This window comes from Rattus norvegicus, chromosome 20, assembly GCF_021556685.1.
Source record: "Rattus norvegicus strain SHRSP/BbbUtx chromosome 20, alternate assembly SHRSP_T2T, whole genome shotgun sequence".
Taxonomy (NCBI): Eukaryota; Metazoa; Chordata; class Mammalia; order Rodentia; family Muridae; genus Rattus; species Rattus norvegicus.
The window spans coordinates 23,486,719-23,775,076 of NC_141553.1; positions in this window are offsets into that span (position 1 = coordinate 23,486,719).

A 288,358-nucleotide genomic window follows, 5' to 3' on the forward strand; every position below is an offset into this window, starting at 1 on the left:
AGAGTGGTTGTACCAGTTTGTATTGCCACCAGCAATGGAGGTGTGTTCCTTTTTCTCCACATCCTTGCCAATGTGTTCTATCACCTAAATTTTTTACCTTAACCATTCTTATTGGTGTGAGGTGGAATCTCAGGGTTGTTGTGATTTGCATTTCACTGATGACTATGGACTTTGAACATTTCTTTAAGTGCTTCTCAGCCCTTTGAAATTTCTCTGTTGTGAGTTCTCTCTTTAGTTCTATTCTCCAGTTTTTGATTGGGTTGTTTGGTTTTATGGACGTTAGCTTCTTGAATTCTTTATATATTTTGGACGTTAGACCTCTATCAGATGTGAGTTTAGTGAAGATTTTTTTCCAGGAATTATGCGCAGACATCCTGAGCCTTTTCCTTACCACTTGACTTTAACAGAATGTCAACCACTTTGTGAGAAGCCTTTTTAACTAGAAGTTCAGTGAAGCTGGACAAAATATGAAAAAAAAATATATCCTTCTATTTAATACACAAATCATCATAATGTAATATCTGCAAAACAAGGATAAGAATGTGGACTTGTGTAAAGTGTTATATATCATTAATATTTATTTATCTTTTCATTATATATTAGAGCAAAGTAACATGTCTGTAGATTCAGGTGGGGGATGATGTAAATAAACAGAATATGTCATCTATAACACAAGTTTGAATTCTTGGAAATACCTTCATTTTCTTCTCCATTTTGAACTACATTATATTATATTTTTGAATAAAAATATTGAGACTTAATATTTTTCTAATTTATACAGGTAATATCAACAAGCGGTAAGGGTTTATATTAACCGGAGATCTTTTATTGTGTCTCTCATTTAGTTTCCAGACTGACTTTAGGACTCCCTGTTGGTTCTGACAATAGCTTTGGTAAGAAAGACATCACTTTGGTAACCATACAACCTTTAGTGAATTGCTGTGCTTATGGAAGAAATCAAGTGTTTAATATGATGATGTTCCTAGCTGTGTATAAAGAACCTAGGTGTGAAGCTATTTTTAAAATGTAAGCCGTAGCAGAACATTTATTGTATCTTCTAGATAAGGATTGAATTCCTTGTTTCCATTTTATTCATTTATTAACCAAACATCCCTCCAATTATAATGCGTTCGTCAATAAGAAAACAAAAAGAAACAAACTCCATAAAGACAAAAAGAAAGTGCAAGACATGGAAATAATATCTGTGATATCTTCTTTTTCTTTTTTTTAAAAGTGTTTTGATATACTTTTACACTGCAGATTTTATTCCCCTCCTGGTTCACCCTTCAACTGTTCCACATCCCACAAAGACCTGGGAAGTAAGAGACTCTCAGGACTCAAGGGGGGGGGGTAGGGAACCTTAGAGAGAGAATATTCTTACATGCTAAATTTATGTTTTAAATCTAACGGGAAACACCGTAGAAGTAACTCTCTGCTCTGGAGGAAAACTATACAGAATGATTCATTTGAAAAATGACGAAAAATAAAACTTTATTTTATCCTCATGTGGAAATAGCCTATAAGTTTCTGTCTGTTCTCACAATGTGAAAACTTCAATTATAGTAAAACCGATGAATCTTTCAGCTGCATGCTGGAAAGTGACATTCATGCTTGACTTCTGAAATCTGTTCTGGGGAAACAGTTATCCCATGACATCCTGAGCTTTGTTCTAGAAGAGTTACCAAATTCTCAGTGGGGATCCAAGAAGATCCCTTGTGGCAGAGATGAAGAATCACCTCTGGGAAATCCACTAGTGGGGTTCCCTATAAGAAAGAGTTGCTGCTTGAGAGCTCGGTGTACTAGATGCCGGTGCCTATTTTGTGCTTCCGGAGTAGCCTTTAAACATCTGCACTGACTGAGTGGTGTGAATACCCTCCCCTGTGACGCTGAGGTCTCTTCTCATAAACTGTCACTGGGCTTTTTGTTAGGTTAATTTGCCGTCTTGGAACTCCCCGTATCTCCATAGGAACTGATGCCCAATTCCAAAGGAAAGCAGACTCCACATGCGATTTGGTGCCTGTTTATTTCGCTCTGTTTTCATCCCTTTCCGGCTTTGCAAATTCTGTATCAGAGCATGCCAAGTTCACCTCTTTCTTATGGGTAATTGCACCATTGTCCTTTTTGCTTTGAGATCCCTTTCTTATGGATTTGTTTGCCTGATCCTCTATCAGTGTGCTAGGTACCAGCTCAGTCACCATCTCTCTCTCTCTCTCTCTCTCTCTCTCTCTCTCTCTCTCTCTCTCTCTCTCTCTGCTGAAAAATCATATTTTACAAGCTGTTCAAAGTTCCGAACACTCCAGTCACATGGTGATTCTACCACCCTGTTGAAAATTTAGCTTTACCCGTCTCTGCAATTCTTTTATTTGCACACTAGTATGATATTCTATCTACCAAAAAATTAAAGCTCTGTGAATTTAGAGATTATGTTACTGAGCAGAAATTTTATGCTTATAAGTATTTTTAAGTTGTCCCAAATGAGGTGAATATCTATATATTTGATCCTGCCATCTGGGAAGTATTGCTGGAAAAAAATACTTTGTAAGAATAATTGGCCTTGGTGCTCATTCTGGTTCTCAACCTTTCTAATGCTGTGACCCTGTAATTCAATTCCTCATGTTTTGGTGACCCCCAACTACAGAATTAATTTGTTAATATTTTAGGATGGTAATTTTGTTACTGTGATGAATCCTAATATGAATATATATGTTTTCTGAAGGTCTGAGGTGACCCCAGTGAAAAGATCATTTGACAACCCCAAAGGGGGTCAACCTAAAGGTTGAGAAACACTGATAAAGATTAACCAGTTCTAAGAATTACATTTAGAGCGATCATGTTACCTTGTGCCTGGTGAAATGTCCAGGCACTGTTCTTGTATCAAATCTCACCACAATGCAGGGAAGCAGAAAGAACCCCTTTTGTAAAGATTTCTCAAGAGTTTAAGCAGCAGAGGAAGTGATGGAGAGAGATGATTTCACAGCTTGAAGGCAAGTCAATATCTCCTGTGACTTGTAACTATTACTTCCCTGCGTATGTGCAGTCTACAGACTGCCTCGGTAGGAGTTATTGCTTTCTGTCTTAAAGGGCCTCTAGCCCAGACATCTCAGGATTCTGGGTAAGCTCCTTGGTTCACTCATCCACATTGTCCTCTTGTCCCATCTAGGGAAGCAGGTTACTGCTCAATTAAACAATAGGGGTGCAAGGAGGCAAATAGCAATTTGCTTTTGTTTTCCATACCCCTATTCTGCTCATGTCTAATGATGTGCACTCAAGATTTCTGAGCACTTCTGAAAATCAGCATCCAGAACTTTCTCCATAAATAACCATCTGCATGAAACACTACCATTTTTGCAAGTCTAGTAAATGGGTTATAGAAAGTGAGGTGCATCAGATTTCTGTGCCTGCATCTAATTACTTGATATATGTGTGAAATATAATTTCCCTTAAATTAAACTGCTTTGCAGACTATTGAGGCAACAATTTTTATCTGCATTTAAGACATTCCATAGAGTGCTGTAAAAGGGGTTGGTGACAAACCTATTTTTCTCCTTGGTAGTGTTACATTTAGCTAAGTGGAAGAAATCATAAAAGATTGCACAGATTATGAAACTACTAATGCAAATCTTTCTGTGAATAAGTCTGGGTCTTAGGAATAGTCCTTTAGTACTCAGTTTTAGTGGTTGTCAATCAAATCAGTAAGACATTTTCATTTTCCTAGGATTACCTGTGGATGTAAACTTGTTTGAGAAATAAAAATGCTTTAAGAGGTTAAATTGTGAAAGAAAGACAAGCCATGATATTTGTTGGGACTACAAATAAATGTAGGCAACTTCTCTTTTGTTCCATATTCTTAGCAAATTCATAAAACTTATGTACATCCCTCTATATTTCTTTCTCATTTTTCTTGAATTGAGTCAAGGTTTTGGTCCAGACAGTGCCCTGACATGTAATTGGGAAAATCATGATATAACTTAAAGCTGAAAAGGCAGTATTGAATTATTTAGCTAATACAAGGTTCAAGGTAATGTTGCATGACAAACAACATCAGAATTTTAGTTTACAAAGTTCAGATTTATTTCCATGTTCATATGCTAAATGCAGGCTCTAATTGGACTCATCAGGTGTGGACATCAGCTATGGTTTTGATGGTCCTGGTTGCTTGTCTGTGTGGACTAAGTTCCAGCAGCAGTGCCCTCTCTCAGTGGCCACAGCTGACTCCACTGTACAGCATAGTTATAGAATATGACTATTCTATAGCAAAATAGAATGTCTTTGCTTCTTTGCTAGGATGTAGCAACTGATAGAGACCAATGACCAAATTTGTATAAGTCCCAGACACAGTTCTATATCATATATGCTAATAATTCCAGTGATTTGAAGCAAATGCCATTCTCATACATAACATTAATTATAGGAAAAGTAATACCATTCATTATGAGAAAATAATGAATGGTACAGGAAATAGGAAGAGTAACTTCAATTCTCTGAGTATGCAGGAAGTTGCAAATACAGTTCACTCTTTCTCAGAGGAGCAAGCCCCAGTCCTCGTGTTGCTGACACTCATTATCAATTCTCCTTCCAACCCATCCCTTTCTCTATTCCCAGGTGTCATGTACACATCTCCTCCTCTTCAAAGCACTTCAGTGATTCTTCCATAAATCATCTCGCCAGATCTCATGCCTATAAATGTTGTCTGCATCCTCAGAACTATCTCAGTTATATTTAGTAACTCAGCTCTTAAAGTTTGAACTTGTAGGACAAGGTATTAATTCAGTCATAGCTATTGTAAATCTGAGGAACATCAATGTTTGCTTCATTCCAGAGTGCTGCAACAAGGTGCAGATATTACTCACCGCAATAGAGACTAAGGAGCCCAAGACCAAGGTCACAACGCATTGGGTGTCTGTGTGGAAGCCTAATTCATAGAAAACCTCTGCTCATCCTGAGGCAATGTGGTAGGAGGCACAAGAAAACTCTCCAGAGTTTTCCTTTAAATCAGCATAGATCATAGTTACTCTTTGAAGGGAGGCTTCCTTTTCATGGTTTTACCACATGTTCATCTACTTTATCAGCCTTCCATTACCAACCCACTGAGGATTGTAGTTTTAGTATGTGAACTGAAGGGGACACATCAAGAGTGAACCATACCCAGGTAGCTAGCTAGACATTAGGAGACTCAGAGGTCATTGGTACCAGAAACACTTCTTCATTGTCAGTGAACTCTAAAAGGACTGAGTAGCTGCATCTTAATGGACATTCAGAGGCTACAACCTGAATCATTTTTTCTAGCCAAGGAAAGGAAAATGATCTCTGATGCTGACATCATAGTTTGAGGTGCCTGAAGGGTTGTTAACAAGCAAATATTTGTATCTGACTGCATGGAATCCTTAACCATTAAGATCTTTTTGTTGTAAAACTGTGTCCTAGAAAGCATTCTATGAAACACAATGCTAAACTGATTCCATCTTCTTCTAAAAGTCAGTGCGATTCCAACAATTCGTTCTTACCCTCTTGACAAAACCAAGACCCCAAAGGGATGTGGGTTTTGCTATTCTGTCTCCAGTGGTCAGACCATCCAATATGTGGATCTGGGCTGTCATCTCTTTGGTCCTCACTGCTATCATATGTGAGAGTCCATGATGATGCTTTGAGATGTACTCTGCCTCATCTTCTGTGTTCTACGTCTCTTCTGAATTCTTTTGACACAGATTAGGATGGTGGGAGCAAGATGGAAGCCAGAGAGGTCTTCATGATGTGCATCACATTCTCCCTTCAAACACATCCATCACATTCCATCAGTCCTAAGTATTAACTTGTTCTAAATGGCAACTTTAAATTCTAATGTCCCAGCTCTCATCTAAATATCCTTTAAGTCGATAGGGATAAAATCCAAGATATGGCAAATACTGAAGAAATTGCTTTCAAGTTGTGAATCTGTGAAGACAAATAAGCCATTACCAAAATGCACTAGCGAGACAGAAACTAGGCACAGGCCTCCATCTCAAATGAAAGACATCGGAGTGGAGGAGTAGCTAAGTCCAACTATAAGGTGACCTTTAACAGATAAGGAAAGGCTTGAGTTGACTCTTTCAGACCTCATGTTGTGCCACCATCCCAGCACACAAATTACAGAGATAACTAGTAGCATTAAAACAGTTGGGAGAGGGGAGTGAATTTAAGTCATGTGTCCATTAGAAGACAGAAAACAAACCAAAAAAAAACACAAAACAAAAGTATTCAATGATCCCAAGTTCATTCATGATGTACTGACATGAGCTTTTCATTTAAATGGAGAAAAAAATATTTATCAAGAAAACTGTAAGAATGAATTAAATAGACATCATCAAGTTGTTTGCTTAATTATTGTTTAGTTTGGGTTCTGATAAAGTGGTTCAAAGAGATTGCTGCTGTTGTTGTCAAGGGACATCAGTCTGGTTCTGAGAAGGTAACTCCTTTCCAGGATGATGCCTCACATCACAGATGGCTAGGTTTATCCCAGGTGTAGTCTGTCTGTCGGACTTTTCAGTTCCTGGAATCTATGCTTAATGCCCTGACATTTGGTTCCTGGATCTATCTAGTGCCTCTGTTCTGTTAGCCTCAAAGTTGGTAGGATATATGTCAGGTCTCACTGGCTGTTCAGACACTCCTTGAGTCAATGTCATATATATAGAGAGAGTGTCAAGGACTCTATGTAAAGGAGATAAACACAAAATTAGGCAAGAGTGGTGGGCTTTCCATCCATTTTGTGATATCTAGTGATATCACTTGTGCCCAAGTGAGGAGTCTGTCCATTTTAGCATAAGAAGATCCTTCATGAAGTGCCAAGTTTAGTAGGCTTTTGCTGCAATACTCTTTGAATGTCTTCAGGGTCATTTAAATATCATAAATCTTGATAAATTACATTTCTTGGAGCTATTAGCAAATATAAATTCTTCTGTAGTTTGGAGACATTTTCCTACTTATACAAAAGGTAAGAAATCTCCTGAAATCAATACCAGAGCTTCCCGCATCTCTTTGTGACTTTAGTATATTTGTATCTAAATCCAAACATAGCAACTGAACATCGTGCTAAATAAAGTGTAGAGGTTTTAAAATTGAAGATCAAATGAACATTGTTCCCCTAAATGCTTAAAGCCTTTCCCTTTCATCTCAGTATACACTGCCCTGTGTTTCCTTCTTGTAAGAAACACAATGCAAATAGTGTGTCAGCCACACAACTAAACTTCACAGATTCTGCAGTGTGAATGGCATTGTGTTTCTGGGTCAGAGCTAAATACCTCCAAATGCTTCCCTTATTGAGAGAGGAAAGAGAAGACCATATCCACAAATGCTTTAATCATTTACGTGAATGGCGTAATGAAAATTCAAAAGGCCTCTGGCTCTGGTACTGTTTACTGCTGAACATTCAATTTCAATTGCATGCTTCCTAACCACACTGAAAATGCCCAAGTCTGAATTTCCATTTCAATTTCCCGAGCTTGATAACTTGGAGTTACATTTTGAGTAGTTTTAGAGCAGGGCAAAGGAGATGTATAGTCTAGAAATACTAATAATGTGGCTTGAAACTAAAGTTAAAATTTACTTAACGATATTTAGAAGAAAAAAAAGTGCGTCACCTGGAAACAGATGAGGCATAAATAGTGTATGATGCCTGGTCTTGCTAAAGCACTGATGGTATTTTATTATGCATAGTACACAGAAAGTAAGGTATGAAATTCATTACTTTGGTTATTCACTTTAAGTAAGTATTATTGCTTGTTTTGAACCTTTATGACCTTGTTCAGCTCTGAATATCACAGTAATTTCATCTACTTTCTACTCTTTATTTTAGAATTTACCAAGAGAGCACAGGTATCCTAAGATTTGCTTTATCCTGTTATGTAGCCCAGCACATGGCCAGAGCCCAAGATTGTTTTAAAATTGGCAGATGTGGAGAATTCATCTTATATTTTTTGCTTTTATGTTAGCTAATTGGTATAATATTTTAAGTGAATTTTAACATTTTTCCTTTCAGATATAATTATCCAGGGTATTATACTTTATTAGTAAATAAGAACAGAATTATTTCAGGCACATTGTGATACATAAAAACTTGCTTCTTTAGTCTCAAAGTCAACTACTCTTGTTCTGAAGATATATCACACAAACAAGTCTGTGATATATGTCTGTTGAACGTGCATATGTCTGCATATATTTGTGTGTGTGTGTGTGTGTGTATGTGTATTTGTGTATCTATATTTGAGAGTAGGGCCGGTTATTAAAAGCATTTTGTAGTCAGGTAGTGTTGGTAAGAGCCTTTAATCCAGCACTTGGAAGGCAGAGGCAGGCAGATCTCTGTGAGTTCAAAGCCAGCCTAGTCTACATAGCAAGCTCCAGGACAGCCAGGCATAGACAGAGAGACCTTCTCTCAAAAAAACAAAAACAAAACTCAAAACAATAGCATATTGCAGAAATGACCTTAATCCAAGCACCCACATCTAAACATCTCACAACCACATATAATTCCATCTCTAGAGAACATGATTTCCTCTTCTGGCTTCAGAGGGCATGCGTACACCCCTACCCCGCCACCCCCACATATACCCATAAATAAAATACATTGCAAAAGTAGTTTCCTGTTAGAATCCATTTTGCTAAAGGTTTCATTTGGATAATTTCTTAAATGTAGAATTATCATTTTTCTTAACAATATTCGTATCACCACGTACAAAGTTTTATATTATTTTAGAAAGAGATATTTGCTCTGGGGTTCATTATTTTAAACATTAGTTGTGTTATTATTTCATGATAAATTTCTTCAACATTCTCTCAAATCTAGCTATACCTTGTGGAAGTTCCCTGACTGTTTCCTATAAAAGGAGTTTCAAGTTGCTAAAGACCCAGACAATGGTAGCCAGAATTAATAGATAGTACAAGTAAAATACCTTGAATTTCCATGTTTCTTGTATTTTGTCCTTCCATATTTTAACAGAGAGCTTCCTCCCTTCCCATATACTATGATTAGATTTACATATTGGCTCAGAATAGCCCAGGCACATTTTGTGTTTTCTGCTGTAAACTTAAGTATTCCACTTCAAATATTTAAATTATGATTGAGAAAGAAGAAAATATACACATTTTGTCCTAGGACTCTAATTAAAGTCATTTTGATTCTACCTTTCAGCAGGCATCAAATTAAAACTACTTAAAGGCTGATAAATTTATAAATATAAATGTATTCATTATCATGGCTTAGTAAATTTATTTGTATTTCATTAAGAAGTCATTCAAAGTGTGAATTAGAGTCAATTCTGCCAAATTAGTCACAGTTTTCTCTATCAATTCTCTCTGAAAGCCCAAAGACCGTTTACATTTGGTTTGACCATGTAACTTGCTTTGGGTGAGGAAGCAATAATAGATGTCACAGAGGTAGAGACTCCTGAAGCTCATAAGATGGACTCTTGCCTTGTCTTGCCTTGCTGACCCCAAAGAAATCCTGAACTTATTAAACACTAGTTTAATACGTAGAGTGGTACCCACTGGCCTTATAACAGATGGTTATGAGAACTTCCAGCCCTGTATTGGTGTTAACAAATTATTCCATAGGTTACTGATACTGAGCAATGTTAGCACCAGAGCCATCCAACCATGGCAAACTCACACTGGAAATCGACAGAATCTTGAACCAATAAATGATTCTCATTTTTTGTCTGTGAAACTTCGGGTGTTTTATTGCACAGAAAAGACAAGCAAAAATGTCTATGGATAAATCAGTTACCAAAAGAATATACTGTTGTTATAGTGCTAGGATTGCAGGTTTATTTTAAATATGCATTCACAAGTGGCTATCAAAACCAAATTTCAGTATCTTTATGATGCTTACAAAAGACAAAATGCTTTTAGGGAAATCCTTATTTTTTGATAGAAGTAGAACCAATGTCAGAAGAATACACTGTTGCATAATTATTATGGTATTATATTTTGTATTATGTTTAGTAAACCAATCCCTCACTAACACAAAGGGGTAAGACCATGTTAAAATAACTGACAGTCTGTATATCAAAAGAATGTGAAGAAGATGTTCTCTGGAATGTTGCTTGCATTCAGTGAATGAGTAAAGCAGTGTTGATGGATCAAAAACTCTCACTTGCTATTTCTTAACTAAATTCCATGTATGAGAATGCAACAATGAACAAAGAATTAATCTAAAAAATATCAAAGTTTTTTCTTTTGTTTTTGTCATTTTACTTTATTTAGATTTGTCAAAGTCTTCAAAGCAATTTTACCTAAGCATATGTCTATAATTCCTACAGTCGGCTACATTAAGGCAGGGGCATCATGAGTACAAAGATTGCCTAGTGATTTCATAGATGATGATGAAGACAGATGGCAGATGATCGATAGGTAGGTAGACATATCGATTAGATATAGTTACATATTTCATTCTCAATCTTGATCTAGATCTACACTTAAATACATGCAGATAGATAGATTAGTAAAAAAACATTTTTGAAATTATAGTATGGTGATTTGTGATTTGTGTATTGTGATTAGTTTGCATTTTACTGCTGTGAAAAGACACAATGACCAAGGCAACTCTTATAAGAACAACGTATAATTGAGACTGGCTTACAGGTTCTGAAGTTCAATTCATTATCATCAAGGCAGGCGCATGACAGTGTCCAGATAGACATGGGGCTGGAGGAGCTGAGGGTTCTACCTCTTGTTCCAAAGGTATCTAAGAAAAGACTGGCTTCTAGGCAACTAGGATGAGGGTCTTAAAGCCCATATCCATGGTGACACACTTCTTCCAATGAGGCCACACCTCCAAATAGTGCTACTCCCTGGTCCAAGCATATTCAAACCACCACAATCTCTTTAGCATTCATAATCACAAAGATATAGGCGTTTGCAGAACGTGTGATGGTTTGTAAGTCTAACAAATAAAATTGTCGAATTAAAAAAAAAAACCCTCATGAAAACAACACTTCCTTAGGTAAGTATTGCAAATGTAATTCTTTCGAAAGTAGTTGAACACTATTACATTTTAATGGGAATGTGGTGGAGCAACAAAGTCACCAAAGGATGTGCTGAGCAGATTCCAACACTTTCAGATTGTTTTTTCCAGATGATTAACAGCCATTATCTTTTGCTTTCCTTCAAACAGCACTGCACGTGGGCTGATGAAGAAGAAAAGTAGGTCCCTCACCCAGCTGAAAAAAGAAACATACAGGTCGCTCACTTCCTGCTCAGTAAATCAGCGTCTCCTGTGGCATTTCACTTCCTTCCACATAGGCTCCATCTTGAGCCCCACAGACTTTCTTCTTCTGTTTCTCAGGACTCTAAAGTGAGGACTAGCATTTCTCCACAATCTGGTTTCAACCTATGCTACCTACTCTTTGAAATTTATTTTAGCAATCTGTCAAAACAATTAAGATTGGTTTAGATAGGTGAGACTTTCAACAATGAAAGTTGATTAGGTTCAAGGCTGATTAAAGTCATTGTTTTCTATGGATATGAAATGACATCGATTGTTGGATTCCTGTATGAAGTCAAAATTAATTTTAATTTTATTGTGAGGGCACTGTCCATTTGTACTAGAGAAATTTGTTGATTTCTTATTAAGTAAGAATAAGATACTTTTATTTAACGTCCATTCTTCTATTACTTTTTCAATCCTAAGAAATTTACTTCTTTCATTTAAAAAATTAAAATAAAACTATATAATTTCTTCCCTTTTCCCCTTTCTCCATCCTCCATGACTCCTCTTTGCTATTTCTCAAATTTATGACTTCTTTATTTTTTTAAATTGTTATTTTTACTTCTTTATAACAGTGCTTCTCAACCTTCCTAATGCTGGAACCCTTTAATACAATTCTTCACGTTGTGACAACCCTCAGCCATCAAACTATTTTTTTTGCAACATCATAACTGTAATGTTGATACTGTTATGAATCATAATGTAAATATTTGATATGTAGGGTATCTGACATGCAGCCCCTGTGAACCAGTCTGTCAACACCCAAAGAAATCATGACCCTTACTTAGGCTGAGAATCACTGGCGTAAGATGCCTAAATTCTTTCTTTTAAAACAGAATTCTCCCATTCAGAGCCTGCCCCACATGTGGCCCATACATATACAGCCACCCAATTAGACAAGATGGATGAAGCAAAGAAGTGCAGACCGACAGGAGCCGGATGTAGATCGCTCCTGAGAGACACAGCCAGAATACAGCAAATACAGAGGCGAATGCCAGCAGCAAACCACTGAACTGAGAATAGGACCCCCGTTGAAGGAATCAGAGAAAGAACTGGAAGAGCTTGAAGGGGCTCGAGACCCCATATGTACAACAATGCCAAGCAACCAGAGCTTCCAGGGACTAAGCCACTACCTAAAGACTATACATGGACTGACCCTGGACTCTGACCTCATAGGTAGCAATGAATATCCTAGTAAGAGCACCAGTGGAAGGGGAAGCCCTGGGTCCTGCTAAGACTGAACCCCCAGTGAACTAGATTGTTGGGGGGAGGGCGACAAAGGGGGGAGGATGGGGAGGGGAACACCCATAAGGAAGGGGAGGGGGGAGGGGGATGTTTGCCCGGAAACCAAAGAATTATTATTAAGTATTAAATAAATAAAAAAAAACAAAAAACAGAATTCTTCTCTCATGTATTATATCTTGATTGATGTTTCCCGTTCCTTCCCACCATCCAGTCTTCATTTCCCACGTTCTCTCTTTCCCAGAACCACCCTGCTCTGCTTCCCCAAAGAGCAGTCCTCCCAGGGACATCGACCAAACACGGCACAAAAGGCATCAAAAAGAGCAAATCATCACATCAAGGCTGGACGAAGCATCCTAACAAGAGGAACAAGGACCCACAAGTCAGCCAAATTGTCAGGAACAGATCCTGCTCACATTCATAAGGTTCCCACAAGATCACCAAGCTACTAAGCCATAACATACATTCAGAGAGCCTAGGTCACAAACCTACGTGCTCCCTGATGTTTTCGAGCATCCATGAATTCAGGTCAATTGATTTTGTGGTTCATGTTCTCGTGGTGCCCCTGACCCCTCTGGTTCATCTGATCCTTCTTCCCCCTCCTGCCCAGGACTTACTTAGCTCTACCTAATGTTTGGCTGTGGGACTTTGCATCTGCTCCCAGCAGTTGCTAGATGAATTCTCTTTGGTCTTTTTGATAATGATTCTGCTGAGCTATAGTTCCAGAACACACTGGAAACAGGACAATCTGTAGGTCAAAGGTCTTATGGCTGGATTGGTGTTCCAATCCCTCCACTTGAAGCTTTGCCTGGTTACAGAAGATGGCCGATTCAGGCTCCAAGTTCCCCATTACTAGGATTAAGATGATGCCTTATTTTAATTCCAGTCAGGAGGTATTTTCAAGGACCAGCCTTAAAAGGAGCATTCATTCTGTAAGAAATTCATACTTCGATTGTGTGGAGATGAAAGACAAACTTTTTATTTTGAAGGTTCCCTTTTAAATGGCCATTGTCATTTTGTGAGTAATTATATTCATTAGATAGTCTACTAGTTGTTCAAACTCTCCAAGAGCTGAAACGTCAGTCTAAAGAAAGAAGAAGGAAGCAATGATATAGAACATCCTTCAATATCCTTCAAAGATGTTATCCAGACTCTTCTCAGATTTACTTGAAGATCAAGGACATATTTTTTCTCTGAAAAAAATTAATAACTTATAGTACTTCAAAGAGGCACAATGTTCTCTTAAATTAAGGTTTAACTTTTATGTGCATTTAATGACTAGATATCTTATTTAATTAATTTTAATTACAGAATACTGTGTGATTAAACTTGTGGTCAACCATTATGATAATTGCCAAATGTACATTTCTAAGTGGGATGAACAATGCAATTAAAATCATTGACCTTTAAGATCTAGTTGCCTCTTTCTTATTCTCTTTATATCAAAAGTATATTAACAATTGTTTAAATAACTTATACTTACTTGATACGTTCACTGTAACAGAACATTACTCTTAGGATTAATTTGTTCATTTAACCAAATATTTGAATGTACTTTCAAAGTGCCTTTTTAATTTATTTAACAATTATTTGTTTAGCATCTTTCAACAAATCACTATTACTTATTTGCCCAGTGAAATGCTTTCAAAACTATCTGCATTGCATATTAATAAATTGAATATTTCAATCCTCATCAAATTACATTTTTCCAAGAAATACATGTGAAAGACAAAAGTTCAGAACTTTGATAGGGTGAGGTAACTCAGGTTAGAAGAAGCAAAGCAAAATATATATATATATATATATATGTATATATTTACTGTAAGAAGAAATAGTTACTTTCATCTTAAAATAATTGTATTGAATTGAGAGAGTAAATAAATGTAGTCTCACATTTGAATTTGCTGGACAAAATTATATTTACATAGTCATAGAAAAATCAATGTTGCTATAAGGATTCAACTTTAGAAAAAATAATCTTTGAAAAGCTTTACTACAGTTATTAAAATCAGTATTTTTTATTGTACAGAATGTAAATGCTAAAATGAGAAGGTATTAATTGTCTACCACGGACACATTGAATTGGGTGCTAATATGAAAAGTGAATGGGAAAATTAATAAAATGCATTAATATATAAATTTCAAATTCATATATAATATGTGTTATATTATATATGTATGCAATATATTTATGTATATATATTGTGTTCAAATTTTATAACATAGCCTATAGACTTTTCTGAAGGTTCAAATCTTGGCAAAAAATTGATATTATATAATCATTGGCATTGAAAGGTGTCAGGGAAAATAGATGCCAAGTATGATTGAGTTTTATTCTCCCTTTTATTGTTGGGGATAAATATATAATTGTTATAAGTAGTAAATTAAAAAAATCCTGTTAATATAATATGGAGTTATATTATATTGATTAATGTGGAGAATTATTGATGTGACAGATAACTGAAGAGCTTTTTTCGTGGAGTGGTCTGAGAGATGTATGGTTATTGTACTTGAATAGACATTATTTGTATTTTTTTATAGGGCTTCACATATTATATAAGTATTCTTGGTTTTTGAGACAAGATTTTGTTCTGGAATCTGGGCTGCCATCAATCTTTTCATTGTCCTACCTCAGCCTCCCAAATTCTAAGATTATACATGTATGGTCTCATACAGAACTCCAGTTCTGACTTTAAATTAAAAAATGTTAACATTGAATATGTTCACACAATTGTATTTTCCTTCTTTTCTTTTCCCTCCAATGTCATTAACCTTGAAAAAAGTTAAATTTCTTGAACCTACTTGAAATGGGAGACACAACATAACTGAACCTGAAGCCTAAAGGAAAATCAGAAATATGATGGCATTCATAGTGATCCTGACCAACCACCAGAATAGGGACAAATAAATATCTTTTGCTAGATCTCATGAAGCTCACAAAACCAAACCAAATTCATGAGAGGAAGGATAGAACCTGAACTAATGAAACAAAGCAAACCAAGGAGAAGATGAATGTGAAGGGACAGGCTCTACCACCAGTGAACACATGAGGGCTTGGACCAGGGCCAGGAGATGTGGACAGGCAGGGATGCTGAAAGTTTAACAAAAGGCGCTATGGTAAGGGTAGGAAGAAGCGAAGGGTTTGGTGTGCTGTTGTCCAATAAAGCATCTGTAGATGTTATTAGTTCCCTTTGTGCTTCAAGATACAAAAAAGGCTTTTAAAAATTTTATCATCAATAAAAGGTATTTTTTTAACTTATATTAACATTGTACCATTTAAATGCATTGAAATACGTTCAACTCAACAAAACCACCAACCAAACTCCCAGGGACTAAACGACCACCCAAAGAGTACACATGGACAGACGGATCGCTCCAGCTGCATATGTAGCAGAGGATGGCCTTGTTGGGCACCAATAAAAGGAGAAGCCCTCGGTCCTGCCAAGCCTGGACCTCCCAGTGTAGGAGAATGTCAAGGTGTGGAGGCACGAAGGGGTAGGTGGTTGGGTGATGGAACACCCTCATAGAAGAAGGGAGGGGGCTGAGATAGGAGGTTTATGGATGGGAAACCAGGAAAGGGGATAACATTTGAAATGTAAATAAAAAATCCAATAAAAAAGAAATATATTCAATTTTTGAATAATTGTAATGGTTATATATATTAACTTAAAATAATGAGTCTAATTAAAAATATAACCTTTTTCCTCACCAACATAAACATACAAAATAATATCAATCTATTATTGTTAGTTGGAAATGTTATGAACAAACCTCACTGCATTGTTGATAGTCCCCTTGGTGCTCAGTAAATGCCATAGACTTATACAAAGTCATATTCCAGGGGAGGATCTGATGACCACATCAGTTATTCTTCTAGAGAGGACCATTTTATTCAAGTACTTGCTTAATACTCTCTTTTGAATAATTACCCTTTGGCAAGCACACTTGTACTCAAGCAGCTTTTCCATGATGGTGCTTTCCATAAAGTTACTGGAAGAGATTTCTAAGGCCTGATAAGCAGTTGATCTGTACTATGTTTCACTGCAGCAAGTCTTCCAAGATATCATTTTTTCATTCTAAATGTATGACTGATATTAAAATGGACTAAGACAGGAAAAAGTGTTCTAAATAAACTTTGATATTTTATTAATTATAAAGTTTATCTATATTTAATGGAACATAAACTTTTTAAAATTATGTCAGGGGTGCATTAATCTACAATTCCAGCTGAATATGTAGTTTTTAGTTTCCTAGTAGACACTCTGACCAAAGATATGAATAAAAGAAACAAGATTATTTTTGATGATCCACATGATGCAGGCAGTTGTTTCAAAAAGTTAGCACTTCGGCAGGCATTGAATATCAATAGAATGCTAATGGTATATTGGGCATCTTGTTATTGTTCTAAGTTCTTGAGATATGAGATGTAGCTTATATTCAAGGCTGAGTTATCTCCCAGTGCATCATGGTGTCATCTACATGTCTAATTTAAAACTTACTGGGCACAGCAAGCAAGAGTTCATGTCAGGAGCCATATCAGGACAAGCTAATAACTAGCAGGTGATCATCCTGAGATGGCCTGCCTCGAATTATTATGTAATCTGCGACTGGTTCACCCTTATTAAGCAAGGCTGTAAGGGATTCATTTTAGGAAAGATTCCTGCTATTAAAATGCTTTTCTGCTTGTTATTATTAAACATATATAACAATCACTAAGGAATAGCACACCCCTTTGCAGCAGAGCTCTGCCGATTTATGAAGATGCGCTGTCTCATAGTGATGCTATGTAGACAAATAGAAGACTTCTTAAGTCTTAATATGATCCTATAAGAATTCCTAAAATTATAACAGTGATATTAAGTTCTTTTATAGTGGGACTGCTATTAAGTCTTTTTCTGATAGTCAAAGCTGCAATGAAAACTCTGCTAGTCTCTCAAGTGTCACCAGTTAATTGCTCTTAGATGGTAACCAGACTTTCTCCTATTCAGAGCACATTCCAAGAGGTTGTAAGACAATTATCCAAAGGTCATAAAAAGGGAACTAACAATTTATTATAGGTGCTAGGACAGAGGATAAAATATTGACTGGGTTTGCCTATACAAAACTTCACTGAAAACTTAGTTATGGTTTTAAACCTTCAATGAACCTGTGGATCTGTGACAGGCAATGAGTGCTTAGCTAGATAATTACTCCTATTGGAATATGTAAACATTCTCTGTTGTAAACTGCTATTTCAGTTTATGATTTGACTTTTTATATGAACTTGTGATGAACTTTGTCACATGTGATCATATACTCTGAAAGATGCTTAAGTCCTGAGAACAAAGAGAAGAGTCAGGACTGAGGGAAAGGTAACTGAGCTAAGGAGGACTGAGCTAAGGAGATCTGGGCTGAGAGAGGAACTGAGCTGAAGAGAAGTTTGTAGACAGAATACGTTTTAGACAGAACTGAATTCAAGAAGAACTTAGAAAGATAGGCATGGCATTGGGCAAAAAGACATTGAAAGTAAGAGCATTATTGGGACATCAGAGCAGGAAGAGAGAGCAAGGTTAGAAGGAGAATGGAGTGGAATAACTTAGAGACTATAGGTGACATAAGAGAGCAATGTGCAGAATGCAGAGGGAAAGAGGAAAATAGAAGAAGCTGCTGAAAGCAGGAGGAGCAGGCAGGTTTCTCCTTACCATGGGACAGAACAGGTATTTTCTTAATAACAAGCCAGGCTTAGACTCATTAAAGAGAACAAAGTTTCCTTATTACAAACTTGGGTTTAATTCGTTTAGCATTGAAAGGGTAGAAGCTTTTTCTTTCTCTGTGCAATAAAGATTGCAGCTCATTTTTCATCCAGACTGAGTGAGTTCTTTCTGTACCAGTGCTTGGTCTTTTGCTCCATTGCATATGTAAGTATGAATGTGTGTGTAAGTATGTAATTGTGAGAATGTATGCATGTGTATGTATAAGAATGTAACTGTGAGAATGCATGTAAGCTGGTCCCAATTGGTTTTAGTGGAAATGTATAAATGCACATTCATGAATCTGTGTGTGAACTGATATAAATGTACGCATATTTGCCTATGTAAACAATTTCCTTCTGCAAACGCTATTCACTTCTCTTGGTTCAGTAGAAGTTTATTGCTCCAAATTTCCCCCTATCCTGACAAGCAAGAGGCATGAGGACAAAAGGGAAAAGGTTCCAGCAATTAATCCTCTGCTTTATCTCCTGCTGTTTTAGAGTGAGTTGCTAAGTGCCAGAGACTGCAGTTTCTGGCATCAGAGGAACACGGAAGGCGGGTCAGTTACAGTAGCAGAGCATAGTGACTTAGATAAGTCAATCAGCTACAGTAACGTAGTAACTTAGACTTAGATAAGTAAATTTATTATTATACAGCAACCCTAAATAGCTCGTAAGACAAAGTCTTACCACCGTATCTCGGAAGACAAAGTCTTACCCTCCTCTGACGCTCTTCCTCCCCTGCTGTCTCGAGAACCAATGAGAAAGAAGACTAATGCTGGGGCTGGCCCAGGCAAGTTTAGTTCCATGATCATAGAATCTTATAGAGTCATGATCTGGAGGGGAAAAATAGATGCAAAGTACACAGTAGTTCTGACGTCAGATAGCAGTTCCTTTACATGGCACCCTTCTACCTTCCATGTATTCAGAAAACTGGTTGATTTGAGAGGAGGCTTAAGCTTTGTGTTAATGTGCACAAAAGTCTCTTGCTACAAGTTATTATGATAATCTATACTTACGGAGCCCATTAACTTGTTAATAAAATTAGCTTTGGCAAATCAAACTTTTAGACACTAGAAAAAAAATGTCTTATATAAACAGAATCTAAGTTTTAAAATGGTTCCATTTGAAATGTATAGCAAAGTCAGCTCCCGGAAGGCATAATTTGTACCTCATATCTCATTGAATATTGGGAACAAATTAAGAGGAGATATTAGTCAGGGTTCTCTAGAGGGACAGAACACAGAGAATTAATCTCTCCACATATAGAAGTGGTATTTCCTTGAATGGCTTACAGGCCAGCTAATCCAATGGCTACACATAAACGGAAGCTGCAAGAACCCAGTAATTGTTCATTCCATGAGGAATGGTCTCAGCTGTTCTTCAGTAGATGCTGGAATCCCCAAGGAGTAGGCTCTAATGCCAGTGAAGAAATGGACTTGCTAGTGAGGTGAGAGCAAGCAGACAAAAGCAAAAGCTTCCTTCTTCTGTGACCTTATCTAGGCTCTCATAAGGCGTGGCCTAATTAAAAGTGAGTTTTCCCAGCTCATAAGATCTGGATTAAAAGTAGGTCTTCCACTTCAAAGATTATGGTAAGAATTAGATCTTCCCATTTCAAATTAAGTGAAAATTCCTTATAGGTTTGCCGCCTACTTTTGGATTTTAGTTAATTCTAGATAGAATCAAGTTGACAACCAAAAATAGCCATCACAGATATCTGTGACATTTATTCTGAAAATTTGCATGGTAGTTCTTTATTCCTCTCTCTTTCTCTTTCTCTCTCCTCTCTCTCTCCCTCTCTCTCTCTCTCTCTCTCTCTCTCTCTCTCTCTCTCTCTCTCTGTGTGTGGTGTGTGTGTGTGTGTGTGTGTGTGTGTGTGTATTGGGGAATGGTGTGGATATGTGTGTGATTGATGTGTGAAATATAAGAGTGTATATGTATACATATACATATCTATTATATGTTTAAGTTCCAACAAATAGACTTTAGAAATTAATATAAAAACAGAGATAATATAATGATGGAGCAATGGTATACTTTTAGTGGCTATTTGAGTATACAGACCACCAAGCTGGAACATGCTGATAAACAAGACTTTATAGTGCCTGATAAGTGAACGTTTTCACAGTTATTTTTGGTACTTGTGAGAGCTCTGAAGTCCAAAACCAGTATTTTCCTTTCAAACGTGTCACAGTACTTTTTGGCCTGAGAGTGGGATTTTTATGTACCTAATAGGCAATACTTCTCTCTGACTAGATGAACCATTTTTTGCTGCCCCCAAAAAGGGAGGAAAAATTACATGGATTGCAAAGAGAAAGAGATGAAGAAATAAAATGAGAAAAAAATAGAGAGAAAGTAAATACACAAGTTTAGGTATATGGTCCTGAGTGGAGATTTAAATGACTCTTGGTTTCTATGACTCCCACAAATGTTAAAGTCTTCAGTTAGAATGGTGTGGCTGAATTAGACAAGATGGATGAAGCAAAGAAGGGCAGGCTGACAGGAACCGGATGTAGATCTCTCCTGAGGGACACAGCCAGAATACAGCAAATACAGAGGCGAATGCCAGCAGCAAACCAATGAACTGAGAATAGGACCCCCATTGAAGGAATCAGAGAAAGAACTGGAAGAGCTCGAAGGGGCTCGAGACCCCTTATGAACAACAATGCCAAGCAACCAGAGCTTCCAGGGACTAAGCCACTACCCAAAGACTATACATGGACTGACCCTGGACTCTGACCTCATAGGAAGCAATGAATATCCTAGTAAGAGCACCAGAGGAAGGGGAAGCCCTGGGTCCTGCTAAGACTGAACCCCCAGTGAACTAGATTGTTGGGGGGAGGGCGGCAATGGGGGGAGGATGGGGAGGGGAACACCCATAAAGAAGGGGAGGTGGAGGGATTAGGGGGATGTTTGCCCGGGAACCGGGAAAGGGAATAACACTCGAAATGTAAATAAGAAATACTCAAGTTAATAAAAAAAAAGAATGGTGTGGCTGGCTTTTTACAATATCTATATTCCAGAAAAGAACCCAGAGGAAGTGTTATATGGCTTTAGTGAGTGGGGAAAAGGAATGATGCTCTTGGCAGTTTCCTATGCAGTCCAACCTCTAATCAAATAACCAATATCTTGTTTCCAGAGTCATTCATCTCTCACATATTACATTGCTATTTGCATGTAGAAAATACAAGGTTATTATATCATCGAGTTACTCTCATCTGTTATAGAAGTAATGTTTTCAAATTATTCCAGCAGGCTACTTAAACATGACCTTCCCTTTACTAAGCCAACAGTAAGTACCAGTTATGAAATTTCTCTTCCCCTGAGGAGTTCTCAAGAATATCACTTCAACATCTTAAAGATACCCACAAAGGTTCAAGTCAAACCATAGTAAATATTGAAGGGAGAAATATAGAAGAATTAAGAAACTGAGAGGAATTTAAACCATTCTTGTATTGAAGTAAAGCATGTAGGGAAATGTTCATAGACCTAGAATGCACATCTACAAATGTATTGTGTGAATCTCCATGTAACCAAGGTCAAGTGTAATATCTTATAACCAACCTACAAACCCCAATCATAAACTGCTCTTTTTATCTAAGCCATCTGCTATCCTCAGTTTGATGGCAGCAATTCTATCACAGTGTGGAGATACACTCAAAAGATACACCTAAGTATATTTCATAGTATTTTGTCCGCATTCCAAAATTACATGAGTGGAACATCAGAATGCATGCTAGTTGGAGTCTAGATTAGGATCAAAATATTCAGTATTAAATTTGTGATATCTACATTATCAAATATAACTAACGTGTTGACTCTTTTTCTCATGATTTCTGCATAATATTTCATCATAGAAATATGCTGTTTATCTATAAGTTTTCATTTTAATGAATATGTAAATAGTTTCTAGTTTAAAACCTTTATAATAAAGCTATAAACATACATCTATGTGTTTCCGATTCTGCATGTGGATGTATTCCCACTGTGAATATACCTAAGAAAAATATCAAGCTTTACAAATCCTCTAATTATTAGATACCAAACTTCTCTCAAAAGGACTGCCTGGGTTTATATGTGGTCAGAGCAGCAATGAGCTCTTCCCCACTCTCACAAACTAATTTTCCCATTTTTATACAATTATTAAGAATAGTCTTCTACCTTTCCCTAATGACTAATAAACTTGAATTACTTTTCAATACTTGATCACATGTTTAAATTTTACTATATTAATTTTAAACCATTTGTATGGTTACAATTTATATTACTTTTTAAAGACAGATTTTATATGTTTTATAGATTTATGATATGGTATATGATTTCTAATCAAGTAGGGTTCTTTACATTTCCTTTAAGAACACATACATCAAAATTCCAACACAATTATTTACAGAATTGAAATAAGTTTCAGAGTTGTCTGGAAGTAAAACGTGCAGAAGCTTTAAAGTAGACCCTGAAAGATAAAGGAACTGCAGAATGTATTATCATTCCTAATCTAAAATTGTTCTACTGCTATAGTGATAACAATCGCATGGTATTGGCATAGAAGCACAAATGGTGATCAATGGGAACAGAACTAAAACTCAGACATAAGCTCATGCCTTAGTTAAGGTTTTACTGCTGTGAACAGACACCATGACCAAGGCAACTCTTATAAGGATGACATTTAATAGAGGCTGGCTTACTGGTTCAGAGGTTCAGTCCATTATCATCAAGGCAGGAACATGGCAGCATCCAGGCAGGCAGGATGCAGGAGAAGCTGAGAGTTTTATGTCGTCTTCAAAAGGCAAACAGGAAAAGACTAGCTTCCAGGCAGCTAGGAAGAGGGTCTTGAAGCCCGCGCCCACAGAGACACACCTATTCCAAAGGTACACCTTCAAATAGAGCCACTTCTTGGGCCAAACATGTTCAAATCACTACAGTGCAAAACCTGTTTGGGTTTTTTGTTGTTGTTTTTTTTGTTTGTTTGTTTTTGTTTTTTGGCAAGGAAGTTAAAAATATACACTGGAAAAAGGACAACATCTTAAACAAATGGTGCAGATCAAAATGCATGGTTACATGTAGAAGCATGTAAGCAGGTCCACACTTTTCAGCCTGCATAAAAAATTCAGATTGATCAAAGACCTCCCGCACAACATAAGTTCAGATACACTGAATCTGCTAGAAGAGATAGTTGTGTATAGTCCTGTACTTACTGACAGAGTAAAGAACTTCTTAACCAGAACACTGATATAAAAAGTGCTAAGAACAACAATCGATAAATGTGATCTCATGAAACTGAAATGCTTCTATATGCAAATGTCACAATCATTTAGATGAAATGATTGGCTATATGATAGGAAAAGATGCTTAACAACCACACATCTAATAAAGGGCCGATATCTAAATATGAAGAATCAAACAAAAACAAAGAAACTAGACAACAAGAAAAAAAAAACAAATTTTAAAACTGGAATACAGATCTAAGCAGAGAGTTCCGAGAGGAGCAAGCACAAAGGTCGGAGATGGACCCAAAAACACAGTCAACATTTTCAGTCATCACAGAAAGATAAATCAAAACTCCCCTGAGATTTCACCTCACACTAGTGAGAATGGCCAAGATAAAACAAATCCTAATGAGGACGTGGGAGAAAGAGTCATCCATTGCTGGTGGGGGTGCAAACTCCTACTGTTGACGTTAGTGTGGGAGTTCCTCAGGTATCTGGGAGTAGATCTAGGTCAAGATCCAACTGTGCCACTGTTGGCTGTACCAAAGGACCCAGAGACACTTGTCCAACGCTGTTCATTGTTACTATAGTCAAACAGCCAGCCGGGAACAGGAAATAGACTAGATATCTAATAGCTAGCCAGGAATAGGAAAGAGACTACATATCTGTCAGGGGAGGACCACTGAGTTTCCCTTGCTGCAGTGGAAGGCATTATAACATTTTCTCTTTAGACATAATGCATTATCCTAAAGAAGGAGGGGGAAGTGGAAAAGGAGGAAGAAGAGGAAAAGGAAGAGGAAGAAGAAGGCATGAAGAAGAAGGAGGAGGAGAAGGAGAAGGAGGAGAAGGGGAAGAAGAGGCATGAAGAAGAGAAGGGACAGACTGTATGTGAGAAATGAATAAAAGAAAAGTGGGTTGATAACATGGTTTATTGTATTCATGTATAAAAGTCTCAAGGATTGAAAACAATAAAAAAATCAGCATATTTGCATCCTAAAGTATAAGTTAATATCCAGATCATTCAAATTTGTGTGTGTGTGTGTGTGTGTGTGTGTGTGTGTGTGTGTATGCACATACATGACCTGGTACCCACACAGGTGAGGAGATGGCATTGGATCCATGGAAAATGGAGTAAAGCTAGGTTGTAAACAACCATGTAGGAGCTGAACTTGATCCTTTGAAAGGGCACACTCTTAACTGCTTAACCTCTGCCCAACACTACTGTTCCCTGTCTTTCAAAACTAAGGGAAAGATAGCCTAGTGTTTTAAAAATAGTGTATTATCACCCTTATTTCTCTGCAGTGTGTCCACTGCCTCAAATAATGTATCTCCTTATGGGAGAACCCCTGTAATAATAAGTTCATCCAGCAGCTAACTGGCCCTTCCATTACCACCATGTCATACTAGAAAGATAACTTCAACGCCAAGTCTAGCTACACTGTTTATGAGAGGAATCTTGACTCCTAGATCTGTAATTTTCTAAAGATATTAAGTAAATATGGCAAAGGCTTAAACCGTTACACATTTTGAAAAAAAACACATTAGGAGGCTTACGCCAAGAAAGACTAACTCTTTGTCTCTCTGAAACCAATGAGTACCCATAGCTCTTCGACTGGGAGTAGGGACTTGTGAGATTACCCTCCCCCATTCATTTTTGTGTGCCAATTGTCATTTTTCAGCTCTTGTTTTGACAACCAAATTGGGATTTCATGGGTGTACCTTCCTTTTCAAACATAGAAGACATCACTTTATGACAATGTTCTGGTCCTGTGACTCTTGGAGTCTTTCCGCTCCCCACTCTGGGATATTTTGTCAACCTTAGACATGGTGGCTGTGTAGTAGATGCATCAGTTAGAGCTGAACATCCCACAGTAGTTGCTCTCAGCATTTTGATCAGTTGTCACTCTCTGCTTCTCTCCTGTCGCTGTGATCGAACACTCTGATCAGAAACAACTTAGAAGAAGTAAACGTATATTCGGCCTGTATTTCAAGGCCATTGCCCACCATTAAGGTAAGTCAGGGCAAAAAAAAAAAAAATCAAAGAGGTTGAACCATGGAGAAACACTGTTTGCTGGATCTGTCCCAGACTGTCTCATGGACTCATGCTTGGTTGGCTTTCTGCACAGCTCCGGACCCCCGATATAGGGATGTTACCATCCAGAATAGAACTAGGCCCCCCTGGATCAACTAAACATCCAGAAAGTTCTCCACAAGCATGCTCACGGGTTAGTCTGATCAAAAAACTTTCTTAGCTGAGGCTTCTTTCAAATGAATCTAGGTTCTATGATTAGGAAGTATATTAGGGTTCTGCAGAAGCTGGGGTCAGCCCCTTATTTTCTTGTTCATTTGAGCAGTATTATCCATCTGATTAGACCCCACATCTGCTTTTTTCCCTGCTGCTTTTCTCTAGTGGTCTCTCAGAGTATGGTGTGGGGTTTGAACCACCCATATAAGTGTCTTTCTTTAAAAGCAGCTGGGGAGGTCCTGTGAATGCACAATGAGGCTCTGTCATTTTCTGTGGGTACAACCAAGCACTGTCTACAGTATATGGAGCACGACTGACAGTTTTATGTTCAGATTTTTATGGGCCTAGAGATCTTATAGATAAATAATTTTATTAGCTGCCTCCCTTGGTGATCATTAGGTGTTCTGTGAGTCTCTGTAGTTTGTCACAACCACATCAGAAACCAGTTAGGGACAATTGTAGAATAATTTTGATTGACTTTTCTGTTGTTCGATTTGTTTTATCCTCCTGGTCCCCTCCATCCCTTTCTTTTCTTCTATAATTTTGTACTATTGAGCCATGTCACATGATGCAAATCACATTTATTGGAACAAAGAATGGAAAGTACTTTTCTCAGATAAACATTATAATAAAAAATACTTAAGAAGAAAAATAATTACAGAAACAATTTCCCACAAACAATGACAGTCTTAAACTAAAATAGCAACAAAAACTTCACACTGTAGACTTAGGCACTTTATGGTGTTTTTTACACAACTTATTTGCAGGTTAAATTAATTTTCTAGAACATGGCTCATTAACATTTTTAGTGTTTGCCATATTTTAAAATAATATTGTTGTGTACCGTTGGAATAAAATTAATAGTGCATTAAAATGATCTCACCTTAAATCAGGGACAGTGTTCTGTAACCAGAATTTGCAATTCCCTAGTGACTTTTTTTCCTTTGCTCTGAGAAGAAAAAGCTTCTATATTAAAATGATGTATGAAGGTGGGTGGAAATTTATGATCTTAAGTTGCTGCAAATCATTCGTATTGATCTGTTTTGTTTCCATTCTACTGAAGCTAATGGAAATCATTTGTCACCTGGCCTGTCCCAGCTGATTTGGAAAAAAAAAGAAAATAAAAAAAAAGAAAGAAAGAAAGAAAAGAGAAGAAAAGAACAAAACAAAACAGAGCCTAAAACCACACGGGTCCATTTATCAGAATTGCTGAAGGTCTGGTACACGTGTGCTTATGTCTGCAATCGTCAAGACACTCCCGCTTTCTAGTGCAGTAGAGGATATTGGTTTGTAGTGCTCATAACCTAAAATAAATAAATGAAATACTTATGTGAAAAATGTATAAATGGAATGTGTAATATACTGTAGTAAAATGGTAAGTACTGACTTTGGTCAGTCAAATATGCTGTGTATAAATAACATGTAATACACTTTGTGCCATAAAAGATAAATTTAAATATAATATTTGATTTCAACTTTGATAGCATTACATAGTAAAAATAAAAGTAATAAGACCGGTAAATCAAGATCAAGACAAGCTGATTGCAAGACATATTCTTTTGAGTTTCACTTTTCCTTTTTGCTGTCTTAAAATTTTCATTCTGAGGATATTTTGTTTAAATTCATTTATATGATGAGGAAATCCAAAAAGTGTCTTTATGCCTTTTATCTTTACAAGTGGTAGGAAAGGTCAGTTATAAGAAGCCAACTACATTTGAGTAATTTTCAAATTCTCAGAAAGTTTTTCCTCCTGTGTTACTTCATTTTTGATTCCAAAATTACAAGGAACTGAAAACAAATACAGAAAAGAAAAGCAGAGATAAATGCCAATTTGATTGGTGCTAAATAAAAGTGTAAATGGTATAGTTCTTATTTGGTGTCATCTCATGAACTAACATAGTACTTCTCTTTACTGTGTTCTACGTTGTAGATCTGAGATTAGGTCACCTGTGTGTCCCACTGAGCTGACCCCCAGTCACTCATGTGTTCATTGTACACACTGTCCCCTCACTCACAATTATGGGATGCCATGGATATACTAGAGTAGCTACAGAGCACTCTGCCCAGAGCACAAAACATAAAGGAGGGATTTCTAATGGCGTGCAGTAGAACGATCCAATTTATCATATGTGATTAACATGTGTAGAGGCAAACAGTGCTTAAAGTATCTTGAATCTCTTAGAAAAGAAAAGAATGAAACAAATGAAACTGGAGCTTATAGATGCAAGAAAGACCTGGGTTCTCAGGCCAGTGTGCAAACCAATGTGGGTAACGAGTCTTTTATGTTAGATGGTTTAGGATGTCTGAGCAACTTCTAAAGGACATGCACAATACTGGTTTCTACTAATACATAATCTTATGCACATGACTGTTTTGTTGCCTTTATGAATGTGTCTTATGACCGTGGATGTCAAAATATGGTGTCAGTTCTCCCTCCATTTTTTAAACTGTGGTTGAAGATGTTTGTGAGCACTGTGTGAGTGCTGGGAACTGAACCCCACATTTGCAAGAGCACCAAATACTCTTTTAATTTTTATTTATTTATTCTTTAATCTTTTTATAGTCCAGACTTTATCCCCCCCCCCAGTTTACCCTCCCACTGTTCTATATCCCACACCGCCTCCTCCCATACATCTCCAAGAGGATTTCCTCCTCCCCTTTATCCCATCAGACCTCCCCACTCCCTGCTGGTCCCCAAACTCTTGGGGGTTAGGTGCATAGTCTCTGACTGAGTCCAGACATGGCAGTCCTCTGTTGTATATGTATTGGGGCCTCATACCAGCTGGTGTATGCTGCCTGGTTGGTGGTTCGGGGTCTGAGAGATCCTGGGGGTCTAGGTTAGTTGAGACTGCTGGTCTTCCTATAGGGTCTTCCTCCTCCTCAGCTTCTTCCAGCTTTCCCCTAATTTAACCCAGGGCTCACCAGCTTCTGTCCATTGATTGGATATACATATCTGCATCTGATACTTTGAGCTGCTTGTTGGGCCTTTTGGAGGGCAATCAGCATAGGTTCCTGTTTCTAAGCTCACTATAGCATCAATAATAGGGCCGATCTTTGGGCCTCCCCCTGAGCTGGATCCCAATTTGGGCCTGTCACTGGACCTCCTTTTCCTCTTTTGTTCCTGCAGTTCTTTCAAACAGGAACAATTATGGGTCAGAGTTTTTGACTGTGGGAAAGCAATCACATCCCTCCACTTGACATGTTTTCTTTCTACTGGAAGTAGACTCTACAAGTTCCCTCTCCCCAATGTAGGGCATTTAATCTAAGGTCCCTCCTTCTGAGTCCTGAGTGTTTCTCACTTCCCAGATCTCCGGTTCTTCTAGAGGGTCCTCCCACCTTCTACCTCCAGAGGTTGCCTGTTTGCATTCTTTCTGCTGGGTTTCAGTCCTCTTCCCTCTGCCCTATACCTGATCATGTTCCCCTCTAACCTCCCTGTCTCCTTTCCCACACAGGTCCCTTCCTCCCTACTATCCCCTCCTATGAATTTTTTCTTCTCCCTCCCAAGTGGGACTGAAGCATCCTTGTTAGCCTTCTTGAGTTCTGTGGATTGTATCCTGGGTATTCTGTAATTTGGGGGCTAATATACACGTATTCATGAACACATTCCATGCGTGTCCTTTTGGGTCTGCTTTACCACACTCAGGATGATATTTTCTAGGTCCATCCATTTGCCTGAAAAATTCATGATGTTCTTGTTCTTAATAGCTGAGTAGTATTCCATTATGTAAATGAACCACATTTTCTCTATCCGTTCTTCTGTTGTATGACATCTGGGCTGGTTTCAGCTTCTGGCTACCATAAATAAGGCTGCTATGAACATAGTGGAACACATGGCCCTGTGGCATGATGGGGCAAGTCTCTCAAGAAAGAAATTGAAGGTCTCAGATAATAGAAAGATCTTATATGCTCATGGATTGGCAGAATTAACATAGTAAAAATGGCTATCTTACAAAAGCAATCTACAGATTCAATGTAATCTCCGTCAAAATCCCAAAATAATTTTTCAAAGACATGGAAAAAGCAATTCTCAAATCTGGAAAAGTAAAAAGCCAAGAATAGTGAAAACAGTTCTTAACAATAAAAGAACTGGGGGAATCACTATCCTTGACTTCAAGCAGTATTACAGAGCAATAGTGATAAAGAAAATTGCATGGTATTGGTTCAGAGATAGACATGTTGATCATTGGAGAACTGACAAGCCAAAAATAAAACCAGAGACTTATGAACACTTTGATCTTTGACAAAAAAAACACTAAAAATATACAATGGACAAAAGAGGTGCTGGTCTAATTGGCATTCTGTATGTAGAAAAATGAAAATACATCCATATTTTTCACTTTGCACAAAAGTGAAGTCAAAGAGGATCAAGGACCTCAACATAAAACCAGATGCACTAAATCTAATAGAAAAGAAAATGGGAAAGAGCCTCAAACTTGTTGGCACAGGGGGAAATTTCCTAAACAGAACTTTAATGTTTCATGCTCCTAGATCAAGAGTTGATAAACAGAACCTCATGAAACTGGAAAACTTCTGTAAAGCAAGAGCATAGCCAACAGGACAAATCGACAACCTACAGATTGAGAAAAATTCTTCACTAACCCCACATTGATAGAGGGCTAATATCCAAAATATATAAAGAATCCAAGAAACTAACCACCTGAGAAACCAAAATAAACCCAATCAAAATATGGGGTATAGAACTAAACAAAGAATTCCCAACAAAGAAATCTCAAATGGCTGAGAAACACTTAAAGAAATGTTCAACATCCTTAGTCAGCAGTGAAATGTAAATCAAAACAACCCCGAGACTCCACCTTACACCAATCAGAATGGTTAAGATCAAAGACTCAGGTGACAACACATATTGGTGAGGATGGGGAGAAAGAGGACCATTCCCCCACTGCTTGTGGAATTGCAAACTGGTACAACCACTCTGGGAATCAATCTGGAGGATCCTCAGATAATTGGAAATAGCATCAAGTGCTGTTAATGACTGGGAAGCTTTTTCAGTCATTATTCATTTTTATTGGTTATTTTATTTACATTTCAAATGTTATCCTCCTTCCAATTTCCCCTCCATAAGCCACCTATCCCCTCCTCTCTCCCGCCTGTCTCTATGAGGGTGCTCTCCGACCCTCCCACGCTCTCCTGCCTCAGCGGTCAAGCGTTCCCCTATCCTGGGTCATCAAGCCTCCCTAGGACTGAGGGTCTCCTCTCCCAGTGATACCAGATAAAGCAATTCTCTGCTACATAGCCAGCCGGAGCCATGGATACCCTCGTGTACTCTTGTACTTTTTGGTGGTGGTTTAGTCCCTGGGAGTTTCGGGGGTTCTGGTTGCTTCATATTGTTGTTCTTATGAAGCTACAAACCCCTTCAGCTCCTACAGTCCTTGCCCTAAATTCCCCATTGTGGTTCCCATGCTCAGTCCAATGTTTGGCTGTGTACATCCTCACCTGTATTGGTCTGGCTCTGGCAGAGCCTTTCCTGGGATAGCTATACTGGTTTCCCATTAGTGTAAGCACTTCTTGGCATCAGCAATAGTGTCTGGGTTTGGTGTCCATCCACGATGGGATGGATCCTAGGTGATGCAGTGTCTGGATGGCTTTTCCTTCATTTTCTACCGCACTCTTTTTCTCTGCATTTCCTTTTAACAGGAGGAATTCTGGATTAATATTTTTGAGGTGGATAGGTGGCCCCATCCTTCAACTGAGGGCCATGCCCTATCTACTGGATATGGTCTCTACAAGTTCTATCTCCTCTTTGTTGGGTATTTTGGCTAAAGTCCCCCCTGTTGGGTCCTGCCAACCTCTTGGGTCCCTGGCATCTGGGATTTTTTTTTAGTGGCTACCCGCAGTTCCCCCTCCCTGACTGCTAACACACCTACTTTCAAATTCCCAGTCATCTGTACATCTCCCCGATCTCCTCCCATATCTGAACTGTCCCCTCCTTACACCCCTTCTTTCTCTCCATCCCAGATCCCTCTCTCCCTCTACTTCCCAGAGATTATTCTCTTCCCCCTATTGAGTAGTATCCACACTCTGTACTACTCAGCTATTAAAAACAACAAATTCACAAAATTCACAGGCAAATGGATAGAAAATGAAAATATCATTCTGAGTGAGGTAACCCAGTCCCAAAAGAACACACATGGTATGTACTCACTGATAAGTGGATATTAGCCAAAAAAAAGCTTGGAATACCCAAGATACAACTCACAGACTATCTGAAACTCGAGAAGAAGATCATACCAAAGTGTGGATGTTTCAGTCATTATTTTTAATAATGAGAAGGAAGATTCTGGAAGAGCAGCAATGCCTTTAAAATGAAAAGAATCACAGACTTAAGTATTTTAGAAATAAGACAACAGAAAGGCAGAAAAGGCAAATTTATTTGTTTTATGACCAATAGTGCATTTGTCACAACAGTATATTTAGCTTGTTGGTCAAAAAATGAATATATATATATATATATATATATATATATATATATATATATCCAACATTAACTTCCAATAGTTTGTGATTTGTTACTGAAAGTGGGAATCATGTTTTATTATTTCAAACTATGTCTACAAGCGAGACCATATTTCTAAGTCTATTGATAAAGGAAAATGCCCTTAATCCTATTTAATATTAAGCATGGGAATGTATTTTGCATGTAAAATGCTAAAAGATTAGGGTTGCATTACCAAGGGGGATACTAAATGTTTCAAACTAATGGAAACAAATAGGTGACATTATACAGCCCAGATCAATAATAGAGTACTAAGACTCAATAAATAGATCCAGATACAAACATAAATGAATATGAGTGAGAGATTAATAAAAAATGGATTATGACAACAGATACCCTAAACACAATATGAAGTCAATGCATTCTTATCCTTAAAAACAAAACCAGTAAACTTCTACACACATTAGAGTTATAATCAATAAAGTAACAAAAAATTCTTAGGCTAATATTTAGGAGCTTGATAATTGATATTCGGTGACTTCTGTAGGAACTAGTTTAAAACATGATATGATTTGATATCTGAGAAACCAGAATTCATAAGTAGATTAATTTGCTTATATAATTAATGTATACTTTTGTTGGAAACTTCTCTCTAGACACACAAACAGGGTGGAAGATAAGACAAAAAATATTGAAAATGTAACAAAGGGACCCAAGTATGTCAACAAAATAATATATTATTTTATAAACCTCCTTATAGGTGTAGTAGACTTACACTAATTTATAACAACTTATAAAAAGAAAATTTTACTTAACAAATAAGAGTAACACTAAAAGTATTGTTGACTGAAAACTGGCATAAGCAACAAGATTTTACTCAGAAATCTATTTTGGTGGGGTGATGCAAAATCACCAAAGCTCCAACATCTCTTTTCAGATTCCATGACTATGCTTATTTAGGGATACAAAAAAAAATACCCTACTAATCATGTTGTTAAGAGAAACCAAGAGTAGAGTGACAGTTAAGATACACTCCATTTCTTCTGATCTGCCCAGTGATATCTAAATGCCTAGATTCATTATTTAAACCCACGCCGAGAATAGTCCATTTCCTGAAATCCTTGAGGAAATGCATTTGAGGTGGGATGGACCCATGTGGGCGTCTGTGGATAGCTTTGCCACCTCCGTAACCTACTTCATTGCCCTTTCTGTGCATCTCTCCTATGCAATCATTCCCAACCATTTCATAACTGGAAACAGTAAAGAGATTTTTAGATGGAGAAAATGGTGTGGTTGATGGTGTCAGAGAGGTTAATTGTTCGTTTTCTTTCCCTTTGTGTTCTTTTATTTCCTATGTAAAAAGAGAAAGGCTGTTTAAGCCATTGACACAATTGAGAATTGATATTACCTGTTGTCACTGTTTTACAGTGATCTCTACCTTTCTCCTATTTAGCATATTTGTTTACCACACTCACTTAGGGCTTATCTCTGTATCTCCAGAGATCAGTAAAACCAACATTTATTTCCTTTTTAATATAATATGAAATTAAGTAGTTTAACAATTTTAGAGCTGCATATTTGACAGTTAAGATATATTCATTCTGAAAACACTGGTTTTGTTTGAATCTGTTTTCATGCTGAAATGAGAAAATAATTGAGCTGTTTCACTTCTAAAAGGAAAGAATACCTGGGCTCTGAGGCCTGGCTGAGAGGACATGATCTTGGGGAGAAAGCTCTAAAGATTACCTTGAGTTCCCCCACCAGCCATGCATAAGCTCTTACTCTCCCTTTGTGAGACAAATAATTTTCTCACTCTTTATCTGTCTGTAAGATTATATGCTTATGTGTTTAAGATTATAAAATGATCTTGTGTATAAATATATCTATAAAGTCATATATATATATATATATATATCATAGGTGTGTCAACAAGTGTTCACAAACATGACTATATTTAAGAATCAGATAAAGAAATGAAATGTTATTAGTGTTCAGGAGCTCCTATTATACTCTGTTTGACACAGCTCACTATTCTGTACATCAAGTGTAACTTCCTGTTACTCCACCTCTAGGGAATGCATTGGCTTCTGCCATCTTTGAACAACTGCTGTGCACAGGTGGCACATAGACCTCACCCCCACATAAATAAAAGTAAACATTATAAAAGAACTATACATGCTTTTACTCCTACTATTTCCATGTGAGACTGAACTCATTTTAGTTTGTTTTATTGTATTTACTGTTTGTTTTGGTACATGGTTTTAGATGGTTCATGATATTATTCAAAATCAATGGAATAAATGTGTGGTTCTCAATATACTTACTGTCTTCTTTATGTTCATTGATCTCTTTCTGTCATCTATGGCTTTTACGTCATACTTTATATTTCTCAAAACTCCCTGTTAAGTTTTTTGTGCCCTTTGCCTGCAGATCTCCTAACATAACATATTCCCAGAGAGAAAATATACTTTCTTTTTCTGGTGTTTGTTTCTGCCAACTGGGTCATAGAGTGCAATGGTGGAGGCTCCCATAAATGTCAGACTGTAGATTGAGCATCGTCTTTTCTAGTCCCTAAAGGCCCAGAAATGGTGCTCACTGAAGTTGTGCTGAGGCGAGTTCAAACACAGTTCACACTGTTCCACAACTAGACACTCTTTACAACACTCAAGTTCTGCTCCCAGGTGTCTGCTATCTTCCCAGAATGAACATCTTTTCTAAATCTCTGTCCAGCTTATTTTAGCAATATCCAGGCACATTCTTACTCTATTGGAACAGAGGGAAAAAAAGGGAGGTTATTAGGGCCAAATTTTTCAGACTCATTGTGAAATTGAGACTAGCCAAGAGATGTTCAGAGGCCTCTGATGTCTCAGTCCCCCCCACCTCTTTCTTTCCTCCCTTCCTTCTTCTCTCCCTCTCTGCCTCCTCTCTCTCCCTGTCTCTTGCTCTTCCTCTCTAGCTCCAGCATTCTTTCCTTTTTCCCTCCTGTCTAACCTATGTATTTAATGTTATGAGGTTTTCTTCAAGAATGATATTTTATGATGTTAGTAACTGTGCTCTTGGGAAAATTCATCAAAGGTAGATATATTGGAGAATAAAAGCTCTGTCTTACCAATGTGGAGAAGTTTGCTTAAGCTATGCCACTACTGAGATGCAGACAGAGAAATGCCATATTTACAGATTATCAAAGGGCTCTATAAGTACTCTTTCACTTCTCCAGGTCTACATATGTGTATTTTAACCACTGTTTTTCAGAAGTGAGAATGGTCTTGATTTTGCAAAAACTCTCTGAGGAGATTCATTCTTCCTTTTTTTCATCTCCAAATATTTCTAATCACATTTATATATCCATGTAAATTATACGTTCTTGTAGTAATATCTTAGTGCCTGTGTGACTCTTTAATTTTATTTGTCCATTTCATAATTCAGTTTAGAATGAATGCTCAATTAAACACAAAAATCTATTTTGAATAAGTATATAGAAGTTGATAAAAAACCAACATAGTCTACTCCTCGTGAGAAATACCTCATGATACCATTTAGTCCTGTCTCTGAACCTGAGAACATATTACTTATGCTTTTCAAAGACATAGTATATAATATGTCACTCAAAGTGGAGTTCATGGTCTACACAAGAGTACTGAGTAGAAATGCACTAAAAGGAGTGAGTTGTCAAGGCTTATGTTAATGTTAGGTAGGCAAGAATCCTGGTATATCTAAATTATCTCATAAATGAAAGGAATCGGCCTTTCCTTTTGTTGTTCCCCCTGCCTTAATCATACTCAGAACACGTCCTCATCCAACATGGAATATGTATTCGAAGACTTACGACTTTTCAAACATCTGAAATGAAAAGAGCACAGTCAGAAGTGCAATGCCTAACATCCTAATTAAGGTCTAAAGAGAACCAAGAGAGATCAAAGTGGGGTCCATTAAGGTGCTTCCCTGATGGATAACTGTCCATTGTTCTTCTAAGAACGTAGCTCATTCTGTTATTACCATTGCCAAGTTTCTCTTACTCTTAGTTGAACTGATTTCTTGGTGAATGAAGAATGTGGCTGTACTATTGTGCAACCAACACTGGAATTATGGCAAATAAAGCCAAAAGGTTAGAAGGGGTGAGGGGGAGGTTGTGATAAATAGTTTTGAGATTTACCTCTAAAAATTTAATGTCACAATCCTATTGGATATTTCCTTACTAACATAAATTCAATGAAGTAATCTGTTGCAATGTTGACTTAAATTTTTGTATTATAGCAATTTTCTATAATAAAATTTTATTGAGTAAAACGTGACAGCAAATAGCATCATAACCATTTTCCTTGGGATTGCAGCTTCACTGATTGAAGTTAACTTGACTGTTGTTTACAGTGAGAGTTATTTTACCCTAAATAATATAATTATCATTTTTCATTAAGACCATTTGTTAAGTATCCACTTGCTTATTGTTTTATACTACAATGTTAAGAGATTAAGGAGGAAGAATTACCTATGATATAAAAACTTATATTCCAGGACGCAACATGTAATTATATGTGCATATGTGTGTGAAATTAAATCTTTGTGCTTTATACAATTATACTTTGTCTTGTTTTAGATTCATGCAATAGATCTATTTTTTGAAGAAAGCCAGGGAAACATGAGAAAACATAGCTCAGCTAATATGTTAAGGTAGCATAAGAGGTTGTATTGACATAGTTCTAATATGGAAATTGATCCATTACTGTTACAGTATAGTTAAGAAAATGCCACATTTTTATTGTATATGTGTGTATGTATACATATATATGATATATGCATATATTATCTAATATATGTATATATACATATGTGTATAATGTCTATATTATGTACATATTACATATATTATACACTTTTTGCATATGACTATATATCCTTACATATATGCATATATACATGTGTATACATGTGTATATATGCATATGTGTATACATGTGTATATAATATATATATAATATAGCATGTGTATATATTATGTCTAAGTTGCTATCTTCTGTTCTAGGAAATAAAACAAAGCAAAGCTCTTGTGTTACAAATCATATAGATATTGGAGCTAATTTGACACATTTCTAAAGTTAATAAGTATGAATAAATTATATAATGTGCAGCAGGATGCGACTATAACATTTAGGTTTTTTGGTATAGGGCATTGGATCTAGGATAATGTACATAGGGAGTGTATTTCTAACAATGAGCTACATTTCTAGGTGTTTCTTTTATGCAGTTTTAATTTTGCAATATGATATTACTAGGATGTCCAGCATACCACAAGACCCAACTTAGTGATACCATCTTAAAGGTTACACTATACTGATTCCCTGCAAGAACAACAAGAGAATCACATGTACATTATAGGAAATTTGGATGAGAAACAGAAAAAAAGAGAAGGGAAGAAATTATGAATGATTAATAAGGTCTACTGAAATGGTTTAGTGGGTAGAAGTGCTTATCTCCAAGCCTGTTGACCTGAGTTTTTCCCCTAGGACCCACTTGTGGGAGGAGAGAATCATTTCTTGCACATTGTCCTTGACCTTTGCATGTATACCATGGCATACTTTCATGTATACAAACACACATAACACACACACACACACCCTATATATGTTCAATGTTCATGTATGAACACACATACTGCATATGTGCTATGGAATATGTTCATGGACATACACCAACACCACCACTACCATGACCCACATACACATACACCCACAGTGAATGAATGTTAAAAAAATGGTTAGAATAATATGTTATAGAGACACCTGTGAGAGAAGTCAGAGTGGCACCAGTGTAGACTGGGAAGACACCTAAAGAAGTATAAAGATTCAGATGGGTCACATTGCAGAAAAAGAGATGTCTCTGAGAAAGAGATAATATATTTGATTTCTGTTTAAGATGACTATATAAATATAATCATATAGACTTTATTATAAAAGTTGTATGGCTGTAGAAAATCACTGCAGAATTGACTGATAATGGAAAAGGAATAGATATAAAATCTGATACCTGAGTCAGCCTGAGTTTTTCTTGTATTTGGACATTGTTTAAACTCAAGGGGCCCACAAAAATTTCAAAAGTGCACATGGAGGCCTTTTTCCTGTAAATAACTTCTGACCCCATGTCTGCAGGCTGGCCTGTACATGCTAAGTAGTTATATACACAAGGAATGCAAAAGGAGCAGAGGGGCCTTGCTAAGAAGAGACTCACTTTTAGACAAAGGGAGGGTGAGACAGGACAATGCGGGGTGAAAAGGAGTAAAGTTATATACATACATGAAAAGATAAAAAACAAGGTAAATAAATGAATAAAAACAAATACAAAAATGCCTGCAAAGTATAAGACAGAGTTTCTAACCATGGGAGGCCAAGAATTGCAAGTAGGACCGCCTGGATGTCCTGCAGGGATGAGTTGCCCAACAACCCCTGAGCCCCATTGTCTATCTTTCAGCTTGCTCTTCAGTCTGGAGGAGCCTTGCAGGACATGAGCATCCTGCATCCCCATGAAAACCTCTGCAGGCCTCAAAACTAACCAGTTCCACCAATACCATCCTAGTCAGAATCACCCACCATCCCAGTTGGGTAAAACTGTAACACAGCCTACAGAGTGGGGTCTGCACAGCCAGCAGAATCTGGTATCCTGAGCTCCATTGTCTGGCCCATGGTTTCTCCTCCCTTCCCAGGAAGTCCTGCTGCTATCAGAACCATCCAGCCAATGCAAGGGAAAACCAGATGCTCAAAGGACAGCATAAGAACACAATCAACAATACCACGGCTGATGTGGCAGCACCAGAGCCTACCTATTCTGCTACAGCAAGCCCTTGATATCCAAATGAAACTGAAGCACAAGAAAAGGATTTTAAATTCAATCTTATAAAGATGATAGAGGACTTTAAAGAGGACATGAATAAATCCCTTAAGAAAATAGAGAAAAAATACATTCAAACAGGTAAAGGAATTAAAATAGGAAACAAGTAAATATAAAATTTCAGGAAAAAACAAACAGCTAAAAGATATGAATAAATCTGTCTAAGACCTGAAAAGGTAAATAAAAGCAATAAGGAAAACACAAACAGACAATCGTGGAGATTGAAAACTTAGGACAGAGAACAGGAACTATAGATGTAAACACCACCAAAAGAATACAGGAAATGGAAGAGAGAATCTTAGGTATAGAAGACATGATAGAAGAAGTCAATATATTAGTGAAAGAAAATGCAAAAATCTAAAAAGTTCACAACACAAAACATCAATGAAATTTGCTACATTATGAAAAGACCAAACCTAACAATAATAGGAACTGAAGGAGAAGATTTTTAGCTCAAAGGCCCAGAAAAATCTCTTCAACAAAATTATAGAAGAAAATTTTCCTTAATTAAAATAAGAGATATGTATATAGTTACTAAAAGCTTACAGAACACCAAACAGATTGAACCAGAAAAGAAAATTCTCCCACCACATAATAATCAAAACACTAAATATACAGAATAAAGAAAGAATTTTAAAAGCAGCAAGGGAAAAAGGCCAAGTAACATATAAGGCAGGTGGATCAGCATTACACCTGATTTCTTAACTGAGATTCCAAAAGATAAAAGGGACTGAGCAGAGGTTTTGCAAACTCTGAGACCACATATATCACCCAGAGTATAATACCCAGCAAAATTTTCAATGACCATAGATGCAGAAACCAAGATGTTCCATGACAAAAACAAATTTAAACAATATTTTCAAAGGATACTAGAAGAAAGCCTCCAGACCAATAACTCTAATTACACTAAACAACATGCAATAAATAAATAATTTCACAGCATTAAAACAAGTAGAAAAGAAAGACACACACACACACACACACACACACAATCAACTCACCACCAACAGCAAAATAACAGGAAGTAACAATCATTAGTCATTAATATCTCTCCACACCAATGGACTCATTTCCCCAGGAAGATGACATAGCCTAGTAGAATGGATACATAAACAGAATCCATCATTCTACTGTATACAAAAGATACATCTCAGCAATAAAGATAGTCGTTATCTCCATATAAAGGGCTGGAAAAGGTTTTTGAAGCAAACAGACCCCTAAAGCAAGTTGGAATGGTCATTCTAATATCCAATAAAATATACTTTCAACCAAAAGCAATCAAAAGACATAGGAAAGGATACTTCATATGTATCAAAGAAAAAATCCACAAAGAGGACATCTCAATTCTGAATATCTATGTCCAAAAGGCAAGAGCACATACATTCATAAAATAAATATTACTAAAGCTTAAATCACACATCAAATCATAGACATTAAGAGTAGGAGACCTAAGAGGCTAGAGAGATGACTCTGTAGTTATGAGCACTGACTGCTATTCCACAGGTACATAGTTCAATTCCCAGCAGCCACATGGTGTCTCACGAACATCTGTAATGTGATCAGATGCCCTCTTCTGGTGTGTCTGAAGACAGCAATGGTGTACTCATATAAGTAAAGTTAAATAAACTTTAAAAAACAAGTAGTGGGAGACCTCAACATCCCACTCTCACCAATGGACAGGTCATCTAGACAGAAACTAAACAGGGAAACAATGAAACTAGCATAGATAATGATTCAAATGGACCTAACATATCTATAGAAAATTTCACACAAACACAAAAGAATATACATTACTCTCAGCAGCTCGTGGAAACGTCTCCAAAATTGATGATATATTTGGTCATAAAGCAAGCCTCACTAGATACAAAAAGATTGAGATGCATTTTATCAGATCACAATGGATTAAAGCTGGACTTCACCAGCAACAGAAACAACAGAAAACCTACATATTCATGAAAACTGAACAACTCTTTACTCAAGGATCACTTGGTCACAGAAGAAAAACTGAAATTAAAGACTTTCTAGAATTCAATGAATATGGGGGCACAACATAGCCAAACTTAAAGGACACTATGAAAGAAGTACTAAGAAAAAAGCAACTGAGCACTCTCATAAAACAATCTAGAATTCTCATGCTAATGAATAAAATCTACAACTGAAGGCTCTAGGAAAAAAAGGAGAACTGAATACACCCAGGAGGAGAAGACAGAAAATAATCATATTCAGGCTGAAGTAAATCAGAAACAAAGAAAATACTTCAAAGAGTCAAAGAGCTGGTTCTTTGAGAAAATCAACTAGATAAACCTCTAGCCAAACTAACTAAAAGGTGGAGAGACAACATCCAAATAAACAAAATCAGAGACTAAAGAGGACACATAACAACAGAAAGTGAGGAAATTAAAAAAAACAAAAACAAAAACAAAACAAAAAAAACCCCAAAAAACAAAAAAACCTTCTAGTTCTACTTCAAAAGTCTATACTTAGCAAAACTGGAAAATCAAAATGAAATGCATAGTTTTCTAGACATATACCAATTGTCAAATCTAAATCAAGGTCAGGCAAACTACCTGAATATTCCTATAACTCCCAAGGAAGTAAAAGCAGTCATTAAAAAAAGTCTCCCAACCAGAAAAACAAAACAAAACAAAACAAAAAACAAACAAAAAAACAAGCCCTGGACCAGATGGTTTAGTGCAGAAATTTACCAGACTTTCTAAAAAGAGCTAATGACAATATACCTTAAACTCTTTCACAAAAACGAAACAGAAGGAACAGGGGTGTGGGGTTCGGGGCGTGGGAGAGGAAACAGAAGGAACATTGCCAAACTCATTCTATGAGGTCAAAATCACCCTGATACCTAAAACCACACAAACAATCAATAAAGAAAATTTAAGACCAATTTCCCTTATGATCATTGATCCAAAAATACTCAATAAAATTCTTGCAAATTGAATCAAAGAGAACACCAACAATATAATCCACCAAGATGAAGTAGGCTTTATCCCAGGAATGCAATAGTAGTTCAATACATGAAAATCCATCAGTATAATCCATGATATAACAAACTTAAAGAAAAAAAACCCTCATAATTATCTCACTAGAAGAAGCCAAAAAAGCATTTGACAAAAATCCAACAGCCCTTTTAAATAAGGCTCCTATGAAAATAGTGGCACGTGTGTCCTTGTTACATGTTTGAGCATCTTTTGGGTATATGACCAGGAGTGGTATAGCTGGGTCCTCAGGTAGTACTATGTCCAATTTTCTGAAGAACCGCCAGACTGATTTACAGAGTGGTTATACCAGCTTACAATCCCATCAACAATGGAGGAGTGATCCTCTTTCTCCACATCTTGGCCAGAATCTGCTGTCACCTGAGTCCTTGATCTTAGCCATTCTGACTGGTATGAGGTTGAATCTCAGGGTTGTTTTGATTTGCATTTCCCTGATGCAAATCAGGGATGTTGAACATTTCTATAGGTGCTTCTTGGCCATTTTATATTCTTCAGTTGAGAATTCAATTTTAGGTCTGTACACCATTTTTAATAGGATTATTTGATTCTCTGAAATCTATCTTGAGTTCTTTGTATATATTGGATATTAACCCATTATCAGATGTAGAATTGGGAAAGATCTTTTCCCAAATTATGATAAAATTCTTGGAAAGGTCAGAAATTCAAGACCCATACCTAAACAGAGTAAAAGCCATATACAGCAAACCAGTAGCCAACATCAAACTACATGGAGAGAAACTTGAAGCAATCCCACTAAAATCAGGGACTAGACAAGACCGCCCACTCTCTCCCTACTTATTCAATATAGTACTTGAAGTCCTAGCCAGAGCAATCAGACAACAAAAGGAAGTCAAAGGAATACAAATCGGAAAGGAAAAGGTCAAAATATCACTATTCGCAGATGATATGATAGTATACTCAAGTGACACCAAAAATTTCACCAGAGAACCCCTAAACCTGATAAACAACTTCAGCAAAGTGGCTGGATATAAAATTAACTCAAACAAATCATTAGCGTTCCTCTACCGAAAGGATAAACAGTCTGAGAAGGCAATAAGGGAGAGGACACATTTCACAATAGTCACAAATAATGAAAAAAAAAAAAAAAAACCTTGGTGTGACTCTAAACAAGCAAGTGAAAGATCTGTGTGCCAAGAACTTCAAGTCTCTGAAGAACGAGATTGAAGATTTCAGAAGATGGAACTATTTCCTGCGCTCATGGATAGGTAGGAATAACTGGGAAATTGGCCATCTTACCAAAACCACTCTTCAGTGTAATCCACATCAAAATTCCGATACAATTCTTTCCAAATCTTGAAAGAACATTTCATCTTCATATGATAAAAACAAAATAAACAACAACAACAACAACAACAAAAGTCCATGATAGCTAAAATGATCCTGAACAATAAAAGAACTTCTGGATATATCACTATCCCTGACTTCAAGCTGTCCTATAGAGAGATATTAATAAAAGCTGCATGATATTGATATAGAAACAGACAGGTGGATCAATTGAGTCTAATTGAAGAGCCAGAAATAAAGCTATGGACACTTATGGACACTTGATTTTTGACAAAGCAGCCAAAGCCCTACAATGGAAAAGGGAGAGAGCATCTTCAACAATTGACGTTGGCTAATAATGTCTGCAAGAATGCATATTGAAGCATATTTCTCATTCTGCACAAAACTCAAGCCAAATGGATCAAAGACTTCAACACAAAACCAGATACGCTAAATCTAATAGAACAAAAAGTGGGGAATAGCTTTCAATATAGTGGTATAGGAGACAACTTCATGAACAGAAAATCAATTGCTCAGGCATTAATGTCAGAAATTAATAAACTGGACTTCATGAAACTAAAAACTATCTATAAGTCAAAGAACATCATCATTAGAACAAAATCATACATATACATTGGGAAAAGATCTTCAGTAACTCTACATCAGATGGGGGATAATATGCAAAATATATAAAGATCTTCAGAAGGTCACCAACAATCCAAATAACCTAAATGAAAATGGGGTACAGAGCTAAAGAGAGAATTCTCAACAGAGAAATACTGAATAGCTGAAAATGTTTGAAGTCCTTAGTTATCAGGGAAATGCAAATCAAAACAACTCAACCTTGAGTTCTCTGCACCCAAATCCCTTGGGAGGGAGAGCTAAACCTTCAGAGAGGTAGACACGCCTGGGAAACCAGAAGAGACTGCACTCAGCACACATTACTGATTCCAGAGGAAAACACCAAACACCATCTGGAACCCTGGTACACTGAAGTTCTCAGAAATGGCGGCGCAGATCTTCCTGGCTGCTGCCGCCGCAGAGAACTCGTGGGCAGCACCCCACGAGCAAACTTGAGCCTTGGGACCACAGGTAGGACCAACTTTTCTGCTGCAAGTGACCTGCCTGGTGAACTCAAGACACAGGCCCACAGGAACAGCTGAAAACCTGTAGAGAGGAAAAACTACACGCCCGAAAGCAGAATACTCTGTCCCAATAACAGGCTGAAAGAAAACAGGAAAACAGGTCTACAGCACTCCTGACACACAGGCTTATAGGACAGTCTAGCCACTGTCAGAAATAGCAGAACAAAGTAACACTAGAGATAATCTGATGGCGAAAGGCAAGCGCAGGAACCCAAGCAACAGAAATCAAGACTACATGGCACCATCGGAGCCCAATTCTCCCATCAAAACAAACATGGAATATCCAAACACACCAGAAAAGCAAGATCTAGTTTCAAAATCATATTTCATCATGATGCTGGAGGACTTCAAGAAAGACGTGAAGAACTCCCTTAGAGAACAAGTAGAAGCCTACAGAGAGGAATCGCAAAAATCCCTGAAAGAATTCCAGGAAAACACAACCAAACAGTTGAAGGAATTAAAAATGGAAATAGAAGCAATCAAGAAAGAACACATGGAAACAACCCTGGACATAGAAAATCAAAAGAAAAGACAAGGAGCTGTAGATACAAGCTTCACCAACAGAATACAAGAGATGGAAGAGAGAATCTCGGGAGCAGAAGATTCCATAGAAATCATTGACTCAACTGTCAAAGATAATGTAAAGCAGAAAAAGCTACTGGTCCAAAACATACAGGAAATCCAGGACTCAATGAGAAGATCAAACCTAAGGATAATAGGTATAGAAGAGAGTGAAGACTCCCAGCTCAAAGGACCAGTAAATGTCTTCAACAAAATCATAGAAGAAAATTTCCCTAACCTAAAAAAAGAGATACCCATAGACATACAGGAAGCCTACAGAACTCCAAATAGATTGGACCAGAAAAGAAACACCTCCCGTCACATAATAGTCAAAACACCAAACGCACAAAATAAAGAAAGAATATTAAAAGAAGTAAGGGAAAAAGGTCAAGTAACATATAAAGGCAGACCTATCAGAATCACAACAGACTATTCGCCAGAAACTATGAAGGCCAGAAGATCCTGGACTGATGTCATACAGACCCTAAGAGAACACAAATGCCAGCCCAGGTTACTGTATCCTGCAAAACTGTCAATTAACATAGATGGAGAAACCAAGATATTCCATGACAAAACCAAATTTACACAATATCTTTCTACAAATCCAGCACTACAAAGGATAATAAATGGTAAAGCCCAACATAAGGAGGCAAGCTATACCCTAGAAGAAGCAAGAAACTAATCGTCTTGGCAACAAAACAAAGAGAAGAAAAGCACAAAAACATAACCTCATATCCAAATATGAATATAACGGGAAGCAATAATCACTATTCCTTAATATCTCTCAACATCAATGGCCTCAACTCCCCAATAAAAAGACATAGATTAACAAACTGGATACGCAACGAGGACCCTGCATGCTGCCTACAGGAAACACACCTCAGAGACAAAGACAGACACTACCTCAGAGTGAAAGGCTGGAAAACAACATTCCAAGCAAATGGTCTGAAGAAGAAAGCTGGAGTAGCCATTCTAATATCAAATAAAATCAATTTCCAACTAAAAGTCATCAAAAAAGATAAGGAAGGACACTTCATATTCATCAAAGGAAAAATCCACCAAGATGAACTCTCAATCCTAAATATTTATGCCCCAAATACAAGGGCACTTACAAACGTAAAAGAAACCTTACTAAAGCTCAAAACACACATTGCACCTCACACAATAATAGTAGGTGATTTCAACACCCTACTCTCATCAATGGACAGATCATGGAAACAGAAATTAAACAGAGACGTAGACAGACTAAGAGAAGTCATGAGCCAAATGGACTTAACAGATATTTATAGAACATTCTATCCTAAAGCAAAAGAATATACCTTCTTCACAGCTCCTCATGATACTTTCTCCAAAATTGACCATATAATTGGTCAAAAAACGGGCCTCAACAGGTACAGAAAGATAGAAATAATCCCATGCTTGCTATCGGACCACCACGGCCTAAAACTGGTCTTCAATAACAATAAGGGAAGAATGCCCACATATACGTGGAAATTGAACAATGCTCTACTCAATGACAACCTGGTCAAGGAAGAAATAAAGAAAGAAATTAAAGACCTTTTAGAATTTAATGAAAATGAAGGTACAACATACCCAAACTTATGGGACACAATGAAAGCTATGCTAAGAGGAAAACTCATAGCGCTGAGTGCCTGCAGAAAGAAACACGAAAGAGCATATGTCAGCAGCTTGACAGCACACCTAAAAGCTCTAGAACAAAAAGAAGCAAATACACCCAGGAGGAGTAGAAGGCAGGAAATAATAAAGCTCAGAGCTGAAATCACCCAAGTAGAAACAGAAAGGACCATAGAAAGAATCAACAGAACCAAAAGTTGGTTCTTTGAGAAAATCAACAAGATAGATAAACCCTTAGACAGACTAACGAGAAGACACAGAGAGTGTGTCCAAATTAACAAAATCAGAAATGAAAAGGGAGACATAACAACAGATTCAGAGGAAATTCAAAAAATCATCAGATCTTACTATAAAAGCCTATATTCAACAAAACTTGAAAATCTGCAGGAAATGGACAATTTCCTAGACAGATACCAGGTACGGAAGTTAAATCAGGAACAGATAAACCAGTTAAACAACCCCATAACTCCTAAGGAAATAGAAGCAGTCATTAAAGATCTCCCAACCAAAAAGAGCCCAGGTCCAGACAGGTTTAGTGCAGAATTCTATCAGACATTCATAGAAGACCTCATACCAATATTATCCAAACTATTCCACAAAATTGAAACAGATGGAGCACTACCGAATTCCTTCTATGAAGCCACAATTACTCTTATACATAAACCACACAAAGATCCAACAAAGAAAGAGAACTTCAGACCAATTTCCCTTATAAATATCGACGCAAAAATACTCAATAAAATTCTGGCAAAATGAATCAAACAGCACATCAAAACAATCATCCACCATGATCAAGTAGGCTTCATCCCAGGCATGCAGGGATGGTTTAATATACGGAAAACCATCAACGTGATCCATTATATAAACAAACTGAAAGAACAAAACCACATGATCATTTCATTAGATGCTGAGAAAGCATTTGACAAAATTCAACACCCCTTCATGATAAAAGTCCTGAAAAGAATAGGAATTCAAGGCCCATACCTAAACATAGTAAAAGCCATATACAGCAAACCAGTTGCTAACATTAACCTAAATGGAGAGAAACTTGAAGCAATCCCACTAAAATCAGGGACTAGACAAGGCTGCCCACTCTCTCCCTACTTATTCAATATAGTTCTGGAAGTTCTAGCCAGAGCAATCAGACAAAAGGAGGTCAAGGGGATACAGATCGGAAAAGAAGAAGTCAAAATATCACTATTTGCAGATGATATGATAGTATATTTAAGTGATCCCAAAAGTTCCACCAGAGAACTACTAAAGCTGATAAACAACTTCAGCAAAGTGGCTGGGTATAAAATTAACTCAAATAAATCAGTAGCCTTCCTCTACACAAAATAGAAACAAGCCGAGAAAGAAATTAGGGAAACGACACCCTTCATAGTAGACCCAAATAATATAAAGTACCTCGGTGTGACTTTAACCAAGCAAGTAAAAGATCTGTACAATAAGAACTTCAAGACACTGAAGAAAGAAATTGAAGAAGACCTCAGAAGATGGAAAGATCTCCCATGCTTATGGATTGGCAGGATTAATATAGTAAAAATGGCCATTTTACCAAAAGCCATCTACAGATTCAATGCAATCCCCATCAAAATACCAATCCAATTCTTCAAAGAGTTAGACAGAACAATTTGCAAATTCATCTGGAATAACAAAAAACCCAGGATAGCTAAAACTATCCTCATCAATAAAAGGACTTCAGGGGGAATCACTATCCCTGAACTCAAGCAGTATTACAGAGCAATAGTGATAAAAACTGCATGGTATTGGTACAGAGACAGACAGATAGACCAATGGAATAGAATTGAAGACCCAGAAATGAACCCACACACCTATGGTCACTTGATTTTTGACAAAGGATCCAAAACCATCCAATGGAAAAAAGATAGCATTTACAGCAAATGGTGCTGGTTCAACTGGAGGTCAACATGTAGAAGAATGCAGATCGATCCATGCTTATCACCCTGTACAAAGCTTAAGTCCAAGTGGATCAAGGACCTCCACATCAAAACAGATACACTCAAACTAATAGAAGATAAACTACGGAAGCATCTGGAACACACGGGCACTGGAAAAAATTTCCTGAACAAAACACCAATGGCTTATGCTCTAAGATCAAGAATCGACAAATGGGATCTCATAAAACTGCAAAGATTCTGTAAGGCAAAGGACACTGTGGTTAGGACAAAATGGCAACCAACAGATTGGGAAAAGATCTTTACCAATCCTACAACAGATAGAGGCCTTATATCCAAAATATACAAAGAACTCAAGAAGTTAGACCGCAGCGAGACAAATAACCCTATTAAAAATGGGGTTCAGAGCTAAACAAACAATTCACAGCTGAGGAATGCCGAATGGCTGTGAAACACCTAAAAAAATGTTCAACATCTTTAGTCATAAGGGAAATGCAAATCAAAACAACCCTGAGATTTCACCTCACGCCAGTGAGAATGGCTAAGATCAAAAACTCAGGTGACAGCAAATGCTGGCGAGGATGCGGAGAAAGAGGAACACTCCTCCATTGTTGGTGGGGTTGCAGACTGGTACAACCATTCTGGAAATCAGTGTGGAGGTTCCTCAGAAAATTGGACATTGAACTGCCTGAGGATCCAGCTATACCACTCCTGGGCATATACCCAAAATGTGCTCCAACATATAACGAAGACACGTGCTCCACTATGTTCATAGCAGCCTTATTTATAATAGCCAGAAGCTGGAAAGAACCCAGATGCCCTTCAACAGAGGAATGGATACAGAAAATGTGGTACATCTACACAATGGAATATTACTCAGCTATCAAAAACAATGACTTTATGAAATTCGTAGGCAAATGGTTGGAACTGGAAAATATCATCCTGAGTGAGCTAACCCAATCACAGAAAGACATACATGGTATGCACTCATTGGTAAGTGGCTATTAGCCAAAATGCTGGAATTACCCTAGATGCCTAGAACAAATGAAACTCAAGACGGATGATCAAAATGTGAATGCTTCACTCCTTCTTTAAAAGGGGAACAAGAATACCCTTGGCAGGGAATAGAGAGGCAAAGATTAAAACAGAGACTGAAGGAACACCCATTCAGAGCCTGCCCCACATGTGGCCCATACATATACAGCCATCCAATTAGACAAGATGGATGAAGCAAAGAAGTGCAGACCGACAGGAGCCGGATGTAGATCGCTCCTGAGAGACACAGCCAGAATACAGCAAATACAGAGGCGAATGCCAGCAGCAAACCACTGAACTGAGAATAGGACCCCTGTTGAAGGAATCAGAGAAAGAACTGAAAGAGCTTGAAGGGGCTCGAGACCCCATATGTACAACAATGCCAAGCAACCAGAGCTTCCAGGGACTAAGCCACTACCTAAAACTATACATGGACTTACCCTGGACTCTGACCTCATAGGTAGCAATGAATATTCTAGTAAGATCACCAGTGGAAGGGGAACCTTGTTCCTGCTAAGACTGAACCCCCAGTGAACGTGATTGTTGGGGGGAGGGCGGCAATGGGGGGAGGATGGGGAGGGGAACACCCATAAAGAAGGGGAGGGGGAAGGATTGAGGGATGATTGCCCGTAAACCGGGAAAGGGAATAACACTCAAAATGTATATAAGAAATACTCAAGTTAATAAAACAAAAACAAAACAAAACAAAACAAAAAACCAACTCAACCTTATACTCAGAATGGCTAAGATCAAAAACTCAGAGCACCTGCTTGTGAGGTTGCAGAACAATGGGGGGATATTCCTTCACTTCCTGTGGGATTGCAGACTTGTACAACCATTTTAGAAATCAATTTGGAAGTGTAGCAAAACATTGGGAGTAGTTATTCCCCAGGACCCAGCTATTCCACAACTTGGCACACATCCAAAAAATGCTCTCTCATCCCACAAGGACACTTGCTCCACTGTATCCATACCACCTTTATTTGTAACAGTCAGAAACTTGAAAGATCCTAGATGTCCCTCACGTGAAGAATGGATAAAAGAAATGTGTTTCATTTACACAATGGAATACTACTCAGCCATTAAAAACAAGGGAATCATGAATTTCGCAGGCAAATGGATAGGACTAGAAATTATCATTCTGAGTGAGGTAACCCAAAGTACATGCATGGTATGTCCTCACTTGTACATGAATATTAACCATAAAGAACAGGATAACCATGCTATAATCAACAGACCCAAATAACAAGTTGGGCCCAAGGGAGGTTGGTTGAATCTTCCTCAGAATGGGAAACAAAGTAAATTGTAGAGGTCTATGGAAGGAAGGAAGTGGGAGGAAGGAGTGGAATTGAGGGACAATCATATGTGGGTGGGAAGAAGAGAGGGAAGGGAGACCTTGGGGAGAGGGAGGGCAGTCTCCAGGACATGTCAGAGACCTGAGATCGGGGAAGCATCAGAGCTCTATGGTGACAATTTTAGCTGAGACTCATAGCAGTGGAGGATATGGATCCTGTAATGGCCACTTCCTATAGACAGATATGACTCTCAGAGGAGAGAAATGACAGCAGCCCACCAACAAAGCCTTCAACCCACATTGTGACCTGCCTATAAGATGTGTAGCCTCAAATTAGTGCAGAGACTAAGGGAATGCCCAACCAACGATTGCCCCAATTTGAGACCCATCCCATGGTCAAGAACCAATCCCTGACACTATTCATGATATTCTGTTATACTCGCAGACAGGAACCTAGCATAACTGTCCTCTGAGGTGCAGACTCACACTCAAATATTTGATGGAGCTCAGGAAGTCTTACAGATGAGTTGGGGAAAGGATTGCAGGACCCAAAGAGGACAGGGACTCCACAGAAAGACCAACAGGGTCAAATAACCTGGACCCTTGGGGACTCCCAGATATTGAATCACCAACCAAAGAGTGAGCATGGGGAAGACCTAGGTCTCTTACACCTGTGTGGATGAGCAGTTTTGTCTTTATGCAGGTCTTCCAACAACTGGAGGTTGTGGAGGAGCTGTCCCTGAGCCCGTTGCCTGCCTGCCTGTGGATCCTGTGTCATAAATGACGACTTGGCCTGACCTCAGTGGAAGAGCATGTGCCTAGTCCAGCAGCAAATTGATATGTGTGTCTGTGAGGTGGCAGTGGAGTGGGGACAGAGAGGGTATGGGGGAGTGACATACAGAGAGAGACTTCCCTGCTCAAAAGAGAAGGGGAAGGAGGAATGAGGGAGGCCTTGCACAAGGTGGTGCTGGGAGAAGAGGAGGGGCTAATATTGGATTGTAAAATTAATAAATACATGACATTTATAGACAAAGAATAACAAATGCCAGTGTCGATTTAATCAAGATAATAGCAAGAACTGAGAATCAATCACGTGGTGCATGAACATAATCATAGTGGGGGACATACATTTTGGGGCTCACTACGACCTCATTAAGTAGTACTTCAGTCTGCATCCATTTCATCCCAAGCCTCTTCCAAGGAGACTTAGCAGCACACCAAGTGTGGAACCATAGATTTATTACTTCCTTACCAAGTTTACATCATTTCAATGATTGTTGCGGAGACTCACGTCAAACACCAGAGATGAAGATAGTCAGTACATTATTATAGGGAGACAACTTAAGTGTTGGAGGATGATTGAAAACGATGTACCAAAAGCAGACAAAGTGGCTACAGCCTGATGATTCAGTTGGAAAATCTCTGGCCACCAAGCCTGACATAGTTGGTCTCGATCAGGTTGCATCCTGGGGAACCAGTGAGTTTATTTGATTACTGACCAAGTGTGGGTGAGGGTTAGTAGGGGAACTTGTGAGGCCTCAAAGTAGTTGCATTGGGAAGTCTGCACTAAACTTGGATGATTGAGTCTCCTTAACTGTATACATGGAACCCACTTTTAACCAATCTTGTATAACTTACATCATTGAGGATCTTCCAAAACCCTGAGACCAGTTAGGGCAATTATACACAAATGGTTAGGAAGAATAGCTAGACCCTTAGCATATAGTCCAATGACCATTCTCAATCCTCCTCTGAAAAGGGATGGCAATAAGCTTGATTATGATGGATGCTTGCAGTAGGCACAGATGCTTTGTTGAAATGGGGACCATTTTGCCCAGAGGAGCACATTCTATAACAGTTATGTAATGTATCTTAATCACAATACCCCAGCAGATACTATGCTGACTTTTCAACAATCATCAGAAAATGGAATGATATTGCCACAGTGATTTAAAGAAAGAAGGCCATGGTGACTTGATTCCTGAAGGAATGGCTCTGGAAATCTGTTCTAGAACTCACACATTAAAATGACTAATCTATTCATACACACCACTAGAAATTTATAAACTCTGTATAATAGAGCCACTGTTTCCAATGTGTTTAAGGCTTATAATTAAATGACATTTTTTCCAGCCAATGCAACTGACATCATTTAGAAAAAGATTTTATTTCAACAGTAAACTTAGGAGAAAATGACATTGACCATGTCACATCTTCTTATACAAAGACCAATGCAGTAATTGCTTTTTAAAATAGATGGTGAGAAAAACAATTTGCTTATAAGGGGAGCATATTTTGGCCTTTCTGTGAGCAAACTATTGCTATTACAATACAGTTTCAAGCTCATCTTCAGTGGCTAAGACTTTGGGGTGGTTTAAAAAAAACATGGTTATTAATTTGGAAAGGTCTAGTAATAAAATATGATAAACAATAAATAAACATTAATAAAATGTTGGAACAGCCAACTCATGTGAATTTTAGGCCCTCTATTTTATTGGACTCCACAGAATATTTTATAAACAAATTCACTTTCTCTTTTTGAGTCTGAGCAGTGGCTTGTACTGACACCCAACTGTTCTGTGGCTCCCTTACATTTGATGAGAAACAAAGCTGAGCAGAATTTAGTTAGACAAATGGTTATTATGATACAAAATATGGTTTGCTATGACAGGGTAACATGATTCATTGTGTTTTCCTATTTTGAATTCACAGGGGGATGCTGAACATCTCCGAATATAAACATGGAAACCTTCCATAACATCTGCTGCTAATTTCTGCCAGCTGAAAAGTGATAATGATGATGAATACTTTTGTTGATGATGTGGATACATTGGTCTAACTAAATTAACTTGCAGACTCAGGGCATCTAATTGAAAACACATGATTTGTGCTATCACCTGGTTGGCTTTATGTGTACTTACATTTTGGTTCCAATAGGTTTAACTTTAAAAAGCTAAAAGGATAAAATAAATGAGAAACTTGGTAGAATGCAAGGTTGAAAGTAGCTTTCTTATTTGATCATCATCAAATATTTTTGAAAGCAAACTTTGATTGAAATTAATACACTTAAGATACTAACTTCCAATTACTGATGAAAGGGGAAGAACTAAGGTGTTCAATTAGCCTGAAACTTCTTACTGTTAGCCTGATGAATTTTTATTTATGGAGGGCAAATACATATATCTTAAGGGTAAGTATACTTGCGGTGGATTTTATGAGATTGACCTCTATGAGGTCATATATTTGAAGAATTTGTTCCTCCTTGTTTTGGGAAAGTTTAGGAGGTATGCGGTTGTTGGAGAACGTGTGTCACAGGGGCTTGGGCTTAGAGATTTCAAGAGCCCACCTTACACCCAAGCATGCTTTCTGTCTTCTTGCTTGATGCCTGAATATTCGGGTTAAAGCTCTCATATTTTTCCATTGTCATGCTTGTTTGCTTCCTGCCATGATGATCATGGATTAACCCTCTAAAACTGAAACACTCCCCCCCAGATTAATGCTCTCTTTGATAAACATTTCCTTAGTCGTGTTGCCTTTTCATAAAGCAGAAGTTAAGATCGAGTTGGCACCAGGAATTGGTTATTGACCATGCTGTTTGTTGGAGGAATATAAAAGACTGCAAATTTGGACAAGAAAAGCAGTTGAATGCCTTAAGGTGGGGTTAATGGGTTATTCTAGTAGGAACATTGAAGACTGTCATGCTGGGAATATTTGGACTATGCAAGCCTAGTCCATGATGTTCAAAGGTAATGACTATTATCAGCTTGTCTAGACAATATTCTTGTGATATTTTGGCAAAACATGTGACTGATTTTTCTGCTTGTTCAAAAAAAAATCTACAAAGCTAAATTAAAGAGTTTTGGGTTAATGTTATTGGCAGAGGAGAGTTAAAGACAGCCAAGTATTAAAAGTGTTATATGGTTATTAGTGATCATTCTTATGACTATCTACAATAAAAGGGAGCAAGCATGGCCAAGAGAAATACAAAGTGTTCTGTTTGAAGAGAAAGAGTTAACCAGGAATTACAATGGCAGAACCAAGTTCTTTTCTTAAGGAGATAAAATGTTTAAATAAAGACCTGATTCAAAATGGAGTAAAGAGAGTGGTGCTCCCCGCACAAGGACACACCAGCTAAGCTTCCAACATGGGGAAAGCAATTAAATTAAAACTTGAGCAGCAAAGGAAATCACCAACAAATTAAAGCTTAGGCAAATTCAAGTCAGGAAGTGGGTCGTATTCCAGCTCTAGCAAGCAGAACAATTTGGCAGCTTAGGGTGCATGGGTTTGGATTTATAGCCAAGAAGGAAACTGAAACAAAGGGGTTGTGGACTCTCCCTTTGAGTTTAAGGAAAAGTGCTGAGTTCAGACATGCAGCAGGAAGAGTCCATGCATGAAGACAAAGACAGGCCATTGATTAAAGCTGTGAAGGTGAAACCTGAATTGCATAGGAGGCTCCAAGTTATTAGAGTTGCCAGAGCAAGGTGACACCTGCCAAGGAGAAATGCTAAGCAAGTGGGAAATAGCCCAAGAGAGAGAATTACGTTGCAGTCAGCAAAGATGGAATGGTGGAGCATTTTAAGTTCTTTCACATCAGACATAGAGTTACTCGATTTGGAGTTTGTCCTGTTTCATTGTTGTCGTTTTTGTTATTATTGTTTGCTTTGCTTTGTTTTCATCTGTTTGTTTTATTTCATTGCTCTTTTTTTGTCTTGATTTGGTTCAGTAGCTCTTTACCATGTCCCTATTCTTCCTTTAGAATGGTGATGTACATCTGTGCCACTGTATGTTAGAAGCATGTAGTCTGTTTTATTATTATTATTATTATTATTATTATTATTATTATTATTATCTTACAAGAGTTACAATTAAGAGATTGCTTTGAGTCTCAAGAGAAACTTTGGATTTTTAAACAATGTTGACAGTAAAGGGCTAGGTGGACTTTTGGAGTGGAATTAAATGTATTTTTATTGTGACATGTCTGCAAGCCTATGGAGGCCAGGTAGCAAAATATGTTGGTTTGAAGGAGAATGACAACAATAGACTCCTTTGGTTTCAGTTAGTGGAACTGTTCTGGAAGGATTAGAAGGTGAGGTCCTATTAGAAGAGGTATGTCATTGAAGGTGGACTTGGAGGTTTCAAAGCCTACCCTAGGTTCAGCCATGTCTTCTCTCTCTCTCTTTCCTCTCTTTCTCTGTCTCTCTCTCTCTCTCTCTCTCTCTCTCTCTCTCTCTCTCTCTCTCTCTCTCTCTCTGTCCTTGCCAATCAGGATATAAAGCTCTCAACTATAGCTCCAGGGCCTTCTGTATATTTCTTGCCATGATGATCATGGACAACCTCCCTAAAACTGTAAACAAGTCCTTATTAAATGCTTTCTTTTATAAAAGTTGCCCTTGGTCGTGATATCTATTCACAGCAATAGAGCAGTAACTAAGGCACTATCTAAATTATCATTTTAAAATGAGCTAAAATGAAAAGCTTTGAAATGAATCAAATATAAGATTTTATTTGGTCGAGGAAGATAATTGAAAGTTTTAACTTATTAATAAAGTACTTCTTGGGCAATTTCAATACACAACCTGTCACATCTCATGTGTATAGTGAATTCTAGTGACTGTCTTCCCTCCCCTTCTCTTCCTCCATCTCAGTCTTATCAACCATTCTTCTTCCTAATTGTTCATTTCCCAGATTCATGACTTCTGAATTGTTTATTGAGCCATTTAGTTTAGTGGCCATTAGTGTGAGGCTATCCCCTGAAGCCTATCTTGTGGGGTCACTCATGAGGAAACAACTAAATCTAGATGATGATTCAATTGGTGTAGGTCATGAACTACAAAAAGAAGTGCTAGATTTTTTATCTGCTCTCCTAGGTAAGAAAGCTAGCAAGAACATTGCACCTCTTTTAGTAGGGATGATTTCTATTGTAGCATGTTTGCCTAACAGTTCTTTTATGGATATTAATCTGTGTTAAGGGATCATAATGTACTTGCCTGGTGAAAGGCTTTGATTCAAAGCCCTTCTGATTTATTATTTAATCAAACACACAACTCTTATTAAATATCAATTAACTGCATGTTTGGGTTTATTTTATAGTTCCTCTAACAAATTGAAACAGACACTATTATTCACAGTGAATGTTTTACATCCAATATTTTTTATAATAACATAAATGAAAAGGTGTTCACAGCACAGTACCAGATGGAAAATGGAAACTTTGAAAGTCAGGAATTCTGCCTTTTAGGAAGGTTTTTTCAAAAGTTCAATGAAACCTCATGGTAAATTTAATCTTAACGATTACAGTAAGAACAGCAACAAGTTTACATTTTCATTATATACTTTGCTGTCATGTGTGTTTTTCAGCATCTGTGAGTGTTGGGGGATGTGTATGTGTACAGTACAGTTATATGTATGAGCAGGATGATATATGTGTGCAGCTGTGTGTGGGAGCTGGAGGTTGACTTAAAGTGTCATTTCCCAGGGACCATCCATCTTATTTCTTAGACACAGTTTCTCACTGAGGCTTGGGTCTAACTAGTAAAACTAGACTGGCTGGCCAGCAAGCTCCAGGGATCAGCTTGTATCCTCTCCAGCTCTGAGATTACAAGTTGGTGCCACAACATTAAGGGCTTTTGTTGTCGTTTTTCATTTTACATGGGTTCTGGGGATTGACCTCAAGTCCTCACCTTTATGTGGAAAGCACTTTTACAACTGAACTGTTGTGTGTGTGTGTGTGTGTGTGTGTGTGTGTGTGTGTGTGTGTGTGTGTGTGACTGTGATCATGTTTTCTAAGTTTTTCTAGTATATATAAATGCCCTTGTTCGGGTTACAATTGCTGTGACAAAACACCATGATCAAAGCCACTCGGAGGGGGAATGGGATTATTTAGTTTATGTTTCCATGTCACAGGTCATCACCAAAGGAAGTCAGGAGAGAAACTCAAAGTCAAGAACTTGGGGGCAACAGCTGACACAGAGGCTATGAAGTAATGATGCTAACTGACCATACTGGCTGGTTTTGTGTGTCAACTTGACACAAGCTAGTGTCATCACAGAGATAGAAGTTTCAGTTGAGGAATTGCTTCATGAGCTACAGCTGTAAGGCCCTTTCTCAATTAGTGATCAATGGGGAGAAACCAGGCCATTGTGAGGAGTTCCATCCCTGGGCTGGTGGTCCTGAGTTCTATAAGACGACAGGCTGAGCAAGGCAGGAGGAGCAAGTCAATAAGCAAAACTCCTCCTTGATCTCTGCATCATTCTTGTCTCCAGGTTCCAGCCCTGCTTGAGCTCCTATCCTGACTTCCCCCAGTGATGGACTGTGATCTGGAAGTCTAAGCTGAATAAACCCCTTCCTCCCCAACTTGCTTTTTAGTCATAGTGCTTTGTCACAGAAATCAAACCCTGATTAGGACAATAACATGGTTTGCTTAAACTTCTTTCTTATAGAACCCAGAACCACCGGTCCATACATGATACTGCCTAAACTGAGCTGAGACCTCCACTACCAATCACTAATTAGAAAAATTACCTATAGCCAGATATTTTGGAGGGATTTCTTCATTTGAGGTGCCATCCTTTCAGATAACTCTAGCTTTCTTCAAATTGACGTAAAACCAGCCAGCACAATGAGTTAAGCCTATGGTCATTATTTTATAGTTATTCATAAGGTAGACCTATCCCTGTCCTTTATATGATTCCAAATGTCCTATTACAGCTTCTTCTAGAGAGCTTCTTTTGGATTGCTCAGGAGTTCAAGCAGAGTGGTCTTCAATTATGGACCAGGGGTTGTCCACCTATTGTGAGACCTTGGCTGGTAATCTAAAAGAAGCTCTCTACAAGAAACTGTCAACTTGACACACCTGGGAAAAAGATATATCAATTAAGGAGCATTTTGCATCCTTGTCTGTGAGGAACTTTTTAAATTGCTAATTTATGTGGGAGGGCCTGAATTAGCCCATAGTGGGCAGTGCTACTCATAGGTTCCTGGATCTTTGGTGTACATGAAAGACAGTTAAGCAAGCCAGTAAGCAGTGTTCCTCTGTGTTTTCTCTTTCAGTTTCTGATTCCATATTTCTATCTTGGCTTTTTTTGGTAATGGTGTTGGTCCAGGAAGAGTTTGTGAACCCAAAAGAACTACCAAGAAGCCAATTCTGATGCACTCACACTAGGGTCTCTCTCTTTCTTCAAGCTTGAGCTTGTGTCTCTAGTACAATAGAATGGGAGAGTGCATCCTTGGGCAAGTTTCAAGCAAGAGGGGTTACCTAACTTGGAAAGTGGTGCTAGGTACCGGCCTGGTAGTTAGCTCAAGTTCAACCTTAGGTCAGGTTTTCTAAAAGAGTCTGAACCCAAAAGATCTGGTCTCTCATTGAGCTATAACCTATAAGCTGAAATAAGCATTTTTCATTCCAAGTTGATTTTAGTCAGTGGTTGATCACAGTCGTCAAAAAACTAAACTTGGGCCACCCTGTGATAAACCGTTTCTTTGTAGTATATTTGTTATAACCACTGTATTTAACTGTCCCTTAAAAATTCAGTTTGGTGATGTCATCTGTTTTTAGCTGCAACCTTGATATTAATTTTAAACAGGATAGAGCAGCAGCAATCCAAGTGTGGTGTGTTTCTTGTGTTTTCAAATGTCTCACTAGTGTCCCTGAGAAGGTAAGTTACAAAAAATTCATCATCTACAAACTTGGAACTTTTGACATTGTCATGATACTGAAAACGAAATTATTCTCTTAATGTTATTGTAAGAATCCATGTTTTTTTAATGTTACCTAAATTGATTCTTAGTGGAGTGGTGTTGGGGAGGATGATATCAGATATCAGTTACCAAGATAATCCAGTGATTCGTCAGTTTTCTCTTTTCATCTGCTTGCTAACATACAAAGTCATCATGGACCTCAGTATAACCAGGACATTTAACTTGAGCCACATTTTAGGTTATCATCAATAAACCAGTTAAAGCTGCAGCAGCCCGAATCAGGGCATGTATGAATTAGTTTTGCAGAAATAATAAAATGGGGAAGAAAAATCCCAAAATCCAACTGAGCATTCATTTTCAAACTATTTTTCAAGTGTTTGTGTGCCAATTCTCAATAACTCATTCAAAAATGTCTATTATATGTTCTTGGATTTGATTTGTGAGAATTTTATTGGGTATTTTTGCATCAATATTCATAAGCAAAATTGGTCTGAAGTTTTCTTTTTTGTTGGGTCTTGATCTGGTTTAGGTAACAGAGTAACTGTGGCTTCAGAGAATGAATTGGGGAGTGTTCCTTCTGTTTCTGTTTGTGGAATAGTTTGAGGAGTATTGGTATTAGTTCTTGGAAGATCTGGTAGAATTAATTCTGTGCTAAAACCATCTGGTCCTGGGCCTCTTTTTTTTTTTTTTGCACTTCTATTATTTTATTTATTTATTTATTTATTTATTTATTTATTTATTTATTTATTTATTTATTTTTGGTTGGGAGGTTTTTAATGGCTGCTTCTATTTCTATAGGGGTTATTGGGCTGTTTAGATGGTTTACCTGCTCTTGGTTTAACTTTGATATGTGATACTTGTTTAGAAAATCATCCATTTCATGTAGATTTTCCAGTTTTGTTGAGTAAAGCCTTTTGTAGTAAGATCTAATAATTTTTTGAATTTCTTCCATTTCTGCTGTTATGTCTCCCTTTTCATTTCTGATTTTGTCAATTTGGCTACTGTATCTGTGTCCTTTAGTTAGTTTAGGGTCTATCTATCTTGTTGATCTATCAAAGAACCACTTTTTTGGTTTTGTTTTGTTCTGTTTTTCTATCATTCTCTTTGTTTCTAATTGGTTGACTTCTGCTCCGAGTTTAATTATTTCCTGCCCTCCACTTCTCTTGAGTATGTTTGCTTCATTTTGTACTGGAAAACATTACAGCTTTCCAGAGTACTGTTAAGTTGCTAGTGTAAGATCTCTCTGATTTCTTTATGAGGGCACATAGTGCTATGAATTTTCCTCTTAGCACTGCTTTCCATAAGTTTGGGTAGGGTATGTCCTCATTTTCATTGAATTCTAGAAAGTCTTTATTTCTTCCCTGAACAAGTTATCATTGAGTAGAGAGTTGTTCTGTTTGCATGAGTATGTGGACTTTCAGTTGTTCTTGTTGTTATTGAAGTCTAGCCTTAGTCTGTGGTGATTTGATAGGGCACATGGAAGTATTTCAATCTTGTAATTCATCACGATCAAGGAAGCTTCATCTCAGGGATGCAGGAATGGTTTAATATATGAAAATCCATCAACATAATCTACTATATAAACAAACTCAAAGGGGGGAAGACACATTATCACCTCATTAGATGCTAAAAAAGTCCAATACCCCTTTATCTTAAAAGTCTTGGAGAGATCAGGAATTCAATGTCCACACCTAAATATGATAAAAGCCATATATGGCAAACCAACAGCCAATATCAAATTCAATGGAGAAAAGCTTCACGTAATCCCATGAAAATCAGGGGTAAGTCAAGGTTTTCCACTCTCTCCATATTTATTCAATATAGTACTCAAAGTTATAGCTAGAGCAATAAGACAACAAAAGGATGTCAAGGGGATACAAAGTGGAAAGGACAGAGTCAAATTATCACTAGTTGTAAATGATAAGATACTGTCCATAAGCAACCCTAAAAATTATACCAGAAAACTTCTACAGATGATAAATTCAGCAAAGTGGCTGGATATAAAAATTAAATCAAAGAAATCAGTATCCTTCCTGTACACGAATGATAAACAAACTGAGAATGGAAATAGGGAAACACCATCTTTTACAATAGTCTCAAATAATATAAAATATGTTGGTATAACTCTAACCAAATGACAGAAATGTCAAGTCTTTGAAGAAGGAAATCGAAGACTTCAGAAGATGAAAAGATCTCCCATGATCATGACTTGGTAGATTATCATAGTAAAAATGGCCAACTTACCTAAAGCAACCTACAGATTCATTGCAATCCCTATCAAAGTTCCAACACAATGGAACTTTGTTCACAGACATGGAAAGAGCAATTCTCAACATCATATGAAAAAACAAACTAACAAACAAAAATCAGGAATCAAAAAATTCTCAACAATAAAAGAACTTCTCGGGGAATCACCATCCTTGATTTCAAGCTGTACTATAGAGCAATAATGATAAAAAGCACATATTATTGGTACAGAGGCAGACAAGTAAATCAGTGGAATAGAATTGAAGAACCAGAAGTAAACCCACACACCTATGGACACTTGGCATTTTACAAAGAAGCTAAAACCATCCAGTGGAAAAAAGAAAGCATAATCAACAAATCAGGCTGTCTAACTGGTGGTCTTGTATATACAAGAATGCAAATTGATCCATTTTTACCTCCTTGCACAAAGCTCAAGTTCAAGTGAATCAAAGATCTCAACATAAAACCAGATACACTGACTCTAATAGAAGAGAAAGTGGGCAAGAGCCTCGAACACATGGGCACAGGGGAAAATTCCCTGAACAGAACACCAATGGCTTAGGTTTTAAGATCAGCAATTGACAAATAGGACCACATGAAATTGAAAAGCTTCTGTAAGGCAAGGACACTGTCAATAGGACAAAATAGCAGCCTACAAATTAGGTAAAGATCTTTACTAACATTCCAAAATATACAAAGAACTCAAGAAGTTAGATTCCAAAAACCATATAACACAATTAAAAAATGGGATACAGTGCTAAACAGAGAATTCTCAGAAGAGGATCTCTTATGGGTGAGAAGAAATGTTCTTTTTCCCTAATCACCAGGGAAATGAAATCAAAATCAAAATGATTCTGAGATTCCACCTGACACCAATTAGAATGGATAAGATAAAAAACTCAAGTGACAATACATGCTGGGAAAGATATGGAGAAAGATAAACACTCCTTAATTGCTTGTTGGATTACACACTAGTACAACTACCCTGGAAATCAATCTTGTGATTCCGCAAAAATTTGAAAATAGTTTTACCTGAAGACCCAGTTATACAACTCCTGGAAATATACCCAAAAGTTGTTCCACAATACCACAAGGACTATGTCCATAGCAGCTGTAGTTGTAATAGCCAAAAGCTGGAAACAACCCAAGTGTCCGAATAGATACAGAAAATTGGTTCATTTACACAATGGAACACTATTTAACTATTAAAAATGAGGATGGGATCAAGGATCTCCACATCATACTAGATACACTCAAACTAAGAGAAAAAAGTGGGGAAGAGTCATGAACACATGGGTACTGGGAAAATTTCCTGAACAAAACACCAATGGCTTATGCTCTAAGATCAAGAATTGACAAATGGGACCTCATAAAACTGCAAAGCTTCTGTAAGGCAAAGGACATTGTCATTAGGACAAAATGGCAACCAACAGATTGGAAAAAAGATGTTTACCAATCCTACATCTGATAGAGGACTAATATCCAAAATATACAAAGAACTCATGAAGTTAGACTCCAGGGAGTCAAATAAGCCTATTAAAAGTGGGGTACAGAGCTAAAGAAAGAATTCATAGCTGAGGAATGTCGAATGGCTGAGAAGTATCTAAAGAAATGTTCAACATCCTTAGTCATCAGGGAAATGCAAATCAAAACAACCCTGAGATTTCACCTCACACCAGTGAGAATGGCTAAGATAAAAAACTCAGGTGACAGCAGATGCTGGCGAGGATGTGGAGAAAGTAGAACACTTCTCCATTGTTGGTGGGATTGCAAACTGGTATAACCACTCTGGAAATCAGTCTGGATATTCCTCAGAAAATTGGACATTCCAGGACTTGAGAACCCATCTATACCTCTCCTGGGCATATACCCAAAAGATGCTCCAACATATATCAAAGACTATGTTCATATCAGCCTTATTTATAATTGCCAGAAGCTGGAAAGATCCCAGATGCCCTTCAACAGAGGAACGGATACAGAAAATGTGGTACATCTATACAATGGAATACTACCCAGCTATGAAAAACAATGACTTTATGAAATTCATAGGCATATGAATTGAACTAGAAAATATCATCCTGAGTGAGGTAACCCACTCACAGAAAAGCACACATGGTATGCACTCACTGATAAGTGGATATTAGCCCAAAAGCTCAAATTACCCAAGATACAATCCATAGACCACATGAAGCTCAAAAAGAAGGTTGACCGAAATGCTGATGCCTCACTCCTTAAAAGGGGGAACAAAAATATCCATAGGAGAGGATATGGAGACAAAGTTTAGAGCAGAGACTGAAGGAATAGCCATTCAGAGCCTGCCCCACATGTGGCCCATATATATATATATACAACCACCAAAAGTAGATAAGATTGATCAAGCTAGGAAGTGCATGTTGACAGGTACTGGAGGGGATAGGGGGCTTATGAACTGGAAACCAGAAAAGGGTTTTGAATGTAAATAAAGAAATGTCCAATTAAAAAATGACAGGCAAATGGATTGAACTAGAAAGTATGATTCTGTGTGAATTAACACAGACCCCAAAGGACATGCATGGTATATATCTAAAACTTAGAAGGGATACAGAATAATCATGAGAGTCAGAGGGAAGGAGCAAACTGGGTTGAAGGGGGGAGAGTAGAGAGGGACAGAATCAAGTATAGCGAGAGACAGGAGGGTCACCCAGAAATCCAGGATAATGAATTCAAATACACAGCAGTGGGTGTAAGGGATGAGGGGCAACTTCTAGAAATTCTCAGAGACTTGGAATGTGAGAGGCTACCAGGGCTCAGTGGGGATGACATTAGTTGAAACACAGAACAGTGGAGAGATGGACCCAGCAGAGACCATTACCAGTAGATAGACATGGCCCCCGTTGAGGCAGTAGGCCACCCACCCATCTTCAAAAATTTTAATCCAGAATTGTTCTTGTCTAATGGAAATGCAGGGCCAAAAAATGGGGTAGAGATTAAATGAAAGGCCACCCAGTGACAGGCTCAACTTAGGATCCATCTCATGGGTGCTCATCAAATCCTGGCTCTGTTACTAAGGCCAGATTGTACCTACAGACAGGAGCCTAGCATGGCTGTCCTCTGAAAGGCTTTATCAGCAAGTGACCGAGACAGATGCATTTACTTACAGTCATCCATTAGTTGGGACAGAAGTAGAGTAAGGAGATGAGAACTGTTTTGAAATGATGGGGGAAGTATAAAGACAGTGGAGAGAGAGAGAGAGAGAGAGAGAGAGAGAGAGAGAGAGAGAGAGAGAGAGAGAGAGAGACAGAGAGAGATAGAGAGAGACAGAGAGAGACAGGGAGGGGGAAAGGAGAGGGAGAAGGGAGAGGGAGACAGAGGGAGAGGAAGAGGGAGAGGGGGAGGGAGAGGGAGAGGGAGGGGGAGAGGGAGAGAACAGAACAGAACAGAACAGAACAGAACAGAATGAAAAGTGTTAGGGGAGAGATATAGATATATAAAGACAAAGAGAGTCACTACCCTGGCTGCCAGTAATGAGAAGAAATGAAGGCATTTATTTATGCTGGAGTTCTATTAAACATCCCGTATTGTACATTGTGTTTCTTATCCTCCCAAGCAGTGCTACCAGCTGGGGGACCCAGAGGTCACGCACAAGAGTACTTGGGGGGGATTTCACAATATTAATATCTAGGAGACACTTCTCCACCACAGGATTTCTATTGCTTGAGGTTTGGTTATAGAGAAAAGGTGACGTATTAATAAGCCCCTATACTGTGAATATGTCTTTACACTTTTGAACATCTCTCCAAACAGCTAGGTCATAGCTTTTGTGTCACTGGTCCTAAGCAAGCTAAAAACAGTGTATCAGGAGTGTTCTCATTTTATACTCTTGCCAAAGTCTCAAGTTTTCTACCCATAGCGTTTTTACAGGAGTCTTCTAAGAATGGTAGGTTTAGATATGACTAGAGCTTTTACTTTTCAGTGAAGACTGCGATGGGAAACACCTTTTTTTAAAATCTCTTATAGGCCATGAGCAGTTCCTTTGTGGGTCCATGCCTTGTCACCAGTTTGTCCACTTTGTCTGTATTATCTAATTATTTTGCAGCTTACCTTTATCAAGTATGAATACACTTCCTCCACTAAAGGTGATGCACATGGATAACATCGTCCAGACTTAGATTAGCATTTTCATTCTGCTAATTGTGTGTCTTTGTGACAACATCTGTCATCTGAATTAAGAATCCCTAAGTGGCTTGTCCTTTATAAGGGTTACAGGATTCTACCTAAATAATCTTTGCTCACCTATATGGACAAATTATCACTCATTTTCAGTTGAGAATGGCGCTCTCTACTGTGTTCATGAGCACACATAATCTGTAAGACACTGGCTTCTCTGTGAGGTCTGAGAGTGGTAATGGACTTAATTTGAATAGCACTGACAGTTGTTCTATTTTGAATGGATTTATGCTAAAATGTCTTTAAAAGTTGTATATTTAAATTTATAAACTAAAACACTGCATGTAAATATATATTTATGTTATACTTATATATTACCAATTTACATATGAATACATAAGTTTTAAATGTGTGTGCGTGCACGCATGCGCACTCGAGTGCATGCATGCACATGTGTGGTACACAGGTGCCTTGTAATAGGCACATGAATGGAAGTCAGAAGTCAGAGGACAACTTGCTGTATTTATCTTCTTCTGCCATGCTGGTCCTGAGGACTGTTCAGAGGTTGTCCATCCTGGTGGCAAGCTCTTTTATTTGCTGAGCCATCTTCTAGCCCTGCCCCCCATTTTTGGCCTTTAAGCTTGGTTCACTGCATATGTTTTTGGGAGTCTCTTTCATCATTTTTCTTCTATTATGATTCTCGGGAATGCATATTTTAAAATGTTGGTGATTTTAGTTCACTGGCCAAGTCCATGTGTGCTAGGCTGGAAAGAGCAGTAAGGCGGTTCTGCTGAAGCATCCTCTTAACTCCTCAGCCATTTCTTCTCAGGTACTTATTTGCCATGTAACAGCAGTAGGAAACACCTCCCAGGGCCTGTTCTTCCTGTTTCCAGGCTAATTACTTAACCTCTGGGTTAATGACATTTTTACTTACAGCTTAGCACAAAGGTGAAAGGGAGGTCGGCTTGTCTGTTTTTCTAAATAGGCCCTCTGCCATTTCCTGTATGACTTGGACTAGTCTCTAGAGTGCACAGCCGTGAAGGACTTCATCTAACCACATTCCGTCCTTATTTATTGGTACCCTGGTGCTTTAATTCCTCCTATCTGAATATTAAGAGCCTATCCCCTTTGTTGTACTACTGAGTTTGTTTCTGTGATACCATGTTATATTTCTATCTTTCTTTCTTTTTTGGCTATTTTATGTATTTATATTTCAAACGCTATCACTTTTCCTCCCTCTCCCCTTCCCCTTCCCCTGCTTCCATGAAGATGCTCCCACTCCCACCTACCCACTGCCACCTTCTCTATGCAGCATTAAATTGACTTTGTTTTCTTTTACATTTGCTGTCACCTCATTGAATTTTGGTTGAAAGTTAGCACACTATAGGTGTTCATTTTCTGTGATGGTTGGCTTTAATGTTGACTTACCACAAATTAGAATCAGCTGAGCGGCGACCTTCACGTGAAGAATTGTTTGACTTGCTCTAACTGATGAAGAAAGACCCCATCCCCTGAAGGTGATATGCTCCCCCTGGAAAACACCAAATTAAAATAGGGCATTACAGAAAGAAGATGCTTTGCCTTTTGTAAGCGGAGTGTTTGCAGTCTCTCATGTACATAAGATATTGATTGTTATACTATTTCAATTGTACACATGCATTCTGTTGCTTATGTTCCTCTAGAGCAGTGCTTCTCAACCTTCCTAATGCTTAACTCTTTAATACAGTTCTTCCTGTTGTGGCAACCCCCAACCATAAAATTCATTTTATTACTACTTCATAATTTTAATTCTACTCTTCTGAATCATAATGTAAATAGTTCTGGAGGTAGAAGTTTGCCAAAGGGGTTGGAATCCACAGGTTGAGAACCACGACTTTAGAGGACCCTGCCTGACAGTCTTTCTAACCCAATCTTTATGATAATTATTTCTAGCATATTTTTGTTTATTAATTATATATGTATATATATATATGTATCTTTATGGATGTCCATATCAAAAGTGCTTCTGTGAGATCATGGTCTAAGCAGGTTTTCCCATGTGTATGATGTTGTTTTGGAAGGCAGTGTCAGCTTTTGGAGTCTGGCTTAGTTATGATAGTAGTAAGTCCCTGGGTGTGGGCCTAAAATGGTTACAGCCATGCTAATTCCAGCGCACTTTCTCTTTCTTCATCCAGTATCACGTGAACAAGCACCTACACCACACTTCTCCAACACTGATCAAAAGATGCTGCTCTGCCTTCCCCACCATGATGGATTAAGGCACCTCAAAACCATGGGCCTAAAGAAATATTTTGTCTTCTAGTAGTTTTCACAGGTATTTGACTCACAGCAATACAAAATTAACTGGTCCAACACACACACACAAACAAATGTATGTGCATACTTATATGAGTATATTTGCATACATGTATACATACACACATATCTGATGTATGCCTGTTTGTATGTGAACTTTAATAGTTCTATACATTTGTACATTTTAAAATGGGAACATGTATAGGTATTGATATATATATATATAAATGTATGTATATGTGTTTAAATTTATTTATGTTATAGGGAAGTGCATGTAGTAGATTACCTCATGTTTAAACTAAATTTCATAAATAAAATAATTTTATATGAATTACTTCCTTTTGAACCTTCTGTGAATGCTATAAAATATTAACATCTGAGTGAAGGTGGTTGAACAGCTCATCACTGAGCCTGATAACTGTTAAATCAAGAAACAAAAAACTTAATGTAGAGAAAGGAAAGGAAGCTACACCAGGTAGCTTGAATATACCCATTCTTCTCAGGTAATGCTACTCACTGGCATTGTGGCATGCATGAGTGTGTTGAAAATAAGCTCAGATATAATGTATTCATGAGCTATAATACGTATCATAGGCTTAGGTTGTCTCTGGAACTCTTTCAAAATTGTGGGCAAGCGACTAGCTGCAGTTGTGCCAGCTGCAGCTAATTTGTTCATGTTTATTATAATTATTCAGGGCATTCTCAGAAGGTCAGTGGCCTCACTGGTCCCCTAACCAGCTCTTTTTAGAACTATTCACACTATTGTAATAGTGATATTGTGAAAGATGTCTTTTCAGATACTGCAGTTAAAAGGAAGGATTAAAGCAGGCTCTCTTACGCAGCTAGTGAAGTGCTTCTCTGAGCCAGAGAGGCAGGGTTTGAAGTTAGTCTAATTTGTTATTAAGGTAATTATCAGGGAGATGGCATTCCTGAATACTAGACACGCAAGCAACCCTATTAAAAATTCTAATTCAAGTTAATATGAACCCATAAAATCTTTCACACTTTTCCTTTACAATTGTCTATTGGGTAGTTGAGGACTTCCCACAACGTGTTTTGATTATATTCCTCCCTTTCTGCTAGTTTCACTAGCTCCTCCCAGATCCATAACTGCTTCCCTATTCACCCAAACTTGTGGTCCCTTTTCTCCTGCCTTATTATCAATTACTTCTATGAGGCCTGCAATGTAATGTAACACATTACGTGCAATGTTTTATAATGCTCACTTCTCCCTCCACTGCTAAAGGTCCATCACCCACCTTCATAGGTTAACCAATTGTCCTCTTTGTCTGGTAACCTATCAAGTCTATTTTGTGATGCTCATAGATCTTGGACATGTGGTCTTCACTCGAAAGTGGTCAACCTATTGAGGTAGAACTCTTAAAATTGACTCTTCCTTTCTCAGCAGGTGACAATGACTCTTTAGCTAGGGTCAGAATTCTGTGTTTATTGTCCCTCTTCATACTGGAATCTCATCTCTCTTGACCTTTCCTAGGTCTTATGTATGCTATGACCGCACCTGTAATTCATATGTATAACGACTGTGCACACACCATTTTTATTCTAATTCATTAAACTTCCCATAGTATGATGAACCTTTAATTTTAGTTAATAGCACATGTCAACACTAAAAAGTATGTACTTTTATGTTACTATCTAATGACAATATATTTGCCTTAGTTAAATAAGCAGAACTGAAGATAGCATTCTAATATGGCCAATGAGATGATAATGAAAAGACAATGCTATGATAAAATTGCTTTTTTATATGGGAGTCAGTCTAAATAAAATATATTTGATAAAAATGTATACAATATTCCATCTGGCAATCAAATAAATTCAAATGTATTTAGTAAAATAAATAGTACATTGAACCTTATAAATTACATATTAATATCATTATTAATATACAATTGGTGAACAGAATTGGTGAAGCAGAGACCAGATTCGTGATCTGAGGGCACTGACGCATGGCCATTAGAATAATGTCTCAATATTTTTTATATAATTAGCTAGAGACAGTGAGATGAGTTTGAGAAATATTTATGCAGCAGAGACTTGCTAGACACTACTGAAGTTATTTTTTTGTTGCAGAGCACCAGAATGAAGAAATGGCTCATGCTGCCTTACATATTGATTCTCTCCTTTTAGTGGAAAGTTGACCCAAATGATGTATCATTTAGAATCTAGAGCAGTTAACAATTTCTATTTATCCTCTTTCCAAGACTCTTTTCTCTTGCATTTGTTGTTGAGATGCAGATAATTCCCAGGATCCATTGAACCTCAGGGACTGATGAAGTCACTGAGAAGTGTGACTGTACCAATGTACACCATGTGACTAAGATGTGTAGGATCTGTGATTTTAGAGTATATGCTTTACCCAAGGAATTCAAGGTTCCTTTTTGTACTAAGCATCCATTCCTTTAAAGATCCCCAACAAATCCTTACTCAATTTCTCTTCTTCAATGAGAAATGAGGATTATTTGTTCATGCCTAAACATATTGGATTTTGTTGACTCATATCTATTCTTGAAGTCCAGGCTAACAGACTCTTGGGCCTCTGCACACGCCCATTACTGCTTCATTTCTGATGGCTTTGAACGTGTCTTTCTTCCATGAATGTTAGAGTAACTGAGAGAGCAGTTCTCAGCCTTTCTTACAGTTATATCTGCTATGGGTGATTTCTGTCTGACTTAACTCACATGCCTCTCTTTGCAAACTCTACATTCCAAGTTCTGACTATCTCCACTTGGTCCTAAATATATCTAAAATAGAATTATCAAATAAAAAACCTAAACACCTCTGCTGAGGCTTTACTGAAACAGTTCTCTTTCTAGGCTTCACTTCAGGTTGCAATGTTCAGTCATCTAGCTAATTGCTATGAAACTCAAGGAAATATCTTTTATTTCTATCCTCATCTCCCAGATTCTGACTCATGTTGGTCTTTATGCAACTCTGTTGCTTCTTATAGCTTCCCAAGACAAAGAATTTTCTAATTTGGAGTCAGGAATTTTCCAGCCTGGAGCTGTAAGTCCATGTCATGTAAAACAGTGACTGGATGGGTTAGAAGGCCTCGGGGTACACTCACTACAGTTGTTTAGGTAAATTGACATGATGCCAAACTGTGGTCTAAATGTGTTCACTCTTATATAAATGCTGGTCTTTCCTTTAGTCAGAGAAGCTGCTCTTTAAAATAAAATAAAACAAATTCCCCTGTTTCTGATATATATATATGTATATATATATGCTTTCTCCTACTTCATATATATATATAGATATAGATATAGGTATAGATGTTATAGATATAGATGATTAGATAGAGATAGATAGGTATATGTATAGATAGATATATACCCTTAATCTAGTCAGTTAGTGTTGCCCATATATGTATGGGTGTGGAGCCATTCAGCCAGGCATTAGATATCAAAAAGAAGCCATAGCCTCAAAAAAGAATCTTTCATGCCTACCTCCCACAGAAACTATCATGTATAGCTCTTCAGGAAGCAATGGAGCCTGGAGGTTAACTAATCAGTCTATATTAGTATAGTGACTGGCTTGATCTTATGGGAGTCTTGGGAAGAAAATCGTGACTGCTATGAGTTCATGCATGGGCTAACCATATCACGGCCGGAAGACTGAATTTCAGGGCACTTATTTCCATTCTCTGTCGCTTACATTCTGTCTTGCATTCCGTCTCCTCTTCTTCAGTATTCCCAGGGCCTTGGTGGCTGAGGACTAGGCACTCAGTCCCATGTCCTCATCATATGACCAAGAATACATCACCCCACTGAGTACTACCGACTGCCAAAAAAAGAGCGTCTCTGGCTCAAAAGAAGCATCTCTGACCAAGGTTGAGAATAGCCCAGTATGTGAGTGTGAACATAAATATAGAGAAGGAAATTCGACAGCATAAATATTTAGTAAAATAACAATAGCAGCTATGGACTTTGGACCAGGATGAGGAGGCAGCAATTTCCTGCTGTGGGTGAATCCTCAATCCAATGAGAATGTGATTAGTGATCCCACAACGCCTGTGACATTATTACACCAGTGAACACATTGCCCGGCCACAATATCCATGTTATAACTTTTCATGGTATCCTGAAGCTCTCCCATGTCCTACTTTTGGATTTTTTTCCTAAATTTAGCATTGATCTTTATTCTGTGGGGCAATTCCTCTACCTTATCATTCAAACCTAATACTCTGTTTTCCAAATGATCCCATTTATTTGTGGGACTTTGCACTGAGAATTTTCTTTAGTTTATTGATTTTTTTTTCACTTCTAACGTCATCTAGGTTTGTTTCTTATTCAGTAATCCTAACTTTCTATTGAATTCTGTTTTCATATATTGGATTGAACTTTGCCTTCGTACCCTTTGGTTTTGTTCTCTTGGAGTGTACCCATGCTTGCTTTGAGCCTCTTGAACATAGTTATAATCATTCTTTTAGACTTCTTGTTAAGGAATCCATGCATTTTTGCTGGAGTTCATTATCAGAGCTTAGACTTTTGGAGGAGATATGCTTTAGGTTTTCTTATTGTTTTTGCTTCTGTGCTGGGACTTGTGAATCTAGTTAATTGGTTGAAATATGAGGCAGGAGTGCTGATAGTCTAGGGAACGCTTACCAGTCACCTCTAAGAGCTAGAGAACCAGTGTAAGTGTGGGCCTAGGGCTCTGCTCAGCAACTAGAGATCCCATTATCTGTTGTTACAAGGGCCTAGTGCATGGCAGACATTGATGCTGGTGGCTCAAGACACCTTATCTGTCAGTACCAGGGTTGAGGAAATTCAGGATTATTTTTGGGTTCTGGAGACATCTTGCTTTTCTACTTCAGAAGCTAGGGAACTAAGTTACAGTTGAGTGCCCAGAGTTCAGGAACCCTTTGGAGCCAGGATCTAGGGCAGGAGTTTAGGTAGAGGAATGGGTGTCCAGGGACCTCTTACATGTTGTTGCCTGAACAGGCTCAGAGAAACTTCTCTCTGGAACGAATGAATTGTAAATTTAGACTCATGGCTGCTCAGGAGTTTTTGTATAAATGCCATTTGAAGGGTTAGACTGAAACAGAATAGTTATACATTTATAACATTCTACCGCTTAAGGAACATTTTAAAACAGGGAACAGCAAGAATAGAAGTAGCAGATCATCAGGAAAAGGGTTATGAAATATTGTCTTCTGAATATAACCATTGCAAACATGATCTTAGAGCAATGCAGACGACTGTGCTGAACCTGAACAAGATTGGAGCTGTCAAAAACCAATCACAGATTAGGGAGGGGTTCATGGAGTCCTATCATTCTCTGCTGGATTTTGGACAACTGATGGATTCTTGGGATGGACAGTTACTGCCTTCAGTTCTGTACCACACAGTGAATCCATCAATCTTTCATCAATAATTTCAAACAGGTGGCTATGCAGATGGACTTCCTTAAAATCAGTGGGCCACAAAACAAAATTAAAAGACGTAAATTCAGGAGATGGGCACATAGAGTGTAGGCAGTGATGACAAGGATAAGAAGGAACTAAGAGAGAAGAGGAAAAGAGTACCAAAATGTGTACTATGTACATGTATGAAACTGTCAAAGAAGAATTTAATGGGTATGTATCCAAAAGGAAGAATTTTCAACAAGGAAGTGGCACCTGATTTATAGTTTCAAAAGACAACATGAGTCTTGCTCCTCTTATGCTCCAGCAAGGGTGAACTTGTAAAAGCCAAATCTAATCCTTAGAACTGTCTTACTTAAGAGGTCCATGCCATTTTGTATGGTAGCCTTCAATATCTCTAGTCATAATTTCTAGTCTGGTACACATAGCTATAGACTGTCCTAACAATTGCGTATAATAGCTAAATATCAATATGCTTTCAAAAGTCCAAAAGAAAAGGTCTCCTGGATCATCTGCTTTATTTTGCTTATTGGGTAAGGACCCAACTAGGAGTCACATCATTCAGATTTTTTTACATAGTAATTTTACAAACATACCCTTCTGCACACACAGCGATATTTCCTCATGTTATAAGCTAAGTAAATCTTATTTAATGTTCCTTTTTCTTTCCTGCTTAGATACTAGAAAACATTTCCTGTCTGGATCCTTTCTTCTATGGTTGCCTTTTAATCCTGTTCTGCACAAGTTATTGTGACCTTTTCAAAGTATAAATCTGATTGTGTCTTTCCTGCCTAGAACTCTTAATAGGCTTCTTATTGCCCTGAGGAAAAACAAAACAAACCCCATTAATATGACCGGAAGACTCTGCTTTATTTGATTTCTAGTTGCTTCTCTGACCTTTCTACATTCTTCTCCCTCTTGGTTTTGCTCAATAAACCCCAACCACTCTGTCTTCTTTGCTGTTCCTAAGTTCTTGTCTGGATTATGATTTTTGCAGCTGTTTTTCCTACAGGGTTGAAGGGCAACAAAAAAGAAAGAAAGAAAGAAAGAAAGGAAGGAAGGAAGGAAGGAAGGAAGGAAGGAAGGAAGGAAGGAAGGGTTTTCCTTTAGCTCTGTAAAGTGACCCTTTGGTCTAACACTCTTCATCAAGCCAACTGGAGCACATATGACATCTGAGATCATCTTGTTCCAGCTTGTTTATGCCTCAGTTATTTTAAAGATTTATTTGCTATATGAGTACACTGTAGCTGTCTTCATATGCACCAGAAGAAGGCATTGGATCCCATTACGGATGGTTGTGAGCCACCATGTGGTTGCTGGGATTGAACTCAGGACCTCTGGAAGAGCAGTCAGTGCTCTTAACCGCTGAGCCATCTCTCCAGCCCTATGCCTCAGTTTTTGCTAAGCTTGATCCACTGTAATTTAAACTCTAATTATTCTCACTCTTATGAAAGGTTTCACATACAACGATCAGTCAATAAATATACATTTCCTAGTTTCATCTATTTCAAGCCCCATTTAAAATCTCTAGAGAGGCAAAGAAGGTGTTCAATCGGTCTTCTTCTAATAAATCACTGTAGAGATTTATATGTGAAATACATGTCTACTAAATACTATGTGGCAGCACACAGATTAGTAATGAGAAAATCTGAGGCAGCATATTAAAACAAATTCATCAAAACACCCCCTTTTAGGTGCCTGGAGATAAAGATGTTAAGAGTACTGGCTGTTCTTCCACAGGTGCTGAGTTCAAGTCCTCCAATAACCTCATGGTGGCTCACAACCATCTGTCATGGGAACTGATACCCCCGACATTCAGGTATACATGCAGACAGAGCACTTACATAAAATATACAAATCTTTAAAAAAAACCCTTTGAATGTATTGAATTGGCTGTGAAGCCTCATTATTTTAATGTAGGATATGATTTTTAAAATAAATACTATGAATAAGGTACCCATAAGTCTTATTCAAGTAGAAAATGATTTTATGTATAAGTTATTACCCAGGGCAGGTAGTATACAAAACACTACTAATGTTTAGACTCAATTCCAAATGCATAACATCAAAATATTTGGATTTAGTAAGCAAACATTTCAATTCAGTCCACCTTGAGAATGCCTGGTGCTTGCAATGATTTTGCTATTTTTAAATTATGGGTTTGGTGTGTGAGAATGATTGTATCCTCTCAAAATATTCCATCAAACTCTTGGACATTATTTTCTTCCTTAAAATTTCTGTCTCTATATTTGCTTTCTTGTATAAATGAACTCTTGAATTTTCTTTTTTCATTAAATTTTGAAATTATGTACATAGACTACTTTGTCTCAAGTCTTTCCTGTAATATTATATGAATTAAAATAATTGTCAAAAATGCTGCACTGCATGAAAATACAAGTTTAAAAATCTTAATTTTTGTTATCTGTTTCACACAGTCATAAGCATCAATGCAATTTGTCAAAATGAAATTTCAACTCATAGTCTAGGTTATTTAATTACTTAGATTATCCATCAACCATGGGTTTCATATGATCCATATTTAAGTGATTAAAAAAGCACAAACACAAACGTGCATTCAATGAACGTATTTGTATTGGTGACTTTTCTATAGCTCTCCTAAATGCCATGACTAAATGCAACTTAAGGTTGAGTTTATGATTTTTGCTTTATGATTCCAAAACAGAAAGTGGATTATGTCATGGAATGTATGGCCAGAGGCAGAATAGCCATGATGGCAGGGTAGCAAGCTGACTGGTCACATTGTCTGCACTCTGGAAGGGGAGAAAGAGAGTGAGATAGTTATGAGCTCTCACAGCCTACCCTTTAGTGATAAACGTCTTTCCTGAGGATTCTACCTTGTAAATGTTCCCTAATCTTCCCAAAGAGCAGTACCAAGTGTGAATCAAATGTTCAAATACATGAGAGCAGTAATCTTAGGCTCTGTAAAAGCAATGCTGTGTATCACATGCAATTGTGCCTGTGAAAATATATACACAGTATATATACTGTGTACACATACACACACACACACACACACACACACACACACACACACACACACACACAAATAATCCTAAATATAGCCTTCTTGGTCTGTATAATCTTACTCATACATATGTGTTTAGGGATGACCAGCTGGTGTTGGATAACCAGTTAGTATGTTCCTCTCTGGGGAAGACCATTTCTCCCACTCTTAGAATTCCTTTTGCGGGGCTGGGGATTTAGCTCAGTGGTAGAGCGCTTACCTAGGAAGTGCAAGGCCCTGGGTTCGGTCCCCAGCTCCGGAAAAAAAAAAAAGAACCAGAATTCCTTTTGCCTGTAGTTCTTTATGTTGGGTTGAGGCCTGTGGGCTTTCCCTCATCCGGTTTAACAGGTCTGTTGTTGGTATCCTTGCTCAGTTCATGCTTCAGCAGTTACATTTGTAAAACATGGTGGGTGAAGCTTCTAACACTCCTTGGAGACACGTCTCTCTTACAAGCTTTTCTCCGTTGTTTTCCTCAGTATTCTGCCTTAGGTCAGGAAGTTGTTTGAGATTCCGCGTCCCAGTCTACAGTGACTTTCTCAGCCATGCTCATTGCTGCTCTTTTCACAGTAGCCAGGAAGTAGAAGGGACTTAACCATCCTTCAGCTGACAGATGCATAATACGAACATGCTTCATATATATTCCACGGGATGCTTGCTATTCAACTGTAAAGAAACATGAAAGCATGAAATCTGCATCTGAGTGGCTTGAACTTGGAAAGGGCCTATTAGGTTAGGTAACTCAGACCCAGAAAGATAAATGGCGTATGTTTTCCATCATGGGGGGCCTCCTCCCTCCAAATCTTCATATGCGCAGAGCCTGCAGCAACAGCAAAGTAATGGGGGGGGGGGTGATTGCCAGAGTAGCGGCAAAGAAACAATTGAAAATGGAATAGTAAGTAACTATTATTTTAGTGTGTGTGTGTGTGTGTGTGTGTGTGTGTGTGTGTGTGTGTAACACAGCATAACACAGCATGCCTGTAGAAGTCAGAGGACAATTCATGAGTATTGATTTTATTCTTTCACCATGTGGGCCTTGTGTTTAAACTCAGATAATCAGTCCTGATAGAAAGTACCTGTACCCTCTGAGGCATCTGTTGTATTAAATATCAATCTCAATCAGGGGTTTTTACCACGCCTTTGGTCATTTAGGTCCCAGATAAAAGACACGTACAACCTTTGTATGCCTAATAAGCCTTAATTAGCACTAGAGGTGGGCAGAAATCTACCCTTTTATGTTATTAAATTAATCTACTTTCCTGTCAATAACCCCAAATTATTACTTGCTATGTTTTATCTGGGCTGCTCTTAACTCCAATTGGTTAGTCCTCGTTGCCACACTTTTTTGACACACCTAATCTATGGTGGCTTCCTTCTTTCCCACCTCCTCTTCCTGCTCCTCCTCCTCCTCTTCTTCTTCCTCTTCCTCCTCCCTCCTCTCTTCTTGTTTTATTGGATTTTTTAAATTTACATTTCAAATGTTATCCCCTTTCCTGGTTTCCCATCCAAAATACCCCTATCCCACCCCTCCCTCTTCTTCTATGACCTTGTTTCCCTAACCAACCACCCACCCCTTCCTGCCTCCCCCCGACATTCCCTTATACAAGTCTATATAGTTTCCTCTGACCTCCAAATCCCCAAGCTCGAGAATCTAAGATCTGCCTATCTCAATTCTGCTCAGCTCTAGGCTGTAGTCATCTTTATTCACTAATCAGAAATAACTTGGTGGCAAGGTCATATAGTACCACTGGGGTCTATATGCAGAAACTCTGGTTTTTTGGGGAACCAGTCTTTTGGAGCTCCCACAGCATTACAATACATAGCATCAGAACAAACTTCAACAGACATATCAGGTGGATCCCCCGTTGGTCTTTGTAGCTCAGGGTGGCTTTGAACTTCTCATCAGTCCACATCTCTTTACTTTCAAAGTACTAGGACTGTAGGTACGGGTCACTATATCAGATTTAGTGGACCCATGGATCAAATTCAGGTCTTTATGTGTGCAAGACAAGTTCACAGAATATTCCCAACTCTTTGAAAGATGCATGTTTCATCAACACTTTTATTACTATCAGACATTTTATACATATTAAAACTCCAAGTTGCCTGTCTTTATTTTACATTCGTGAAATTAAATCTAAGGTATTATTTTTAAAACTTTATCCTGTTTCCCAACAGTTTTGGCTTGTTGGTGAAGCCAAAATGATTTGCCTGCAGAACTTCCACACTGAAAATCTTGTTGATGGGAACTTTGCATATTCAGCTGATATCATATATAATATAAGCTTTTTATTAGATCATCTTTCTTCCCATAGGTTAATGTGTAGAGTATTGTTTCCTAAACAGAAGTGTTTAGAAAATGTCAATCAGTCTGGATGTTCCTCAGAAAATAGGACATTCTACTACTTGAGGACCCAGCTATAACTCTCCTGGGCATATACCCAAAAGATACTCCAACATACAACAAAGACACATGCTCATACATGTTCATAGCAGCCTTATTTATAATAGCCAGAAGCTAGAAAGAACCCAGATGCCCTTCAAGAGAGGAATGGATTCAAAAAACGTGGTACATTTACACAATGGAGCACTACTCAGCTATCAAAAACTATGACTTCATGAAATTCATAGGCAAATGGAATGAACTAGAAAATATCATCCTGAGTGAGGTAGCCCAATCACAGAAAAACACACTTGGTATGTACTCATTGATAAGTGGATATTAGCCCAAAAGCTGGAACTACCCAAGATACAATCCACAGACCACCTGAAGCTTAAGAAGAAGGATGACCAAAATGCAGATGCATCCACTCCTTCTTAAAAGAGAAAAAAATATCCATAGAAGGGGATATGGAAGCAAAGTTTAGAAAATGGAAGCAACTGAAGGAACGGCCATTCAGAGCCTGCTGCACATGTTGGGCACACACACACACACACACACACACACACACACACACACACACAAATAACATATTATACATAAATACATATTATACATATTAAAATTTATATATATATATATATATGGTGGAGATATACATACATATATATATATATATATATATATGTATATATCTCCACCAAAAATAGATAAGATTGATGAAGCTAAAAAAATGCATGCTGAAAGGGACTGGATATAGATCTCTCCTGAGGGACACATCCAGAGCATGTCCAATACAGAGGCAAATGCGAGCAGCAAACCACTGAACTGAGAACAGGACCCTCTTGGGGGGAATGAGAAGTAGGATTGAAAGAGTTGAAGGAGCTTGCAACCCCATTAAAAACAACAATGCCAACCAACCAGAACTTCCAGTGACTAAACCATTACCAAAAGACTACACATGACTGACCCAGGACTCCAACTGCATATGTAGCAGAGAATAGCCTTGTTGGGGCACCAGTGGAAAGGGAAGCCCTTGGTCCTGCCAAGGTTGGACCCCAGTGCAGAGGAATATGGGGGTGCAGTAAGGGGGATGGATGGGTGGAATACAAATATGGGAGAGGGAATGGGGGCTTAAGAACAGGAAACGGGAAAGGGAATAACATTTGAAATGTAAGTAAAAAATATATCTAATAAAAAAATGTCAAAACAGCTTCTGATACTTCTTTACTAACAAGAATCTTTAAGCCAGGCAAGGTGTGATATACCCATAATAAAAGCACTCTGGAGGGGCTGAGGAGATGTCTTAGTGGTTAAGACCTCCAGAGTTCAATTCCCAACAACCACATGGTAGGTTACAAGCATATATATATTCATATATATGAATGTATATGTATATACAGACATATGTATATAATCTTTTTTTAATTTGATAATTTTTATTTACATTTCAAATGTTATTCTCTTTCCCAGTTTTCTGGATATAGGTCCCCTATCCCATGCCCCTCCCCTTCTTCTATAAGGGTGTTTCCTTCCCCTTCCACCTGCCCTGCCCTCCCCCTGACATATCTCTACACTGGAAGGTCCAGTCTTGGCAGGACTAAGAGCTTCTCCTTCCATTGGTACCCAACAGGGTCATCCTCTGCTACAAATGCAGTTGGAGCCATGGCTCAGTCCATGTATAGTCTTTGTGTAGTGGTTTAGTCCCTGGGAGCCCTGGTTGGTTGGCATTGTTGTTCTTATGAGGTTACAAGCTCCTTCAGCTCTTTCAATCCTTTCTCCAACTCCTCCAACAGGTGTCCCGGTCCCAGTTCAGTGGTTTGCTGCTAGCATTTGCCTCTGTATTTGACATGTTCTGGCTGTGTCTCTCAGGAGATGTCTATATCCGGTTCCTGTCACCATGCACTTCTTAGCTTCATCAGTCTTATCTAGTTTTGGTGGCTGTATGTAAATGGGCCACATGTGGGGCAGGCTCTGAACGGCCATTACTTCAGTCTCCGCAAAAGATGTTGCCTCCATATCCCTCTTATGAATGTCAAATGCTTTCTCAGCATCTAGTGAAACGATCATGTGTTTTTTCTTTGAATTGGTTTATATACTGGATTACATTGATGGATTTCCATATAGTAAACCATTCCTGCATTCTTTGATGAAGCCTACTTGATCATGACAGATGATTGTTTAGATGTGTTCTTGGATTCGGTTTGAAAGAATTTTATTGAGTATTTTTGTGTTGATATTCACAAGGGAAATTCATCTGAAGTTCTCTTTCTTTGTTGGGTCTTTGTGTGGTTTAGGTATAAGCATAATTGGGGCTTCATAGAAGGAATTTAGTAGTGCTCTATCTGTTTCTATTTTGTGGAATAGTTTGGACAGTATTGGTATGAGGTCTTCTATGAAGGTCTGATAGAATTCTGTGTTAAAGCCATCTTGTTCTGGGTCCTTTTTGGTTGGAAGACTTTTAAATCTGTTCCTATTTCTTTAGGAGTTATGGGGCTATTTACATGGTTTATCTGTTCCTCACTTAACTTTAGTACCTGGTATCTGTCTAGAAAATTGTTAATTTCCTCTGAATTTTCCCATTTTGTTGCATACAGGCTTTTGAAGTAGGATATGATGATCCTTTGAATTTCCTCAGATTCTCTTTTTATGTCTCCCTTTTCATTTTTGATTTTGTTAATTTGGATACACTTTCTGTGCCCTCTGGTTAGTCTGGCTAAGGGTTTGTCTATCTTGTTGATTTTCTCAAAGAACCAACTTTTGGTTCTGTTGATTCTTTGTACAGTCCTTTTTGTTTCTACTTGGTTGATTTCAGCCCTAAGTTTGATTATTTCCTCCCTTCTACTCCTCTTGAGTGTATTTGCTTCTTTTTGTTCTAGAGCTTTTAGGTGTGCTGTCAAGCTGCTTATGTAGGCTCTCTCCAGTTTCTTTTTGCAGGCACCCAGAGCTATGAGTTTTCCTCTTAGCACTGTTTTCTATGTGTCCCATAAGTTTTGGTATGTTGTACCTTCATTTTCATTAAATTATAAAAAGTCTTTAATTTCTTTATTTCTTCCTTGACCAAGTTATCATTGAGTAGAGCTTTGTTCAACTTCCATGTATACGTGGGCTTTCTGTCCTTTTCGTTGTGATTTAAGACCAGCCTTATTCCATGGTAAACTGATAGGATGCATGGGATTATTTCTACTTCCTGCATCTGTTGAAGTCTGTTTTGTGACTGATGGTCAATTTTGGATAATCTACCATGAGTTCCTAAGAAGAAGTTATATCCTCTAGTTTTAGGATGAAATGTTCTATAAATATTTGTTAAGTCCATTTGGTTCATTACTTCTGTTAGTTTCTCTATGTCTCTGTTTAATTTGTGTTTCTATGTTCTGTCCATTGATGAGAGTAGGGTGTTGAAATTTCTTACAATTATTGTGTGAGGTGCAATGTGTGATTTAAGGTTTAGTAAGTTTTCTTTTATAAATGTAGGCGCCCTTGTATTTGGAGCATAGATATTTAGGATTTAGAGTTCATCTTGGTGGATTTTTCCTTTGAGGAATATGAAGTGTCCTTCCCTATCTTTTGTGATGACTTTTAGTTGAAAGTCAATTTAATTTGATATTAAAATTGTTACTCCAGCTTGTTCCTTTGAACTATTTGCTTGCAAAGTTGTTTTCCAGCCTTTTACTCTGAAGTAGTGTCTTTCTTTCTCTCTGAGGTATGTTTCCTGCATGCCGCAAAATGCTGGGTCTTCTTTATGTATCCAGTCCGTTAGTCTATGTCTTTTTATTGGGGAATTGAGTCCATTGATATTGATAGATATTGAGGAATAGTGAGTGGTGCTTCCTGTAATTTTCTTTGTTAGAGGTGGAATTATGTTTGTGTGTTTCCCTTCTTTTGGATTCCTTGCAAGGAGATTGATTACTTTCTTGCTTTTTCTATTGTGTAGTTTCCCTGCTTGTGTTGGTTTTTTCTGTCTAATATCCTTTGCAGGGCTGGATCTGTAGAAAAATATTGTATAAATTTGGTGCTGTCATGGAATATCTTTGTTTCTCCATCTATGTTAATTCAGAGTTTTGCTGATTATTGTAGACATCTGCCCAGCACCTTCTGGCTTTCATAGTCTCTGGTGAGAAGTCTGGTGTAAATCTTGTAGGTCTGCCTTTATATTTTACTTCATTTTTTCCCTTACTGGTTTTAATATTCTTACTTTGCTTTGAACATTTGGTGTTTTTACTATTATATGACAGGAGGAATTTCTTTTCTGGTCCAATCTATTTTGAGTTCTGTATGCTTTTTGTATTTGTATGGGCATCTCTTCGGTTAGGGAAGTTTTCTTCTATAATTTTGTTGAAGATACTACCGACCCTTTAAGTTGGGAGTTTTCATTATCTTCTCTACCTATTATCCTTAGGTTTGATCTTCTCATTGTGTCCTAGATTTCCTAGATGTTTTGGGCTAAGAGATTTTTGCCTTTTACATTATCTTTGATGGGTGTGCTGATGTTTTCTATGGTATCTTCTCCCCCTGAGATTCTCTCTTCTATCTCTTATATTCTGTTGACGATGCTTGCATCTATAACTCCTGATCTCTTACCTAGGTTTTCTATCTCCAGGGCTGTCTCCTTTCATGCTTTCATTATTGTTTCTATTTCCATTTTTAAATCCTGGACATTTTTGTTCAATTGCTTCACCTGTTTGGTTGTTTTTTCCTATAACTCTTTAAGGGATTTTTGTGTTTCCTCTTTAAGGGCTTGTACTTGTTTACTTGTATTGTCCTGTATTTCTTTAAGGAAGTTTTTTATGTCCTTCTTAAAATCATCATAAAATGTGATTTTATATCTAAATCTTGCTTTTCTGGTGTGTTTGGATATCCAGTATTTGCTTTGGTGGGAGAACTAGGCTCTGAAGATGCCAAGTGGTCTTGGTTTCTGTAGCTTAGGTTCCTGCCCTTGCCTCTCACCATCAGGCTGTCTCTGGTATTAGCTTGTTTTGCTGTCTCTGAGAGTGGCTTGACCCTCCTGTAGGCCTGTGTGTCAGCACTCCTGGAGACCTGTTTTCTTTCAGCCAGATCTGGGAATAGAGAGCTCTCCTCTCAGGTGTGTATGCACTGCTGGCAACTGGCTTTCAGCTCTAGGCACAGGCAGAAACCCAAAGGATCCTGCCCCTGACTATTCTTAGGTCCCTGTGCCTAGGGGGCACAGATGGCACTAGGCAGTTTCCTCTTGGGTTGAGAATGTTAGCAGAGAGTAGTCTCCTCAGAGTTCTCAGGAATGTGTATACGTCTGAGGGTCCAGCTTTCTCCCCCATGGGATTTTGGTGTATATAATCTTTCTATAAAAAGCACTCTGGTATTAGAGATTGGAGGACATTGCAAGGTTGAGAAGTTAGATCTTATAGTAAAGTGAGTTTCAGAACAAACAGGACTGTACAGTGCAGTATGCACTCTCTATGTATATAGGACATATTAAGTATAAAATGTATATAAAGTATAAAATTCATATGTATATGTATATGTAGACACACTTGGTTTCAAATATGTATGTAAACTCATTATTTTAAACTCATTATTTTAGACAAAGAAACTACATTTAGTTCATTTTAGATAATAATAATCCCACTTGTGAAATTCAGTTTTGTTGATATGTATCTTCTTATAATGGTGTTTATAGCTCACTAATAAAAACACTAATATTACTACCAACTTGGGTGTTCTCATGTTAAAGAAACGCTGGCTTTGGATATATTTCTAGTGAGTTTTATTTCACTGCTGTGTATTGTCTTACACTGGAATTCAAACACACTGTTGTCTGATATTTCGGGCAAAATCTGTATGTGAGGTAGCAATGTATGGGGAATTCTGACATTTATAAGGGTTTGGAGAGTTGCTTCTGCTTACTTTTAGCAAATTAAAGTGGCTTACTTTTCCCAAAAGGCAAACCTTGGCTTGATTGCTGCTATGATTGGGACTGACCTTGGTGCCATGTAGAACCACATTTGCAGATGACACTCTTGTTAAAGAAAATTCATCCTTAAAAGCAAACAGTGTGTTTTTTGTTCTCATGAAATTAAAACTTGCAGGTCTCAGTAATTACTTGTGCCCCTATTGGCCTTTTCTTTGAAAAGTGAAATCAAATTTAGTGATTTCCAAAAATGCAGCACAAATTTAACAAAAAATTCAGAAAGGAAGGTGCCTAATTCTAGCCCAATTTTTTTATATATATCTAAGTAGTGCATTGATTAAACTACAGGGTCTAAGTAGGTTGCACCCACTTTTTATGATGATTAGTATAATATCAAGATATCTCCTTAAATATAATTCTATGAATTTTAGAACAATATGAAAGTCATTTGAGTTTGTCTGAAGGCAATATAGAATAGGTAAGTCACCACTGAAGTCTTGGATACAGAGATTAAAATTAAATTTATTCCATAAAAGCAAGAGTTATCATCAACAGAATTAGGCACAATTTGAAGAGAATGAGAAAATATCTGCAAATGCCCCATCTGACAAATGTAACAAGAAAAACACAAAAAGAGACAAAGAAACAAATGTGAACACATGAGGAGCAACCCCATTTTCATAATGGACTACACAGTGAGCAAGCATTTCTCAAAAGATGATGTAGAAATGGCCAAGAAATCCATGCCAAAGACTATTTCAGCAATTATCCAAAAAATGCAACTCAATTCTATTGAAGCTTAATTGATCATCATAAAAAGGAAATAAATAAATAAATAAATAAATAAATAAATAAATAAGTAAGTATTTTGGTTAGAATATATAAAAAAGGATACTTTATGTACTGCTGGTGGGTTGAGTAGATTAACATGACCATCAGGGAAAACTGTGTCGTGATTCCTCAACAAAACAAAAAATACAACATCTGCCATCTGCCTTGGCAATTCCCTCACTCTGTACACATCCCGAGACGAAGATTTTATGCCACAAAAAGGATACTTGCACATCCTGTTTACTATGGCAGCGTTGGATAGCCATATTGTATAACTGATGAGGATGTCCTTCAGCAGATGAATGAAGAAAATGTGTGTTTACACAATACAATTCCCCTCAGCCATAAAACCAAGGCAAGTCACCATTTGTCTCAGTATTAATGCAACTAGGGAGAACATTGTGTTGACTCGAGCCAGACACAGAGACTCAAATAAGACAGTTCCACATAATTTCAGCAGCCCAATAAGTCAACCTTGTTCAAATAGGGAGTCAGAGGGACTTTTAAGGGTAGAGGAGAGTGCAAAGAAGTATTCAAATATAGACAGCTTGAGTAGAGGGTGTGTGTGTGTGTGTGTGTGTGTGTGTGTGTAAGTATCCCAGCCAGTCCCACTAGTTTTCATAATTAAGTGTTATGATTTTATTTTCTTATGGGCCGAATACAATTCCGCTGTGTATTTCACTCGCCATTCATTAGTTGATGGACAACTAGACTGATTATATTTCCTGGCTGCTGGGAATAAAGCAGCCATGAACACGGAGCATGCACTGTGTTGTACACACTATTCTACAGTACTGAACACACAGCCCGGGTGGTAGAGCATGGTGGTACCGTAGTTCTATATTGCTACCTTTTTGTAGGCACGCTCACATTGGTTTCCATTTCCGTTGTACCAATTTATATTACCATCAATATTCAATGGCTGTCATTAGGAGATGAAATGATGAAAATCACTGTCAGTGACATGGATAAAATACAGATTCTTAGAAGCTCTGTATTGCACACTTCATAACAATTTGAATGAAATCTTGAAATTTTTGAAATGATTTTAAAACAATAATACTTACAACAGAGCTGTAAGTGGACTCATCCAATCTTTACAGAATGTGAAACCTCAGCAGAGATGAGAATTACCTGCAGAGCTTTAATGTAAAGGTCTTGGATTCACCTTGATAATAAAAGTCCTCTCCTTCTTAGTTCAAAATGAATCCAGAGATATATGTAGGAATTGAGCAGATTGGCATGAAAATATTACTCTGAATTGACAGTGTTACTAAGAATACAGATAGAGCTTCATGCTAGGAGGGTGGCTCTGAACTAGCATGCATTGCCACCCTGGCCTTTGGAGTGTAAATTCTCCAAGGCTTTGCTGTAGAGGAAGCCTCAAGCATCTGTGAAAAGGTTAGCACCAAAGGGAAAGCTGGTGAGCTAGTGAGGATGAATTCCTTCTCCTAAATATTGGGCATAGTCTTTCCCCCAGAAAGGAAGTCATGAGGAATAACTGCAGACATTATTTTACTTTTTTCCTTAAAATTATTTCACAGTGTTTATTTGTTTACTTTAAATCTATTTGCATCTATTTGATCTATTTTCATCTGTTTAAAATAACATTTATTTATCCCTTCTAGCTGCAGCTGTATAGTTGGTGGTGAGTGTGTGGCCTGGCTTCTGGAAACTAAAGTCATGTCCTTTGGGTGAGCAGTAAGTACTCTTAATCTATTAGCCATCTCTCCAGCCGTTCCCTGATATAAATTTTGAGCTGGAATTGGTTCCTGATATCAATCCACCAAACACATGAACTCTCATTCAAATTTACCTACCGAATCTTGTTCCTATGACAATAAATGATTTGAGCCTAGCTAAACAATGTAGTTCTTACTAGTCTAAATGAATTTGTGTATTTGGTATCTTGTTGTTTTCTAATGACGAATAGAATGGTAACCAGAGAAAAAAATCAATTAAACATTAGGGACATCATTTTTAGGTAGGAATTTATTATGTTATCATTAATAATCTTTTGAACTATGTTAAGTAATAGTTTGGATCCCACAGAAGCAGACACTGAGACAGAGATTCAGGTGCTAACAGTTTAAGCAAGTGGGGAAGGGAGGCCAGGTAGAATAGAAAGTAAGAAAGGAACAACTCTGATTCATCCATTAGTTGACCACGTGGGACATGTGACTCCAACTGAGTCCACCTATAGGTTCACCTGGTGGTGTCTGCCTATTCTAAGTCTGAAGTCTTTTCAGCATTCAGTTCTTGGCAAATCTGGCTGAGTACTGGGGGGAAGAAAACCAACTCCAGCAGCAGGAGAGACCTTCGGCAATGGAAGGTGCTTAATGGGTTTGAACAGTAGCAGGCTTCACCTGACTGGGAGAGGTTCCAGAGTGCAGAAAGCTTTGGAGCTTTACTCTGGATGTTTCACTAGAGACTTTGCCTTACAGTTTTTGAAATATGTCGTATGTATACCTCACCCCCACCGTGCTCCGGCAGACTTCTTTTACCAGATCTGTGTTCTTAAAACTGGAGGGTAACAAAGACTATACATGGACTGACCCTGGGCTCCAACCTCATAGGTAGCAATGAATAGCCTAGTAAGAGCACCAGTGGAAGGGGAAGCCCTTGGCTTGGTCCTGCCAAGACTGAACCCCCAGGGAACAGGGGACTTGGGCGGTAATGGGGGGAGGATGGGGAGGGGAACACCCATACAGAAGGAGAGGGGGAGGAGTTAGGGGGATGTTGTCCCGGAAACCAGGAAAGGGAATAACAATCGAAATGTAAATAAGAAATACCCAAGTTAATAAAGATGAAAAAAAATGGAGGGTAAGCTCTACCAACTGCTTTATTTGCATCTAATGAAATAATTTTACCATGTGGACCTTAAATATTTTATTACACACTCTGTGTGTGTGTGTGTGTGTGTGTGTGTGTGTGTGTGTGTGTGTGTATGTGCATATCCAGGTGCACGCACGAGTGCCATGACAAGTATTTAGAGGTCAGAGGACAATGTGTGGGAGTTTGTTTAACCCTTCAAATCTTGCAAATTCCAAAGATGGAACTCAGGATATCAGACTTGGTGACCAGCACCTTTTCCAGTCCGGCTTCTTCTTGCCTGGTTCTCTGACTTGGTGTCTTTCATGTACAAATGCAGCATAGCGCACCTCTCTATTTCTAAGTGATGAGGTAGATATGCAATCTCTGAATATATCCTGTATGTTCTTTGCTTCTGATTCTTTCTGTAATTTTTTTTAACTTGGCTTAGATACAACAGGGCAAGGTCAAATAATTTTAAATTTGTAACAGTCTTTATATACTTTATTCTGGATTCACAAGATTAAACAGAAGCCAGTCACTCTTCTCTGATCTCTATCGTCTGTGGAAAACTTAAGTAATATTGATTGTAAAATATTTTTGAATAATTGAGGCTGTCCCTCACTAAAGCTTAAGAAAGATTTGAAATTGTGAATTCCGTGTTTAACAAATGGGGCTCATGAGGTTTTTTCCTTCCTATGTCATAATTAGGTTTTTATTAACTACTAAACCACTTAAACTAATTGAGTGTGTTTTAATGTAAAATTATGGGCATGTTTTTACATTGCTTTCGTTATACAATATACAGATTCTAACACCTTCATCTATCTTATAACACCTTTATTTATGACATGGATTTTTCTCATTTGCAACTTTTCTTCTATTTGGCTCAGAATGTTCATAAAGCACTATTATATCAATTTTTTTCTAAGACATAACGAGTCTATTTTTATATCCCCCCATCTAACTTTATTGACTCCTATTTTACACTACATTTTTTTCTTGTATTTTGGAGAAACATTTTTTGACATCTTTTTCCTAAAATTTCAGTATGAGCACTCTGCAGTTACACACACTTTCATGTCTCAATGTGGAGTTTAGGCTGCATTATTCTCTCTGGTGTGGCATAGGCAGGCACACAGATTATGGCATGAATTAACACCTGCTGATGCTGTTGAGACATAACCCCACTCTAGCAGATATTCATATACCATTATATCCACAGATACAATAGTAACTGTCAATTAAATAGACTGATTTAGAAACATACAGCGTTATCATCATATCTAATTTTCTAAATAACAACTTTACAGACATTTTGTTTATTATTTCATTATTAGTGATTATTTTATATATTTATATCCCAAATGTTCCCTCCCATAGAGTTCTTCCCCTATCCTCTTTCCCATTCACCCCCTCCCCAGAGTATCAAGTCTCTACAAGATTAGGTACATTCTCTCTTACTGAGGGGAGACAAGGCACTCTTCTGCTACACATGTGTCTGGGACTATGGACTAGACGCTGCAAGCTCTTTGCTTGGTGGCTTTGTCTCTGGGAGCTCCCAGAGGTCTGGGCTACTTGACACTGTTGGTCTTCCTTTGGGGTTGCCATCCCCTTCAGTTCCTTCAATCCTTTCCCTAATTCTTCCATAGGAGTCCCTGACCTCAGGCCAGTGCTTGACTGTGAGCATCTGCATCTGTCTCAGTCAACTCTCGTTAGAACCTCTCAGAGGACAACCATGTTAGCCTCCTGATGCAAGCACAACATATCATCAGTAACAGTGTTAGGGTTTGGATGGATCCTAAGTTGGGCCAGTCACTGGTTGGGCATTCCTTCAGTTTTTGCCTCATTTTTGTTCCTGCATTTCTTTTAGACAGGAAGAATTTTGGGTTGAAATTTTGGAGGGTTCCCTATCCCTCCAATGGTGCCCTGTCTATCTACTGGAGGTGGTCTCTTTAGGTTCCATATACCAACTTTTGGGGATTTTGGGTAAGGTCACCCTCAACGAGTTCTGGGACCCAGTTCCATCCCAGGCTTCTGGGACTTTCTAGAGGTTCCTGAAACCCCTGGCAGACGCTTATTTCCATTCATTCTCCTGGTCCTCTGGGCTTTGTTCCTGTCTCCATCCTTACCCAATTCTGCTCCCATTCTCCCCTGCTCTTTCCTACGCAGGTCCCTCCCTCTGATGATTATTCTGTTCCTTCTATGTGCGATTGAATGTCTTCATTTGGACCTTCCTTCTTGTTTAATGTCTTAGGGGCTTTAGAGATATTTTAATTTTACTTTTTATTTTGTGTGTGACTGCCCATGGAGGACAAAATAATGCATTGAATTTTCAGGAGCTATTAGGAAGACATGAAATGTTTGATGTAGGTGCTAGGACTAGAACTCTACTGAAACGGCAGCAAACTGTCTTAACTATTAGCCCAATTCTCCATCTTGAACATAGTAACTTCTTTTTTAAAAATGCATTTATTTTTATTTTATTCATGTGTTTTCTGTATGTATGTCTATGCACCACATGCTACTCCACGTGCCTGCACTGCTCTAAGACGTCACATCTCTTAGAAACAAAGATTCAGTCAGTCATCTGCCTGTGGGTGCTTGGGCTAAAACCCAGGTCCTCTGCAGCAGCAACTCTTACCTGCTGTACTGGCTGGTTTTGTGTGTCAACTTGACACAAGCTGAAGTTATTACAGAGAAAGGAGCTCAGTTGAGAAATCCAGCTATAAGGCATTTTCTCAACTAGTGATCAAGGTGGGAGGACCTAGACCATTGTGGGTGGTGCCATCCCTGGGCTGGTAGTCCTGGGTTCTATAAGAGAGCAAGCTGAGCAAGCCAGGGGAAGCAAAGCAGTAAGTAACATCTCTCCATGGCCTCTGCATCAGCTCCTGCTTCCTGACCTGCTTGGGTTCCAGTCCTGACTTCTTTTGGTGATGAACAGCAACATGGAATTGTAAGCAGAATAAACCCTTTCCTCCCCAACTTGCTTCTTGGTCATGATGTTTGTGTAGTAATAGAAACCATGACTAAGACACCTGCTATGATAACATCTTCATATACTCAAAATATTCAGGCAGTCTTTAAGGTTTCTTAGTAATTTTGTCCTCACTCCCCTTTTACATCTATTTTGCTCAAAACAGAATTTAACAACATAGTACCTATTATGGCAAATTACGTTGTTTGGGACTTATAATTGTCTTATAAAGTTAGTCTTTGCTTTCCAGCTTTCCCTTTGCAGTATGTTTGTGAAGGTACGATGCTATTCATTTTTTATATATTTTTAGGTTAAGGAAAAAATTTGACTGGAATTTATACATGATTTGGCATGCTCATAATGTCTCTGAATATATATAAACAGCAGTTAAGTCTTGAGGCACAATAAGTGAATGTTCATAGTGATGTTTCATATATCAAATATCATATCGCCTTAATGTGCATATTGTTTCATCTGTTTATGTGGGGACTTGCAAGTCATTCTACTCTGATCCACCTGCGTTACTGCTTTAAATCTTACTGAGTTCTGTCATCTACACTTTTGGGGTAAATGATTGTTATTACTAATGCACGTTATTTTAGTTAAGGCTTAAGATATTAAAAATTTAACAATTCATCATTAGGTAAATATGTGTAATTTCATCTACATTTGGTGCACAAGTTGTCCCAATTTTGTAGGAATAATCTTCTTAACCGCATTTTTATTATCAAAGACTGCTTGCATTCCTTCATAGTAAAAGAGAAATGTTTGAATTCTTCCATGATATCAGTGCAGTGTCAACGCAAAGGAAAACACTCATCAAAACTTGGTCCTCTCAGAGATTGCTCTGGCTCCAGAGGCTGCTGAGAAAAGGCTTCATTTTCTGTTTCACGGTAGAGCACTTGGTTTGTTTTCTGTCCTGAGATGGACGGTAACTTTTCTACAAGACTCTATTGCATTTTAGAAGCTAACATAATGTTTGGTTTATTATACCATTCATTGATCTTTTATTTTATTATTTTCTCACTTATTGTAGTGTTGTGATATTTTTAAACATATACATGTTATTGGATTTTTTCATACATACACTTGGGATACTTTACCTTTCTCTTTGATAGTATTTTCTAATCAAATTTCAGTTTTACTAAACTGGTGTGTATAATAGCGGAGGAAGTGGGGATTTAACGTAATATGAAATAAATTAGGAAACCACATCTTAGTGGCCAACCTCCACTGCTTTTACTAAGGCATTGGTGGACACTACGTGGTCTTTTCTTTACTACATATTGCTTCCCATACTGTAATGCTTTTGATCTATTTGTATAATGGTCTACATACTTTATCCAATAGGATGCCAGATGTTGAAATTATTTGTCTTCTTTTATGACAAGCACAGATCCATATTGGGAAACATGCTTTTATACGGGCTTGAAAATAAACTAGGTTCCTGAATTGTTGAATACAATATGTGATCCTACTTGTTAGTGGGTTTATATTTATTAATGTTTAATCTACTTATCTGTCAGTGATTGAGACATATAATCAAACAAGTCATTGAAGGAGTTAAGATGTTTTTGAATAGTTTTGAATTATTATACATTTTTATGCCCAAGTTTTTATTACAGTTAAATTATCAGAAGTATTGCTTGATGGATCCCCACTGTGGCCAGGATGCTAAATTGTAGTCCTTCATCCTTGATCGGTGAGTGAAGACTCTGTATATTCTTATGAGATGGGAGGTATTGTTCTTAGGAAGCCCGAGTGTACATCATCACTGTTCCTGAAGGGTAACAGGCATTTCCGTGTCTATTGTCTAGTTCGTTTTCCAGGTCACACTAGTATTCAGGTAATCTGACCGTACTCTGACATCTACCCATATGGTCTCGCCAACGTTCCTATCATTTATCTTCTTAAAGTCTTTCTAAACTCCTCATTAGAAGCTGTAGGATTAGATGCAAGCCAAGTCGATTTCTACTCTGCCTCTTCAGCAATATAACCATGCTTTGCATTATTAAATGAACAGTCACATGGTTATTTTTGGCACCTGTACTTATATATTATTGTCTCCTTAGCAATTGTGTTTAAATTAGCTATACAGAAAAACTAATTTATACTGTCTGTCTTTCTATCATCTATTCATCAATAGTTAATAATCTCTAGATATCATTAATATAACCTTAGTTTTACCTATTAAAATATAACTAATGCCTTACCTACTATGAAAAAATAAAATTCATTTCTTAAATTTTTAAATTTTTTTATTTTATTTAATCTTTTATTTTTTTACACCCCAGATTTTATTCCCCTCCTGGTCCATCCTCTGACTATTCTCCATCTCATGCCTTCTCCCTGCAACCCACCCACCCCCATATCCAAGAAGACATTCCCAAACCCCCATCCCACTAGACCTCTAAACTCCCTGAGCCCTCCAGTCTCTCGAGAGTTAGGTGCATCTTCTTTAACTAAACCCAAACCCAGCAGTCCTCTGCTGCATATGTGTTGGGGGCCTCTTCTCAGCTGCTGTATTCTGTCTGGTTGGGTGGTCCACTGTCTGAGAGATCTTGGGGGTCTTGGTTACAGGATCACCCTCCTCCTCAGATTCTTCTACTTTTTCCCTAATTTAACCACAGGGGGTCAGCAGCTTCTGTTCCTTGGTTGGCTGAAAATATCTGCATATGACTCCTTCAACTGCTTGTTGGGTCTTTCAGGGGGCAATAATGTTAGATCCCTTTATTTGAGTGCTCTATAGCTTCAGTAATAGTGTCAGGCCTTGGGGCCTCTCCTTGAGCTGGATCCCATGTTGGGCCTGACACTGAACCTCCTTTCCCTCAGGCTCTTCTCCATTTCCATTCCTGCAGTTCTTTCAAGCAGGAACAAGTGTGAGTTTTGACTGTGGAATGGCAACCCCATACCTCACTTGATGCCCTGTATTTCTGCTGGAGGTGGGTTCTACAAGTTCTCTCTCCCCACAGTAGGGCATTTAATCTAGGATCTCTCCCTTTGAGCTCTGAGAGTCTCTTACCTCCCAGGTCTCTGGTACATTTTGGAGGATCCTCTCCAACCTTCTGCCTCCTGAGGTTGCCTGTTTCCATTCTTCCAACTGGTCCTCAGGGCTTCTGACCATTTCTCCCAGACAATACCAGATCACGTTCTCCTCTTCCTTCCACCATGTCCCCTTTCTTATACAGGACTCTCCCTCTCTCCCCTCCTTGTGTTCAATAATCTGTATGTAAATACCACCAAATTCCCATTGATTTGTTATTAAATATTTATCTTTAATTGAAATCCAGCTTTTTACTGTTTCTTTATTTTTGTTCATTTGTTTCAAGTATACAGCATGTTTATGTCTATGGAAAAGGGGATTTTGAATAAAAAACACAACATACAAAGAAAACCCAAATGAAAGCTTAGAAAGGAGGCACAAGCCTTTATGAAAACATGAGGAACTATGGTAGACAATAAATAGTGATAATAAATGAGTGACACATGGGCAGTTCTTTGCATACCAGAGTTCTGACATCATCAGAGTTCATGGCTAAAATACAGTCCCAGCAAACATTTCCAACTCCTTGCACACAATTTTATTGCGGTGGTTGTAACAAAGGTGCTGATGGCTGTTCTCGAAGGTTCTAGCTTTATTTAACACGGAAATGAGTCAGAAGCAGCGAGAAAGAGAGAAAATGAGCAAGCTTTAAATAATTCTGCTTTACAAATATTTTTCAGTTTCCTCTGTAAATGCTGATGATTCATCCAACTTCCAAGGCTTCATTGTCCTCTGTTTAAAACCAAATATTAAATGTAGAAAAAATATATATAAGGGGAACTACTTGAAAGGTATCAATTACCCTAGTTTTTAGATTGCCAAAAATATTCTCTCTCTCTCTCTCTCTCTCTCTCTCTCTCTCTCTCACACACACACACACACACACACACACACACACACACATACACACACACATATACACATACATATACATATATACACTTATACACATACAGACACACGTACGCACACATACACACGCATACACATACACATGCCTATACATAGCATACATATACATATACATACACATATATACACATATATCCTGTGAGAATGGTTAAGGTGGGTTACTTCTTTATATAACTAATCTCACAAGTACCTACAACTCAAGATTCATTATCTGTTTCTGGATCATTTCTAGAGAGTGAAAATCATTTGAATGCTGCCTTCCTTGCTCATTGCCATTAGGCTGTGCTTTAAAGGTCTCCATGTTTGTCACATGACTAATGAAAGCATATCTGAATGAGAAAAACACACATGGGGAGATAGTTGTACAAATTGTCATTGTAGTATGCATTAAAAATGACTGCATTGTGCTAGTTGGAATTTATCTCTTTTTTGTTCCCTTAATGACACATTTCTTTCCTATCAGCATTTCTACTCTCTATACTGCAGATCCTCTTGGCTTAGTAATCCTACTCTGAAGTAGGCATACTCTGAAGGTGACAGTATTAACTCTTTATATATAACCACTAAAAACATCTCTAACATTCCAGCATGTCCCCTGAGATAAATACTCTGAACCATTCTGAACCTTCATTCTAGGAGGTGGGTACAAATGACTCAGTTTCTGTTAGTTTCTGTGGTTTTGCACTGATAGAATACTCAGACTATCCATCTATTTTTAAAACAATATCATTGGTCATCGTCATGCTCAGGACATCTCTCATTGATTTGAATGAAGAACAGCAACTTAGCAGCAAGGGTTTGAGAAGCAAAATATGTTTTTCCTTATTGTGTCGGCATCATCCATCCATAAAGACTGTGTGCGTCCACACGACCATGGTGCTTCTTAAACTCTCCATGGGAATAAACTATTCTTTTTATTTCATCTAATGCATGTGCCTAAGAATGAACAAATGACAAAGGGAAACATGTTTTAGGTTGTACTTGCTTAAGAGAGCAAAATAGCTAGAAATAGATAATTTGGCACAAATCGGGTGAAATAGGCTTTTAACTTTTAGCTATGATTTTGGTCTTCATCTTTGTCATCTCCTCCACCACTTCCTCCTCCTCCACCTCCTCCTCCATCTCCTCCTCCACCTCCTCCTCCTCCTCCTCCTCCTCTTCCTCCTCCTTAATTTTAAATAAGAAAGAGAATGCAAATTCCTGGTCTATACATAGATGTTTTTGTCTCTGTGCGTATGTGTGTATATAGATGTGATTGTGCTCTTGTATATGAGGATGAACACTTAGGTGTGATCACGCAAGTTGTATATAAAGAATGGAGAAATACTTGTGGTGTAGTTCCTCAGGAGTGTTTTACTTTACCTATGAGAAAGGATGTGTCACTGGCTTCTAAGTAACTCACCCATATTACTATGCAGGTTGGAAGGCCACATTAGGCCTTCCACCTGTCTCTTTTCTGCTATATACAGGGTAGGGACTTCCCTGACTCAGGTATCACCCCAGTCTCCCAGCAAGGGTTCGAAATATGTCTGCAAGAGACTCCCATATAGAAGGATGTATGTAATTGCAGAAATTGAGATTCAAAACTTTCCAAAGAACTTTGTCAAAAATCATAGAAGTATTAATTTATAGTCATGATGTTAATTTTCACTTAAAACTAAGATATTTAGAGGCTTTCTATCATTTCTTCAAGAGGGAAGACTTTCTGTGCTTTGCCCTCATATGATTCTCAAGTACTGAAAATAGGGTTTGGTCCGTAAGAGGTAAAATAGGAAGAAAAGGAAGAAAGGGAAAGAACAAAGGAAGGAAGGATGCAAGCAAGCAATCAATGAGGAAGGAAGGAAGAAAAATGAAAAGATATCTAGAGAAGAGAAGTGAGATAGAAGAAAGACTACACCATATTGTTTCCTGTTGTTTTATTCTTAGTTTTAGAGATATATAACAACTACATTGTTTCATATAACATTACATGAGTGGTAAAGCCCATAAATAATTATTTAGTCTCTCAGAATTGCCATCCTTTTCTATCCACTCAACTATACACCATAAAGCCATGCCCTGAGCTCATGTAATGTCTTTGGGAGCTACAGAGTGATTACTATGACACTCACACTGAGAATCCTGAGAGAACTTCACCAAACACTTTCCAGTTCTTTCCTCTGAGCAAACAAATCATATTTATTTGCTTTAAAAGTCTTGCTTCTTCTTGTGATCACCAGATGTTTTCCATTTCTGTGATAAGACTTTTTTCCACTCATTAAAATCACATTGATTTTTAGCCATAATCGAGATGGAAATGAACATGTAAAACAAATGAAATAGATCTCATTTTCATATCCTATATCTGTTTGTTTTGGGTTATGCATTTTACAACTTTATCATAAGAAATTTGGAGATGAGAAAGAATAAACATAATTATCTTAATTTAAAAATATTTTACTCAGAAATTTTTTTATTGATTGCTAAGAGTGTGGATTATACATTCACAGACCACATCATATTATTCTGTGTAATATAAATCTATGAACACTAGCAGGTTTCATGAATATTATAAAAGTCTTGTTGAGATGTTGCAAACAACTACATGATTCATGTTGTTGCCCACCCACAAATGTTGTCACAAGTATTTCATGTGGATTCATATCATTACCTATTTACAAAAGCTGTCAAAAGTTTTCTATCTCTGCTATAACTAAGATCAAAGGGGAAGATATTGATTTGAGGACATAAACATTTCAAGAGTTATTTTCAAGTTGTATTTATTGATATGAAATCATGTCCATTCCCTCTCTGGCATACTGCCTGAAGGCTCTAGCCAGGGCTTCAATGTGATTTATCCAGGACTCTACAATATCAGTTAAAGGTACCCTATTGTATTGTGAATATTAAAATGACTCTAAATATTATATGAAGAAAAATAGTAAGAAAAGAACTTACCCATCATATACCATATTTCTAAACAGAAAACTTTACTTCAATTAGCATTTGTTGTACACTATAGTTTAGTAAATTTGAAAACTAGTTGTACAAACAAAAACTGGGCTATGATTACAATGAAGTGAACGTGAACCTACACTAAGCATCGTGGGAATCCAAGAGATCCATCCAGAACTTCTCAAGTTTCCATATATCAGCAAAGCAAGTCACACTGTTTGTAGTAAGTGGCTTAGAATGGTCAGGACTTACCTGACTACCAACAATGCTTCTGGGTTTTGATCCCAATTAAGACCATCCTAAGACAGACAAATATGTTCTCCACACAGACGTCTAAGGAGATCCATTTAAATTAGTCTATCTCCTATCCACTTACCAAACAACCTCCTAAGAATTCCTGAAGACATTTTGATATCATTATAAAACTCTCTCATTCCTCAGTTCATATTCAAGTTTCAAAAATGCAAATGAAGACAGTTAATTTTTTCGGGAAGGTGATTTTATGTCTTAAATCTTGAAACTTTGTCAGATACCATTAAAATTCGTTCAACTTCATTACCATTTGCTTTGGTGTCAAACAGTTATAAATCATGCATTCATTAAATAACAGCGAGTTAGGAATAAATTATGTTTCAGAATGGAAATCGGTGGCTATTTGTGATAGGACTTATAATTGAATTGATGCAATGTTTGTTCTACCACATTTTACTTGGCTCTGTTAAATTATAGTTCTCTTTGGCAAAATAATATACTAGCATAAGAAATAGATTATATATTTTATATGTGCATGAATGTTCATCTATAGCCACACATGTATGTGCATGTGTGTATGAAGGGGTAGAAGTCAACTCAGATATTTTTCCTTAAGTACTTCAGATCTTTTATCTTTGAGGTAGTACCTTCTTTTGAACGTACAGCTCACTGATAACTAAATAAGATTTCCATCAAACTCCAGGCATCCATTTCTCTCCGCTGGGCTTACAAAACAATACTGTCATTTTTGCTTTTTTTTTTCAATACTGATGCTGATGATCAAACCTAGGTCCTCTAAGTGCTTCCCTATTAACCCAGCCCTTATCACCCCTTAGCAAAACATTTTAAGCAAGAATGTCTTCCAAAGCTGAAAAGAACTGAAAAAAAACCAACCTTGGGCTTAGCTATATGGATCCTTGATTATAGATACACTCAGTGGTTGGACATACTTTAATATACAAAGGTAAATTGTACATATCTTACTCTTACTCTGAGGTCATTTTTCCTCACCAGGAATTTAGGTATTATAGAGGAATTTTAATCTAGCAAGATGGCTGCTCTGCCAAAGGATCACAAAGATGTGATGCAGCTGGAATCTAGATGTGATTTTAGTACATACTTAATTCCAAGCAGTGATATCTAATTGAGTGGGATACAAAGCGATGAGTCAGAGAAATATTTGATAGAATGAGTCAGAGATAGGATATGCCCAACTTTCAAGAGAACTGACAGAAAAGAGACGCTACTTATAAAGCAGTGAGGGAGAGACAGGCAATCAGTTCAGTGGGAGTTTGGTTTGACAGAGTTCAGCTGAGGTCAGAGGAGTTCAATTCCTGGAGTTCAGAGGCAGTCTTTCCAAGTGAAACAATTTAGTCAGAAGCAGAGAGAAGCCAGTTTGAATCAGTTACCTTGGGAGGCTTAATTGTATGGGGTCTAGAAACTTCCAAACCTAGGCTTAGGGACAGAGAGAAACACCTAGGACTCAACTCAAGCCATGTATTCATAAGCTTGTGTACAGCAGCTCTCATCTCATCAACTGCTCTGAAGAAATGCCCGCCACTTTACAAAGTATAACTTGGGGGTTTTTAATTCTCATTTGGTATTAGATAGACCCCATTTGAGGCCACACCAAACTTGATTTGTTGCAGCTAGAGTTCAATGTTCTTGCTAAGGTATTTTGGTCCTCTTCCTTGTAATTGGGAGTCTCATCTGAAACATAGAGTAACATTTGAAATGTGTAGAGTATTTCATGAAGATCACATTGAAATTTTTTGGGAATGAAGGGAAAATTGAGATTTTGGCTCTTTCTCATTAAAATGAAATGTTTCTTTGCTGACAGAGTGGTTAAATATGTTCATAAAATAAAAGTATGTTTACTTCTTTAGCATTTCTTTGAAGTATAGATAAAATCAATTATTAATATGAGTTGTGAAAACTTTTGTGTTTTATGGAGGTAGATTCAAGGTTTGAATGTGTATATGTCAGGGCTCGTCAAGTGATGTCATAAACATGAAGAGTTCAGAACAATTAGGAAACTCCATTGTTCGAAGCCTCAGGAACAATGTTAGGAACAGGTTTGACTTTCCTGGAAGAGTATATGAGTTAGAGTAAACACACTCTCTAATCTTCTAAGTTGCTCCTAAAATGAGTGGGATCCTCTGAAATCTGTCCTTAGGAGAACGTGTTAGTGAGAGGACTGTTCTTCAAAATTACTACTGGCAATGGAACTGCTCTACACATATATGGTAGTGACAGTAGGTGCTCTCATTTTCAGGACATCTACAAGCAGGACAGATTCTAGTGTATATCCCTACATTAAGAACAAATTCTCATTTCTTTCTATGTTTGTTTTCTAGGTACTTTGGTAAGAGAAAACAAGCCAGACACACTCAAATTGCTCTCTTCTTTCTCCATATGTATTGCTGAAAGATATATTATCAACCAAACAAATATTTTATTTGCATTAATTATAGTCATTGAAATCACAATTTTATGTGGTAGATAATTTTGTACATTATTTTACAATCTATTATTATTCTAATACTCACATAAAAAGCCCAATAGTTTATTTTCCAAAAGATAGAAGCATATATGTCTAAATATGAATGTTTGTCTGTTAGTCATCTGCTAACAATTGGTTGTCTGTCTGTCCATATGTAATAGATTTGAGGAGAACTTTTTATCATGATGTAAATTGGAATACAAATTTTCAATGCTTTAATGGCATTTTGGTTGAATTTATAAATGACCACTTAATGTTTCCAAGTTTTAAAATTAGTTTATTATACTTGGATCAGAATATTCTATGACAACTAGATTAAATACTCAGTATATTACATGAAATATAAAAGATAAATTGGAACAAACTCAGATACAAATAATATCAGTAAATGATACCACTTTTTCAGAGAGAGTCAGACAGTCAGAAAGCAAAATTGGTCAACCATCTATCTATCCATTTATCCATGCATACTATGTATATGTATACTCCAAACTTATGAATGCGATATTGCCATAAAATATGCAAGAATTGTCTCTCTCAGACACTAATTTGGTTATCATTACTACCACAATGTTTCTTACTGTGAATATTCATTATCTTAAGAGAAAATTGTTTTGAATTACATTTATAGCCTTTTATATTGATGCAATCAATTTTTAGTATACATATACATTCTCCAAATTGCCTCAATATAAACATATTTATTATCAGACTTTGTCTTATCACTATTTGAAAAAACATATTATGTAATATGTAGTATAAAAGCACATACATATTTAATTTACTTCATAAATGATATCATGCTTTCAGGTTATTCTGAAAGAAAACATGGAAAACTTTTTTCCTTCTGCAATTGCATAGTGTATTAGTTTTTAACAAATCTATGGAAAGGAGAGGATCAATTTATATCACATTTGTACTTGTGAAGCTAAGAATTGATATATCACTGAAATGAACTATGGAGTGGGTATTTTGGAATAAATGGAATAACCATATACCAACACTGTTATGGGTTTGATATAAAGACATATAAAAGACTCAGATGGTAAAGGATTGGCTTACAGTGTAGCTATATTCAGGGGTAGAATTTAGGGAAGTTATTGGCTTCTGGAGACTTTAGCATCATCTATGATTTATCAATAGTGTATTCAGAACTCAAGGACATTATGAAAATGTGAAAATTTTCAGAGGAGGCTTAGCTTGAGGATATGTATCACTGGGGCTATGCCTTCTGGGGATATATTCTTCCTTTTCTTTCCTCTTTCTCTCTGCTTCCTTCCTGCATCACATTATTTTTGTTATGACATGGTCTCCCTGCCATCTTGTCTACCTTGCTATCAAGATAAGGAACCAACCAACTATGGACTAAAACCTCAGAATCCACGAGCCAAAATAAATCTTTTCTCTTATACTTTGATTTTTCAGATATTCTGCTGCAGTGATAGGAACTAGAAAAACTAATGCTATTCAGTATCCATAAAATGACAAATTTATCTTTAAAGGGTTTAGGCAGGCATATGGACCATCTGTCTCAATGAATGCCCTTTGTATAGTCTTCAGTGACCATCATTTTGTTTATATGATATGCCTTTCTTGTGTAATTACCTTATATTTCCAGACTCCATGATTTGCAATATGTTCACTCAATGAAATGCTGCCCATATGATGATCATTCACTGAGGGACAACTTACTGGTCTTGTTAACAGTTTGTTGCAGTTACCAAGAGTAGCATGAGAATTGTAATCATTTCACTGCAAAATGATGTTCATTGTCAACCAAGGCTGTATGCTATTCAAACTATTTAACATTTTTTTCATTGTTCAAAACCCTTTTTTTTTCCTTTTCTTTTTTCGGAGCTGGGGACCAAACCCAGGGCCTTGCGCTTGCTAGGCAAGTGCTGTACCACTGAGCTAAATCCCCAACCCCCAAAACCGTTTTAACAACCTAGAAATAGTATCATGTTTTACTTTTAGAATTGATTTCTGGATTCGTTTAAAATTAGAGACACGAAACTAAGGAAAACTGACTTAATAAGTTACCTTTCATCACTATCATGGAGATAGGGGAGAGAATGACTTATGCTCTTGTTCTAACTTGCCTCTCTATGAACAAAAGCAGCTTTGGCAATAATGGTTATAGTCTATCATTGAGGAAAATCTAGAAAGAATCCTGGAGAAGAAATCAAAGAATATTGTTTACCGGTTTGCTTCCCCTGGCTTGTCCAGTTATCTTTCTTATAATATACAAGCCTTCATACTCAGCAGTGACACATGAATTAATTAGTAATAATAATATGTAAAAAATGACCCATCAACACTCCATAGTCAATCTGATGTAGGCAATTCTTCCACTGATGTTCCCTTTTCCCAGATGACTCTGGGTTGTACAAGTCGACAGCAAACACCAGAAATAGCAAGTATAAAATAATTTTTTTTTTGCTTAAGATTTCAAAGAATTCAGTTCATCATCATTTGTCTCCATATTTCTGGAGCCAAGATGGCTACAGCATGCTATAAAGATTGACCACTTCTTGATTGACAGAAAGTAGTGATAGGGAAACAGAAGGGTCCAGGGACTACTAATCCATGAATCTTCCCCCATCTTGACTTACTGTTAATAAGGCTGGTCTTGTGCTGTTTAAGTATTCACTTCAATATCTTCATTCACTTATTTGCTTTATTCACTCTCTTCTGCTTCACTTGAGCCTTAAATAGATCCCTCCCTTACTTTTGCAGCAGTGATTCTCTGCATTCATGGCCAATGGGGTTTTTGTTTGTTTGTTTGTTTTGTTTTGTGTTGTTTTTGTTTTGTTTTATTTTGTTGTTTTTATTGGTAGTACACATCAATATAACTCTTCCTACTAAAGCAATCAAGTATGTTGAGGGATCCAGAGACTGTGAGTTTATTTACCATTAGAGATGAGGGTTAAGTTGTGATTTCAAACACTCACTTTAGAAAATGAGCAAGAAATTTAAATGCTTGCTTCTTGTTTTAATGTTTTTATTTACAAAAAATGAAATTGTGTTTTCTGTATATTTATTATGTAACTATGGCAGTAAAGTGAGAACTTGCTCTGTGTTGTTCATAATTACTCCTTTTAATATTTTTTATTGAAAATATCTCAATATAACAAGAATTTTGCTTTCAGTTTTGACAAGAGATTTTAAGTATGATTTTAATATGTAAGATATTTTAGTTGGTTTGTTTGAATAAAATTGGAGGGAAATATATCCATACACAGGTAAATTTTAGCTATAAGACATTGACTAATTATCAAAATTAACTTCAAAGATAATTATTAACATTTCATTATAATATACTTTATTAATGAAGAATAAACAGATTCTCCATATATAAAAGTAGCACATTTAGAAAGAAGATGTGATGACTTGTATAACCACTATAGGAAATGATATCTCAGTTAATTTTGTTAACTGTTTCTGAGGAACATCTTCAACTCATCCAAATTAACTTTCATTGACTTACGTGAATGCCATTCTGGTCGAATCCTCTACTTTATACATAAAGCCATTTAATAAATCGATCTTTCAACATTTCAAATAATGTTTTGTGGCAAATGTATGTTCATTTTCTCAATAATGGTTTGAATGAGTCTGGAATGCTTTCAGTCTGACACTCATCCTACCAATAACCTGAGTGAGATCTGCAGATATTAAAGGAGTTTTCCAGATTCACACAGACCTGTTCCAATTTCTTACCAAGAAACCAAAATCTGAAATATTCAATTAACTCATTTTTGTTTGGTGTTTTGACTTCATAGCTGGATGCCTCTCTTATTCTCACAATTTGGGGTGATATCTAGGTAGAGCTTTGCTATCAAGAGCATTTCAGTGCTTCCTCTGGCAGAATTTTAGTTGCATTACATCTTGCCAACAGCACCCTACCAACTCCACTATACATACATACATACATACACACACACACACACACACACACACACACACACACACACACACACACACACACACATATATTTGTTTGAGTATTTTTATTGTTTTAGAACCAGTCAAAATATTTCCTTGCAACTCAGAGACAAGGTAATTTTTTAAATACCAATATATGTCATTTTAAAGAACAACAACACATAGACGAAAACTTAAAAGGAAAATATTTTTAAAAAGATGAAAGGAAAACATCAGATGGGCTGGAGAGATGGCTCAGTGGTTAAGAGCACTGACTCCTCTTCCAGAAGTCCTGAGTTCAATTCCCAGCAACCACATGGTGGCTCACAACCATCTCTAATGATGCCCTCTTCTGGTGTGTCTGAAGATAGCTACAGTGTACTCACATAAATTAAATAAATCTTTAAAAAAATCAGATAAGTGAATAATAGATTTCCTCTTTATCTTCGGCCTATAAATTTCTTAAATTCCTTTTTGTGTTATGAATATATTTGAGGTAATCTATGATTCACCACTGAACCTACATAATCCTCAAAATCTGGATTTAAACTCCAATTTAAAAATTGGGAGCCTACTGTGTTCTGATCATTACCATCTTCTCTATTCCTAGATTTTTTAAATACATTCAACTTGGTACTTACTAACTGGGTTTCCCAAATGGTAGACATCTCAACCCCTAGATTTTCTGAAGATTATTAACTTTTTTGTGGTATCGTGGATAGGAGTGAGAGGAATGAAGTGTGAGACCGGAAATTGAAAAGATTTCTACAAATACTGTGAGAAAAAAACTATTGAAAAAGTGGAAATAGATGTAGATAATTAAAATGAACAAAATCAATATCCATACTGTTGTGGATTGATATTGATTTTGTGTCAAATTGATATCAATGTTCATCTTTCAAATAAAATATGTTTCTTTTTCCTGTGTGCTTATATCTAGAATACTTGTGATATAGAACTCAAAATGTTTGAGCATATAGATATACTTAACTCGATTTAAACTTTATAACAGTAATGCATATGCATAGACCTAAAGTTAATCCATGATTACATATAATCTTTAATAGATTTATTTAGATTTTGTTAGATTGTGTTTTCCTATGGAGACCAGGGTACCAGGTCCCAGAAAAATGAAGTTACAGGTGGCTATGCACCTGTATGTAGGTTCTGGGAGCAGACCCAGTATTATAGAAGAACAACAAGTGCTCTAAACTACTGGACCACCACACCAGCCCAACGTATATAAAAATATTCTATTGTCTGTATCGACTAAAAATAACTCTAACTTAAGTAAATTGACAAGTGTTTTAAATCATTAAATTATTAAGAGTTAAATTTAGGCCTGTCTTTATAGTTCAAAAAAGAAGAAAGAAGCATTTAAAAATGAGAAAATAATAATTTTTGACTATTTCTGTCATTTCTCTTTATAAGTTATTAGATCAAAGAGGAATGTGAGAAAATCTATAATTTCCACATACATGTTGCCTGTTATCCATATAGACATCACATAGACACCCCATGAAAGAAGTTCTTATGGGTCCATTACTCAACTATTTTTTTGTGATAATGCATAACTTGTTTAAGATTGAATGTTTTACTGGAATCACATACATTTGATCACTTGGCTGGATTAAAACGAGCACACATGTTCATTGCTATGCCTTTTGGACACAGGACATATATTTCTCAGTGGGCTTCATTGTGTCTCTAAGGTTTTTCTTATCAAATTGTTTCTATACAAAATCAAATTTGCCCAATGTCAATGTGCATATTTCTACAATATTATGGATATTACCTTTTATAACAAGCACACAGATAATAGGTTACATCTCTTTCTTAATTTTTACTTAGCAAACAAACATCAAATCCTTGAGTTTAGGACAATAACTAAATCTTGAGCTCCTTATGTGTCACAATTATTTAGAAAGATGGATTAAATCTATTACAGTCGTGTCTTTAATATATTACAAATCTTACAATTAGTCAAATTAAAAAACATTGAATTTAAATTACTGAAATGAATTGTAAGGCTTTATTAAATGATAAATAGAACAAGTCATATCCAAAAATATTTTAAAACAAAGTATATAATTAAAATTTTTATTTTATGTGGAAATACCTAAAACATTAACTTAAATAATATATAATTCAAATAATATATACTAATAAAATTCAATTCTATAAAGATTAATGTAAGCAGGAATACCAGTTCCAAGCCTTACATTAAAACTTAATTTTCAGTTAAACTCACTGATGACAAATTATAAATTTTCTGCAAAATGAAGAAAAATTAAAAAGAGAGCCATGCTTAGAAAATGGTTATGCTAAATTAAGATGTAGTTTTCAGAAATGATGATGAATACATATGTAGTGAATTTCATTCTTTAAAATAAAATATGATGTCCTCAATAATTTTCCAAGCCTAGCCTAAGAATCTCCAAGTTCTAATAGAGAGAATTTTTCTAAAGGTGAGGTCAGGCCATTCATGAAGTCTGATGGTATCCAAAATTCTCAACCAGCTTCGTAGATGTATAAGTCACATTTCCCTGAGGATGAAACAATATCATTGATTTGGACAAAGGAAGTTAATGGAAGAGAATTCCTGGTGGGTGGAGAGAGAGACCAGCTATTGAGAGCACGTGATGCTATTCCAAAGGACTTGAGTTTGGTTCCCAGCACCTACATGAGGCAGTGTCCGGCCACCTGGACCACCAGCTTGAGCAAGGCTGTGATGTGCTCTTCTCACCTCCATGAACATTCCCACAAACCTGGCGCACACAAAAGTCAAAAATTAATCTTGAAAGAATTTATTTAAATATATTTTCTTTAGTATAGAACTGGATTACTCCTTCCAGCCCCTTCCATAGCCCCCTTAATCACTCTTAAAATGATGGACACTTTTTCTTTGACTATTGTTATACATATATATGTACATATATATGCAGAAATATGTAAATACAACTTTCTGCATCTATTTTTGTGTGTCAGAGTCAGGCTGACTATTTTATTTGGATAACTAATTAGGGAACATGAATCTGTTTTAAAAATGAAAGAATTACCACCTGGATCAAAGGCACCAAGCATAAAGAGTCAAATCAATGCTTGCATATACAAGGCCTGAGCAAGTTCCTAGGTCATTATGAGGGAGATCAGTCAAGAAAGGAAAGTGTCACCAGAGTGCAGCCATCAGGAGACTGACAGAAACTACTGGGATAGACAACATGATTGTGATGGTGAAGTTTATGATGGGTTGTAGAACTCATCACGATGGTTTGTTTAAAGAAGATTCCTGAGCAAATCTTAGGAGATGTGCAGAAGCACATTGACCCGTTTAATTTACCTGATAACTGTGCTCTTAGCTCTGTGCTACACAGCACTGCATCCTGAGATGGTTCTCCTTAGACTACTGAGAAGAAATTCTCTGAGAAATTAGCGTTGCAGATTCTTTCAATAAGGATAAAATGCCATATTTGACAAAAATTCTGAAAATATGATATGTCCAGAATATCTGACGTGACATCAATTCTTATGAATCAAATTCTCCGAAGTAATTTCTACCAGCAGAAGTTACCTGTTTAAGAGGTGTGCGGTACTTTGAAATTTACTCCTAGTTATCTCTCCAGGGGACCTTCTGCATTCTATATTACCTTTCATTTTTTAAAAATAGCAATGCAGCACTAATTAGCTTTTACATAATTAGCGTAAATGGTTTCTAATGTACTTAGAGTTGGAAACTTCTTTGTTTGGCTGTCAAACTATTAAAATTAGTCATGTGCTACTCAGAGACTAGAAGACAAGCTGTAAAAATGTTGAGCATGTGTTATATCTCAGTCTCTTATATTTAAATCATATCTACACTGTGATTTAAATCCAGTTCTGAATAAGGAACTAATGAAATCATTTGCCTCAGAAATTTTCTACAAAAGTGATTTTTACATTCAATAATTCGATTACTTGTTTTTGTTAAAATTCACTGCTGAATACATACATGTAAAAGATACAAAGTATTAAAAAACATTTTCCTAGATTAAACATTTTCCTGTATTACAGCATGTAAACCTTTTCAGATTTCAAATGTATTATGTTTCCCTGATTAACACTCACTGTGGAACTTTAAATTTATTTTGCTCAAAAACTTACCCAACACTATATTAAGATGTACATTACATTTCAACTTGAGGGGAGAGACTCATCAGAAGGCAAAATGAAGATGAATTAGGGAAGATACTTAACATGACTTAGAACATTGTCTCTTCAAACTTATTCCAAACTCTACAGTGTGCATCTTTGCTGCATCACTTTTGTCAGCAGTTTATCAAACTCAGTCTTACCATTCAGTAATTTTCCCTTAAAATTGTTTTGCTTTTTTATATATGGAGAGAAAGAAGTCTACATTCCTACAAATGTAGTCTTTATAAAAAATATTGAATTGTATTTCTATTCAATGTGTGTGTACGCACAGGCAATTTTGGACAAGTAGAAGTCAGCTTGTGGGAGTTACTTTTCCCTCTCTACAATGTGCTGCCCAGGAATCGAACTCAGATCATTGTGCTTGGCAGTAGACAACTTTACCCTACTAAGCATCCCCCAGGCCTAAGGATATATAGCTTCAATTTTACTTCCACAACTCGAGAATTTCCACTATAAATCTGATCGTATTTTGAGATAATATTTTCATACTATAAATATGAATTATTAATAAAGTGCTTGGTAAAAGTTGAAGAAGAATCCATGGGTGAGATACCTAGTGAGTGTTGTAAGGTGAATGTTTGATGAGAGGAGACAAGATGTAGTAACAAAGAGTGAAAGTTATTTTAATTTTTATCTGACTGCAATGGTCAAATTGTCTCCAATTTAGACAGTAACGATAAAAATAGTAGCTATTTCCACCTTTGCTTCTTCCGCGATTCATTACCAAACATGATCAGAGCACTTCATGAACATTCCTTGAGTGACACACAGCAAGGAACATATATAAACTAAGCATTTTCGGGATAACATATCCATTTATTAATATGCTATTGAGATTAGAGAAGTGAAATAAAACATTGAAGAAAGAAACGAAAACAGGCCAAGTTGTAAAGTGTGTTTGTGCACATTACTATTTTGTCAAATATACAGACAGGGAAGAGCTGTACTGATACTGTCACTTACTGAAAGGAAAGTGTAATCCTTGCAATGAAATCAGTTGATAGAATGATTTTTCACAAGCAATGTAATGCTTTGATTTTCTTACTCTTTAGCCTGGTAGACAAATGACAAGAGAAATAAAAATGCCTGTTATGAACAGACTGAAAAGCCTTTTCATTATGTAGCTCTTGGCTTCTCAGGCATAGTACCTCTGAAGCGACAAGCCTCCCTAATTTAACCTATTCTTCCTGAACCTCTTATACTATTATACAAAAATTAATCTGTTCTCTACAGGAAGGTAACAATGAAGAAAGGTGCCACTGTCCTGTTAGCTGTGTGTGGGAAATGCTCTTTTCGGTCAATAGCAAGTTTCCATGATATTATTTCACTACTGAAAAAAATACATTTCTCATCTGTCTTGCAATCGTAAGGAATCATACAGATCTCCATATTTTCGTTTTTGATCAGCCCACAGGGTCTTCTAGCTGCTTTACTGGTCACTCTAGAACAATCTTCCCAAATATTCTAGAGTTTCTTTGCAGATTGTATATATGACCTCTGGATCTGAAATTTTATCCTTTCAACCTTCTAAAAAGTTATTTTAAAATGATAAAAATGCTTAAACGTAAGAAAATATATCGGCTTTCTGTAAGGCAAAGGACACTGCTTTAGGACAAAATGGCAACCAACAGATTGGGAAAAGATCTTTACCAATCCTACAACTGATAGAGGGCTTATATCCAAAATATACAAAGAACTCACAAAGTTAGACTGCAGGGAGACAAATAACCCTATTAAAAATGGGGTTCAGAGCTAAACAAAGAATTCACAGCTGAATGCCGAATGGCTGAGAAGCACCTAAAGAAATGTTCAACATCTTTAGTCATAAGGGAAATACAAATCAAAATAACCCTGAGATTTTACCTCACACCAGTGAGAATGGCTAAGATCAAAAACTCAGGTGACAGCAGATGCTGGTGAGGATGTCACTCCTCCATTGTTGGTGGAATTGCAAGCTGGTACAACCCTTCTGGTAATCAGTCTGGGGCTTCCTCAGAAAATTGGACATTGCACTATCTGAGAACCCAGCTATACCTCTCTTGGGCATATACCCAGAAGATGCTCCAACATATAACAAAGACACATGCTCCACTATTTTCATAGCAGCCTTATTTATAATAGCCAGAAGCTGGAAAGAACCCAGATGCCCTTCAACAGAGGAATGGATACAGAAAATGTGGTACATCTACACAATGGAATACTACTCAGCTATCAAAAACAATGACTTTATGAAATTCATAGGCAAATGGATGGAACTGGAAAATATCACCCTGAGTGAGGTAACCAAATCACAGAAAAACACACATGATATGCACTCATTGATATGTGGATATTAGCCCAAATGCTCAAATTACCCTAGATGCACAGGACGCATGAAACTCAAGAAGGATGACCAAAATGCAAATGCTTCACTCCTTCTTTAAAAGGGGAACAAGAATATCCTTGGGAGGGAATAGGGAGGCTAAGTTTAGAACAGAGGCTGAAGGAACACCCATTCAGAGCCTGCCCCACATGTGGCCCATACATATACAGCCACCACACTAGATATGATGGATGAAGCAAAGAAGTGCAGGCTGACAGGAACCGGATGTAGATCTCTCCTGAGAGACAGCCAGAATACAGCAAATACAGAGGTGAATGCCAGCAGCAAACCACGGAACCGAGAATGGGACCCCCGCTGAAGGATTCAGAGAAAGGACTGAAAGAGCTTGAAGGGGCTTGAGTCCCCATATGAACAACATTGCCCACCAACCAGACCTTCCAGGGACTAAGCTACTACCCAAAGACTATACATGGACTGACCCTGGGCTCCAACTGCATAGGTAGCAATGAATAGCCTAGTAAGGGCACCAGTGGAAGGGGAAGCCCTTGGTCCTGCCAAGACTGAACTCCCAGTGAACAAGATTGATGGGGGAAGGGTTGGTAATGGGGGAAGGATGGGGAGGGGAACAGCCATCTAGAAGGGAAGGGGTAGGGGTTAGGGGGATGTTGGCCTGGAAACCGGGAATTGGAATAACAATTGAAATGTAAATAAGAAATACCCAATTTAATAACGATGGAGAAAAAAAGAAAAGAAAATATTTGGGCTAAGAATATTTTAACAGTTATTAAATGTTATTAGAGACCAGAACTTCCACATACTATTTTGAAATATATGTTCATTTTAGTTTTATCTGTGTAGAGGTTGTTGTTCAGTAAAACAAAGACTATGTCAACTCTGTCTATAAAGTTTATCACTAAAGTACAGATCAAGCTAAAATCTCTCAGATATTGAAACTCATGTGTTTCTCCATATTTCTACACCTGTATAAGGTTCCATTTTCTGTGTACATTAAAACGGTATTAAAATGTTGGTAATTGGAGATGATATAAGGGGGTTCTATAGGGTATAAGTAAGATGTTTTATAAGGAAGTAAACTGTCAAGAAATAAGAATGAAAATCCAGTGTGAATTGACTTTGTCAACATGAATCAGACTTTGGGGCGTCTAATAATAGATGGTTTATTCCCTATATATTTTTAAGCACAGTAAAATTTTGAAAAGGAAAAGTTTCCTAGTGTAATATAACCCCTAGTGCACAAAGAAGCATAACATTGAAACTCAACTCAGGGTCCATGCCATTTCTTCCAAGAAGATGGATTCTACAGGTATACTACCTGTGCTAGTTAATCACCTAACGGTCTGGCCTGGTCTCAGTCATACAGATAGGAGAGAGGTCACCTGGGCTATTACCTACCTCTGCTCCCAGTCATAGTGCTTTATACCCTAGCTCAACATAGAGCACAGACAACCAGACAGTTAATCATTTCCAATTCTCAGCTATCTTAATAGAGGAACAGGTTTTTCATCTTTTGTACTAGAAAGACAGTGCCACGTGCTTCAGGTTCCTGGATTCTCTGGAGACCTCTGGGCTCATGGACCTCTATGCTATGCTCCTAAAAAGATAGCCTTTAGAAAAATACGTTTTATTTTATAGGTGTTCTGCATTTAAAGTAAGATTTTCAACACAGACAACCTACTCTATTATTAGCACTCCTCTGCATGTATGTTTCACATGATGCTATTTCATTATCGTTATTACCATGTGAACATGTTATTATTATTATTATATTTTATGTAATTTAATTTTGTATTATCTTTTATATATTATATATTATATTAAAACATATAGCATTATATATAATATATTGTATATTACATATTATATACTAGGAGTAATTCCTGGTCTTGTGTATTTTACAGGTTTGAACAAATTTATAGTGGGGTCTATTTAACATTGGACAACAGATAAAATGGTCACATTAAAATAGCACTGAGTGCTTCCTACTCTCTCCTTTCACTGCCACAAAGGGAAGGCATTGTTCTTTAGCACTACGTATATATTTCATGTTATCTATTTGAAGAAGTCATACGATAGTTCCATATAACCTTATAGCATTGCTTTATAAATATTTGTTCTTTGAAAATTTCACACAGGTATGCAGTACAGTATCCCTAACACATCTCCCTTCCAACTTCATGCAATTGTTTGTCCTTTGTTCTTTATAACTACTAAGCCCAGTAAGTGTTTATAAGTCCATCGTAGCGAGGTCAGCCACTGAAAAAGAGGCAACCTTCCACTGGCAGCACTGAAAAGCAAACAAAGGGCTGTGGACACAAAACCAACTAAGGCATGAAGATTTTCTTTCAGTGTATTAGCTTCAACAGAGCTCTAACATATATAGTTTGATTTTGTAGGATATTTAAATAGATAATCATCAAGTCCCAGATTCCCACAGTCCAAACAGAACACTGTGATGCTAAGTCATTGAAGATATGAGCACAAAATATTATTTTGTGTGAGAGAGGCTTTTTGAGGGATTCTGCATGTAAATCAACATATTCCCTGTCATTTACAAAGTTTGTTACTTTCTTGAAAAAATTTCTCTGTTACCTTTTAGTAGGGTCCAAAGCCCCCATAGAACCAGCTCCTTGCAAACTCGTTTTAGAAGTACTCAGCCTGAGCTTGCACTTTAGAACAATGTAGTATACTGAATGAGTACCATGTTGCTGTATAAGTCATTCCCAGCGTCACAAGCATAACGTGGTCTGAGTCTCAGGTTTGCTCATGAAGTTTCTTTTGTCTACACTCTTCACCTCTGCTACCTTATTTCACCAGCATGTCTTATGCAAACTATCATAATTTATCATCTCTTATTGTCTAAAATCTTTTGGGATCAAAGAAGTACCTTTTTAAATGCGAAAACAGAAATGTTCCTTTTATTGACCGGCTAAAAATCATTATAGAACACAAGAAATCACATTCTAATTCTCATTCAATATTATTTTCATTGGCGATTGCAAGGAGAAGTGAATGGGCATGCTCTCTTTTCATATGATAATCTCGTAAATATCTGAAGACAATTTTTCATAAGACCATTTGTTTTGTGAAAAGATACTGTTTAAATTATTCCTAGTAGATTGAATATTTTATTATTGCCATCATCCTCTGTTATAGTCTGTATTTGTCACTCTGTGACCTTAAAATGTCTGCAAGTTACCAATTAAATCACAAAAACTTGTTCAAACTTGTTTTGCAATTATACTAGATGCTCTCAGAGAACAGCAAGCTTATGAGCCACTGCCCAGACTGAGGTACGGAGTCTCATAAAGTAGATTGAGACATAGCAGCAACAAATAATGTTTCTACTCTCCTAGCTATTGTACTTCATATGCATTGGGAATGGAGTTTGCTTCTTTTTGGTAAGAAAGTGTTGTGGTTTGCCCTGAAGTTATCTGTATTTTGATGCTAATTCCACTGCCCCAAGGACAGCTGCCTGTCACTTACTGTACTGGGGAATCAGGTGACTTCATCAGAAACTTCTCTCCCATTGAATTTGTAAAATACATGTGAGGGGCAGGTACAGGATAGAAGGAGGCCTGTCATTGGAGGAGAAGGAAGGATGGGCGGGAGAGAAGTTTGAAGGAAGAGGAGGAGACTGGAACAGAAAGGAAGAGACAGGAGGGAGAGAGAAGGGGAGAAGCCATGGCAGGACGATGGAGGCTGATGTAAAGATCTCGCTCTGTGTATTTACAGGTTGTTATTAATGTTCTCAAGGGATGAATGGTACTGGACTTTGTATGTTTAAGTGGGCAATTATATCTTATTAATTGGATCTAATATTATTGTGTTGTGTGTTCCTTAATGTGAGGGTTTGAGCGTAGGAAAATGTGTAGCAGCTGGAGACACTGGGCTGCTGAGGAGTTGGGATGTATTTCCGCCAAGATATCTAGCAGATATCCTGGGACACTGTGGTGCGGACCCAGGTAGGTAAAAGACAACAATACTTTATATATATATATATATATATATATATATATATATATATATATATATATACACACACACACACACATATATATATATATCAGCAACAAGAAAGGATCAGTAAAGGTTATATAACCAATATTGACAGTATTTTTAATCTGTTTGCCAAGCATATAGTTTGGACATGGAAAGGACACTTTCCATGCATACAATTAGAAGAGTGTGCTATAAACTATTTTACACTTCCACAGAAGCACGCCATGTATATATAACATTATCAAAACTCACAGAACAGTCTAAAGAGTCACCTAAAGGAATGTATAGAAGTCAGATTCCACTTCATAGTTCTTTAAAAATAATCAGTGTTCAGAAAAAAAAAATGAATGGCCTGAACAAGCTCTGATCTGGTTACTGCTCACCCAATCTTCAAAGTCCTAGTTCAAGGCTTTTTTTCATTCCCTTCTTCTGTCATTTGAAAACGGATATGATCAGGAGCCATCATTCATTTGCCCTTTTCTACTTTCTGGGCTTCTTTTTATATTACTTTTCACTTATTTATCTTTGATGGCAACATTTATAATAGTAAGAGATGCTAGGCAGGTCTTACTAAGCAGTATCAACACTGACCAGGAAGAAAAATCCTGGTTATTTCACCCTGTGAAACACTCAGCAGTGGCATGAGTGGAACATCAAATGGCCAGTGACTTGGGTTCTCTGGGATTCTCACAATCCCACAAGTGCAGGTTGGGCTATTATCATTATAATGCTACTATGATTTTACAGGTGCATTTTTTCAAATAGACTTTAAAAACCTACCTTTAACAGCTTTAAACTTACCTATTATTTTAACAAGCAACCAACTGCATTTGGAACAAGATAAAATGCGGCTTTAATGCTTTTGTCTTCAAAAATGAAGTCAGAAACAGATGAGAGTATTTCAGGCTAAGTGGGGTCATTTGCATGACTTCTTTGCTACACATTGTCTTATTTTTAATGACTAATGAATATTTATTTGCAGCATAAACTGATTATGAATGGCATCATCATTAAGGGTACATTAAGTTTATGCTTTGGGGGAAACAGAAAATCTAGATTGACCCAAATGCTTCTGTATCAGATAAATTCTCATTACAATTACTATATCAATCAAGCATAAGACAAAAGGAAATGAAAATTTGACAGAAATTAATAAGTCCACAGATACTTAGCAATATCTAACTCTAAGAGGTAATTAATGAACAGTAGCACAAAGGGAATATGTAATTTGTTGAAAACTTGAGTATTTTTCCTTGTATATAAGAGAGACATCATCAGGGAATACATGCTCAATATCTGTATTTACTAAAGAAGGTGTCCATTCATTGCATAGCAAGAATTGTTATCTTTTCACAACAATAGATAGATAAATAGATACTATAAATTAGAGAAAAGGTTTTGCATACCTGCTATAACCATAGTTCCAGATGACAGGAATCGGTGTAGGAACTCAAGACAGGAACCTGGATGTAGGAAGTAAAGCAGAGGCCTTGGAGGAGTGATGCTTACTGACCTGTTGCTCCTGGTTTGCTGATCCTGATTTCTTATATAATTCAAGAGTAACCTGCTCAGTTTCAACACTGTCTCCTGTGGTATCCACCCAATCTATATCAACCTTGAGTTAAGAAATTGCCTGACAGTTTATAGGACTGGAATTCCAATAAAATGACTTCGTGAGCGTATAATATTATTGTCTCCTACAGAGCTGACCTGTCTGAAATACCGTTCATAAACAGTAGAGAGACATACATGTTCTTTGGACAAAGATGCAAATCTAAGTTACCAAGTTACCAACTTAATTGATTTCACTTAATATAATACTTTGGTCTTTTCAGCACTTCATTTATAAAGTAAAATCACAGTGTATTCTAGGGGGTCACTTCAGCAAAGCATATACATATTTAATTATTTTATGGAAAATATCAAGAAAAATAATAGTAAGATACTTCGTGGTGGTCTAACTAGTAATTATGAAACAAGTATAAAATTGTACTGTAGCATTGTCTCTGTAGACGTCCCAGCTTTCAGAATAAACCTAAGCAGTCTAACCCAGAGATCATTATTTCTCATTTTAAAATGTGAGCTCTCAAACAAAATGAGTAATTAATGGTACAATTTATGGTTATTATATTCTTCATTTTAACCAACCAAGGAAGTTAAAGTATCTTAATAAATCATGACTTAAAAGCATCTAGTGCATTAGAGATATATTTCCATTCCTGTTAATTTTCAAAACCTATCATAGTCATTGGATTTCTCAGAGATACTGATTCTACATTTTACTTGATAGAAGTTTGACCTTAGTATCCAAAGAAGAGCTATAAAGGGGAAGAGATATGTTATTTGTTTGTTTGCTTGCTTATTTGTTTATTGATGGATTCATTGATAGTAGGATCTCAGAAAAACGGTTAGGCTCAACAGCTAGCTCTTTTTTTTTATCTTTATTTTTTTCTTCTATTTTTGTTACATTGGGTATTTCTTATTTACATTTCAAAATTTTTTCCCTTTCCCAGTTTCCTGTCCATCAGCCCTATAACTCCTCCCCATCCCCTTCTATATGGGTGTTCCCCTCCTCATCTACCCCTCCATTACTGCCTCCCCCAACAATCTCCAACACTAGGGGTCCAGCCTTGGCAGGACCAAGGGTTTCCCCTTCCACTGGTGCCCCAACAAGGCTATTCATTGCTACCTATGGGGTTGGAGCCCAGGGTCAGTCCATGTATAGTCTTTGGGTAGTGGTTTAGTCCCCGGAAGCACTGGTTGGTTGGCATTGTTGTTCATATGGGGTTACGAGCCCCTTCAGCTCTTTCAATCCTTTCTCTAATTTCTCCAACAGGTGTCCCGTTCTCAGTTCAGTGGTTTACTGCCGGCATTAGCCTCTATTTGACATGTTCTGGCTGTGTCTTTCAGGAGAGATCTAAATCTGGTTCCTCTCAGCATGCACTTCTTAGCTTCATCCATCTTACCCAGTTTTGGTGGCTGTATCTGTATGGGCAACATTTGGGCAGTTATATTTCAAATGTTATTCCCTTTCCCAGTTTCCCATCCATAAGCCCTATATCCCATCTCCCTCCCCCTTCTTCTATAACAGTATTCCCTCTCCAAAACCACCCCCTCTTCCTTCCTACCTGCCTTCCCTCGCCCTGCCTCCACACCCTGACATTCCCCTACACTGAGGGGTTCAGCCTTGACAGGACCAAGGGCTTCTCCTCCCAGTGGGGTCCAACAACCCCATCCTCTACTACATATGCAGCTGGAGCCACGGGCCTGTCCATGTATAGTCTTTGGGTAATGGTTAGTCCCTGAGAACGCTGGTTGGTTGGTCTTGTTGTTCTTAGGGGTTGCAAACTCCTTCAGCTCTTTCAATACTTTCTCTAACTCTTCCAATGGGGACCCCATTCTCAGTTAAATGTTTCGCTACTAGCATTTGCCTCTGTATTTGTCATGCTCTGGCTGAGCTCTCAGGAGACAGCTCTATCGGGCTCCTGTCAGCATGTACTTCTTGGCTGCATCAATAATGTCTAGTTTTGGTGACTGTACATACATGGGCTGGGTCTACAGGTGGGGCAGTCTCTGAATGGCCATTCCTTCAGTCTTTGTTCCAAATGTTGTCTCAATATCCCCTCCTATGAATATTTTTCCCCCTTTTAAGAAGGACTGAAGCATCTGCACTTTGGTCATTCTTCTTCTTGAGCTTTATGTGGTCTGTGAATTGTATCTTCAGTAATTTGAGCTTTTGGGCTAATATCCACTTATCAGTAAGTATATACTGTGTGTGTGTGTGTGTGTGTGTGTGTGTGTTACCTCACTCAGGATGATATTTTCTAGTTTGATCCATTTGCCTATGAATTTCATAAAGTAATTATTTTTGATAGCTAAGTAGTACTACACTGTATAGATACACCACAATTTCTGTATACATTCTGCTGTTGAAGGCATCTGAGTTCTGGCTATTATAAATAAGGCTGCTATGAACATGGTGGAGCATGTGTCTTTGTTGTACGTCGGAACATCATTTGGGTATATGCCCAAGAATGGTATAGCTGGTTCCTAAGGTAGTGGAATGTCCAGTTTTCTGAGGATCCTCCAGACTGATTTACAGAGTGATTGTACCAGCTTGCAATCCCATCAACAATGGAGGAGTGTTCCTCTTTCTCCACATCCTCACCAGCATCGGTCGTTACCTGAGTTTTTATCTTAGCCATTCTGACTAGTGTGAGGTGGAATTTCAGGGTTGTTTTGATTTGCAATTCCCTGATGACTAAGGCTGTTGAATGTTTCGGTAAGTACTTCTCAGCCATTCGATATTCCTCAGTATAGAACTCTTTGTTTAGCTCTGTATCTCATTTTTAATAGGGTTATTTGGCTCTCTGGAGACTAACTTCTTGAGTTCTTTGTATGTATTAGATATTAGCCCTCTATCAGATGTAGGCTTGATAAAGATCTTTTCCCAATCTGTTGGTTGCCATTTTGTCCTAATGACAATGCCTTTCGCCTTACAGAAAGAAGCTTTGCAGTTTTATGAGGTTCCATTTGTCGATTCTTGATCTTAGAGCATAAACTATTGGTGTTTTGTTCAGGAAATTTTCTACAGTGCCTATTTGTTTGAGGCCCTTCCCCAGTTTTTCTTCTAATGGTTTTCTGTGGAGGTCCTTGATCCACTTGGACTTATACTTTGTACAGGGTGATAAGAATGGGTTTATTTGCATTCTTCTATATGCTAACCTCCAGTTTAACCTGCACCATTTGTTGAAAATGCTATCTTTTTTCCACTGCATGATTTAGATCCTTTGTCGAAGATCACGTGACAATAGGTGTGTGGGTTCATTTCTGAGTCTTCAATTCTATTCCATTGTTGTACCTTCCTGTCTCTGTGCCAACACCATAAAGTTTTTTTTTCACTTTTGCTCTCTAATACTGCTTGAGGTCAGGGATGAAGATTAACCCAGAAGTTCTTTTATTGTTGAGGAGAGTTTTCCCTACCCTGGGCTTTTTGTTATTCCAGATGAACTTGCAAATTGCTCTTTCTAACTCTGTGATGAATTGAGTTGGAATTTTGATGGTGATTGCATTGAATCTATTGTTTTTGGCAAAATGACTATGTTTACTATATTAATCCCCATCCAGGAGCATGGGAGACCTTTCGTCTTCTTTGATTTTCAATTTCTTTATTCAGATACTTGAAGTTCTTGTTACACACATCTTTCACTTGCTTGGTTAGAGTCACACCAAGGTTTTTTTTTTTTATGTTATTTGTAACAATTGTGAATCATGTCATTTCCCTAATTTCTTTCTCAGCCTGTTTATCCTTTAAATGGAGGAAGGCTACTGATTTGTTTGAGTTAATATTATACCTAGCCAATTTGCTGAAGTTGTTTATCAGGCTTAGTAGTTCTATGGTGGAACATTTGGTGTCACTTAAGTATATTATCATATGATCTGCAAGTAGTAATATTTTTTCTTCTTACTTTCCAATTTGTATCCCTTTGACCTCCTTTTGTTGTCTGATTGCTCTGGCTAGGAATTCGAGTACTATATTGAATAAGTAGGAAGAGAGTAGGTAGCCTTGTCTAAGCCCTGATTTTAGTGGGATTGCTTCAAGTTTCTATTTAGTTTAATGTTAGCAACTGGTTTTCTGTATATTACTTTTATTATGTTTAGATATGGCCCTTGATCTTGATCCTTCCAGGATTTTTATCATGAAGGGGTATTGAAATTTGTCAAATGCTTTCTCAGCATCTGAAGTAGTTTTTGTCTTTAATTTTGTTTATATAGTGGGTTATGTTGATGGATGTTTGTGTATTGAACCATCCCTGGGTCAAGCGTACTTGATCATAATGGATGATCGTTTTGATGTGTTCTTTGATTTCAGTTTGAATTTTATTGAGTATTTTTACGTTGACATTCATAAAGGAAATTGGTCTGAAGTTCTCTTTCTTTGTTAGGTCATTGTGAGGTTTAGATATAAGTGTAATTGTGACTTCATAGAAGGAATTGGGTAGCGCTCCAAAAGTTCCTATTTTGTGGTATAGTTTGGACAGTATTGGTATGAGGTCTTCTATGAAGGTCTGATGGATTTCTGCACTAAACCCATCCAGTCCTGTGCCCTTTGGGGTTGGGAGACTTCTAATAACTCCTTTTATTTCTTTAGGAGCTATGGGGCTGTTTAGATTCTCTATCTGATCCTGATTTAACTTCGGTACTTGGCATTTATCTAGAAAAATGTTCATTTAATCCAGGTTTTCCAGTTTTGTTGAATATAGGCTTTTGTGGTAGGATCTTATGATTTTTTGAATTTCCTTAGATTCTGTTGTTATGTCTCCCTTTTCATTTCTGATTTTGTTAATTTGGATACATTCTCTGAGCCTTCCAGTTAGTCTGGCTAAGGGATAGATAACTTGTTGATTTTCTCAAAGAACCAGCTCTTGGACAAGTTGATTCTTTGAATAGTTCTTTTTGTTTCTACTTGGTTGATTTCAGCCAAGTTTGATTATTTCCTGCCTTCTACTCCTCTTGGGTGTATTTGCTTCTTTTTGTTCTAGAGCTTTTAGGTGTGCTGTCAATCTGCTAATATATGCTGTCTCCAGTTCTGGAGTTTTCCTCTTAGCGCTGCTTTCATTATGTTCCATAAGTTCGGATATGTTGTGCCTTCATTTTCATTAAATTCTAAAAAGTATTTAATTTCTTTATTTCTTCCTTGACCAAGTTATCATTGAGTAAAGCACTGTTCAACTTTCATGTGTATATGGGCTTTCTGTCATTTTATTGTTATTGAAGACCAGCCTTAGTCCGTGGTGATCTGATAGGGTGTATCGGGTTTTTTCAGTTTTCTTGTATCTGTTGAGACCTGTTTTGTGACAGATTATATGGTCAATATTGGAGATGGTACCATGAGTTGCTGAGAAGAAAGTAGATTCTTTTGCTTTAGGATGAAATGTTCTTTAAATATCTGTTAAATCCATTTCATTTAAACTTCTGTCATTTCCTCTATGTCCCTGTTTAGTTTATGTTTCCCTGATCTGTCCATTGATGAGAGTGGGGTGTTGAAATCTCCCACTATTATTGTGTGAGGCGCAATGTGTGCTTTGAGCTTTCGTAAGGTTTCTTTTATGAATGTGGATGCCTTTGCATTTGGAGCATAGATGGTGGATTTTTCCTTTGACGAATATGAAGTGTTCTTCCTTATCTTTTTGGTAACTTTTGGTTGAAATTGATTTCCTTCGATATTAGAATGGCTACTGCAGCCTGTTTCTTGGAACCATTTCCTTGGAAAATTATTTTCCAGCCTTTTACTCTGAGGTAGTGTCCGCCTTTGTCTCTGAGGTATATTTCTGTATGCAACAAAAAGCCCAGTCCTCTTTACCTATTCAGTCTGTTATTCTATGTCTTTTTTATTGGGCAATCAGGTCCATTGATGTTAAGAGATATTAAGGAAAGTGATCATTGTTTCCTGTTATTTTTGTTGTTAGAGGTGGAATTATGTTTGTGTGGATCTCTTCTTTTGGTTTCATTGCATGGAGATTAGTTTCTTGCTTTTTCTAGGGTGTAGTTTCCCTCTTTGTGTTGGAATTTTTCATCTATTACCATTTGTAGGGCTAGATTTGTAGAAAGATATTGTGTAAATTTAGTTTTGTCATGGAATATCTTGTTTTCTCCATCTAGGTTAATTGAGAGTTTTGCTGGATATATTACCCTGGCTGGCATTTGTGCTCTCTTAGGGTCTGTATGACATCTACCTAGGATCTTCTGGCTTTCATAGTCTCTGGTGAGAAGTCTGGTGTAATTCTGATAGGTCTGCCTTTATATGTTACTTGACCTTTTTCCCTTACTGCTTTTAATATTCTTTCTTTGTTTTTGTGTGTTTGGTGTTTTGGCTATTATGTGATGGGAAGAATTACCTTTCTGGTCCAATCTATTTGGAGTTCTGTACGCTTCTTGTATGTTTATGGGCATCTCTTTCTTTAGGTTAGGCAAGTTTTCTTCTATAATTTTGTTGAAGATATTTAGTGGCCCTTTAATTTGGGAGTCTTTGCTCTCTTCTATACCTATTATTCTTAGGCTTGATCTTCTGATTATGTCCTGGATTTCTTGGATGTTTGGGTTAGGAGCTTTTTGTGTTTTATATTATCTCTGATGATTGCATTGATGTTTTCTAAGGTATCTTCTACCGGTGAGATTCTCTCTTCTATCTCTTGTATTCTGTTGGTGATGCTTTTGCCTATGACTCCTGATCTTTCTCTTAGATTTTCTGTCTCCAGAGTTGTCTCCCTTTGTGATTCCTCTATTGTTTCTATTTCTGTTTTTAAATCCTGGATGGTTTTGTTTCAATTCCTTCACCTTTTTGGTTGTGTTTTCCTGTAATTCTTTAAGGGATTTTTGTGTTTCCTCTTTAAGGGCTTCTACTTGTTTACCTGTGCTGTCTTATATTTCCTTAAGTGAGTTATTTATGTCCTTCTTAAAGTCCTCTATCATCATCAAGAGATGGGATTTTAAATCCAAATTTTACTTTTCCAGTGTGCTTGGATATCCAGTATTTGCTTTGGTGGGAGAACTTGGCTTATATTGCCAAGTAGTCTTGGTTTCTGTTGCTTTAGTTTCCTGTGCTTGCCTCTCGCCATCAGGTTGTCTCTAGTGTTAGCTTGTCTTGCTGTCTCAGACAGTGGCTTGATCCTCCTGTCAGCCTGTGTGTCAGAACTCCAATAGACCCATTTTCTTTCAGCTGGATCTGGGAACAGAGAGCCATTACTGGGTCTGTGTATTCTGAAGCCTCCAGGCAGGTCCCTTGGAGCAGAAGATTTGGTCTGACCTCTGCTCTCAGGTGTGTCAGCCCCCCAGGTGACTTGCTTTCAGCTCTGGACTTAGGCAAAGGCAGAAGGGTCCTGCCTCTAACTGCTTCTAGGTTCCTGTATCCAGAGGTCACTAGGCCAGTTCCTTTTGGGCCAGGAATGTAAGCAGTAATACCAGTCTCCCCTGAGATCTCAGGATTCTCTGCACTTCTGAGGGCCTAGCTCTCTCTCCCTCAGAATTTGGGTACAAAGAGCTGTGGGATCGGTTCAGCTCCAGGTGCAGGCAGAAGCTAGAAATGTCTTGTCCAGACTGCTCCTGCCTTTGTGTGTGCTGAGGCCACCAGGCAGGTTGCTTGGAGCAGAAGAGTTGGTCTTACCTGTTTGGTTTTTGTGACTATTCATGACATTCCAAATGTTTTAAAATAATTGCTTTTTTAGATGCTGATTTGTAGTTACAAAGGATGTGAAAATGTGTAGAGAGAGGGGTGGATCAGTTGCATTTAAATGGCAGTCACACAGGAAATGCATTGCCAAAGGGTAACTAGAAGTAGCATGCCGGGTTGCTGCTTCTGACATATGGATGCACACCAGAGTGGCAGAGTCTGATATTATTTCCTCAAAGACTGTTCTTGTGTTTATTGCTAAGTGCGGGATGGAATTTTATAGTGCCGGAATAGAATGATGTCAGAAGAATTTTGATAGTTCATGGTAGAAGAGTGAACCTCCCTGTCCTTTATAATATGAAGAACATTTAATATGTCTCATACATTACAGCATGGAGTTGTTTCTGTTCAGGGGCCACATGGCAACAACTAAATCCTTTGAACAATTCTAAGTGATATAATTTTTTTCCTCTCTTTATTCTCCAAAGTGTATCATGACTCCTAAAATGTAAGCTAACTAGCATTCAGAAGATTGTTCTCTATAACCGTATTACTATCCCCAACTATTAGTAATTCCCCTGTAATAGAATTAAATTACTTTACCCATTTTCATGTGGTTTATCTGTATGTCTACTGGAAATTGCATCCATCCTTCGTTGATTTGGGGCTTTGTGACATGGTAACTTACCCAACGAGATGCAGGTAAAATATATGCTACACATCCCTCTTGGCTGAGTCCTCAGTGATTGTGTAGCTTGTCTTGAGTTGTTTTACCATTCTCCTCAGTCATGATAGAGTCGTGAAGCTGCTAAAATAAAAGTCACAAATGAGACCCACAGTCATTCAGTTTGTAGATGCAGATAAACAAATTGCATCCAAATCTCTGTCAGAGTGAAATCAAGGATGGATCAAGGGCCCAGCACACACTTTCCTGTTCTAAAGGCATTCAGCCTTGAGTTCGGCACAGTTACCACAGCCAAAGAAAGAGCTGATGATGCCATGTGTGTAAATATTAGCAATGATTTTGTGACTCAAGATCTTGCCAAACACCATTTTGATTGTCATCCCTGAGTACACTTTTCTTTTTCCAACTTGAGAGAATGATGAAGAATAGTCATATCATGAAAACACAAGACAGAAACAAAGAACTTTGAAATGATCTACAAACATCCAAAAGAGTCACAGAACAGCAAGCGGTTGTAAAGAACTTTGGTCCTTTGCAAAGCCTCATCAGCTGTCTTGTTAAGTGCTTCAAGGACAATTGACCTGTATCCCACGCTCTTCTTTACATAAAAGGGGACCCACCAAGTGATATTTAGTTCTCAATTTATCCAGACTGTTGTATGTGCCAATGATTTCTTTCACTTTAATATGCCATAGTTTGTTTATCTACAACGTATTGAGGTAATTTGGATTGGTTTTAGTCTGATATTATAAATAACAGGATAGATATGAGTATTCAAATGCAAGTCTGTATATTTTCTTTCATCTGGGGTAAACACTGAGATGTGAAATAGAAAACATGGTAGGTGATTGTTAAATTTTTAAGGAACTGTGAAATTTTTTTAAGTTGCTACATGATGCTTTTTCCTTTTATCAAAAATATTCTTTCCTGTACAATATACTCTGACTAGTTTTCTCTCCTTTCTACTACTCACCATGCCTTCCCATCTGAATCCACTCCCTTTCTTGTCTTCCATTAGAAAAGAACAGACTTCTCAGAGATAAAAACATATATAACAAAATAAAATACAATAAGATAAAACAAAAACTACCACATCAAAATTGTACAAGGCAAATCAACCAAAGAAAAAAAGCCACCAAGAAAAGGCATATGAGTCAGCCACTCAGGCATTCACATACTCAGAAATCACATACTCAAAATTCTAAATTAAAAGCTATAACATACACAGAGGTCCTGGTGCAGACTGGTCTGTGCCCTGTGATTGCTTCTTCAGTGTCTGTGAGTTCACATGAGATTTGCTCAGTTGATCTAGATGGCCTTGGTCTCCTGGTATACTCCATGCCATCTGATACGTACACTCTTTCTGCTTCCCCTTTTGTGGGGCTCCATGAGCTCTAAGGGGTGAAATTTGATAAAGATCTTATTTAAATTGTGTGTCCTAAGGTCTCTCTATTTCTGCATTATGTCTGGATCTGTGACTATTTTTTTCCGTCTGCTGCAGGAGAAAGGTTCTTTGATGATGGCTGAATAAGGCAGGGAATAAAATAGAATATCATTAGGAGTTATTTTAATGTTCCTGTTCTTTCCTTTCCTTCTTTTTTCTTCCAGTAGTAGTTGGTTTGTACCCTAGGTTGCTGGGTTATCTATTTCCTGGATCTCGGTCACCCAAACAGTGTCAAATATGGGTTCAAACTTATGGAGAGGGCCTTAAGTTAAACTTGACATTGGTTGGTTATTTCTACATGTATTGTGTTACAATTGCCCTAACATATTTTGGCAGCAGGACAGGATGTAGCGCAAAGTTTTCGTGGCTGGGTTGGTGTTTGGGTTTCTCTTTTGATAGCCCGTAGAACACCTTCTTGTACCAAAAAGACTAGAACATAGGTTTGAAGAGTCAATGCAGTCACCAGCTTGAACTCTCTATGTTCCATGACTTTTAGGGATGTTGTCTTCAACAGGGCCTTGCTAGCAATTTATGGAGAGCAACCTCTTCTCTTGAAAACAGTCTGGAATATTTGAAAATTTCCATGCGACTTCTTTGGCCAAAAAAATTCAATTGGATATAACCTAGTACTGGCACTGGAAGCTTCATTTGGTGACAAGAGATAACCAGTTGGGAAACTGTTTCCTCCAAGTTTTGAAGAGTTAATTAAGATTGCCTTTATAGAGCGTACATAGGCTGATCTGAGGCTCTTGGCACATGTGTAGAAGAGGACTGCCTTGTCTGTCCTCAGAGGGAGAGGTTATATCTAATCCTGTAGAGACTTGATGCCACAGGGTTGGGGGAAATGGGCAACTTCACAGAGGAGGGGGGAAGGAGGGATGACAGGAAGAAATCTGCAAGGGGGGACCAGCAAGGGGCAATATTTGGGATGGAAATAAATAAGATAATTAATTTTTAATTTTAATTAAATTAAATTAATTAAAAATTTAATTAAATTTTAATAAAAATTTTATAGAAAAGATTGCCTTTTTATATTTTAGAAACTTTCCATAGCACTAGATTTGCATGCCACCCTTAAGTTCTCCTTAATTTAACTTTTTCTCTGTATCCTCTCCCTCAACCTCTTTTCTGATTCCCCACCTTAGCCTCCCATTCCTATCTCTTCTGCTCCCAGTTCACCAATAAAATGCTTTCTCTTTTCTCTTCCTCCCAAGAAGATGCACGTGTTTTTCTATAGTTAACTTCTCTAGGACTAAAATAAAGATTGTAATTTTATTATCATTTACTAATGGCTCACATCCACATATAAGTGAATATGTACCATATTTATCTTCTGTTATCTCACTCAGATGATTTCTTCCAGTTCCATCCATTTGCCTTCATAATTCATAGTACCATTTTTAAACAGTATAATATAGCTATAGCACTTGTTTAAATATATATTTCCGTTCAGGCATATCTAGGTTATTTCTACTCTCTGGCTACTATGAATAGAACAGCAATGAACATGGTTGAACAGTTGCTCTTGTGGTAAGGTGAAGTATCCTTTGGGTATATACCCCAAAGTGGTATAGCTGTATCTTAAGGTAGGTCAATTCACATCCGCACGAGAAACCACCACATTGATTTCTAGAGTGGCTATACATGTTTGCACTCCCACCAGCAATGGGTGAATGTTGGAACACAGTCCATTAATGAAATTTTGTGAGATTTCTGAGAGCTTGTGAGAAAACTCCAATTAGACAAGACAAGAATCTTTTGTTCCTCCATTACGCGGATTGTCCTTGGAATGTTCCTTTGTATTCCTCCCTGGTGTTGTAAATACCAATATATTTTGCTTCATCTTACTTTTACTATTCAACATGTTTTACTTCATCCTACTTTTGTTATTTAAAAATGTTTCCAAAAAGAGTTACCCTCATAATAGTTTATAGCCTCAACACATATGACCATGCCTAACCCTGAGGATATAAATTGTCTGATGCACTGAATCCAGTGGACCATGGCATGTGACTTTAGTTGGCCTCATTTTTAGACTTTGTTTGTCAAGGTTCACACTGCCATCTAGAGCAGTAGCCACAGAGTGTTTCCTTTATTTCATGTCCTAGCCATCATGATGTTTCTTGTGTTATTCATCTAAACCATTCTGACAGGTGGAAGGTGGAATCTCAAAGTAGTTTTGATTTGCTTTTCCCTGATGGCAAAGAATTTAATTCTTTCTTTAAGTGTTTGTGAGCCAATTGTGTTTCTTCTTTAGAGAATTCCCTATTTAGATCTGGACCACATGTACAAATTAGATTATTTTTTATATCTAGTTCCTTGAGTTCTTCGTGTATGTTGGATATTAGTTCTCTATCAGATATAGGACATCCTCTGATGATCTGGATTTATAAAAAAAAATTGTTTAAATTTGGCTTTATCATAATATATCTTATCTTCTCCATTTATGGAGACTGAAATTGTTGAGACTATAGCAGTTTGGATTGGCACATCTATTTGTCCAGGCCCTTCTGGTTTTTTAAGTTTCCATTGAGGAGTGAAGTATAATTCTGATAGGTCTGCTTTATATTTTACTTGGAGTTATATTTTATAAAAAAAAAAGATGAAAGTCAGGATATATTTTGTATAGCAAGGTATGGTGAGGTGGGAGGGGCGTGTTGGCAGGCCCATGAAAAGGGATCTCTTCCCCCTGAGGTGCCAGCCATAGGATGCATATATAATAGAGTTTATTTAGAGACATCAGGAAGGAGTTAAGAAAGGAGAAGAGACAGAGAAATACAGAGGGGTGGGGGAAGGAGGGAAGGAAGGAGGGAGAGGGAGGAGAGGCCAGCCATAACATATGAAGAGAGTGAGGAGGGGAGGGGGAAGGTAAGAGGGGGAGAAATGGTCAGGGAGAGAATAGACTCAGAGATACACACACACACACACACACACACACACACACACACACACGGGGATAAAGGGGAAGTGGGGGGAGAGGGAGAGAGAGAGAGTAAGAGAGTAAGATAGACAGAGAGAGAGAAAAAGGCAAATAGCCCCTTTTATAGGAAGCCAGGCCATTGGCTGATAACTGTTGGGTGGAGCCCAGAAGGAAGGCTAACAGTTGGGCTTTTTTCTCTTGCAGCTTTTAATATTCTTTCCACATTTTGTATATTTTTTGATTATTACTTTGATTATTATGTGCTGAAGGGACTTTCTTTTCTGGGCCAATCTATTTGGTGTTTTGTGTTTCTCTTGTACCTTTGTATAGGCACCTGCCTCTTCAGGGTAGGACATTTTTTTCTATGTTTCTGAAGAAACATTTTTCTGGACCTTTGAGCTGGATTTCTTATCCTTCCTCTATTTCTATGATCATTGGATTTGCTCTTTTCATAGTGTTCTAAATTTCCTGGATGTGTTTTATTTGGGAGAGTGGTGGTGTGGTGAGGAAATTTTTACATTTAACATTTTCTTTGACCAATGTATCCATTTTGTCTGTTATCTCTTCAGTGCCTGAGTTCTGTTTCTCAACTTTTGCATTCTGTTGTTGAAGCTTGCCTCTGGATTCCTATTCCAATTTCCAAATTTTTCATTTCCAGAATCCCCTCAATTTGAGTTTCCTTAATTGATTCTATTTTCCTTTTCATATCTTGAACAGTTTTATTAATTTTCTTCCATTGCTTGTATTTTCCTGGATTTCTTTAAGGGATTTATTAATTTCCTCTTTAAGGATCCCATTTATCTTCATATATGCGGTTTTAACGTGATTTATTTATTTATTTATTTATTCATTTATTCATTCATTCATTTACTTTTGTATGTTTCAGTAGTGTTGGAATACTCAAGATTTGCTGTGGTAGGGCTACTGAGCTCTAGTGGAGACATACTACCCCGGCTGTTTTTGATTGTGGTTTTTTTTTTTTTTTTTTTTTTTTGTATCTAGGGATCTGGGATGTTGAAGACTACAGGTCTAAATGCTGACTCTAGTTTTGTCTTTGTTATATGAGTGTTTTATTCCCTATTTTCTATTCCCTTTCTGGATTTTAGGACAATGCAATGGCTGCCTCTTGTCTAGTGAGACATTTCCTGTGGGCCTGATAGGTATAGCCACTGGTGTTTTCAGGTAAACTGTATTTCTGGGTATCAGAAGCTGTCCCTTAGGAAGGAGGAGGGTTTGCTAGAATTCTAAAAGGTTTCACAGCATGGAGAAGAGAAGATCGTTCAACCAGGATCTGTTTTTTTGGTCTCCTTAGAATGTGGTAGACAGTGAAAAGAGTCCACCCTGCAAGGTCTGCTGACCATGAGGCTGGGGAATTGGGTCAGGAAAACAGAGGGATAGTCTATAGTCAGTTTACCTGGTTCCCTGGTCAGTGTCCTTGTTGGTTAGCAGGAGGTGGCTGCTAGAGTTAGGGACTGGAATAAATCAATTAATAGAAGAAGGAGAGTTAGGAGGGGAAAGTGTGTGGGATCCACATGAGATGTGGGTAGGGGTGGGGAAGAGGAAAAGCTATAGCCTCTTTTCTTTTCTTTTTTTTCTTTTTCTTTTCCCCCGGAGCTGGGGACCGAACCCAGGACCTTGCGCTTGCTAGGCAAGCGCTCTACCACTGAGCTAAATCCCCAACCCCTATAGCCTCTTTTCTGTGGTAGAGATAGATAAGAGCCTGGCGGAGGAGGTTTGCAGGGGAGTAGGGAGTGGTACAGGTCTTTAGCTTATCTGCTTCTGTGGCCTGTTTAACTTGTGCGTTCTCAGGTAATGCCCATTGGCTTTGGAAGCTGGGATAAGGAGACATGTTCTGGAAAGGAATGTCAAAGGAGGGGAGCTTTGTGACCCTTTGGGTATGGGTTCAGAGAAAAGGGAGACCACAGCACATTTTCTGCTAAAGATGTGACGATGAGATTGGGAGAATTGGGAGTAGAGGAGCAGAAGGAGAGGTGAAGATGTGGACATAGCCTATATGCTTCTCTGCCAGAAGTGGCCTTGGGGTGATCAGCAACTGCCTGCTGCTGCTGAATGATATTTATATTTCTCTCAGAATCACAGCTCCCGCACGGCTGTCTAGCACTCCATATGATCAATTGCTTCATTTTAGAAGGCTTTATACAAATTTGTAGGCTTTCACTGTGGTTTTAAATTACGTTTTTCTAGTGACAAAGTGTCGAATATCCTTTTATTTTCTAATTTGTGACCTATATACATTTTCTCAGTTAAGTTTCTTAGTGGATAAACGTTTGATCTATTTTTATCGGCTTACTTGTGTTACAGGTGAAGACGGAGAGTTGTACATAAACTCTCAAATAAAACATGCAGCAAAACAAATTCTCCAGAGTTGTTTTAAAACTGACTGTGGCTCTGGTTTTCAGTTTTAAACAGTTTTATATGAAGAAAAGAAGTCTTAGAATATGATATAAAATCTAATCTGTCTGGTTTTCTTTTATATTAATTTTGGAGTTTCTGTTATAACTAAAAATCGTTGCCTAATCTACTGTTGTAGAAATGTTTCTCTATCTCTTTTCTCAAAAATGTCTTTCAATTTTCAATTGTGTGTGTGTGTGTGTGTGTGTGTGTGTGTGTGTGTGTGTGCGTGTGTGTGTGTGATTTCCATGTTAAGTTCTCCATTGGTATAAAAGAAGCTATAAAATCATTCTTTTAAAATACGAATATGAATATTTCTACTGTTGTTAGTTGAATGTTTATTCTCCATTGAAATACAGCTTCAACATTAATGTTTCAATATTAATAATATATTTTCCCATTATCTTTCATTTTTTATTAGAAGTGATTGTGAAATAGTTCACCAATAGTTCTGCAAACTAACATCACCACTGTTTATGACCTGTAAGGTAAATAGAACTCTTACTTTACACAGATCTTCTATTGTTATGAACTTCTTGTATTATAGTTGAAATAATAGTCATTTTTGAATCTCGACTCTGTTCCTTTATTTCATTATTATCTGTATTACCTTTAATACCAAGTAGACAAGGAACTGAATAAGAAGTAAACACAGAAAACTTCATCTACATCTTCCTATCTGTGAGACCACAAACACAGATATCCTTTTGTGGTCAAATCTATTTTAAACTGCAGATGTTTTCTTGTCCTTGTATGAGAAACCCAGGGACCAGGGTGATGTTTCAAACTCTACACACATGTCTGTGTGCCTACATATACTTTAGTATAATAATGTTTAGACTGTGGTTTTTTAACTTCCACCCTTCAATCAGAATTCCACACTGTCGTGAAAGAAATATTATTAAAGGGAATTCAAAAGCCACTTGGATGTAAACAATAAAATGGTGTTCTTTAGAAAATGAATTTAACCCCCTCCTCATGAAATTTTCCTCTGACCCAGAATTGTCTCTGTCTAAAGAACTGTAAGGACAAAAATTGAGAAGAGACTGAGGGCAAGGAGGCCCAGTGACAGGCCCAAATTGGGATCTAGTTCAAGGGGAGGCTCCAAGGCCTGACACTATTACTGATGGTATGGTGTGCTTACAGACAGGAGCCTAGCATGGCTGTCCTCTGAGAGGCCCAACAAGCAGCTCAAAGAGTCAGATGCAGATATTTATACTCAATTAATGGACAGAAGCTGGGGACCCTGGGGTTGAATTAGGGAAAGGCTGGCATAAGCTGAGGAGAAGGGCAACCCTAGAGGAAGACCAACAGTCTCAACAAGCCTGGACCCCCAAGATCTCTCAGACACTGAGCCACCAACCAGGCAGCATACAGTAGCTGATATGAGGCCCCCAATACTATATAGCAGAGGACTGCCTGCTCTGGCTTCAGTGAGAGAAGCACCACCAAACCGTTGAGAAACTTGAGGTCCCAGGGAATAGGGATGTCTGGTGGTAGTGGGGGTTTGGTGACATCCTCTTTGAGACAGGGGAGGAGGAATGGTATGAGGAACTGTTGGAGGGGGGCCAGAAAGGGAATAATGACTAGACTCTAAAAGAAGATTTAACAACAACAACAACAACAACAACAACAACAACAACAATAACAACAACAACGAAGCTTCTAGCAAATGTCTGGTTTGAGAACTGTCCAGTGTATAAACAGATGGATTCATAGGAGTTATACTGTGTCGCTCAAGAACAGCTTCAGTTGATGGTTATTGAGGAAAGCTGTGATACGTGTGTTTGCTCACAGGATGTGATAAAATTGCCATTAATCAAGACCTAGGATTACATTCCTACTTCTACGGGGTGACTCGAGCCCCTCCCTTATAATCCTTTGATTACAGATGTGAAGATGTTTTTTCTATTTCCAAACTGTTGTGCCTTCTTTTTATTTCCGGATTCTACAATTCCTGCTATTTACCTTTTTTAAATCTTGTGGGTTTTCTTTATGCTCTGCAATATTCTAAAATAAATGTTAAATTATTCAGTATCTACTAGATTTTATTTTTTATGGAACAAATATTCAATTATCCATTACATATTATGCGGAGTTAACTATAAAGTATATGCAAATTAATTAGGTGGTAGAAAGATTTTAAAAGTTAGAGGATCAAGATGTGTCTCCTGGTAATATCAGAAGGTACAGCCACAAAAGTCACACCAGCACGACTACTGTCTAAACAATAAGCTGTACCATGACAATGATAGACTTGCTAATTGGACAGGAGAAAGGTCAGAAGGCCTCAACACTGCACGAAGTATCACAGGCAATAATGGAATGCTGAACTCTGGAGGAGCTGTCTCCTCTAGAAAAACACACCAAGTGCTTATCAAATACCAACTGTAGGCTCTAGAATCAGTTGAGTGGTTACACACACACACACACACATACACACACACACACACACACACACACATCTCCATGTAACAACAATGAATTAAACAAGAGGTCACTGATTTGAAAGAAAACAAGGAAGGATTTCGTTTAGAGGGATGAAAGTAAAGGAGGGGAATGGTTGTAATTATATTATAATCTCAAAGATAAAAGGAATGGAGTAGCCCATCTTTTAGAAAGGAAATCTTAGGACATGGCCCTCCAGGATAAAAATTGTAAGAATATGTAAAGACAGAATTCATTTATCTGCGACACTGATACAATTCTGCTCTTTTCAGGAGGGACACTCATTAACATTTAAACTATATTCCTGAGTGTGAAGAGTTTAGGACAAACCATAAAATGGCAGAGTGGACAATACTGGCTGATCCGTTTATCAGGGAATCATATTTATGAAAGGATATATTAAAGAGAATAAAGCAGAAATGAATCGAACAATACCACATGGTCTTTGACTGTAGCACAGTTCTTCATTTAAGTAGACTGTGAAGTAATTGTGTAGTGTCCTAACCTGTGGTCACCATGATTAACTTAATTTTTAAAGGAGGCCACCTTGTGAATGGGAAAGAATATTTTGTACCAAGTTACAATTTTGCTTTTTGTTTTTTTTTTCTGATGTAGACTAGAAGAAAAATAACAGGGAATATTCCTGATGGTTTTGTGTTTAATAGAGCATACACTAAACAATCTTCTTTCATTTGCAAGATTTTGTTTCCTTGAGTTGTTGCTAAGAGATTCGAGGAAGGGAAACAACCACTTAATAACAAGTCTGTGGAAGTCACTGCAGATGGAAATCATACGTTCCCCAGGATTGCAAGGCAAGTAGAGCTACTTGGGAAGGAAATAAAGACATGGGGCTTCGGTCCCTTGGGAAAAATTATGCTAGGCAGTCTGATTGAGTGGAAACTACCCAATAAACTGTTCATGGACTTTACAATCAGTGAACTCTATAAAAGAGACTCAATTTCCTGAATTGCATGTCAAGGAATAAATTTACATGACATATCCACTTGAAGCAAATAAAAGGAAGTCTGCTGGTATAGGAATGCTTTGGGGATAAATGGGTATCACCAAGAGACTGCCTGACCACTTAGAGTATTTCTGTAGCTGTAAATGGGTATTACTCCCTAATCCCTCTCCTTTCTCTCTCTACTCTTCTCTCTCTCTCCCTCTTGCTCTCTCTCCCTCTTCTCTCTTTCTCTCTCTCTCTCTCTCTCTCTCTCTCTCTCTCTCTCTCTCTCTCACACACACACACACACACACACACACACACACACAGAGTTGTTATTCAAGATGTACACAAAGAAAAATGACTCCCTTATAACATTAGTGCTAGACTAAATTAGGTCAACTATGCTTCAGAGTATATATGTTAAATCTAGATATTATTTTCCCAAAATCCATTTAATAGTAGTGGAGATTCTAATAAGTTCATAATTCTTCCCAGAAATACTAGAATAATAAAAAAATTGTCCTCTGCTTCCTATCTATCTGTTTCTATGTGTATTATGATTTTCTTTTCTCTCCATGTAAGTATTCTTTCAACCAGACTCTTTGATTTCTTATCAGTCATACACACATGCTGGCCTTACACTGGCCTTGATCAAAGGCATTTGAAAGAAGCCATGGTATGCCAGTTCTGAGCCTAGACTTCAAAGGTGTTCCAGCATTTCCTTTATTTCTTAGAACCTTGTAAGCATGACTAAGCAAGTCTCTGCTACTTGTACTCGAGGATGGAGAAATCTTAGGCTATTTACATTGACACCAATCATCCTTTAGGGGGCACCACCACACTCATCTTTCACAGACAAGCTAGTCCCACCCGGGTACTCACAGCTATCCCCTATGAGAGATGGTTTATAGGTCACCAAGTGATTTGAATTATCACTACAGATATTCCCTGCCAGGAAGTATATCCCTTGGAGGTTCAGAGAAGGGAAAAGGCACTGGGTTGTCAATTCCTGAGAGAAAGTTTGAGAGGAAAGGAAGAGTATTCATGTTATAGAAATAGAAACAGAAATTTCTAAGTACCCATGAAAGTCATGGTCTGCAGGAACCAGCTACAGTGAAGCACTGTAAACTCAGGGGATAGAATGGGAGACAGAACTTCCTCCCAGGGGCATTCAGTCAGGTTGACACGAGACAGTGGGCACTATCTTAATCATCTTGGCTCTCTTGCTTCTTCTACTCTATTTCCAGCCTTGCAAGACAATAGTCTTCACACCTCCACATTTATATTTTCTGAAATGAAGTCATATGGAGTGCTTTTAGGAAACAAAGATCCAGAAGACGAGAAAATTCCTCAACATTGGTGAAACTGAAAGATAAGTTTAGAAATGATTCGTCAGTCCATGGAAAGTCTCAAAGAAGAGGAGAAACACTTTTGATCTGAACAAGTAGGAACAAAAATGTCAAAAATTTGCAATGCTATTTGTACTTGAGGATGGAATAGCACAGGAAGGATGAATTGTAGGCTATTCAGACTGTCTGACACACCCATCCCTTAGGCAACCTAACTTTCCCACAGAAGTTCCTACACCTATTCCCTATGACAAATGGTTCATAGGTGTTTGCTTAAATCACCAAGTGACTTGAATTGTCATTAGAGATACAAAAAAGTGTCATAGAGGTAGGTAAAACATATAGATAAATCAGCGCTAAAAAGGGATTTTATAACCTACACTGAGAAAAAGAAAGTGAAGCTCACATTGAGAATGTAAGCTTCCAGGTCAAAAACCTTGGAAGATGAGAGGAAATAAATGTAAAATCAAATGTCAAGGGAGTAAAAAGAAATGCTCTAAAATAAAAACAGAACTGCAGTAGTGGAAAATATAAAATAATTAATTCTAGGAAGACTGATAAAATTGAAAAATCTCAATGAAAAAGCAAATGCAACAGTTAGGATTGAACAAGAAGGCTAAGGATTACCCTGTGTAAAAGTTGAGGGGTGGGGGGAGATCATGCAAACAAACTGACTTGTTAGACTTGCAAGAACTGATTGAGCTCTATGTTCAAGGAAAGACAATGTATTAATACATTAAGTGCAGGTGGACTGAGGAAGATGCATGAACTTCAGGCCTCTACATCCGTGCTCACACTTACACATATGCACACTACACACACATAACAAAATGAACACACACCCTAGTGTACAACATGCACATTCACATGAGAGGGAGAGAGAGGGGGAGAGAGAGAGAGAGAGAGAGAGAGAGAGAGAGAGAGAGAGGTGGAAGGAAAGCAATAGAAAGATGAGGATACCAATTTAATAAAGATGGAGAAAAAAGAAAGATGAGGATATTATTTTAAAAATTCTCCATATTTCTTTCAGTTAATGACTCTACTAATCTCAACAAAGTGACATTAGTGTTTAAGGTCTTCATCTCATAAAAACAGAATAAGACAATACTATCAAATATCTTTTAAGAAGGTTAGATTACATTGATATAATATCCTGAAAATATATTCCAGCTGCCTACAGCTGCATATCTGAGGAAGATTACTAAACCACACAACAAGTCTTTAAAATTCTACATTTAAAAATAAAAAAGTAGAAAATGGATAAATATTAGGAGATATTTTGAAACTTCTAGGGGGCCACTAATGATAATAGAATAGAATTCTTCAGCCTGTAGATCAAGTATGGGAGGATTAAATCATCATCAGCTAAAAAGAAGGTAAGCAGTAAAGGAGGAACAGACCAGTAGAGGCATGAGAATGACCCTTCAGTCACATTTGGATTTTCTCAAATGCATTCATGTTAAATGTGAGAGAAAAAATAGATTAAGAAGCCAAATAATCTCTGAAATAATCTGTGACATTAAACACTTAACTTACATATTAACAGTAAATGATATTGAAGAATAAACACAGCTAGGAGGAGTTGACTTGTTCAGTCCTCATCTACCAGAGGACATGGCTGTGCTGAGTTACTAGAATAACCTGTTTAACAGATGGAGACCTTATCTTAAAAAGCAAATAAACAGGGGCTGGGTAAATGAGTCAGCAGAGTGCTTGCTGCTCTCACAGAGGAATGGAATAGTGCCCCCAACATTTCAGACAACTCACAACCACCTATGATGCTACCCTGTTCTTGCTTCCAAGTACACTGCACACATGTGTACATGATGTGCACATGCATGTAAATAAAGATGAATCTATAAAAAGTTTAATTTTACCCATGTAATTTTGTATAACATACCTAATTTTTATGAATTATTTAAAACTATTAATTTCTGTTTTGATTTTACTGTTAATCGATCTTAATATGAAATGACATAATTATCTGAACTTTATAATGGATTGAAGATTTAGCTTGAACAGATTGCAAAGGTTGAAGTAGTTCAGGAAAATATAATGTATGTGATTTGTTTCAGTTTTAAGCAATACTGTCTAATTGATAGTATGCATCTCATGCCAGATTAACTCCACAAATGAAAATTGCCAGATACTCATCTGAGCATATCTTTTGTAAACACAATATGTTGGCTATACAATTCTTTTAATGCTAATTATAAGAGCATCTTTATGGCAAAAAATTAAGCCTTGTGACATTTGTGCTTCACAATACATCTTGTATTGTATAAATGTTACTTTTTAAGGAATTCCAAAATTAGGAAAATTAATCAAGGTTTCAATGCTCTTAATTTTTTTCCACAACGATATTAGCAAGTTGGTGTGAGAAAATGCTTTAGTAAATGTATCTTACTTCGACTTTGTGAGAGTAAAATATATTTCAGCCCTTCTTGAATAGATTTTTTCCCATTAACTATTTTTATTAGATATTTTATATATTTACATTTCAAATGTTATCCCCTTTCCCTCCTCTCCCATGCTGCCCCACTCCCACCTCAATACTCTGGCGTTCCCCTACACTGGGGAAACAAGACTTCACAGGACCAAGGGCTTTTCATTTTGATGCCAGACAATGCCATCCTCTGCTACACATGCAGCTGGAGCCACGGGTCCCTCCACGTGTATTCTTTGGTTGGTGGTTTAGACCCAGGGATCTCTGAGGTGTCTGGGTGGTTGATATTGTTGTTCTTCCAATGGGGTTGTGAACTCCTAAAGATTTTCTTGTTGATAGATAAAACTATATCAACTGAAACATGCAAGGCAAACATGGAAAACAGCTGTTTTATGCTTCTTTTATTCCTTTTTCAAAATCGGTTGCAGTCCTCCATTATGTAGATCCTGCATATGAAACCCAATCTTGCCAGTGTCACTATAGAGTTAGCCATGCCCATGGGCAGGTATTCAGGTTGAAAGGTGTTTAATTTTCTGACATTAAATCCTGAAGAGATCTGAAAAGTTAACACTTTAATATAAAAACATTTTAATATAAAGAGACTCAGCTTTGATTCCTCTTTCCGTTATCATGGTACAGTGACTATAGTAAATGGAAGTCATAAGAAATCAAGAGAGAGGGGCTGGGGATTTAGCTCACTCGTAGAGCGCTTGCCTAGCAAGCGCAAGGCCCTGGGTTTGGTCCCCAGCTCTGAAAAAAAGAAAAGAAAACAAAAAAGAAATCAAGAGAGAGCTTTGAGCGGGAACTAAGAAAATAGTATTATTTCAGTGGCAAAAGTAAAAATTTCCCAAATTTTGAGAAATGAAGTACCAATCATGTTATACTCTACTGTTTATAGAAACCATAAGAAGAGAAAGAGGAACACTCCTCCATTGTTGGTGGGATTGCAGACTGGTAATCAGTCTGGAGGTTCCTCAGAAAATTGGACATTGAACTGCCTGAGGATCCAGCTATACCTCTCTTGGGCATATACCCAAAAGATGCCCCAACATATAAAAAAGACACGTGCTCCACTATGTTCATAGCAGCCTTATTTATAATAGCCAGAAGCTGGAAAGAACCCAGATGCCCTTCAACAGAGGAATGGATACAGAAAATGTGGTACATCTACACAATGGAATATTACTCAGCTATCAAAAACAATGACTTTATGAAATTCGTAGGCAAATGGTTGGAACTGGAAAATAGCATCCTGAGTGAGCTAACCCAATCACAGAAAAACACACATGGTATGCACTCACTGATAAGTGGCTATTAGCCCAAATGCTTGAATTACCCTAGATGCCTAGAACAAATGAAACTCAAGACGGATGATCAAAATGTGAATGCTTCACTCCTTCTTTAAAAGGGGAACAAGAATACCCTTGGCAGGGAATAGAGAGGCAAAGATTAAAACAGACACAGAAGGAACACCCATTCAGAGCCTGCCCCACATGTGGCCCATACTTATACAGCCATCCAATTAGACAAGATGGATGAAGCAAAGAAGTGCAGGCCGACAGGAGCCGGATGTAGATCGCTCCTGAGAGATACAACCAGAATACAGCAAATACAGAGGCGAATGCCAGCAGCAAACCACTGAACTGAGAACGGGACCCCCGTTGAAGGAATCAGAGAAAGAACTGGAAGAGCTTGAAGGGGCTCGAGACCCCATATGTACAACAATGCCAAGCAACCAGAGCTTCCAGGGACTAAGCCACTACCTAAAGACTATACATGGACTGACCCTGGACTCTGACCTCATAGGTAGCAATGAATATCCTAGTAAGAGCACCAGTGGAAGGGGAAGCCCTGGGTCCTGCTAAGACTGAACCCCCAGTGAACGTGATTGTTGGGGGGAGGGCGGCAATGGGGGGAGGATGGGGAGGGGAACATCCATAAAGAGGGGGAGGGGGGAGGGGGATGTTTGCCCGGAAACCGGGAAAGGGAATAACACTCGAAATGTATATAAGAAATACTCAAGTTAATAAAAAAAAAAGAAGTAGAGAAATGTCTATAGCTTCCATTATTCAGTTTTATTTTTTACAGAAGTAAAGAAACCAAACTATAGGAGTGAGAAAGCTAAATAAAAGGGACTGTTTACATATATATATATATATATATATATATATATATATATATATATATATATATATGCCTATGATTATTGACATGCTGAGAGAGATTTCTTTAGAACTGCATTGGTTCTCAGAGTTGTGTTCTTTAATCTGTGTGTATCTTTGGCACAAATTCAGTCTTTTTGCACAAATGGTATTTGCTCTCTTCCTTAAATGTTGGATATATATTGGGTTCTCTCCTAAGGCTGATTGCCTCACCACCCATTTTGTTACAGGTATTTTTAACAGGCATGAGTTTTGAATTCCTTCTTGTGGAGTGGGTCTTACATCCAGAGAGGTAATGGTGATTACCAGAACATTCATGCCACTATTGTTCCAGTGTAAATTCACTGCCATAGCAGTCCTCAGTCTGTCTCCCGCTAAGACAATAGATACTTTCTTTTCCACCAGTGCAACATTGAAGGACTACAGACTCGAAATTCCTGTGGCTGTGTAAACAAGACATATTCTAGATGGAGCCAGCCCAAATCTAAGTATGGATATAGGAGGTCTACTCTGTGGCTGAGATCTATTGGTCATAAATTGCTACTAGGGGAGAAAGAGTCAGTCGTCTTCCAGGATGCAGGTTCTCCGAGGCTTCACATACTCCAGTAGACTGTCCTACACTCATTCATATATATATATATATATATATATATATATATATATATATATATATATGAATTCAGTGGGTTTAAAAGTAGAGCCCATAGACTTATGATGGAAACATGAAAAGGAGTAAAGGAATAGGAGTAGAAAGATAGTTGGGGATATTTGATCAAAACCTGTATGGATGAATGATTTCCCCCAAAATTTTTAAAAATAGAAAGGCAAGTGACAATGAAAAAGAATACTTACCAGAACAGCAATAAATTACCTCGACATTTACTCATTTCAGAATTTGAACGTATATGATATTTAGTATATAGCAAATAGATTTAGATAAACTTAATTAGAATTGCACATTAAATAGTTAGGCCTTCTGAGGCCTTGTACATCTCCATCTACATGGAAACCTTCCTTGGTTGTCCTTATACATGTTTAATTGCACCTAGGTACAATGGAGTCCACAGGAACATAAGCACATTGTGCATTTGAGGTGTAAATGGTCTAGGAGTGTCCATACAGGGGTAGACACTCTTGGATCCATCTCAAAATGTCAATACGCATAGGCATATATTTCAAAGTTTCAGGTTCTCTTCGACCTAGCCCCTTATTCTTACAATGAGTAGATGTTCTCCTAAAGAAAAGTGAACAATAGAAACTATAGACCTTTCTTTCCTGGGGGTTTCTATAAATATCACAGAAACAAGGTTGCCCGTACTTCATCTTTGTGATATTATGTTCTTCTACATTACATAAACTTCACTATTTCATCAAAGAATCTTAGATACATGTTATTGTAGCACAGGTATATTAGAGGAAATGTCAAAACAGTTGTCTGTATATATACCTGGAAATACACAGACATCAGAATCAATAGAAACAATAATCACATAACCTATGTATGAACAGGGTTCACAGATCTATTTCTAGGACAAGTTAAATGGAAAATACGTGAACCTTGGAGGAAAGATTTCTGATAGTCAATACAAAATTGCATACAATATATGAATATATCTACATATGTTTATATTACATATAACAGCCTCTAAAGCAATACAATTTTTAAAAATATCTATTTTGTGTATATGTATGTGCATGTTGAGTGTATGTATGTATGAGCCCCCATAGAGATCAGAAGTTTTTGGGTCCTCTAGAACGGAAGTTAGAGTTATGAATATAGATGTTGGAAAACAAAGTCAGGTCTTCTTCCGCAAGAACAGGAAGTGCGCTTACGGATTGAACTATCTCTCCCACCCAATATAAAGCAAGTTTAAAAGTAAATTCCTCTGATCTTTATGATTTTCCCCCTTTGTTGCTGCTATTAACTTTTCTAAGTTTTTTTTTTTGTTATTTGTTTGTTTGTTCATTTTCCCTGATTTTCCTTATCTGTCTGAACAAAGTACCAGGAATCCCTGGGTACCGATTCATATTACTATTTTTTTCTGAAGGGCTCATTTTCTAAGCTACTCTTTTTTAATGATTTTCCATCCCCTAGGAGTCACAGTGGGATGGTTTAGAGGAAGCAAGTGACACAGCTTGCTTTACCAGTACCTCAGGTGTGGCAGATGTTGGGTTTTCCTTAGTTATTACTTATTGTTAATTTATAACTCATCTCTCAGACACCTCTTCTCTCCTCACCAGCTGTGTGCACATGCTGTGGGGTCTCAGTGTGTGGCATGGATCAGTGGGTCAATCCACTCTCTGATCTCATCACTCCTCCTCAGACTATGTAACCAGGGTGGCTGGAAACTAATTTAAAGCTCTGTGCCCAAATGTTCGAGGGATTTGAAAGCAAAAGGATGAAAGTACAAGAGAGAGACATCTCTCCCTATGTGTGTTTCTATAGTAACAGTGAGTGCAGCCTTCCTAACTTATCACTTGGTCCAAGCTTATTCTTAAAATGGTGATTTTCTTCCTTTCTCTTGATTTATCGCTTTAAAAAATGAATCCTTTCTTTATAAGGAACCATGTATTCCCTATTAATTCTTATTAGAGAGTTGTCTAGGAAAGTTTTCTATGTGAGTTGACATGTATACCCTAAAGTGAGTTTCACCTGACAGATATCACTTATACCAAGACCATTCCCCAGGAAAATAATTGTCCCAATAAGAGGCTTAGTATTAGGAATCACACTGATATTTGACATTAATAAAAGAAGATGTCAGAGCTTGGAATTGGTGGCAAATGCCTTTAATCCCAGCACTTGAGAAGCAGAGAGAGGCAGATCTCTGAGTTTGAGGCCAGCCTGGTCTGCAAAGGAAGTTCTAAAACAGCCAGGGCTATACAGAGAAACACTATCTCAAAAAGTCAACAAACATTAACTATCTATCTATCTATCTATCTATCTATCTATCTATCTATCTATCATCTAACTTACTAACTAACTAAATGAGGATTTTAAAAGGTGGATGCTTTGTTCCTCAAAATTATTTTAATGCCACTTTGGCTGATCCACATCACATTAAGGCCAATAATGTGTTTACTGAAGTTCGATGGCCATTCCTATTTCCAAAATAGGTAGAAAGAGTGGCATGCATAGTTTCCTTTCTACATTTATGCATTTATTTATTTAATTTGTAGTGCAAAACCTCAAAGTAGACTGCCAGTGGACAACTTCATATGGGAAAGAAGGCAAAAAAAATGTGGATGAGGTTTCAACCAAGTATTTATTATTTCCCCTGGAATGAAAATTACTAGAAGTATCCTAACAGAGGTAAAACGTAGATATTTGTAGATTATCTTGCTCAGTATGGCAGTAGATACGCTAGAGAACAGTGAAGACCAAGAGGATTAGGGAATTATTTCATACGTCGGATGAAAATCATTTATTCAGACCTCTAACACTGTGTTAGTTAAGGTTGTCTTTACTTGGGATAAAGAAAAGAAAACATCTTGGAAGAAATGACGCTACCTAAGAATTGACCTAATTTATGGTTAGTCGAGATGCCCTGAGACAGAGACGTTCTCCTACTGCTAAAAGCCCGTGTATCTATGTGAAATGAATGTTGCAGCACTTTGTAAAAAATCTGACAAGCTGAGTACATTTGCTCTTTATGTATATATTATCTCTACCCACCAGTGTTGGATTCTCACACAAGTGACAGTGTAATCTATGAAAGGGAAATGGCTATTGTCATAAATAAGGCATCTACTTCTTTGGCTAGCATATAATTAGACTTCAATAGATAGTGACACTTTTCCCTTGGACACAAATCACTGCTAGAAATAATTGAATTAGTCTGAGGGGCATAGGGTAATGGTATGAGAGCTTATAGCTCTCAGAAATCTCAGTGAAGTTACTCCCCGTGAGCATTTTCCTTTGTGTTCAATCTCTTTCAGTTTTGGTGACTCTTCAGTTGCAATCTTGTGGTGACTTAGGAGTAAAGAGGTTTGTAAACGATTAGTGTCCCTTCCACCCTGCAATCAAGACAGAGGTAAAGGGAATACCTTTTGTCTTTGGCTGCTGTAGTTGAGAAATTACACTTGAATCTGTAGCCTGGTCAGAAAGATTGGTCATACAATCCTGCCTAGAGCCATAGAAATAAGAAATTAAAGGCAGCAGAGAAAATATGTAGTAAGAATTGATAAGTCTGAAAAAAATCCTCTAAGATGGGCTGGAATGATGGTTCAGAGACTAAGAGAGTTCACTGTATTTCTATAGGACATGGATTCCATTCCCAAGACTCAGAGGATGACTCACAACTATCTGTGACTCCAATCCCAAAGGTTCTGATATCTTCTTGTGGTCTTCCTGGGCTTGTGCACATATATGCATGTAGGCAAAACAAGTAGACACATAACAAAATAAAGTATTTTATAAACTAAGATCATTTTATGGAATTGGGGAAGGTTTTTGTCATATGGATACTAAAACTTAACAAGGGAATGCATGTAACATTTGACTTTAATTAGGAACCTTGAGTCAGCCTGTAGCTCAGTATTAGAGCATTAGCCTGTTCAAGGATCAGGGTTCCATCCGCACCACTAAAAACAAACAAACAAGAAATACCAAAAAGTCTGAAAATTAGTCCAGATATATGAGGTAGATGAACATGTCAAATGAAAACATTTTACCTTGAATGTCATAAACATAACACCACAATATATCAGAGAAAAGAATTCTCTTTTCATTTAATAATGCTGGATGGCTTTATGCTAAATAAAATAATAATTCTTCCTATTTCATTTCATGTAACTCTCACTTTCAGGCACATTTGATATCCAACTGCATAGATAAAAAACAGAGCCATTAAGAGAAAAGGTAGGAGTCCTGCTGGGACTAGTTAGAGTAGGCATTTTTTTCTTAAAGAGGACAGCAGCATTCTCTTTCTTTTTTAAAAAATTGGATATTTTTTAAATTTACATTTCAAATGCTATCCTCTTTCCCAATTTCCTGTCCATAAACCCCTATCCCATTCCTCCTTCCCCTTCTTCTATGAGGGTCTTCCCCCACTCAACCACCTACTACTTCCTGCCTCCCCGACCTGACATTCCCATACACTTGGGCAGGGGCAGTCTTAACACAACCAAGGGCTTCTCCTCTCATTGGTGCTCAATAAGGACATCCTCTGCTACATATGCAGCTCGAGTCATGGGTCTGTTCATGTGTACTCTTTGTGTGGCAAATCCAGCCCTTCAAAGGACAGCAGCATTTTCAATTATCTAAGAAGTATTAGAGGTAAGAGAATAAAAGGCAAAACATTATTTTAAGGATATAATTCATGGAGTGAGAAGTAATATTATAGTCTACTGGACAATATGTCGTGGTAAACACTTCTACAATGGAGCCATATGTACATTGCCTTTAAGAGAGAAAGGGAGATCATCTAATACAGAAAGCCTGGAAGATGTCCTCCATGAAGAAAGATAATTGAGTGGCTAAAGTCCTATTTATTACTTAAGTATATACAGATCCAAGATCACAATGTAGCACTGTCATATATGCAACAATGTCTCAAATAATAAAAGACATGTCCAATTCAGCCTCAGTAGAGAAAAATCAATGGAACATTCCTGCTTGGTTGTTGGAAATGGAAACTGATTGAGTTCACTCCTTTTAAAATTGAGAGCATCCAGAATTACTGAACTAAGATTCTTTTCCTTTGATAGGATAAACATGTCCATGCATTTATGAAAAAGATTCATAATAATATTTGTTATACTGTTCATAAAAGGCAGAAACTGAAGTAGAGCAAATGTTCATCACATACAGGATAGAGCAAGAAGCAGAGATGTTTTGAGAAAGATTGGATAGTAAAGTATTTAGGTTCTGTTGGCCATGCGATGCCTGCCACAAGTACTCAGTTCTGACTTTGTAGTACAAAAGCAAACCTATAAAATCTGTGACTTAGTTTGCATAACTGTATTTCAACACAGTTTGATTGAAAAGGGAGGTGGCCTATTTGATTCGATCAATGAACTCCTTTTTCTTCTTGTGTCACAGATAATTAAATGCTCCATATCGAGAAGGTGAATAATAGAAACCGAAGGTCGCAGATAGACTATCACTACATGTCCAACATGGAGGAATATCTCGATATTTTTTAAAAAAGAAATTACATATTCATGGGTATGTTCATAGAATATTCAAATTGTATGATTCCATGTATTAAAGGGCCATCTGTAGTACTGTAAATGAGAGAGACGGTTTCCCCTGGTGTGTGTGTGTGTGTGTGTGTGTGTGTGTGTGTGTGTGTGTGTGTGTGTGTGATTTCAGTGGGTAAAGTAGCTTACAGGCTATGTAGGAAGTCTGAACAGAGAGTTCAGATTGAGTGAGTGTTCTGAATAGCTAATGCTGTTCTCTTTCAAACTGGGCTTCTGACTAGAAATATATTTTACCTTGTGAAAATTCATCAAGCGATTCATGAAGTAGTTCTGATCAGTACATATGGCTCTGTTCCATGGGGAAGGATGGTCTTAAGAAAATGAATGGTTCATACCCTTTAATCGAGTAGCAGCAGGCATTCAGGTTTCTCGTATGCTAATTTAAATTTATTTCATTATGGTAGAAAAATGAAAGGAGATTAACTTACCTTTAAAATGAAACCATAAAACCAAACCCTGTCAAAAGTTTTCAAGTCATGTTCAATCATGAGCAAATGTAGAAAAATCTAAAGCATGAGTTTATATATATATATATATATGTATGTATATATATACATATATATATGTATGTGTATATATATATATACATATGTGTGTGAAGGCATAGTATGATAATATCAAATTAATAAACAAAGGTCTGTATTCTAATTAGACAACTAATGAGACTTGGAGGTTATGACATTCATTAAATTAAAATTTAAAATATTAGAGGTGGCAGGTTGTGAACTAGGCTCCAGTGCCATGTCCGGATTTTCTGGCCCACTATTCTGGCTTGGCTCCGACCTTTGCTATTACTCTTTAGATTATTGTTTGGCCCCATCTCAGTTCTCACCATTTTTTCTCCATCTGTTCGTAAGCTCTTGCAAGTATCTCTGAGAGGAGATCTGGAAGGACCTTCTAATGCTGGGCATGTGTGAGATCACTGACAAGTCTGGGGGTGTCAACGACATGTGCAACTGACTCAAATTACAGACTGCTAGATAGATCCTGTGCACCAATGAGGACACAACTACGTGGACTTTTGCCTTCAACCATGGAACATTATGAGAAGTTTGAAGTGTGTTTTGGGAGCAAGGGAAATGGGCGGATACCTGACCAACTCATGATTATACACAAGAAGCATTGATCGGAGGCAAAGACTTCTGGAGCAAAAGCTGAGATACCCAAACTATTGGAGTTGGCGTTATGATGCCTAAAAGACCTTTGAAAAACAATTGTTAGTGTTTTGGCATAAATGAAGAAGAGGGAAGTGGAGACGTGCGGTACACATGATTCCATGACCGCCAGAGTACGGTACTTCAGCGTCTTTTCAGTGACCTGTCTCATTGAACTAGCTACATGGCTGGTCTTCTACCTCCATCCCTTCTTCAAGTTCAAGAATTCGATAGAGTAATGAGGCTCGGTCTTCTCTCTCCCTGCATCTCAGTCAGCAGAACATCGCTGGGATTTGCCTGGCCTAACCCAAGCCTATCCTGAAAATGACTCCATCAAAACACAGTGGGGTTTTCTTGCCATAACTGTTTTCCTTTGGTGTTGGAGAACACAGGGTGTCCTCTTTAACCAAGTCAACCAGGTCTATAGGATTTGGGCTGGTTTGGCAACAGGATTATTAAAGTCACTTACGGGGTTAAAACGGTATAACCAAACAAAACAAAAATAAAGTAGTGGTGACCTAGATAACGCCAAAGCCAGCATTTGGCCTGGGGTTCCTTACCTGATGCATTTGAGCTTCTTACTTTTTTTTCCTCACACTTTCAATATTTCGGTCTTTCACTATACTTCTCCTAGATTTCTATGACCATGGTCAGCTGCTGCTGATATCCTTCATGATTTTATATCTCTTTAAAGGACCATAGGTGGGAATCCTAAAAAAAAAAAAAAAAAAAAAAAAAAAAAAAAGCCATTGCACTGTAGAGAATCTCTTGAAGGAAAATATCATTTTAGAACAATTAAAATGTCTGTGCTCAATGAAATATAAAATATTGAGGTTTTTTCTATTCTTTAATAACTTCGTGAAGAAAATTTGTAAGTGGAACAATTTAGAGCCCCAGCAGATATCTGAAATTAGGAAGATTTACTCCTCACATAAAGCTCACTAAAGATATATTTAGAAATAATGTTTGGTGGTGGGGATGAGTGGGCCAACTTGCTTGCCAGGTAGACAGGTAAAGCTGGAAGGAGAGAACTGGCTTTCAGACTGCTGTCCTCTCTCCTCAGTGTTTGCTGTGGTCATTTTATTATGTCTGTGTGCAGTGAACCCCATGCACTTCGCCATACCCTCAATTAAAATTTCAAGGAATATATCAGAGATCCAGCATTATGTATACTTTGACATATTAAATATTTTCTTAATATTTATTCAGTGGATATAGGTGTTTTCCCAGCATGCCTCCGTGGGCACCAGGAAGGCACACAGTGCACAAACATACATGAAAGTCAAAAACCCTGGAACATATAAAGTGTTTAAAGAAAAACAATAGTCTTGAAATGGATGGTAATTATTTTCCACTGAGACCATTTATCTGTCCCTTTCTGTTTTGAAAGTCTTCCAATCTTTTATGATGCATCTTCTCTATGCTGTCCAAAGGAAAATCTGAGGTGGGGGAAGCAGCTGCATTTTCAGAGTGGTGCTTCCCATGCAGGCAACCCTGGCCTGCATTTACTCCCTGTCACCAGTCATGGTCTCCCATTCTTTTACTCAGGATGTAGAGGGATAAAGGTTTGCAGATCATCATGGTTATCCTTTGCTACTTAGAAGGTTAGGAGGCCAACCTAGGTTACATAAATTCTTGTCTCAATAAAACAACCAACCAACCAACCAACCAAGCAACCAACCAACCAGCAGAACCTATTTCTTTTTTGAATCCATTTATTATCTTTAATTATATTTAGCATTTAAATATCTTGCATCACAGATTATATTGGTTGAGAGACTATATGGTACTAAATATCTAATTGACACATATGCTCAAAAACAGGCCTGGGAGTCACATCGACCATCTTTACCTTCGGATGTAATGTGGTAGTTAAACTCTGGCCAAATATTAAACACATGGACTGATGACAGTGTCACTAAAGCCATTCTAACTGTTGCTGAAATATAACCTCAAGTACAGAACACTTTTTCATATGAATCTCAAGCTATGGTTTAATTGGTCATAAAAAATGAAAAAAAAAGTTTCAGGAAGGTCTATTCTTTTCCTATTATGTAAACCTTCCTAGCTATTACTGTGATAGCTAACATTAGATGGCACTGTTTTCCTTTTGGTATAACCCCAAAGGCAAAACTCAGAAGGGAAGAACTCTATTTGGGTGTTCTTAGCCCATGATAGAACCTACAGAGTGTGTAGGAAGGTATTTTAATTAAATAGTGGCAGATGCCTTCCGAGTATAGTGGGCACTGGAATTTACATGCTCCATGAATACTTTATAGAAGAGGTGCTTGCAGAATATGATTTAAACATGCGATGACAGAACTCCGAAACTCACTTCTGCACGCTCATCCTGGTGCTATACAGTTTAGAAGGATTTATTTTGTAATTGGTAAACAACACTCTCCTGGAAAAGAGAGTGAAAAGCTTATTTTGGCAGAAATGAAATTTAACTACATTATTAGGACATCAATTATATTCACATATGATAACATTCGTATTACATTGGCTTTTGCAAAGGCTTCATCAAGTTTACAGATTGTATATGTTATATTTACAATGTTGACAAGTATATTTTCGGACATATTAGGAAATAGTGGAAAGCAAATGATGTTATTAACCAACCACAGAGTAAAAGGCTAAGCTGTTTTGTCTACTATTGCATTGATTATTTTTCCTTACTTTGTATAATAATTATTTTATTTTTTAAAAAATTTAGTCTGAAATTTGTATATATGCATATGAAATGCCTTGATAAGATCTACCCTCATATGCTTCCTTCGGATATCTTCCCTTCCTGACCCTACCATCCCCTTCTGAACCATGTCCTCTTTCTAAAACTCACTTAATCCACTTAATTTTTGCCTGTATGTGCATGCTTGTTGAACAGTCTGCTGGACCATGAGTAGATCAACGGCTTCATTGTTGAAGAAAAAGGTAAATGTTCCTCTTCTAGCAACCAATAGTGGCCAATGTCTTCTTAGCTAGAGATGAGACTTCATGACAACCCTCTCTGTCATCTATGTTGAGATTTTGTGTTATGCACAAACAAAGCCAGTGTGAGTTTATTTCTTTTTAATCCTTTAATCTTTTTTCCAGTCCAGTCTTTATCCCCCTCCTTGTCTGCTCTCTGATTGTTCCACATCCCATACCTCCTCCCCTTCCCATTTCTAAGAGGATGTCCCACCCCCCCAAATCCCCACCTCCACCCCACCAGACCTCTCTACTCCATAGGGCCTCCAGACTCTCGAGGGTTAGGTACATATTCTCTCACTGAGTCAAGACCCGGCAGTCCTCTGCTGTATATGTGTTGGGGGCATAATATCAGCGGGTATGTGCCTGTTTGGTGGCTCAGTGTCTGAGTGTTCTTGGGGGTCCAGGTCAGTTGAGTCAGCTTATTTCAGCTTTTCTCTAATCCAACCACAGCAGTTCCCAGCTCCATTGGTTGGGTACAAATATCTGCATCTGACTCTTGCAGCTGCCCATTGTGAGTTCTTATGTGTGCCTCAAACACCCTTTTTTTCTGTAAGTAACCTATTATTTCTGCCTCTCATAATCTTTTAGACAGTTTCTTCTTTTTCTTTGGTGGCGGGGAGCAACGTTTTCTTTTTTTCAAATGTTACAGTAAATCCAGGTGGAAGAGAATGGTTTTAGTAGTTAGAAAAAAAGTACAAGTCTGTTGTTTGGACCTTAAAAGTTATTTACAACACTAGGAGGAGAAAACAACAAGAAGTTGTTTCACATTGCAGACTTCCCTACTGCCTAAAGCCTAATACTTGATTATTAAGTCAGATACATAGTAGATTTCACAAGCTAGAGGTTTGAACTTGAGGAAGCCATTTATAGAGATCCAGATGGGGGTAATATCCAGCCCAGCCCAGGTGCCACGAGGCACAGCACAAGAGACTAAAAACTCAACAGGGGAAAGGCTGAACACTCACGTCTGGGAGTATAAGCCCCACTTCAGACGTTTAGGGAAGAGGCAAACCAGAACCTACTTGAAAAAGATTTGGAAACCCAGCAATTGCCTTCTGAATGGGCTCAGGAAGGAGGTAGGACAGGAGCATTTCACATCACTAACCTCACTTGGGAAACCATAAGGGACCATCTTCAACTGGCCTTAAGAGTAAGACCAAATGGCTGACTGGAGAATCCAAAGGAAGGAGAAAATGGAACATGGCTAGGAGCAGGGAATTGCGACAAGTCCCTTCCTTTCTAGGCACAGGAAGGCAGTCAGGGCACCAGGCCCTGGCAGAGACCTCACAAGGACAGCACGGATTTTGCAGCCTAGGGATCACCTACCTGCCCCCACCCAGCTAGTCTTTTTGTGATGATACCTGAGATTAGGGGACAGATATCCTTTAAAATACGAAAATCAGTAAATATAAAGGGACACATACGCAGGACACACCTATTTGCTCCAGGTGGAATTATAAACCACAGCAGCCAGTAAAACCAAGTTATATTCTAATGTTTTTGTTAGTTTCTCATGATTACACATCTACATAATTATACCAATCGCACAACATCGTATTTCTTCTTTTCTTGGAATTCATTTTATCTTCTTTATTTATTCCCCTGACTTTTGGGGTAATATATAATGAATCTGGTGAGTAGGGACATACTTGTCCTGTTCATAGCTCTAGAAGGAACATATTAACAATTAAGTATGATATTCTCTGTGGGTTTTAGTTTTTGGTACATATTCTTTTCCTTTTTCAGATTGAAGAAGTTCCTATTTAACCCGAGCTAGTCATGGCCCCCCTCCCTCTTCCTATCCATGAGGGTGTGCTGTACTTTGTCTGATACTTTTACCTGGTCTAACTTGGTGATCACTTGACAGATTATTCTATTAATATGGGATAAGACCTTCTTTGAAGTTGAATGTCATTTCCATTAAGAAGGTCAGATAGATGTAAAGTATTCAATTTCTCTGTGCAAACCAGGAAAGGTAACTCTACCTTTCTGAGAAAAAGAAGACCATGAAAAGACTGTGCATCCTCATTGATAAGTGGCTATTAGCCCAAACGCTTGAATGACCCTAGATGCACAAAACACATGAAACTCAAGAAGGATGACCAAAATGCGAATGCTTCACTCCTTTAAATGGGGAACAAGAATACCCTTGGCAGGGAATAGAGAGGCAAAGTTGAGAACAGAGGCAGAAGGAACACCCATTCAGAGCCTGCCCCACATGTGGCCCATACATATACAGCCACCGAACTAGACAAGATGGATGAAGCAAAGAAGTGCAGGCCGACAGGAGCCGGATGTAGATCGCTCCTGAGAGACACAGCCAGAATACAGCAAATACATAGGCGAATGCCAGCAGCAAACCACTGAACTGAGAACGGGACCCCCGTTGAAGGAATCAGAGAAAGGACTGGAAGAGCTTGAAGGGGCTCGAGACCCCATATGAACAGCAATGCCAACCAACCAGAGCTTCCAGGGACTAAGCCACTACCCAAAGACTATACATGGACTGACCCTGGACTCTGACCCCATAGGTAGCAATGAATATCCTAGTAAGAGCACCAGTGGAAGGGGAAGCCCTGGGTCCTGCTAACACTGAACCCCCAGTGAAAGTGATTGTTGGGGGGGAGGGTGGTAATGGGGGGAGGATGGGGAGGGGAAGCCCGTATAGAAGGGGAGGGGACGTGTTAGGGGGATGTTGGCTCGGAAACCGGGAAGGGGAATAACAATCGAAATGTAAATAAGAAATACTCAAGTTAATAAAGATTAAAAAACAAAAAAGACTGCATCTACTCACCCTAAAGTCTGTTTCCTCAACCCTTTGATGAGGAGATGCACAATGCCAGTGGCTGCTTCACTTCAGACCACACTGGTTTCCCTGAGCACATGACTAGCCTTCCTTAGTAGAATATTTAAAATAAGGGCTGTTTATCCAGAATTTGGTCACACACAGGGCACTTTTTTTAAAACTTAACGTCCAGTCATTATCCCAGTTCACCCTCTGGCAGTTCCTTATCCCATTCTCTATCTCCAAGAGGACGACCCTACACTCCCCATCTCAACAGACTTTCCCGCTCCCTTGGGCCTCAGGTCTCTCTAGAGTTAGGTGCTTCTTCTCTCTCTGAGGCCAGACCATGCAGTCCTCTGCTTATATGTATATCAGCTAGTGTATGCTGCCTGGTTGGTGGCTAAAGGGAGACCCCATAGGAAGACCAGCAATGTTAACTAACCTAGACCCCTAAGATCTCTAAGATACAGGGCACTTTAAATAAGAAATGTTTACCAAAAATTTGGATTATTAGCAAAATGGTTGGCAGATGTTTAAAATACAAAGACGTTGTTATGTTGTTACTCTAGTCAACTGGGTTTAATGTTTCTAATGATTCTGAGAATGTGTTCCATTCAAGGTTATAATCTCTCATCATGTCGTCTAAGATTAAGCTAGCTCAATGAAGTACTTGGTTATTTCTTCTCTTTCTTGTGATTTTTATCACCTCTGAAGTTTACATATCTTTGTTCAAGATCCTCCTACAGGAAGGCAAACTAAGTAAACCTGTATTTTCTTTTCTTTCTTTTTATGATTGGATAGCTTATGTATTTACATCTCAAATGTTAACTCCTTTCCAAGTTTGCTCCTCTCTCATCCCTCCTCCCTCTGCTTCTATGAGGATGCTCCCCCTCCCACCCACCCACTCCCTACCTCAACACCCTGGCATTCCCCTACACTGGAGAAATGAGCCTTCACAGGACCAAGGGCGTCTCTTCCTATTGATTCCAGGCAATGCCATCCTCTGCTACATATGCAGCTGGAGCCATGGGTCCCCCCATGTATCCTCTTTGGTTGTTGGTTCAGAGATACAGACATCCCATTCTGCCAGGGATTCACATGTCTTGAGATCTCCATGATAAATAAGACATAACGGTGACATCACACTTCTCCTAAGTACTGCTAAATTTTAGGGCTTGGTTTGCAATATGATGGATGCAGGTGGACATTGGAAAGCTCCTTCCCAGAGAGAGGGTTGAGAAAATGTTCACCTTTCTATTCCCACCGACATATTTCTCTTGCTCATACTGGTATGTTTGTATTTTCAACATAATTTTAAACAGTAGACACATAACATTTTCTTAAACAGCATGTATTATAATGTCTCTTGTTTCAATTCTGAAATTTTAATAATCTCAGCAGAGACAGAATACTGCTTACTTTTTCTCAATATCCATAATGGAGCCTCAGTAACTACATAACTTTGATATTGAAACACAATGGACATCTTGGCTCAAATTGCAAGTGTTGGACAAATAGGGGATATAGCATGGTTCATTTCAGCAGGGTCTTATCCATTTTTAAGACAATAAACTTCTAATTGTGGCAGTACTAGATGTTAAGCAAGGTTGCTTTGTGTCTTCTTTCCAGTGGAAAATGCTCTGATTTATTCGCTGTGAAACACAATCGTCATGATTCTTTGTGCTCTAAGTGAAAAAAGGTTTTAATATTCATTAAGTATAAATATATTCCCGCTGTGGTTAGCCTGACTAATACATAGTGGTGTGACATCTATCAATCCAGAAAAAATGAAAATATGGCAGAATATTAACATAACCTTTAATTTCCGATAAAATACTTGCTGAAAAGTTCGCAGACTTATCATTTAAATGAACCCATATGCTAGTCATTATTTTAGTTGAAAGGGACTGTAATAGCTTTTGGCCATCCCCTATAGACATGATTACCTGTAATTTAATAAATTCTTTTAGAAATTGTACATTTATGAGGTAACTAGCTCATCACTGAGAATCTGCCAATTCATTGGAATATTCTTTGGGCATTTTTGTAATATCTGTAGGAAATGATCATTCACTAACAAGAAAGACTGGAAAAACTATGGCCCGCAGTTTCCAGCTGGGTGAGTATGGTATAAATACTCTTAACTTTATTATACATTATGGCTACTGTAATCTGATATTTTAGCTTTCTCAAGGATATTTGAATATGCTTTAATCACATTTAATAAGTATCTCTGCTATTGATCTAATTTCCTTTTTCTATAATGTAGTTGCTCTTATTTTACTTATAATTTCTAATATCATTAATATCTGTCTAAGGAGATAAAATCTGAAAGTCAATTTTAATTATATCTGTTTCCCTTTTTATGTACATCCTTTAGATTGAGAAGTGTTATAATTTTGCTCAGAATTTATAAGTATATTCCTTTCTACCCTCTTTATACCTATTGTAGAAAATATACTCATGGAAAATTTAGGACATAATTTATATTTACAAAAATACATATTGCATACAATGCATTCATGATTTATGTATGAATATACACCAAGTTCCCATAGAGTTTTTTTCCCGAACATCACTACCTATAAAGATGATAAGGTAAAGTTTAACTTACCCTGGAATTCTTTAAGATTTATAATCATTAAAAATAAGAATTCAAATATAACCTATATTCAGCCTCTCTGTCACTGACATCTTAGAAAACAACATTATTGATGTTATTAAAACAGAAATTACGCTGCTACCCACATACTATATAATCTGTGAGCTTTCTGTAGATTTTTCTTATTTTCACAATGCCCCTAACTGCACCAGATGTGCTTCATACTGATTTGTAGCCACTTGCTTTTAATTGCTTCCCACCTGTGACAGTTCCTCAGTGTCTATCTGTCACATATTTGATACTTTTGAGGGACAATGTGAACATTGTTTTGTAGCATGATCTCCTACTTTAGCTTACCTGATTTTTTTTCATATAAATAGAAGGTTTACCTTTTTGGCATATGTACCCGTAAAGGGATGTATCCATTTTAACATCACACACAAGTTTCTTTTTATATTGATATGTTCACCACAGAATGGGTATACACATTTCAATATCACATGTTTAAATGTCTTAGTTTGGTAACCATAAGTTACAATGGTGTCTATCTAGTTGCTTCACTAAAGACACTGCCATTATCCCAGTAACATTAATACATGTCACATCCTGTGCTAAGTCATTTGTAACTATGTAAATATACATTGAACATTGTTGTAATCAGTGGGCTCTGCTTGAAAATGGTCACTACTATATTTAATATTTATATTATATAGGTTTTTTAAATGCCTATAATATTTTCTACACTAAACTATTTTCATTACTTTTAACTGAAATATGTCAGTTCTTTGGCATTTCTTCTATTGTTTATGTCATTATACAGTGAAATATTCTCTAGTTTATAAATTATCAGAGACATTATTGTGCTATACCATTTCATTTTACATCACCATGATTTAATATTCATTATTTATATATTAGCTTTTTCTCTGGATTCTTAAATTTTTATCTTCACTGAAGTTTAGAATTACCTGTTTCTCCAGGGAACCCCTGCCTTCTTTTATTTAATAAACACATTTAAGAAACATATATCTAAGATGTCATTTGATCTAAGCTCTCTACTAAACCAATTTTGACAGTTTTCTTGGACTTTGTGTGCATTGCCAGTGTATGATCTAGTAATGGGATTTTTATTTCTACCTCAGCTTTTCCAGTGTAGTTAAAATTATAAATCTATTAAACTTATTTCTGTAATGTGAATTACATTTTAAGATTTGCAAACATCCTTGGCTATTCTTCTTAACAATTTATACACAGCAGAATTCCATCAGAGTTCTGAGATATGCAGTGAAGATTAAATCAATCAAATGTCCACAACAGAGAGCACTTTGGTGTTCCACCTCTTTCCCTTTCTCCTTGCTCATGTCAGATAGTTGAAAAGTGTATATTCTTCTCCATGTCTCTGCTTTGCAGAATGTCTTGTATGTGAGATTATGAAACATGTGATGTTAATTTAGCAAAATGCATTTATATTTTGTGTTTCATGACTTTGTACCATCTCAACAACATACTTTTTCAAGTAATACTTATGTTTGACATTTCCTTGTCATCCAAATGTGTCAGTTGGTTCTACTGATGTTTTTCCTACCTTACTATTTCTTATTATTAATAGTATCAGTGTACTTCTGTGTACTGTTTACATTTTTCTAAGAAATATACTTATATAGTTGCTTTGGGCTTTTAATTACATCTTTCAACAACACCAATCACAGACCCAACAACTCTAATCGTTATTTGAATAGAATGTGCTCTTTCTTCTTGTAGATCAGGTTGTATCATAACATTTCAAAATGTCTTAACCAACTCAAAGTTTAAAATGGTCTCACTACTGTCTTCATTTTAAAAATATTTGTAAATTTAAATCCCTGAGAGATAATTTTCAGACTCATATGTATACCTCTTCCGTTCTTTAGACAAAGGCTTTATCATTCTGCCAGTAGAGATGATGTAATGATAAAGATTATCAATATGTAGATGGCCATGCCTTTTCCATTACCAATTCAAAACCTTTGTGGAAGAAGGAGAGGATCCAGAGAGTGGTTTAAAATACCTTAATCAGAAACAAGCTGAAGGGAATGACAGAGTGGAAAACAGAAAAGTGTTTTTACTTAGAATAAGGAAGACTATTTAGCTAACAAAAGAATGAAGAGGAGATAGCTTGGCATGGCTCTGTTAATTAACAGTTGAGCTGGGAGAAAACGTGTAAAACCTGTTGTCTTAGTTTGGGTTTTACTGCTGGGAACATCATGACCAAGGCAACTCTTATAAGGGACAATACTTAATCGGGGCTGGTTTACATGTTCAGAGGTTCAGCCCATTACCATTAAGGCAGGAACATGGTAGCATCCATGCAGGTGTGGTACAGGAGGAGCTGAGAATTCTACATCATCATTTGATGGCTGCTAGCAGAATACTAGCTTCCAGGCAGCTAGGATAAGCCCACACACACAGTGACACAGCTACTCCATCAGGGACACACCTTCTAATAGTGTCCCTCCCTGGGCTAAGCATATACAAACCATCACAACTGTTACTGGAATGATTGGGTGCCATGGTGGTTTGCAAAATCTTTAATTAGAAAGGTAGTGTGATATGACAGAACCCCATAGACAATCTCTGATCCCTGAAAAATGTCTAAACCCCAGGTATGGGAAAGAAAGCCTTAAGTGGCATCCACCAGAAAAACCTCCCAGAATGGGAAGATGGTTGGCTCGCCAAACTTCATAAGGCTGCCATAGAAAATAGAAAATTCTTTGATGTGAGTTAAACATGTATAGATTTAAGCAATCTAGAAAGATTGCTTAAATTTTTCAATTTAAATTTTTTAAATGTAGCAAAATGAATTGAAGCAAAAAACATGTAGCACCAATATATTATCTAAAGTTTCATGTTGTCTCTGTCTCCATTTCTATTTTGCCTAAAAAAGTTTTTGTGTGCATCAGGGATGTACCTCCATAGATACCTTGCCTCACATGAAGAAGCCATGGATTACTCCTCCAAGACCTCATAAACCAGGTCTGCTAGTTCATTGCTACAACCCCAGAGCTCTGGAAACAAGGTGAGAAGGATCCGAAATTGGAGGTCACACATATCTACATAGAGATGCAAAGGCCAACCTAGGATAAATAAGACTATGCCTCCTTTACAACAAAATGAACTGTCATGTCACAAAAATAAACTCTAGCATATTTATTTATCACTTCAGACTCTTCCATAATTGTACTGAGACCAAAATAATATTTGGGGTAAATAACTTAAGGTTGGTTGTGAAAAATCATCTAAATTGGCATATAATGATTTAGACATTTGTGAAAAAAATACTCCTCTTAATAGTTTAAGACTATGTTCAACAACAATACTGAAAATATAAATTTTACAAAAATACTTAAAAGTGAACTCTAATGCTAAAAAGGTAATGGAACTGTTTGAATAGTGAAAATGTCAGCCTTCCTTATTTTCATGTGTTCTTAAACTTACTAATACATTATACTGCTATAATATTTGTGAATGTTTCTGTATATTAAAGAATATGAAACTAAATTTTCTGTACATCTGCTATGGTCTGTGCATTCATTAAGGATCATCTGCATTTTCTATTTGGTATGTAAATAAATATTGAAACACATTTAAAATGAATGGAGAACTCTTGTCTGGTAGAGCTTTTGGGGTCACTTATGTACACAAGTATTATCATCTACAAATTGTGATAACTTTACTTCTTCTTTCCCAATTTGTATCCCCTTGATCTCTTTCTTGTTGTCTTATTGTTCTAGATAGAACTTTAAGTACTATATTGGCCATCCTTGTCTTGTCCTGATTTTAGTGGGGTTGCTTCAAGTATCTCTCCGTTTAATGTGATATTGACTGATAGTTTTCAGTAAGTTGTTTTTATTATGTTTAGGTATGGGTCTTGAATTCCTGTTCTCTCTGTTGTATTTTTTCAAATACTTCTTCATTTGAGATGATCATGCAACTTTTTTCCTTTCAGTTTGTTTAAGTAGTTTATTACATTAATGGATTTTTCATATATTGAACCAACCTTGCTACTTGATTGTGGTGAGTGATGGTTTTGCTGTGTTCTTGGATTCAGTCTGCAAGAATGTTATTGACTATTTTTGCATCGATATTCATAAGCAAAATTGGTCTGAAGTTGTCAGTGCCTGCACCAACATGGTACTGAGAGTAGGGTGTAGGCCTGTGAAGTTTAAGAAAAAACATATACTCGGGTCATTTGTTTCAGGAGAATGTGAAATCTTTTGCTTTATTCGCTGAATATATACCCCAAATTTACAGGGTGGAAAATTCCAGGAAGCACAGTGGAAAAACTGGAACAAAGAAAGAAGAACAAAAGACAGGGTGGTGTTACTCCGGGCCAGGGTATTCCTTGTTAGGAACAAAAGGCTTCTACATGCATCAGGAAGGCTTCTGCAGGGGTCAAACACTGTCTGACCCCAGAGGGTCCAACACAAAGCTCTCCTTTTTGGTTAGGTACTTGTGTTGTTTAGGTATCAGAATAATTGTGGCTTCATAGAATGAATTAGGCAGTGTTCTTTCTGTTTCTATTTTATAGAATAGTCTGAGGAATATTTTTTATTAGGTCTTCTTTGAAGGTCTGGTAGAATTATGTACTAAAGTCATCTGTCCCTGGGCTTTTTTAGGTTGGGAGGTTTTTAATGACTTCGTCTATGTCCTTATGGGATTTGGGCCTGTTTAGATAGTTTACCTTCCCTTAATTTAACTTTGGTATGTGTTATTTGTCTAGGAAATTATCCATTTCATCCAGATTTTTCCAGTATTGCTGAGTATAGGCTTTGTAGTAGGATCTGATGATTTTTTTAATTTCCTCAGTTTCTGTTGTTTTGTCTCCCTTTAATTTCTGATTTTGTTAATTTGGATACTACCTCTGGGTCCTTTAGTTATTTGGCTTACCTATTTTGCTGCTTGTCTCAAAGAACCAGCTTTTGGTTTTGCTGATTCTTTGTATTATTCTCTTCATTTAGCTATATTTCAAAATTATTAACAAACATGTGGTTAAAAACTAAAACACACTCTATGATTGTGACTGCTTTGAAGTAAAATTTTAGGACAAAAAAGTCATATAATTTCCTGCGTAGATATGTTATAAAATGTTTAAAGTGATCATAAATCTCAAATGACGACCTATGCTAAGACAGATATTAGCATGGATATTTTAACATTTAAAGTTGCCATTTGAAGTAACGACTACACCATGTCTTAAACTCAACTCCATGCATTATTTTAGGAAGCTTTTACACGAGTAAGTAGTTTTCCGTATGACTTCCTCAGTCCTAAGTGTGAGTCATCTCTTCCTATATTCCCTTTGTTACCGTCCCCACCACACACTTGATTTAACTCTTCCTATTTCACTATTCATGTTTCCCCATCCATCTGTGTTCCATATCTACTCTTTTGAATCCTCACTAGCCCCCTATTAATCCTGACCCCGGTGCATAGGAGAAATGACATACAATCCCCACATAAGAGAGAAAACATATAAGATTGTATTTTTCTGAACCTAGGTTACCTTACTCAGAATGAATGATTCTACCCTAATCTATTTAATATTTAATTTCATTTCTTTTAACAGCTGACCTATATTAGTATGTAGATCTTATAAATATATTTTTCCATTCTATAGGCTGCCTTTCCACGTAAATGGCAATATCATTTGCTGTATGAAAATGATTATATTTTCTTATGGTCCAATTTTTCAAATGTTGGTCTTGTTGCTTGCTGTATCAGGGTCCACTTTGGAAAGTCCTTTCCTGTGCCTGTGAATTAAATATATTCCCTTTTTTTCTTTCTTTTTTTTTTGTCATGTTATTTCTTACATTGATGTCTTTGAGCTATTTATTATCCAGGGTCAGCGATAAAGGTACAGTTTCAAAATATAACGGATATAAAGTTTGGTAGATAGGGAAAGTGAGGGTGGATCTTGAAGGGGAAGAACATGATCAAAATACAATGTACAAAATTCATAAATAATTAATATTAATTAAAATAATTATGATTAATTAAAAAATCTAAATTAGATTTTAAAATGTGCCAAATTCCATGAAGGATAATAATTTAAGAAGCTGTGGAAGCTAAAAGCTATGTGCTTTCCTCTGAACCTGTCTGTCCAGACCTAATTATGTAAATATCACTTTTGCAAATTTACAAAAGACTATGTCTTTACTTACTTCTCTGCCTATTCTAATGTATCTTTTGTAATTGAACAGTGGTGCTCATAGAGAAATGGTTATAATTAAAAGTGCTTAGAATTACTGAAGGTTACTAAATGGCAGCCAGTGAAGAGGATGAATGATATTAATTTATTTAATTTGTCCATATGGCATGCAAAAAGAAATCAATCTTTAAAAAATAGTTTTATGGACATTTTTGAAATGAAATCCGTGATTGGGGCAAAGTTGTACAAAAAAATTCAATGTCAAAGTTTTACAAATTGTACAACCAAGTTTTATGTTGTCTCAATAATATACATAAAGTCATACAAGGAGTGGTTAAAAGCTTCACATGTACTTCAAGAGCCTGAGCTGTGGCTGCTATGATTACCTCTTTTCACACGATATTGAGTATTTAGTCGATGTGTGGTGTCCTGCCATAGTATTATTCCCAGCGACACAGTAAACAAGAGTTAAGTACAGTTTCTTGGGGTCAAAAGCTCTCCAAACAGTTCTGAGCTAACGAGTTAGTCAACTGGAAGTCACTCGGACGCCAGGTATTTCTTGATGAGTCCTGATTCTTCGCATCAGCTCCCAGAGATCGTGGTCCAAAACTTTATGACAAGACAACTTTTATAATAAAATAACCTCACCCAAGTGGGCCTTGGTAGTATGCTTCGTGCCAGGACATAGAGAGCTTCCCACTAATCCACTGTCTGGGTTTTTCTTGCTGTGGCGCTGAACTCTCTTTTCAGCTATGTGGTCACAGCTAGGTTTGCAGAAAGCATATGCCGCAGCACCACAATCACTGTAACCCTGTGCAGCAGCTTCTGACCCTGAAGTTTTGTAGCCTCTGGAGCCAAGTGTTCTGACTTGAGTTTAGGATAGATGATCTAGTGGACATTATTGATTTTCCTGCCACCCAATCACATTGCGATTTCCTATCACATGACCGCTCTTGTCTCCTGAAGTCATCCTAAGTATTTTTGGTAAGACGTTGCCAGGGGTTGGGGATTTAGCTCAGCGGTAGAGCCCTTGCCTAGGAAGTGCAAGGCCCTGGGTTCGGTCCCCAGCTCCAAAAGGAAAAAAAAAAAAAAGACGCTCCCACTTTGTGACTTGTTCAGGTATAGGCTCTACCCATAACCGAGTCATACTGCTGAGAGCCAACAAGACACACTGTATTTTTCTGATGGACAATATTTTTTTTCTTTAAAGTTTTAGTAGGCCTCTGATTATCATTTGTGGAGGGCTAATTGAGAAGTATCTCCTTAGGCTGTTGACCCTGAACTCTTGATTTAAAGCAGCCCATGAATCTAGAGTCAGAATAAACCAAAACAAATATTTACACACACTAACTCTTGGTTTTCTGTTTATTTCCTCCAGATATATCAACATTCACACAGTACAATATCATGATAAATTGTTTTCAATTGTTTCTCTTATTCTAAATTTTGTGATGCAGAAAAATAAAACCTAGTATAATGAAATGCATTTATAAAATGCTAATATATAATCAATTCCTAAATACTTAAATTTGTTAATTTAAAAAAGCAATGCAAAATCTTGACTTACAAGTGAAAGAATAGAGCATACATTTCCTAGATAACAATCTGTGAAAGAAGTATTTGTGTGTGTGTGTGTGTGTGTGTGTGTGTGTGTGTGTGTGTTCAAAATCGGCTGCATACTAAACCAATATTGAACCATCATTATAGAGTAGTATCACTTTCTTATTTTTCCAAGTATATTTAAGAGCTGTTGACTCTTACTCTGGCTCATGATATTATGTTGGTCTGGGACAGTAGGCAGATAAAACAGTGGTCCATTCAAGGGTCTGAAGTGTATTCAACCAAAGCTTACTTTAATATTTGAGATAGCAGGATGAACATATTAAAATAACATCTGACCAAACTATATAAATATCACCAAGACCCTCAAATTGCTCTTAAACACATTCTATACTCAAGCATTCGAACAAGACAAGCCATCAGCAAAGAAAGGTGTAAAATCACCAAGGACACCAATCTGGAACCATATGTGTATTTCTTCACGGTTCTGAATCGTTCTTCAGTTCGTATTTAACACACATCCACAGGCCTCAAATCAGCAATTCCTCTCCAACTAACACTGAAACTCAAAATTCAACCAACGTTTATTTATCCAGGTCTTTAATCTACCAAGATGTGAGTTTGACAAAGATATTTGTGGACACTAAAATCCACCTATTTACATACTATTCACACCATTTAAGTGTTGATTAAGTTATGTTGCTTATTTCTTTGTAGTGTATTCTTTTTACTCCCTCCCCCACTTAAGATCCCAGTAACTCTCAGCACCACCTTTAGGTTCAATTTTATTATGGGGCAAACAGGAACAAATGATATTTGCTAAAGAATATGCTTAGAAAATTCAAAGGCTCACACCCCTAAATCTGAATCAAGTGAAAATTGACAGTGTCTGCTCTAAACTTTAATAATGAATTGTGTGTGTGTGTGTGTTTATGCATACTACAACAATTTAATGCATATATGTATACACACACATGTATATATATATATATATATATATATATGTATATATCGTAAATAAATTTGGAGCTAAGGCATCAGGTAATTCAGAAACTGTTTACTTTAAGTACTTCAGGACAAGAGTTCACCCCCCTGTGAAAAAGTCAAGCAGGGTGGCCTGTGGCTGTATTCTAGGTAGAAACCCTAAGGATCACTGAGCAGCATTCTGGATGATTCAGTGAGAAGCCCCCTCAGTGAGGGACCTTGTCTCAACAATAAGGTAGAGAACCATTGAAAAGAGCTACCAAACATTAACTTCTAGACACAGATGCACACACCCAAGTGAAAAGGGCATTAGCTCACATACATGTGCAAATATACAAACAAGCACGTATGTACAAAAAGTTTAACCCTAAAGAATAAATGTACCTTTTAATAGAAATAAATTAAAAGAGTTTAAGTTCTTCGAAAATTCTTATGAGTTTGTTTCTGGGAAACTTTATTTTCCAAATTAGCTCTGGGCTGTGTATTTCTTTTTAGACATGATGAAAAGTTTGTATACAGAATTAATAACTAAATAAGATAAGTGTTGTATGCTAAAATACATGAAGTATGCTAGAACCTATCATCTGTTCACTACTAGCTCTTTTGTTGGTGAAATAGAAGCATTTACCAATTGTTACTACTTCTAGCCACAAGCTATAGAGCTGTAAAGAAATGGTTACAACATATCTGGAACAAAAATCAGATCTTTAACAGAATTCCAATACACAAGGGGCTGACGAGATTCTACTACAAACACAGGCTGGGGTGGCTACTCGGCTGGAAGGCTTTAAATTAGTAATGGACAATCTACTCTGATAAATATTTTCTGGAAGATATGGCCTCCGGTTTTGAGCATAGCTAAGCCAAAAGCATGTGTGTGTGTGTGTGTGTGTGTGTGTGTGTGTGAGAGAGAGAGAGAGAGAGAGAGAGAGAGAGAGAGAGAGAGAGAGAGAGAGAGAGAGAGAGAGGAGAGAAAGAATGCTATAGTCTGAAGCATTTCAAGCTCTGCTTAATAAATAAATCAGATTTATGGGCATTAAATAAAAGTTTACTCATGTCTGTGCAATGATTGTTTTGAAGAGATTTTTTTTTATGAAGCATTACATTTTCTGCACTGGAAAGCATGGGCTCTTCATGGAGAATGCAAAGGAGGGGCTTTATTTTACATGTTCTTTTCTGGGCTTTCATTTGAATATGGGATGCCATTTTTTCTTTATTGCCGTTGCTGCTTCCAGGGAGGAGAGATTCTGAAGAACAGTGTAGACTGAGCCTTCTGAACTACACGATGATCTCAGAGTAAGTTGCTGCTTCGTCACACTGATGGGCATTAGCCCGACCAGCAAACTAGAACTGCTCTCCATTTACATTTAGAGACAGCAGAAAGAAACAGAGGGAGCTAAGGATACCAGACACACAGCTTGCACAGAAGTTGATTACTTGCCTCTTTACTCTTGAACTTCAAGATTTATTATAATCAATGCACATGAAATAATGTATGCAAATATCCAGAGGGCTTTAAGAAGCACTGGAATGATCTCTATTGCACCCACTATGTAGATTAAGAAAGAGAACAATATTAAAGCCTTTGGGAGTATCTTCGGAAAAATTATATTTCTATTTGTCACTTTTAATAGGTACTTGTGCATGCTTTTTTCCACATTCATTTTGTATGTATAAGCGTGTGTATGTATGTATATTGCATGTTCATGTCTGTATGCAACTACATGGACACATGCGTGCTCACATGTATACCTGAAAGCCAGCACTTAGTATTAGGGCCTTCCTTGGTGGCTCTCCACCTTATTTTTCGAGAGGTTGACTTGTTCCTTGAGAACCTGAAGCTCACCAGTTGGAAAGAGGAGCAGGCTGTGAGCCCAAAGGATTTTGATATTACCCCCTCCCAGTGCTAGGATTATGGGCATGGACTGGTGGTAGAACTCATCTCCCAAGCTTTCTTAAGTGCTTTACTGACTGAGACATTAGTTATTACCATGATACTTTTATTCTTTCGTATGTATGTGTATCTTTAGTAATGCTCATTACTTTTTAAATTATATTCAAACACAAAACATTTATGTATTTAATTGAATATTTTTCTAATTACTTTATCAAATGTTTTTCTAAGACATTAATACTGGATATTATAGTTGAGTTTGTATTTTACAGTTATACGTAATTCCATTTTCTGACTGCTTAAAAACCTCCGGGGTTTTTTTTTTCATTGTAATACAGCATTCTTATGCATGTACCTGATGCGAATATACTAATTCTGGTTACATTCATATTAGCCTTTAGTAAATACTGGAAATTTGTTTTAAAACGTATTTACAAATTTATGTTTTTATAAACTCTAAATGAGGACAGTTGGATCTATTTGTTGCCCATCAGTTGATATCACGAACATCTTGTTAGTTATGAAATCTATTAACTAACAGATTGCTGAATCTGTTAGACCCACGTTTCTGAGGTCCACATTGCTTGGATTTTATCTGCCTTGAGCATATATTTAGTCTCTATCTGGCTTCTTTTTGTTACATGTCTTTCCTCATTCCTTTTTAAGAAATCCATTGATCTGTACATGAATGGACACTTTATACCTTGTAAGTGGGTAGCCATGATTCCCTTTTACCTTGTGTTGCATGACACCTTCCTTAGACCAGGCTCTCAGAGGGCTCTTGGTAGACTTAGGAATTTTCAGGACTTCTCACTGATGACGTCAAAAATGGCATGTACAAACTGGACTTTACTGAATGAAATATCATCCAATGTGGGAAGAGCTTCAAATGTTCTCCTGTTTCCATTTTGTTTTTAACCAGCAGGATGATGGAAGGCTTGACAGCCTACAGGATCCATTCACAAGAATCAGACCCTGGTGATGCAAAGGTAAAATTAAATATGGGCTATGCACAAAATGTAGCTTCAAGATCAAAAGCGCTAGACAAGACATAACGGACTGTGAGTGAGAATTTGCTTTTAAGGCGGAACATCAGAAGAAGAAGCTGTAAGAATATTAAAAGTAGAATTCCTCAGTAGAGAAACGCTCCTAGGTAGTAAAATATTCAGTGCTATATTAGAGTGCTGGGAGTCAGTTTCATTTGTCAGATGTCATGTCCCCTGATATTTACATGTGAAAGTGGCCTATGGAGAATTACATGAAGTATTAGATATATAGTTACATATGAGATACTTGAATATCCGGTAATCCTGTGCTCCATATATAATAATGGATTTGCTGTATACATAGATATATGTAGTAGCTCACTACACTCCATCTCTACCAGAAATGTAGGTAATGTCTTTAAGAAAGATAATGGGAAATTCGCAAGGCACCAGCAAATTTAAGAAGTGCCATGGTAAATATGGGATATGGGCCAAGTTGCTGATATTATGGGATTCTGGATTGACAAGAAGCCAAAGAGCAACAAGTTCATCCAAAGTAAGGTGGACATAATTCTTGTAAGAGGAAGATAACAGTCATCAGGAAAACGAGGTCGTTGCCCCTTTTTGAGGCCCATTTTGACTTAAGGAAGGTATATGAATACAGAATGCTGTGTCATGCTTTTTTTTTTTCAACTAATCCAAAGTCACACAGTGGCAGGCACTTGGAATGTATCTATTCACTGGACAAAGCTCTTTTCTTTTGACGTCAGGTGTATGTCTTAAAGGCATTCACCTTCATCTGGCAATAGCAGTAGTGTAGTCACCTGTCATGCCTCTAGGCCATCTCAATTATCCTTCTACTTTTCATAAAAAAGCCCTGGGTATCTATTCCTCAAGCACACATTGAACTCCCCTGAGATCTTATTAAAATGGGGCATTTTGATTTGGCAGTTCTGGGGTAAAAATCTTAGACTTAACTTTTCTAACAGATTAGGTAATGGTGGTGAGACTCTTCAAGGAAGATGTGGATAAGTATCCTGATGATGTTAGCAAGGGAGAGTTACAGCACAATGATTCTGTCGAGTGACAGCCCTATACGAATTGAATTTGCTGGGTACAGACTTACAAGAAAATAGATGTCATTGCAAGACAACAGAGGTGAAAGGTGAGAAGAACGACTTGAAATTAGAGCATCCTGCCAACTCTTTGTAGTGTTTCTATTTCAGCAAATCAAGGCATTTTGTTGCCTTCTGAAAGGCAAAGATAAGAATGCCACAGAATCTCTCTAGTTAAGAAGATCCATGCTGGCCCTCTTTAGGTCACACAGGTTTGAGAATGTTAAGAATTCTCACTCATTTTGCTGATATCAAATGAGGTATAAAAAAATGTCTGAACAAATCAGCTCCTTTACTAATTTTTATATATTAACCCCAAAATATAGGTAAAAGATTGTCATGATTTCCTTTAATAGTAAAGACTAAATGGCACGGGTGGTGGAGTACCTTTTGATGACTCATTGTAATTTGCCATGGATAAGATTAGATTATGGTATCATTAGCCACTCCATGAATACCTCAAGAATGACTGTAGAGAAAGAAAATTTCCCACCTGTTTTGTGCAATATAGTTGTTTCACTTTGTATGTGAGGAGAAACATCCAGAATGGGGATGTATTTTGACTTCATTAAAGGGCTGATCAAATTTGCTTTTGCAAGGAAGTGTTCCCATTATAAGGAATTTAGCTGGTCACCAGGAATAGGAGTTTAAACACCTCTACCCACTTGGACTGCATCTCCTCCCTGTCTGAATGTGGTAAGAGAGAGGATCTTTACATGCCAAATGTTATGTGAAATGAATTTATCACAGAGAGGCAGCAAGGCATAAAAGAACCCTAAGAGCAATTGTGAGCTGGTCTCACAGGGCCAGTGTGATACAAAAGCAGAGCATGGCACTGTTTCCGCAGCTAAGGTGCTAATCAGTGCAGACATTCTGAGAGCTACGGCACTAATACCCCACAGCAACAACAGACACAAAGGGACTCAAGCAAGTTTTGTGGTATGGGATATACACCTGCAGCTAGATACACTTATCTGAGAAATGAAAGAAGTCAGGCAAAATTCATCCCTCTCAGCCTGAATCCCAATTCACCCCCATGTAGACTTTGTGTTTCTCTGGCATTATCACAGAGTTTATATGTCCATATGTCTTGACTTCCCCAGTTGTGCGGTTTCGACCTGTGCTTTATTTTAAGAACTTCAAAATCTGCACATAAATTTTAATAGTGTAACTAGCAATTTAAATTTTTTTATCTTTTATTTCACCATACCTCATTATTTCACCTAAATGGCAATCATTAATTTATTTATTTATTAATCATCCAGGTATTGATGTCATTTAGGGAATGACATCATTTAGGGAATCTATTTTACTACGCCAGTCATAACGTTTAAAGGAAGAAGAATATGTAAGTACATAAAATATGGATGTTATTAGTAAATGGAGTCATATACAGTTTATTGGGGCTAGAGGACACATACAGTGTAATTTAAGAGAAATCTATGGTCTTCTGAAACAGTGAGATAAAAATTGAATCATTCGAGGGGTCAGGAAGAGTGGATACTTCAGGTAGATAAAAATGAATAGATTTTAATGTTTGTACTCAAAGCTTTGATGATACATAAATGATGGGTTTTTCAAATAAAATTACAGTTTCAATGTATTGAATTTTCACTCAGAGCTCTTACAATATTCCTGCTTGATGTGAAAATGAATTTTCAAATCGAAAATCATATAGGGAACAACAATGCTCACCGAATATTTTTCCTCTCCCCAAATAGTCTGAGAGCTTAAGCAGCTCTATTGTAATGCAAATATGAGTATTATTATGATTTTAAATGGATATTTTGAAAAACCTGTTATTGCCTGTCAATAATGTTTATAATTATCCCAAATGCTTTAACAGCTCCCGGGAGACACAGCAATGCAAGGGCAGGCAAAGAGCTTTCATTACAGACCCTCACGGAGCCAGCTACAATCCTGTTAGCAGCTCAGCTCTTTTAGAGATTCCAGGGTCAAGAAAGTAGCAAATAGTTGCTACAGTTATTTTCAAAAGCTCTTCTATCTTGCTCTTCCCTTCTGACATATTGGGCTAAGGGGATTATGAAGTCTATTTTAAGATAGCAAATGGAGTCGGAAATAGATGACATTATTAGTTATTAATGATAGCATTAGCTGATCTTGTTGTTGTTATGAAAGAAAATTCATTTTATACTTGCATAATTCAGCATAGATCTCAAACATTTATAAAAGATTCAAAGTGAAGAGAACTTTTGCCTATCAACTGCTAGTATGAAATACACAAAAACTTGATTTTTAAGTTAAATATAATCTATACAGAAATTTATATTCTTGTAAATGACTTTTTAAAGATACGGTCTCATTGTGTAGTCCTTGCTGACCTGGAATTCTCTCCTTTGAGCAGATTGGCCTCTCAATCACAGCAATCTACTCACATCTGGCTTCAGGGGCCTGGGATTGAAGGCACGCGTCACTATGCCTGTGATTTTTTATTGGCAATCAAATAGAAAAAATAACAAGAATGTCTGAATATTCTGAAATTATGGTACTGAAATGAGGCAAAATTGGAAGGTAATAAAACATAGTTTGTGTACACAGAATACTTTAAATTCTTAGTAATATTTTACATACTGGATATCACTGGACTTAGACAATTGTACCATATTTTATTTACCTCAAGATGTTTTGATATGATAGTTTAAATTTATTTTTTGTCTCACTCACATAGCTCTGATCCTGTTTTCAGAGGCCTTTCTTTTAAGCATTATTTAAGGGGGCCTTTCAGCATTATTAAGTTTGGAAATGTATGCATTAGTAATAGAATATAGAGCATCTGCTTCTTCATATAGACTAAATTTAAGACTTATAAATAAATAAAAACAAGAAATTAACATTCAAAAATATGTACATAAAGTAAGAGGCACATTAAAAAACCACATTGTAAATTCTTAGATTGAAATAAATAATAATTTAAATAAAAACCATCTTATTGAATAGGATGCCCAAGCTACATACCCAACAGAAAGATTTGGCAAATAAATCTTAAAACAATAACCAAAGATCAGACATTAATTCTTCTGTCAAAGGATGACTTCATGTAGATGATAACCCGGAAGTGTAATTGCGATTGGGGTTTATTTTTTGAGACATTTACAACTAGGAAACCTGTTTGAGGTCCAGTTTTATTTCTGTTATTAATTTGGGGCTTGATTCCCCTGTGGTCTGAGAGGAAACATTCATTCTACCTGTAATTTGTCTTTAATTTTTAAGATGTATATCACGCACAGGATTAGACTATCTTATAGAATGTTCTTTGTTAGTTTGAGAAGAACAGATAATATGTGGCTGCAAGCAAACAATGTGTCCGGTATCTATGCTGAGTGTTGATCTATGTTGATTGCTTCAAGCTCAGCAAAGTACTCTTCTTGTGCCTTTTGTGTGGGGTGGAGATGGTGATGAACATCTTTAATTATGATAAAGTATTAGCCTACAGTAATGGATTAATCTATTGCTTCTTGTAGTTTTATCAGGTTTTGATTACTTACTTTGACAAAATTAAGGACAGTAGTGACTTCCCTTTTCATCATCACACGGCCTCAATTGAGTCATCCTTCCTCTGTTGTCTTTCTGAAATTTATGAGTCAATGACTACATTGGATTAGTGTTGTATGGTAAACATCTTTTATCTTGTTATACACATAAGTTTTTTCAGATTTAAAGTGGGTTTTGTGAAGACAACATATGACTTTTTAATCCAAAAGTGTGTGCCCTTTTACAGTTGGTGGACTCACAACATTGATGAAAATGATTTTTGATATGGTTGAATTAATATAAACAAATATATTTGTGACTATTTTGCATTTGCTATCCTCATATATCTCCCAATAACTCTCCTCTCCAAAAAAATGTCCAAACACAAAAACAAAATCAACCAGGCAAAAACCAAACCAAACCAATCCAAACCAAACCAAACCAAATAAACAAAAAACCCAACTGAAGTAAATAGTCCTTCCGGAAAGTAGTAAGGTCAGGAAAAGGAATCATTATATAGTTGTGGATTAAGTCTGTCCTCCTTAAGGCTATCACACTATGAACTTCCTCATACATCTCATAATCTGATGATTCCTGTCTTCCTGGGTAGAACATAGTGCCATTTTGTTTTCTTTAACTTTCTGGAAACCTTGGTGTTTTTTTTCCACCAGGTCATTCAGGATGTGAAAAAACTGGAGGAGGTTAGGTTTAACCAAAACAAATTACTCTGAAGACAGGTTTTGCTAAGTAGAGAACAATACCTTGTCATATTTATGAATGGTTCCATTTACCTTTCTACTACCAAAGTACACAGGACTATCTACAAAATGATTCTAATTCTAGTAATTAGTTTGAGTACCAGTAGAACCGCTGAATCAGAAGTGAAATTCACAGTGGTTAGATTGGAATTATGTGGTTCCCATATGTTGGGCTTTTAATTCTCGAACTTTTCTACTCTAAGGCTCTAAAAATTTCTTTCAGATTCTCCTGCACACTGGTTGCCATAGAGACATCTATTCAAGGACTTCTACGTGTGATTATGAATGTGTGTACCTGTAGATCTCTTTAGTTTGATGGGCAGCTCTTAGCTCTATGACTTTAGTTCTTCAGTTCTTTGACAGATCTAAGACTGTATCTTGACTTTTTCAATAAAGTAATGACAACTAAGCTCCTTCCGTGTTACAAATCAAACACGTTCTGATAATAAATGTGATCATGATTGTAACTGAACTGTTTGGTTGAAACTAATTTGAAGAAAAATGGGAGCTTCACAAGAGTAAATAATAGTTACACATTTTGACATGTTGGCATCTTTTATGACTTTTGCTAAGATTTGGCATTATTTTTCATAGATATTAGATCTGTTACCATTATGTATTTTACATTAAACTGTATCAGCTTGTAAAAATTAAATTCTAAAGTAGTTATTGATGTACTAGAGAATATAAAATGAATGGATGGTTGATAAATAGATTTTTTACATAGATACACACATAGGTTATAGGTAGATCATAGACTTTTATGGTAGATGAATTGTAGACAGATAATAGGTAGACAATGACATTGAAAGACAATAGGTTGATGGGTAGATGATGGATAGGTGATAGATAATAGAAGTTTGTTTCATGCCTCATCCTATACAGACCTCTGACTTGTGTTTTAAAGCATAATTTATTTTCACTGACTTGTAGCAAGCAAGATAAAATTAATTTTTGAAATGTTGCAAGTAAAATTTATTTGGAAACTTTATTCAAAGTAGAAAAAAATGACAGATACATTTCACATTTTTGGATTTCAATATATTTTGGTCATTATGTGATCCAAAATATAAGTATGTGTTCCAAATATTTCCATTGTTGTCATGTAATTATTGCTGCAAAACTTTAACTACTCTTTATATTGGAATACACCGTTATTCACACTCATCAATTTGCACAAACAGTTCAATTATACAGCTAATAAGGCTGGCCAGAGGACTATAATTCTCTGAAGCCATATTTAGGATGTGATAACACAGAATTTTTAACTTACAACACTTATGCAAAGGGTGCAGCTCATAACTGCTGAAAAATACACTCAAGCATGACTTTGCTGTAATTCTTAAGCAGTAAAATATATGAAGGCTTTGTATCCCAAAATGAGGCTTTAAATTTTCATTTATGAGATGTGCAGAGCTAAATGTTGTCTTCAGCACCAGTAAGTCTGTCTAAGACTGAAATGACATCCTGGGTTTCAAGCCATTTATGTGTTTAGTTGGTCTGTGATTCACACATTAAGTTTGGATCATGACAAAGGGTGTCAAAGTTTGAACAAATGTCTAGTTAGGCTTTTTCTTTATATTTTATTACATCATAACTATCCTGGTTAAAACATTAGAGGGGTTATGCCCTAAGGAAACATTTTCCTTTTAATTAATGGATTAATTTCTGAAAATTGTAGCATACTTATTTGATAACTAGTAAGTACACTATATACTAAATATAACACAGTGTGATACAACAAGCTTACTAGGGGCCTTTTTGCCTTTGCACCTAAATAAAATGCAGGTGTGTTTTAGGAAGAGGGTAAGAAAAACGGTTTAATTTATGCTATATTCTGTATATTTATGTTTCTTTATATATACAACTATAAGAAGCTCGCAGTATTAAGCTGATATTCTATAGTTAAATTGAGCTATATATTCACAAGCCTATCTTATATACATAAATTTCAAAACTCAGCAACTCAAATAAAGACACTCTTCTCAATGAAAGAATAATAAGTACAGTAAATGAAGTCCCTTAGGACGGTATGGGACCTCATAAAACTGCAAAGCTTCTATAAGGCAAAGGACACTGTCATTAGGACAAAACAGCAACCAATAGGGAAAAGATCTTTACCAATCCTACATCCAAAAGAGGGCTAATGTCCAAAATATTCAAAGAACTCAACCAGAGTTGAGAGAGTCCAGAGAGCCAAATAACTCTATTAAAAAATGGGGTAGAGAGGTAAACAAAGAATTCTCAGCTGAAGAATATCAAATGACTGAGGAGAATCTAAAGAAATGCTCAAGATCCTTAGTCATCAGGGAAATGCAAATCAAAAGAACAATGAGATACTACCCCACACCAGTCAGAATGGCTAAGATCAAAAACTCAGGCAACAGCAGATGCTGGCGAGGATTTGGAGCAAGAGGAACACTCCTCCATTGTGGGTAAGATTGCAAACTGGTACAACCACTCTGGAAATCGGTCTGGAGGTTCCTCAGAAAATTGGGTATTGAACTACCTGAGCACCCAGCTATACCTCTCCTGGGCATATACCCAAAAGATGCTCCAACATACAACAAAGACACATGCTCCACTATGTTCATAGAAGCCTTATTTATAATAGCCAGAAGCTAGAAAGAACCCAGATGCCCTTTAAGTGAGGAATGGATTCAGAAAATAAGGTACACCTACACGATGGAATACTATGCAGCTATCAAAAACAATGACTTTATGAAATTTATAGGCAAGTGGATTGAACTAGAAAATATCATCTGGAGTGATGTAATGTAATCACAGAAAACTACACATGGTATGCACTCACTGATAAGTGGATAGCAGGCCAAAAGCTCGAACACCCAAGATACAATACACAGATCACATGAAGCTCAAGAAGAAGGATGACCAAAATGCAGATGATTCGCTCCTTCTTAAAAGGGGGAACAAAAATATCCATAAGAGGGGATATGGAAGCAAAGTTTAGACCAGAGACTGAAGGAACGGTCATTCAGATCCTGCCCCACGTGTGGTTCATATATATACAGCCACCAAAACTAGATAAGATTGATGGAGCTAAGAAGTGCATGCTAACAGGAACCGGATATAGATGTCTCCTGAGAGACACAGACAGAGCATGTGAAATACAGAGGCAAATGCTAGCAGCAAACCATTGAACTGAGAACGACGTCCCCATTGGAGGAATTAGAGGAAGGATTGAAAGAGCTGAAGGGACTTGCAACCCCAAAAGAACAACAATGGCAGCCTACCAGATCTTCCAGGGACTAAACCCCTACCCAGAGATTACACATGGACGGATCCATGGCTCTAAATGCAGAGGATGGCCTTGTGCACCATTGGAAGGAGAAGCCCTTGGTCCTGCCAAGGTTGGACCCCGTAGAGCAGGGGAATGTCAAAGTGGGGAATGGTAAGGGGGGATGGGAGGGAACACCCTTATGTGGGAGGGGGAGGGAAAGCGGGAAGGAAAGGGAGAGGGGATATGGGTCTTATGGACAGGAAACCGGGAAAAGGAATAACATTTGAAATATAAATAAAGAAATATATCCAATAAAAAAAAGATCATATGAGTGTTTCTAATCTCCTAATGTGTCTGAACTAGATAAAAACCAAACCGACCGGGAATGAATATGAAATCAGGGAAACAGGATCTTTTCTAAGGACCCATTTCTACTCTCCTTTATACTTGCTCGAGAGAAAAAGTGAGCCATTAGATCTAATCACAACTTCCTGATTCCTGGACTCAGCAGATGTGGCCAAGGAAATGAATCCAGTAGAGAATTTGAACAGTGATCAGGCGGTTAGGAGAATCTCAATTTTTTTTATCAGCCAGAGGCCTTTATGACCAAAAGTATCCTTTTTGTTATTTGTAGCACTAAGAGATGTTCTCCATATACTATATATATAGTATAGTTACTAGTTATCTCAGTAATTACAGAATTTGAAGGTAAGCTTCCCTAGTTATCTCAGTAACTACAGAATTTGAAGGTAAGCTTTCCTGTCAGTAAGACTTTATGTCTACCCATATGCTTTTATTTACTTTGTTTCTTTTTATAATGGTTTTTCCTCCATCTTTATTAAATTGGGTATTTCTTATTTACATTTCAATTGCTTTCCTGGTTTCCAGGCCAACATCCCCCTAACCCCTCCCCCTCCCCTTCTTTATGAGTGTTCCCCTCCCCATCCTCCCCCTATTACCACCCTCCCCCCAACAATCACGTTCACTGGGGGTTCAGTCTTAGCAGGACCCAGGGCTTCCCCTTCCTCTGGTGCTCTTACTAGGATATTCACTGCTACCTATGAGGTCAGAGTCCAGGGTCAGTCCATGTATAGTCTTTAGGTAGTGGCTTAGTCCCTGAAAGCTCTGGTTGCTTGACATTGTTGTACATATGGGGTCTCGAGCCCCTTCAAGCTCTTCCAGTTCTTTCTCTGATTCCTTCAACGGGGGTCCTGTTCTCAGTTCAGTGGTTTGCTGCTGGCATTCGCCTCTGTATTTGCCATATTCTGACTGTGTCTCTCAGGAGAGATCTACATCCGGTTCCTGTTGGCCTGCACTTCTTAGCTTCATCCATCTTATCTAGTTTGGTGGCTGTATATGTATGGGCTTTAAATTTATACTTTGTTCACAGTATGGGTCAAAGGGACCAGAGGAAGGCATTAGGTGACCCATAACTGAAGTTATAGATGGTTGTGAGTCACCATGTGGGTGCTAGAATCCAGACTCAGGTACTCTGCAAAGCACACACTCTTGATTGCTGAGATGTCTCTCCAGTTTTCTTCCTTAAAAAAACAAAACAAAAACAACAAGAACAACAACAAAAAAACCAGTGTTTCCATGATTTTCATAGCCTAGTTAAATTAGGAAATGTACAATCTGCTCTCATAACAGGATATGAACATTTGCATGCATGTGTGCAGATGTTTGGTGCATCATAATATGTGGCTTCACAACGCTCTCAGGATAGGATGTGCACCGTGCCCCAAAAAGAAAGCCATAATTTCCGGCCTTAGCTTGAGCATGTTATTTCTCACCACATTTCCCCAAAGCATCATCTCAAATAATTTGCACATCTTTAATACATTATACCTCTTCTTCAAATGTTCATAAAACTCCAGAGAACCCCAAGTCCTCTCTTCACTCAGAAATGTAAGAGTCCTTTTGCTACTACATGAAAGACATTTTTGTGTTTTAATGGGTGACATATATATATATAATTATACATGAGTCTATATATATCTATTCTTAAGTTTTTCTTAGTTGCTCATTGACAATGTTCTGATTTAGTTTCTTTGCTTACTTTAAAAGAAACTTAGTAATCTTTGAAATTTTTTTTATCCATTGATCTGTCCCCTTCCATTAGAAATCATTATAGTAACACAGCCTTCATCATTTTGAGCAATAGTCAAAACGTGGTTTCCAAAGAAATAAAACCAATTTTTAAAAGTCCAATAAAAATTTCTGCCGAATGTCTCTGAATGCATTGAAATAAATTTAATGTTGCTTTACTAGTTCTGTTGGTAGAGGTCACGCGAACATGTACTTCATTGTCACATACAGACAGCATTATCTTTATAAATCACCAAGCCTGCAAAGACAGATAATTGAAGTTTTAATTACAGTGTTATTTTAGCCTTCACATAGGAAACCTCTGAAATTTTAAACAGAAAAATAAGTAATGTTACATTGACAGCAGTAATAGAAGTGAAGGTAAATTTAAGTTGTAAAGCAAGGACATGTAGTTAGAAATCAAAAATTGAGTGAAAACCCAAGTATTGAATGATTTGACTGAGAGACTGTTTTTTGTAAAATTAAATTAAATAATTTGAAATCTATTCTCACTTTGTTCTTATGAGTAAGAGAGTCTGATAATTGCCTAACAGAGACTATACATTTAAATTAAGAGCTCAAGTAGTCCCTAGTTCTGCTATCTAAGGCCATGTCTAAGTACCTCAAACATCTGCCACTCCCATCTAAATATCATTAATGATTTTTTTTATCTGCAAAATGCTACAGGAGTTTGCGTAGGACAAATATTTGGAATTTCTTGCACACTCATTTTCTCAAGTGTTGGTAGAGGTTAGTAAAACTTGTTAATCCAGTTGAAATATAAATTTCTTCATCAAAGCAATCAGCCTTGGCCCTGAAACATTAGGAGTGAAACTAAAAAATACAAGTATGTATACACAGACCTGTACACAAGAACTGAGTTTTGGTATCTGGACACTACGCACTGAACCAAGAATGTCCTGCAGGCAAGGCAAGCTACCAAACAAGCCATCGCCTCAGCCGCAGACCTATCAGGCATCTCTCTATCCTCACCACAGTCCCAAAGATTTGTCGTTACATTAAATTGTCACATATCGTGTGATGAACACTTGTTTCTCAAGGTTCTTTGGAATTCAGTTAAGCTTTCTACCAAGATGTTGCCAAGCCAAAATAAAGGACCAGTTAAAAATTTATGTCTGCAGTTTTTATAAAAAAAAATTATGAATAGAATCAAAACTAAAATGGAATGATGGGAGTCTGGCAAAATGACAGAAAATAGCAATGAGAGCTGTCAATATACATTAAACCTTGTTTCAGTTTTCCCTTTATTTCATCGCTTGTACCATCTAAGTATACTTTATCTGTTCGGCTTGTGACCCCAGAACTTCTTCGATTCCCTTAACGTTAAAAACGAGAGGGACATGATATAATCCTGCTGAAATGAGGATTATCGCGTCACAGGAAATAAACCTGATGAGAAAGGAATCCATCGAAATCCATGACACTGCTTCCATCCCAGTAACTGTGTCCAATGATTTGAGCTGCAACAGTTGATATCTTTATGACACACCTGTCCTTTATAGGGAGGAAAGGACACAATGTAAAGGTAGTGGATGAGAGGTCAGAGTCTGCCAGAAGAGGTGCTTAAAAGTGTTTGACTCTCTTCTGCCTCCCAATTTAAAAATGAGTCACAAACTTTACTAATTACCATCAGATCACCCCTCAGAAAACTGTCTGCTATCTCACTCCCCACCTGAATCCTAGACAACTTTCATTTTTTTCTCTTTAGATGTTCCTACAACTCTACCAAGGTGGTCTTCTCCCTCCTCTGCCAAAGTGAATTAATTAATACTGGCATGATTAGTAGTAATTTCTCAGGCTTATTTTTAAACAAGGAACAGTGGATGGAGGAGTTAAGAATATTTTATTCAGGGAGCTAATATTTTCCTATGTTAATTGTCAGCAGAACATCCCAGACTGTGAAGTTCAAGGGGCTGTTAAAAGTTAGAAAGTCTGTTAAAGTTTATTGGTGAACTTTAGACCTAGAATTACGTTTAGTGTTTTGGAATTGACCATATCTCTGTGTGTACTTCACACAGTATCAATAAAGTTTTTCATTAAACAAAAAAATCCTATATTCTCCTCAAACTTGGATATCCTTACTTCAGTAAAAATAACGTAAGTTTGGTTTACATGCATACTAGGTTATACATAATAAGCACAGCATATCATATAAGTATGCTTACAAACATAAGTGTAAATTTTCACTTATACTGTATAAATGTATATATGCATATATATATATCTCTACAAATACATCTTTAATAAAAGAACATTAGTGATAAAATATGAGCTTTAGTGATAAAAAGTTACTTTCTTCTGATGACATTCAAATTAACATTTCAATGACAACAAAATAAATATCTAATGAGAAAAGAAAACCCTATCCCTTCTTCATTACGGAATTTTATAACAATTGGATAAATACTAACCACATTCAGGCCTGTGCCAAGAGATAAACATCACAGCAGAAAGTCACCTCTGGGCATAGCTATTTAGCTCAGAGAAACTGGAGAGGACAGGAAGACACAAGAATGTCGGAGGAACCAGATCTTCCTTCCCAAAGCTTGCTCCTGGGTACTGCTTTATTCCAACTAGACTACACCTCCTAGTAACCCAGGCAACAAAATGAAATTATATGTATATGTATATGTGCATGTGCGTATGCACATGCATGCCAGGTTATCTGTAATTGTGCAAAAGGTGAGCTTATACTCCTGTCTAAAATTTGTCTAAATTGTGAGTGTCTAAACCCATGGAATGCTCTAATGTTTTTCCATTATTATTTGTTAATTTTCACTTCAGTGGTAAGAGAGGCACATCACCTTCTATTGTTGTTAACCTCATTGTGTGATTCCAATCGTTTCCTCCTTGACTCTCTCACATGAAGTCTTACTGACTTTTTCCAAAGCACCAGGTTTTGAATAATTGAATCTGTTTTCCTGATTTTAATTCCACCGACTGCTGTCCAGAGTTCTTTTTGCATGCCACTTCATTAAAATTGCTCTTCTCTCATTCATATTTTCAATTAATGTGTTATTAGTCTTTCGTTGTTGCCAATTCCCATCATGCAGGGTAAAGTATTTACAGCAGAGCTCGCGCCGTATGTTACTTCTTTATGCTGATTTATCTTACAAAACTATAACTTTGCTCAAAATAACAAACCATACTAACATAATGCAAACATAGTAGAATGTACCCATTTTGCATTTGAAATATATCACATTAGAAGTAGCAACTTGGTTAGTGGATGTCGTAGTATTGGAATGTAAATGGACCTGGAAGCCTCTAATGAATTTAGTATTTGTTCGTTTGTTTCCTTAGATATTTATTGGTGATAAGGTGATAATAAGTCATTAGTTGAGATTAATAATTCTGCTGTATATGGAAAATAATGGTAGTTTACATCTGAATTAAATCAGGTACTTATTTGTAAATGAATTATTTAAAATCTACTCACTGGGAAAAGCTTAAATATATATTACAGTTTTTAACTGCAACTATCAATAATTTATTAATTCATCCAAAGTAATTTGAAAGTAAAGGCTGGAGAGATAACTCAGTTGTTCTTGTAGAGGACCTGCCCAGCACCCACATGTTGTCTCCCAACAATTGGTAGCTCCAGTTCTAGTGAATCCAATGCCCTCTTATGAACTCTGCAGTTACTGGCTATGCATGTGACAGACAAGGGCACAAGAATACATTAATCAAAATACTCATATGCATAAAAAATACAAAATTTATAATTCAAGAGAAATAGTTTAAAATTCTAAATACGTAAGCTACAGTTATATACTCCACATTTTCTTTTGTAAGTACCCATAACTTAAAGCTATTTTTTGAGGTACTCAAAACGTGTTAACTTGTTTACAATGGGTGTCAAAACAATTGGAATGAGTGTATCTGGTGAAACGAGTTAATTAGATGAGTGATAAAGGAAAGATAATGGTAAGTAGGGTCATAACGATGATACACATGAATTGGAAATTAAGAGAAAAGGGCTGAAACTTGGAAGCAAGAACGTTGAAGGTCAGAAGTGACAAAGTGGAGGAAGCTTGTTGGCAAATTCTGGTTCTACTCAGCAGCATTTAAAGTAAATATCAAGGGAATGGGTGAGTCCTCCATGTAAAACAAAAAGGTTTCAAAATGTGCTACTGTCATGTTTAGGTTGCAAGTCTAAGTATGGATATCTGGAGGGCCAACTCCTTGCGTTATGTGTCAGTCTGCATGGGCTACAATGCTTTATGCTGCTCAGAAGAACTGAGGCTGGCAATCTGCCCTTTTAGAGACTCCTTGCCATTGCTAGATCCCAGTGGCACATGCATGGTTTGAGTCATGTCCATTTCTATTGCCTTAAGAGAAAGTCACTCCAACATCTGCCTCTATCATCAACTCTGCTCTCTTCATTTACACTCCTAAGCATCTTTTTATTAGAACTCTTGTCAGCATGCTGACCCCATCTATTATCTAGGGCAGTCTCCGACCTCAAAGTAACCAAGTGGCCTCATTAATAGAACAAGTTGTTTTATGTAAGATGAGATATTTGCATGTTATAGGGATTGAGAAGTGGACATTTTAACTATGTTATTACTCTGTCATATATATATATATATATATATATATGGAACACACACACTAATACACAAACACACACACACACACACATTGAAAACATTAGTCAAAATTGAAAACATGAATGATATGTTATACTGAATAAGAATTGTTTTCCTGTGACGATGCTGCTGCAAAGGTTTAAGCCAAGCTTTCATAACCACAGTTTCTGCCTAGCACGGTATTTTTATTGTTGTCTCTCCCTTATGGAAGGAAAGAAGAGAGGTTTGTCTGCATTTGTATATTACCCCACTACACCTGATCAATACATTTCTTAATGAGTTGTTTCTTACCCGTTTTAACAAGTTATTAGTCTTCTCATTGCTAAACAGTCAAGGAAAATTTGCAATATACTTTTACTTTATGTCTTAATGAGAATCAAGGTTCTAACTTCTAGAAATTATCCCTCAAAGCTATAGGAACAGACTTAGAATTGATAACTATAATTGATGGACTCAAAATTAGAGCGGAAAGCACACATTTTAGAGCAGCTCACATTTTAAAGGGACAGTGTCCAGAAATGACTTCGGGGTCAACATTTTAAGAAGTCATAAGATTACTGGTAGAAAGTATTTTTTAACCTAGTCATTATAAATATTCTACACTCTGTAAAGTGTGACATGTTGATATTATACATGATGCTGTTTTAATTTTTATTTCAGAGGGACTAGAAATACATTCATGAAATTGATGGATACCATAAACCCATAATTATTTGTGAAAAAATGTAAAAGGCTAAAATTAGTAACTGAAAGTAAGAGTTAGCTATGGCATCAACATGTACTGCTTTTTTCCCCTAATATAAACAATTATTACCTTTCTTGTTTTTTACGTTCATGATTTTTTTTTGTATTTGCACAGCTTGAATTTAGATCAAACATTTTAATGCGGACACGAGATTTAGGCACGAGTATTTGACATCTTTTTTTTGAATTAAGAGTTGAGGATAATGATGAGTTCTAACCTGTGGTGCTTCCAAACACTTCCAGCTAAGTAAAATTTGTCCGTGTGGCACAGAGTAGCTATTATAGCTTATTAAAGAGCCACTGGGTGCCCACTTCTGAGACTAACACACAAAGCATCATTCATCCCTGATGTTTTAGCAGCTGTTTAATGAAAAGTGTCAGCTCAGTGTGTAGTTAATCTATATAATAATTAAGAGAGCCATAGCCTTGGACCAATGTGGTATAACTTCAAAGTCCTTGTTCATTTGCAGATTAACAAAGAAACTTACTTTTAGACCCAGTTGATGATTTAGGAAGGAGACTTGGGTGCTTAAAATTCTTAATTTCAAGGTTTATATTTGATCACATTTCATTTGAGTATACCACATAAAATAGAATTTGAAAGATACTGCTTAAGAGTGTAATTTGGCAAATTAATCCCCTTATGGTTGTTAAAGTGCACACATTTAACTTTCAAACATACAAGATATCATTACGGCATTCTACTGCAAAAATGCTAACTTCAGAGCAAAGTTATTTCTAATGAGCAACACAAATATCTACAATATATCTTTGCTTGTAATGTATTCAAAGTTACCTAATGCATGCAAAAACATTTTGTTAATGGATTAGTAAAAATTTTAAACTTTGAATTTAAATATAATTTTTTAAAACGTTTGTATTCTATTTTTGGACATAAAAGATTGTTCAAAACAAATATGAGCTAAGCTGAATAATTCTATTTATACAAGGCTAACACCTACATACATTTACATATTATTATGACTATCTTTTTGTATTTTCCCTAGTTAGTATGTGCAAATCAATCAGCTCATTTTCAGAGGTGAGACTTTGAGAAAGTACTTGGACCATAAGGATGGAGACATCATATGATTAATACCTTATAATAAAGAAACAACCCTCTCTCTCTCATTCTCTCTCTCTCTCTCTCTCTCTCTCTCTCTCTCTGTCTCTCTCTGTCTCTCTCTGTCTCTCTCTGTCTCTCTCTCTGTCTCTCTGTCTCTCTGTCTCTCTCTCTCTCTCTCTCTCTCTCTCTCTCTCTCTCTCTCTCCCTCTCTCCCTCTCTCCTTCTCTCCCTCTTATATTCCTTCACCTCTCTCTTTATTTCTCAAGAAAAGATAATTTCAGGTACTAAACCATCAACCAAAGAGTACACATAAAGGGATCCATGGCTCCAGCTGCATATATAGCAGAGGATGGTCTTATCTGCCATCAATGGGCTGGAGCCCATTGGTCTTGGAGGCTCAATGATCCAGTGTAGGGGAATAGTAGGGTGGTAATTCCCATGTATTATTTGAGTACAGCTCCACCTGGAGTATGCAGAGGTCTGAAGAAACCCTTGGTTTCTTTTTGCTTTGTTCAAGTCAAGACCCTTTTGCTGTTATTATTCTTTGCCTTCTACACAAGGCAGTCTGACCTAGCAGCCTTCAGGAATCCAGGACTACATGATATATTGACAAGAATAACTATATAAGACATGATTGGTGTTGAAAATGTTCTCTACAATGACACTAAAAATTATGTTTTTCAGTTAATTCCTGTTTTCTACCAGCAGTACATTTTTTTCTCAAGATCTTATTACATACTTCAAATGATTTCAATAATAATGAAAAATTTCAATGCAACACGCAGAGCCAAAAACAAAACTCTACCCATAGAAAAAATGAACATAGATTAACAGGATAGTTTAGTACAAACTTGTGATGTTAGATAAGCATTACTTAGAAAAGATTTTATTAAAAAACGCATTTATACTCTGATATATAGATCCTGATTAAAGTTTTGACCTAACAAAATGTATTTGTGATAATGAAATAATTTAAAAGAATATGTAAAATTTCACAAGAACAAATAACATCTTTTGTATTAATGAATAAATTAATAATAATCTTTCTGAGTATGTACAATAAGCTCTTTGAATTAATCTGACATGAGCTTACTGTGATTAGATGCAGAGCTTTTGAATAAAAAATGAATAAAATTAAACCTCCTAGATTTTAGTTATTTCCCGTTTTTAATTTTACTTCTTTAATTTATACTAAATTGGTGAGAATTAAACAATGTCCACCTACCTCTATTGCTAGCACTTTATCTTAATAGATTCATTTTTTTCTTTTCTTTTCTTTCTGTTGAACTGCTTCAGCTAGTTCTAAGAACAAGGACATTCTTCCACATAACTAAAATAAATCATGACACAGAAGAAATTTAACGTTCATGAAGTGTTATCAAATACATACTATTTTAAAGTAATGAAAATTGTTTTCACAATGTAATACAAAATAGTGTTTGTTTTGTTGAAAGGAACATATGCTTAACTTTTTATTCTTTCCAGTTCAAAATTAAATTATAGTAACTTTCCATTACAGTAGTCAATCATCTATTACACAATAATGAACAAAATGAGACATGGATCATACTAAAATTCTTTGACCAATCCTCAGTGTTTTGCATAGTTTCAGGTCGAGTAGATATAAGTTCAATTCTTTTGTGAAGAAGAACTTCCAATTAAGGCCATGGCTCCATTAGAGTGATCTGTAGGTAAACCTGGAAGACACTTTCTGAACTTGCTATTGATGTGAGAGGAACCAGTCCATTGTGCCTGGTAGTACTCTCCCTTGGTCAGGTGATCCTGAGTGCAATAATGGCAGGCTGAGTAAACCATGGGTCAGCAAGGCAGTACAAAGCATTTCTCCATTGCATCCTACTTCTAGGTTCTTTCTCTTTGTTCCTTTTCTGACTTCTTTACATGAAGCATTTATAAGTTGAAATAAAGTCTTTTCTCCTCTAGTTGCTTCTGATCATGTTATCTTACCATAGCAATAAAAACTTTGACTTAGACATTCAGAGAAAATAATAGTTTTGTTTAAGACTTACATACTGACTGATATTAATAGTAAAATCATTAGTTTCTGATAGAGTAGAAATAAATCTCAAAAAATAAATGGTAAATGATACCCTAACCCAAAATCTATGTGGGTTTAATGACCTGAAAACCATGAGTGGATAAAATCATGACAAAGTCAACTTGATTTCATCTGCAGGCAGCTAGATGCAAGGGTCCCGATAAGCTCTACACATGAGCCTCTGTTGGTACTTACGCCTTTGATTCTGCAGGGAACAGAATCCACAGACAGCCCTATTAAACCCCCAAACTCTCTATACCTCCTTGCACAGGTGAAAGAGCCACAGAAAGACCCCAGCCCTTCCTTTTTCTAATTAAAGGACAATCTGTTCATGTTGAGAAGTTCATCTCCCCTTTCCTTTGTTCTCACATAGTCTCTGTTGATTCTGATGGCACATCTGGTACCAGACAGGTCTGAATTTTCCCACTGTGAAAGCTCTTCTTGGTTTTCAACTTGACTATATTTGTGAATTACCTAAAAAGGCAAGCATCTCTGGGCACCCCTGAGAGAGATTTTTAGTTAATTGGGTCAATTAATGTCAGAAGATCTACTCTAAATGTGGGCCACACCTTCTGTTGGCAACTTCTATATAAAGTATTCAGGTGAACTTTTGGCTTTTCACCTGCTTGCTTCATTCTCACTGGCTAGTTCATTTATCCTGCTGCCGAGGCATCATTCTTTTACTGATATTAGAGCCCATTTCTTCAGGATTCTGACATATCTGAGACCAGCTGAGATATCCTGTCTTCTGGACTGAACAACTATTCGACTCTTGTGCTTTCTGTATGGGGACAGTCATTGGTGCAGTAGTTGTACCACAACCCATAAGCAAACTCTAACAAATCTAATAAACCCCAAATAGTCTCTCAGCTCTGTTCCTTTAGAGAACCCTGACTAACACGCCCACCTTCAAGTCTTCTTTCTATCTCTAATCCTGCCCTTCTGTTTGGTTTTACACTTCTGTGTATCAGGTTTTACCAGTTCAAACTTCTAAACAAAATTTCCAAAAGCCTCTCTCAGATGCTAATCTGGCCGGTGAGTCCTGTTTCCCCTTCTCACCTACCAAATTCTTTCACTCTGCCTCTCTATGTATTGGAGATGAACTACTGACCTATTCTTTGATACAAAATTTTTAATTAATATCTGGGACCTCTTCTCTACTTAGGGACCCCTAAATTCTGCCACCACCATCATCATCATCATCATCATCATCATCATCATCATCATCAACAACAACAACAACAACAACAACAACAACAACAACAACAAAATTTACTTCTGGTTCATATGGTTGCTCATAAAACATGTTTGCAAATTGTCCTATGCTATTTAAGGTTTACTAAGAAACTAACTCTTGAAAGACCCCCAGAGCGGGGAGACCCTCACTCAAGTTTCAGGACGACACGACCCCCCAAGAACTCACGAGAGACTGTCCTTGCTGTAATCACACGAGGTTTATTGATAGGAACCAGTGCACTGGGGTTGAGACTCATATCCCACGAAGGGGTAGAGGAGTTTGACCCCGAGTATCAGGGAGAAAGGGTATTTAGAGGAAGAAACCACAACCCAAGGGGGTAGGGATGGTGTCATTGGAAAATGTCGAGAATACCAGTGAAAAATCACAAGGAGAAGCTTCCTGTTTCTCAAGATTGTTCTTTAAGATTTTAATCTAACTTTATGGTCAGCTAGTTCCTGGGAGAAAGTTGCTGAACTGGCTGGTGTAATTATCAGTTCTGTGGTCAGTCAAGTTCCTGGAACAGAGTCACTAAACTGGCTGACCTACATTTTTGGCTCTACTCTGTTTGCTAGGGGGTCTGAATTTTTCCTGGTCCTTCACTCTGATTATGTGATTTGATCCTCCTATTTCTAACTCAAGCCTATTTGTCTCCAAATATTCTCTAAACCAGTGGTTCTCAACTTACCCATCACTGCAACCCTTTAATAAAGTTCTTCATGTTTGGTGGAGGATCCAACAATAAAGTTATCCCTTTGCTACTTCCTAACTGTAACTTTGCTGCTGTTGTAAAACTCGAAGTTAAACAAGCATATGATGTGCATTTGAACTCTATCTGGGACCAGAGGGTCATGTCACTATTAGCCAGTACATTCTTCTGTTTTTGAAGAATGTTCCTGTTCCTCCCAAGGACTGTGGATGGAGAATGGAAGTTGGCTGAGCCTTGACTGGAGGCAGGAAGCTGGTACTTGGCCTAGTTTTGACCTGAGGCAGTGGGTGTAAGGCTGGTGAAAGGCCCTAGGGTCCTTCACTGTTATAAATGGTTGTTGGGAAACTATGCTACTTAAGGTCACAGTCTACCATGTCTGGATCACTCCTCTGATCTCTCTTGGTGCAAATGGAATACTCTGTTTAGTAACAGGGCTTCCTTTTCTCTGACCTTGTCTGAGGAGCCTGAATCCCAGCTGAGGAAGGTCTTATAGCCCTTTGCAAACTTACAAGTTCAACTTCCTCTTTCCTAATAAGAACCTGCCCAGCAAGCACCTGGAACTCCTCGAATGACTTTCCATACACATAAGGCATTCAAAGTAAATTAAGCTCCAGACAATGATTTTACATTCACCTTGAAAACTCCTTCCCACTCTCCAAGATTCATATATAGATCTTGGTCACTCCAAATAAAGTGTTTGCACACGAGTTGTATCACCAAAGGTAATCTAAGAGATCTGTTTCACTGATGAGCCATGACCAACCACTGGCCAAATCACGATCCTGCAGACACCACCTGTTCCCAGATACCTTATCATCCTTCCAACATGGTGTGCAGTGTTGCCTGGGCATCCAGGAGGAGGAAACAGATGTCATGGATCCATAGTTGGTTCCAATACACATACCACAAATCGTAATGTAAATATCTGTGATTTCTGATAGTCTTAGGTGTCCCCTGTGAAAAAGGCCCCTTTTTCACCCCCTTTAGCTGAAATTCACAAGTTGAGAACCACTGTTCTAATCCCATGTGCTTAGTCATACAGAACCCTTGAACTTGTGGCAGGGAAAAAGGAGAAGGAAATAGTACAAATAAATAAAGAGATTTCTCTTTAAACCATAGCTAATTGGTAAACTATTTCCAAGGATACACAGCAGTATACTATAGAATAGAGTTAATTCAGGGCATGGGGAGTGGAGTTCAGAGGGTGGTAGAGCAGAGAAAGAGAGGGAGAAGTAGAGAAATAGAAGAGTAGAGGCCAGCCAAGAGCACATGGCGGGGGGTGGTATGCAGAGAGAAGACACAAAGGAGAAAGAGGGTAAGAGCAAAAGAACAAGAGAGAACAAGAAGGAGCAAAAGAGGGAGGAAGGGGCAAGCAACCCCTTTTATACTGTCAGGTATATCTGGCCTTTGCCAGATAACCGTGGGGGTGGAGCTTAGATAGAATGCTAATATTGTTTATATACAAACTACTATATATACATGTACACAAAAGGTAAAGGCTAGACCCGCCTCCCCGCCCACCCTGTGCCCCTGTAAAACTATGCAGTGATTTTTGAACGGCTGGTACTCTTGCTCCATTCTGATACTGGGCTAGTAACACCGCTCAGGGAGGTGTGGGGTACTATTCTCCAACTGGAACAAACACAACTTTGCTTTTGTTTGGGAGAGCCTTTACCACTTTTTCTTCCTCTTCTACAACTCTGAGAGATCATAGGCTGTGATTCTGGCTACTCTAACCTAGAGACTCTGCTTCCTTGAGCGGGGACCATGATATCCCTTCCTCTGTCTCTTACGTTACTATTTTGCCATGGCCTGCCTGGGACATCAATACCATGTCCTCCTATACCTATACTTCCTTTTGCTGTGGAGTTGAGCTCATTGGAGGAGAAAGCAAAACTGCAGTTTGCTGCTATCTTGGCTGGTGACCCCATTAAGATGGAAACCACCATGTGATTTTGCCACAATCTTTGCTAATGACATAAATGAGGCATACACCATGTGACTTCCCTAATATCTTGACTAAATGTAAACCCACGGCCCAAAACAAACTGGTAGCACCCATAAAACATCTTGTACCACTGAGTCCTTTGGGGTTCCCACAACTTTGAGTGTTAAAGAAGGAGTTATATCAGATATCCAAGGTGGTTATTTTGTAATTTTACTGTTTTCTTTTAATTCTGACACAGATTTTATATCATATGTTTCCCGGCTTCTAAGAACCAATTGAGGTGCAAAGGATAAATTACCAAGTGTTAGACAAGCTACTGCTAAGGAGATGATGCTACGCTAAGCTCTAAGCTCTGCCGAGGTTTCTGCTTGCTATTTTAATGCTATCTCCAGGCCTATTTTCTTCTAATTGAAATAAAGTGTTATTTTTCACCTCAACACTTTTTTGTTTCAGATGTGCCTGCTTTTTGCTTTTGCCTGATCAAACGATGTGTTTACTAAAGGTCTCTATTAAATTTCAGTTTCACAGGAAGAGTTATAAAATACATAATCTAAAAAACCCAATAATGCTCCAAATCTTGGTTTGTTGAAATACATTTTATGAGTATATAGACTTTCTACATGTGATTATATTTTTTGGTATCATGTACTTTGTACCAAATTGATTTATAAATAAGCGGCCATGCAAAGTTGTTGATCTGGCCAGACTTCATTTTTTTTACAGTAAAACTAAAAATTTAAGAAAGAAAATAATGATTTAAAAACCAATCAATAGAGGCACAACAAAATAGATAATGACCCAAATGTTACTTTGTGACAGTTTACATGAGTTTTAAAAATACAAAATTTTAAATCTGATTTTGAGGACAAAACATAATTATGTGATTCAACTCAAATGTTATCACCTTCATCCATGTTGCATTGGGTTCTACAACATGGTTCCAATTGCCTGGGGGTTTAAATTAGTATTAAGAAATGATCAATCCTACTCTAAAATAATGCTTTTCTTTTTGGATAATTGTCCTCCTGTGTCCATGCCTGCACTGACACAGCACCAAGAATAGGGGGTAAACCTGTGGGATTAAAAACACACCTATGTGGTTCATTCCTATCATAAGAATGCCAAATCTGTAGCCTTATTCACCGAACATATACCCCAAGTTGACCGAGTGGAAAATTCCAGGAAGCACAGTGGAAAAACCCGGCTTAAGGCTTCAGTGTCTGTGCCCCAAATTTACTGGGGAGAAATCCAGGAAGACTAGCCTAAATCCCAGGAACAAAGACTGAGAACAAAGGACAGGAACGAAAAGACCACCACCCAGGTGTACACCCAGGTGTGTAGCCACAGGGCCAGGGTGTCCCTTTGTTAGGAACAAAAGGCTTCTACATACATCAGCAAGGCTCAGCAGGGGTCAAACACTGCAGGGGACCCAGAAGGATCCGACAAGGGGATCAAACACTGCAGGGAACCCAGGAGGGTCCACACTCCTGTTAGATAAGAGTAACTTTTATCTGTGATTTTGAATAAGTTGTGTGTGTGTGTGTGTGTGTGTGTTTTTAAATGTTAAGGAGTTTGAGGATGTTTTTGACCTATACAACTTCTTTTTAAACAAAAAGTAAACATTTAAAGTTTTTTTTTTCCTCCAAGATTCTTGACTTAGCTGGGCTTATGGTTTCGTTTGTATTTTTTATTTGTCTGTTTGCTTTTGTTTTTGTTTTTAGTAGTATCTCTTATTACGCAGGGTTTTTGTCCTATCATCTAAACTGAACGTCTGCTATGTTCATACTTTTAAATGTGCTGATATAAAATAATCACAGTGGGACTTTTTAAATGTTAATAATTGAAAGGAAAATTATACAGATTTAAGGTTTAAAAATATGAAGTTAAAAGAGTAAGTTTCAAAATCACAAACTCAGGACTAAACACTGTGAAAAGCAAGTCCAGACAGCCCTGCCCTGCCACTAGGACTAACAGACCATAAAGATAAAGAAAAGGACTGACCCAAACCATCTGGCAGAAAGGCACCTCCCCCAGCTTACTCAGAGTCACACCTTAACCAGATGTCCTTCAAACCCTGATACTCCCCTAGCTCCTAAGATCCTGTATGCTCTAGTCAATACATACTCTCCTGCTGTGCTGTAATCTCACTGCCATGATTAAATGAGCCAATCACTTATAGCCGCGCCAGAAATTAGCCAATTGTGTGTAACCGCGCCAAACCCCCTAGCCTTCCCTATATAAACCCCTGACTTTTGAGCTTCGGGGTCGACACCTCTGTCTCCTGCGCAGGATACGTGTCGACCCGGAGATCCCCGTAATAGATCTCCGTAATAAACCTCGCCTTTGCTTATTATATCCAAAATGGCCTCTCTGTGTCTGGGGTCCGCGATTTCTAAAGTCCGCGACTTTAGAAAGGGTAAGGGTCTCTCTTTGGGGATCTTTCATAATCCTCACAAAAACAGGAGATGAACAGACTATCTTTGTCAATTTTATATGCCCCTTAAAAAAAATGAGGCCTACCTATGTGACTATATAAAAGGCCTCATCCACACTGAGTACAGCTTTCCAATGAGACCATTGGTACTATCTACACTCCCATCTGTAACCTCTATGTAATTAAGCCCAATAAAGTCATTGGTTCTGTTAAGTCTGAATTCCTCCGCCCCACTCGGTTCAATAGTGCAGCAGCTTGCACTATTGGAGCCTGCAGCCAGCTCAGGAGGGCGGGGCAGAGGGGAAGAGGGAGGGAGCGACACCCAAGAATGACAGGAGACTGGGAGTGACCAATGCAAAGGCAACAAGCTGTATTTCCCGCAGAGCTCTGGACCAATACTTACCTCAAGCAGGAGGCAGAGGGATTGGCCCAGAACCAAAAAAGCACAGAGTATATAGGGTTTTTGAGAAGGAGCAGGTAAAGAATGACGGGTCAATACATGATTGGTCCCCGTGCTTATTCAAACTTAAGCAGGTCTTGAGCAGCAGAAGAAATATCTGGGTTCCCACAGATGTTCTTTGTGGCTTTTCTCCGAGCTCTGGATGCAGGGCGGAGAAGCTCATTTCCTTGGAACTCACCCCTTCCTGGAGGACAGCTATCTAATCTCATGGCTCCAGAGTTCCTGAACAAACCTCCCGGTACTTGAGTCATGTAAGAATTAAGTGTCAGTATTAAGTTGTACAGGTTGACAGAATTAATTTGTACAGGCTGACAGCCAGGTTTAGGCCTTGAGTGGGTGGGCGGCAGGGACGAGTTTTTGAACAATATTTCAGTTGCTCTGGTCAAACATGGATGAAACTGAACTTCAGTTTGTAATTTGGGGCCTTATACAGCAAGGCCAGACATTGTTTACTTCCCCTTTCCCCTAGGGCGAAAATCCTTACAACAGACAGCAAACTCAATTGTATTATATACCATGCAAAATCATGGTATTAAGAAATGAAATATAATTTTTGAGGGATTGTCCCGCGCTTCGTCTCGCCAGCAGGAACGACGCGGCACACACAGGATCCTACTACAGAAAAGCTTTAATGCGTCTTGAGAGGGAGAGCATAAGCTTACAATGCGGAGACGCCGAGTGAGGAATAACCGTCCCTTATATAGGAAACTATCCTCGCCTAGGACGTGTCACTCTCTGACTGGTCGCTGCCAATTATGCCAGATGACTTACCAAAACGTACATGTCCCTTTGAGTAGGGACGTTACCAGGCGCCTGCGTATTGCCCTTTTTACTAGGTGCGTTCTGCCGGATGCCGGTGCCATCTTGTAATGGAGTTGGTGAGGACAGCTCCTCGGACAGCTCCTCACATCTGTGAGGACAGCTCCTCGGACAGCTCCTCACAAGGGATGGAAGTAAAGATGTAAAATGTTTTAGAAGAGAAGGGTTTATTTATGAAGAGTAAGGTGCATGGATAATTCTAGAATGGGAAGAAAGACTTGAACACTTCTTCTGAAAGTTAGGAAGGTTCAGGTAAGATAGTCCAGGTACATAGATGATGAAAGTTTGAGAGGATGTATGTGATATAAAGGCTTCTAAGTCTAAGATCAATAATTGTAAGAACTATCTAAAATGTATTTCTAATTGTGGTGCACTTAAATTAGAATGCTCCTCTCTTCAGTAGGTTTCTATATTTCACTGCCTAGTCATTAAGGAGTAGCACTTCTTGAGAAGGATTTGGAGGGGTGGTCTTGCTGCAAGAGGAATTATGTCACTACGGGCAGGCTCAGAGGTTTCAAAAGCCAATGCCGGACCCAGTCTCTCTTCCTAATGGATCTAATGCTGCTGTATTCCCAGCTACTTCTGCAGCACTCTATGTGCCTGCCTACCATGATAATAATGGATTAAACCCCTGAACCTCTGATACTGCAAGCAAGTTCCAACTAAATGCCTTCATTTTAAAAAAAAGGAGTTGTGAAGAGGCACCAAAGTCATAGTCTCTTCACACCAAGGAAACAGCGATGAAGACACTAACTAAAATTTATTTAGAAATATCTACTTATTTAAATATACTGTATTTAAAAGCATGACATATGCATAACTATGAAGCATTAAATATTTCATGTCTGCTCTGTGCTTCCGGCAGGCAGGCTTGGCTCTGCACCCTTCCAAAAGGTCTGGATTCATGAATGAAAGACACACATTATGCAACCTTTATATTTTAATGTCTTAGTTAGCCCAATGGCCGGGCACTTCCAAACCTCCCCACAGCTAGCACACACTCCCCTCTGGTATTCCTGAGTTAACATTTCTAAATGTATATTTTCTCTTTGCTGCCCTGTTTCTTCTGTGCAGCCCTCCTATGGGGCTACTTTCCCCTTGCACCTACATTTTGGCTGTCTTCCTCTCCTGCTCATTCATAACGTGGTCAGTCCTATGCCCCTGTCACAGCAAACTCCTCTCTTCTCCTTCTCCTATGTTTCTTGCCTGGGAATCCTAAAAGTCCCACCTCTGTCTCCATGTCATTAGCTGGACAACCATTAGCTGCTGGCAACTTTATTTACCAATCAAAGCCAACTGGGGGCATGTTTCCTTTAGTCTACATTCGGTACATTGCAAACATTAGCACGAGAACCCAAGCCTCTGAATAACTGATCCTCTGGGTATCTAATAACCATACTTGGGGGCTATTCTAATGTGGCTAGATGGATTGAAAGGGAAAAAAAGAGTTTTGTCCCTTCCCTTTCTGAGTCAATGGAATCCCATGGTATCATGGGAAAACTTCCAACATTCTCTGTAACAGTGGAAAGTCACTTGTTCAAGGAGGCCATAGAGACTCTGTCTGGTGAACTCTAATTGGTGCCCAGTGTATAAAGAGGAAGGTCAACAAAGGAAAAAAATTCTCCACGCATCTAAGGGAAACAATGCTTAACCAAGGCCTCGTTGGTTTATCTTAAATGGCTGGTAAAAGAAAGACCAGTACAAAAGCAAAAAATCTTCTTGGTTTCCTACATGGTCTTAAACTCCCATCAGGAAAGTAGATCCAGGATTAAAATGATTTATATGTTTCTTTAACAGTTCAAGGAATTGTAGTTCCCAAATTATATGTCACTATATGGAGTGTTATTTGGACCACTGTATCTCATGATGAATCTCCTGGGAGAGAAAAGGATAGAGAGAGCAGGTATAGGGCAAGCCCTGACTTACGTCAGCACCAAAATGCATATCCACAGCTAAGAAAGACAGGCCTACCTTCTTAAGAACAGAGTATAAATCATAAAACTGTATTTCCCAACAGTGGAGCACTATGTCTTTCTGGAAGAGCACTTCTCACAGCTGAAACATGCCATTTGCACTCTACCTACCTAAACTAGCTGATTACCGGCCTGATATACTGTCACCAAACTCATAGATTTGAAAAATTATTAGGGATATGACAGTGGTATTCTTAGGAATTAGGTAGGCAACATTGACAAAAGGACACAAAAAAGACACAAAAAGAAATTTTGTGTCTCTTTTTCAATTGTCAGTTATATGTAGACTTTAACTGACTTACATTACAAAGTTCGTTGGTGGTCCTTATGCAGGCATCTGACAAACAGGGTTACATTGTCCTTCTGCAGGACTCTGGTACATGGTTCAGGCAGTTCTACAATAACATTTCAAGTTACTAATTAAGGCTTAGTTTAAATATTTTCCTTTTAACACTGGCATGCAACATTCCCAAGTTATGAAAGAAGATACCTGGCAGCCAGTTCTGAACTTATGCTGTCCATTGATAAATGTTTGAAGCTCTTTCAGCAAATCAATGGCCTTACATCTTGTAACCAACTACAGTAACAAAAATTATCAGTCTCGCTAACACATATAACAAAGGGAGCAAGAGTTCCATAGATGGTTTCTTGCCTGTCCTCTTCCTGTGATAATGGCAAAACTACCCAAATGTTTTGTTAATTATACTCTCAGCTAGAATTATAATAGTTCTAACAATCTCAATTTTTATGCTATAAATGGTAAATTACTCACACAGGATGCATATTTATACCACATACCTGTCTTATCTTCTGGATCTCTCCCATCTATGAAGTTTAATTGTGGCCCTCTAGAACCTCCTGAGAAACTCTGATCTCTCTCTCTTTTCATATCTAAAGCAATTATAGTGGTCTATGCCTCCAGCCAGTCAGGGGACCTCTAAAACAGATAAAAAGGGCTGCCCAACTCATCGGTCTTGCTGTCTGAGGGCTTCATTCCATCAGTTAACCTCTCAGTTTCACCAACTCTTAGAAAACATGAAAGATATTCTGGATCAGCTTAATATCATCCAGGACCAACTTGATTCTTGTCTGCTGCAGTTCTCCAAAAATTAAAGAAGATATGCCTCCCCCCCCCCCCACACACACACATTTCCTCTCCCCTTAGGATCAAGAATGAAAGGTTGATGATGTTAAAGCCTCAGGCAAGAAACTTCTGAGTGGAATATTGACAGGTTAATGACACCTGCAGGTAGTTATGGGAAGCTCAAGAAGAAGATCAACATAGCGACTTCTATTTGCATTTATAATTTTGACGGCACAACTCTACAGACGGAATCTTCTACTGCATAAATTCCTATTTCTACTCTGTAAACCTCTCAAGCACTCTGTGCATCCTCATACAAGTTCCCCTGCCACAGAAAGACAGTAGACCTTCACTGTTCTAATTGAGGACAATCTGTTCCTAATGAGGTCCCCTTTTCCATTCTTCCTTCCTTCCTTTCTTTCTTCCTTCCTTTCTTCCTTCTTTCCTTCCTTCCTTCCTTCCTTCCTTCCTCCCTTCCTTCCTTCCTTCCTTCCTCCTTCTTTCCTTCCTTCCTTCCTTCCTCCTTCTTTCCTTCCTTCCTTCCTTCCTCCTTCTTTCCTTCCTTCCTTCCTTCCTCCTTCTTTCCTTCCTTCCTTCCTTCCTCCTTCTTTCCTTCCTTCCTTTCTTCCTCCTTCTTTCCTTCCTTCCTTCCTCCTTCTTTCCTTTCTTCCTTCCTTCCTCCCTTCCTTCCTCCCTTCCTTCCTTCCTCCCTTCCTTCCTTCTTTCCTTCCTTCCTCCTTCTTTCCTTTCTTCCTTCCTTCCTCCCTTCCTTCCTCCCTTCCTTCCTTCCTCCCTCCCTTCCTTCCTTCCTTCCTTCCTTCCTTCCTTCCTCCCTCCCTCCCTCCCTCCTTCCTTCCTTCCTTCCTTCCTTCCTTCCTCCCTCCCTCCCTCCCCTCCTTCCTTCCTTCCTTCCTTCCTTCCTTCCTTCCTTCCTTCCTTCCTTCCTTATTTTTTGTATTTCTATCTTATTTCCCCTTTTTCATTTAGCCTCAGTCACTCAAGATCTAAAAATCTATTTTAGGCATATGTGTTTATAATACGTGCACACCATTTTGACAGGAAATGAGTAAGGTAAAAGAAGAAATGAAAACATTAGGTAAAGTTAATTGTGTTATCAAATGGAATGTACCCAATCCCACAACAACTTAACTGTTATTTGCTTTGCAAAGTGCATTTTAATTAGTGAACACATATAAAGTTCCAAGACACTCAAAACCGCGTGGTATACACAGTCTGTCATAATTTTTTCAGATGTTTTAAAAACAAAAATATATACTCTGTAACTCTGAAATATGACAATATTTTCTCTTTCCTTATTATTTATTTATTTATTTATTCTCATTCTCATATCATTTATCACATGACATTGTACAAGAAATAAGTGTAGAAGAAAAAAAACTGATGGCATAGGAAAGAGTAGAAGCTTCCTAGAATAACAGGAGAAAAGACAATGAGAAGGAGGCTATTTCAGTCTCCAAGGAAATGTAGCAGCATTGAACAGCAAAGGGGGTCGGGAGAAGGTGGGGTGAAAAACTCTGGGAAAGGGGACTGGGAGGGGGACAACATTAGGAATGTGAATAAATAAAATCATTAATTAAATAAAAATATCTTTTCTGTGGAACTGGTAGGGAAGGAATAGTGGGAAACTGAAGAGAGTAGACTAATACAAAATATTGTTGGGTACATATACATAGCCTCTCAATTCTTTTATCATCTGAAAACTAGGAAATAATGTCATAGACCAATCACAGAGAGCATGCATGGAAGTCGTATGAACTTTAAACCGAGAGCAGAATGTTTAAGATAGGTGTCTGCTAACTCCCCCTGTGAAGACACCGTTGTTCATTGGAAACAAGGAGTTTCCCCAGTAACACTAAGGAGCCAACTGAAGTTAGGGATGAGTAATCTGGGGTCAGGTGAATATCCTTTAAGTCTTTTCTTCAATGGCATTTAACTGAAAGAGCACAGTTGTGAAGCAGCAAATGATGGCTTTAACCGAGACCATCTTCTTGAGAACTAGAAGACAAGAAAGCACAGCCGGAGTGCCGTGCAAAGAAGCAATTGCCCTAAGAGATCTCAGTGGACTGCAGAGCTAACTGGGGATGCATGAGAATGATGTGCTGGGTTTTGTTAACTGTCTGCTCATTCAAAAGTCTCTTAAATGGCAGGTATTTAAGGAGGGGCATAGAGCAGTCCATTAACTACTTGACTCATGACCCATACTTAATAAATTATTATGCTTGGCATACTTCATGTATATGCTTGTTCGAAGACTGAAACCAGAGCTGATTACTCGTGCCACCTATCTCTTTGCCCCTCAGGAAGATATGTACATATATCTCTTACATATGTGTTTTATACTTTACACATGTTCGATACGTTCATTAATATGTGTGCTAACTAGGAAGATTCTTTTTGTTGCTTGCACTGAGTATATTTTTGTCTAAAACATAATTTCTGGTGCCACAAACCATATTTTATAGACTGATGCATGTAGCCCAGTGCAATCAAGTAAGTTCTGAGGTCTGAGGGGCCCTGCATTGCAGCTCCTTCTTGTCGCCCCTCCACCTCTCAGTTGTTCTTGGCCACCCTGAAGGCCAAGGTAGTCATTATCTCAGCAGGTCCCTGATCTATTTAAAGCTCTATGGCTGGGCAGTTCTGCTCAAGGCCTTTAGTAGGGAATAAAAGTGCTGGCGTGTAGAGTGTATACCAAGTTATACTCTTGCAATCTCACTTTGAACCGTTTCTCTGTATTCCTTCAGAAACTTTGACATTGCCAAATCCCCTCCCGCTCATCCGATGCGTCATTTATGAAGTTTTGTGATCTAGATCTGAAGTGTGTTACGCACTAATAATTCAGCACCCTTCACCGCCGTCAGGATTGTGCCATTTGTGACTTCTGTTTTTATCACCTTGTAATTTTTCTAATGTCATCCTCTTCCCATTTTCTGTTATATAATTGAGATGAACTTAATCTAGACGCTGTCCTAAAGCATATGGTGCACCTGTCAGTTTCTTCTGCCCAGTGATTTGCACTTTCACCTACTTACCATGACTTAACTCCTAACAAAGCTTTTACTTTCTTCCCCAGACAAGTTAGCAGGACTGTATTGACAGCTGCAGTCAGAGAAAAACACAGACCAGCAGCTCAAACTTTTAGGCTGGGCTCACTCTGCCTATAAGCAGGGGGTGATTTCCTGTCCTTACTTTTCTGTCCCCACCTGACATTGATTCTGCATTGATAAAAGTATTGATAGGAGGCCTATCTATTTGAAGGATTTCCAGAGCTATGAGCATGCATGAGTTTGATTTTTTTTATAATTACCTTTTTTTTTCTTTTGGTCTGTACTATCAGTTTGTCTTCAGTTAGGCTACCAGAAGACCAGTCTGTTGATTTCTGGCAAGTTGAGTGTATATGTTCATGATCTGCAAGCATTGTCTTTTATTATGTCAATATTCAAAATACAACTGAAGTGTGGCAAAGATGGCCCTTTGGCAGGTAAGCGAGGTTTTGTATGCACTGTTCTTTGAGGCAGCCCTTCCAGTGCCCCACCTTGCAGGGTTCATGGGCATAGCCTGAAACCTGTATGTTAGTCTTTTTTGTTTGTTTGTTTGTTTGTTTTTGGTTTGACCCTATTCTTAGCATGTGGAGGTTTCCTTATTGCTTTCTAATTTCCTTGACTACGTAGCCCTCTCAAATAATTGGGTTCTACTCCCCGTTTTGTTTTAGCTAAGGGGGCTGGAGGGATGAGAGGGATCTATAACTCCGATCCACAAGGAACAGAGGTCTGGGTCAATTTGCCTTAGATGTTTGTTTCATTGATCATCATAATCAGAAATATTATTTTTTCCTCAAACATGGACTTAATGCTTCTCTATTGGAAATATAAATTAAATATCTTGAAAAAGAATATATTTTATATAACAAATATCACTATAAGTATATTCATTTAAAAGTTATACAATTGTAATTTTTGTAAGTTAGAAGTATTTCAATAGTGGGGATATTGAAATATTCCATATATTACTCTCATGTTTGATAAAGGATTTAGTTACCTTGTCTACATAGACTTTACTGTCTTTTATTTAAGGAAAAGTGCATTTGTGGCCCCTGTGACTCCATTACTATGGTTTCAGCAAATGTTTCCCAATTATGCGCACATTCAAAACTTAGTTGGCCCATTTGTAGTTTCAGTTCTATTGATGTGATAAAGTATTCTGATAAAAAAGCAACTTAGGGGGAAAGTATATTTAGCTCATAAATTTTTGTGACTGTCCATTACTTTTAGAAAATCTGAGAGGCAAGAGCTTGAGACAATTATTTTACACCCACAGTCAAGAACAGAGGGAAACAGACACTCGTACTGCCTAACTGCTTGCTTGTTTAGTACTCAGCTTTCTCTAACCTTCTAGAGTCTGGAGCCTAGCCCATGTAACGGTTCTGTCAACATCAAGACAGCTCTCATAGATCTATCGCCAGATCGCCCTAGTCTAGACAGTATTCTCGGTTCTGATCCTTTTCCTAAGTGTTTGTAGATTATGGTAAATTGTCATATAAAAATATTCATTACATCTCTAGTTGTCTTTTATCAAGTAAAAGACTCACAAGTGCTAATGAATGTGGTAATTTATTGTTATATATAAGTGTGTATGTTATTATACACTGTATCACATATATAATATATAATATACAAGAGCTTATATAATATATAAGATCTTATATATTATTTATAAAATATATATCATATAAAGATACACACACATGCACACACACATGCACACACACATACACACACACACACACACACACACACACACACACACACACACAGTTTGCTGGTACTGTTACCAGAAAATTTAGAAGGGTATGATCTAACTGCAGGAAGCACCTCACTGGCGGGTGGTGCTTTCCTGAGGCCTGGCTTCCTTGAGCCATTCCCCTTTGTCTGAGTTAATGGTTGCCCTGCAATCAGTAATTCCTCTGCCAGACATTCTAATCACTGTGATATAATGCCACAGCCCAAGATTAATAAATTCATTGATTTTGCACTGCAATTCTCTGAAATCCAAAGCTAAAGTATAGCTTTTCTCTTTTCATGCTGTGCACTTGTGCATATGATCAGGTACATGTGTGTATCATGTATGTGTGGAGGCAGGAGGTGAAACTGGGCTGTCATTCTTAGGATGTTCCAGAATGCTACCTTTTTTGTTTTTGTTTGTTTGACTGGTCTCTCACTGGCCTGGAACTTGCTAAGTAGCTAGGCTGTCTGCCTAGTATTATAAACAGACATGACTATACCCAGCATTTTTATGTGACATTTAAGGATCACATTCATGCCAGCATTGCCGTATGGTCTGAATCCACTGCTACTCATCGATTTGCAATATCTCGTCAATATTTCATTACTAGATAGTGATATGGTCATAAAATTTGCTCACATATGTAACTGTAGCTTGTTACTCAGAACAGACTGACTTGGTGAGTACCTGGAAAAGCTTCCTTTGAGCAATGCTGGGCAGACTCCCTCAGAAGAGATCCTCAGTCTTCAAATCCATGTGATAACCACTAATACTAAAATGTTGTGCCACAAACTTCTGAGACCACAGTCCATTCTGTTATGAGGGACTCATCAATGTGGCAGATATTTATGGCTGGGGATTACTTCAATCAGCCGTAGATGATACCATCTGAAATCAGAATTTAATATACTGATACACTGTATGTGTGATGTATGTGTGGTAGTGAGTCTTAATTGGCAAGTTGATAGGACCTAGAACCATCTAGGTAGAGTGAGTCAGACAATGAAGAAATGCCTAGACCAGGTTGCATGCCTATGACAAGCTTATTTTTTTTCCTCTTAATTGAGTTCTGTAAGGTCTAGCCCACTGTGGGTAGTATCATTCCCTTGGTTTGATTCCTGGACTCTAACAGTAGATAAGGCAAGTTGGGTAATAGAAATAAATATATTGATTTCCCTCCTTCTGACTATGACTATGACTGGCTGCTTCAATTTTGATTTTGCCCAGGTGATGGACTGCAAACTGGTATTGTAAGATAAAGTGGAACCCTTTCTCTCTTCTCTTACTTTTTGTAAGGATATTTTATTGCAGCAAGATATGACGCTATGGCACTATATGATATTGATGATGGTACAAAGGCCTCATCTGTGTACAATTGCTTATAGATTGGAGGCATTTTCTTGGCCCAATGATAACTTCCAGTAGTCCTGTGGTTATTGGCTTTTCCTGCTTTTGGGCATCATGTATTGCTCTAGGGTTTGTTACCAGTGGTCAAAACAGGATGAATGAAAGCAAGGCCTTGAACATCTATGATAGTGTCAAGCTGATCCACGTCTGAATCTCCCAGCCACAAAGACTTACAGAATTTCAGAGTGCTACACTCTCATGCTAGCATCCAGGCTGAAATAGGAAGTCCATTACTTCCTTGCTTTATGCTTTGCCCTGCACCATACTAGATGTAAAGTCTCTGTCTGAGATTCCGTGTGGAGGAGTGGTAGAGACAGTCCCACAGCCACCAATATTATTCTAAGTTGGCTGAAACGTAAGCTTTACCACTGTAGGACACTGGACAATTCCAATGACTAGACCTATGTCCCACAAATACTTCATAGCTAGCAAGATGTACCATAAAACTTGAGCCTAACCTACTGGATCATATGCCTCTGCCTTATTCTGAAACATACATAGAGGTTGTGCTTGTGAGCTCTGACCTAATCATAGGACATTTACAGTAAGGTCATATCTTAGCTGCCTACATTGGACTTCACATACTGTAGAAACAGCTTCTGTTACCAACTACTCTTGCAAGCAGACCAGCTCTAGTTCCCAAACACCCACTTTGGATAGTTTAAAACCACTCATAACTTTAGATCAAGGGAGCCTAAAACCCTCTTTTAATTACATGGGTACCTTTAATTGTATATATATTTTCTACACACACACACACACACACACACACACACACACACACACACACACACACACGATTAAACTTTTGCCTTTCTTTGTGACCTTGCAAACATAGAACCTCTATCAATGTTGCAGAAACAAATGAATAGGGAATCATATTTAAAGCAGTATTTCTTGGTGGAAATATCAATTTTTAATTTTATTATTGAAAGGATAGTGAATATGTTGAAATGTTACCTATGCTATTTTCCATCAGACAAGTATCACATTATATTCATCATGTTATCCATCCCCAGCATGCTTTGCCCCTTTCTCTTATTGTGTCTTAAACATTTTAGTGCATCAAGTGAGTTCGATGTGTTTTTAAAAGTTGATTTTTCCCAGGTGTCGTTTACATGAAGTTACTGGTTATTTACACAAGTCAACCGTCCTCTTTTGGTCACTTTTCCATCTCTAGACATGAATTTTATTTACACTCCTAGGAAAACATATGCTTGCTTTTTGGCCACCAGGTAGCTACAGATTTTCCAAATAATCAGTTATCTTTCCTTGCTCTTGAGTTGTGCAGAGCGGTTCAATGAATCAAACTCTTTATCTTAGCTAAATGGCCATAAAGGATCACCCGTCACAAGGCTTCCACAGAGCCTTCCCTTTTCATACTTGTTTGTGCTTATGTCACACCTTCAGAAACCTCCCAGAAGACAGCTGACCTGTCTCTAATTATAAAATTATAGGAACATAGGAAGCTCACGCAAAATACATTTTCCTTTATAACAGTAGGAGTCAGATGTATTTCCATATATTGACTTCATAAGCCTTGGCAAAGGTGGTGACTTCTAACGCTGAGTTCCTTTAAGCTCTTCTGGTGTTATGTTTCTTCCATTTGCACCTCTGAATTTAGGGGTCGCCTTCAAGTTTTGGCCTTTCTTTGAAATAAAATTCTGGACATGTTCACTGAGAATTATTACTCCACTCCATTTTTATTCCCAGGAAATAAAGTGGGAATGGCTCAGTCTGTTCTCTGTGATGTTTGAGACATTGTTCTTTAGCAGGCTGAGAAGCACACCAATGCTCCCAAGTTTCTCTTGTGCATTTTACGGGTAGCCTGCGAGCTTCTGGGCTAGTTACAGCTTTAGCGATTGTTCCCTTACGTTTTGAAAGATAGATGTGGTGGCTAACATAACTAAACAATACATGCTCCCCTGTATATGCCACCCTTTGTGCTCTCATTTCTATAACATGTGTCTTTCCTTTGTTTTTTCTTTCAAGAGATGTTAATAATTTTTTTTTTCTTTTTTTTTTTTTTTTTTATTAACTTGAGTATTTTTTATATACATTTCGAGTGTTATTCCCTTTCCCGGTTTCCGGGCAAACATCCCCCTCCCCCCTCCCCTTCCTTATGGGTGTTCCCCTCCCAACCCTCCCACCATTGCCGCCCTCCCCCCATAGACTAGTTCACTGGGGGTTCAGTCTTAGCAGGACCCAGGGCTTCCCCTTCCACTGGTGCTCTTACTAGGATATTCATTGCTACCTATGAGGTCAGAGTCCAGGGTCAGTCCATGTGTAGTCTTTAGGTAGTGGCTTGGTCCCTGGAAGCTCTGGTTGCTTGGCATTGTTGTTCATAAGGGGTCTCAAGCCCCTTCAAGCTCTTCCAGTTCTTTCTCTGATTCCTTCAACGGGGGTCCTATTCTCAGTTCAGTGGTTTGCTGCTGGCATTCGCCTCTGTGTTTGCTGTATTCTGGCTGTGTCTCTCAGGAGCGATCTACATCCGGCTCCTGTCGGTCTGCACTTCTTTGCTTCATCCATCTTGTCTAATTGGGTGGCTGTATATGTATGGGCCAAATGTGGGACAGGCTCTGAATGGGTGTTCCTTCAGTCTCTGTTTTAATCTTTGCCTCTCCCTTCCCTGCCAAGGGTATTCTTTTTCCTCATTTAAAGAAGGAGTGAAGCATTCACATTTTGATCATCCGTCTTGAGTTTCGTTTGTTCTACGGATCTAGGGTAATTCAAGCATTTGGGCTAATAGCCACTTATCAATGAGTGCATACCATGTATGTCTTTCTGTGATTGGGTTAGCTCACTCAGGATGATATTTTCCAGTTCCAACCATTTGCCTACGAATTTCATAAACTCGTTGTTTTTGATAGCTGAGTAATATTCCATTGTGTAGATGTACCACATTTTCTGTATCCATTCCTCTGTTGAAGGGCATCTGGGTTCTTTCCATTTTCTGGCTATTATAAATAAGGCTGCGATGAACATAGTGGAGCACGTGTCTCTTTTGTATGTTGAGGCATCTTTTGGGTATATGCCCAAGAGAGGTATAGCTGGATCCTCAGGCAGTTCAATGTCCAATTTTCTGAGGAACCTCCAGACTGATTTCCAGAATGGTTTTACCAGTCTGCAATCCCACCAACAATGGAGGAGTGTTCCTCTTTCTCCACATCCTCGCCAGCATCTGCTGTCACCTGAGTTTTTGATCTTAGCCAATCGCACTGGTGTGAGGTGAAATCTCAGGGTTGTTTTGATTTGCATTTCCCTTATGACTAAAGATGTTGAACATTTCTTTAGGTGTTTCTCAGCCATTCGGCATTCCTCAGCTGTGAATTCTTTGTTTAGCTCTGAACCCCATTTTTAATAGGGTTATTTGTTTCCCTGCGGTCTAACTTCTTGAGTTCTTTGTATATTTTGGATATAAGGCCTCTATCTGTTGTAGGATTGGTAAAGATCTTTTCCCAATCTGTTGGTTGCCGTTTTGTCCTAACCACAGTGTCCTTTGCCTTACAGAAGCTTTGCAGTTTTATGAGATCCCATTTGTCGATTCTTGATCTTAGAGCATAAGCCATTGGTGTTTTGTTCAGGAAATTTTTTCCAGTGCCCATGTGTTCCAGATGCTTCCCTAGTTTTTCTTCTATTAGTTTGAGTGTGTCTGGTTTGATGTGGAGGTCCTTGATCCACTTGGACTTAAGCTTTGTACAGGGTGATAAGCATGGATCGATCTGCATTCTTCTACATGTTGCCCTCCAGTTGAACCAGCACAATTTGCTGAAAATGCTATCTTTTTTCCATTGGATGGTTTTGGCTCCTTTGTCAAAAATCAAGTGACCATAGGTGTGTGGGTTCATTTCTGGGTCTTCAATTCTATTCCATTGGTCTATCTGTCTGTCTCTGTACCAATACCATGCAGTTTTTACCACTATTGCTCTGTAATACTGCTTGAGGTCAGGGATAGTGATTCCCCCTGAAGTCCTTTTATTGTTGAGGATAGCTTTAGCTATCCTGGGTTTTTTGTTATTCCAGATGAATTTGCAAATTGTTCTGTCTAACTCTTTGAAGAATTGGATTGGTATTTTGATGGGGATTGCATTGAATCTGTAGATTGCTTTTGGTAAAATGGCCATTTTTACTATATTAATCCTGCCAATCCATGAGCATGGGAGATCTTTCCATCTTCTGAGGTCTTCTTCAATTTCTTTCCTCAGTGTCTTGAAGTTCTTATTGTACAGATCTTTTACTTGCTTGGTTAAAGTCACACCGAGGTACTTTATATTATTTGGGTCTATTATGAAGGGTGTCGTTTCCCTAATTTCTTTCTCGGCTTGTTTCTCTTTTGTATAGAGGAAGGCAACTGATTTATTTGAGTTAATTTTATACCCAGCCACTTTGCTGAAGTTGTTTATCAGCTTTAGTAGTTCTCTGGTGGAACTTTTGGGATCACTTAAATATACTATGATGTCATCTGCAAATAGTGATATTTTGACCTCTTCTTTTCCGATCTGTATCCCTTTGATCTCCTTTTGTTGTCTGATTGCTCTGGCTAGAACTTCCAGAACTATATTGAATAAGTAGGGAGAGAGTGGGCAGCCTTGTCTAGTCCCTGATTTTAGTGGGATTGCTTCAAGTTTCTCTCCATTTAGTTTAATGTTAGCAACTGGTTTGCTGTATATGGCTTTTACTATGTTTAGGTATGGGCCTTGAATTCCTATTCTTTCCAGGACTTTTATCATGAAGGGGTGTTGAATTTTGTCAAATGCTTTCTCAGCATCTAATGAAATGATCATGTGGTTTTGTTCTTTCAGTTTGTTTATATAATGGATCACGTTGATGGTTTTCCGTATATTAAACCATCCCTGCATGCCTGGGATGAAGCCTACTTGATCATGGTGGATGATTGTTTTGATGTGCTCTTGAATTCGGTTTGCCAGAATTTTATTGAGTATTTTTGCGTCGATATTCATAAGGGAAATTGGTCTGAAGTTCTCTTTCTTTGTTGTGTCTTTATGTGGTTTAGGTATAAGAGTAATTGTAGCTTCGTAGAAGGAATTCGGTAGGGCTCCATCTGTTTCAATTTTGTGGAAGAGTTTGGATAATATTGGTATGAGGTCTTCTATGAAGGTTTGATAGAATTCTGCACTAAACCCATCTGGACCTGGGCTCTTTTTGGTTGGGAGACCTTTAATGACTGCTTCTATTTCCTTAGGAGTTATGGGGTTGTTTAACTGGTTTATCTGTTCCTGATTTAACTTCGATACCTGGTATCTGTCTAGGAAATTGTCCATTTCCTGAAGATTTTCAAATTTTGTTGAATATAGGTTTTTATAATAAGATCTGATGATTTTTTGAATTTCCTCTGAATCTGTAGTTATGTCTCCCTTTTCATTTCTGATTTTGTTAATTTGGACGCACTCTCTGTGTCCTCTCGTTAGTCTGGCTAAGGGTTTATCTATCTTGTTGATTTTCTCAAAGAACCAACTTTTGGTCCTGTTGATTCTTTCTATGGTCCTTTTTGTTTCTACTTGGTTGATTTCAGCTCTGAGTTTGATTATTTCCTGCCTTCTACTCCTCCTGGGTGTATTTGCTTCTTTTTGTTCTAGAGCTTTTAGGTGTGCTGTCAAGCTGCTGACATATGCTCTTTCCTGTTTCTTTCTGCAGGCACTCAGCGCTATGAGTTTTCCTCTTAGCACAGCTTTCATTGTGTCCCATAAGTTTGGGTATGTTGTATCTTCATTTTCATTAAATTCTAAAAAGTTTTTAATTTCTTTCTTTATTTCTTCCTTGACCAGGTTATCATTGAGTAGAGCATTGTTCAATTTCCACGTATATGTGGGCATTCTTCCCTTATTGTTATTGAAGACCAGTTTTGGGCCGTGGTGGTCCGATAGCACGCATGGGATTATTTCTATCTTTCTGTACCTGTTGAGGCCCGTTTTTTGACCAATTATATGGTCAATTTTGGAGAAAGTACCATGAGGAGCTGAGAAGAAGGTATATCCTTTTGCTTTAGGATAGAATGTTCTATAAATATCCGTTAAGTCCATTTGGCTCATGACTTCTCTTAGTCTGTCGACATCACTGTTTAATTTCTGTTTCCATGATCTGTCCATTGATGAGAGTGGGGTGTTGAAATCTCCCACTATTATTGTGTGAGGTGCAATGTGTGTTTTGAGCTTTTGTAAGGTTTCTTTTACATATGTAGGTGCCCTTGTATTTGGGGCATAGATATTTAGGATTGAGAGTTCATCTTGGTGGATTTTTCCTTTGATGAATATGAAGTGTCCTTCCTTATCTTTTTTGATTACTTTTAGTTGGAAATTGATTTTATTTGATATTAGAATGGCTACTCCAGCTTGCTTCTTCTGACCATTTGCTTGGAAAGTTGTTTTCCAGCCTTTCACTCTGAGGTAGTGTCTGTCTTTGTCTCTGAGGTGTGTTTCCTGTAGGCAGCAGAATGCAGGGTCCAGGTTGCGTATCCAGTTTGTTAATCTATGTCTTTTTATTGGGGAGTTGAGGCCATTGATATTGAGAGATATTAAGGAATAGTGATTATTGCTTCCCGTTATATTCATATTTGGATGTGAGGTTATGTTTGTGTGCTTTCATTCTCTTTGTTTTGTTGCCAAGACGATTAGTTTCTTGCTTCTTCTAGTGTATAGCTTGCCTCCTTATGTTGGGCTTTACCATTTATTATCCTTTGTAGTGCTGGATTTGTGGAAAGATATTGTGTAAATTTGGTTTTGTCATGGAATATCTTGGTTTCTCCATCAATGTTAATTGAGAGTTTTGCTGGATACAGTAACCTGGGCTGGCATTTGTGTTCTCTTAGGGTCTGTATGACATCAGTCCAGGATCTTCTGGCCTTCATAGTTTCTGGCGAGAAGTCTGGTGTGATTCTGATAGGTCTCCCTTTATATGTTACTTGACCTTTTTCCCTTACTGCTTTTAATATTCTTTCTTTATTTTGTGCGTTTGGTGTTTTGACAATTATGTGACGGGAGGTGTTTCTTTTCTGGTCCAATCTATTTGGAGTTCTGTAGGCTTCTTGTATGCCTATGGGTATCTCTTTTTTTAGGTTAGGGAAGTTTTCTTCTATGATTTTGTTGAAGATATTTACTGGTTTTAGCTGGGAGTCTTCACTCTCTTCTATACCTATTATCCTTAGGTTTGATCTTCTCATTGAGTCCTGGATTTCCTGTATGTTTTGGACCAGTAGCTTTTTCCGCTTTACATTATCTTTGACAGTTGAGTCAATGATTTCTATGGAATCTTCTGCTCCTGAGATTCTCTCTTCCATCTCTTGTATTCTGTTGGTGAAGCTTGTATCTACAGCTCCTTGTCTCTTCTTTTGGTTTTCTATATCCAGGGTTGTTTCCATGTGTTCTTTCTTGATTGCTTCTATTTCCATTTTTAATTCCTTCAACTGTTTGATTGTGTTTTCCTGGAATTCTTTCAGGGATTTTTGTGTCTCCTCTCTATGGGTTTCTACTTGTTTATTTATGTTTTTAAACTAATGGCACTCCCATGTCTTTCACTTAACACCGATATCATACGTTTCAATATGCCTACAGAACCAATACCAATAGACATGCATTAAAGTCACCATTTCATGTTGGATGTCCTACAAACCATACATACTTCCCATGTGGTAACAAGTCATTTCAGTTTTTTCCTGGTAGTTATGCACAGGCTCAAGAGTTCCTTACACTGCCAGGGGTGCCCATGTCAAACCTCCACCCTGAAGCACATTCTGAAGGCTCCCTGCTGGCGCCTCAGACACGAACTGTATTAGCTTTTTTCTTGCCCCATGCTCTCTGATGCTAAGTTTAAAGCCCTGTAGTCACAGCATCTTTTTAAAGGCTGTGATGTAGGCAGTCTTTCTTTTCTTTAGAATGGATTTCCCATCTTCCCCTTCTTTAGAATGGATTCTCCCTAAATGAGGTTCAATATTACATGAGACCACAATGGCAAGGATCTTTGACAACCATCAATTTGCTCAAAAAAGTGAACAGAGATGACTGGACAACTTTTGTAAAGGCAAGTTTTGTAAAGAAAATGGCAGAAAACAACTTGGCATGATTCCGTGAGAATGAGAGGTTTGATGTTTGTTTGGCTTTGAACAAATCTAACACAGTCTTAAATTCCCGGTGTGCAAAATGGATGAGCAGTGAACTTGATGAACTATCATGAACAATGAACTTTTTTAAAGAGAAGAATTAGAATTAGCTTGATGGGGTACGTGAGGTTCTAAAGAATAGAACCCTAAGATCTGCCAGCTGCATGGAACTGTGTCTTACAAAGACCAAAGATTTAGGGTACCTTCTCATTGTTCACAACACACAAGATTCACTTGAATCTTCCTATTCGAGTCTCAGCTATGTTATCACATTCACTATTCATGAAAATTCTACAAGATGGAGAGATGGACTCATCTCAGACCTGACTTCCTCTAACATACTCTTCCTGTTTATCAATCACACATGAACCGCCTTTACCAAAATATTCTAGGCAGTCCATTTGACAAGAAGAGTAACCTACAATTAACATGTTATTTTCAAAAAGAATTTATTCTCAAATTTCCTTTTGTTCTGTATTTTATAATTTAACATAGTTGGGTTTACAAACACCATGCCAAATTTCCTCACTACATAGAATATTCTACTATATAGAATATTATCATTTATCTTGGCTACCATACACTCTTCAGAAACAATATCTCCTATGTTTAGTTTTCTATGTGGACCTCTACGTGGGTTTATACCTTTGCTCTCGGCAGTTAGGGGAAGGCATAGGACCCCTGGATCTGCAGCTGTAGTGGTTGGGAGTAGTCTGACTTGGATGCTACAAACTGAGCTTAGAAGAGGAATGTACTCCACTGAGAATCTCCTCATCCCCATGCCATGCCCTGTTTTCGAGGCTAACAAGCATCTATCTTTAAGAAAGGCTGTGGAGGATTCCCTTTCCAGGGTCAGTCCATGGATTATTTAGGACAGTGATAGGGATGGCTTAGGCATTTTGCTATCTGAAATACCCTTTGATGGGTTGGCAATGTTTGCTTTGACTTTATGTGGTGACCCTAAACTCAGAAATGTTTGTATATTCCACATACAATCCAGAGCCTACCTCATCTTTTTCTAGCTCAGAAGTAAGTTCAATGGATTGGGAAAACATGTGCGAAAATGGTCAGAAAGACTGAAGGGTCAGAAGAAGTGGAGTCATCTTAAAACGTCAGTTATGAGATGCCCAGGGGCTCAGATGTAGGCAGCTCCATTCGTCAAGCACTTCTTACAATGTTCCCATATGCTAGGCATTATTAATATAATAGGAAGACACTCAGGAGACAGGTGGATGGAGACTCCTCTTCAGGACTTTACAAAATCAGTGCTATCACTGAGGTACAATTTTAAGTACACAGATGTGGACGTCATCTTCTGAAAAACTATTTTTTACTTTTTACTGGGTTATATGACAATCAGTAAATACAGATTTTAAGTGTAAGCATAATTGTGCTTTTTTCTTCACTTGTCCCTTGGAGAAAGCCCATGGTGTTACCGCAATAGGGCAGATTTTACCACCATTGACTGAGCAGTGACCACCTCAGGGTATCAGCGGGCCTTTCCTATTCGGGTCTAGCATCTTCTCAGTGACTAAAAGAGCATGTGGACCGGGTTACTGCTGAGTTTCCTCTCCACATCACAACCGAGGCCTCTGCTAATCTCATTAAGAAATTATTAGAATTACTGTGCGAAAATTAAATGCCATTAGATCATAGCATTTTAATCTGGTAGTGTTCAGTAAATGAGCAGTTTAATCAAATGCTTGAGACTGCAGAAAGTGGGGTTATAATGTCAGAAAGGGGTAAGTTTGTATAATATAAACTTAATGAAGCAATTTGCTGGAGGCTGTGTGTATGCCTATTGCCCAGCTGGGTTTCATATTGACTGCCTGTTTGTCACAATGCATAGCATAGGTACCGGATTTTAGTACTTAAATTCCTACCCGGAGGCTTTTATTAGTTTCTAAGCCAGCCTCATATCTATTTAAGGACCTTAATTACCTCCTTTGAAATAATTGCAATTATTTAACTTATGTTCTCAAAGTTCAGGAAAAAAAATACAGCCATAAAGTAATTACTCTCCAAGTCGAATGAGCCCCTTCAAATGCTTCCAACACCAGGATGCCACTTTCCATAATTTACAACAAAAGGTCACTGACTAAACAGATAACAGAGTAGTCACACTATTTCATCTCTGATCCCTTCAGTATTCCAGAGAAGAGGGAAATTTAGTTTTATTATCTGTATTTGTATGGACGACAATGGTGGCTTATATTTACTCTCAATTATGTAAATCCACCATTGAAGTTGGTAAGGAAATATGTTATGTAGCATTGAGATTTACCTTTTGGTTAGAGGTATATTTGGATTCCATACTGTGGTGCATGAGGCATGAGTCAGGATGGAATTTTCAGTGGTCTCACCCTTGTGAAGGTTTGCTTGTCAGCATAAAGCCCATGGGTGTCTCTGTATGAAAGCGACACAGAAGAATGCTAGCTCTTACCTTTTACGCTGATGAATTAGCTTGATATGTGCAGTCAATTTTGGAGGATGATGAGAATATTGAATATTAATGAACAAGGTAATTTGTGTATTTTGTGAAGCACACACATGACAACGCACTAACAGACTGTTTCTGACTTAGAATAAAATGGTAAACCTGAGTGAACCTATTTCTCATCAGTACTCATCTGGTTAGTTCTCGAAACTCCAGTCAATATTGCAATGATGGACAATAACTCCTGGATGGCTTGAGGTAGTACTTACACAACAGTTCCTTATTTTTTTTTTCAGGCACTGGCTGCCATACCAGGACACTCTACCTGGTTTCTTCAAAAATATTGGAACAACCAGATAGAGAAGCTTGTGCTAGTGTGTATGCTAGCTCCATCAAAATCAGAGAAGACTTCAAGATCAGTGCAAATCAATAACAGAAGAGCCCAACTAATCTTAGCTGACTGCTTTCTGTGTGTCTGTTTGAGCAAGCCATTGATCCATTTCTTTGCTGTGTTGGAACTCTGTCCTCTGAGCTCAGCATGGCTGGTGCCCTCTGGACATATCAGCAGCTGTGTTTACCCCTGGGACCTGCATAAGATTGGGTTTGTTGACTTTGTGCCATAGAGGGAAAATGCTGCTTACCATACCAACCCCTCTCAGTGATTTGTAGAGCGGTAAGCCCTTGCTGGCATTCCTGTCTTCAGTGATAATCCTGCCCATACGCTGCTCATGTTCCTGTCAGTAACCTGCATTCAACCCCTTGGAATTGTTTCTTCAGTTCTGTTTTTGGTGTCCTATCTGGGCTGAGTTAGTGTTTGTTCATCTCCTTAGAACAGTTTATGCAAAACCTAAAGCCAAGATGTGAACTGCATAACCCTACACTAAAGATAAAATAGATATAGCCATTGAAATATAATCTTGTTATAGAAAGAGAAATTAAACAGAAAGATAAATGACACTTCAGAATTCTATGTAATAATACAAAAGAGTCAGGAAAAATGTTCTGAACAGAACACTGGTAGCATAGGGTTAATAAGTGAAGGATTGGTAATATTTTGGGCAGGTGTGCACAAATCCAGATTAAGTTTGGCTGGACGGGTTTTAAAATTTTTATTAACTTTTTATTATTTTAATGATTGAAAATAAAAATATCACACACAGAAATCAATCAAATTTTAGTTCAATATATTCCAACCAACAGTGAGTATGGTTATTCCAAAGCTGGGCCATTTCACTCTGGACTTTATTCAAACCTCCGCTATTAATAAACAATTTACAGCAAAGTGTCAACTAGAGGACGATTAATTTATATACTTTATATCTGTCTTCCTACTTTAAGTCCATTACCTGCATTTATCTTTTTTGCATTCACATGGTTGGGTACATTTTTAGAGTAAACGAAAGAATGGGGGAGGGCATCAAAAGGCAGAGAGAGGTCAAGTTTCATAACAGAAAGACAAATTCATAACTTCTATTAACGATAACATTTCATGGAAAGAAACAGCCGACTTCAGGTGTAAGTCTCTAATTTCTGAGTTTGGGAGGTGGACAAAGAAAAAATGTGAGTTGCAGGATAAATAGGTTGATAGTGATCCCTTCAAACACACACACACACACACACACACACACAAAACAAAAGCAACCATAGCAAAATTATTTTAATGTCAATAAATCTAACATAAAAATTAAAACAAATTTAAATATGTCGAACAAATTTTACTTTAAAGATATACAATTACAGTTTTTGAAGTTTTACAGTTATTTAAAATGCTATGAAAATGTTTTTATTTATACAGTAAAATAGTTGTTTTACGTTATCTGTAAACACAGATTTATCGTGAGTAACTGGAATGTATGCGTGTTGGCAGAGTAGTCAGTGAGGAGAATGGGTGTCTTTCTCAGAATGAATTTTGTCCTGCAGATACCTATTTCTCTATTGAAGTTGAAGGTTTGAACCATCACTTTGCAATTTCTGCAACATGGCTGGCTTTTCCTCAGTGTCTCCCATGACGTATAGATATTAGAGCACCTCTCACTTTCTTCTGCTTTCCAGTTGATAGCTTCTCGTTCTACGATGAAGCAACCTCAGGAAAGAGAAACTACAGACAAGACTTCAAGGCCAGGACTATGGGATGGTCTTGCACAGACCTCTGCTCAGATCTATTCAATTCTGATTCCACCCTGCATCTCTCATTCACATTTCATATTTAAAACAGTTTTGCCTTAAATTCTTTCATTCACTACTCATCTCCTGGTTTTCTTCCTTAATCACTAATATCTTGGACCCAGCCCACTGTTGAGGAGTTACCCCTGGACATTTGGTCCTTTTCCCCCACCCAATACCTTATCATGTTCCTCTCTCCTTTCCCACCAGTTCCCTCCCTCCCTCCTCCTGTGATTGCTTTCTTCACCCACCCAAGTGGGATTGAGGCATCCTCACTTGGGATATTCAGCTTTTTAAACTTTCTGAATTCTGTGGATTGTATCTTGGGTATTCTATACACTTTTGCCAATATTGACTTATTAGTGAGCACATGCCATACATGACCTTTATTTGGGGGTCTGAGTTACCTCACTCAGGATAATATTTTCTAGTTCCATCCATAAGCCTGCAAAACTCAGGATATCCTCACTCTTTCTGTGTGTGTGTGTGTGTGTGTGTGTGTGTGTGTGTGTGTGTGTGTGTATGTGTTTCCTTTCCTTTTTTTTAATTGGATATTTCTTTATTTACATTTCAAATGTTATTCCCTTTCCCGGTTTCCTGTCCATAAGCCCTCTAGCCCCTCCCCCTCAACTTCTAGAAGGTTGTTCACCTACCCATCCACACCCACTTCCCACTCCGCCACCCCCGCCCCCTGACGTTCTCTTCCACTGGGGGAACAACCCTGGGAGGACCAAGGAATTCTCCTTCCTTTGGTGCCCAATAAGGCTATCCTTGACTATATATGCTGTTGAAGCCATGGGTCAGTCCATGTATAGTCTTTGGGTAATGATTTAGTCCCTGGAAGTTCTGGTTGGTTGGCATTGTTGTTCTTATGGGGGTTGCAAGCCCCTTCAGCTCTTTCAATCCTTTCTCTAATTCCTCCAACAGCGGTCCAGCACTCAGTTCAATGGTTTGCTGCTAGCATTCACCTCTGTATTTAACATGCTCTGGCTGTGTCTCATAGAAGACAGTTATATCAGGCTCCTGTCAGCATGCACTTCTTAGCTTCATCAATCTTAGGTAGTATCAATAGCTGTATATATATGGGCCACATGTGGGGCAAGCTCTGAATGGCCGTTCATTCTGTCTCTGCTCCAAACTTAGCCTCCATATCCCCTCCTATGAATATTTTTGTTCCCCATTTTAAGAAGGAGTGAAGCATCCGCACTTTGGTCATCCTTCTTCTTGAGCTTCATGTGGTCTGTGGATTGCATCTTGGGTAATTAAAGCTTTTAGGCTAATATCCACTGGTCAATGAGTACATATCATGCATGTTTTTCTATGATTGGGTCACCTCACTCAGGATGATATTTTCTATTTCAATCCATTTGTCTACAAATTTCATGAAGTCATTGTTTTTGATAGTTGAGTAGTACTCCATTGTGTAGATGTACTTTTATATTCCTTTTCTTCTATTTGTTGTTTGTGTTGAATTCCAATGTGCCAGTTTCGTTTTATGATATTATGTTATAGGTTATTTTTTAGAAGCCCAGTTCATTTCCTAGTTAGAGAAAGAAAGGGAGTAGATTCAGATGGAAACAGAAATAGGGAGATATTTGGAGGACAGAAAACTGATATTATATATATATATATATATATATATATATATATGTGTGTGTGTGTGTGTGTGTGTGTGTATGTGTGTATGTGTGATGTGTGTGGTATGTATGTGTGTATGTGAGAGAAGAAAAAATTTATTTTAATAAACAAAACATTTTCACCAACATTATAATTCAAAATATATCACAATCATTTTCTCATTTGGCATGAAAAGTTAAGTCATATATGATACAGAGAATAAACATGTTTTGCTAATGAGTACATGGTGGAGGAGGAAATATGGGAAAGGATAAAGAACACAAAAGCTACTCTTAAAAATTATATGGAAACCCAATATTGTTGAAACTCACTCACACTCACACACACACACACACACACACAGAGAGAGAGAGAGAGAGAGAGAGAGAGAGAGAGAGAGAGAGAGAAAGGCGAGAGAGAGAGAGAGGCGAGAAAGAGAGAGAGAGAAGACACAGATACACAAACACATATATGCACACATACCTACAGATACATAGGTAGATACATAGATACATAGATATGCAAAAGTGTTCTTATCCTTTATAGACAACAATACTCTACCAAACACTATGAGCTAACAAAGAGAAATTCCAGGAAAGTGTAAACTCTTTTGCAAATGTGGCCAATGGCCTTTTAGAGACCTCCAATCATAACAGGTTGTGATCAATGCTCTTGGTTACTCGTCATAAACTGACAGTAATACCTTGTGAAACACACCACCTATTTGAATCATCAGACATGGAGAGAACAAGATGCCTCGCTCTCCTGGTTAGTTAGCTTTCCTAGAGCTGAAAGGTACTATGCATTCTACCAGAATAAAAATCTATCATCAAACTTAATATGATTTGTGGTTTTTTTAATTACCAATAAAATAACAAATCAAAATAATTACAAAAATAAAGAAAAATGGAAACAAGAAACATTTGAGATTGATTGTACATTGTTTTTGATTTATGAATGTAGCTATCTGTCCTTTCCATAAACAAGCTATTCAGTGGCTTGATATTCTTCTAATTTGTTTTTAAGAATATATATGAGTGGCACACAGCCATGCACATGTCTTAGTAGATGTACAGTTATATGCTGGTGGGTAAAGCTACTCATGCCTGTGAATGCTCAAAGGGGCCAGTAAAGGGCACTGGGTGAACTTCCTTCCCTATCACTTTCCACTTGTGTTTTGAGGCAGGATCTCTTTTTGAACAAGATGTTCATATTTTCAGAGTGAGATGGGAACAGAGCTAACCTCAGGGAGCCCCATTGTCTCCTCCCTTTTTGCAGGTTGGGTTACAGATGTGTGCAGGATGCCAGACTTGTGATGTGTGATCTGAACTCTGGTCTTCAAACTTATCCAGCAAAGCATTTTAACCATTGATGAATTATCTTAGACCCCTAATTCCTAGTTAATATTTGAAATGATATATCATTTATAACAGCTCAATTTCCGATAGGAGTAACCTTGGAAACCCAGGCCAGGCACCCCGTCTCTCATTCACATGCTACTCAGTGCTGTTCTCTGCATCTGGTTTCTTTCTTCGTACTGAATTGCGTGCTTCACATAACTTTTCCTCATGAATTCCCACTGGAACACGTACATCACATCTGTTCTGCTGCTCATTACATGTGTTTATCTTTCCAGTTTTCTATTTCCCATAAAATGCGAGAAGTTCCTTTTTACTTAAATTATATATTTTCCAAGTTATGGGGACAACATATCATGTTTTAATTAGATACAGATGTAACATTTCTTTCATACTCACACTTCCATAAGAAGAACTATTTCCTGGTATCTTTTTACATAAAACTCATTAATGATATGCATAAGCATCAGAAATTGAGATAATTGAGGATAACTTTAAGAGAGGGCACGTTTGGATACTTACTTGAGAGCAGTAGATTGTATTGTGCTTCTTTTGACAGAAGCTCTGAAAACACACATCTTCTTTTAACCTGAAGCCCAAGGTGAAATAATGACAAACAATTGTAATTTCTCCCTATGCTTATTTCTCCCAAATCTTTGCTTTCGTGGTATTAGTTTTATCCATCTTATTTTCAACACTCCTGTTTGGTTTTAAATAAAGTGATGGAGGCTGAAGTGATGGCTCAATGTGTAAGAGTTATGATGCTTTAGAGAGGACTAGAGTTTAGTTCCCAGTACCTTGTGGTACAACTCAATCTCCCTCTAAGTGCAGCTTCAGGGGATTCACAGACAATTTTAAACATATGTCAATACTAACACACACACACACACACACACACACACACACACACGCGCGCGCGCACACACAAAGGCAATTACAAACATATGTAAATACTAACATGCAACCCCATAGGAAGAAGAACAATGTCAACCAACCAGACACCCCAGAGCTACCAGGGACTAAACCACCAACCAAAGAGTACACATGGAGTGACCCATGGCTCTAGCCACATGTATACCAGAGGATGACCTTGCCAGGCATCAATGGGAGGAGAGGCCTTCTGTCCTATGAAGGCTCAATGCCCTACTGTAGAGGAATACCAGGGCGGGGAGGCAGAAAGGAGTGGGTAGGTGGGTAGGGGAGATGGGGGGAGGGAGAGGGGGAATGGGATCGGGGGTTTCCAGGGGAAAATGGGAAAGGGAATAACATTTGAAATGTAAATAAAGAAAATATCCAATAAAAAAAAGAAAAATACTAACATGCACACACACACACACACACACACACGCACGCACGCACGTACGCACGCACACCTGATATACTTAGAAATTCACAGAATTAATGAATAAATGACCATATTTTGGCAAAATATTTAGTGTTTCTTTTAAAAAGTACAAATATATTTGTTCTCAAATGCAGATGCATGAACCTTTGAACACTGCCTATTTCAATATTGCCTAACATGATCTCCTTATATTTTGAGTTTTGGACTCTTTGAGACTGGGTTTTGCTGTGCTTCTCAGGTTGGCATAAACTCATCATCTACTGGCCTCAGTTTGCTGCCTGCTGGGGTGATATTTTGCTTTAAATACAGTTACTGAGTAGCTGGCCAACCATTATTCTGGGATTTTAACCAACTGTTAACAACAGGAAATTGCTCCAACATACTTGCAATATAATATTGCTGTATTTTATTTTCTCTCTTTCTGACACTTTGTACCTTCTCATTCTAATAAAATTCTCAATCAGAGACTACAGTTAATAACAGGCATTTGCATACTGATTAGTAATGACATTATCAAACACATGATACCCTTTATAGGATGCAGGATTTGAATAACCATCAACAATGATGGGGGTCATCAAAATGTAACCTTATTAAAGTGCTTTTTGATTTCCTTAATAACTGATTAAAGATTAAATTCCATCAGCCTTCCATACAAGATCTTCAAATGCAGTGATATTACAAATGGTTCCATTCATTCTTATCTCTACCTCTTATTACTGCTAAGAAAAAATGAAACAATATATCATACAAAGATATTATTGGCAAGCTACATTTTCTTCTTCCAGTCATTTGACAATAAAGACATATTGCAGTCCATACTGATGTATTTTGAAAAATTGCTTTTGTCATTCTTATTTTTATTAAAGTTTTTAAATGTTTTAAATACACAACCATTTAACTCAACGTTCTAGTAATGAGAACTTGAAGAGATCTCTCAGTGGGTAAGGGCGCCTGCTGTCAAAACCAAAGCCTGAGCTCAACGCCCCCAGCATTCGCCCCAGTGTTGCTTGAGGCTGCAAAACTAGCGCAGGCCATGGGCATGGGAAAGATTGGCAGATTTAACTTATCCGCCATTGTAGTTACTGTGGTAGATCAAGCTCTTCCCCAGTTGGCCTTTCAGTGACTCAGTGCTAGCAGCCTCTGCCAGGTGCAGCACATTTGCGCTGTCCCTCTAAGTTACATCCCTTTTCCTCTGTGACACGAACAACCTTTATAGGTTCCCTTTGAACATTTCAGCTTTCTTGCATTCCCTCTCTATCTTCTTCTGTCTCCTGGTCTCTCTCTCTCTCTCTCTCTCTCTCTCTCTCTCTCTCTCTCTCTCTCTTTCTGTATATCTATGTATCTATCTCTCTATCTATGTATTTATGTATGTATCTATCCTTCTATGTATCTATCCATACATCCATGCATCCATCTGTCTGTCCATCCATCTGTCCATCCGTCCATCTGTCCGTCTATTTATCATAGATCTATCTTATCTGTGTGTCTAACATATATCTATCATCTACCTATCTTAGCTATCACAATTTGAATATTTCATGAGAAATGGTCATTTTGGCTTATAGATTAAAACCAAGCTTAAGCTGTTTTAAAAGGCCAAAGAGATTTGTAAGTTTTATATTCAATGGCCAGCATATTTGTTTAAGAGTAGTATGCACTCACTGATATGTGGATATTGGACCAAAAGCTTGGAATACACAAGATATGATTCAGAGACCTCATGAAGCTCAAGAAGAAAGAAGACCAAAGTATGGATGCTTTCAGTCCTTCTTAGAAGGTAGAACACTAATACTCACAGGAGGAAACATGGAGACAAACTGTGGAGCAGAGACTGAAGGAAAGGCCATCCAGAGACTGCCCTATCTGGGGATCCATCCCATATACAGACACCAAACCCAGACAATATTGTGTATGCAAAGAAGTGCATGCTGACAGGCACTTGATATAGCTGTCTCCTGAGCGGCTCTGCCAGAGTCTGACAAATACAGACACAGATGCTTACAGCTAACCATTGGACTGAGCACAGGGTCCCCAATGGAGGAGTTAGAGAAAGGACTGAAGGAGCTGAAGGGGTTTGCAACCCCACAAGAAGAACAGCAATATCAACCAACCAGATCCCCCAGAGCTCCTAGGGATTAAACCACCATCCCAAGAGTACACAGGGATGGACCTATGGCTCTTGCTACATATGTGGCAAAGGATGCCTTGTTGGGCATCAGTGGGAGGAGAGGTCCTTTGTCCTGTCTCCAGTGTAGGGGAATGTCAGGGTGGGGAAGTGGGAGGGAGTGGGTGGCAGGGGGAGCACCCTCATAGAAGCAGGGAGAGATAACGGACTTCTGGAGGGGAAACTGGAAAAGGGGATAACATTTAAAATGTAAATAAAAATATCCAATAGAAATAAAAGATATTTCATGAAAAAAAGAATGATTTAATTAGTATGCAGGCTTGACAATAATATAGTGTTCACTCTCCTATTTTTATTTGATAAAATTACCTACTTTTGGCTAACTGGTTTATTCTCCTAGAGTATCATGTCCAGTAGATGTAAAATAAATTATAAGCGTGTCATACTCATAATATCATTGTAATGGACTTAAGGTATGAAAATAAATATCTGTATACCTTGATATGCTGTTCTAAATATCATTTGTGATTGTTAAATTGCAGACGTGAACTTGCTGCGTCATGAAGATCAGAACAAATTTATGCATTCTTGGATATTTAATTTCGAAGCAAATCTGCTAAGCCCCTATATGTTCCTAAGGCAAAATACTTAGTTTTTAATCAGCTAATTCTGTTCCAAATGATTGCATAAATTGACGTTGATGGCTGTCTTCCTGACAGTGTCCGTGTGTAGCCCTGGAATGTCTTGAATTTTGTGTGTAGCTCAGCCTGGCCTCATATAGTCGTCTTAGTGTTTCTGGCTTTAGCGTGCTGTCCCTCCAGCATTATAGTACTACATAAACCAACAAATGCTTGCAATGCTACTCTTTCCTGGTGACGGTTCTTTTTTTTTCTTTGTTACTCTAATACTGTTCTAATCTACATATCTGCAGGCATTTTAATCCCTCCTTACACAGGGGAGAAAGAGAGGCTTCTGTTTAAGCAAAGAGAATCTCTGGAGACCAGGGGATGAAGGAATGATTAGGTCCTCCTCATCTACTCCGTGGCTCACGTGTCACCTGAGCTGCACCTCGACTTGGAAATGATGTGCTGTCCTTTCAGTGGAGAAGGTTAACTAATTAGAATGACAAGTCCTTCAGTTCTCGAAGCCAGAAAGGTCATTGCTTCAAAGCTCAATTGTATAAGTTTTTTTTTTTAAATCTAAAATCTATTTGCTGCTTAAAATCAGGATAAATGAATTGGAGATGGCAGAAAAAAGGAGAAAAATGTAGAATTCTCCATCCTTCCTAGTGGAGCATCGGTCAGTAGACTCCAAAGCTGAAACCAGATTGATTTAATACTTTCCGTGATGATGGTGGCACCAGAGGAGACATAGCAACCATTGTTTCTATGCTATCTTGTTTAGCTGGAAATTTGTATTTTTCAGATGCTATCCGAAACTATTTTCAAACTTTTTTTCTAAATTTGAAGATTGAAAGAGAGCATTGATTTATAATTTTTACCCTAAGATCAAATTCTAGGTATAATCACTACATGTCTAAAGAAGATGCAGTGGGACTGAGATGAGAGGGACATCTGCTTATTTTCTCCAAGTCATTTCTGCAAATGTAGCGCTCTGTTGTAGCCCATTTAGCCCATTAAATTGTGACTTCACAGCTTCTAAGTATTTTAATAAATAAAAGGGCAGTAAATAAAAGCTTGTGAAGCCACAATACATGGAAATGTTCAAATAGTACATTTCTATGAATTGTAATTTAAGTTGTCACTTAAATTTTAGGCCAGATAAATGTTTTATAAAATACACCACGAAAAGACCAAAATCGCTGTTCATCTATGGGAAGAATAACTATTATTTTCTAACTTCTTATTTGCGGAGTTAGATGTGTTTAAGGTTGTGATATGATTGCAGCTGCTAGGCTGGGACGCGGCACAGGGACAGAGAAGCCTGTTGCAGTGTCTCACTACTTGCGTTCCTGCCTGGAACTCACACGGTGGAAGGCAAGAAACAGCTCAAATGCGTTGGTTTCTGATTCTCACCTGTGCTAGCCAAAGAAAACAGATGTGGGTGACTTCACACCCACATACGTATGAAGAATGCTCAAAAATACCGAAGTTTTACTGATGAACTAGCATGCTCTTAAGAAATTAGTGTCCTGCCAAGACTGAACCCCCAGTGAAGGTGATTGTTGGGGGGAGGGCGGTAATGGGGGGAGGATGGGGAAGGGAACACCCATATAGAAGGGGAATGGGAGGGATTGGGGGGATGTTGGTCTGGAAACTGGGGGAAAGGGAGTAACAATTGAAATGTAAATAAGAAATACCCAAGTTAATAAAGACGGAGGAAAAAAAAAAAGAAATGTCTTTAGTGTTAGCTTTCAAAATTCATAGTTTTATTTTAAATGTTATCTTCTGTTTTTTTCCCCCTGCATTTAATTCTTATAAACATCAAATGAGTATATCTTGATTCAGGACAACTGACCAAGGATGTAACACATCAAGTTGTCTTTGCCTATTTTAATCAACTTTACTAATTTGCACACACAAACACAAAAGATTGTGGTCAAAGAGACTGCAAGGGTTTGGTCAAGTAGTTCCTTAACACATTTAAATATTTTACCATAATCTCTTAATCACCCAGCTTGTACTCTTTGACCTTTTTTCCTCAAAATTTGCCGGAGGCTGGCTTCTACCACTATGAGGTCATCTATCTTAGCAAACAAGGCTGTCTTGTCCTGGGTAAATACCTAAGAGTAGTATGGGTAGATTTCTCAACAACCAGATTAACTGGTTTCCAATTTGAATGCAGCATTTAAAACTTTTTGTTAGTCAGACATGAGCAATGGGTCCTGTGTAATGTTGACATACGTGTATAATAGACTTGGGTCTTCTTTTTACCACACACTTCTCTGTTTCCTTAATTCGTCCTTCCGTTTTCTTAAGTCACTATTTAACTTTTTTGTCTTTTTTCACTGCATATGTGTACCGTGCTTTCTTTACTCATTTATGTGTTGATTTGTGGGCCGTTATGCTGATGGTGTAACTATCTAACGTGAACTGTGTGGAAGTGTCTTTATTGGATGTTGGCTTTTATTTTCACATTAGGAGCACCCTCAGAAGCTGGATCGTCTCGTGCTAACTTTCTGAAGAACGTACAATGTGCAAGTGTTCTTCTCCTGAACCGCCACCCAACACACACTCTTACCTTCATCCTCACCGACGTGTGTTAGCTTTGTTTATCTGATGGTGGATACTCTGATAGATGTGAAATAGGATCCCATCAAAATTTTTATATGGATTTCCTTGATGGCTAAACATTTTGAACAATTTTAATATGTGTATTTGCCTTTCTCCTTTTAAATTTGTCCGACTGGTTCACTTAACCATTTATTGATTGAGGCACACTTTTCTTCTTTTCCTTTTGATTGTTTGATTTTATATATATTCTGGATACTATCATCACATGAACATGGTAGAGAAGTCCCTTCTTTCAGAGGGTCTCCTCACTCTTATCTTCTTTGCAGAGGCTGCAGCTATAATGCCAAACAATCTGATGACTCTTATATAATTTCCTGAGTTACTGGCACCCTACCAAAGACATTATTGCCTTTTCCTAGATCATAAGCATATCTCACAATTTTTGTCTAGCCGTTTCTGTGTTTTATGTACTATTTTAAGGTCTCAGGTAATTTTCAAGTTGAGTTTTATAGAGGGTAAGACGTAGGGATAGGGTTTCATCTCACAGATTATGTGCTTAATTTTCCCAGCAACACTTGCTAAATAGACTTACATGTTTTTAAGGTGTACTTCAACACTTGCGGATATTGACAATAGCATTCTATGTCACACCTGCAATGTGTCAGACTTATGTCAGACACACACAGATATTGGTATCTTTCAGTTTCATTCATTCCAGAGGTGTGTCGAGATATCTTCCTAGGGCTTAATGATAATTTTTCTCATTCTGTTCATCTTCTTTTCTTCTCTTTTCAATCATTCATGTAACACGTTTTTATATTTTTTTCAATATTAAAATTTGGTAGACTATTTCTGTCATTTAACTGAAGACAAACAAAAAATTTAAATTCTGAATATGTTGTCTAAATGTTGTGAAATAGTGTCCTAGTATGCGCCTAACTTGACATAACTAATTCCTATCATATTTCACATTTAGTGAGAACAAGTTTACTAATATTTACTCTGTAGCTTGATATTCTAGCAACTTCTGAAATCTTGTGAATATCAATCCTATATTATCTTTAGATATTTTACTATTTTTGCTTTAATGTTTAATTCATACTTCCATTGACTTAATTTTATATGGCATGAGGTAAAAGTCAAGGTTTCCTACTTTTATTGTACATATTAAGTTCTTTTGGACATTTGGTCTCATTAAATGACATTGGCACCAGGGTTAAATCACTTCAACATTGTACCTTATTTGAATGCTCATTTTTGTCACATTGATATGCATGTCAATACAAAAGATGTAAAAAAAATGCAATCAGATAGCATTATCCCTTTACGCTTCGTCTTTGCCAAACTCATTTTAGCTTTCAAGCTCATTTCTGCCTCAGCATACATGTTAGAACCATTTTGACAACTTGTATAAAAATGCCTGCTGGGATGCTAATTGAGATTGTAATGAATTTTAGATGCAATTTTTAGGCACTTGACAGTTGACATCTTGACAATGTCTTCTCATGAACACATCAGATTTCTTCATTTATTAAGGTTCTCCAAATTATTTCTGGAATGCTTTGTATATAAGTACGAAGTTTGATGTATGCTTTTCATTAATGACTGGTGCGTGCTATTTAGCAGTGTTTTGATATTTATTACTGTTTTGATTCAACTTAAGGATTTTATTCAGCTTCAGATTATTTATTGCTTCAAAGGTTAGGTAGAATTGTGTGTGTGTGTGTGTGTGTGTTTGTGTGTGCGTGCGTGGTGCGTGTTTGTGTGTGTGTATAAAATTATGCTTTCTATAAAGAAGGACAACATCCCTTCTATTCCTTTATTATGTCACACATTATTTCTTTTCATTATATTATGGCATTGAATAGAGTTTTCAGGCATGTAAACTGAAACTATTACTCCAAAGTTATGTAAAAACATTCAGCATTTCGCTATTAATTGGGATATATTTAGTGAGTGTATCATAATTGGTTTCATCAGACTATGAAATTTCTTTTCCTGTTATCATTTTTGAGATCTTTTATTGCAAATGTTTTGATGACCTAGAATCTATTATTCTACTCTGAGGAACACAGTTTTTTTTTGTTCTGCTAATACAATATATTAACCTTGAAAAGTTTAAACTGACCTTAAATACTAATAACGCACTACTATTGTTGCTGCAGTTAATCTGTTTACTAATTTTGATTTAAAATATTAGAGAAAATCCTATAGGTGAAAAGTGTATGCATGATTTTCTTATCATTTTCTTTGTATTAGGGTAATAATGGCATCAAAACCCAAACTCAAAAGTATAACTTTCTGCAATGGCATTTGAGCTTTAATGAGAACAGGATGTTATAAATGACAATTAATGACCAATGAATACATGAGATATTCTTTATAGAAAACTGTAATAATAGTTTTATTTATATTACAAATTTTTATATATTATTTACATATTTATATTATATATTTAAAAAATAAATGTATATTTAGTAGTATTTAATAAATTTAATACAAAATGCATTTTAATAATTTTATGAATGTATTATTTTTACTTAGTTTTGGTGGTTGTTCTCTTACTAGGAAAACATAGTAACAGTCTTTAAGATAAATAACTTTATGTTCAAGTAATACCACTTCAATTTTCTTTTGATGTTGAAAAGAATAATTAATTTGTTTAAAATTTCCTATCGATGTTATTTTCCTTTCACATATTGGTCCATTGTTCCAGGGTCTTCCAGGTTGAAGTTGTGCTAAATCTTCAGGCATCACTCTATTTGCCTTTCTAAAAGTAGTTTTCTATACTTGGTGCTATCACTCTCTCTCTAAATCCCCAGCCCTTGGCAAATGTAGGTTTAAATGTCTTTGTTGTATTCTGTAGCTCTATGAAGTCTGAGAGCTTTCTAAACTCTTGACTTGTAAGTTCATAGTTTCTATCTATGTACTCTATTTCTCTCAGAATTGGAAATGTTTGCTTAAATTTTGTAACACCATTTTCTCTTTACCTTCTCTTTCTTCTTCTTTGCTTTCTGGTGTCTCCTTGTCTTTCATCTCTGCTCTTCTCATGTTCAACTTTACCTTTATATATTTGAGCGCAGAGGATATTAATAGCATCCCCTAAGATTTCATGTGCTAATTTATCAACTCCTTTATTTCTGTGTCTGCTAGCATTATGTGCATTTTCCTAGTCGTGTCTGCTTTTTTATACTTTCTAATTTTGTCCTTGTCTCTAAACATAGTTCCTTTGGTTCTTTTTAAAGTTTCATTTTGAACATTAACATAATTTTACAGCAGGAACTAGCCAGTTCTAGACCCTATCAACATTTGAGAAATGACACAGAGTACTGCTCCAAAAGTCCTTGGACTCAACATGCTTTCCTCTATTCTGAATGGGGGAATTTGGACTTTTCAATTTGTATACTTGACAGTGGTCTAAATGACACTTTTTTTGTATTTTTTGTTGGATATCTTATGCATTTACAAATGGATATCAAATGCATTACATTTATTTGCAAATATTATCCCCTTTCCTGGTTCCCCACTCTCCCATCCCTCCTCTCTCTGCTTCTATGAGGATGCTTCCCCTCCCATTCACTCACTCCCACCTCAACACCCCTGGCATTCCCCTATACTGGGGGAACGAACCTTCATAGGACCAAGGGCTAGTGACTCCAGACAATGCCATCCTCTGCTATATATGAGGCTGGAGCCATGGGTCTCTCCATATGTACTCTTTGGTTGGTGATTTAGTTTCTGGGAGTTCTGGGGGTTCTCGGTGGTTGGTATTATTGTTCTTCCTAAGGGGTTGCAAACTCCTTCAGCTCCTTCAGTCCTTTCTCTAACTCCTCTATTGTGGTCCCCAGGCTCAATCTCATGGTTAGCTGCAAGCATCCTCATCTGTATCAGTAAGGCTCTGACAGAGTCTTTCACAAGATATCTATATCAGGATCCTGTCAGCAAGCACTTGGTGGGATCAGCAATAGTGACTGGGTTAAATTGCTGTATATGGGATGGATCTCTATGTGGGACAGTCCCTGGATGGCCTTTCCTTCAGTCTCTGCTCCACTCTTTGTCCCTGTATTTCCTCTCATGAGTATTTTGTTCTTCCTTCTAAGAAGGACTGAAGCATCCACACTTTGGTCATCCTTCTTCTTGAGCTTCATTTGATCTGTGAATTGTATCTTGTATATTCTGAGCTTTGGTGCTAATATCCATTTATCAGTGAGTACATACCAAGTGTGTTCTTTGGTGACTGGGTTACTTCACTTAGGATGCCATTTTCTAGTTCCAACCAACCATTTGCCAAAGATAAAAAACATTTTTCCCTATCTTTCCAAGAATGTAATACTGTTTTACCCCATCCCTGCATACATTGGGTTAAAGGTGTGAGGCATGCTTGGTTGCTTTGTGGCTGTCTTTCTCCCTCCATATGGTTTCCTGTATACTGTTGCAGATATTTTAGCTACTGTGCCTATCCCAGTTCCACACTCTTTACTTGCATTTGCTGCTTCTCAGGCTACATCTTGGAAATAGCCTCAAGAAAAACATATTGAAGTGGAAGTATTTCCTATTCTTGCATCCCCAGTCCTGTATTCTTTTGTGCAGAATAGGAAAATACTGAGCATGTACTTCTCCCAGATTGTTCTGTTTTTCTCTTTCTTGCCATAGAGAAAGAATGTCCAATGACTGCATTTTAGATAGATTCACAGGTATTGGTGATCATGTGCAATTGAAGCAGGAAGTGCTTTGAAGATACACCTGTTTGCCTCTAGCACAGTCCAAGATGTTCACACAAATACTTCTTTGTATAGCTCTAATTTCCTGCTCCCCTGACCATCTAAATTATAGGGAATTCTATTTGCCCCTCTATGGTCAGTGTTGTCGGCTGATAGCTTGTAATTGCACTTTATAGCATGTCAAGTCAGGGGTGAGAATGACCATATCAGTATTAATTGATCAGGAACTCTTCCCCATATCACCCACAATTTTGTTTAAAGTTTCTGATTGGCAAAGAAATATTTTAGGCATCCATCATGGAGATTTGCAAGATATTAATTTCTCATCTCAAACCAAAAGCCAACAGAGAAACAGCCTCAGGCATGGCCTTGCAGTGGATAAGTTGGGTAACTTAATTAAAATCAGACCAAGAGAGTTTTCACAGCCATAATGTAAGCTGTTATCTCTGTAGGAGTATAATAGTATCCAATGCACATAAGAATCGTATCAGTGGTTATGATCTTTGCCTAAAGAAGCTGAGGGCCACTGGCTTATAATATCTAGTTTATTAATTGTTTGTTATTACCTAACAATTTAAAAACTGGAACAATAACCATTTGTCATTTGGCAGTGTCTAAAGTCCAGAAGCCCAGTATGGTTTAAGTGGGTGATCTGGCTCAGTCATTCCTGAGATCTCATTCATGTGTTGACTGGAATTTCATTCATCTGAAAGCTTGCCTTACATGACCCTAAGCATTAAATCTCAGTTTTCTATAAGTTTGTTCATGGGATGGTACCTGGATTATCCCAGTATGAGAAGAATGCAAGAGAATAAATATGACAAAGTCACTTTCTTTTGTAAATCTCAGAAGCGACAAGTTACTACTTCAAGATAGTTTTTAAGTAGAGGACCCACTGCAGCACCATGTAGACAGGTCATAAATAGAGACTTGAATGTATGGAGGCAGACTTGTAGACTTTCTTACATAACATCCCTTAAACATAGAATAGTTCATCTCAGGAGTTGGAGATTTAGCTCAGTGGTAGAGTGCTTGCCTAGCAAGCGCAAGGCCCCGGGTTTGGTCCTCAGCTCTGGAAAAAAAAATTTTAATAGTTCATCTCCTCCCTCTCCACAAAAGACAGTGATTCCATAGTAAGATCTCTTGAACTTTATTCAATTACGCCTTTCACATCAACACTATTAGACCATAGGGGAACATACCAAATAGGGACTGAAGATTATTCCAACATTTAAATCCTTTATTACAGATGCAACACCTAGTCTATATGAATTTTTTGAATATTATAACATTCAAAAGCAAGAAAAACATATGTATACTTACTATTTTAATAACTCGTGGTGTGGGGTTGCTTCATGGCTCAATGGTTTATGTTCCTGAAGAAACACACACTCACTGCCTTTATATTTTAACATGCTGTAGGCAGCACAATAGCTGGGCAGCTGCCCAGCCTCCATGGTGCCAGAATCTACCTCCTGCGGGTAATACTAATTTCGACATTTTATCTTGGCTGCTCTAGACCTAGTCGAACAACCCTCTGGGCCATGTCCTCTTGACCCCCTTACATGGTGGCTCTGCGCCTCCCTCCTGTCCACACACACCTCAGGCTTGGCTTCTCCTCCTTTCTTCTCCTCCTCTAGATCTCAAGCCTGGGAAACCAAAACTCACACCTCTCTCTCTCTCTCTCTTTATCTCTCTTTCTCTCTCCATCTCAACTTCCCAGGTATTGGCTGCTGGCATTTTTATTTACCATAAGAATTAACTGGGGGCAGGATCCTAAAAGCTACTGCTGACCCTCTCCTGCAAACTAATTTTGGGAACCACATTAGCATAAGAATACAATCATCTACATAGAGCTATCTTCACACTGTTAGAATGATACTTTTTGAATATAAATAAATGTAGCATTGATTTCCTTGACTTGAAACACAGGGCTTTAGGTACTAATTTGTGTTTATTGTTTGAAAATGTAATGCGTTCAACATGAACGACTTATCAAAAGTCATTGAAAGTTTTAGGGTTATTATAATAAAATAATTAAAATAATTTTCTGCAAGTGTGTTAGGAGAATAAGAACAACACATTTAAATATGTATATAAAAGTGAGCTTTTTCTCTGTAATGGAATTGAATAAGACACACTGAATAAAGAATTCACACTGAATAAAGAAATATATGAATACCTATAGCTCAGCTTAGTCAATGACTTAATTGTGTTTAATTCAAGTACAGCATCAACAATATAATTATTCAGAACACAATTTTCACTGATCAGCCAGGCATAGTGGCACAAGTGTTCAATCTGGAAACTTGAAAGGGAGAGGCAGGAAAATCAGGAGAAAGTTGAGACCAGACTAGCTTACCTGAGACTGTCTCCATAGACAAAGCAAAAGATAATGGTAATTTCTATACAATGCATTAGCTTTTTTCTAAGTATAATTACCCTATCTTCTACTCTCCTCTGTTCTTCATTTTAGTTTTAATAAAATTATGTTTTAAAAGTTTAGTTTGTTAGACTAGACAACAAATGATTGGGTTGGGGGTCCATATCTGCTATATTTCATTTTAGAAAAATGACCCTCCGTGAACACATTGCTGACTTCCATGACATAGAGTCTAGTAATTTTTATAACAGGGACAGTTTCAAATTGAACAATACTATGTTTGCATTAACACCTGAAATCATTTTAATGTGTAAGATCACATGGATGATTTTTAAAATGTTAGAGGATTTATACAATAGGCAATTAGACTTAGTTTTAACAGTTTTTATATTTTTATCTTAAAGTGATACCTGACGTAGGTATTGTCAGTATTTCTCATAATTTTCTAGAATTGCCGAGCCTTAGAATGTGCATATATTCCAAAGGGTATTTTTAGGTAGTTTTGCACGGTATGTTCTAGTTATTCCAACAGTGGCTGACTACACACTGGAGAAGCTGAGAATCTGATAGACTTGATCCATGAGAATGCATGTATCAACATTCTCTGTCTGCACTAAAGTTCTGGAAGATTCCCGGACAGCGATGTTGGTTCTTAGTCCACACTGAAAACTGTACATTGCTAGCTACTGCGAAGAATATTATGCTAAGGAACCAGACACTGTTTTACATTCTCTTATGCACACACACACACACACACACACACACACACACACACACACACAAACAGTGAATAGTCACAACACAAATATAAATATTGAAAGCATTGAACTGAATATTGGTAAAAACATATTTTGTAACACAAAAAATATAGATTTAATTAGACAATGTGGTATACTATACCCACAGGTATTATGACCGAATATATGTTTTAGGTGAAAAAGCTACTTATGAAAGTTGACCATTAAAGTCAATGTTGTGAGATGCAAGTAGAAAAATTATACATTTTCTAGTGACACATCATGACATGTAGTATTTATTCAAAATAAATTATGATTTATGCATTTCTAACGCAAAAGTATTTATTTTACACATATTTTACTTTATTCTTCTAAGTTTATTATTCATATATAAGTCAGACATATGTCTATATAAATTTCTTTCTAGTATTACTACTATTAATTAATTGACTTTCTTGGGTCAATAGACATAAAATTGTATGGAAACAAAGCCATGAGTTTAAACTAAGGAACTCTGAAATCTCTGCATTTTAAATGGTTGCAGTGGATTTTGTGGTTTAAACACATCACTGAATAAAATTTTGTGTTTTGTTTGTTTCATAGTTTAGAGCACATATACGTCTTTGGAATATAATATGTATTCAGGAAATATCATTTGAATAAATAAAAATGTCCTCATTTTACATCCAAGGAACCTGGAAACTACTGATAATTTGTACGTATGGGTGTGTATATGTATACGAATATGTGTGCATGTGTATAACTATGTGTGCTTGTTGGTGAATGTGTGTGTGTGTGTGTATGTGTGTGCAAGTATGTGTGTGTTGGGAGTGATATAAAAGTATGATTAGGTTTAACTAGTATCCTCCTCTTAGCAAAAGATATTTTTATCCAGAAATGCCTATAATACAAAGATGTTTTTGGATTAAATCACTGAGAATAAAATTACTTGGTTATACTAAAAATAATGCTCTTCAACTACAAGTGTGGTAAATCTTTGGATGGACAATACTGATAGTCCAGTGAATGACTATATTTACCTGTAGACATTCATTAGGGACTTCTGAGCAAATTATGATTTGTTCATGTTGTATTGGGATAAAACTTCTTCAAGCCAAGCATTTATTACATTTTTTACTAGTATTATTTTTGTCTGTATTTATACACAGCACAATTTATTTCTTTCAGATGGCTTTTTACCTTTAATATACCAACAGCTTTTTCATAAAAATCTTAAGTACAGCAATAAGTTGCTCTTCTCTCATTTTTTCAATAAAGTTACAGTTTAGCATAAAATGTTTTTCTAAAATATGCCAGCTCATCAATATAGTTCATATTCAGTAAATTTATAGCTCTAATTATCCTTTTTTAATATCTTTTCAGAACTTAATTTTCAGCAGACTGTAGATTATTCAGGGCATAATTTAAATAACACAATATGATGCATGTAGTATAAAAACATTTTGTTAGAGCGTGCACTGGGATTCCCATTTATTCTCTTGCATTACCTAAGAAGAAGTAGTTTAACAGTTTAAAAGCAATAGTACAATTTCTAAAGGGAAGCTCTGTTGTTAGCCAGCAGATTCAAAGACACATCAGTCATTATCATGACTCTGTGGAATTCAAAGAGTGTTTTCAGGTAGGGGATTTTTGGTATGCAGAACTGTAAAGTGCATGATCATTATTTTCATGGAAAAAACATATTATTCTCACGATAGACGTTTTCAATCGAAATCAAAAGAAATTGAATTATATGTTTCTACCCAGAACCTTAAAACACCGTTCATGTATTAATATTGCACATAAAGTAATATTAAGACCTTTACAATTAGCTTTGAACTGTTATACAAAGTGATTGGCATCATAATGGAACGGCATACATACATGCTGTTATACTCTCTTGTATTCATTTTACCATCATGCCCTTTTCTCATGTCTTGTAGATCCCTTCCTCTTTCCAAATATTCTTCCCTACCGATCTCATGTTATAGAAACTTTGTAACTCTCTGGTTTTGCCCTTTTACCTCCCTTAAGATGTATTCATTCTCTCTGTGGTCCCATTGTATCTTTATCTACACACACACACACACACACACACACACACACACACGCACACACACGCACACACTTCAATCAAGATACCACATCTTGCTCAGTCTCTGGGTGCCCCCAGGGACCCAGGTTACTTGACTCTGTAGGTCTTCTCGTGATGCCTCATGAAGAGTGAATTACTAACAATGAGCATGCATGGGCTGGACCTAGGCCCCCTACACATTGTAGCAGATGTGCAGCTTGATATTCATGTGGGTCCCCTAAAGGTGGAGCAGGGGGCCGTCTCCGAATCTGTTGCCTGCCATTGGATCCCTATCCTCTAACTAGATTGCGAAATTGGGTCGAGAGAGAGAGAGAGAGAGAGAGAGAGAGAGAGAGAGAGAGAGAGGGGGGGGGGGAGGGAGGGAGGGAGAGAGAGAGAGAGAGAGAGAGAGAGAGAGAGAGAGAGAGAGAGAGAGAGAGAGAGAGAGAGAGAGAGATCCTGGGACTAGATGTCTCAGGGAAGGCAGAGTAGGGGTTTTCCCCCCTTTTTCTAAGGAGGAATATGTAAGGGTGTGGGACTGGAAGGAGAGGAAAGAAAAGGAATTTGCAATGGGATTTTAAAGTGAATACCTAAATAAATTCCACATATGTAAGAAAAGCATACTATTTTTCTTTTTCACTTTGCCCTGCTTCACTTAACTCAATGGTATGCTACGATACTTCTCTCAGATGGATTGTGGCAATTCTTGCCTAGTGTCCCAATATCCACACAGCAGAAGCAGGGAGATTGTCACAAATTTGAGGCCAGCAAGATCTGTGTGACAATAACTAAACATCCAGGTCTATTGCGGAAGACTGTGTGTCTCTTCAGGAATTTGTAGCCTTTACAGTAAATGGTACTGGTTCTGTAGGATGACTGTCGATATTCTTAGGGATTTGCGGCTGTGAGTTCTAACTGTAATGCAGCACAGGCCGGAGAACCTTCCTTCACTTTAGATATTGGTCTCATTTTGCTTTCAATTCTTTGCTTAGTTTAATGATGACCAAGAAAGGTTGCATTACAGAATAAGCAAACAAGGCAAACAGCAAATTATAAATATAGAAATAGAAACCCACCTCTCTGGTTGGTTCCATTCTCTTCTGATTTTCTTGGTAGAATTGAAAACCATGAGTCAGGGGGAAGTTCATCTGATCTGAGTAGCTTTTCTTTGCAAAACTGCATTAAACTTCATTCTTTATTCTCCCTCATGAAAACTCTCCTTTAACCCCCCATATCCATTTAGCGAATTTGACCTTCAGTGTCCACCTCATGCACTTTCAAATGTAACTAAGTTAAATAATTTCCTATAGTTGTAGTTACAATTTGCTATCTTTGGAATTTTCACTGTTATTATTATTATATCTGATATTCTTGGGTATGTGGCCTTTTAAATCATCTTTTTGTCTCATCTAAACTTTTGTGATAAAGGGGGAAGACATTCTAGACCTTTTATGCATGCTAAGCAAGGTGTCCATCACAGACAAATATCTGTGGCTTTTGTGTTTTGTACACAGGTTTTGTGTTTAGATGTAGTTCAGACTAACCCTAAAGTTGGGATTTTCATGTTTCAGCTTCCTGACTGCTCACATTACTGGATGATATCATCCGTGTCATAAAATCCTTTTTAAGGTTATTTGAAACATTGAATTTGGGTGAGTTTCAAAATCATTTCTATAGCTATTTTGTGTATGTCTTTTATAAATACATTTTAATTTTTGTAGGACATTTACCCAGGAATCAAATTTCTAGGTTACTGTTAATTAGTAATGGCAAAATACTAATCCTGTCTATAATGGTGTATCTATGCACAGTGCCACCAACCCTGCAGGGAGATTCTCATTTCCCATCTTCTTATCAGAACTTTGTTATATCATAAAATTAATTTTAAATGTTCTTGAGGTTCATCGTGGAAACAATGCTATGATTTTAATTTGAATGTCTCCTCAGATTAGTTATAGATGAGATTTACTATTGCTTTGAATATCGTTCCAGGGCTTTTGCCTAAAATTTTATGTTGTCTACTGTTTTGTTTTATGAAATAATTTATATGAAATACAACTTTTTTCTTATTAAAACATTATTATTATCTATTTCTAGGCTAAGACAGAATTTTATAGTCTCAATACTCTTCGCTATAAGGGTGAATTTTAATATTAATGAAAATCAATTGATAAGCTTTTAAAAGTGGCTCACTACGTTTTGTATCCCTTTTTTAAAAAAAAAAAGCTTTGCTTCAGGAGATACAGGTCAGTGGTAGAACGCTTGTATAATTTATGTGAAGCCATGCATTCAATTATTAGCCCTCAAAAATAAATAACAAATTTTAAAAATTTAAGTGAGATTTATCTTATTCTAAAGGCATAAAGATAATTTTCTCATTTAAAAGTTCTTTGGGCTAGAGATATGGCTCAGTGTTTAAGAGGTCTCTTCCACAGGCCCTGAGTTTGATTCCTACCACCCATGTAATAGCTTACCACTATCTAACATTTGTCCCAGAAGATCTGAGGTATTTATTCTTCTAGTGTTTGTGACAACTAGTCAGAGGTACAAGCAAAACACATATTCACATAAAACATATTTAAATGGGTCAAGGAAGGCAGGAGAAAACATCTTTTAGTCTATGATCTGTGTTAGTTAATATTGTCAGGATCTAGAGTAACCTAGGAGACAGAGATCTATAGGTGATTTTGAGAGTATTTCTGGGTTAAGTTAACTGACAGAAGGTTAAACTTCACCATTATCTTTCATATTATCTGGGGTTTTACTCATAGATAGCTGATTCAATTTTAAAATGATTGCTTATTTTTGTTTGTACTCAATAAGTTTGAAGTGAAAATTTATTTTTGGAAATAGCTCCTATTTATATTGATATGACCTATGTCATCTAATGATGTCTGGATGTTCTAATGAAGCTTTGTCTTCACTGGCCTGTCCCATCTCATCCTACTCTGTTCTCTTTGGTAGTGAAAGTTTGGTGTTACAGTATCTTACCTAGTGTTACTTCAGTGTGTATGGCATTGTGTACACTTATGCCTGTGTGTGATTGTGTTATGTGCGTATATGTAGGTATATGTATATTTGAATATGCAGGTATATGTTTATATGTTTACTTGTGTGTCTGCATGTCTTTATACATGTGTTTACTATTTGCTGTTGCATTAATCCAATGAGATTTAAATGTGAGCAATTTTATTGTTCTTATGTGTATATTAAGTTCTTTCCATTGACCTTTCATTCTTTTCTCTCTCTCTCTCTCTCTCTCTCTCTCTCTCTCTCTCTCTCTCTCTTTCTCCTTATATGTTTACTAATCTTTTGAATTGTATGGAAATCTCAGTGTATAAATAAGTTATACTGACTGCATAATTTCAGCTTCAATCAGACGAGGTATTCTTTGGATAACTAGAGAGGATAGTCCCCTCAGCTTCCTCAAGAACTGAGCTAGCTGGGCAAGCTCTGGGGGACTCTGCTGCTCTTGAATCTTCCTTCATTCCTTGAGCTCTTGAATCCAATCAGGCTTAATGTTAAGAGCCTGGCATCTTTTACCTGCCTTTATCTTGTGATGCCTTCTCATAGCTACAAAAGTGTGTGAATTTTTGAAGCAGGACTGTGAATGTAGCATTTATGAGCCGGAGGTAATTGTTGTCTCAGAGGTTTACTGATGATTAAATTTACAGTTTCTAGTTCTTTCTGAACTCAGGATGGCTGGTTCAACTCACCTGTTCAGCTCAAACTTCTCTCCAAGCTGACTGATTCAATCTGGCTTCTCTTGCTTTCTCGATGAATTGCTCCGTTTGACCTCAAACTAACTCTGGCAATCTACTCTGATCTGCTGGCTCCTTCTTATTCTATGGCTTCCACTGCTTCTGCTAACCTGCCCTGAACTATATGAACTTACAAACAGACTCAACTGTACTGTACTGCACTGACTCCCAACTTACTGACAGTCTCTCCCTGCCTGCTTTTTTTTATATTGGATATTCATTTATTTACATTTCAAATGTTATTCCCTTTCTCAGTTTCCTGTCTATAAACCCCCTATTTCATCCCCCCTTCTTCTATGCCTGCTCTTAAATAGCGTCTCTTTGCTGTGCTTTTCTCCTGAGAGTTGAACATCTCCTATCTCTGACTCATTCTGTCAAATTATTCTCTGATTTGTCACTTTGTCTGCCTATCAATTACATGTCACTTTCAGACATTGATATCTCCTTCAACAACCTAATTTTGCCTTAAAAGTTTGTACGAAGGGCATGTCTGTATTCTAGTCAGAGAGTCCTGTAATCCAGGGTGTGCCTTCATTCCAGGAGGATAGTATGTTTGAATGTGATCGGTTGGTGTCAGAGCAGCCATGTTACTGGATAATAATTCCTCTACATAGAAATTCATCGTTCATTAACCACAGGATAATTTGATAGAACAAATGTACCATAGAGGAATTATCTGCAAATCCTAAGCTTTTCTGTTTGTTTGTTTTAACTTTCCAAATTTTATAAAGCTACCTGTCACTGTTCTAGTTCAAAATACGTTCCATAGTGAGGAGGAGAAAATTACCCCAGGAAAGATTTTTCTCTGTGAATTTTCACCTTATATGATCTTGTTTTCCTCAACCACTTTCTCATGTCTTTAGTAGCACAGTCTGCAACATTCGCATAATGTTTTACTTAATGACTTTCTGAAAATGATATTTTTATTACTTTTAACATGATAACAAGAAGCATATTATCTTAATAATATAACACAGTGGTTTTATTTAAACGTTTATATAGATAGCCATTAATCTAGCATAAACATAAAAGTGCATTAAAGAAGTTCAGGTTATATTACTTGGGGTGTTTTACAAGGAATTCAAAATAAGATATCGATTTATTAACATGGATGAGCATGTGTCCACATTTTGAGCATACCAATTCAAAAACACAGGCTAACTAATTAGAAAATATTCAGTTCCTCTACATATGAAATGTATACTGGGAACATGATATGTGTATATATTTTAGGTCAAAGTTCAGTTGAAAATTTAGCAAGAGATGTGGAAATATTATTTACTGTTTTTAATTTAATAAATTTAAGTTAATTATTGCTTAAGAAGAAAATTGATCTGCGAGGTAATAAGACAGAGTGATCACAATTCAGAAGTTAAGAGAATTCTAATATATTCTTAGGTTAAGAATAAATTTAAGCAATAACAAGAATGTTATTACCAACTGCTTAAAAATGCTTTATTTATAGACAGATTTTCAAGAAAAACACACAACGGCCCCATTGTATGTTGCTCTAAGTGACAAGAAGCTAAGAAACTTACAGGAAGCTAAGAAAGGACACAACTCTGGTGTACATTCATCCAGCTTGGCATAAACACTGTAAAGAAGAATTAATCTATTAAAAAATAGCACTTCTGCCTAAAGCAAGGTATAAGGCACAGACCAAGATTCAGTGATAGTCTCTGACTCCTGCATGTACAGAATGACATGCATGTACCCACATTCACACACATACAAATACACACATGTACACCGTTTCTCTAAAAACAGTGTTGGCTCGTGAACAGAATCTAACAGTGCTCCAATAACTACTCTTTAACAAATGACTAATTCTCTGCTTTTGTCAACTGTAAACTCTTCCATTATTTTCTAATTGAAAATGAAAAAACAATAAACTAGAAGCAATGTTTGCCAAATACAATTCCTGTGACATATGATACAGTGGACAAGCAAAAAGAATCACAGAAAGCCACAATTCCTGTGACATCACTAGGGAAATTGGAATCCCATTGAAATGACACACTCAGTTACCAGTCATATTTAATAACTTATTGAGGTCTAAGCTGTGTCCCTTGTCTTGTTATAGATTTATACAAAGCCCTTCTGCCTCCCGTCTCACCAACTGCACCTCCTGTGAGATAGGAAAGGAGGCTAATATGAAGGCTGAACATCTTCCTCATCTACAGCCAAGTCCAATTATGCAGTGTGATTGTCCTCAAAACAGCTCCAGGTCTTCATATTCACTGTGGGCTTGTTCCCTGGATCCTTCTTTCCATGGTTGATGACAATATTCCCCCGACCCACAGGGCAGTCCACCAGGGTCTGGAATCCACCTAGGAGAGAATGGGGCACAGAGATGCAAAGAATGGACAGCAAGTCAAGAAGTGTGATCAAGCTGACAATTTTTAATTTTTCTCAGGCAGAAGATATACTGGTAGAAGCAAGTTGTGGGGAGGGGTTAGGTAACCACAAAATATTGAAATATGTCTCGATGACCAGGATATTGGCTAGGTAAATCGGCCAGCGGGGGAGCAATAGAGTGGTTCGCTTAATGACCCAACCACCAGTGCTAAGTGACCTGACAACCAGATTTATTCTATCTATTGAATTCAAGCAGAACTGCGGGTGCAGGCTTAGGTATGGCTGCTTTCATCTAACATAATGCTATGGCTTTTGATCTAACATAAGGCTAAAATACAATTGATTTTTAACATGACGGGTGCTTCCAACATCTTGAGGCTGCTCCCAACACTATATATTCTGTACTCTTATCCTGCATCCTAAACCTGAGAGGTGAACAGACAACAGGGGCCTGTAGTGAGTCTGAACAGAGTTTGAACTATTGATGCCCTTAAGTAACAGACTGCACAAGACTGTCTGGAGTGTAACAAACAAGGTTTAGAAACTCACAACAGTGCATGCTGGAGGACTAAAGCTGAAGCCAGATTGTTCTCATATGGCATATTATAGACTTGGATGACCTTCTGAAGAACTTTGGAATTTTAGATTTTGAGTTGCAGACACTTGCTTACAAAAGACTGGGTTTGACTCCTAGCACCCACATGGTGATAAATTACCACCTGCAGTAACGGTAGTTCCAGGGGATCTGATATTGTCCTCCAGCCTCCATGGGGACGAGACTTGCCCAGGCTGTCATATAGGCAAACATTCACATCACAAAAGCAAAATAAATTAAAAAGTATGCAGAAAGAAATTTAGACTCTATAACCTGTGAGATGATAAAATGTAAGTCTATTTAATATTTTGGTAGTTTAATGTCTAATTATTTTAAATATTGAGGTTCAAGATCGAAATGAATTAGGAAATAATACAAACTTGAAGCTTTATTAAAAGAGAATTTAAATCAATGCCAAAGAATTTATATGCAAAAATGAAATGATGGCACATTTCCTACAAAGCTGTATTTCATGAAAGGCGCATAAAATTCAAATATATCATTACAGACATAAAGAAATTGAAAACAAATGAACTCTCCATGACAGTAAACCTTCTCATCTTGAGGAAAATATCTGCAAAAATGACTGTTTTTTATATTTCTCAGCCTTTTCATTAGTTTATGGAGTTATTTGTTCTCTTGCTTTTTTTATTGAAAATATCTAATTCATATGATAAAATTAATAACTGACTTTTTCAGTTTAGTTACAGGTGTAAAGTAATGATTAAAAATAGAAGTAAGTACCAGCAATTATGTCTATCATTTTTTGGCACCTGTGAACTTAGCTATTACTTTTTTGACTGAATGCTAAGTAAAATACATTTTCTTATGAAAAATAAATTGATGAGAGTTCTTCTTAAAATCTTAGACTTAAAACAACTGCAAGTTGAGAATATCAATGATTCAGAAAATGGAATATGAAATAGATGGAAACTCTCTTTATCACAAAATGCTGGGACTCCAGGCCAAGAGTATGCCATCAAAACTCAAGCCACTTCTCAGCATACCGCACAGCAAATGGACAATAGTATAACACAGTCAAGTTCACTCCTCAGAATAAGGCAAGCCTTAAAAACAGATGGGAGGAATTATTTTAGGGAGATTCGCCAGGTAGGACTTAAAATCTTACTTTTTACAGCTGGAGATCATAATTCTTCAACATCTGTTATTTATAGTACTTGAAGAACAGCAATCAGGAAGTTTGGTGTGTAACTCAGTTGTAGCATGTGAGTGTAGCATATAGAATATGCTGTCCTTAATTCTCTCATCACTAAAGACAAGGAAGTGGCTAGAGAAATGGGCCAGCAGTTATAGTCGCACCCTCTTTTGCATTGGACCCCAGTTCAAGTCCTGCAACCCATGCTATTCATCTCACAACCTCTGTAACGCCAGCTCCAAGGGATTCGACACTCTCTTCTATCTTCCACAGATACCTGCAAGTACATGGCATATAGTTACACAGACACAGATGCACACACACACACACACACACACACACACACACACACACACGTACAAAAATTACAATAAATCTTACAAAAATAAAATAAATAAACACACAACAGTCAAATTTACCTTTGGACCCATGTTCTTTTTTTTTTTTTTTTTGATTTACTTTTTTTCCCCCATCTTTATTAACTTGGGTATTTCTTATTTACATTTTGATTGTTATTCCCTTTCCAGGTTTCTTGGCCAACATCCCCCTAATTCCCCTCCCCTTCTAGGTAGGTGTTCCCCTCCCCATCCTCCCCCCATTACTGCCCTCCCCCCAACAATCACATTCACTGGGGATTCAGTCTTGGCAGGACCAAGTGCTTCCCCTTCCACTGGTGATCTTACTAGGATATTCATTGCTACCTATGAGGTCAGAGTCCAGGGTCAGTCCATGTATAGTCTTTGGGTAGTGGCTTAGTCCCTGGAAGCTCTGGTTGCTTGGCATTGTTGTTCATATGGGGTCTCAAGCCCCTTCAAGCTCTTCCAGTCCTTTCTTTGATTCCTTCAATGGGTGGACCCATGTTCTTCTGCATGCTTCTCATATCCTTTGGTGAACTTTTGAATTATGATATCCTTACAGATAGAATTTAGGAATAGTATGCAAGAGACAAGTGAGAGTTTCATAATATGTAATCAATAGTAGTAAGATCTGCAGGTTGAGATCTTTGAGAATAGTCAAGTGTAGGACTAGCTATTGGGCTGTCTTTAACAAGGACCTATAAATGTGAGGAATCATCCTTGTAAAAAATATCTAGAATTGTCTTATATAATAAAAGGAAGAAACTTCAAGTAATTCAAGGAATGGAGATTATATATGTGAACATGGAAATTTTCCTGCATACACTTTTGCAGAAAATACCATATATTTACTTTTTACCTAAATGGAATCATATGTCCTAAAGTTGAATAAAAACTCAACTGTGGTTAAGAAAATTTAAGTCATCATTGATGTAGCCTAAGATGATTTAGATAGAAACCCCTATAGCATCAGGATGGCATCTGGGACATAATGTATGATTGGCTTCCTGCACGCTAGATAGTCACTGAAGCCACTGTTGCAATGTAGGTCACAAGGTAGCAAATGCAACATCAAATATCCCCAGGGCTTCAGCAGAAACCCTGGACCCACAAAGACTGACATTATTTTATCAGGGCCAGAGTGGTACAACAGTAGTCTGGTTGTTTATTCAGTACAGAACAGAGAGATGGCGTCATGGTTAAGAGCACTGCTCTTCTTCCAGAGGACCTGAGTTCAATTCCTTGTACCCAAGTAAGGTAGCATACACCCATCTCTAACTCCAGCTCAAGGGTATCTGGGAGTGAAAAAAAAGAGTTTCTTTCAAAAAGGTTTCTACCTTTGTTTCAGAAGAATCAACGTTCCAATCAGGTATCTGCATGATCATTAGTTTGAGATCCTAAGGTAAGAGTTAGGGCTTGACATGCTAAAATGGCCATTTTAGCCATATGGAGATGTCCCAGTGAAGATGTGCTTTCTAGGGTGAACTATCTCAGTCTTCTTTGCCTTCTAATATTTTTTTACACTGAGACACTGCCTTTATCTCTGTATTGTAATTCTGAGAAACACATAGAAGGGATACTGGTTATAATTCTCAGATAATTGCCTTATATCCTAGTGTCTTCTCTATGGTGTTATTAGGACAACCACTATCCATTTCAACAATGACCCTAGAAATTATCCCAACAGCAGGAAGAGAGTTTAGCTGTAGAATCCCAAGTATAAGCTGTACCCTCGCTATCCGTTGTATGGTAGCCATTATTATCTAGCTTACACCTAGACACAGAAACACACAGAAAGTTCCTTAGACACCAGTGATTTGGTTAACTATTTGGAAATCGATGTATAATGCATTTCAGGTTTGAGAAAAGTATCTGGGAAACACGTAGGTAGGTGAACTAATGATTCCACACACCCAACCAGAGATCAGAGAAGATACACATAAGCGAATACCTGCTTCTCTTTCCCTATAGCAACCCTCCAGGCTTTCTGCTTATCTAAAAAGTCCTGTCCATGATGGCTTCATTAAATAATTGACTGTGGTGGAATGGAAGGCAACATTCCATAGCAACATTTCTGTCTTGATGTAGATCTTATCATTATTGCCTCACCCCAGTGCTACCAACACACACTTACACAAAGCCAGGGAGATATGCTTTTATAAAGAAGCATGGGGGAGGTATCCCAAGTGACAAAGGACACTGTCACTGGACCTGTTTGTACTTACTAAGATCACTCTTATAGACGCTAGTAAAGGTATGTGCAACAGAGGAAAGTAAAGCTCAGAGCAACTGCACAATAATGTTTGAGAGTATATGAATGCAGTATCGTAATGAGATGAAGTATGTGTGCTATCCTTGTATGCGTATGTATGTTCATGTGTATGTGAGTGTATGCATATATGTATATATGTCTGTGAGTATATGGTTGTATGTGTGTGCATTGAAATTGAAGGATACTCATAATGGTACAAAAAGTCATCCCCTCCTACTAGGATGAGATGTAAAGGATGAACAAAGAAAACCAAAACCGCATATAGGAAGATTTAAAAATAGTAGTCAGGACAGAAATAAATATTATATTAAGAAATAATTATTGCAAAACCATACTGAATAATCAAGAACTCTTAGTGATGAAGTGTGCATCCCCAATCATTGTAGAAACTGGAATTACACATAGGAAGCTACTATACAAACATTGAAGAAATTAAGCCTATCCACCCTCATGTGCAATTAAACAAGGCAACATTCTATGAATCTCAAGCTGGTGATCACTCTGATTGCACTCAGACTACAAGTGATTCTGTGACAATTGTCTTCGTAAATAAACTCCTAAGAAAAGAAATTCTTCCAAATGCTGTGTTGGAAATTTCTTCCTTGTGGAATCTAAACGTAAAGAATGAACACATGGTCAAATGTTCTTTTGGGGGAAATATTTTAAGTTAATGGAAAAGGAGTAGCAATCTACTGAAAGTCTCTGTAGCATGGACAGAGAATATCAGAATGGGCTGATTAACCAAGGGAACTGCTTCACGTGATTTGCTCCATGAATCAAAGAAAAGAATTTAGAGAAGCATTAACATTGTGCTTTATAAATATCAGCTATCATTAATATTTGATTATTTCATCAGTATAGTTCCTGTTCTGTATGTAAACTATACATAGAACATGTATATGCATATGTATCATATGTGTATATATAATTATTTAATATGCATATAAATGTGTACATTAGGTATATCTGCTTCTATACTTGTTTCTATGAGAATTATAGTTTATCTTGTTAAGTTAAAATATTACTAATTGGGGATGGCAGGTTAGAGTTAACCTTGACCTTTAATCAATTACTTCTTTCAACCTAGTACAATATGAAAATTCCGCTAAAACTGCTGTACTAATACCTAGAAGGACATCAACCTAGGAAACAATAAGGAACGTATGCTACCACACATCTTTCCTCCAGTCAACACTACATCATATTAATTTCAAATCCTTCAGCTATGTCTTACTCTTTTTGGAATGGCTAGTTTCAACCTTGCTCTATCAGGCAATGTTTGAAAAGGACTGAACCCAAATCAAAGGATTTCTGGTTCTGGAACAATGAATGGGTCAGTGGTTCAGAGAACTGTTGCTATTTCAGAGGACCTGGATTTGATTCTTAGAACATTCCTGGTAGCTCATAGTAGCTCATCCTTGACTGATTGTAGGCAAACATTCTTAACTACAAATAGGCAGAACATTCATAGACATAAAATTAAGTGAATCTGGGAAGACTCTCTTTTTCATTCATCAAGGGATTTCATGTTGTGAAACGCATTCCTCCCGTCAGCGACTCAGAGTCATGAAAATGTAAGTCAGCACCATTTGGATATCTCAAGTTTCTTGCATATATTTATGCAACTGTCTGGCTGGTGTGTGTAGTTCTGATGCAGTACCATTTTTACGGTGCTGGACTTTGTGTATTGTCTTTTCTGCAATAAACATTATATATACTTGGAGAAACTTAATATGATGCAACATGACTCTTCCGACATCTTTTAAATATTGACAACGACCTAATATAAGATTCTCTGCAGAGAAGAAGCAATGCCTGTGTTTACAACCCACGGCAATAAGGAAAGAGTGCATACTTTAATTTGGTAGCCTGAGAACTAATTCTTGCCTCTGACTTTATTTTCATTGTTGGGCACTTTAAGACATTGGTAAAATTCACCTGCGGTGAGAATGTATTGGTAGCATCGAGGGAGAGACTCCAACTATTAGGTGTAGAGTTATTACCCACTTTGAGTATTTTTTTATACATGGTCCTTTCTGCACATCAGGGACTCTTGTCATTTTCTGCTCATTTCCTAGACAATGTCTCACTTGGTAACGTTGAATAACTTTCCTAATCTCTATAGGCATTTGGTTCAGCGATTCTAAAGCAATTCTCATTAGTTCTTCAAAAATAAATTTTGAAGTTCTAAAAATCTCATCTCGCATCTGTCAAAAATAATGACTTGACTATCATGCTAATGGGAAAACAAATGTTAAAGATTTTCTTTAATTCATTATTCAGAGTAGAAAGATTAATGATCATAAATATTTCAGGGATTGGGGTTATATACACTGATACAAATCTATTTTACATTACCACCTGGACCATACTCTGATAATGTTCACTAAAAAGTGGGTATTTACATGCCTGATGGACAGAATCCAAATTCACAAGTAAGTAATCTTTAGTGACCATTGCACTGCTCTAAAAATATTCATGTGGAATCGTAGGTACTCTGCCACTTCATATCTTCCATAAGATACTGAAAGAATACACTACCCACCTCCCAGATTGTTCTAAAGATGTGGATAATTTTTTCTGACAATGAGAGAAAGCTTGGTGCTTTCAGAAGGAGAACATTATAATTAGTGCTTGCTCTCTCTGGCTTGGGATTTTGTGTCCTTGCCAGCTAAACTACTTCTCGATGGAAAATTAAGGTCTGAGCAATTTTTCCATGGAGAAATGGGGATATTAGGAAAGAAGTTACTTTAACATTTAGTCTTCCTACCTAGGACTATCTGTCCCTCATGAGACGATTTATTTCTTTGATGTAGCTTAGGCCTTCATTCAATGTCCCATGTGTTCTGTTAGGCAGCCCCTGACTGGTTTCTTAAATCTTTCTTATTTTTGATGACCTTGAAAATGTAATGATTAATAGTCGAGCACTTTATGTTAAATTAGCTAATGCTAATTGCAATTTGACTGACATCATTCATGTAATTCAAATGGGATTATGGGACTGAGAACAACTGAGGGTCATTCATTTCCCCCAAATTTGTATCAAAAATACAAACTGCTGATACAGCTTACCTCTGGCCATTGACCTTGACACAGAACTAAGATCATCCTTGTTAGTTTCATTTCAACATGATATTCCCTGTTTTCCCATTTTATATGTAGTGTTTGGAAGACTTTCATTGTTCTCATTGGGAGCTCCCGCCATACTCTTTAGACAGTAGAGGAGCTTCAGAATAGACATGGAATTAGTTTACATATCTCCCAGTGACCAGACTATCTACCAGAAACCAACTCATTCCATCAAATTATATGTTTACTGATAATGATGGTGATTTTAATATTAAATCCATTGATGATTTTAAAATCCCCATAATCCTGACACCTCTCCAGGAACAGGTCCACTAACTGGGGCCCAACACTTCACAAAGGAGCTTTTGGAACTATCACACCACTCGACTGAAATGCAAATCACCTCAAACGTTTGTAATTGCAGATTGATAACTTAAATATGTGTGTGTGTGTGTGCGTGCATGTGCGTGTGCGTGTGTGTGTTCATGTGTGTACATACACATAATAGTAGAGGCCTGAAAAGTGTATCATGTTCCTTAGAAGCCGAGTTATAGGTTGTTTGAGCTCCTTGATTTCTAGCGGATGGGTTTTCGTCTTTGATTCTCATTATGAAACGAGTGCTCTTAACCACAGAACAATTTCTCCAGCCTCAAGTTGATGTTTCTAATAAGGAACAATGCTGAATCTGAGATTTTCCCATCCCCTACAAGAGGTTTTTATTTGCATCCTTAAGGCCCACTGGGCTGTTAAATTCCATGGGTTTTTGGCAAATGCTCAGTGCTTTTTGTTTTACCATTGCAAGACCTTAGGAGGACTTTAATCTTCCTAAAATAAACATCCCACCAACTGTTTTATTAACTTCAACTCCTACGCCTCTGTGGCTTTCTCAGAAAGCTATATGATTGGACTCAAGCACTCTTTGAAAAATTCTTTTATTTAGCAATGTATGTTTAAGACTTATCCATGTGGGCCAGGCAGACAGCTCAATTGCATGAGGTAGGGTTGTTGTAAAAGTCTGATGACCTGAATTAAATTCTCAGAACCCCGTGAAGGTGAAAGACAAGCAGTAACACCACAAAACTTTCTTTTGAATTATACATACTTTTGCATACTTACTATAGTGTGATGGGGTCTCATGCCCGCACACATATCACATACATGCTTCCTAATAAAATCATTTGTTAAAAAGAATATCTGCCCATGTCTTTTGGTGGCACAGGATTTCATTGATGTTAATTGTGAATAATATTCAATTGGACGATGTGCTACTATTTATCTGTGTGCCTGTGAAAGTATACATTGCTTATGGATTGGCAATTATGACTAGAGCTGATGCAAACATTCTTACACAGGGATTCGTGGACTTGCATTTTCAAAATGAGCTGAGCAAATACCTCTGAGGGTGAGTACCGAGATGCTCACCGAGCTGGAGCTTCGCAAAAATTTCCTACTGCCTTCTCAAGTTTTATCACTTCAACAACCTGCCAGAAATTAATTTGTTTTCCTAGTACTTTGATGAATATTTTTTCATGCATGTTCGTAAAAAGGGTTTTTTTGTAATTTTTAAAAAATCTTTTTTATTGTTTGTGTTAATAGAATCTGGCCTCAGAGAATGGGGAAGTATGCTGCTTCTGTTTCTGTCTTACAGACAGAATGTGGGGAATTTGTGCGATTCTAATTCTAAATATTTAGACGGGTTTCACTGTCATCTGTGCTTGGTGGCATATATACATATACACATCTAAGCACATACACAAGCATACATACACAGACAAAAACACATACACACATATCCATACATGCACAATATCCATATATGCACATATGTGCATATACGTAATTATTTTTTCCTTAAGGCATCTAGGTTATTCTCTTGGTCATTTTTCTACTGTGATTTTCACTACTTTGTCTTTGAAGAATTATTCATACTATTCATGACACTGCATCTGTAGACACGTAACTATCCAAAGTGGCTGCCCTCTTCTTAAAGTCCATGGAGCAGTCCTCTTGATCTTCTTTAAAAATTTTGCATACTGAAAATTCATTTGACCCATTTATCATTTATCTCTATCTGTCTTCCTATCTATCTGTCTACCAATCTATCTATTTATCCATCAGTATATGTATTTATCTATCATCTTCTGTATATCTATCTATATCTATCTATCTATCTATCTATCTATCTATCTATCTATCTATCTATCTATCTATCATCTATCTATCTATCATCTATGTATCTGTATATGTATGTATGTATCTCTGTTTCTGTCTCTGTCTCATCTTTTTCCTTTCCTCCTCTTTTCTATCCCCTCTTCCTTTCCTCACCCTTCTATTTGCACTATAAGTCTATTAGAACTATAGGTCTATTGTGTTTACACAAGAACCAAGCTATATTTCACTGAAATACCCTACTTTATGTCCTTTCTATGAGTGATTCTCTAGGTTAATTCTCCCTCCTTTCTATTTCTTTTTTCTGTCTTAGCTAAACATTTTCTTTAGTATCATAAGAGATGACAAGCAACCAAGAACCTTCTTCCATTTCTGACCTCTACCAAGATCATATCTAAAATGCAACTTCAGGGTCCCTGTTCTGCACTGGATTAACGTCTACTCTCCTTGTATTGATGTGATGTGTTACATCTTTTATTATTTTAAATAGTTCCCTTTGATCTTATTTGGAAAGGTGCTGACTGAAAGCCTCCTCCCAATCTGTTACTATAGATAAGGTGCTTTTTCCTTCTCAGAATTTCCTTTTGGTTTGACATTCTGTTGTCGAGTGTGCTGTTCATTAGTTTGTCTTCTTTTTCCTGCTGTTAATTATCCTGCAACGTGCCGTCATCTTCCTGCTCTGAGGTTTATATCTGTCATTATTTTTGGTGAGCGTTGATGTACTGTAACTTCAAATAACTGTTCATCTCCACTGGTTCCCTTTGTTCTCTGTGCTTCCGATTCTGCATTTGAACCATTTCACAATATCCCACAGTCCCTACAGGTTCAACTCTGTCATTTTATTTCATTTATGCTTTGAGTTTTAGTTTGATATAACCCCATATACTACTTGGAACCTCTCTGCTTTCTTCCTTATCTATGCTGAATTTACCCAGGAGCTCATTTCTCTGTTGTTAATTTGACTATGTATTGCATTTTTAATTACATGTATGTTTGCTTTTTTTCTTTCATCTGTCTGTGTCTGTGCAGATTTGTGCACGAATATGTATACCTGTGGAAAGCAGTGTACCCAATACATTCTGGAGTTTGAGTTAATGGAGAATCTGAACTACAAAACCTGGATGCTGGAAACCAGACACAGGTCACCTGTGAGAGCAGTAATATCTGTTAACCACTGACCATCTCTCTAGCACCCTCTCTTGCTGTTCTAGATTTCTGACCATTTCTTCTGAGTTTTCCTTAGAATGTCATTATTTTTGCTCACATGGCAAATTATTCATACTCACATATTGTTTTTGTAAGTAATTACAATATTAGTATAAGGGGTTTCTCTGTGTGTTTTCTCTTCTTTAATCCTCGTCTAATTACAGCTTCTGTGTGACTTTTCTGCTCGCTTTGTCTGGTGACATCGTTGGTTGTCTTGCAACTGAAAGCATCTGGAGCTTTTTGGCTGGAAGTCAGAATGTTTGTGGTGCTGTTGGCAGTAATAAAAACTGTACCTGTACATTTACGTCAAAGCTATCAAGTTGGAGGTCTATTTAATTGTTTTTACTGCACCAAAAAGACGTTCAGTTTTTCTTAAAGGTTCCTTCTTATCTGTTTGCTGGCTTCACTTTGATTTGCTTTCCCATCCAACTCTTGACATCCATACTAACTTTTCCTCAGTGAGTCTGCACAAGGCATAGCTTATTGTTCCTCCAAAACACCGCTACACTGTAGCTCTGTTCCTTGGCAGAACATCCTGTGGTGTCCACAGAATTCTTCAGTCCTGTAATGGTCTAATCTATGTCTGCTACAAAGAGAAGCTTCTTTGATAAGAGTTGAGAGCTGCACTTGCCTGTGAAGAGAAAAGTAATTACTTCGAATACAGTTAGGAATTGTGCTGGTTTACCTAACTAACAGCAGGAAGCTCTTCTCAAAGATCCATGGCCACGCTAGTCCTGGGAAGTTAGGTAGGTTTCCAGTAGTAAGACTGCTTTTTCTCCTGTGGAGTAGGTCTTAAGTGCCATTAAGCTGCTGTTGGTTTTTGTCAAGATATACATGCCAGTATTGCACCTTCCGGGATATTTTGCCGTGTATGTCCTTGTTGTTACTCATAGGTGTCACATCCGGGTGGGGCTATTGCTTGCTTCCTTCCCTTGGCAACTGGCAAAGCACTAACTTGTACCCTGAAAGCCAGTCTTCAGGGAAGAGGCTTCCAGGTTCGATTTTCTGGGTCCTGTGCACTGTGTCTGCAACAATAGGTATTCACCTTTGGCCTCTGGCAGGCAGCCAAGGGTAGTAGCAAGGGATTTTTCAAGCTTAGCACTGGGATTTTGCTAGATAGTCCACGGCCCTTATAACCCCATGATATACGTGCTATCTTATATAATAAGATAATAAAACAGATAATACCTGAGAGCTAGCAAAAATTTTCCCTATTTCTACTTTTACTGAGCACATAGATAAACATCACACTATTATTAATGCTGAAACTATGATCTATGGATACATTACATAAAGGTTCACTCAAGTAAGTTAATGTATTAGTTCCAACACTTTTTTTTAATCATGATATAAAAATCTATCCATTTAGCAATTCAGTCTTAAAAATTACTTTTAAAATTTATAAAAACATATGTGTGCTTAATTGTTATAAAAACTTAAAGGGAATGTCATAATTAAGGACTAATAGCTATGTGAAAAATTAAAAATATAATTTAACTGGTGTCCTTTTGCTTACAATAAAATATGCATACATAATAAATTAATGAATTAATGTGCAACATCTCAGGCACTAGGAGATATTGTGATGTAGTAGATGTAATATTGAAGTCATTTAGATGATAAAGATATGCAGTAAAATTTTCAAGTATTAGATACAATGTTAATTCATTTTAATTACTGTAGGTCTCAAATCACTACGGTGTTTATATTCTATGAACTGCTCTTAAAAATAATGCATCCGTTTAAACACAATTATCATTTATAATGCCTCATAAATCACATCTCATCCTCACACTGATTGTGGTAATTTTTAAAAGTCCATGTTAAAATATGTATGGGCAACATGGTCCCCACACAATCTTTTGCCTCTCAAGCCCCATCTTCTCATTCATTTTCTCTCTGAAATCAAGGTTACCTCATTGTGAGGTAGGTACACCTAATATTTATTTATTTTTATTGAGGTACGGTTCTATTAAACCATTTGAAGGTGATCCAAAGTTTCGCATGAGGATATTCTCCTTACTTTATATTTCTTCCTCATTGTAGCAGAAGCCTCCAAAACCAAGGGTTTCTAGCCACGGAGCCCCTAGAAACTGTTCAGTAATGTATTATCTGTCCCTTGGTTCCCCATTTCTAGCCTGAAAACCTTTTTACCCAGAATCTTAAAGAAAAGAGCTCAGATCACCATCCTTCTGCTTAAGCCCAGAGAACATTTAGGGGACATACAGGAACATACTGAAGTCTCGGATAAAAGTGGTTTCCATACCATAAGAGCTTCATCCATAGCAAGCCCCATCTTCACTCTCATTTACCTCATACAATCACAGTCACGTATGGTCAGGTTCACCAAATATGTTCTATGGGTAGGACTGTCTTGTAACCCCACTTAGCCTTCACCCTTAGTCCCACTGTAGGCTCAGATGAAGAAGTCAGGAGTCCCACTGTGGGCTCACATGAGGAAATCAGTAGCCCCACTCTCGGTTCGGGTGAGGTAGTACAAATGCTCCTCTAGGTTGCAATCATGAATATTAACAAACTTTTCTTTTGCTTTGATCATTCACTGCATTAAGTCATCCACAACCTTCAGATTACCTATTTTTTAAATAATTACTTAAAAATTTAGAATGTCATTTTATCATTTTTTAAATTGTAAAACATTTGCTGTCCTCTGGAGGTCACTGACAGGAGTTATTTTTGCATTCTTTCCTCTTTGAATTAAAGGTTTGCAAGTAAACAGACTGAACCCCTTTGACCCACGGCACAGGTTGGCAAGCTTATGTTTCTCGGGAGAAATGTGACGTGGTTGGTGCCTGCTGTCCTATCTTAAGTTAAAAATATTTTTATTATAGAAATGGTCAAAATAGCAATATTTCATCACATATAAAATTTTAGGAATTCATATTTGAGTGTCGGTTAAGGATAGAACTCCGTTGTCTTCAAAGAACACTTTGAGTCCTCCATGAACCCTCTATAGAATGTGAATATTTGTAGAAAAAGTCCTTCTTGGAGTGTTGAGATGGCTTCACACTAGATCAGGGTGGGTCTTCAATGTAAGGATTCATTTGAATTTTAGAATATGGCAACAGACCAAATACCATAATGAAGATAATGGCAGATATGCAAGTTATATAGCTATAACCCATGGATTGCTAGGATGGTCGGCAACTACCAGCAACTCACTGAGACGCACACTGCCCTCAGCTTGGTGATGGACTTCTGGATTCCACATCTGCAATTCTGTTGTTTAAAGCGACATGATTTGTGGAAATTTCTTCAGCAGATGTAGAAAGCTAGCTTAGTATCCATAATTGAAGTACAGTTGAAGGATGCATGCTCACATATTCTATGTATTACATAATGCTTTCACACGATGACAGGCTGGACTTGGAGTGAAGATCATCAGTCCTACAAAACTTAAAACATTTATTTTCTGATTCATTTCCCAACAATGTGTGGAAAATGTTCCAGAGTTGAGGTCAGGATGCATGTCTTAGATCTGGGGTTTAAGAAGAGCATGAGATTCACAGGAAAAGGAATCCTGAGTTCTCTTACAGACAGATAGTGAGTTTAAGGATTAATAAGTATGCAAGTAAATGTCCAAATGACATGTTTCTATTGTTACAAAATATGATAATATTGACAGACCTTGTATATTTCGTTCTCATTATTTTTTTATTTAAACTTTGCCGTATAACGCCTACATATAAGCAAGGTGATATTTTTCCCTGGTTTATATTAGAAATCTTGAAAAAGTAGGGAATCTGAATGAGGTTGATACAAATCAATCTCAAGAGGCACACACAAGCCTGTCTCTACCTCCGTAGGAGGCCTAAGACCCAGCTTCTTGATTCATGTCAGTTTTAATCATGTTACAGAGGGCTTCCACAGTGCAGATTCTGAAAGGTACTATCAATTACCTGAAAATCGAAATACTAGTGCTCTTTGCCTCAGGCCCTTACTCTGCACTAACCTAGGGTTGGGAGCATGCTGGAGCAGGCATCCCGCCAAGTCCAGCGATTACCTCAAGCCATCTTTACATATTCAGCTCCTTGGGCTGATTATCTACCCCCAATGATGGTGTGGGTGACAAAGAGAAGCTCCTAGAAGCTGTTTCTGCAATCCACTAGCCAATACAATCAAACTCTATTTCCAGAATTACATAAAAATTAAAAAAAATACCTCTTGAAGAGCGACGGTTACGGAAGGAAGAAAACTCTTATAAAATCTAACTGTAATAGAGAGAGCATACCTCACACACCCATGGCATTGCCACCTACACATGTATTTAAAATTTTGGTTCAGCATCTACATTCTTCTAGAACTTTCGTGGAAATATACCTTTAAGGAATGCCAATAATTTTCTTATCATTGTTTCCACAGCAACTTGAGAGAGGAAGGATTTATTTGGGTTCATAGTTTTAGGGTGGGGTATATCACAGCAGGGGAGCTATGGAGGCAGATGGGCTCATGGTGGTATGAACAGCTATAGCAGTAGCTATGGTTGGGGAGCTTTCTTGTGTGTAGGCAGATTAGGTAGAGAGGGGAGTCAGATAGCTAGCTGTACATCTCCCTATACCATTTTATGACATATAGGACTCCAGCATGTAGGTGTGTTTCTGCCCTCATTCGAGGCAAATCTCCTTGTTCAACATCCTCAATACATATCTTCATTTGTGTATTAGGTGCTTTTTAGTCCAATAAAGTTGACAAATGAAGTTCACTACCACAGAGCAGAAGGATATATTCTTTCTGAAAAAAAAATGCTCCCAGACTAAAATAAAGGCAGTGAGCTTCCTGCAGTGGCATTTAGAAATATTACTTACGGCAACATTCTATTTTAATTATATAACATAATTTCTATATGAAGAAGAAGAAGGGCAGGCTTGGCTACATCTATCAATACTCTTTACATGAGATTGTGGACTGCTGAATTTCTGCCTTCTCTCCTGCAGTCTATTGCTCTTCTCGGGTATGTAGTTACCACTAATTCCTCAGTTTTTACCTTTCATTCTGTTGCTGTGATAAAACTCTTAGACTAATAGTGCACCAGTGAAGAAGGTGTTAATTTCCGTTTACACATCCTCATCTCAGATCATTATTGAGGAAAGCTAGAGGAGTAATTCAAGACAGAAACTGGAACCAGAAACCATGCTGCTCCCTAACCCATCCTTTAACTTACGCTTAGCTTGCTTTTCTTATACCCAAGGGTCACATCCCCAGAGACAGTAGATCCTACCATTGGCTTGGTCCTCCTACATCAACTGAAAGTCACAAAACTATTCCAAAGCCATGCCCACAGACCATTTATCTATTGATTTCCTACCTATTTCTTCTTTCCAGGTAACTCCTGCTTGTACCAAGTTGACAATCAATGCTACCCAACATACCATCTAGTCACTCTTTTGGAATCGGGCTCAGGGAACCCACGCTACGCTGTTACTTGCTATATCATTTACTGTCTCTAATAAATTTTGACTCAGAGGCCTCTTTATTTACAATGCTGAGCATGTTTGTTGTCTGTATTATATACTTTGCTTAGTGTTATGATAAAATACTAAACCAAAGCACTAAAGGAAGAAGACAGGGTTCATTACTTTCTGGTTGACAGTTGGAATGGAGGTATAAAACTTTGGGAATATTGTCACAACACAAATGGAACGCTACTGGTCACGTTGGTCAGGAAGCAGAGGGTGATGGATGCTGGTACTCAGATAGTTTTCTCTTTGGCATCTAGTCTAGTGCATGATTTCGCCCACATTTATTCTGCGTTTAGAATTTAGATACGGCCCAAGTTTAGAATTTCCACTTCAATTTACATAATCAAAGTAATCCCTCAAATGCATGCCTAGATACATACCTGTTTAAGTTTGGGATTAATGTTAACTCTCAGTTGTATGCATGTATGTGCATATGTGCACAAGCTATGTTAAGCAGACATGTTATTCTGTCAAAAATATGAAATTTAGGGCATTTCATAGTACCTTCTTTATTTTATTGATTTCATGAAATATTTGAGATAAAGCAAAGCTAAAATTTACTTTCTGCTTCTGAAATCCAAAATAATTGCTGTCTTTCATGTTAACTGTCAGTCCTACCTATACTGGAATTGTGGGCATTCTTTTGCCTGTGCAGTGAAAGAATTCAAGACCCCCAGTAACTGCAAAGAGTAATCTCTAAGGTAGTCTCTGTGGGTGGTGGAGCCCATGCTCATTTGGAGAAGCTGAGGATTTGTTAGATACCGCTTGGAATTCTGGATATTATTGGTTTAGCATTACCATGGGAAGATGATAATTCTCCAGAATGAGAGGCAGTCTTCAAGAGGAAAGGGAACATGTTTTAAATTGTCATATGAGTCTATGTGCCAGGGTGAAATAATTCAATAGAGTGTTTAGCCTATTTCCTGAGTCTTTAAGTGGATACCTGCCCTGCTTTATCTGCAGCATGCAAACAGTCTGTGATAGCTCTCCTCACACTTTATGTCTCTGTACTCATTGTCTCAATGAATCTCTGGGGAAAACACTGTTCAGTCGCCACTTTGCTTGAACCCGAATCTCAGCCCTTACTGCTGGCACACAAAGCCAGCTAGATTTCATGGTTGGGTTTGTACATGGTGACCTTAAACAGGGCTGTTGTTATTGCTTGTGTCACCTGATTTACATTTTTTTCTGATTAAAGAACTCTGTTGCTATGCAGAGCTCTGAAACCAACTCAAGCATGTTCTACTTTGATACCAAATAGCATTAATTCAGATTAAAATGTTGACTTTCTCTGTATCACTGTTTGCTCTTAATCCATGAACCTCATTACAGGGGCTGAGTTATCACTCCTAAATTAAGTAGCAGAACACAGCCTTGTTGGGGCACCAGTGGAAGGGGAAGCCCTTGGTCCTGCCAAGGTTGGACCCCCAGTGTAGGGAATTGTTGGAGGGGGCGGCAATGGGGGGTGGATGGGTAGGGGAACACCCATATAAAAGGGGAGGGGGAGGGATTAGGGGTCTGATGGATGGGAAACTGGGAAAGGGAATTTGAAATGTAAATAAGAATTACCCAATTTAATGAAAATGGAAAAAAATTAAGTAATCCATCCTTTTTGTCAACTTTTAAAACTGAAGCCTGCACGATTATTTTCTTCTAATATCAAAACCTTTTGATGTGTTATGTTTATTTGTTATCGCACAACCACTGTTCTTTCTTGTTACAAAATTCAAGCAAACATTATTTTCAAGAACTTGTAACTTCAGCTTCTTTCTCAGAACTTTAGATTATTTTAGAAATTGACAAAAACATTTTTTTTCTCGGAGCTGGGGACCGAACCCAGGGCCTTGCGCTTCCTAGGCAAGCACTCTACCACTGACAAAAACATTTAATTAATAACTTTTTTGTCTTATAAAATTTTTGAAAATATCCCACAATGTATTCATTCTCAAAGTTAACTAACTTGCCTATTCATAATGTTCGCAGAGGAATTGTTTTAAAGACTCATTTAAGGAAATCATAAACTGCCTTAACAAAATGAAAGAAGATACTGTGTGGGGCTCTCTCTCTCTCTCTCTCTCTCTCTCTCTCTCTCTCTCTCTCTCTCTCTCTCTCTGGTTTGGGCCTGAATTTTGTGTCCAATCAAGTGCTGTTCAGGATCTCTGTGTTTATTTGGGGATGTGTCTTGGATTAGCCAGTTAAGGATGCTTGTAAGAGCACCACGCCTTTTCCATTCATTCTGTTCATTTTTTCTTTATTTTCTCTTCAGTGAGGTTTACTTATGTTGTTTTACCTGAGTTTATGATTACTGACTTTATACTGACAATTTATACAACCAAATATAGTAAATCCCCTATTCTTTTTTTTATATCTTATATCTGTATCTTTGATTTCCAGGACAACATTGTCATAAACAATCCTGCCAGACACTTTGTTGAAATTAGGTGGACTTGATCTTCCTCATTTCCCTCTTATATGTATCTGATATGTTTGGAAATATTAGAATTATACGTGCTGATAACTTTTGTTATTATTTTACATTCTGAGGGAGAGGCGAAAAATTGTTTTACTGTGTTTTTGTGAATGTCTGCTAAACACGTTTACTCTTACATCAGCATTACTCTTATATAGAGGATTAGCGAAGGGGAAATTACGTGTTCTGATTACATGCCTGGTACACTAGTCTTTTACGTTTAACTCAGAACTGTCACTAACATTATCTCAATGCTGTGTATTTCCTAAAACTTCATTTGAATCAAACTGTGGTCCATGAAACTAAGGTAGCCTGCAGAAATCTATAAATTCTTTCCTAGAGCTGTACAAATCACCGCTTAGTTAGCCAGTTGTTATAGAAACTTTAAGACTAGAATGTAAACACTTCTATTGGGAACCTGAAGAGTTTACCACTATTTCTTTTCATAAGTAGAAAATGCAATAGTGTATGTCACCCCAACCAGCATTAATTCTTTGTGTTCTTCCTCAGTCTAATTCATGTTTCTAGCAACAGGAATCAAAAGTACCCCCTTCTACGAGACTCTTCTAACATAAGTTATCATCCTTGTTTATGATAACAGCCATCCCAAATGCCCTGAAGCTCCATAATGTTGTAATTCGAATTTCTCTTATGATCTTAAGAACTGTTAGCGTATCAAACACATTTATATAACGAAGTTTATCAGTTTCACCATTCATTCCCTCTCGTGCCTCCCTCTTCCCGGCTGGGACCCTCCTAATCTGTAAATCACCTTCCTACATTCATGTTTTCTTTCTGTATGGTAACTGTCAGATTTGTTTAGAGTGCTAACATGGACAGTCAATAATGTTTTCATTTATCAGAGGCTACAATAATGAAGATATGACATTTGTATATTTTGCTTTGGGACAGTTCTATTCATGTCCTTTATCTAAGTTTTGATAGTACTATGGCTCACGCGTGTATACGTGTATGGGATCACTATTTGTAGATGTTTTCATTCTCATGTTACCCGTAGTATCCTGCACATAACACTGAGGCACCCTGTCCTAGTTAGTTCTGATTGGTAAATAAAGATGTCTACAGCTAATGACTGGGCAGGGCAGACAGAGGCAGGACTTGTAGGATTCCCTGGTGAAGGACAAGGGAGAAGGGGGAAGGGAGATTTGCCATGACAGAAGCAGAAGAGAGACACCACACCAGAGAGATGTAGGACAGAGAGATAGCAGACACATAAGAGCCAGGGAAAGAGGCCTCAGGGGGGCAGCCCACCAGGGTCCAGGGCAGCAAAGATAAAATCTAGATTTTAAAAAGTAATAACTTGGAAATATTGGAAGGGGGTTAGTTTAGCCACATGGAGTTTGGGAATTGGCCCAGCCATTGAGCTGTTAAGGGCATATAAAAAATAAAGGCTGTGTATATGTGTCTTTCATTCAGAAATATAAAACATTGGGGCATTTAGGAGGAATGCTCCACTGGAATTGATTTGAGTAGTGAAAATTGGGTTCATTTACAAACGGCATCCAAAATATAAGCTAATTGGAAATCCCCAAATGGAATATATATGCCATGCCTCGTGATTAGGAGGTGAGGGGGTTAGTTTCTTGGCAGAACTGTACAGATTTTGCCCAAGTTGCATGGGTTTGGGACTAGGACAAAAGACTTTCTAGTTTTATACACATGATTCTGGAGTTCCTGACTTAGTGCTGGGACACATCCAGGATGACCCAGAGACATGGTCTGTGGGTGCTAGTCAAATGCTCTCTCACAGTCTATAAGAACCTGCTGGGAGAAGGCAGGCCTCTGAGAAACAAGTCTAAATAAATTATTATTTTTTTAATTTTATTGGATATTTTTTATTAACATTTCAAATGTTATTCCCTTTTCTGGTTTTCTAAGTAAATTATAAAATGGAAGAATTGATGGAAATATAAGAAGTATATGCTATCATAAGCAACTTTTTTTTTAAATGTGGGCACCATAGGAATTCTGAGATTACTTAACCTGACATATGACACTGTCAGCCTGAGAACAGGCTTATACTGTAAATAGAAAGGATTTAATTGAAGTTAAATAGGAAAGGATATTAATTCAATTTATATAAATAAATTCAGGCTTTGATCTCGAAAGGGGTGGAGACAAAGATAGCATACTGGGATGAGCCCTTTCTCAACAGATAATAATAATTGTTTAAGATTGTTTTAATTGCTTTAAATTATTTTAATTAACAAAATGCAGAGGGTTATAAGTTTGGTGGTTATAGTATTAGAAATCCTCTTTGAGAGAGGTCAAAATAAAGCAGGCCAAATAGCAAGGAGGCTGCTAATTTAAATCAATATATACTTTTGATGGTTTGGGGTTGCTAGACCATGGACATGCTAATTTGGAGAGACTCTTTATTTGTGTTAACAGGAAATAAGAAAAGGCTTTGGACCCTTTCCAATGTGATATAAATCATATATGGTAGGGGAAGACCCCTAAATATCTTGGCAAAAGACAGGAAAGAAAAAGTAAGGAAGACCAAACAGGACTGGAAACATGATTTGCTGATTCCCCCACATAGGAAGAGCCCTGTCACTGAGTTAGACATAAAAATGTCTCAAGCCAAAAACTCCAGCCAAAATTGTATAATAAATCTTGTTGGTTATGGAATCCTTAAGATTCATCATTCCATCCCTCACATGGACAGAAATTCATCCTTAACTGGCCTGTGTATCTTGCATAATCCATATGAATATATTTTTAAAAACCAAAATTTTGGTTGTAACAACACAAATAGTGTGCACTCACTGATAAGTGGATATTAGCCCAAAAGCTCAGAGTACCCAAGATACAATTCACAGACCACATGAAGCTCAAGAAGAAGGAAGACCAAAGTGTGGATACTTCAGTCTTTCTTGGAAAGGGGAACAAAATACTCAAGGGAGGAAATAGGGAGACAAAGTGTGAAGCAGAGACTGAAGGAAAGGCCAGCCAGAGACTGCACTACCTGTGGAGCCATCCCACATATGGATACCAAACCCAGTCACTATTGCAGATGCCAAGAAATGCTTGCTGACATGAGCCATTAAAGCTGTCACCTGAGAAGCTCTACCAGAGCCTGATAAATATTCAGACAGATGCTAGAAGCCAACCATTGGACTGAACACGGGGTCCCCAATGGAGGAGTTAGAGAAAGGACTGAAGGAGCTGCAGGGGTTTGCAACCCCATAGGAAGAACAATATCAACCAACCAGACCCCTCAGAGCTCCCAGGGACTAAATCGCCAACCAAAGAGTACACATGGAGGGACCCATGACTCCAGCTGCATATGTAGCAGAGGATGGCCTTGTTGGACATTAATTGGAGTAGAGGCCCTTGGTTCTGGGCAGGTTAGATGCCCCAGTGTAGGGCAAAGCCACGTTGGGGAGGTGGGAATGGGTGGCTGGGTGGGGTAGTACCCTCATAGAAGCAGGGGGAGGGAGGATGGGGTAGGAAGTTTCTGGAGGGGAAACAGGTAAAAGGGATAACAGTTGAAATGTAAATAAATAAAATATCCAATAAAAATTAAAAAATTAAAAATAGAAAGAAAGAAAAAAGAAGATTCTCAAGTTGTAGAATGAAACACCAAGATGCAGGTTTGGCAAGACTTATTTTTAGGGACGCTGAAAAGACCCGCTGTTCCAACTCCCCGCCTGATTCTGCCTCCTGATGCTGTTTCCGGAGACTTGTTTCCAGAGATGGCTTCATGAATAGCTGCTGATTCCCAAAGAACTTGGTTCATTCGGCCTTTCAGACAGAGCCAATCAGAACTTCAGTCAAGCCCTGAACTTTGTAAACATACAGAAACTAGGTAACGAATGCTAAAGCTAAGTATTTTCCAATTTTCCTACTCTCCCCATATATATATATATATATATATATATATATATATAAATTAGGTTTAGCTAAAAACTATTCACAATACACAACAGACAGGAACAAGCTAATATCCCATCAGGGAATGAATGACCAAAATAAAGGAGGACTCTCTCAGTTCTTTATGCCTCTTCACACCTAAATATTGCATTCTATTTGTTACATTTGCTAACATTCTTAGAGCTTAGGATCCTAGCTAGATGCTGATTCTTAGCTATAATTCTCCATCTATTACAAGCTATTTGTAGAGAAGAATAAGATAGAATCATATAATATATATATATATATATATATATTAACATTGTAGCTAACCAGAAAAAAATCTATTTCTCTTTCCTTTAATAGATTTCCTATTATTATATTTTCCAAGTAGATAACCATTCAAAACTGGCAAAGCTATTGACAGTTTTTATATAGTTTTTCTAAAATGTTTAGAAAATGATTAGTATAGTCTTAATATTTATTTTTGTTGTTCCTAAAATTGTATGTGTATGTGTATCTGTATGTGTGTATGAGTGTTTGTATGTCTTGTGTGTTTCTCTATGTGGTGTGTGTGTGTGTGTGTGTGTGTGTGTGTACCTTGTGTGTTTGTATTTCTTGTGTGTATGTGTGTATGTGAGTGTTTATATGTCTTGTGTGTTTCTGTATGTGGTGTGTGTGTGTGTGTGTGTGTGTGTGTGTGTGTGTGTGTGTGCATGATCATGGAGTCAGATTCCCTAGACTCTGTGAGAGGTTATGAGCTGCCCAACATGGTTCTGGGAACTGAACTCAGGTTCTTTGAAAGAATACATGCATTCTTACCCACTGAGTCATCTGTCAAACCCATGACTAGTATTTTATCTTTAAAATTTGGTTGCGCTTTTCAGGATAAGCAACTATGTCAAGTTTTCTTTCAAACAAAATTCAAAGCAACTAAAGTCATGACTCTCTTAGAAATTCATTTTATAACTCAGAGCTTCTATAATGTTAGTTTAATGTTTCAGTTTGCACTTGTGTTTATTTATATTTAGAAAATACATCTTACCCATCCATATTTGCTATGATAGCCATTTCAACTGTCTTGAAGCTCTGCCTCCTTGTGGTTGTAGTTTGCATTTCTTTTATGACCTTAAGAACTTTTAGATTAAATACTTCACACATTTATGTAATGAAGTTTATCAATATCACCACCCGTTCCCCCTCTCACCTCCCTCTCCCCTTATAAAATCCTTCTAATCTGTAAATCACCCTCCTACCTCCATATCATCTTCAGAATATGAACGTTTATATGGATTCAGTCACTGCCATAACGGAAGCATCATCAATTTACGCTTTGTGTGGAAAACACGTAACAGGATTCTGGATTTACAGTCAAAACCACTTGTTTCTGGGGATGTCTTGAGTTTCCCTAGTCATCACCCAGTGATTTCACTCTAAGGGAGCCAAAAGAAAGAAAAAAAGATAAAAGCTTTCCGTACTTAACTCTACACATAAATGTGCACTTAGAGAGCTTTGAGAACATGCATAGCGATATTTTATTCTAAGGACTTTTTGAGGACATTCGCAAATTAAACACTGTGTCTGACTTATGGCACTTCCATTTGTATTGTAGAAGGATGCACCATCCCACTTAACATGATATACGGTAGTGATATTTTCTGTAAAAGTCACTGCCTTATCAAGCCTGTTAAAACATCCTTTCGCTGTGATGATTTAGTGGTTTGAGTAAAGTGAATCTGGTCCAATCAATCTTGTTTTTTCTTTAATGAATTCTGAGGTTTTGTCTATTTGCTTTTTATTTATATGCTTCTTTCTGTCATTACATAATCTATTGACTGTTTTATTCTTAGCTAGCAGAGGTTGCAAATGCAACTATTTCCCCTAATAAATTAATGTATCATAAAAATTTTTACATGAATTTGCTAAGATTGTCTATTCTTCATTTCTAAGAAGTGTAGTTATGCCACTTTGAGTCTATACTTCTGACCAAGACAAATTATGGATCCTTATTCTCTTTAAATATATACTTTAAAATGGTGAATATTTTACTGTAAAATCTCTATCGTAACCTTGTTTTTCCTTAAGTATCGATATGTAAGGACATAAGTATGACCCACTGAGCTTATAAAATTATATGTATATATATTCTTTTTAGGGCTGATTGCTTGGTATCGATTAAGCCAATTAGTGCGTTCTTTTCTGGAACATTTGTGTTTTCCACGAATTGAAAAAAAGAATTAAGGTCAAATTTCTACCAGTATATCATATACTTTGAAAATGTGCTTTGTCTCTGTGCCTGCGGAACAAGAATTCCACTGAGTACATTCTCACTATTGGGGTTCACTTCTTGGGATATGAGTGTGACCCACTCTTCTGCCATTGATGCCAACTGGAAGCTAAAAGTTGGAATCACATATGTTGATGGTAATACCAACAAGTGTTTACATTTTGTTATATTTGTTTAGAAGAAAAGTTTAATTATTATTATTTTTTTTACTCATCCGGACAATCTGATTTGGGATGGTTAAAAAAAAAGAAAATTATCAGAATAAAGTTGTGATAAATCTGCATTAGTTATATGACCTTTATTAGGGGTTCATTGTGAAAATGTTCAAACACATTGTGACTATTCATGTCATGAGATATAATTCTAATACAGTCATTAAACTTTCTAGAATGCTGTTATTACCAACAATAATGTTGAGCATTTTCTCTCACGCTTTAGCATAATGAAAATTTTAGGTTTTATTTATTCTATTTATCTATCTATTTATCCATCTTTATGTATATATGTTCAAATATATTCTTTTAAATCATATACATACACACACAAACATATATGCATATATACACATATATACATATACATGTACATATACACATATATACATATATATGTATATGTATATATATACATATATACAACACACACACACATATATATATACATATATATATATATATATATATACACACATATATGGTGAACAAGGGCAAACTATGAACCTTGGAGAGTGGGAAGGGGTTTTCAGGGTGAATGTAAATCATTGGCTAGAGCTTAATATACTGAGATGCCTCATTTGCATGGAGAGGTTTTCCAAGAACCCCAAGAACTTGCTGAGCAGGTTATCTACACAGAAAAAGTTGAACCTATAATTTTGCCAAGGACTATGTGACATTCTTCAGGTACAAGATCAGGGTCTGTCTCCAGAGATAAGTGGAAAAAGGAAGTCCCACAAAAAAAGGGTGACTTCCATTTTGAATGGAGCTCAGGAAAGGTATCTGGACATGGTAGACTATATTCTTATTAGCCGGATCCAATGGGTGCCCTTTGTATTAAATAAAATATGAAATGTCTTCATTAAATGCCAGTTAGAAACCTCATCTTCTGGTGCCTTGTAAAACACGATGAGAGCATGGCTTCGAACTTTCAGTAGCATTTTATGATTTTGAGACTGAACCGTTTTCCTCTCTGGAATTATGGACACAGACTTTCTTTTCCTCAATCACTGTTCCCGTTCCCAAAGACATGACTACAATTCAACTACATTCCTCCAATCCTCGTAAAATCCACATGTGTTTCTGCCACACCCACTCCAGTAGAGTCTGTGCGACAAGAAGCTCTTATGCTTCGTTTCTATCCAGAACAGAGGCATGTGCCTGGAATGGCTTGGCCTCCTGGAGGTCCCTGGCAGTCTCCCTACAAATAGATGATGACTGGGGTCTATGCTTGAGGTGGAGATGCCTTCTGTGTTCTAGCCTTGGTGATCTTAGCAACTTTAAGCCTGTCAACAATATCTGATTTTAAGAATATAGCAGTGTGGGAAGATGGTCATGTACCTTTAGATGTCTCAGGAACTGAAAGTTCAGAGACAAAAGTGTCTCACACTATCATGATCCTGATGAACTCAACGGCTGCGATGAATTCAACTGCTGCGCCCATTAGTTCCCAGTAAATAGGAGAGAAATTAATTGCAGTTACTAACAACATGACTGTTCCAGAAAAGCCTTTCCACCCTTTTGGAAAAGTTTTTTTTTAGCATGATTCAAAATAGTAATGATTCTTTTCGAAAGATCATAGACAAGTTCCAACACATTGAACAAACTTATCAAGAGTTAACTATGGTTGCAAAAGTTTCCTTATTAATCTGAGGGGCCATAAATATAGAATTTAAACTTTATTATGACAAAGATAAATGATGAATGCATACCTGGTGCCCACAAATCTGGCAGTATAACTGCAGTTTTTTAAAACTATTGTTTGCAGTTGAGAACTGTTTCCTAGACTGTATGTTTAGCTTTCCTCTTTGCAAGGGACATTTGGTGGGGTGATGAATAAGAGCTGGATGATTGTCAATTAGGATGTACCTCTTCTAACTGCTTAAATCTACGCCAAAAAGTAAAGCTTTTTGCAGCAGCCCACACCTCGAGTTTGTGTCCATCTGTTGCGCTGAATCTGTTCTCTACCTGAAATCCAAGCCTTGGTCCCTCTGCTGACACACTCCCCTGGGTGGTCTGCAGCATGTTTCAATGTCAAAACCACATGTGGAATGCCGCTCGTGATAGCTGAAATCCCCTCACAGCACAACACCCACCATGCCCTTCCTCCAAACAACTAGACTGCACTAGAGTCCAAGCTTACAATGTGTGTCCAATCACACCCTCTTTTAATATAAATGAATTATATATATCCAATCAACCCCATCCAATCAACCCCAGCTCATTCTGAAAAGCAATCATACTAATTAATAGTAAAACACGTGGCGATCTCTTACATACTTAATTTCATTTCAGGTGTTTTCAATGGCTATTTAAAAATTACAAGCTAATAAAAATTATTTAAAAGCTATAAATTTGATCCACCTCCTTTTAGGGTATTCAATCAGGAGTCACTTGACTCAGTGTTTTCTTATATGATCTGTGCCCTGTGTTTTAATGTTCGAAAGTATAGTACTGGAGCTTTCTATGTATCTTATAAAATAAAATTGTGGGAGTTGAGTTTACTCGTTTGTTTTTTGCTTTCATGGTTACTGTATCAATTAACACCATATTTACCTAAATATCATTGCTCTATGTTCTTCCTGTGTAATTTGATTTAAACAATATCCTAACAAATTACACTTTTAAATGATTTCAAAGGTGTATTTTTGATAATAGAGATAATTTTGGCAAAACAACTTCCTGTCTCTGAGACTGGTAGACAACGTTACTTACTGATTTTGACACTTTCTGCCCAAGTGAGATAAGTAGGAGAGTCCTTGATTGATCTGAAAGGAAGGTGATAGGAGCCTTCTTCAGGTGCAGACTCCTCAATCTAATTATAGGTGGTACGAATATAGCATCTGAGGTACCAAAGTACAAAAGTAAATAATGGTTTTCCATCATTCAGGCAAGTAATGCAGTTCAAATATTTTTATTCCAATTTCTAACCAGGGCAAGGCACTGCTGCAGGAGATCTGAATGCAGTAGTGCGTTCTCACTAACATGTAGCAGTGCGGTCATCGTGCAAGTACACACCTGGTCGTGTCAGTCGAAGTCTCCTTCTGTATACGCTGAGGAGACATTCTACTTTTCTGACTTTAAGAATATCATTGGAATTTTCATCTAGACCAACGAGTGGGGTCTCTTAGATGAAAACCAGTGTTTGAAAATTTCCATATACAGATGTTTCTACTTCCTTATTCAAAACAGGTTTTCTGAACTCCCAAGGCTGCAAATGAGCAATAATGTTTTGTGCCTGTGTGTGTGTGTGTGTGTGTGTGTTTTGTTTTTTCTTACGCACATTGTTTGAGTTCTTAGCTGTGTAACTTCATTGATGCTGCGTGTAATTTTAAAAAACCATGCTAGCTCCAGTTAGGCGCCTGCCAGCTATTGCTTTTCCTACAAATACCAGGAGCGCCTTCCCTGCTATGCTCCGAGAACATATGCTCCGAGAACAGTTGCCTCCATGGGGCCAGCTGGCATTTTCCACGACCACTGCCGCCCATGCTTGCTTCTTCTTGACAGCTCTGCCCACGCTCTTTCAACCTCTGGCAGCTAATCCCACCAGGCCGCCATGACTACCCAAGTCTCATCCAGCTTCCATGCTCGCTCTCCCGGTCTTTGCTTGCTGCTTGCCCAGTGCCACAATGGATGGTCACCCTTTAGCTCCATGGAAGGAATACACTAGCGACCTTTATAGGTTGAAATTGACCAGATAACTCAAAGGCTGGGCGAATAATATCCTGCCCCATCTTTCTGGGCCTCCGCAGCTGCCAGCGGAGACTACAAACTATGGGTTCCCTGAGAGACCTACATGTCTACACCTTCTTACTCACACCCTGCCTGGTTCGACTTTCAATCCTCTCTGCTATTGTCTTCCTGTCCTGCCCAGAAATCCCACCTTATCTTCCGATCAACACTTAGTGATTAGCTTTATTCAGCCAACTAACATTTAGGGAAACTCCCCCTATACAATGACATTTTGTAATAGCGCTCTCTCTCTCTCTCTCTCTCTCTCTCTCTCTCTCTCTCTCGCACACACACACACACACACACGGATTCTTAATGGGCATCATCATTTATGAGTTTTTTGTAAACAAATTGGCATTCTTTCATATTAAATCAGCAGAAACCTACAAACCAAGCAACAAAGCAGCAGGCTCAACTGATTTTATTATTGCGTTTGGCAGATGGAAAGATACACTTGGCAGAGAGAACAGAACGCGTTCTTTAGAACCTGTGCGTTGGTTGTTTTGCTTTTCGTTGTTGGTTTTTCTGTTGCTGTTTTTGTTTTATTTTGTTTTGTTTTCTGGCAAAGTAACTCTAGACCCATGCATGGAACCTGTGTGAATGTGTAACAGGTTGGCAGACCATTGTCCAGGAGGCCTAAGGACAAGATACCCAAATGTAATGCTAAAGGTTTCATTTTTCTATTTCATCCTTCAATGCACAAGTCCTCTAAGAGGAGCAGCAGTTACTATTGTTGCTGGTGGTGATGATGATGTTGATATTGTTGTTGCTATTTTCTGGATGGTTTGTGGCTTTTGCAGAGCCTCTCCAAAGTTTCATAGAACCCATTTTCTAGAAATGGCATTAATTTGAATTTTCACTGCTTTTACTTAACTCTTTTGGCTACACAGTTCATCTTGCTGAAATTCAGTGATTGCCATGTCAGTAGACTATAAGGGAAAATGATACAAGCATTGTGGAGCTGGAGTGATAGCTCAGTGGGTAAGAGCACTTGCTGTGCAAGCTCAAGGACCTGAGTTCAAATCCCAGCAACCACATACAACTTACATGAATCTGCAACCCTACTCTAACTGGGGTACTCTACTGTTACTGGGGTACAGAAGATAACTGAGGTTTGCTGGCATCAATTTACCTTTAGTTTCAGTAAAAGGCCTGTGTCAGAAGAATAAGGTAGAGGGAATTGACAAAACACCGGTCATCCTTCTCTGGTCTCCACATGAGTGAGCCACACATACTTGCATATACATGTTGTGCATACACCATATTTACATACCCAGCCATATCTACCGTGAAGGAGAAAGTAAGACTCTTATTGATAAATTAGGGTTTTTCCTTCCAAGGTCAAGACACAGTCTGGAGGATTCTTTTACTTATCACATTGAGTGACCCAGTGAACATCCTTTGTGTCATACTGCCATGACAAAGAAATAAAATTGCTCCTATGAAATCCATCATTACTTTGTAAAAACAATTAAATTACACTCAAAATATCCTACTGGAGCTGTTGAATGCATAGGTGAAATCAGGTCAAGTTACAAAAATAATATTTTAATAAACATTTTCAAACTAGAGACTAAACCAAACAGAAAGCAGAAATGCGAGAATCTTTTAAACACTTTTTATATAGAAATCAGCCAAATGGTTCTAAATTTAAATGGGAAAGTCAATAAATTTAAAAATACATAATTAATTTTAATTAAAAATAAAATGAAAGGTACACAAACCTAATAGTACCTGGTGATAAGAAGACTCTGTGTCAGCAGTAAACATACTTGTTGCTACAAAAACAAACAAACAAACTGTGGGGAGCGGGTGTGGCGGCAATCCCAAGATGGCGCCCGGGACTGTTGCCAAGTCTTATGACTAGCACCTGACTTCTTCATACACCCAAAAGTAAGCCACGCCCCTCGTGAGAGCTGCGAAGGCGCACCATGACACAAGATCAGGCCATGTGACGCAGACCTATGAACTGAGATTACGCAGTCTGGACTGAGGGGGCGGAGTTGAGGGAGGATAGTAGGGAGTGTGCTTGGGGGTAGGAGATTGCTGCTTGCATGCAGAAAGAAAGGTTCCTGAATAAACTGCTTTGAGAAGAACGTCGTGGTGTCGCTCCTTTCTGCGGGATGGAGACGGAATCGACAACAAACAAACAAACAAACCAAAAAACAAAACTAAACAAAAACCCTGATAAGAACAGCTTAGGGAAGGAATGAATTATTCTGTTTTTTGTTTTTGTTTTTGTTTTTTTTTTTTTTTTTTTGTTTTTTTTTGTGCTAGGGCATAGAGTCCATCACTCAGGGTGATCCTTGTGGCAATATCATGAGCCAATAAGTCCTATTTTGTTCAAGTTCACAAAAGAGAGTGCAACGAATGTTTAGATTCAGCTTGCATTTTCCTTCTTGTAAGTCCAGTACCGCAGCTTACAGGATTGTGCTGCCTAGAGTCAAGGCAGGTCTACCAGCCTAATTTAGCCTTATCAGGATAGTCCTGCAGAGGGATTCCAAGAGGCTACTGGAATGTAAATAATTACTCACAGACGTGTCAAGATGATGTCTCCTGGGTGATTCTATATCCGATGGGAGAACCAAAATTACCTATTATACATAATTCGTAGAACATAGAAAGTTTTGAAAGTCAACCCATGCACATAGGGGTTTTTATTGAAAAAGCAAGCATTTGAGTGAGCCAAAATAATATTCTTAACACGTGGTGCTGAAATAGTCACAACTATGAATAGCTTTTTGTAGTACCGTACATCATATATAAAATCAAATTACATATGTTTACTTCTAATTATTTTATATGCAAAAATTATTCAGATTTCTGGCTTAATTTCACTTTATATTTATCATTTTTGCTTTCCTTATTTAAACTCACTGTTTATTTTTAGCTACTTTACAAACAACAACAGCAACAAAAAGCCCCGTATCTTCTATGTGATGACCTTGTAGTGACTCCATCATGGAGTGAGCTTTCTAGGATTTATAGAAGAATTTAAAAAAGGAATTAATTTTACTCTGGAATACCCCAGAACTTCAGTTAAAACTCCAATCATACTATGAATCAGAAAAACATATAAAAATGTATTAAAAGATTTTAAAACCCCAACTATAGAAATGCTTCAATGAATAAATATAAACCTGCTTCAAACAATTAAAATTATAGAAACCTACCGAAGACCTAAAGGAGAAAAGAAGTGTGAATTTTAAACCTGAACATCAATCAGTCAATCAATCAAACAGACAAAAAACACCAATCCAAATAAAAGCTCAGCCATTGGTTTTAAAAGCAAAAGAAGAGAATAAACCATTTGCCAACTGGAACTTAGAGCAATAAAAATTATTCCTTAATTCAAAAGAAAGAATAGTAGGAAATCAAAATCTAAATGAAGGCAAAGCAAAAAATCAGAACAGATCTTCACCATCATCTGGGGCTATAATTAAAGTCAGAAGTTACTTGTTTGCAGTTTTATGAAGGAAGTAACAAATATTAGAGCAGAAGCTGTGTTAGCGGAAATTATCATGGTTTGAATCGGAAACATTCTATAGGCTAAGATTGGTGCTTTGGCCCCCAGGTTTTATACTGCTTGGAATTAGGAAGATGGAGACTTAAGGAGGATGGAGGTTAATGAGGAGCTCGGCTTTGGAAGCTACATTGTAGCCCTGGTCTCCTCTCTTTTTGTGTTCTTCCTCCTCTGAAACAATATTCAAAGCTATTATCGGCATTTCAGTCCTCAATATGACACACTGACAGTTCTGAGACAGTAAGGGATATAAAATGTTTCTTTCTTGGCTTCATCACTGTGGTGTAAAAGTAACTAACACAGAAATTGTAGTGCACTTGGTAGCTTTTAATGTCAAGTTGTCACAGCTTAGAATCTCTTTCTTAGCAAAGAAAGAGATTCAAGGTGAATGTATAGTGGTATGGACCTGCCTGTTTATTGGTTCTTCCACCCCACTGTGTGCTCCTTGGGCTGGGAGCAGACATTGCTGGCATACAACAATGGGGGAAAGTGCAGAATGGCTCCATTAAAATGCTTCCTTACCTCCGATCCACTTTAAATTAAACTGTGTTAAAATTATTTCACTGTGAAGTGACAACAAAAATTAGCAGATTTATATTACTTATATATGGTTGTTAGCTTGTGTTTCGCATCTGTTTTGGTCTGCATCTGTGATAGCAATGTGGTAAAAATGATAAGCTGTGATTTCCAGCAGTGAGATCTCATATGAGACACATTGTCTGGTTTGTGAGACTTCCAGAAATATTTCTTATTACTTACATCAGATCAGCTTCATAAATAGTGACCATGTTTTTCACTAACAGAGAACTGAATGCTCTTAGAGCAGACACTGTTTTTGCATTTGGATGAAAAGCACTGTATCTTTTGTTTTTAATATTTAATCTTCCTTTTTATAGTCCAGTCTTATCCTCCTCCCATTCTGCCCTCCTACAGTTCCTCATTCCATTCCTCCTACCCCATCTCCAAGAGGATGTCACCATCCCCACCACACCACACCTTCCCATTCCCTGCCTCAAGTCTCTCACTGAGGCCAGACCAAGCAGTCCTCTGCTGTCTATGAAAACACCATATCTTAATGGAAATACTAAAAGCAGCTCAATAAGAGGATGGGGATTGAAGCATATGCTCAGTTATAAAGATTTTAGCTTCTAGTGCAGTCTCCAATTATTTTCTTCAGTCTGTGAATGCATAACCAATTCCACTAACATATTTGTTTCCATTGAGAAAACAGCCATAATAAACAAATAAATAAATAAACAGGGGAATTGATTTTTTTTTATTCTGAAACAGCATCATCACAAAGTCACAGTCAGTATGCGACTTTGAAGTAGTAATTGGGTATTGCCAAGTACATGTGACCTCTACCATAAAGATGGGTTCTATAACTTAAGGGTCTGGGGAGGATTTGGTATGGCATTGGTCATACAGATAGTGTATAGTTCAACAAGCTACAAATTACATGCAACATTTCCCCTAAGGATGGGTTCTGTTGACAGAGAAGCAAAGCTAAAGATAAAGGTTTATGAGAGGAGAGTCTGAGATAAGCATACTAGTCTGGAGAATTCAGATGTCACCTGGCCCAACACATAACACAGATCACCTTGCTATTCATCACAACCTCTCCAAGCCATCTGCATGGGAAACAGGTATACATGCCTTTTGTTGAAAAGAAAAGGCTGAGTGTTTAACATTCCTAGTTTTTCTAGTGCTTATCTGTGAGCACAAGGACCTCGAGCCCTCTTAGAAATGTTCAGTTCTATGAAAGGAGTACCTGTGCCTTCCAGAACATATGATTTCATATCTCAAGTAAACTTAGTAATGCTATCTGATTGGTCTTGCTTTCCTTCCTAGAGTTTTTTGCTTAATGAAGGTGGTGTCTGCCTAGTCCAAGAAGCTCTGGGCTTCAGCTTCATTTTCTTGGGATCCCATGTTCAGCATACCATGAGATGTGTTAATAACTACATCACATTTTATGCCCACAGCTACTAAATGGTATGATTGATTATACCTCTAAGAATGTAGATCTATTTACAGAAGGCAGATGTCTGACTAAAGGAGTATACCAGAGGACAAAGATCATAAAAATGATGGAATTATGCCACAAATACACATATATGAAAAAGGAAGCATGTGGTATGATTTATAGTATAGGGCAATAATAAGTGGAGAATTCTCAGATATGGAGAAAACATTCAGAAGCACCACTGTAAGGTCATCAATCAAAAAGTCCGTAGAATTGGTTATATCTTTTAAATTTTTTTTTTAGATTTTGTTTATTTTCTGTATGTGTGTGCACTGTCACTGTTCTCAGACACAAAGTAGAGAATCTTATAATAGCACCTCTGACTGAGGAGCAATTGGCAACTGATGGCTACTAGGGAAAGATGAGTTGGTTTTCTTTAGGGATATCAGTCTAACATGTTAATGATGCTCCAGTAGGTGGCCCCACATCCATGTACATACACCCAACTTAGTTGGTTAAAACTCTCTTAATAGGGAGAGAGGAAGGGAGAGGAGATAAGGAAAAAGAGAAAGAGAGAAAGGGGGGGAGAGGAGGAGAGGGATGAAGTTGGGAGGAAAAAGTGATTCTGGGGATAAGGAAGTAATAGGAGGGAATGGAGAGAGGTTGAAGTTATTAAAAATATTATATGAATGTATTAATATTAAATACATGTTTAACAATACTAGATTTTATATGATATTAAATAAATGTAAATAAACAATAAATTGATTAAATTACCATTACACAAATATTAATATTAAATGAATATTAATATTATGATTCGATATTAATGTGATAAAAATGTTCATTATTCTTTGTTTTGAAATAAGAGAAATGCAACTAAATGTAAATTCTGTAAAACTTGATGTCTAATATATTAACAGTTCATGATTTCCAATTGTAGTCACAAAGAAAGAATTACTATACACCATTGTAGAAAAAGTGGTGTTTAGTCAAGATCTTGGAGTGGGCTTAACATTAAACAAAAGTCAATAAATATAGCATACCATATTAATAGTCTAAAATAATTAGTAAAACAATATTCTTCAGGTATAGAAATATAGCAGAATGCTATTTAAGGTTAATATTTCAGTAAACAAGGATTAGTCCTAAATTTAAATAGTAATTTACAATATTTCTGAAGCTATAGATAAATACAGCAGTAGCATAGTATGAATTTTCCAGAAACAGTCCTGTTTTGCACATCTGTGACACTCTTGAAGAAGATGACAAAGAACCATAGGGAAAATTGTATGTGTATAAAAAAGATGTGAACGTTGACCCCAAACACCTAATGCATTGCTAAATATAGGGCAAACAATTAAAATTTTTAGAAGAAATATGACACACCAACTCAGGTAAGACATAAGAATGAGTTATCAATAAATTATACTTAATAAATTGTGTTAAGACTTGCTGTTGCTAAGAAACACATAAAAGATACAAAGAAAATCTAAGCAACTGCCCATTGAAAAGTTTCTAATTAAAGCACAGCCGAGGAAAGAGGTAGCATGTACAAAAGATGCTAAATTGGTATGCATATTAGGAAGATATGTCAACAAAATTAATAAAACCATACAAACTGATGTTTTGATGTGATAGCGTATAGAGAATCCTACTAGTCACCAGATAAATGCAAATCCAAACAAAATGATTTAGCATGACATAGCCATCAACATGTCTAAAAATGTTAAAGCTCAATAATACAGTTAAGGGGAAAACGAAACAATTTGTATTCCCATGTGAGTCACCGCATGGAATTCTGGTTGTTGTGCTTATTGGCAGTATCCATAATGCTGAAGAGTGAAGAGTCAGATAGCTTTGGTAAACCACTATGAGAAGCTTCTTTCTTTCCTTCCTTCTTTCTTTCTTTTCTTCCTTCCTTCTTTCCTTCCCTCCTTTCTTCTTTCTTTCCTTCCTTCTTTCTTTTTTTATTATTATATTCATTTACATTTCGAATATTGTCTCTCTTCCTGGTCTCGCTTCAGCAAGGTCCCCTCCACCTACCCCCTCATTTTTGCCTCTAAGAGCCCCCCCCACCTCTCTTCCACCCCGGACCCTCCCTCCATCAGCCTCCAGTGATTATTTTGTTCCTCCTTCTAAGTGACATTGAAGCATTCACACTTTGGCTTTCCTTCTTGTTAAGCTTTGTATGGTCTGTGAGTTGTATCATGGGCATTTTGAGCTTTTTGGCTAATAATATCTACTTACCAGTGAGAATATAACATGAATGTCTTTTTGGATCTGGGTTACCTCCCTCTGGATGTTCCACCCATTTGTCTGCAAAATTCATGAAGTTGTCATTTTTAATAGTCAAGTGGTATTCCATTGTGTAAATGTACCATATTTTCTGTATCCATTCTCCTATTGAGGGGCATCTAGGTTGTTCCAGATTCAGGCTATTATAAAGAAGGCTGCTATGAACACAGTGGAGCATGTATCCTTGTTATATGTTGGAGCATCTTTTGGGTATATGCCCAGGACTGGTATAGCTGGGTCCTCAAGTAGAACTATTTCCAATTTTCTGAGGGACTGCTAGATTGATTTCAAGAGTGGTTGTACCAGCTTGCAGTCCCACCAGCAATGGAAGAGTATTTCCAGCATCTGCTGTCACCGGAGTTTTTGATCTCAGCCATTCTGATTGGTGGAAGGTGGAATCTCAGGGTTGTTTTGATTTGCATTTCCCTGATGAGTAAAGATGTTGAACATTTCTTTAGGTGCTTCTCAGCCATTTGAGATTCTTCAGTTGAGAGTTCTCTGTTTAGCTCTGTACCCTAGTTTTAATAGGGTTATTATATTTTGTTATGTTATTTTGTTTCCTGAGTTCTTTATATATTTTGGATATTAGCTCTCTATCAGATGTGAGGTTGGTGGGTTTTTTTCAATCTGTAGGTTGCTGATCTGTCCTACTGACTTTACCTTTTGCTTTACAGAAGCTTTTCCGTTCATGATGTCCCATCCTTACCTCAAACTGTACTACAGAGCAACAATGACTAAAAAACCACATGGCATTAGCACAGGGGCAGACGGGTTGATTAATGGAATAGAACTGAAGACCCTGAAATAAGCCCACACACCTATGAACACTTGATCTTTGACAAAGAAGCCAAAACATACAGTGGGAAATAAAAAGCATCTTCAATGAATGGTGGTGGTCCAACTGGCAGTCCATCCATATGTAGAAAAGTTAAAATTGATCCATATTTATCACTTTCACAAGGCTCCTGTCCAAGTGCATGAAGGACCTCAACATCAAACCAGATACACTGAAACTAATAGACAAAGTAGGAAAGATCCTCTAACTCATTGGCACAGAGGGAAGTTTCCTAAAAAGATCTCCAATGGCTGAGACTCTAAGATCAACAATTGACAAATGGGACCTCATGAACTTGAAAAGCTTCTGTAAGGTAAGAAGCTTGTTATAAAGTTAAAATCATACACAGCATACACTGGAGAAATTATGCAGCTTGGTATTTCTCCAAGAACAATTTATAAAATTTTCAAATCAAATTACTTATAATTATTCCTGCCTAGAAGTAATATAAATATTCAGAGATTGGAATATAGACAAAACACCCATTGCGAGCTTTCAGTAAACAAAACACATTACATTTGTAGATGAAACAAGACTGAATTGGCGTCCATATATATTATTCATTTTGTGAAATTGAAGAACTATGAATATTAAGTAGTTAAGGTTGGACATATCTGGCATTTATGGCATGGAAAGAAACTTCTGCGGATAATAGGATCATTCAAATATTTTACATCTGGAAGTAGGGTCATGCAAATGCACACATTGCTGAGATTCGTGAAAACATATATTTAATTACTTTGAAATTTAAATTGTCTAAATGTCAACTCAGAAATATTTATTTCCTTGTTGTCCATAATTTTTTTAAAAAATACATTCAAAACTTCCTATGCTATGCTAATAGATAGAGAATGCATTCATCTTCTACTGTTTTCACTTCCTTTACTACAGGTTCCCATGGATTCCAGGATATGTTTGGGAAAGCTATCGTGAGCACATTTCTTGATGATTTTCTTCCCATAATTAAGGATTTTCCAGTGATCTTTTTGCTGTGCTCTGCATAGTTTTATTTTAGATTAAGATGGAAAGACACAGTAGTCTTTATTATTCTTTTTCTAGGGAACTTTCAGTATTCACTTACAATATAGAAATTTATCCAATACTGACAGAGTGAATACACACAAATATTGGCCATTTCTTGCAATATGTATATATTGCAATATATTGATATACATATCAATCAAGGATGTGGGCAAGATCGATCCTCAGAATCCACATGGTGGAAAATTAAAAACCAAGGGCCACAAGTTGTCATCCGATCTGCACAAAAAACTGACATACAGAGTAAATAATAAATCTAAAATATTTTTAAAAAATATAAGACCATTGAAGTTACAATAAGGAAATAACTTAATTGTGATTATATATATTTTCAAATAATATATATTAATATATATTATATGCTGTCACACACATATACCAATTTATGCTTTTTTGTTTGAGGAACCATGTTGAATATGTAGAAATTAAATGTATAAAAACACAGGACAAAGTGGAGAATATGTGGGACTTTCTCAAATTCTTTCCTTAATGCTAAAATACATTTCTGAAAGTAACATAGCAAAAAGTTAATGATATTCATGAGTCTTAGAGTAAGAACAAAAAGCTTAAACCAGCATATTAAAAGGATCAACCAAAAGAACAAAATACCTGCAAGATAAGAACTTTATAATTATATCATTATCATAGTACACTTGAAACAGGAACACACAGCAAGACGGACACAAAATAATTACTTAATCTAGCTTATATACAGTAGACATTAGAATGCTATAAGGATGCATGATCAAGCCCAAAACAGACCTAGGAAGTGGCTGTCTAGATAAAATGCTTGCTCTTGATTACCGAGGACCTAGGCTTCCCCCAGCACTGAAATGAAAACATAAATGTGCAATCTCCGTTCCGTGGAATAGGGGCAGGTGGATCCCTAGGTTTGCAGTCTAAATTCCATGATCAGAAAGAAAACTGTGAGAAGTTGTGAAGGAACATTGCATCTCCAAGCCACCAATTCCCTTACCTTGGGCTAGTTTCTGGCCCTCTGTTTCAACCATTTTTTTTGCCCTCCTGTGTATTAAGATTGACACCCTGTGACTAATAGATAAAAATCTTTAGATTCTATTAATTGAACAGACCCACTACTTTCTATCAACCCAAAGTCTAAGGGTGTCATTAGATGGTACCTTGAGCCTATAGAAAAGCTTCCCCCATCTTGCTGTACCTGCCTAGCTGAAGTATTTTAAACTTGTCCTGATGTATGACTTTCACAGATTTGTAAAACTATAAAAATTTCATGAAACTGTGTCCACACAGGAACATGGAATTTGGGGTAGCCTAAGTTTGTATTTCTGGAACCATAGTTACTCAAAATGGCTTCGCAATAATCTCTCTATTTTCTTTAAGGGGGTAGCTGTAGGCTTTTGTGCAGGCAGTCAGAAAACAAGAAAGTAATAGAAACAAGGTACACAGTATGCCTTTAAGAATCTAGGGAATGCAGTGTTCTTGCGTTGGAATAGATTAATATAAAATAAATTTTTGCATCTTTTTTTGTAGAAATTGACAACCTTTTATGCAATTTATGTCCTCAGAAAATACTTTGAAAAATCTAAAATAACTTCGTAAAGAACGAAATTGTAGTGTAGCACTTACCCTATCTGATTCCAAACTTGGAGTGGGCGTTGGAACAAGAAGGGATAAATTGATAGTTGGAACAGAACAGAAAGGCCAGAAATAGCATGAAGTCATCAACGCAATTCAGTGCATCAAGGAGAGTCTTCAGAGAAAGGAACTGGAAAGTTGGGTATTCACATGAAGAAAAATTAAACTCATTTTTATCACTCATTATGCTCAAAACGTAGTTAGAGATTTACAGGGTCCTAAATATAACACTGAAAAGCATAGGGATGCTAGAATTAAGCAAAGGAAGATATATTTGTCCTGTGGAATGGGCAAAGAGACTTCAAAACCCCAAATCAGTGCTGGGCAAGTCGGGTGCAGAGCAGAATAGCAAACATGTATTGTTATGTTCGAGTATGAAATGTCTGCCCAGAGGAGCCTCTGCTGAGCAGGTTGCTTCCTGTGGTGCTGTTTTGGGAGGCAAGGGAAGCATTAGGAGACAGGGCCACTCAGGAGGAGGTGTGTGACAGGAGATAGTAGCTGGTATTTATGCTATTCCTTTCTGGTTTCTGTCTCCTTTGAAGTGAGGGGCCATCAGCTCTGGATACCATGATGTTGTGTTTTAGTGAGTGACATCCCTAAAACTATTGAGACTGAAAAAAAATACCCTCCCTTTTTTTTAAAATGTCTCAACAAGGAATCATATGATTGGCTCATGTCCACAAAATAGCCACACTAAATAAAATCATATATCATATGGAAAAATGCCTCCCCCAAATAATGGATATAAAATTCACAAAAATTGTCATGTGGAATAAATAAAGAGTTAGAAAATTTAAAATAAAAATTATTTAACCATTGGGTCAAATTGAACTGCAGCTAAAATTTAAGTCTAGCATCAAGCAAGAAGGGTTGTGTGACAAACACCAGGTAAATTCATGTATTGCTGGTGGGCATGTAAATGACAACCACACTGTGAAGCAGTGTTTATTACAAACTGTGCATACACTAGCTGTTTGTGCAAATGAGTAATGTATGTGATTGTGTGTTTATGCATATGTTCCCGTGTGCATGCTTGCATGTGTATGTCCATGTATTGTATCTGTCTTCTGTTTATCTTTTGTGTTTATATATATATGTGTGTGTGTACCCATGCATGTGTATCTTTGTGTGGGTGCCCATGTGTATCACTGTATGTATATGTTTCCATGTGTATGTGTCTGTGTGTGTACATTCTAGCTTGTATGTGACATGCTTATATTTGTGTATGTGTGCATATGTGTGTGTTGTGTGCATGAGTATTTATATGTGTATGTTGGTAAATGAATGTGTACATATGTCTGTACATGTGTGCACATATATATATATGTGTGTGTGTTTGTGTGTGTGTCTGTGATTGTATATATGTATATGTGTGTATGTGTGCTTATGTGTTTGCATATGTGTATATTTGAGCATGTAAGCATGTTTATATATGTATATGTATATATGTATGTATCTTTGTTGGTTGTATATATGTTTATTTGTATATATTTGCATTTAATGCATGTGTTTGTGTGTATATTTATGCATATGTGTGTGTTTAGCCAAACTCATTATACATTCTATATAAAATGTGTAGTTGACTGTAGGTACATGATATTTTAACTTTTAAAACTGAAAATTTAACTGTTTAATAGTGTTCAAACTGAATTATATTTCATATATCTACAATATCTGACCTTACAGTTATCTGTGACTGAAACTTAGGAACAGTACTGAAGAGAGTTTAATAATACAATAATGTAATAATCCCTTTCAGCACTAATTTTATTTTAATGCATTTTCTTACTGATTAAATAGCCCTTATGTATGAGAATGGTTATATGTAATCAGTGCAGGTCTCTGAACCTGCGAAATTTGCACTGATTAATGTTCAAAAATATTTGAATTACTTTGTAGTTCCTCTAGTCTATAAGGAATGACACCCAGTGATCAGAATGATTCCTGTCTCATAATCCATTGCTTAGATATATTCATCCTGCCATGAAAAGCTAACTTACTTTTAACTAGCCCTTACCATTAACTAGTTGAACTTTCTAGAGAAATAGAATGAAAAACGTTGAACCGTACAGTAAGATTAATCTCATGAAACAATTGTTTCCAAAAGTATAAACTAAAAATTCCCTTTCTAAATCAGTATAGCTATGTTCTTCTTGTAAACTATTGTCTCAATTTGTACATTTCTCCCTGACCGATGATTTTATTAACTTTTCTCTCTCTCTCTCTCTCTCTCTCTCTCTCTCTCTCTCTCTCTCTCTCTCTCTCTTGCTATGTATTCATAGCGTAAACATATCAAGGTTGTACTTAGAAGCACAGGCTTTGGAACTGAAGAGCCAAACATCTTATGCAATATGTATGATAGCAATGAAATTACATTTTTGAATCTAGTTTCCATAACATTTAAGAGGCAGGGAAATAGTACTATCCCACAGGGATATTGTTAGTGTTAGCTTTTAAGTATATAATAAATATTAACACTAATTACTTTCCGCGGCTTCTGTTTGATTTTAGGTCCATACAAGTTTCATCAGAAAAGTAAGAACACCCATTAGAACCGACTCCACACTGTGAATGCGTTACATCAGGTCCTCCGTGTGTGGAGTAGATTATGTAATGTTTGCTTGAGGGATAAAAGCTTACACAGAACTCAATGAAATAAACAGTTGATGTTCATTGCCTGATGGATATCACTTTTGGTAATTTCACTGATGATCCCAAACCATGCTCATAAATACTAGCCACATCTGTGTGTGCATGTACATGTATGCATATATGTGCTGAAGAAGTCATTTTGAGTCTGTAACTATTTAGAGAAAGCTGGATGCTTTCCTTGTCTAGAAAACAGAGCACTTAAGAATTATATATGTAAAAGAGACATATGAATAGTGTTGCACATATTAAATTTAGCTTTCTGGGAATGATACTAATGTTTGATACTAATGTTAAAATTGAGGATCTGAGACCACTAGTAATTTGACAGAGATTGGGGAATTAGGTTTCACCCCTACTTTTTAAAGTTACCATAGTTTAATACAAAATTTCTCAAGTATTTTTTACAACAATGAAATCCTCTTAAATTAAAATAGTGATGAACAGCCAGAATACAGCAAATACAGAGGCGAATGCCAGCAGCAAATCACTGAACTGAGAACGGGACCCCCGTTGAAGGAATCAGAAAAAGAACTGGAAGAGCTTGAAGGGGCTTGAGACCCCATATGAACAACAATGCCAACCAACCAGAGCTTCCAGGGACTAAGCCACTACCCAAAGACTATACATGGACTGACCCTGGACTCTGACCTCATAGGTAGCAATGAATATCCTAGTAAGAGCACCAGTGGAAGGGGAAGCCCTTGGTCCTGCCAAGGCTGGACCCCCAGTGAACGGGATTGTTGGGGGTAGGGCGGCAATGGGGGAGGGTGGGGAGGAGAACACCCATAAAGAAGGGGAGGGGGAGGGGTTAGGGGGATGTTGGTCTGGAAACCGGGAAAGGGAATAACAATCGAGATGTAAATAAGAAATACTCAAGTTAATAAAAAAAAACATTAAAAAAAAACAAACAAAAAAATAAAATAAAATAGTGATGAAGTACATCTTAGAAGTGTAATTCTGAAACTTTTAAAAACTATACCCTTGATTAGAACCTGTTTGTAAAACTAAACCATTGTGCGGTTCACCAAAGTCATGGAGCAAATTCTTGTATACTTTTCTCCTTGTATCTCTTCTTTTATGCTTAAAATAGGGAATTAGAGAATTCTTAAGGACTCATTATAAATAAGTATCTTAATGGATCACATTTATTGGAAAAGAGCCATTCTGATCATCTTGTATCCCTAACTTTAACATGTATTTCTCCAAACATCTTTAGTTCCTTTTAGTGAGGAATAAAGTTTCGATATCTGTGTTTAAGAAAAATGTTGTGAGTCAGGTAGTCAGCCTACTCACCCTGCTCAGATTGTGACATGCCTAACCAGTGGCCTGGGTGTTACTTACTCTGCGAGTAAGGCTCCAATCTTACTACAGGGTCGTTCCTCCCAGAGTTAGGCCCGAATACCACACGCCAGGCTGTGGTACTCATGGAGGAAAGTCCGATTGAAAAGTACCTGCATAATTGTAATATCCTTCCTACTATCAGGCATTTGAACTAAATATTACAGTTTGAAAATTCCACTTAAATGCTTTATTCATCTGACCCTCAAAGACCCATCTGAGAAGAAAATAAAGATAGAAGCTAAATTTTAATGATTCTGTTATGCTTTGAAAGTTTCATATGTATTCCAATGGATTCGAAACCTATCCACCCTGTCTACTCTTCAACTCCTCTACTTCCAAATGTATGTCCTTTTTCTTTATTCGTCTTTAATAACCCAATGAATCCATTATACTGTCCATATAAGCATGAGTATAGATCCAGCCTCCCACTGACGCAAGAACAATAATGTCTCCACCTTCTGTTCTTTGAGGCTGTTTGAGCCTAGAGGGGAACCTCTCCAGCCTGGATGTGTATGAGTCATGTGACGTAACTGTACTGCTTGAGCATACGTGCCCAGAGTCTCTCTCAGAGATTTCCATGTAAATGTATCTCCAAACATTTCACAGAAAATATTACAATTGACGTGGTCATTTAGATCGCTTCTCGGCCTTCTGGCTAAGATCAATTGAAATGGTTATTTAGGGCTAGGGGGATGGATTTTTGTTTAGTAGGGCTTGCTGTTCATACATGCAAAGGAGAAGAGTTTAGGACCCACAACTCACAGTTACCTTAGCTTACGCTCCAAGGGCTTGGATACGCTCTTCTGGTCTCCATGGAGATGGAC